This window comes from Poecilia mexicana, unplaced genomic scaffold, assembly GCF_051168715.1.
Source record: "Poecilia mexicana isolate PSO_F unplaced genomic scaffold, ASM5116871v1 scaffold_9, whole genome shotgun sequence".
NCBI lineage: Eukaryota > Metazoa > Chordata > Actinopteri > Cyprinodontiformes > Poeciliidae > Poecilia > Poecilia mexicana.
The window spans coordinates 12225001-12426911 of NW_028263378.1; the positions used below are offsets into that span (position 1 = coordinate 12225001).

Genomic DNA, 201911 nt, shown 5'->3' on the forward strand with positions numbered 1-201911 from the left:
GCAAACGGGGCTGATGGGATAAAATGAATCAGAATGGGTGGGAAGTGGAAGTCTGTCAACCTTCAAACAATCAACTCTTCTCTTTGCTTAACGCCATAGTGTTTGCATTATTTTTTTGAATGAAAAGTCCCTTCGTGACTCAATAGCTCCCACGCTGTTTTGCACCTCACTCCACTTCCATTTTCTTCATGCTCGAGTGATGGCACTCGTCTCGATCAAGGGACTCAAACCAAAACAGAACAAATCAAAGAAACTAAAAGTTGTATTTTGGAGCAGTGTTCACTTCAAACTACGTCATCCCTCTAACGCCACTTAACTTCTTGCGCAATGCCAGGTGGAAGTGTGAGATATGAAAGCTGCCTCTTTGTTGTTTTAGAGATAAAGATGCAGACATTTGAACAAAACTGCGGAGAGGGATGGTGATGCAGAGGGCTCACTGGTGCTGCCTTCCTCAGCCAATGCTTTTAGCAAGAGTGAGCTATAATTTTCTAAACCAGGAAGAGTGACTGCATCGTGCTTCAAACAGCACCACATGTTCTTTGATTCACATATTTTCATGAAAATACTTCTGTCGAAGCGTTTATTCTCTCGCTTCTGCCGCTATTAACAAGATTTAAATAAGTAAACTGAACACAATCCTATACACTTATGCACATGCATACACACTTCTCTCTATATATATATAACGAATGAAAAGATTTAAATTTCAGGCTGGGTTGTGAGATGTTCTCATTTGCAAATTTGCCTTGAAGCACTGTAATAAACAGTACCTGAATGCCCTGAACTCAAAAGGCTTGGCGAACAAGATGAGTCATCTGCAGATCAGAGATCGAGGACGCAACTGATAGGGGTAGACACAGAGGGATAGATGAGGTTAGAGTGATTGTCACTACTTTAAAGCATCATAAAAGCTCAATGAGTAATATTTTCCTAACTGTTAAAATGTCAGTGATTAGTCTTTGTAGAAAAGCTCAAATGAATGCTAATCAGGTCCTGTTCATTATAACCATTAGGCAGGGCTCATCTGCATATTACACCAAAAGTGAGTGAGAAAAGTGGCAAGATACAGTAAAAAACTTAACTTGTTAACTGCACCAAACAAATTAAGGGGTGCAGAGATGTAGGCTGAAAGAAAAAAAAAAAAAAAAAACGCAAAATATTTCCTATTTGGCTTTTCCTTTCATTTGCTTTTCCCATAGACACAAGACACCAATCTTGAGGCCATTAATTCTCTCCTGAGAAGAATTACTGAATGATTAATTAACATTGTCAGAGTGTTGTGGACTTGGACAGAAAAGTCTCTGGCTACTGGGTCATTGTCAGGGCTCTGGGACTAATAAACAATCTTAATCACCCTGAATTACACTCAAGAGACAGGTTGCAAATCAGAAAGTAGAACAGAGGGGTAAAAATGACATTGAGCTTTGGCGTTAGAGCTGTCAGCTGCTGATGGGCTGTTATTTAGAGGCAGCGAAGCCACAGAACACGTTAGAAAAGGCACTCTGCTAGCACTCGCACAAATCTGCTTGATTTGTGGCCTCATAATGATTCAGCTGGCTGACATGTCTTTTAAAGAAAGAGGGTTAATATAACATTGAGATTTTTTTTGTTGTAATTTTACACACGGTGCTAATACACACATGCAATGGGTAACATAAGTGATGAACACATCGGTATAAAGATATTTCTAATATTTTAATTGATGTTCAAACATGGTACAGTCCAAATAATCCACACATTTGGAAGAAATCAATCCGAATTAGCTTGTGATTTTAGTTATGGCACTGGGACAATGGTCTTGCAATCGGTGACATAGGCGGGTTTGAGTCCCGCCTATGTCGTTGTGTCCTTGAGCAAGGCACTTTACCTGCCTTGCCTGCTGCTGGTTGTCAGAGAGCCCAGTGCCTGAGACCTTTGTCAGATTGCCCCAGGCAGCCCCAGACTGCAGTAGCCCTGCCCCAGGCAGGGCTACTGCAGTCAGTCATTCAGTGTGTGAATGACTGACTGCAGTAGCCATGCTACTGGGGGGATAAATCCAGATTACATTACTTCATGGTAATATAATAGTAATCATTCTTATTACATTACCCTGTATAATGATATGGTAATGTAATAAGAACAATTAGCTTCATTCTTACTATTTATTGGCTGCAGAGCAATATTGACAGTCTTTTACATTCCATAAATTCCAGTGCAAAATTGAAACAGTATAAAAAAAACCAAGTCAGTCACAGTGTAACTGTTCTATTAAAACATCCTGAGCAACAGCAAAGCTATGGGTTTTGATTGTTTTTATTGACTTTAGTTTCTGTCCCTGCCCATAGCAGTGTTACAGTAAATATTCTTATAATGATAACCATGTATGGTCAAATCTCCAGTACTTTTTTTTTTTTTTTTTTGAGAATGGAGTTTTGTTAAATAAAGATGCTACATTTTTTTGCCTGCTACATGGCATTGAAGCAAGCTCTGCAGTCATCCTTTCCCTTGCTGAGAGTCTTTTGTTTTTGGTTCAAAAGTTAACATGGATTGGTGATCAGATTTGAAAACCCTTCCATAACATTTTATACCTTACCTTTTTTCTTTTCCTTTCATTTCTTTGCTTTCATAGCCTACTGACAGCTGCTGACAGCTGATTGTCTATCATTGTTAGTCTGTCTGTCAGGCAAAGCATTCAGGTTCATCACTGCTGAACGGTACCACATCAAGCAAACAAAATTGCACACTGCTCATGTTCACAAAAATAACTGCATGTTTACACTCATACAAATACACACAACCTTTGCCAAATGTGTCAAGTTCAGAATGTGAAGGGAAAGATAATCTTTCAGGAAGGAAAAAAAAACAACAAAAAACGAAACAGACAATAACTGCTTGAATGACTGACAGATTTGGTTCTCTTACTGACCCACACAGCAAATCATTTAACGCACACCTACACAGTGCTCCATGGGGCCTCCATCTAAATCTTCCCCACCCTGCCTTGGACTAATAAGTACGACATCAAATCTGTCTGGGAAACTGGCTTTTACAGCACCAGAGGCCTTGGTACAAATCCACGGGGATCAATTTTACTGAAGTGTGGACACAAAGTGTGTTGGCACAACACCAGATGTGCAGGTTAGAAAGACACAGTCCTCTTTTGGGAATATAAATGAAATGCATAAAAGAAGATATAATGTGTCTCCTTTTGGCTGTCGGCCTTGTCCCGGAGTTTCTGCCATTAGGCAGTAATACACTTATGTCGTAGTCTGGCTTGAAGCCTCACTATTAACTTGACTAAATGTGAGACCGAAGAAAGTCAGATGAGCTTATTTTAGATTTGCCACATTAAAACTAATGAGAAGTTCCTGAGAGGTAAAGTCCTCATAACACTGGTCTGGTTATAGCACATGTGTCAAACTCAAGGCCCGCGGGCCACATGTGGCCCGCCATGTCATTTTATGTGGCCCCCCCAGCATTTTATAGGCCCATGACTGATTTAAAATAGGGTTTGAGCACGAATTGACTACAAACTACATCTCCCACAATGCATTCCGATTGTTACCAGCCAACATTACGGCTTCTTGCCACTAGAGAGCAGCAGAGTCACCTCAAGCTGCTTATTGATTTTCCCAGCGAATAAAACTGAGACATCGACAAGCTAACATCAAATCGTCCAAGAAAAGAAAAATCGATTTACAAGTAAGACTGTGAATGAAGATGTGTGTGAGTTGGTGTCAGGGCGGCAGGTCGCGCTAGATGTTATCTTGACCGACAACATTAAAAAAATCGGTCATGTACTATTTTTATCCATGAAATTACAATCATATTAACATCGGCTATTTAGTCGCATTTTATGCGGTTTAGTTAATATTCACCGTGAATCCAGATCCCATCACAAATTAAGCAGATAAATGTATCTACATTTTTCTCGTAGTGACAAAAACCACTGACTGAGGCCCCAATAACTTTAAATAAATTAAATTAAGCGACTTCACTTAAATTAGCATCACTTCCCCCTCTGGGGTCTGAACATATTTCCTCCTGGTTCCCATCTGTCCTTTTACCAGGATTATTTATTTATTTATTTATTTAATTTTTTTTTTTTTTTTTTGCGTGGTTTCGCTTCTCCGAAACTGACAAATGTTACATCTGCAGCTCCTCCAGAGCGCCGCTCTCCTGGGCGTTCTGGACTCTGTAGAACCATTTGTCTCTGCTAATGACATCTTCAATACTTTTTTTGATCCCAGGCTTAGTTTATGGACTGAACAGACAGAAACAGTTACCATTATACATTTTGAACTGTTGATTTTATTTTTGAACCATTTTTTTATGGTTCAAAAATACATATTTTAATTGTAGATTTTATTTTTGAACCATTTTTAATTGTAAAGTGCTGATTTTTTTTGAACCATTTTTCATTGTAAAGTGTTAATTTTATTTTTTAAACCTTATTTATTGTGAAGTGTTGATTTTATTTTTGAAACCTTATTCATTGTAAAGTGCTGATTTTATTTTTGAACCATTTTTCATTGTAAAGTGTTAATTTTATTTTTTAAACCTTATTTATTGTGAAGTGTTGATTTTATTTTTGAAACCTTATTTATTGTGAAGTGTTGATTTTATTTTTGAACCATTTTTAATTGTAAAGTGTTGATTTTATTTTTGAACCATTTTTAATTGTAAAGTGTTGATTTTATTTTTGAAACCTTATTTATTGTGAAGTGTTGATTTTATTTTTGAACCCTTATTTATTTTTGAAGTGTTGATTGTCTGAAAGACCTTACACATGAATTGCCCCATATGGGGTTTGAACCGACGACCTCAGCATTACCAGCACCGTGCTTTAACCTGCTGAGCTAACTCACCTACCTTACAAACTGTTGAGTTTCCATGGATTTAAGAAGAACTTACATGATCTTACCACAATGAAGATTTGATAAAATTGCTTATATTCCAATGTTTTTCAAAACAACATACATAATATTTTATTTTCCAGATATTTTGTATTTTGAAGTGTTGATATTATTTTTGAACTATTATTTATTTTGAAGTGTTTATATTATTTTTGAACCATTTTTAATTTTCAAGTGTTGATTGTATTTCAGATATATTTTTTTATTTTAATGTGTTAATTTTATTTTTTAACCATGTTTTATTTGTAAGTATTGATTTTATTTTTTAGCCATTTAGCCAAGTCTCTGTAGAACCATTTGTCTCTGCTAATGACATCTTCAATACAATTGTTTGATCCCAGGCTTAGTTTATGGACTGTAATGTGAAATTAGGCACAAGTATAAGTCTGGCAGTTTGTTCACCAAGTTATTGTGCTCTCTGAGAGGATCTGTGGTTTAAGTATTTGACATTGTTCCATGCCCATCGTTGACATTAGTCTCTAACATAATGTGGATCATCTACCAGGAAAACTGCAAAGAGCATGAGTTTCTGTAGTGTAGTGGTTTTCACGTTTGCTTTACATGCAAAAGGTTTCTGGTTCAAAACCAGACAGAAACAGATTTTGCATGTTCTATTCATCACAGGTGTTTACTAAAGGTCAACAAGGGTACTGTGGTGTCATGGTCTGTACTCTGAATCCAGGCATCTGAGTGCAAGCCTTGGTTGAAATTTTCATGCGTTGCATCTCACATCATCAACTTTGGAACCTCAAACTGAAACAAAGCAAAGAAGTTCAGTTCCTGTAGTGTAGTGGTTATCATGTTTGCTTTACACGCTAGAGGTCTGTGGTTCGAAACCAGACAGAAATGGTTTTTGTAGGTTATGCATCTCTTGGTGTGCAGTGAGACAACAAGAGCCTTCCTCTTTCGTGATGGTTCATTTGCCAATCGACTTCAATGTCAGCTTCTTTGAAATCAAAGCTACTTTACTTCAATTACCAACTGGCAGTTCTATGGCAGTTCTATAGGCTGATGATTAAAATAGGTAAAATAGGTTTTGAGCATGAATTGACTACAAACTACATTTCAACCAAAGGTTTGTATTCAGAAATAATGTTTTTAATTAATTGATTTCAGTTGCCTCTGAGACTAAATCTTTGCGTAAATATAATGTCTGCCCATGTGACTTGTTTTTATTATTTGTTTGCTCACCTTTAAACACTGATTTAAATATTGTAATTTTTAAACTGAGCAGTAATTTTACATCCATGGAAACTCAAATGTAATATTTAATACTTCAATACATAAAATCAGTTATTTAACAATATGAGGTGGTGTTTAATTTATTTTTAACATTGTATTTTTATACATTTATGCTAGGGCTGCCCAACTTTAGTTTTCATCTAAAGTTGCTGAGCTACCATCTGCAACTTTAGATGCATTCCTTCTCTAACACACCTGGACCATTGAGTCACTATAAGCCTTTACAGAACTGAATGAGGGAAGTCAACCTTTTGTCTGGGTGTGTTTTAGCAGGGATGCACTCCTAATTTGTACCGTCAATGTGGCCCGTTAAGGGGGGCCAATATGCTGAAGTGGCCCTCGGTGAAATTGAGTTTGACACCCCTGGTATTTTAGTCTGATGTATTTGGGTCCCTTAAGAAATATCCATTGATGTTTGGATTTTATTCTTTAAAAAAAAAAAATCAAGTAATAAAAAGTGATACTTAAAGTTAATTATGTAACTTTAAACACAAATCTGATTTGCAAATATAAACAAGTGCGGCAGTACTGCAAACCTACAAAGACATGGCTGTCCCCTTAAGCTATAGGCCAGGCAAGAAGATCAAATTTACCTGAGCTTTAGCTATTTTAGAAAAAAGAATAGGCAAAGACTTCAATCTCTAGATGTGTAAAGTGCAGATGAAATTCCAATACCATTATTACAAAGTATTGACAAAGAGGGCCTGAATACAAATGTACACCACAGCTTTCTGATATTTTTCATGAACTAATTTGGAAACCACCTTTCCTCTCCCTTCTACTTCACATCTACGCAGTATCAATATAAAACCACACAAAACCCATTGAAGTCTGTGGTAACAACACGGCAAAATGAGCAGAGGTTTGAGCATGAATAGCTTTGGAAGATACCATAACTGCCAACTTTGCCCAAATAAAGTGGTACCTCAACAGTGGAACACATTTTAAAAAGATTAAAACCAATCACTAAGGCGAAGACAGGTAAACGTCTTCCTACCTAAAGTCCATTCTCTTTATTAAAACTGGTTTATTTACACACATTCAGAACGATCTTGGCATAAACAGCATCCTCAGACTGGTTGTTTTTAAAATGGCTTATCCTTATCATGCTGAAAATTGGCAGTGATATTCATACGAAAGCTAGATTTTGAACCATTTGTTAACCAGGTGCACTATGAACACAGAACTGCTTAGAGGGCTGGGAGTGAGCACATAGTACTACATTTTAGAAAAGAATAAAATAAAAGTCTTTACTGAGCCCTACAATTGAACAGGTATGTCAGTCAAAACTACTGTTAAACTAATGCAACAAGGTTGAAGACAGTCAAGTTAAAAAGCTTTTTTTTTTTCTTTTTTTTTTTTTGCTTAAAAGACTTGCTCAGTTTTACACCTTCAAAGTCTTTTTCTGTTATCTGGCTGCAACAGTTTCATCAGCTGCACTCTTCATCAGACCCATCAGAATCAAACAGAAGTGCATGTAATGCAGCAGCAACGTCAAGCAAATAACCTACAGCTTGAAACAATGTATAAGTTTGCATACATTTGCATAGGTTTATGAATATAATATGCTTTCATATCAAATTTTAAGAAGCATTTCTAATAACTAATGAGCAAATGGCTCATAAAGATTATATTATTGAATATATAATTCATTATCCTTATCTAAAAGGGTTGCTACCGCTCTATGAAAATCATTTCCAGCTTCTGTAATTAGCCAAGGAACACATAAGAAGTCATGGTGAGAAAAGCCAGCAGGGGTTGGAGGTGGGGAAGATGGAGGGAGGCTGGTCACAGCCAGGGACAGCTGCTCAACAGAGAGGGAAGGATCTTAAAAATCAGTGATAATTAGTCTGGAAAAAACTGGTGGAATTCAAAACATGATGATTGTTATTTTTGTCCAATTAAGATCACATTCCCTAGTAGAAAATTTGCCAAACAGACACAAGTACATTTAGGTAACAGTGGATGCATAACAACAATAATTGTGCTCACAGCTTTATAGTCTTCTTCAAATTAAAGGTTACCGCTGTCATACAAACACACAGAGTGCACAGAGGGAGAGAAACAGAGTGCGAGAAATAATTAGCCTCAAATAAAGTGGTACCTGAACAGTGGCACACATTTTAAAAAGATTAAAAGATTAAAACCAATCACTAAGGTGAAGACAGGCAAACATGTGCTGATCTGCTAAGCCTACTATATATATTAAGGTGCTAATTAGTCTAGAACTAGTGGGGCTTGAAAAGGCTGTTGGTAGCAATATTATTCCCAGATTATAAAGTATCAAAAGAAAGCTTTAGTCTTTGACACTGTAAGCTGAATTTGAAGAACATTAAAAGCTGCGTTAATTTAAGAGTTCTGTCTGCATGTAATAAGGAGGTTTTCAGTCTGTTAAATTTATAGCCAAAAAATGTTGCTTGGAGGGCTTTAGATTTAAATCATAGACCATCAATGACTTGAAAGGCAACTAAAGTTTATTTAAAATACCAGGCTGAATAAAATGACACATGAAGAAGCTTCATAAATAATGTCTGAGCAATAATTTCAAGTGAATTAATATTGTATTGTCAAGCATAAAAAACAGCACATAAAAGTGAACAGTGATCAGGCGCACATGTAATAATATATACGTATATATATATACTAATAAAAAGCCTGCTAAGGAATATTTTAAACTACTAAGGTGTTACGACTGGCTCAAGGTCATAACAAAAACGGAAAACCTGCCGTGGTTAAAATGCATACAAATTAATATTTATTAATAAAAACAACAGTGGATTGTGGATATCAGTATCAGTGGTGTAATGCAAATGCTTGGATGTGTTGTATGAGTGCATATGGAAGTGTTGAGGTGCCAAAACAAAGACAAACTCAAAAGTGCAAAAGGAGGGGAGCTGAGGCCTGGCAACCAAACATCACAAGCGTCAAGCGGCAGAGTGGACGCTGAAGGCGACCCAGAAGACGGAGACAGCCAGGTTCAAGTACTCTGCGCTCCAAATGAACAAATCAGCAACACCTGTAAAGGGGAGGAGCACAAAGACAGACAAGACCTGCAACCCAGGCCCACAAGGCCCAGGGCCGTAACATAAGGTTAGGAAGTTGTCTGATAATTTACATTCTTGATACATGCAACAATATTTAGTCAGAATGAAGTGCAGCTGAGCAGGAACCTCAATGGAGCAGCAGAGACAAAATGATTGAGGCTACGTTCACACAGCAGCTGTTGATGCTCAGTTCTGATTATTTTGAGAAAATCTGATGGTTTTTTTTGGGTTTTTTTTTTTTTTTTTGCATGGTGACGCTTTATGAAAATACTTGAGTGACGAAAAATGAATAGTAATCTAAAACCAGCTCTGACTAACAAGACCTACGTATGCATTTACTGTTTATCTTGATAAATTCGTTACTACAATTTTTGTTCACACTTTTCTACAGATATTTTAAAACACTCACTGTGACCAGTGTGTCCACTTGTTTACTTTTTTTTGTTTTGTTTTTCACATTTTGAAAAACTCTCAGCCCTGTGAAAGTTAAAATAAGCCAAATATTTTTAGACAATGATTTGGTCAGGGGATAAAGCTGTCAAACATACCTAAGCGTACACTTATCACTCCACTGCGTATTGTAAAGTATAGTAATAATCATGATAAATACATGTCCATTTGTAGGGCACTCTCTCTCTCTGTACGTTTCTAGCTTTAACTGTTCTTGTCATTGCCAGTTCTTATGTTTTTCCTGTTATACATAATGCAATTCTCTTTTCTCTCTCCATTATTCAGCAGTCATTTTTCCATTAGATGTTGGCAAAATGCTTCACCAATGACTTGATCGATAAAGATTTTTTTTTTTTTTTTTGCTGCTTCGGATATTGCTTTTTGCCATAATGGCTACTAAACTTAATGAAATCTGCACAAAAAAAAAAATCTTTTTTGCTCATAGTTGCACAATTTGGTCAATGCTTAAATTCAAACATAGTAAGAGAGAGCATTGCTTCGGAAGGTTACCATGCATAGAAACAGTAGAGACAAATGAGCACTTGTCAGCAAGTCTGGCTGGAACATTACTGAAACTGTTTCAAACTTATAAATTTAAGAAATTGCTTAGATTTGCAAACTTGTGAGATGGCCCTCGTTATCATCACACTCGCTACGCGTGCTGAATGCATTTACAAACATTATATGCGTGCCATAACATTTTGACTAAAATGGCCCTCAGGTTGACAGAAGAAGGTAACAAGATACTTCTTCATTCCCAAGAGTGGCGTAGAGCCATTCAAGCAGAACTATGACTATCTGCTCATGATGGAGCTTTTCCTGTGATTTACAGTTGTTTGCGGTCATCCATCATGCAGCAAGCTGTAAGTGTTGACTGGAACTGCATCTATCCAGACAGACTGAACAAACTCGTTCATCACTTTAGTAAGGGAGGATGCTTCATGCCTCCAGTGAAGGTCAACTCCAGGTAGGTGGCTCTCTGTTTAAAATAAAGCTCAATGCTACTTTGACAACACAACACACACAGGCATCATGAGCTACTTCAGGAGGTTGGGGAAGAAAATGGACTACACTACTGTAGGGATAGAATAATGATAATTACCTAGCCAGGTTCTACATTACCATCAGTTAAAATGACTACATGTCCATACAGTTGACAGCTTCTTGGGACAGAAAGAGGAAGACAAGATAAAAGAGTAGACTAGCCTTTTATAGCCAGAAAACCCCAAAACATAAAATAACCAGAACTAACTTTTTCACTGTTTTTGAGGGGTACAAATAATTTTAACATATGTCTTCAAGTTTTGCCCTCAAAACCAATGACAAAATTGATTTATTTATTTATTTGTATTTATTTATTTTACAAAATGAAATACCTTTCAGGCAGGAATATGTCAAATGAATTATAAAAAAATGATCGAGAAGTATTTTTTTTCTTCAAAGACCATTTATGAAGAATGAAGGTAAGCTCTAAGTAATTCTTATCTTTCTGTTTCTAAACCAGTTAAAAGAGTTTCACTAATGCGTCTATCTGAATGCATATGAATATTTTAACTTCTATAACACTCACCAAATGTGTTCTGTAGACTAAGAGGACATCTTAGGGCGTCAGCAAATAGGGAATCGAACCAGCGACAGCTGTGTTTCAATGTAGTGACTTCGTTGCTTGTCTATTTTGTTGTTTTACTTGCTTTACTTCTGAGTGTTTTTGACTGAGACTAACCCAGTCCCCCTTTCAGTGTGATTTTCTTCCATGTTACGCATCTATTTTTTGCATATATTTTGATTTTGGACATTGAAATGAACAAAAGTATTGTGAGCTACAGACCACAATGTAATTGAATAGGAAAGGCTGTGGAAAAAAAAAAAGTAATATATGCCCTTTAATGCTTCTGCTTCCACTCCTTTCATCTCTCCACCACCACCACTCCAAAGTGCTTAAGGTGATGCCAATCCCCATTTCAATAAGGCAACAGCTCCACACGCAAGAGAGGATCAGACCACGAGCAAATGAAGATGACCGAAGTCAATATTTATCTGCATATTTAAAATGGAATTTGCCTTTCTTCTCCCTTATAAGTAAAGACTCGTTATCAGAACAAACTACATGCCAGTAGCACAGGAACGGTTTTATGGGTAAGCTGTTTTATAGGCATGTAGTTAAATTTAATGTAGATCATGTTGTTTTATTTGTCCAGTAAATAGATGAAATAGGGTGGTGGCGTATCATGATGAGAAACATTTTGAAAATGTTGAACAAACCTAAATGACTACAGAAAACAACCCTGCAGGTATTCTGACAGGAAGCAGATATCAGGTTTGCTCACGGTTTGCCCGTCTCAGAGTTATTAACGTGTACACTAAAGCTTGCACAGCTATGTTTCTCTGACACTTTTGTCACCTACCAAAATTAAGGCTGCAGGTGCATCAAGCAAAGCAGCGGCAGGAACTCAGTCAAAACAATGTAAGCTCTATCTTTCAAAGACACATTTATTGCCCGAGGTCTCATTGAGAAATTTGCAAAACCAACGAGGGAGTGTTTTTCAGAGAAACATTCAGCAGCGGTCAAAGTCTTCTGCCTCAATGTTTAGATGCATGAAATTCTGAATGCAGCACTTAACAAAAAGTGTCCTAAAGTCTTTGTGGATTTTTGCCACAAATGTTTCTGACAAGCAAACCAGAAGACAAATTTGTCCCAGTATTATCTTTGTGTCACATGGGGCAGTATTCAGAGTGTTAGTGTGTTAGCCTTTTCTTATTTTGTAAATTTGCTCTTGCTGTACACTGTTTTTTTGTTTTTCTATGTTTTAAAATTTTTATTTTTGTGTAAAGCTGGGTGCTTTGATTTGTCTTATACCTGAATTTTCCCGCTGAGTGACAGCAAAGGTCCTTTTCTTTTCTATCTGCTGTACAGTGCAGCAGATACTGTACAGCAAGGATTTTTTTTATTCCTTATAACAAGTGGAAAAACAGATAAATAGTAAGGGTGAATGACCTGTTTGAATAAGTAGGCACACAAATGAAAACTTATACTAATTTCACCATTCAGTTATCATTGCCAAGAGTCTTTTGGCATGTCACATATTGAATTGATATTTTCACAGTCTAAATTTTCGAAGTTTTCTGAATCTTTTTGATTGAGACTACTTACTAAACCAGACCCTCTTTCAGGGTGATTTTCTGCTAAAAAACAACAACAACAAAAAAAAAAACACAGAACTCTAGGTGGACCGTTCCAAAATTTAAATTTTCCTCTCATTTAGTCATCCAGCTGTTGATTTGGATCTTTGCGTAGTCTCATGATGAGGCTTCATCTCCAGGGTTCCAGAATCTTTTCATAAATTTTGAAGAAATGTACAATATTCATAATATCCCTGCTACTATTAAAAATGTTAGCATAACAACTCGTACTCTTTATCCCCTCATTTTAAAACAGTTTTCAGTTAAACCAGATTATAAATATGTTCAGCTAATAAATCACCTAGTGAGCTTCTACTGCTGGCGCTGACACTCTTTGGAATGAGAAGGTTAGAAGTAAAAAGACTTTTATTTAGTTTAAAAACCTGACCAGATGATTTTCTGATTTTATCTTGAATTTGCAGAGCCCCAAACGAGTCTACATATTTTTACCATTACAGAACATAAAGATCATCGCTCTCCAACTGAGACTTGTTGACCCTAAAATGCAACTTGTTGCTGCAGCTTTCGGATTTGTTATAGTGGAGTATTTTATGTTATGCGTAGCAAAATGCCATAATTTCCAGCTTGAGTTATTCTTAAAGACAGGACTACCTCTTACTTTTTCTGTTTTTTAACCAAAGAAAATAAAACCCATTATTTATTTTTATTTTTTTGCAAACATATGAGCACTGACCTCACAGACAAACTTCTAACAAGAAGCTGGAGAAGAGCAGCTTTTACAGAAAAATATGAAATGAACACCTTGTGAAATGATAAAAAAACATCTGTGCCAGCTGCTTGTATTCATTACCTGAGAACAGCTTTGCTTTATCTCAACTTTAATAACGCTGGTGTCTCTAAGTTGTCTGGAGCTGTCAGTCTGGCAATTTTGTTTGCATCCTCAAATAGAACAAAGGATTATTGTCTTAAGAAACTCCCAAGAGAGAAACGATACATTTATAGGACACAGCCAAAAATGCCAGTCCAACCTAATTTGATTGAGTGAGTCATCTCTAATCCAGGGATGATGTGTGCTTATGTAAAGTGATTAGAGCTGGCTTTTGAGCAATACAAGTCAATAGAAATGATACAGTATCTCAGCACTGACAAAATACAACACAATATAGCTTATCAACAAAAAACAAACAAACAAAAAAAACACAGGTGTATGCAGGGACACAGGCAACCTTTTCATAATAATCAAAGGCATTCAAGTTATCCCTGCACTTAAGAACAACTTGAAAGCAAATTACTTTGTGCAACAACTTATGAGGAAAAAATAATGCTTGTCAAACATTTTACTCATTTAAGTTGCAGTCCAATCAAATTTCTTTTGGTAGAGTACTAAGGGAAATTTAAAGCAGACTCTGTGATTTACATGTGGTCCACAGAGTCTGCACGCACAGTGTCAAATGGATTTTTCCGTCCTCCTACCATTCGCACTACTGCTTCCTGCTGCAACCCACATGCTGTGCAAATTTGACCATAACAACATATTAGACATTCCAGGTTCAGGATTTGAGAGTATTTGTGCCTGTGAGTGGGTGCGTATGGATTTGAGCCTCGGTTTTTTGTAGGTACACTTCATTTAAAGCATGACAAGTAATTATTTCCACACCAGCGAAGCATGATGATGGAAAATTTCACTTCCTGTACCTCGAACAAACCACAGTTAAATATCAATACCAGTTTGAATACCGGGTATGGATGTAAAAGACAGAGCATGTAAGGCATTCATACAATGCTTGAGCTACCTTTTATTTTGGGGGGGGGAGAGGGGTGTCTAGACAATCTTTATCCTTAAAAAATACATTTGACTTTGCAATTTGAATATTTTCTCAGTCAGCTTTAGTCCCTAACCCCCACAAATACTATAAACTTAAAATCAAAACTATTAGGTTAAGAGACAAATACTTTTTTTTAACCTAGCAGTAGGTTTGCTTGAACAGCCCCCCCCCCCTCCCTCCCTCCCCCCAGCAATAACAAGAACACTCTTTTGCAATAGACTGCCGAACTGTCCACCTATCACCCGATGACCGCTGACGATAAGCACCAGACCCCTTCAGGGGCGGCTATCCACTGGATGGGTGGATCTGAAAATTCAGCTGTGAAAATCAATAAATAAATGAAAAACAGAAGAAACCCATAAGTGGACAAATACATTTTCACAGCACAGTAGATGTGAGGCCGGTGTGCATTAGGCACCTTCACCAAGAGAATACGAGTTGGGACACAAGCAAACTGCTGCACCCAACTGAAGGTTGGGTGTTTATTACTGTGCTTGAAGTTAAAAGAAAAATGAATAAAATGTTTTAGGGTATTTGTAGCCCTATATATATATATCAGATCCCAGGAACAACATCAGACATCTCAGTCCAGAAATGTGCAGTTCTAGGCACAGCCAAGATACTTCGCAGAACCCTCAAGCTCCCAGGCCTCTGGTAGAGGACCCGAGCTCAGAGGATGAAAGAGACCACCCGCGGAGGGTGAGAAGGGAATTTATATATATATATATATATATATATATATATATATATATATATATATATATATATATATATAATACTGAATTACTCAACAGCAACACAAGTTTTTATCAGTCAAACAAAACAGAGCAAAATCAAACTATTAACACCCTTTGGGTTTTGTTCATGAGTCTGTTATGACAGAAGAAGAGCTGCAGCTGCCAGGCTGCTCATTGTTATGTATTTCATATCTTGTGACAACTTTCATCAAAGCACTCAAGCTCTTAATGTATTCACTTCTGAGATTGCCTCCCCTGTTATCTCAGCCCTGCTCTTCTTCCTCCGCTGGAATCTTATCCTACAATCACACACAACTGCGAATGAACTCCACACCAACAACTTTCTTCGCCTTCTAACCTCACTTTGAAGCATATTGTCAAATCATTTTAGGGTTGTTGTTATTATTTTATTTTATTTATTTATTTTTTTTTAACAAGTCAGTAACAAAAAAAAAGGACGACAGAGGAAGTCGAAAATGTGATGAGGAAATCTTTCAGATATTTTAATCAGAAAAATACCTTTAAATTGTTAATTTCGTTGGATAAATCTCCAAGCTGACTGGATTTCAGTTCCCAGCGTAGATCTCTGTAGGAAACTCCCACTGAAATGATTATCTACACATGTTATGCACAATTTGCAGCAGGTGGGTGGCCAGGGGTGGGTGAAGAATTAACAGTGCTGCCATCAAAAAGGCATGACAATAAAAGACAGTTGAGGAGAGCGACAGGAAGAAAGACAATCAAAGGTGGGCGAGGGAGAGAGAGAGAGAGGTATGAAGAATAGAGGAAAAGGCCCATTAGTATGCAACCCGGAAAACATGCACGCTCGCCCATATGCAAAGATGATTGCTGAGCAGCAAGTGAATTAAAAAGTTTCAAAAGAATGTTTAGAAACAGTTTTCATCTTGATTTGTGACAACAGACTAGATGTTACAAGTGCAGTTTTACCAGCAAGTTTTATCTACAGCGTCGACTGTGGTGAATATGTATCTAGCACTTTCAGTAGTGAACAAAAGATTGTAAAACATATCAAATAGATCAGCATCACTACCAAACCCAATCCTCATTTTGTTTGGATTCTTTGCTGTGTTTCTTCAGCCTTACTATTTATTATTTTGAAATTCCCACAATTCCCGTGAAATATTGTTGCATCACAATTGAATATGATGCAAAATGGTGCAGAATACATCAGATAATATATGGTATGATAGGACACCATGGTATAATGTCAACAAGACTGTTATGTGTAAAATAATAACCACATTTATTACCAGAAATCTAAATCACAGTTCCTCACACTTCCTGTTTAAAGGGTTCAAAGGTGATGTCTTGATAAGGTCAAAAGGTCTGAAATAACTAGTGATGAGCAAACCTTTTAAAGCTGCAGTAGCTTATCTACATTAAACACTGCTTTTACTTAATGTATTTTCCAAGTGAGTTAATGAAATGATATTGTTTTGAAATAAGCATGAAATCTTTGATTAAAACGACTTTCTCTGCACATAAACCAGTAGGGGAATGCAGGAGTTAAACATTATTTATAAAACTGTAGTTGGGACATCAGAAAACATCATGTTGGTACCACCCCACATTGCATCTGACCCCTGTGACCTCTCACACAAGTGGTGGGAAGGGAGACCCACGTTTCCTCTTTGAGCTGTGCCTGGCCGGCCTCCATGTGATAAAGCTCAGCTACAAGACGCTCACCAGCGTGCCTCAAGTCCCTGTGGAGAGGGACGTCTGGATCCATCAGTTTAGGCTCCTGCCGCCACAACCGAACCCCAAATTAAGCGGGCCAGGATGATATGGGCAGATTACTAATCTGGATAGTTCAAAGCTATCGGAACGCTATGTTCCATGTTACTGCAAATAGAGTCTGCTTATCGAGCGAGGCGTTGGAGAGTAAAAGAAATAAAACATACAAATTTCAGGATCATTCAAAGAGAGAACCAAAATGTCCAGAGAATGATGATAAAAAAAGTACAAACTGACGTGACTGGATTGAAAAGCTGGATGTTATTCTTCTATTTCACGAATGAAAGTCAGAGAACTCAGGTCTGCAACAGCTGCTACATAGACAAATTGTATCCTTGACAACTCACGGCAGGTATTACCTGCAAAGGTAGGTGAGTGCAAGAATATGAAACAGTGCAATACACTTACTGGATCACTTGGGGAAATTAACTTTGGGCTCAGAGAAACCAATGGTTAAGCTGTCAAAGCAAACTTACACTCTGTAAACCAGATTCACCTGTAAAGTAGACGTGAGCAACACTGGCTGTTGCTGAAAAATTGAAATGAAAATGCACCTTCATGATTCAGAAATAATGAGCCTGGGGTTATTCTGCATAGGAATAAACACAGGCAAACAATGATGGCCAGGTATGTTTGGCCTCAACAAACGAAGGACACAGCACACCCAGGACAATTATTATGTTGAAGGAAAATGGGGAAATAGAGGAGCTCGTCAAGTTGTTTTCAACAGTACATGCAAAGTTGAGATATTTAAACAGTATAATGTATTTCACATATTTACTAATTTTATCTTTGAATGGCTTTATGGCTTTATAGTTGGAGAAACACTTGTGTCCTATTTCTAATTTGTAATGTACAAAACAATGTAAAATTCAGATTTACTTGCACTATGTTGCATAGAAAATAAGCCAGAGGGATCGGATCGATGTCAGATTTTGATTTAGACAACATATTACATCGTAGAAAAGAGTTGTGAGACTTTAAAAGATGGACAGTTAGATTATGACATTGGTGGGTGGATGGCATGATAAAAAGGACAAATAATAAAACTTGTTAGAGGCTGTGAAAGACTTGAGACTGGGTGAATTTTCTGTTTCCGGCAAAACCATGACTGAAAGCATACGGCAAGAGCCTCTTCAGCAAAGGATAAGGGGTAGAAATGTCTCTTCAGATGTGTAAACCTGACAGAAAATTTCCCTGAAAGACACACAGCTGTACAACACAGTTATAGTCGCAGTGAAAGCTGATTCTATTAAATTTTGATTGTTCAAAATTAAAAAATATTAAAAAGACCCATTATTCCTCCATGCTATTTTATCAGATGTAATCCTAAAAAAAATAAGTACATACAAGCTTGTGAACATAACATGACAACATTTGAACAGGGCTGCAAAGGGCTGTAAAGACTTATGAAGAGCACGGCTTTTGCACGATGAGAACAAATAGGACCTGAACAAACGTGTCAACTTTGCCAACTTTGACAAACAAGCACAAACTTTAAAGAAATATGAAAAACTTTTCATTTTCACTGGGTTAAGGAGAACTCAGACTGTCAATATAACAACCAAAATCTTGAGCAAGAAAAACATCTAAATCAAGGTCGCCTATGTCTCGTCCTCAAGACTTACAATCCTGCATCTTTTCGATGAATCAACAGTTGTAGGATGGTATCTCTCGGGAATTAGACTTGGGTACTTTACATGTAAATGTTTATGGAAGCTGCAAGTGTTTGATGGATTAAACTCTGACAGTAGAGGCTAAGTTTTTGTGCAATGTGCATCTATTTAAAGCTTTAAATTCTAAAAAATAATGTTTCAGATTTCAGAGATGATCAAGCAAATCATATGACATTGAAGAGACATTCGGCAGAGACGTGCTCACTCCTCATCCCTGCAACTACAGAAAGGTGCCAACCCTATACAAAAGGAGTAAGGTAATCCACTGTTCATACCAGCATGATAATGTCCAACAATTTACCATGAAGCAAATACTTTTAAGTGTAATAACATTTCCACTGCATGGCATTTATATCAATGAAGCCTTGCTATCATGGGAAAATGCTGTTGCAGATTAAGTCCTTGTAAATCCTGTGTAATGGGAAATGGAAACCAGAGGCAATCAGGTAATCCAAAAAGGCGTGAGGACCTCCAGGGCACCCATAAAACTCTTGTTGCAGGACATGTGGGAGTTGAATGGAGTCAGACAGTCTTAAGAGCACTTCTTTAACTTTACAGAGGAGATTATAATGTTGTCTCTCATTGAAAAACCAGAGGTGACTCTAATCCATGCAGGAATTGTGACACTTCTACCATGCTAAAATGTGCACCTTTACAGGGAAATTCATGCAGAAAATTCAAATATGCAGCCTAATAATACCCTTCGCAGAAAGGAAGAATAATGTCACCAATATTAATCAGCCACCAGCAGGGAGAGACAGAGAATGAGGAAGGATAGGGGAGTTAAAAGGGGGGAGATGGGAAACAGAAGGACAAGGTAAGCCCATATGTGCAGGCGCGATGGTCATTTCACACTCTAATTTCTATTCTCTCTGATCAAACACCACAGATCCAGGTACTCTGTCAAACATCTGTCAGGCAGCTGACAGCCTGATTATCACCATGAATTTGCATCAAACAGAAACACTGTCATTATGTTCGCCACACCACACTTAAACCTGCAGCCTATTAGGTGTTGTGAAATTAACCAGTGAGAATGATTCCCATGAGAATCCAGTGATGGCTATTGTTGCTAAAAACAATCTTTCTGTCATGATGTTTTTGTGCTGATGGGACCCAAACGCAGACAAAGACAGGCAGGAGATTTTAATGAAAAAAAAAAAAAAAATCTTAAAACAAAGGCTTACAAAAAGTCAAGGAAATACAGGTAGTGAAAGCAGGGACAAACACAAACCAGAATGCGTAATGTTACAAGAGGATCCAGCAAGGAGTGAAGGAAGGCGAGGTAGTTCAACGCTGAATGCTGGGACAATGGACTGATGCTAATTAGGAAACAAGGTGCAGCTGGGGTGGGGGGGAGCAGAAGGCAAGCTGAGGGAGATAAAGAGATATGGCACAATGGAGCAGGGAGGAATGACCCCAACAGGGGAAAAAAGGAAATATAAATGTAACAGTAATCAAGAACAACTAAATACAAGAAATGAATCAACATATCTAACTTAAATAATAAGAAAAGATTGTCTTAAATTATACAGAAAAAGGCTGATCGAAACAAAACAAAGAATAACCAAGGCACTGTTGCTCTGACCAGCTAATCAGTGTGTGGAAAACTTCTGGCGTCATCATAGGCCTTCAAGCTAGCATTGAGACAAATTGAAAAGGTAATTGGTTAAAATTTTAAATTAAATAAAATAAAATAAAAAACAGTTTTACTGCTATATCATTTTGTTAACATAGGCGTGCTGTATGGATTCTGAAGGCCCTGGGCAGATTAGACTGCCCCTGGCAGCACATACAGGCTGAAATCTGATTGGATGAAACATCAATACTCCACACAGACATGTATGGGAAGTAGAATGACCAAAAGAGATGTTTTATATCTATCTATCTATCTATCTATCTATCTATCTATCTATCTATCTATCTATCTATCTATATATATATATATATATATATATATATATATATATATATATATATATATATATATATATATACTTTTAATTGGATAAACATTATGATGTATGTTATATGTTAGGGATTTCTGACCTTGTAGAGAATGCCTTGCAGAGAGAAAGATCATTACAAGCCCTCGCGCAAACTAGACATTAATTGAATTGAAGTCTGGACTTTTACAACATTTTTGAGCATTTTTTTTTGTTGAGCTAAGATATTAGACTTCTACAAGATACAAAGTTTCTCAGTTACAGCAACACAGCAGCTAACTAAGGGAGATAATCCCCATGCTGACCTACTTGCTTCTGTACTCAAAAACAGTGAGAACACCCCTGAGGATTAGTTCAATGCAGCATGAAAAAAGCTCTGGAGAAAGCTTAAAACGATAAGCATTTCACAGCTTTTGTTTGAGATTTTGACTCCCATCTGTAACAGTTTGGAGATTTTACAACTTAATTACAGCGCAAGAGACGACCTAATAACTGTCGGTTTTACTGCTTTGTGGAAGCTTAAAGGCCAAGTCACAGAAGAATGCTGGGTCTATCATTTTCTTAAAGAAGCTTGTTTTGAATAAAACCAAAAGAATAATAAAAGAAATTTAGAAACAGTCGGGGATGAGCTGCTACAGAAGTCTTGGGGTAAAGTCCAAACTGGACTGCAGCTCGGACAGGCACACGGCCATGATTCTGTGCGTGCTCAATCAACACACTCAGCCACGAAATTAACAAATAGAATTTCAGAAGAATCTGAGGCATAAACACCAAGGGAGAATTGAATTGAGATGGAGAGACATCTGCACACAACCTCAAGGGAAACTCTCCTGCCATTGTAATTATACCCCTGTTATATTGCTCCTGAGCTTTGCTGTCAATATCTCCATTCAAACACAGACCGCATTTGCACAAAGTTTGTTTAGAGACAAGTAATGTACTTCCTTCTTTCTTGCAGTGATAAAAAAAAATACTGAATGAGCTTTTGATCAATCTGAGTGATAATAAAATGATTGTTGCGCAAAATATCCATTTGTTTCTGGTTGACACAATTCAGTCGTCCACGCAATGTGAAAGTTGTCATTTCCCGTCAGCTGCCTCGAATTTGATTACATTCTACAAACATTAGTGCGCTTTGTTGGGATTTTAGGTGAAAATTAGCATGTCATTGTTGACCAGAAGGAAATTTATGCACTGTTTTCCAACATTTTATGCAAGTAAAGACCTGAAAAGAATAAAATGCATTTCATGCTCATCCTCCCTGGTTCAATACGTTTTAGAATAACCATTCTCCAATTACAGCTGCAAGTCTAACTGGGTTTATCTTCATCAACTTTGAAAGAAGATTAAATGGCTTTTTTGGCTTTATTTAGCCCTTTACAGCAGCCCATAAGTCCTAAAATATGAGATCACTTCCCTTTAAAAAGAGACTAACCCCCCCCCCCCCACACACACACACACACACCACTCCACTTCTACACAAACTGAGGACTTTGTATGGAGTTCTAATCATTTTAATAACTGCACTTATGCCTAACCTAGACATTTTCCCAGATCCTAATCTGTTCTAGTCTATTCCTAATCCTAACTGTAACCAAACTGGATTAATCGAAATGTAACTAATAGAGTACCGTAGAACTGAAAAAAACAAATGGCCTCCCTTTGTTGATAAATATTATGAAAGTGGTCCTCTATATACAGTATATGCCAGCACACACACACTACCAGACCAACACAGTTTTCTCTGGCTTTTTTGTTCTTTATTGGCATTGCTCTGAGTGCCATTAAACACTGGAAAACTGATAAGAGGATATTTTGGTTTTATAACTCTGCTGATAGGGGGCTTTTCTATCATTTTAGAGTCTTAGCTGCTTTCCTTTATGGTGACCTCTTATCAGTGATTATTTTCCAGACATTTCAGAGATTAGCTCAAATTTAGTTTATAGCATTCTTCTCCTCTCCTGGAATTCGATCCGTTTATGCCATTATGTCCAGGACAATAAGATGACATTGACAGGTCTGGAACAACAGGAATACATTTGGAGCACTCAGCCAATCAGTTTCTGGTTTCAAGTCACAGGTTTAGGTACTTGTAGGTAATGGCCAAGTTCTCCATGTTTAATGTCAAATGCTGCATCAATAGGCAAGGTTAATCTTTACACTAGAGAGCCTTTTACCCTGATTCAGTGGCTCAAGTATTTTTCCAATGACATCTCACTTGTTTTCTCATAAATGAATGTAAATGATCCTCAAAATACATTTCTGCAAATCTGCTGACTTTTTAAATCTCCTTCCAGCATAATATGCATGTTTTGCAAATATGCACAATGTGTGTGTGATTCTGCATGTTTAATGCAGTCTGATAACACAGTCATTGGATATGGTATTATTAGTGGGAAGGTAAATATTAATAGGTCTGGAAACATTAGCTTGGTAGCAGCACTGAACACAGATCTTCTTGGAATTAAGAGGCAAATAATGACTCATGTAAGTGAAACAACTAAACACCACATTTATAAAACAACTGAACTCTGGGCATATTTCTAGTATAATGAAATGCTTTGTTTTACGTTACGATTCATATTCAGATACACTGATAGATCACTGAGCTCAGTGTCTTGCCTAAGGACACTTAAGAAGCTGGGATGAAATGCATAAATTCACGTTCATCAGACAACTTATCCTCCACACCGAGTCACAACCACTTCAAAAATAAAAATGTTGAAAACAGAAAATGAAAAACTTTAATATATTGACAAATGTTTTGACACATAAAGAGTAAATAATCAAATGGAAAAAAAGCATGAAGGCAACATAAATAAAAAAGATCAAACAAATGATACATTTTCCATTTTCTCCACCATTCAAAAATAAAGGGAAAAACCTTATTGATCTCAAACAACTAAATGTTGCGACTACAACACTGCAAAAATATTGACTGGAGGACCAAAAGCTATTCAATTCAATTAAAAAAGTGTAAACTTTTGCCACATCTTTTGTCACTTTACAACCGTAGGCAAAGCACGTGTTTTGGAGACACAAAGTGGCACACAAGTGTCAAATGGAAGAAGATGGTATGCTGTTTTCAAAATGTTATTTGCATTTAGTTCCCTTTCCCGTTGATGCCCCTAAATATGTCTCAGTACAACCAATGACCTTCAGAATTTTCCACTTTACTAAACAATGAGTGTAATGTGAGATACAGCTGTTCTGTTAAGGTATTGAAGGTTTGCAAGAGAACATTAGACAAGACAGGAACGCAGCAGAAAGGTCAGGGATAAAGTTGCAGAGAAGCATAAAGCAGGGCTAGGTTGTAAAGCAATATGCCAAGGTTTGAACATGTCACAGAGCACCGGGTCAATTCATCATCTGACAATAGAAAGAGAACTGCTTAACCTGCGAACCCTGCCAAGACATAACCGTCCATCTAAACGTGTATAACAGGCAAGGAAACACTGGTCAGAGCCGAGAGCCACATGGTAACTGTAGAGAAGCTGCTGAGACCAAGAGCTCAAGATGGATGTGTTGACAGGACAACTATTAGCTGTGCACTGAACAAATCTGACCTTTATGGTGAAGGGACGAAACAATTTCATTTTTGAAAGAAATCTATTTAATGCTCCCTCTGCAGTTTACTACAAGCCATGTGAGGGACACAGCATGAATGAAGGCACTCTGGACAGATCAGACCAGCATCTTGTCTTTAGGCAAACACGCAAATGGTTAAGTCGGATGGAAAGCTAACACTGCAGATCACCCTGTAGTCAAAGCTCTAGATCCAACTGAGAATCTGAGGCAAGACTTGAAACTTATTTTTACAGACTCACTCCATCTAATCTGTAGGGGCAGAAATTTCAGCTCAATGTGCAAAACTAGGTGCACACCCTTAAAGACTAGCAGTTGTATTAGCAGCAAGCAGATGGTTCTACAGAGTACAGTATTTACTCAGGCTGCATAAAACTGCACACCACACTTTCCAGATTTTTAGTTGTAAAATATATATAAAACTGTGCATCATTTCCTTTCAGCTCACAACTATGTGTTACTTTATGTTGGTTTGCCACAAATCAAAATATGATATAAATTAAGTGCCATGTTGTAATGTGACAAAATGTGGGAAAGCTCAAGTATTCACAAAGCACCACAATATGCACGTTTACCATCACAAATTTATGTTCAAACTTTTGTCTCAGCTTCAGAAGATTTATGCCTTTTCTGTTAGCAGAACAGCAGTCATAAGCCATTAGTAAGTAAAAAGTAATAATTCTATAAATGGTCAGCAAAAAAACTATACGTAACTGGTAACAAGAAAGTAAAATATACAACAAATACAACAAAAAACGTTAGAATCAAAATAACTGAAACTGATGCTCAACATCTGTTTGAACAGCCAAACAATGCCTAAATGTACAAATTTTTATTTACCGTCTTGTACCTACAACTTCCAGAATTTTGCATTATACTGATAGCAAGTACAATCAAAACTGTAAGATGGCTACTTGCAATAAGCAGTGTAGAGGAGCATGCTGTTTCATGGGTATTTTAAGAGAGAGTGAGTTAAGTTACTCGTTCTGCTGGTTGCTTCTGTGTAACTCACAGCCAGATAAGGGCATTCAATTAGCAGATCAGCTCCAAAACACTCAAGAGACCCCTTTCCGTTCTCAGGTGACAAACATGAGCATTTCTCAACACAAACATCAAGACACATGACCACATGAGGACTCGTCATTATCAGTGGTGTTCAAGAAAGCAGGGACACAGAACTAGTGCAGCTGTCTAGGACTTCAGGTTTTAATAACAGGCTTCTAAAAGCAGACAGGATCTGCCACTTCTAATCTGGATCAATGCACAGACAACAAGACACTCTCCCACACATTGTCACTGACACTTCCTTGCTTCCAGATGCCACAGACAATCAAAATGACACAATCAGGTAACTGATAAAGCACAGCCCAGGAAAGTTCATATATACTGTATATATATATATATATATATTTTAAAAAAAGTCTGAAAGACATTTGGCACACAGTCATGGTGAAGAACATTGTCTGTACAGCCTAAGGTTCTTAAGACGAAGCCCCCATTTTAAAAGATGATTTTTTTTTTTTTTTTTGAAAATTAGGAAAATAACTCTGAATGACAGGTTTCAAATAGTCAGGAGCCTGCTGAGTTTTAAATGCAAATAAACACTCATAATCTGAGTGAAAGTGAGGAAAACTCCTTCTCTGTGATTGGAGAGGCTTAAGATAGAAAGAAATATGATTAATATTTAAAGTGATTGGTGCAAAGAGTGAATCTAAAAGCTATTAAACCCTGGGGCATACTTAGTTTTTCAGTCACAGCTACTAGGCTTTCTACTTCTTTTGCCCTCCACTTGTCCTACATAATATCCAGTCAGGAAGAGATGTGAAGAGTGGGCCAAAAATGAGTGACAAAGCACATAAGTTTAAGAAGAAAAACTCTGAACGGCCGTCAGAAAGCATGAAGATCTACTGATCGAGAGCATTTTGAAAAATTATATCAAAGTCTGAGGCCTTTAGAAGCAAAGTATACAGAATTTGGGAGTGGAATAAAACATCTTTGAGCAGAACTCTATACAAAATAAGTGAAAATGTATCTGCATGACCTTGGGAGACGCATGGAAAAACAGATGTGAATAAAAGGGGGTTAAATGAATTAGCAAGTCCCAAAGTTTGGGACGGAGCAACATGCCGCTGCTTAATTATGTAATCTTGGCAGAAAGTAATCCAATAAAGAATGCAAATCATTGATTAGCACTAATCCTCTCGCTCTTCTCTGTCACGCACACCAGGGAACAATTAAATGCTAAGCTCCGCAGATAGAGCACCTGTGGAAAGATGAATGAGTGGAGTCCGTTGGATTAATAGCACTGGTGAGGAAGAAAAGGCAGGTTGAGAAGCGAGCATGAGTGCAGAATTACTAATAGTCTCTTCACGCTCTATAAGCCACTAAAGTGACCACTAGCCTGAAGTACATTCATTCTCAACCAATTAAGACAAATGGGTCGATGGCGGCCACTGGTACCTCTGTGTTCTGGTTCCTTAGAAAGAAAAACACTTACAACTATTTGTAGGTAATCTTATCAGGGCAGATGTCTGAGAAGTGAACAAAGTTTATTTACTTTGCAGACCCCATAGCAAAGAAATGAGCAGCAGAGCCACACCATTTAAGAGTCTGGGAAACTATTAAAGGAACAAACCATTCAGCTTTCAATCTCAGCAGATATTACCATGTGGTGCAGCATCTAAGGAGCTACATTATTACATACATACTGGTATCTGCACAACTTTACTTATTATGGATTATATTTCTTACGGTGATGTAGGGTTATTTTTGACTTTGCTGCCAATTACAAGCAAAATCAAGTTGGAGACTTAGAAATCTGAACTGAAACATAATTATAAAGCTGCCTCAAAGACGGTAAAGTAGAGTAGGCCAGTCAATCCAGATACTTTAAAAGCTGTGAAGCACCTTTACTTTGGCAGCGAGATGCAAGCCTTCATTTGGATGCCAAGTTTAATGTTGTTACTATTCCAAAAGAAACAACCAAAAAAAAAAAAAAAAAAAAAAAACGAATGCCAGGGAGACAGAGTTATGAGGACAATCATTGTAGTACAATCAGTGCAACTGCCACAAATCCAGCTCACACCAGATGGAAAAAGCAAAAAAAAAAAAAAAAAAAAATTAATCACTGGAGTCGAACAAGAAAAGTTTTTTAGGCAATGTCTTTCATTTGGTATTCTTCATTAGATTTTAATGTATTCCACTGGTGCGTGGACTGCAGAACGTAGCTTTCCCGAGGCGCAAGAATGCTTAGATATAATTGAGATGTTAAATTCCAAGCAATAATCTAGACAGATTTAATCATCACCATCATCCTCTGCTTTAGCTTCATTATCCACAGCAGCATGCAACAGGGCCTGAGGCTCATCAGAATTGTCCTCTGGTACCAACATGTAAGCTGAAAGTCTTTGCAGCTCTCACTCTGTCTGACCATGTTCTTCATTAGTTATAGCTCTGTAAAGAACGGACGGCCTGTCCTAGGCGTGTCCCGCCTATCGGCCAACAGAAACTGGAGCTAGGCACCAGCTCCACAGCATACGACGATAAGTGGGTATAGACAATGTATGGATGGAATTTAGACGCATTTCTTAGAGGGGAAATTTGACAGACTGAAAGAGAATCGATTTACTCATGCACCATATTGCTTATGAAAGCTTCCCATTTCTCTTAAACCTCCTTACTTACGGCCCTGATGTGACATCAGTCACCCAAACACACACAATGCAATAAAAGGCGATATTCCTTGCATGCCATTTTGTGAAATGTATTTTGGTTGGAATCCATATTCTTAGTATTTTGAGATGAAATGTACTGCTGGCTAAACCAATCACTTTACGAGTCCCCTCACTAGTGTAGTTGATGAGTTGCAGTGGTCTTGCATTTCTTGCCCTGGTTGTTCTGATGCCGGATTTTTAAATACTTTTTTAAATAATGCTCCATCAGAGATCTGGGTTACAGTTCTGACAACCAAACTACAAAGTGTATTTTCTTTCAAACTTTCCTCCCTGATGTGTCGAAAGACTTTCTTAAGAGTTCATGATGTAAACATCAACAATTAGGACTACAATTATGCTACATTACATAATGTTGTTTTCTTGTTTCTCAACTCATTATTGTACCCAAGAGCACAATGATGTAAATGAGTCGGGAGCGCGAGGGTAGAGTAGAACTTTGCTCTGTGTTTCTAGTTTTTCTAATTATCCCAGTGTGTTGTTTTGGTGTAATCCTACGAATGTCCTTTTTATGGCCGGGTCTCTGTTCTTCAAGCATGAAGTAATACTCAGATGAGCTCTCACAAGCACATCTGTCCTCACCTATTCTTTAGGTGTGCTGGAACCCCTAGATTGTTGTTAGCTGTGAGGCACTTATAAGTCTGCCAGCTCTTCCTTGTTCCATTTTATTTTGTCTGGCAAATCAATTTTTTATCATTGTTCATAAAATGCATGAAGAAAGTTATGCTCCCACTCTGTGTAGATGCATCCACAAAGACACAGTGCACAGAAACACAAAGATCTGATTTTTATCCTACAGATATTCCTTTTCTACAGTGAAAAAAAAGAAAAAAAATCCACATTCAGTGGTGGGACCGCTCTTCTATACAAAGGGCAGTCATAGGGTGTGCAAAGTTTTATCAGGGGATCCATAAACTTTTAAACAAAAAACATTTGCTCTTGGCATTCATCCTTATAGAAAACGCAGGTCAGGCTTTGCAAATTGATCCCAAAGAAAACTCCTCCTCTTGCCGTTTTTAAAACCTCAAACATTTAGTAATAATGACACAGCCCATATTGCATGTTGCCTTGCACGTAGACAGAAATGAAAACCATAACTCACGTCTTGTATTTAAATCACGCATCTTTGCGCGAGTTGTAATGACTTACCAAGGGTGTTTAATCGGCTTCGAGAGGTGGCCAGTGATAGCCTGACCACACCTCTAGCTCCGCCCCTGTCCACATCAGATCACAAGTCTATTCAAAAATAATTGATTTAATTGATGCGAGTGGTTTACCGAAATATGCAAAACATGAATATTATTGTGACGTCATGTCTGCAACATTAAAAAAAAAGGTTTTGTCTGAATCCTGTCAACAGAAATATAATATAGACTAAATTGTAAAAAAAAAAAAAAAAAAAAAAAAGTATTCACCTATCTGCTTTCATTCACATTTCAACTTGAGTGGCATCACATTTTGAATGGATAAGGTTAAAGACGAAACCAGCCCACCTTTTGCAGCCGTACCGGCTTCACCTTGTGGGATAGTCTAGTCTTCTACAAGACTGAATTTTTGACCATCCTCCCAGCAGAGAACAAGAAGGTCTTACGGTTCTCTGCACTAATTTTTCCCAAAGGCATTCTGTCGGGTTGCGGTTAGGACTCTGCACATGCCAGTCAAGCTTTTCCACACCAAACTTTCTCATCCATTTCTTTTTGGACCTTGCTGGCTCACGGTCATGCTGGGAAAGAAATGGCTCATCCCCAAACTGTTCCACAAAGTTGGAAGCATGTAATTCCCTAAAAATGCCTCGGTTTGCTGAAGCATTAAGAATTATTTCCATTAGAACTAAGGGGCAGAGATAAACTCCTGGAAAAAAAAACAAAAAAAACAGCTGCACACCATCAATCCCTCTGCACCCAATTTCACCTTAGATGGCGTAAAGTAGCAGTGAAGAAAAGTGCAGACCAAACAAATGCAGACAGAGAGACTTGATTATTTTCCCAACAGAAAATGTCCTACAGTCCAGTGGTGGTAAACTTTAGACCAGTGTATCAAACAGCTGGCCTTGCATTTGAGCAAATAAAGGCATAGAAACCCTTTTAATGAAGTTCTTCACTTTTTAAAAACATATGAAGTTTGGATCTGCAGTAAGTTAGTGACCTCTGCAGTTTACCCGACCAGCCACCTTGTGGAGATGTTGACTAAATGCTTTCTCTTGGATGTAATACCAAGTAACAGTTTACTGTGAAATTTCCCCACTAAGCGTTTTTCATACATGCTATCCTCTCAGTACAATGCTGGAATTCACTCAGCTCCTGAGAGCAATCCATTAACTACTGGTAACTAAATATTGACTGTGTTTAACTTTGATTTGTCTTCGTTATAGATGACCATTTTTTGTTTCTCACTGCAAACAGATGTGTAATTGTACAACTATACATCTCTGATTCGGAGTCAGAACGAGAAGCAGAAGAAGTGAAGCCTCCAGCACATTGATCAACAATGCAGCACAATTTCTGAATAGTAAGTCAACAACAAAAGCACCAAAAAAACTTACTTACTGCCAGAAAATAGCTGTAGGTATTTATTTAAGCGCCTGGACTGTTTCGAGAAGCAGTAGAGACCCAAATGGAAGTACAAAAACATGCAAAAAGGGAATTTTGCATAATAAGTCTCCTTTAATGTTTTACATTAAACCAATTTAGTATATTTGCACCAATGGTTCTTAAACTTGATATCTATGTCAGGGTCAGGCTGTTAATATGCTTGTAATCAAAACAATAAACAAAGCCAGATGGTTAATAAAAAAAACAAACCATTGGGTATTTGAAACATTTTCAGGTGGGTTAGTGTTTTCAGAAATGCAGATCCTAAAAATCAGAGATGAGAGAAAAGAAGTTCACAGCAGCTCTGGCTGATTACTTCATTTTATTGAAGGCTTGAGAAAGGAAAAACAGGAATAGTTTACCACAAAACCAAACCAAACACTCCCTACTGTGTATGTGGCGTTGAAAACTTAACTACTAAAGTTAAAAAAAAAGAATAAACAATTTAAGAACTTATCTACAGCTAAACTAGTTAAGAACGGACAAGTAAAAAAAGATCTTTCAGGTTCTAGAAATAGGAAAGGCTGAAAGCATAAGGCTGTAATTCTGACACAGTGTCAAAGGAGCTACAGTCTGGATCATCATCTCAGCTTTGCTTATAAATCAAATGTAATGAAGAAAATTATTTGCTCCATAAATCCCAAAAGAATCAATATTAAATCAGGACAGATGTTCACATTTTTTCCCAGTTTGGACTCTTTCCCTTTTTATGACTTTTAATTTACAACAAAGCTACTTTTCTGATGTTTATATTCACAATGAAACTGTGCCAAATTAAACTGAATGAAATACTTTGATCTGCCAATGTCTAGTGATTTATTATTAGACGTTTTGTAAACCTCTTAAGTAATTAAACTGAGGAAATCTCAAAACCAAACAGTTCTCCTTTCAGATCACATTTATCAGATCTTCATTTCTAAATAAAACGGGTCTGTAAAAATATATCACGACAACATCAACAGCTGGACCGTTTTTAGTGATTAGCCAAAAATTAATAAGCCAATGAATTGAGTAAACCAGATGAAATATAAAACATGACCTAACAGTGTGTATCTGGAGCTAAGTTTCACTAAAATACAGAAAATGAATTAAAAAAAGTTTTTAAGCTAACTTCAGTCTTGCTCTGATACCCCAATTGTGCTAAATGATGAAGGGACAAAAAAAAAAAAAAATGTAAAACAGTTTTTGGTTATTAAAGTGCTCTGACACCATCTATTAGCAGCAGTAAGTATATACATATAAATGTGGTTCAGCACACTTAATCAACAAACTTATTTTAAAATGTATGCATTGACAGACAAAAAAAAAAAACCCAACAAAAAACAATCGCTCAGTAGTAACGTCTACCTGACCTTTTATAACAAAATTAAAAAGGAAAACAATTGCCATGCAGATCATCATCCATACTTTACATACATACAAAATTACATTTCTGTTTTGTCTTTTAAGAATAGTTTCTGTAAACACTGTTTAAATCCTTTGGGTTTTTTTTTTTTGTTTCTTTTTTAACACGTATCTGCTACAATCTGCAGGTATTTATTTATTTTTTCCCTCCCATTGAAAAACAGTCCAAGGCTTCTGTTCTGGCTCCTGCAGCCTCGTCTTGTCTGTCACGTTCCGACTGTTGCGATATCAACACTCGTACTTTAACTTTGAACCCATCTCATGTCAACCTGTTCCAAAGTTAAGAAACTAGAATAATTAAATGGAAGCTCTGGTGTGGTGATGTCTACATGTGGGTGTTTTAAAAGTCTTTAAACATACGTAGGCACCATAAATAACATCGAAGGGGACAAAGAGTGGTTAACAAGGCTAGGGTTGAATATAGATAAGGCATAGTCTGGGAAGGTCTGAATCAGGAGTTCACACATTGGGGTAGATGGTTAACCTTTTTAGTACTTTTTTTTTTTTTCTTCCTTAAATGGTGGTAGAGCGTAGCATTTGTGTAAGGAGGTGAAGGGAACATTTTATATTCAGAGAGCTTGCAGAAACTCCTGGAGCTGCCTGACAAGCTCTGTGTCCACCGTCTCCATCAGGACTCCGAAGCTCTGGTCCCCCATCATGGCTTGCTGTGCCTTCAGTTTCTCATAGACAAACTGCTGGAGAGACACGCTGTGGACCGGGTCCTCCAGGGCCAACTGCAGCAGAGAGAGAAAAAAATAAAATAAAATAAAAACAAAAAAGAAATACACAAATTAGTTTTAAACTGGCATTATGTAGTAATAATTTTCTGAGAAGATTAACATTTGGTGTTTATTTGTTGCAATCCAGAATACACAGCATAAAAAAAATTAATGCGATGAATATATGAGCTCTAGGTTTTTCATTCCTGAAATAAATTCAATTTGATGGAATTCTGTTTAATTTAAATGTTTACCAGTCAAAATCACTACTAAAGTGATATTTTAATTGTTTTGCACTGTGGCTAAATAACTCAATGGGAAAATTAAACTACATTACAAATATTTTGAACTTTTTAAAAAGATGCCAACTGTTGAAAATCATAACATTTAAATTCCATTCCTTCATTACAGATGTGAACAAAAAGGACTTTCTTTTAATGGGATTAAAATGTACATTTTATTTCAACTCCCACAGGAGGCTTTATGGATGCCGAGCAGGATCAAAGAGCAGAGAGAAGAACAAAGGTCAAACCATCCCTTCCTTCAATCATAATAGGCAAGGATCAAATCCCCGACTCCATCTCTCTGCTCAGCTCTGTAACTATTCAGACAAATGGAGATTTTAAGAGGAGCGGCAAAAGCACATGAAGCGGATTAGCAGTGCAGGCCAACAACCATCCGTCCTGGGATGGTTGTTGGCCTGGGCCTGATGCAGCAACTGCTTTCAGTCAGAGGCCTCATTGAATTTTGTTGCAAGATGGACTGCTACCGGAGATCCTTCCTGCCCATAGCATCACTATCAATAACGACTCCTTGGAGAGACGGAGTTCATATGAACTACGACAACATTTCATTTCCTTTTGGAATAAATAAGTTATTGTTGAATTGAACTGAAAATAAATAATTCACTCTCTACACAAAGAGCCTTAATTTAGTCATTTATTATCAAAGCATCTGCAAAACAAACCACGTAGGGTTTGATTTGTTGTTCCAAGCAATCTTGCATTACAAGATCTATAAACTGACTTCTTGTTATACAACCTCTTGGTGGAACACAATACAAACAGACTGGAACAGTCCCAGGCAGGTCATTTGACATAAACAAATAGATTTCTGTTTTAATGGAGAGGTTATTTACATAACTAACAATAAGCGAGTTTTAGGAAGTCTACCATGTAGCACCTGGATCAATAAAACCCAAGTCGATTTCCACAAAAAAAGTGAAGTGGAAAGCAGCTCAGACATGTTACATAAACATCGAACAAAGAACTTGGAAAGAAAGTGATTCAGTGTATGTAGTCACAGGCATTCATCTTCCGCAGAGGAAAGCAGCGGAAAAACAATCCTAGACAACAGAGTGAAAAAAAGGCCAGGGAAGTTGGATGGCTGACTAGAGCTGATACATTTCTATGGGTAAGCAAACAGTCATTTGTTTTCTGTGAAGTGAAGCCGGGGAAGAGGCAAACAAGAGCACAGTAAAGGTTGAGAGACTCTGCTTCGCAAATAAATTCAAGGACAATACCGTCAACATCATTATACATAAAACTTTTCAAACATGAAGTGTTTGAAAAGAGTATTCATTTACCCTCTTGTAAATAAAATAACTACAATCACACCATACCTTTTAGTTTTTAACTATCACATAGGATCTTTTTTTTTTTTTATCACCGTCTGCTTCTTAAATATATACTGTCACTCACTTAAGCTTGTTTTTACTCCAGACAAAACATTGAGAAGAAGAAAGTGGACTCTTTGCTGCACAAGATTGAGCATCAAAACGCCCAACACGGAAAGAGATGCAGAAGCAGAATATTGTAATGAAAATATTTAGTCACTAATGGATCATGAGAAGCAGCACTTGCCATGCTAATTACTATTTTGACATGGCTGTGCAATCAAACTGGTGAAAAGTGGCCTAATGGAAAAACTGCTGTCTAAGTTGCATAATTGTCTTCACTACAATGACCTGGGTGGAGTACCTCTCTCCCTTTGAACAGGACTGAAGCCCTGATGCTGAATGTCTGAGTGTGTCATGGCCTCTGAAACTCTACTAATTGTGGTTGAGTTGGGAAAAAAAAAAAAAAAAAAAACTCTCCTATATGATCTTCAAACCACAAACTTATTGGTAAAGGTGATTCTTGTTGAATCCACACCAGAGTGAGGCATTTATGGTGTGTAACCCTCAGATATTGTGTTTTCATATCAATTCCAAAGGTATTTAAATAGAAGAAAAAAACAAACAAAAACAATCACACAGTGTTACCAGACAGGGACCATCTCATAGTCCTCCAGCTTGACCGCAGCTTCTTGCCACTGGGGATCATCAACTGTCCAGCCTTTGGATGCAGCTGATGCTGATGGCTGTATCATAGTGTAAAGGGCCTAGGATGGCTGGACCAAAGTTGAACTGCTAACAGGAGATTCCTCTGCGCATCTCAACCACATTTTTAAAAATCTTGTCTTTGTATTCTTAAGCTGCTTTCAGATTAGTTCAATGAAACCTCCAAAAATAGGCTAATATGTTGTCATGGCTTTTGGATGAGATGGTTGAGGAAATAATGTAGGTAATGTAGTTAGCATTCAGTCTTAACATCTAATGTTCAGGGATGGATATGGTTTTCATCTTAAAAAAAAACAACAACTCCTTGTTTCTCTTAAATAATTTCATCTGTATTGTAAACATTTCATCAGTAACTTATCAAAACTATCACCCGTTATTATTGAGTTTGTTGACTTCCGTGTTTAACATGACTAACGTGAGATCTCTTGGGCAAATCAAACAGACAGAGGGTGTAGTTTCCTTTTACAGAAATCAGTGCAATTAAGTCACAGGATCTGTTAAAATTTGTGCAGATGTTGTGATCACATTTTCTCCTACTATTAAAGTAAACAAAACTAGCAGATGCTAGTAGCTTCACAAACGGTAATGTCAGAGGCAAAATAATATCTTTAAATAATATCAAAGAAAATACATCAGAATCCAGTTGCACACGTTTGAAACTGTAAAAACTAATGCTGTGAGGTGCACCTGAAATACCTGCCTAATTCCTAAATGTGAATTTGTTTATGGAATATTACAAAAATAAATCTACGGGAAATAGCTTAAAAAGTCTAAAGGTGAAACATAAGTTCTTAGGAAATATACCATGAAGAAAAAAAAAATGAATGCACAGGAAGATAAACTGTCTTTTATAAATGTCTGAAAAAAGCCATAAAACAAAAATATAGTACGTAAATGAAAAAGAGCATCTAGTGTAGATCGATAAGGACACTTCAGGGAAATGAGGAAGGGATAAGAAGAATGTCATACAGATGAATCGGCAGAATGTTAGCAGGACCCCGTGGATACACATGCTTCTCTTCTAACAGCAAGAATGTTGAGAGCAATGCACTTGGGACATGGTGTGTTGGGACCTTTCTCATAACAGCACAGAGATGAAACAATCTGTACTGTAGCTTCTATTGCTAGGAACTATAGATTAGATCCACCATCTTCCCCTGGGGAAAGAAACAGAGGCATATGCAAGGAGACGAGAAGGTGTTAGGCAAAGGGAAGAAAATGACACGATAGGCTGAGAAGAAACGTGAGAAAGTGAAGATAAAGAGATACTATGACATGAAAGAAGATGGCTCTAATAAAAGACAGAAGATAACTTAAAGAGTTATACTGAAAACTGACAAGAAAAATGGAGAATGATTACTTTCACCTTTCAAACTATTGGTTCATTTTTTAGGGAAAAATAAAGAGACCTGCATGGTCAGACCTAATTTGGGCCATCGACACTCAGCGACATGGTTCCAATACGTTTGTTTTAGCACACCCCCTTTGAGTCCACAAGACGTGCTAAGCTAAGCTCCTGGAAGTTAAATAGTTGGGGCTGTTTTCCAAATAACCACAACCATGAAATTCTGACCAATCACACAATGGTATTGCATGTAGACGGGGATTGTGACAAGAAGGGGTGAACGACATGAAGATGAGAACAAAATAATGTGATTTTAGCCACGGAACGGGGACAATAAGAACTGATTCCAGCACTTTGCCTTTACCATGCAGAACCCTTAAGACAAAGGTCTCCATTTCTCACAAAATAAAACAACAAAAAAAAACCCCAAACATTGTAATTTAAGAATTTGCATGCAGTGTATGAAAACCTTTTTTTCTTCTCTGACAATAAAACTAAATGTCAGATTAACTTATACACTAGTAGAAATGTTTTTCAATTGTGACATGGGTAACAGATAATGGTTAGTCTAAAACCTATTTTAGTTTTATCTCATTTAACAGTAACAATCTTTCCTCTAACAAGTTTGGTGAAAAAGCACATTTGCACTTCAGCAGAAGATCTGAGGGGAAACTAAATCAAGACAGCATTTGCTAAGTAGGGGCAGTGATGCAACAATCTGTATTTTTCCAGCCTTTATCTCATACCTGGTGGTGGCTTATGTCTAACTCCATAAAATACAATTCATGAGCACGACTGTGCAAACAGAAAGTGTGTGACGCAAGAAGTGCTGAGAGTGGATATATTGGAAGTGTAATCTATGAACTGTAAGACCATGCTGACAGCAGAAGGTACGGGGGCTGACATTAACCTCCTCAGTTAAATAAGAATGCATCATTTTACAGCTTCTTCACCAGCTAGACAGCCTCTAAATGTCTAGCGAGACCAATAAGCTGCCTTAAAGAGGTCAAATTTGATTTAGGGAGTTGTGTTTCTCAAAACAAGTCACTCTAAGCCCACATTTAGCCAACATAATGATTATGAAAGAGGCAGTGAGTCTTGTATGAATGAGGAAACCAAATAAGTGTGAACACACATGGGGCCAATACTACAAAGAAGCTTTAATAAATCAAAGATGTCTGCCTTACCTAATCAGGAGGATTGTGGTTAGTCACACTATGAATCTGCCTTTCAACTCGCTTGTTAACCTAGGTTTTGTGATATTGGATATAAGCTGCCCTGTGCAAAAATAAATTAAGTTGCAGGTGAGTGTGCAAGTTATCAAAACCAGATCAATAAAACATGGATATTTAAGACACATTTTATTGTGTACTTATTTTATCTTAATATGGAAGAAATGTTGCCTTTCATAGAGACGAGAGAGAACGCGTTAGATGCAGCATAAACTTAGTGGTCTGCAATGCTGGAGTTTGACCAAATTTTCTTCTTCTAATAACTGTAGAAGCTACTTTCACGTTTTTCAGAAAGACAAGCACAAGTAGCTGACCAACTATGTTCTTCCAATAAGTCTTTGTGACTAATATTTTTTCTCATTTCTGAACCAAGTATTTTTTGTGCCACCTTAAAGTTCAAGTAAAACAACTGGCCTGTCTTTCAAGGCTTCCATCAATTGAGCAATGGCAAAAAAAAAGAGAAAAGAAAAGAAAAAAGGAAATTAAAAGGAAAATAAAGCTGGTCACTTATAAATTATAAGTTACATTTGTCATTAGCCCATGTCTAGCAAGCTTTATGTTATCCTGAGGTAACCACTCAATGTTTCCATTTTATTAGAAATGTGTCAAAAACAAGAAAAGGTTGAGCTGCACATCTTTTCTTGGAAAGGGACACTTTATTCTGCTTTGTGTTGCTGTGTATTATGAGGCTGGAAGACTCCATCTCTCAAAAGATAGTAAACTGTGACTGTTAAGAGTATGGACACGGTCAGTAGCAGCAATAGACATGTAGTGTAATTTAAGTAGTGACTGATTACCTGAGACCAAATTATGCCGAGACCATTTTCCATTACCCTGCCATCATCAGCCTGGACTCTTCAGGACAGGGAAGGCTGGGTGCTCACTTAGAAGATGCTTAGGCTAAATTCTTCCTCTACCATCTGTGTGACTCAGCAGAAATGCACAGCTTCATCGGGTCCCTGAACATTTCTTCTTTCATTCATTTAATTTTTGAAGAGCCTGGGCCTGCTGCATTATTACAGATGTCAAAATCTCCCAAAGCCCCTTAAATCTAGGGTCAGTGACCTATTATACAACTTTAATGAATGCAATCCAGACCTATATTGAATGGTCTTAGTTTTACTTTGCTTGTTCTGTCATCTGCCATCTGTCATGCTTGTTCATATCTAGCTTTGTAAATTTTGCATAATGCTTTGATAAACACAGGTTTGCTCTGAAAACATGTCAGAGGAAATATAAGTAGGTCAGAGCTATATCCAAATGAATACTTTATTCAACAGTCTATTCGACATCAAAGATTCTAGTAACGGATGACCCAAGAATGTGTTTGCACTGTCTGCACTTTTTGCAAGCATGGAAATACCAATTTTAGATGCAGCATAAAACATTTTCACCTTATAGTATCCATTTAGGAGCTACACTATATTGTTAACGGTGGACATTCCTCCAAAAGATAAATGTAGATGTTCTACTCACTTCCATGGCCACAAAAAATCAGGCATGCAGATTGTTTGTACAAACATCTTTTTTTAAAGGTTGGACGCCACCTATCCAATAAGACCACTCATAAAAATGTCCTTGGTACTAAACATTCAACTGTCAACTCTTTAAAGTATCACAATAAAGTAGAAGTGGTAGGAAATAGAAGGAACTCAATAGTGAAGTGTTATCTCACTCAGCATGGGGACACTGCAGACCTCCAAATATCCTGGGCCTTCACATTAGTTCAAGAACATTACAAAGAACTTTGTGGAATATAATTCCTTACATCCTCTAGTACTATGCAAAGCGGTATAAAGGGCACTGGGCTACCAAGTGGAGACAAGTTTTAATTTACTGAACAATAACACTTCTTTGAGAATCCAATAAACTCTGGGTTTGGTGATTGCCATGTATTGTATAGTGCAAAATGGAAGCTTTGATGGAAAGACAATTATGGTGTGGTGATACTTTCAGGGATTCGCTTTGACTGCTTAGTTTCAGTCAAAGGAAAGATGCAGCTTATAAACGTATTTTGAAAAATGTTGAACTTGGTTAGAACAGTGTTCATTTGGTCCTTTCCTATCCTAAAAAGAGCATGCACCAGTGAACAAAACAAGTTCTCTAAAAAAAAATGGATGAAAAGATGATTAGCCTGCACAAAGTACTGACAACAACTCAAAGGAACAGTTTTGAGGGGAAATAGAGAGGAGACAGAAGACCAGGCCCACTTATCAAACATCAGTGTCTGACCTCAAATATGCACTACTACAAAAAGTGTTAAGTATTTCTACAAATATACTTTTAAAACTCATGGGAAAAGTGCTAGAATGAAGGTGATCTTCTCTAATCCCTACATGTTGCTGCACACCGTCTTGTCAGCTGGCTGAAAGACAGTTTCTACACCTTCTCCGACACAAGAAAAAGACCTTTAGTAGCCATAGTGAGAAATTTGAAGAAATTCCATCCATATATAACAAAATCAACACAAGACAAATGTTAGCGTATCTTAACTATGAATTAATATTTTAGCAGCAGTTGTCAGAGTAATTCCTTTTCGATTTTGTTCATGCATTTTTGTTTTCACAGTGTTAAAATCATAATACCATGTTATCTCCTAGCTAATACATAGTTAATGAAGGATATTGCACCGTAATCTTGTAGAGGGTAACACCGAAATAGAATCAAGATATGAATGTAACAGAAATAGTGGTGATTTTATAACTAAATAATTTATTTTTTACTATTTGTGTCCTCATATACAAAAAAGATGTGCATGGTTAGTAAAGTTAGAGACAGCATAATAATAACAATGGAGGCAAAAAAGGAAGTGGAAACGAACGAGATATACGACTACTTCTTGAAGAAGTGGGGACACAATAATCAAATTAGATGTAAAAAAGAAATGAGAAAAGAAAATTGACCTATGGATCATCTGAAAGAGAGAAATAAGCAATCTGCACAAATAAAAGCCAACCTGGTGGTGCACAAACTAAATATTCCAATCATAGCAAAGGTGCATAGAAGAAAAGATGAAACCTGTGGAGTTGTGAGAAAGAAAATAAATTGAGTGACGACGAGAGGAAAGGAGTGATGATGAGAGTAAAGGGTGGAGTGAGAGTGACATGCTCCTGCTGCGGCTCACTGATAAAGAGGATATGGTCTTTATGCCTCAGAGAGAGTAGAAGATAAATGAGGCAGGATGAAAAGAGGAGAGACAAATGAGATGTGAAGAAAGTGGAAAGGTTTGAAAGTGGCCTAGTGAGCAGAGACAGAAGAGCAAAGGAAAGAAAAGAGAACAGAGAACTAAAGAAAACACAGCAAATGAAAAAGCTAATTATCGTCATCGTAAAAGTGGCGTTTTGCTCCCGTAGCTGTAAAATGACCACCTGTTTTTATCTTGTGCAATATACAATAGAAATCTGAGTGTGTTTGCTCTATCTGTTCTTACTAAAAGATGAGTTGCCAAACATTTTTGTGTTTGTAGTGAGAACCGTAGTGTTAGGCTAAAAGTTGCAAAGATGGCACAATTACACATCTCTGTGCCTGTAATGGGCAATTTACCCTTGATGTGAGCATTTGGCTGCAAATTGAGATAATCTCTTTCTCTGAAACAACAGGCTGAGCCAACTGGCTGGAAAAATAAATGACCAAACCATCTCTAAACAGATGTGTTACAGAATTACTGGCAATAGAATAATGAGTTAGGTTATAGTTCTTCATTTTAAGTCAACATAACTGACCTTCGAAAAGTAAAAATTGATGTACTGGTTATCAAAAATATATTTAGCACCAAAAAGAGTTGTAAAAGAGTTACCTATTAACTATAAAGGAAATGTTAAGGCTGATGTTAAATGTGATTTCAAAAGCATATCTGCAACATATAAAAGCAGTTACGGATTTTAGATGCAACCTTCTGCAGCTTTACATCAAAGCACACAAATTCATTCTGAGATTCTCAAAATACCAGCTTTTATATGATCATTTAATGGCCCAATTGAATCCTTTCAAAAGTCACTTAAGGTAGCACCTCACTTTAAACTTTCAGTGCACAACTGTCATTAAAAACATCAAAAGGAAATGACAGAAAAGGACTGTATATGATTATGCAAATATTTCTGGAAGCATGCCAGAGCGTGGCTAAAGGACATTATTCAAGAAAGGGGAAGCATCTCCTTGTGAGCATGAGAGTGGTGTTAGAGCTCCACTGGCTCGCTGAGAACGGGCCATACTAATTTAAGTCCGACACTTACCGTTGTCACTTCTAGTCATATAAACATTTTTACAATATTAGATTTAATGTAAAAAAAAATGAAGCATTTTTGTATTTTGTATGGGATGGTAGTAAAAACTGATGGCTTTCTCATTCAAACTATCAGACTAGCTGCAATGAACAAGTGATGAAGACAGAATAGAGGGGCAATACGTACAAAACAAAAACTGAAAAAGGACACTACACTGAACTGAATAAGGTCAAGTACATTTCCCATGATAACGTTCATGTTGAAGTGACAGAAGAGGACAGCGTAACAGTCATGGAAAACAATGACAGAAAAGAGACGAGACAAGCAGCACAGAAAAAATTCAGTCTTTCTCCTGCTTTGAGATTTCATTAGTGTTGTGGTACCTTGACTTAGAGGGAGGATTAAGAACTTCAATGCAGTCATTTTCACACTGAGACAGCACAAGTTATTATACTGTTACTGGTGTTGTACTTGAAAGTTGAAGTTCTGTAGTCTCATGAACTTTGTCATTAACTATGGAAACAAAAACAAAAACAAAAAAATATGCGTTGGTTGGAACGGTTGAGATTTTTATTAGTTCACACATATCAAGAAATCCCAGACAGAAAGACTAAAAGTCTGACTCCAGCAGACCGTTCTTAAAAACACAATTTGTGTTGACAAGGAGAATAACAGAGGTCATCGAGAAATGCGAGAACACTGTCACCCAGACACTTGAATGCCCAAGAACAAATAAGACCAGTCCAAAAATAACTGTTGAAAAAGTATTTACAATAATTTGAGCATTACATCGTTATCTAAGCAAAACTGTAAATTAAAAACTTTAAATAATTTCTTGCAGAATGATGACCCCTGCTTTACCCTCAACTCCTAACTGAATGTTATGTTGATACAGTGAGTATGTGCTGCCCCGTTTCTGCACAGTTGCGTCATTGTATAGAGTTATGCAACCTTGAACTATGCTTCAAAGATGAAATGCTCGTGCTATACTTTTAGTAAACAACTTCAGAATTATGCATAAAGACCTAATGTTATGAATTCTGTGCAGTTCATTTATGTACAGGAGTGGTGACCAAAGTCACGCCTGAAGGGTTGGTATCCTGCATTTGTTAGTTTTATCCCGGGTTCACCACAGCTAAATTATATGATACTTTAATAACAGGCCTTTGCAGAACACTGTGACATGTTGAGGGTAGTTGGACCATTTGAATCAGCTGTGTTGAAGAAACACTTAAAAATGGGAGGAGACACATCCTTGAAGACTGGAGCTGGACACCGTCGATGTACAGAAACAGTCATTTAGTAGAGACATACAGTTTATATTTTACAGAAGTTATTTGATAAAAACTGAGGGTTTCTGAAAAAGTAATTGCAAGTCAGAATCTTCTTTTTACCCTGACTGAACATTTTTGATAACCAAACCTACTTAGACATGATTTTCCAGTCTGTAACATTATTAAATGAAAATACTTGAAATCTCTTTAAATCCCTCAGCCACTCAGGCATCCACTGCCTGTTTTCCAAAGAACATGAAGAGCTCTTAAGACTTTAGTGGCATGACATCTCAAACATCACTGATGCCAAAGGACCTTCTATTGAGATTTTATGGTATGTTATTGAAATGAAGTCTATTTTTGTTTTGCCAACATATTTCATTTAATAATTCTTTTTTAACTATGCTACTTCCCTTGACTATCACAAGTAGTGCTTCAGTCTACAGGTACACACCAAAAGATTGATTTTAAAACCTTAACCCTAAGATTTTCCTTAAGGTGGATAAGCAGATGGGGGAAAAAAAAAGAAAAACAACAGATTGTGCTTCATAAACAAATAAAATATTGTCAGAATATAAAAAGCAACTTCTGTCTTGTTAATGTGAGCTCACAGTGCTCCAGTGGCTCATTCAAGATACGACTTTATCTAGAAACAAACTTTGAATGACAGGCCAAGTCAAGTCAGGCTAAATATTCAGTATCTTCAATGAAATCTAGCATGTAATCAGGCAAGCACCAAAAGTCCTTATTCATTTGCAAGATAAGCACCGAGGAGTGCAAAGGTGACAGGTGAAACTTTGCAGTTCTCAGCTTAAATATTTCTATTTACAATGAAAATAAATAAATGCAGAACAAGACAACACAGTTCTCCATCTAATCTAATCTCTATTAAGGGACAACAGTGGTGGCTGGAAAATAACAGAAGTCTGTTGGAACAAAAATCAAGGAGAAAACAAAACATCCAATCTTCATCACTTGTGCAATAAAACACCCACTCTAACAATCAGTCTCTAGTATTTCTAGAATGTTGACGTAAAAATCCAGCAGCAGTTTTTTGAAAACTGTTTCTTTCATACATATATTTTTTCTCCTTTCTAACATGCTAACATAACACAAGAATTGTGTTGTTACCTGGTTGGTAACAACCAGGTAACAACACAATGCTTGCTTGAGGCTGGCTTCAAAATAGTTAATAATATGGTCAATGATGTCAATGTGATCTGAAGGACTTCTTTACATTGCTTTTTAAACAAGATATTATACATCTTTGAAACAACAAAACTTTGTAATGTGATGAAACTTTATTGCAAATGACCAGATAAATTAGATAATTTACACAAATCTTGCCCATATCTCTCAACTATCACAGAGAAAGATGAGGATTGCCACAAAGTAAACATTTTGTGTTTTTACAAATGTATCAGTGAGGTTTAACTCATTTGAACGGCATCAACTGCAGTCTTCAAAATGTGGTTTGTAAGAAAAATAAGCATGATCTCCAACTGATTTAGTTCCTGTTTAAAGTCCAACTTTAGTATCTGAAGAAAAAAAAGTGCTTCTCAAATAGTGCTACTGCACCATTTCTCCGTCCTTGGGCAATGCCGCAGGGAACTTTAATATCCGAGCTCATTTTTCAGAGAATCTTATTGCATTTATGAGTAATATTTGGATGTGCTAACCTAGTTAAACTCTGCTTAATGTTAGTAAAATGTCTGCACTAATGAGCTCCCAGTGCAGGTGAACACAATTATATATGGGACGTATGGGAACCTTTCTTCTAGGCCTTTGCAAAAGGTGCTAAATGAAGTCAAAGACTTGAAAATGGGCATCACACAAATGTGACTGCTTTTATGTGTGACAAAGTCAGGAAATAAGAAGAAACGATGTTTCTAGTTTACAGTTTATGGCATAAAATATCATACCTGCTAATTAAAATGTATATATGCGTTATAAAGACAACATTTTATGCTAATTTGACAGATATATTTAAATACTGATATTTGTGGCTACAAGAAATAGATATAAAAAATTAATTATGAGATTGCGCGGCTGTGTCACTTCATTTTTCACTGGTTTACAATAATAGCTCTAAAGCAAGGTTATCTAAATTTGACGAATGCCTGCTACCTCGCCTTCCCTCAACATGTCTGTCCTTGACTCTTCTGGTTATGTTTGTTCTCTAAGACGCTATAAGACTTGAAAAGGAAAACAACAGCTCGATGACATTTTAGAGAAGATGTACTTTAGAAGTTTAAATATCATTAGAGTAACATTTTGACAACCACGTGCCATATTTCTATGCCGTAAGCATAATGAGCACAAACTTGTTGGAATGGTAACAGATGCTGAAGCTACATTACGTTAATATAGCTGTGCATTCTCAAACTGTTCTGAGTTTACCAACACTCATCATGCTTGCTTTCCCCACAGTTAATTTACCTCCTGATAGGAAACTGCAGAGCAACTGACTCACACTATTTGCTTTCTTAGTTTTGAAGTGTGTAACAAGAGAGAAATTATTTCAAAAGTACTCAATAAAAGTTTTAGACCAAATTCAACTTGCTTCTAATAATTAAATACATATTCATTTAAAGATCAAGTTTTTAATGTTAAAATGGACCATTTTCAATTTGGAGGATTTCTAAGGAAGATTTTTCTATTGGTCTCAGTTGCTATTTTACTCGCTTATTCATTTGTAAATTCAGCCTCACATTGGAGCTAATGTTCAGTGAACAAAATGTTCAATTGATCATTTCTCTTTCTAACCCAAAAATAATATTTTAACTGTAATAGCCTTTGTAATTTTTATGGATTCTGCAAAAATACATAAATTAATCAATTAATTAGACAAGGTTTTGCTGCAGGCTGCCAGTACACATCCTAAAAATCCTATTCCCTCCCCTCCCGAGTTGTTTGCTGTGTGCAGACTGCAACATTGTGCACCCTTTGAGCTAAGAAGCCATTCAGTAGTTGAATGATTCATTGGGCATAGTTAAGTGGTTTGACACACAAGCATACAAAAATAAAGGCTAAAATCTGCTCTCTAAAAATAGTCAAGTACCAGATGGAAAAAATAAGGAGGAAAAATAGCAAACCAACAACTTTATTAGTACACCAATACATTTGGCTTGTGCCCTTCATTAGCCAATCCTGTGCTGCATCGCCATCATTGTAACATGATCAAATAAATATTGAATGACCAACTTGCTCTCCTCCCCCTCTAGAAACAAATGACAAAAAGACAGAAATAAATATTGCTTGTTAATATTGGTTCAGTTTTATTTAAAGAAATCAATATCGACGTTAAAAAATGACTTGCATCAGCTGATGCCGATATTAGTGCCAATATACTGCCCCTAGTTATTCAGCAAAAATTTACTTAAAGGTTTAGATTTACAATGACTGTCAAATCCAACAAGATTAATGCCATGAACCAAATTTTAAAAGTTTAGATCAACACTGAAAAAGTGTCAGATCACATTAAGTTATTGTGAGCCCTTAAAAAAAAAATAAATAAAAAGACATTTGTGGCTTATTAATATCTACTTGCAGTCTGTTGGCGTATAAGCTTTTTCCAGTTAATTAAACCACCTTTTTATGAATTAAAACCTATGGGTCATTCATGTTATGAAGTCTGAATCTTAATTAACTTGGATGAAAGCTTAGACAGATAATCATGCAAATCAGAAATGCTGGTCAGGTCTCAAAAACAGTCAGACTTGTGGTTCCATTGTAATGAGTCACATGGCTAATGAATGAGCTCTTCTTCATTGTTAATTAGGAAATACACTGATCAATTTAACAGCTAATTGTTGAAGCTAGGACCAATTATTGACATTATCATTACTTGAATCACACCAATTAACTGTGTAGACCTTGAAACAGAGCTGATATGAAATAATAAGCTTTTTTTTTTTGGTATCACCTGTAGTTTAATCCACAATGCAGACATTGTAGAAAACCTGAGTTCCTCTCCCCCCTCCCCTTCCCCCACCCCCATTGTAACTGATTCTCTGTCCTAACCTTTTTCTGTCATAGCCCTTAAAATCTATTTGACACCTCGTTCTGCAGCCCCTGAAGCAGCTGTCTAATTCACTAATTTCCTCTCTCCTGAAATTAATATAAAAACACATGCTGGAGGCAACTGAATTATAAAAGTTCACTTTTGGACTTTGTTCTCCTGAGCAGATATAAAGACAAATTATGAGTCCATATTTTGTGACAGTAGTACAGATTAAATGATTTCCATATTTTACACAGATAGTGAAAACAGGACAAAATGTATTTTAAATTAACATTTTGTCTGTCCCAACTGCTCATGAGATTACATTTACTTGCAGGCAAAGTGAGTATTTCTGACCAATGATGATTGTTTTGCTTGTAAAACTTTCATCTTGACATTTGCACAAATTATATTTGACACTTTCTCTAGTGAGGAGATGGTCTTTTCTGGATGACTGCACAATTTGATTATTATGGCTATTGTTATGTCTCAACTTGAACTTTTGAAATACCTGTCAGTCAGGTCATGACCTCTATGCTTTGGCGTACCTTAGAGACTTTTTGGACCACATTAGTGGCTTTTTCTGAAAGCTCCGAGACAAATTCAGCAGCTCTCAAAGATGACAGGCATCTTGCTGGACTCCATTCTACCAAATCAGTCACAAGATTGTACACAGTGGTACACTAAAAAATTTAGGCTATGGTCTACAAACAACTGTCCAGCAGATAGTCACTGACACCACTTGATCTAAGCACATTTGTGGAAAATTATGTGGAAGGAAATATGTGTGGTAGAAAAAGGTGCACAATAGGTCTGTATGATTTGGGGAAATCATGTAACTATGGTAATATTTTTAAATATTGAATTGATTGTGATCAACCTGTGTTTTCCTTCTTTCTTTTCCATCATAATGACCCTACCACCTACAAATTTTAAGCATCTATCAGATAGAGACGTAAACATTAAAAGTAAAAAATAAAAATCAGTTCACTGATATTCCTGGATTAATGAATCCTTCAGCAAAAATAAATAAAAGTTTTCTTGTTCTTATATTTGACTTCATATACAATTTTGGGTTTTACATTTTACATTAAACCGTTAATAATAATCACATTTGAAATGAGTGGATAGATTTAACTTCTATCCCCTCAACTAAATAAATTTTAAGTTAGAAATCTAGAATTGTAACTTCAAATCAAGATATAACAATGAATCTAGTACCCATCGTTTAAGTATCAACTGTGAGATTACAGAAAAAAATATTACAATAGCAAATGTGACCAGAAAACCTCAATAGCTGTGCCAATTTGCAGAAATCACACACAGTGTCTGCTTTAGACTGCTGCAGATTGTCACAAGTTTAAAAATTACATCAGCAACACTGAAGGTCTAATTTTGACTGCACTTTTTCAAAATCTTCAAATTAATGTTAAAGCTCCACCAGCAAGCTTCTTCCCAACTTCAGATATGTTTTAAGTCATCTAAAAAAGTATTTTTCTCAGTCCTGAAGCATTCTTCACTACTCTCATGGACAAATGGCTTTTGAGATGAGAAGCAAAAAGAAATGGAAGCTAATTTTGGTAGCTCTGCCTTGAGCCATACAAACGAGAATCTTTTCATCCTGTGCGGCAAAATAACAGTGTCAGAGAGGTCTGTTATTCAACCCAACTAAATTATGCTGAGACTGATGGTCTGCTTGAGAACAGAGCAACAATGAAGCAAGAATGGCAAGTCTTCATTACCAATGCTTTGTGTGGCTCAGAGTGAAACGATAACACGCTGAAACTCATTTCCTACAAATATACACCTCTGCAAGATTTTCGGAGGCAGTGTGATTGCTCATTAAAACGAAATAATACAAGATGGTTGAATGAAAGGAACAACTTAATGTCTCATCAACTTCAAATAATATTTTTTGAGCGATTGAGAGCAGTGAGCCTCACCTATGCTATAAGCTGATAACAACCTGTTACAGAGATAATTGCGTTGGCAGGTATTTCATCCCATTTGCAAAGATGTGAAATCTTTTTTCTTTTCCTTTAAGAAAAAATAATGATTAATAAAAGCTACTGGAGGAAACACTTGTACAATTTCAAAAGATGGAACGCTGAGAACAGACTTTGACAAACTAGAATTAGATACAATTTAGGATCGTATTTATTTTCAGAGATGAACATTTTAAAAAATAAAAGTCTTTCCAGATACACCTGAAGCTCTAGCGCGATCATATAATCACACCTAATGTTGGCGTCTGCAACAGTTAAAATCAACTCAAAACAAATTTTGAAATGCAAATATCTTTCACAACAACTCCCAGAAATGAACAAGGTCTGGCGTTTTACTGCATGTTTAATTTGGCAACATGTTTTTTTGCTGTTTGCTGCAAACTGAGAACAGCACTTTCACTTTGACTTCTGTAAATAAATGTTTTGGTTAATGTAATGTTTAAAATAAGGTATCAGTGTTTGTTTAGTTTACAATTTCCATATGGGCAGTTGACAACATGGCACGTAAAATACTCAGACCTGCTTTAGATCAAAGCATATTCTTTTAAACGATGTCTTTGCTAAAGTCCAGTCCTAAATACGACTGAGATTCTGTGGCCAAGAAAAGCATAGAATGAGGGGGAAAAAGTCTCTAGAGTTCCACTGCTAGTAGAGAAATACCTCAACAGACCAGCAGTTGTAATAGGTAGTTCTATAAAGCTTTTGATTGGGGACTAAATACAAATATATGCCACACTTTTCAGTCTTTTTGGAGACTTTTACAAGGACCTGGCACATGGGAACCCGGTCACCAACTTTCTCATAGCCCATACTAGACAGCCAGGTTGTTACAATGAACCTGTGACTCCAGCCTCAATTACAGCAAAACACTATTGCCCCAATCGCAACTGAATGATGAGCTGTAACAAGCAACCCCCTCAATGCACATGTACACCAATTTATCTTGGCACTAATAGGTGTCATAGGGCACCTTCATCCTGTTTTTGTGTCTGGGAGTAATCAGTCAGCAGCAACTACTTTAACAAATTCAACTAAGTAACCTGTGCTGTATTACTGTGTGGGGAAAAACCGAACAAGCTCAAGTGGGTGTGAGCCACCACAGCACAACAAACAGAGCCCATGTCATTAGTACCCAGTGGACAATGTCTTTGATGTTGCCTATCCCTCTTCTTGTTTGATGGTACTGGCCTTGTAGATGAAGCACAAGAATCAAATGATGCATTTTGTACAGAGGCCCCACACAGCATCAGTTAGCAGAGTCTCGTTGTCTGAAATACTCAGATCAAAGTGAGAGACCCTTACAAATCCAATACAAGAGAGTGGAACAGTCAACAGCTTCCACCACACAAAAACAAACTCCCCTTGAAGAAGAGAAAAACATTGCAAGTCCAATTTAGACAGAAATCAGGAGACAGCAGCAGCCAGGAGGCAGCCTCTCCACCTAAAGGACTAGAAATATGAAGAGCTGCACCCACGACAAGTTTAGCCTGTGCATGGAATGCAAAACAGCATATCTTCACACTTAAGTTTAATAGACTACCAATGTACTCCAGATCTGAGCTTTACATATCCATATTCATAATATGTATATCATTGTTTACATATACAGGCTACCTTTCCGTGCATGCAGCTCTAATGTCTTGGATTACAGTGATGTTTACTTTTCTTTTTGCACTGCAGTTGCATAATTACCAAACAGCCTGAAGATAAAGAGCATCGCAAAATACACATTTAGATGATTAGTGAGTTTTTTTTCCTCTTTGGTTTAATTCTAAATGCAATATAAAGAAAAAAACTATTTGTAACCACATCAGTAACCCTACAGACAGTTAGCTGAATATTTTAAAGACAAGTAAAAGCAAAAAATTAGATACATCATATGTATCATGTATAAAAAGTCAAAAGTTAAAAATTAATTCATTCATTCCGAGGATAAAAGGCGTACAGGAGATAGAGTGGGGTTCTTCATTTAAAACTGAATAAAATGAGTAAAACTTTGATTTGAAATCCTGAAGGATATAACGAAGTGAATAATTCGCCAACATGAAGGCAACGTTTCCAAAACGCCCTGCACGATCGGCCAGGTCTTGGTGCAGTAACAGGCAGGAGGTTTGGAAATGAGAGGATAGGGTAGGTAGAGACAGCAGGAGAGGAACTGATAGCCTGGTGCATCACCTTCACTTCCCTTCCCTCCTGGAGATCTCTGGGACACAGGCCAGAAAGTCCTGCAAAACTAACTTAGATTTTATAAGTTTGTTTTTTTTTTCTCTCTCTCCCTCTTTAATCCCCTTCAGCTGGAGCATCAGTGTGTGACTGTGTGCAGGTCAAAGCAATGAATAAAATCCAGTTTAGCACTACTTCACTAGTGGTGTAGTGGTGAAAATTTTTCAAGAGGCATCATCATCATCAACTTGACTTACATAGTGCTTCAATACCAGTCACAGCTGAAACAATGTGCAGAACCATCAGAGTTAAATCAGCCTAAAAAAAATAAATAAAAAAAAATAAAATAAAAAGACAAAGCTAAAAACCCAACAATGTAAAGGGAGTCAAAGTAAAATATAAATCATAATACAATAAAGCACTGAAACAAGATAAAATCAATACCAGTAAAGTATCAGTAAAGTCCAGTCTCAGTAATATTAAAGGCTAGGGTAAAAATAAATTTTTAGACTAGTTTTAAAAATGGATAGTAAAGGGGCCTGTCAAATGTGCAAAGTTAGGGTATTACAGAACTTAAGAGGCTCAATAAAAAAATAAAGAAGTTCTAAGATTAGAACTGGGAATGAACAGGAGCTGCTGGTCAGCAGACCTAAATCACAGAGCAGGAGTATGGTGGTGAAGAAGCGCCGTTACATAAGGGTGTTGAAAACCTTATAAAACAGACTGGAGTACCTTATAGTGAGCTCTAAAATACACAGGCAACCATTGGGAGTGAAGCCAGGACAGCGGTAATGCCCTTTGATGCATTCCTGTGAGAAGCCGTACAGCAGCGTTTTGAACCAGTTACTGATGTCTAACTGAGAACTGGTTGATTCCAAGAGAGAGTGAATTAATACTCCAGTGATTAAATAAAGGCATTTTATTAATATTTTCAACTGTTGCCTTGGAGGATCAGATTTGATCTATTCTATTTTTCTTAAATGGTAAAAGGTAAACATTTATAGTTTACATTAACTGAAACCATGTCTGAAACTAAAGTCTAATTCTGGCTGTTCAAAATTTAAATTTGACATTCTTAAAAATTTAGGCTTTCATATTTGTAAAAATATGTGGCACTTCATACATAGAATTAATAATCTAAACTATGAATCTTGGTTTAAATTTAATTTTAAGCTATTATATTAAATCCATTGTAATAGAATAAAGTAAAACTGGTTCTTTTTGAAGAAAATTTAGCTTTTATTTAATGGTTAACTATTAAAATCAAGTACCAAAAGGTTCAGAAGAAATGTGAAATCTTCACCTTAGTTCAGGAGGGCTTTGTTTTAAGTGCCCTGACCAGGAATTATCCCCACTAAAATTATTTGGTGTTGCTTCATCAACTTCTTTCACATACCATATTGACAATATCCGTACGTTTCTTCAGGTGTTCTCCCCCTCACCAACACTAGTCCCTTGCACAATATATTGCTGTTGGAAAATGACTTCTTGCTACTTAGTGAAAACACCAAAAGGATTTCAGTTTGTTCCAATAAGCAACTCTCTGGTCCCAGTTACTGTGCTTTCAGATCAGAATGCGCATGTTGTAAAGGACATGCTTTCACACGGGAATGCAGACGCACGGTGAAGTGAAACGCTCTGAAAAACCAAAATTGGAATCAATAATTTTTGCCAAAAAGTCACGGATCCCCATTCTCATTTACTTTCTGCTCAAACTGAAAACTGTATCATGCGAGCACAGGCGCTGCTTTTACACACGCATTCATCCGCATCTTCAAGCACAGAGGCACGCAAGCATTAAGATGGCAGAGGTGCGACTTTAAGTCCCCTCTTTTCTATTCCTTGGAGCAAAAAGTCAGAGCCTGGGTTGAAGCGATAAGTGCACCGGGATACCACCAAGCAAAATACACACAGGCTAACACAAAGAGGATAGTCTCAGAAAGATTTTCCTATTCAGAATAAACAGTAAAAGTAATTTTGCTGAAGTGTTTCTTAGAGTAACACCACTCAGACACAGCCACCAATAATATAATTAAGCTGTACTTCACAATATTGAGAGAAGGGTGAATATTTCTCAGCCTAGACAGTGGGCCAGAATAGAAAACAGATGCATGCTCATGCACAAATATATCCTTGTTCCGTTTAATGGATGTACATCTCCCACAGATTGGCTATATGTGGATCCCCATTTATGCTATAACATAAATCCATTCAGGTTCTTCATTTAAGTGTATATACAGTCCGCCAGATAAAGCTGTTGCAGCTGTTGAATGGTAATACATACAGGTCCTCTAAAATGCATTCATGTTGCTTGAACCTCTTCACATTTAGTCACATTAAACGCGACAAACATCAATATATTTCAATCACGTGGGAGGGAAATGATCCAGAAGACGTCCGGAACCCCAAGCAAACAACCAGAGCAGCAATAAAATGGTTTAGACAAAATCACACACACTCCTGTGTTAAAATGGTCTAGTCCAAGTAGAGACTGAAAACCAACAAAAAAATCATTGAGAAAACTTGGCAAAGCCAGTAGAGACAAAACCAAAATGATTTGCAGCTGTACGTACAGCAAAAGCTGATTTTACAAAGTATTGATTCAGAATGGCTGAATATGTCACACTTCACATTTGTATATATAAAATAACAATAACCATGCATATCTTCTGTTACACAATGGCATAGCATGGCATAACAGAATAATTAGTATGAAAAGAGGAGAACAGAGAGAAAGAAAAAAATAAAATACATACTCTTAAATATCAGAGGCGTAAAAAAAGTTAAGAAAATATTTTCAATAGCTAAAAAATTACGCATGTGAGTGTGTGCTTCATATGTTTGACTCACAAGTTTCTTCCTCTTATCCTGCTCAGTTGGCGGCTCCTCTTCGTCACTTAGCTTGGGCTCTTCAAAATGGATCATCAGCATGCAGCTGCCAACACAATAATATTCAGCTCCATATTAATAACCACCCATAGACCTGCACAGTAGGAGACAATCTCAGAGCAAGCAGCGTGTGCAAACACAGACGCACAAAAAAGGCTGAACCCTCTGGCATTTGTTTTACACAGCCACAAACGCTATTCATGTTGGTTCATCTGCATGCAGAGAGGAACTGCAAGTAAAAACCTTTGTGCTTGGTATAAAGTCTGTGTATGGTCTTTTATTTCCTTTGTGTTCATTTCTTAATTCAGTACTGGGAGCACAGATAAGATTGTGGTGGCATGAATAGGATATTTTGTGACTTTGAACAGCGCCAAGTGATAAGCTGCGATCAGAAAGTCAATAAATTCTGCTTAATGACATTCAAAGGAGGGAAAATAAAAATCTTTCAATTTATAATAGAGTGTTTACAGAAGATTTCACACATTGATGTAATGAAACTGAGGCTGAATCATAATGCTGTTATGATCGGTCCTTTAAAGCAACTACATCAGTACTTTAACATTGATTGTTGAATTGGAATTGAAGTTGTATCAATAACAATTTGAAGGGGATTCTTTGAGGCTTTTCAGAAAGCCATTAATCAAATCTATGACCCTTTAAAAGCCTTCAAAGCACTCTGCAGTTTTTAAGCTCAAAATTAGCTGTCATTCCAAAAAGCACATAGTTGCTCACACATTGCTTGAGCACATGAGTTTATTTATAAACTGACAGTCTTAAAAACTGAGAAAAAAATAAGCCTGACAGAGCAAACGAGGCATCAGTGTGTAAATAAATAAGTCAATGTTCAGCACTTCTTAAAAAGAAAGTAGTTTTTTTTATAGTAATCCTGTGCGAATAAAGCAAAGACTTAATTTATATGTTGTTTTGAAACAGGTTAAATAAATAATCTCCTTAATGCATTGTATTAAAAGTAATGTGTGCATTAAATGTAATGCGTCTAGACAGCTCAGAGTAATAAAAAAGCATGTTGGATTCTTGGACTTTATTGCTGCAAAGTGACAAAAGACTGCAACTCCTAATTGGACATAAAATGGCAAATTGTCTCCATCTACTGAAGAGAGCTTTAAGTAAAGTGCATCCATTAATACTTGCTCCACAACAGTGAACCAAAGGAATTTAATGCAATAATGGCAAATAAAAAAAAAAGCTTCCTTTAACCCTTTGACCCTTTATCTCATTAGGGCTCTCTAAAGGCAGGAAAAATGTTTTAAAGTAAAAACATGGTGAAGAACACCGTTTGTGAATCCAAAATATCTCTGAATTGGATGCTCATAATCTTCTAGGTCACAACCATTAGTCTTAACCTTGTACTATTGGGAAACTAATAAAAGTGGGTAGTGGTAATACAATATTGTGGGCATTGATTGAGAAGAAAGGCTTGTGAATTCATAACTTTTTGTAGATTTTAGAGGTATTATTTCTGTAATTAGAAGGTAATTATTGCTGCAGTATGACGAAAGAACATTTTCTTTTTCCTCTAAAAATCGTGAAGGTTCTTCATCCCTGGGATGTTTTGCAATCCTCATTTCTAGCATGAATGGGTATGACCATTGATCAGTCAATCAGAAGTTAAAATATATGTTCAAGATAAGTGAATGTGTCACACATAAGCGCTACCAGGTCACAGTAACAACATCACTCTTCAGTGTGGACAGTTTTACTGAGTGAAGAACATTGGAAGGTAGCCATTTAATAAAAAAATAATAATCAAAGGGAAGCACAGATGTTGAAAGCTTTAAAAGAAAACTACATCTGTTACAGGTTCTGGACATTTGTCACTGTTTGATTCAGGCAGTGAGAGTGCAAGACTTTCAGTAGATAAAGTTTTTGCACTGGAAAGACCTGAAGCTATGACAAAAATGTAGCCGTTTCATTTTGAATATTCAACGTGTGCCCATCTTCTTTGATTATTTGACTTGAACTGGATGATATACTTGCAAATTGAAATTTTATTCCATTTCATCTCAGAGCAAATTAGTTAAAAAAATAAATAAATAAAAAAAGCAGAACTTACTCTTTAAGGGTCCCGGATTCTGGATCCTCTGTCATCACATCATGCAACGCTTCCACAGTAATGTTAATGATGCCACAGAATTTGTCCTGGATCACACTGACAACACAGAATACACGGGATTTATTAGTCGTGACGACGTGAATGTAACAGCTGTCTGCTTCCCCGTGATGTATTAGTGGGTGTGCTGGTTCAACAAAACACACGCTTAATTTAGAGAAATATCACAACACAGCAAAGCCCTCTTTCTGGGCACACAAAAAGAAATAAAAAGCCTAGCAAAAAATAAATAAATAAATAAAAATAAAAATTCTGATTCATAGGAAATTCCTACCACAACAATTTGGCTGTGGATATCAACAACTAGTGTTCAAAATGACTCCAAGGCAGGGGATAATTGAACGTCTAAATCAAAATGTGAGACACAGATTATTGAAAATGTTTTCTGACATTGAGTAAAAACATGTTTCCGTTGGAAAAATAAACAACATATTAAAAGCAGAAAATTTCAAACTGAAGAAGTAGAACAACGGCCACATCAAACAGGCTTTTGCCGTCTAGCATTATTGTCGACTATGGTGATTTTTTCCTGTAATGCAGAAGCCCACGCTGGCAACACACACGACTCGAGCCTGGAGACGACCAGCAATCACTGTTGAATTATTTGAGTCATACTTAAAAAGCAAAGAAACAAAAAAAAGTGGACTTCATATGTCAAAAAATATAAAAAAGATAGAGGGGGGAAAAAGTACAGAAACAGGGTAAGTGTGAGAATGGGCATTGAAACATCAAACGCTGTCAAGTTCATGAATCTGGAAAGGTGGAACCACTGCATAAAGTTCAATGTCTGGTAAAACACAGAAACTCAGCATGAAGTAGTATTATATCGAGAGTGAACAGATCTGTCCCAGATTTGTTATGGCTGGGAATGATTTCTCAACAATTACTGAAGAACAGATTTGGGCTAATCGCTCACTTTTCTTTTTGAGTCCTTGTAAAATGGCTCTTGTTAAAGGTTTAGCTTTCCTCTCTGACTTTAACCCAGAATGTTATATACACTGGTGTTAAGACCATATCAATGTCATCTGCTCCATATTAGCAAAATTAGGGTAATCAAAACTGAAATAGCCATTTCATCTGCCATTGCAGCTTATTTAATTTTTTATTTTGGTTGCTAATACGAAATCTGTTAACAGATAACACGTCATTTTAAATCCTGTTAATTGCCAATTGTACCATCAAGGCTCAACCAGTAGCTGTATGAGAAAGGTCTGGGCGCAGTGCAGCACATCGATTTGCTAGTCAAGTGAGAAAACTGTTGTTTATAGACAATTCATTTAAGTCAGCAACAAAGTATCTTAAAATTAGCAACAAGTAACATCAAAACATAAAGTCAGTGTAGCACCTAAGTTAATGTCTGCTTGGGCATAGACCCATAAAAGACTGAGAGGACGGTTTAGTAAAGACTTTCTGTTGCCATATGTGTAGAATAAGACAGTTGTTCAGAAATAAATTAGAAAACTATGAACATTTGAGGTGAACTGAAGTTTGGACATTATAACTCCATCTTGAAGCAAACAAAACTGTCCAAAAACAGGCAGATGTTTGTGTATTTTTATTCTTATTTTCTTTTTTTCTTGTACTTGTATGTATTGAATGCCAGCAGCGTTGTGCGTCATATGCGCTGATTTCTGCTTCAACGTAGAACATGTAGGGGTTGATTTGTTTATCTGAACCGACTGTAAGTTATTTTACAAGTCAGACATTGTGGCAAAAAATAACAGATGACTCATCATTCCACCACACTCTTGTATAGGTGTAATTAGTTTATGTTGGGATGTATGAGGTTCTTCTTTTGAATCTGTTGAAGGAATTTAAAACCGTTTTCACAGGAAATGGACTCTTAACTTAAGCTAGACTCCCACGCTTGACGTATTGCGGAAAATAAGACAATAACTCATCAAATGTGTAAATACCTGAACTATTGTTTTCCATAAATGTTTAGCTTGTAAAAAAAAACTATTACTTAGCAAGATTGAGGTAAACAAACATTAACCCTATGAAGGATAGGTACACCCCATTGACTAAAATAAGATCAAAAAGAAAAAAAAAAAAAAGCAGGATAAGGGAAATTATAGACAAGATATGGACTTCTTCAATTTTAGCTTTAACTGTACTTGAGATAGTTGATTTTCCATGCAGCACTTAACCCGTCTGAGCTGTCATAATCTATTGCTGCTGCGCACCAAGCATGGGGGTGTAACAAAGGATTTCATGCCTGCCTGTGCCTATGATTACCATATCTGGTTAGCAGAACACTGAGCTTCCCTAAATCTTGATAAAAACAAACTGCCAGCTGGGGCATCAAACAAAAAGTTGAACTTCAAACAGCACAAAGAATTGTTTGTACTATTTTTTGTAAAAGTTTTATTAAAACAATACATTGAGAACTTCTTTGAGAGCAAGTACATACATACGTTTACAATGCACCTTGTTTCTCCTGTCAAGGAATGCAAATAAGTTGCAGCTCATTTTAGGACACTATACAACACCTCAAATTGCAGGACGACCAGATCATCTCTTTTGTTTCTTTGCACGTCACCGACATTCCTGCTCAGCAATCAGCACCCACAAGAACAATTCTCTGCTGCTAAATACATATTTAACCTCCAGCGCTGGGGAGTGTGTCGTTTTGATTTTTCAACAGCTGCTTCACAGGAAATATTCTAAAACCGTAGTATATCCATTAAAAGTTTTGGCAAAAGAGGGCAAGACTTTTAAGTGTTTGTGAGTATTTATATGTTTGCTCTTAACTGGTGAGTGACAGATGTTGGCCAGATGGTGTTGACTCACAGCACAATAATCCGGCACACTTGAGACTTTTGGCTCAGTACATATTTGCATTTTTCATCTCCCTTACTAAAACATTTGGTATTAAAATCTAAAGAGAGATGTCAATTAAACTTATGGTGGTAGACGTGTGTGCAATTCTCTGAAAATAACACCAGCACTCCTGAATTCATGACATATATGGAAACCGTACTGATAATATGGACCATTTATATTAAGGTATTTATCCAGGTCACTGTGATTACATTGGAAGACCTTGTCAAGTGCTTCTTTATTTTAGTAGCTGACACTATTTGGGAGAAAGTAACTCAAAACCACATGGGCATACATCAGGGGAAATATATATATTTTTTTCTTTTACCTGTTGTCAGATGGAAGAAGAGACAAAAGAGCCAAAGATGACAATTTCCTCCTCTCAGGCTGAGTGATGTTGTCCATGCGGTCCACCCACATCTCGATCATGCTCCCCAACAACTGGTCCATCTATAAATTAGAGGAAAGAGTAAGCTTAGCAAAAGTAATCACACACCTTGTTGCAACCATAACCATAACCATGCTGGGTAAGAGCTTCAAGGACTCTTCCTCCATCACGTCTGCCTAGCTCTTAGAGGCTCGCGACTGATGGTCACGCTGTCCCATAGTGAAACACCAAGCAAAGTTAGAAAAATAACTTAATTTGTGATATTTATTTTGCAAGCTTCAAATTGTGCTATAAGGACAAGTGTAATTTTAGCAATAAAAAAAAATATGATTTTTTTTATGATGGAAGAAGCAAAGTCAAAATGTCAAGGATTAAAAATTTCCCCATTTGTAATTCTCTGGGTCATTACTTCAGCCTCAACCTGAATGATTTCCTTTTAACAGCCACTTTGTCTCTCAGACAAAATGTTGCTGAGCTGACAGAAAAGAAGGGCAGACATCAGCCTCACCTCCTGGTTGCATTCAGAGGCCATTTGTGAGAGCAAAGAGGAGAAGAAGCTAAAGTTCTGGAGCAGGACACGACCGATGATGCCAAGGTAGGTGGACATCACAACAGGATAACGCTGCAAATCACAGACAGACACACACACACACACACACACAAAAAATCATATCAGATATGCACAAACGAGTATTTGGTAATGCTTTAACTCAACTAAGGATACAGCAGGTCATTAACATTGATGTAAAGATTGAAGTAGTAATAAATATGAGCAAATCCTAAAATGGTGGCCTATGTCTTTAATTACTGTCTGATTAATATATGCCACCATGAACTGATGGTATATGAAGAAATAAATATTTAAAGGAATAATCTGTGTGGTGTATGGCACACTCTATCACTAATTTAAAACAGTTAACATGTTAGAGATAACTTTAACTCAGATGTGCATGAGATGAAAAAAAAAATCCTCACCTCCCCATCCACGATGCCTCTAAAGACAGCTGGCATCAGAGGCTGAAACATGTGGACTCCCAGTACAGGGCTAACCTTTAAAGCTATTTCAACCACCTGCAGAGACACATGGAGACCAGGGATGAGGGAGACACATAAAATGTGCCAAAGGGAAGCACAAAGGTAAAACTCTGAAGAGAAGCAGGAAAAAAAGAGGTTGTGGAGGGATATAAAGGCAGGAAATAGGGCACAATTATGTAAAAAAAAAACATATATACAATGAATTACTCAGGTTCAGTGACTTGCAGGGAAGTATGGCTGTTTTTGTTGAAATAATGTTAGACTTGTGGATGTGTTCTGTCAGGCAATGGCTCTTAAACAAATGGTAAAAAGCAAACCTAGTATTAAGCCAATAAGTAAAAAACTTATTGGCTAGATTTTTTTCTTCAGGGATCAGAAGTCAGGATGTAGCAGTTGTTACAGGCTTGCTTTTATTATGACGTACGAGTCTGGAACTAGTCAGTGTGAGCTCTGTAGACTGTCTTTTGGCAAGTCTTTTCTCTCACTCCAAAAATGAAAACTGGTGAGTTCATCTCACATGATTTTTGTTTTTATGTCCTAAGCACGACATTTGTTTCCAGAAGCAGAATCTCTATGGATGTCCTGGCTGAATAGCGCCCTAGACAAGTTCTAGGACAACATGTCTAGGCTACATGTCCTATTCAGCATCATCAGGCAATCCAAGTTTAATCTGCCAAAAAAATCATATATCTTTTCAGAGTTGATATCTTTATTTTCTAAAACATCATCTCCAACACTGTTTTGCACTCATCCTGCTTACTTTACATAAAGATGTTGAAACAGAAAAATAACGTTTTCTCTTCAGCTTATGGTAATCCTAAACACACAGTCATTGCTTGCTCTCTTGTTGACACCTTCGTGATCTCCGGGTACTGTGATGACTTTATTTGAACAGTATCAACATTCCATTTCACACGCTTTATTCTTAGTTCGAACTGAGCTACAATCAATACAGCAGCAAATATGACAATACGTAATGATTAGATAAGAGAGTCCCATCTGGGTCCAGATGCGTAAATAAGAAAACAAAAATGTACAACCAGAAAATGTAAAACTGCTTATAAAAAGTAAATCAAAAAAATTGTGAAGAGAGAAACAATTCTTGCAGGTATTTGCCAAATTACAGAAGATAATTATGTTTAACTTCTTTTGCTTCTGAGTGGTCAAACCAACCAGTGCAGTACATTTGCACTGGTTGGTGCATATGTACCACCGATCTGCGTATCGGTGTATGAATGTGTGAGCATTTGTGAGTGCGAATGGGTGAATGTGGCTCTAGTGTAAAGCGCTTTGAGTGGTCAAAATGGTTGGAAAAAGCACTACATAAGTTGAGTCCATATATGGATTCCTCAAACAGCTCATGTTGATTAGCACGAGCTGTCCTCCATTGTCGGAATGTGTTATGTAGACATGTTTGTTTGTTAGCTGTGTGCTGGCTCTTCTTTCCCTAGTCAACATTAGTCAGAGCCAGATGTGCTATAAGCCATCAGATCAGGCTTAAACAAGCTCAAGCTTTGTGGAATTACAGGCATTCTGCTGACACCAAGCTCTGCTGTAAAAAAAAAAAAAAACAGCAAACAGTTTTCCTGGGAAATGCAAATTCTGAGAGATTGTTATTCAGTCATTTTCTTTTAGAATAGAAAATAAATATACTTTATTGTCCAACAATGAGGAAATCCATGTGAATCTTAGGTAAACAAAAAGAGGGACCTATATAACATAAAACCTATTTGCATTTACAAAACGCACCACTAAAATAATAAAAGTGTTTCAAGTAATATGTTATTTTTTACCAATTCAAGAAGAAGAATGCAAACCTTATTTTTTAAATATAAAGGAAATGTCCATTACTTTAAGGAGTGTTACCTTTGTATGCTTTCTGCAAGTTCACTAAGTGCAACGACTATTTATATATGAAAGTTCATTCAGAGTTCTGCAGGCATGGCCTCATGATTAACATGTTTTTATTAATCCTTCTAATACTCAAGATAACTTTTCTTTATTCACATTCGATATTACAGGACACCCAAGTCATCCTTTAATCCACGCTAATGTTTAACCTTATTTCAAGTAAGATGATCCTAATCATTTTCAATTCACTGACAAGAACAGTTGCAGAAAAAAAATCTCTTTACTGTGTTAGTCTACAATGAAAAAACAGAGAAAAAATGGTTGGAAAAAAGCTGAAATATTGATGAGGAAAAAATATTTCTACACACTTTCACTCCATACTTTTCCAGACGCAGATTTATGTTGTGTCCATTGTGGACATTTGAGTAGAAAAACAAAAGAACACTGACAATGCTTTTTACAGTTTTGTTTTCTTTTGGCATGTAGACTGAGATTCTTTAAAAGCAGATTTTTATTCTCCAGGACTGCATTTCTAATGGAAAAAAAAAGTGAAAAAATAAATAAATAAATAAATAAATAAAAATAAATAAATAAAAAATACAAAAAATAAAGAACTTTAAAGCTTTGTTTGATAGCAACTAAACAAGACCTGGTTTAAACCTAAATAAACAAAAACTGACAAGATGATTTTATGGTCACAGAGAACTTTAAGTTACCTTTAGTACTTGGACTTGTCCCTCATTTGTAATGTCCTTCAGAAGTTCACAAAAGGATCGGCACAACGATTCGCCATAATTCTGTAGAAAAGAAAAGAAGGATTTGGAAATCTGATCAGAAACATTTAAATTCGGCATTTTTCTTTAAAGTGAGTGTCTGTTTCTCCCACCTGCAGGAACTCAACGGCAGACAAGTATAAGTAGGCGTTTATGATCTGAAAACAGGTGCGGAGATTCTCAGAGCTCAGCTCTGAAAAACAAACATTGTCACATGAGATGCTGAATTTGCAGATTTGGTCCATTTGATAAAATGCAAACAGGTAAAAGAAATGTCATGGACTTGATAGGTTTTTATTTATATATGAACAAATCATTAGATTTTTTTTAAGAATATATTTAAAAAAAATGTCAAAAGAGAGCATGTAATAAATGAATAAAGCCATTGATTAGCTTGTACGAACACACACAAATTACAAAATGTACAAGAAACTGGTTCAAATTTGTTCTCATGCTACAGAAAATGAGGAAAATGCAATGGGGTGCCTACATTTTTCTTCACAAACTGAAAACTTGTTGAGAATGTAGTTTTCCTGCGCATCGCTGAACTAGTTGTTTAGTTCTGAGAACTGCTTCAAAACTCTGTGGACTTCCCACTTCGGGCATCTGTAAGCAGGTATTCCAGAGATGGATGATTGGATTTGCATTTCTTTGTTTTGACTGATAAGCAACATGTTTGATGTCATTCCTAAGGTTTTCTGTGGAATTATGGTCACTGAGCTGGTGTTGACACTCAACTTTTTACTCTGGACAAAGATGCTGCTTGGATTCTGTCATGAGGCTTCAGGTTAGTTTCATACCAATAGCTTGACTTCATACTGCAGTAACTCTGAACCTCCATTTATGACTTGGGCTAACTTTTTTTTTAAGCGTTTGATCAAATTTTAACTCAACAGCCTGCCATCTTCTGCACTTTATTACTTATTCATTCATGTTGGGTTTTTTTCTAAATATCTGTAAAAATATATTTTACTCAATTTTTAATAATTGTATTCCCTCACTGACTAAGTTATGTTGCTATTATTTGAACACACCAGGGCAATTAGGACACTGAATCACTAATTCAAGATGTTAGATATGTTTCACATTACTACATCTACTAGTAAAGGCACAACTTTGAACATAATTAAGCAGTGAAAGAAATACTGGCTGGAACCATGATGCAACAGATGAATATTGTAGCATCAGCTTCACAGGCCTGGAAGTAAGTTCAAGTAGCTGCTGAGCTGCCAGGACAAATAGAAGGGTTGTAAGAATCCATTAAGAAGAACTGCACATAAATTATTAAGTGTGCCCTGTGAGATTATTAGCCTAGCATTAAATCGGTTCTGCTTCATCTCTGCATTTTATACAAGTGGGGCTGTCTAACTTCATGTTAACACACAGAAAATGAAACCTTACAGATCAGGTGCTGGCTAGGATATGTGCTAAGAAAAGGCTGTATGAACGCTTAAGCATATGGTAACACCTTATAAACACAAATGTCTAACTTGGTCAGATAATAGCAACAGGAGCTGAATAATTATCTTGTAATGAAACAGAACAAACAAAAGAAAAATCACTAAGAGTATCATTAAAAAGACATGCATAGAAAAATCGACCCGTCACTAGAACTGGATCATTTTCAGTTTGACCAACTAGTCAAAAACTTTTTTTTTTTTTTTTTTTTTTTAGTTATCACACCACAGTAAGTTTCACCAACAGCACTCTTTAGTATGGAAGTTGTTGCTGAAGGAAGAACACTCAACGTTGACTATTTTCAGTTTCCGGTATACAACTATTAATTCAGTGGAAGTAAGACGGTTCAAAATCCCATCAAAATGGTGTTGGCATTTTGATTAGTGCCATCACCAAAATCACACACATCAAATGTTGGTCAATGTTTCATTTACTATGGCTCAAAAGCAATATGTTAAATCTAATAACTGTGTTTTGCAAGGCAGCAAATCCTCAACAAGAAAGGTCGAAAATGTACTTTGAATTCTGTTCCTATATCTTCTCAGTTCTTATAGAGACATCAGAAATGGCTGAATAGAATGAGCAATAAAATTATGTTTGGTGCATCTCTTAATATAGCAAAAGTATTTAAATAAACTTAAGAATTTGGAAATGCATCAAGAAATAAATGGCCCTCATGGTAACACCACACAATTACAGAAGAGATTATGAAGTGGACAAATTTTGCTTTTCAGTCTTAAAGAGTGTCATTCAATAGTTTGAGGTGAGTGTAGTAAAATGGCTCTACAATAAATGTTAATTGACTCTTGAACCACCAGTTGCGTAATAATGGCAAGTGTGTTCCCAGAGTTGTGTGATTATGCTGTTTGATGTTATATACTGAACAGGGAGCTGTAGTGCTCTTATATACTTCTAAACCTGGCAACAGAAAGAGGAAAATGGAAAAAGTCAACATTTTAAAATCTTCCATGTTTGTTATACAAATGGAAAAACCTCTCTTCTTACACAGAAAAAAAAATGAAGTCGGTGCAATGAGAAAGAGATGAAATGAGACAAGTATAGTCCTGCTGTAAAGTTCTATGCAAAGGTAATCAGATATGTACCTCTACTTCAGACACAATTGGTCCAAATTATAAAAACAAAATAGAATATGCATTTTTCAATGATTAATGTAAACAAGTGAAAGAAGATGACCTTGTCAGAAAACAATAGACCCATTTAGCTCCCATGCAAATGCTGTGTTTGACCAAAAACACACCACCGTCCAGAACCTCCTATCCTCATAGTGAAACAGGGTAGTGGCAGTATCATGCCATTAAGAGGCATATTTTCCCTGGGATAGAGAGCTAGAGAGGGTTGATTGGAAGATGGATGGAGCTAAAAAATAGATCAACACTGGAAGGATATTAGTGAGGAAAAGAGTCGGATAACGACCCAAACATCCAGCTAAAGCTACAATAAAATAGTGTCGATCAAACCATATCCATCTAGTAGAATGAACCCAAATTAATTGAGACTTAACACATTGACAGATGCTCTCAATCAAGGTTGACTGTGCCTGTGCTATTTTACAAAGAATAATGGGGAAAAAAATAAATAAATAAAATAAAAAATCAGTCTGTAGATGTAGAAAGCTGGTGGAGAAATACCACAAAACACTGGTAGAGAATGGAGGTTGTGCAAAATACTGAGTCACAGGGGCTGAATACAAATGACCACCACATGCTGCTATGTGTTGGTCTATCACTTAAAATACCAAAATACTTCTGCAATGTACTGTACAGAGTTGATGAGAGAAATTGCTGAGTTTTATGAGCCCCAAGAGATGCAAAGAGAAACTGCTGAGACCAAAACATAAATAATCACAAACAAGAGAAGATTTATGGCGTTACCGGTAGTCAACATAGTTGTAGTCAAAATGTTTACAAAAAAGTGAGAGTTAAGGGGGATTAAGATGGAAAAGAACGTAAGAAGACCTGATCCTAGGATTGACAAATGGGAGCCAACAATCTTACCACACAAACAAACCTGACAGTCTGATAAAATTGCATGCGTTCACCTAGACTGACATTTTCGTGAGTAGCTTTGAGGTAACAGGGTGACAGGAGGCACTTAGAAAACTTTACGAAAACTTCACAAAAGCCCAGAGTGAAGCCAATACATCATGTTGACATAAATAGAACTTTTCCTCTTTTCACAAACAAAACTAAACATTTCATGGCTGTTTACTAAATTCTTAAAAAAGTTCATTTTAGAGGTGATAGGATAAATTTCAACTTTGCATAAAAAGGAACCTAATATCTTTGAAGGTTTAATTAAAATATTTAATGCCCCAAGGCACAAAAAGATAATTAGGAAGATGAAAATGTCTACAAAATGCTTTTTTTAAAAAAAAAAAAAAAGTTGCATCTCACAACTATAAATTTAAAAGCCATCATGATTAGAGCAAACCCTCTGAACTCAGGCATCAAAGAGCCTTATCCTGATCATTATTAGGTTTGTGTAGAAAAGATTAAAATCTCCATGGTGAACCAGCACTGTAGCCCACTTGGACCACAGTGCTGGTTCACCCAGGTGATTTTGATGCTGATGTATGCCATGTGCTTCCTCGGCCGGCTGTCAGCCATAATACGGTAATGGGGGTAATGTATGCAACCATCTGTTATCTGGTCAAGTATGCAAAGCATTCCAGGGCCTATTTAGTCAGCACATCAGTCTATATGAATATTCAACATTACACTCAGAGTATGAAGACAAATTCGAGTAAACACATTCCGTGTGCCTATGCACAAAATGAGCACAATAATGGATTTAAAACAGACAAGCAAGCGCAAGAGTCTTTGACTTTAAATGAGCAGTAAGGACATTGTTGAGCAGTGTTCTGTTCTGAAGCAGAGATGGTAAAAAACAGCATTTTTGAGTAAAGACAGAAAAACATGAAAGGCACACTATGACAGACTGAGTTTTTGAAAGTTAAAGGAAGAAAAAAAAAAGCCTCTCAGATGATCCAGTTGCTGAACAAGAACAGCTGCGGTTATTGGACAGGTAAACAACTAAGCTATTGTGTGCAGCTGTTTTTACCCAGTCCAAGTCACAATCATTCATCCTAATTACTTTTAAACCAAGGAAGTATGCTATATAATAAACACAATAAATACATTAAAACAGCAATACAATCGAGTTAATTATTTTCATAAATTTCTACTACTTTGTATAATCCCTTTGCTGACTATGACAGCCGAAAGTCTTGAACTGATGAACATCAGAGACTGAGTGTCCTCCTTCCCAATGTCCATTACTATAGTGCCTTGCAGTTGATGTTTATTTGTGGGCCTTTCTGTCCAAGTTTGGTCTTTAACAAGTGAAACGGAAGCTCACTTGGGTTAATATTGGTTAACTGTCTTGGCCTGTAAACAACATTTCCACTTGTTTGCCTTAATAAACTCATGTGTTATTTTGGCTGTGTGTTTTAGTTCATCGTCCATCCGTATTATGAAACGCCATCCAATCAACTTGACTGCATTTAATTAGATTTGAACAGAAAGTATGTGGATAGTGGAGTTTATTAACATATTTAAATACACAAGAAAACATTTCACCCAATTCTTGTATTCAAAAAACTATTCAAGATTTATGGTGTATAATAATTCTTCCCTGAAAAACAGAGTCATGTCAATGTAACCTTGATATAAAACAAGCCTTGAGTAAGATATTACAAAACAAGCAGTGGTGAAATTGTAGATGCAATGTATAATTAATATCTGTTAGGCCAACACTTAAAGTAGCTCGGCTGAAAGTCTCCCACAGCAAGACGATTTTGAACTGCTGATGGCAACAGGTTGGTAGAACACAAATGAACTGCTATCACAGCAACCCTCAAGTGACAGCATCTCAACTCCACCAATATTGCTTTCAGATGAGATGCCACAAGTAAGTCCCTAAAGGCTCCAATTGGCACAGACAGACAGGCAATTACGAGTGAGCTGAGAGCCAATATCCAAGACACAGTTAAAAGGCTACTCTGGTTAAAATCATAGAGAAACTAGAGTGTTGAGAGGAGAAGTAATATTAAATAAAGTAAAACACTAACACAAATCTCAGCAAGAATTTTTTATACCAACCAATTCTACTTTGTGTTGCACACTGAGCATGTCGTGTGGTAACACTATAAGTAACGATCCACGCCATGGTTCTCAGAAGGAAAAGAAAAGATGTGAATAGTAAAGAGAAGATGGGTTTCATTCATCCTGTAATTCAGATGAAGAAATTTGAACCATACTTTAAAAACACGATGACATTTATTTGTCCAAACATATGTGCGGTGCAGACCATGCACTTCCATTAGAAGCATGAACAAATAACAGAGTACTGTGCCCAAGTGGAGAGCTTATTTACATCTTCTATGAAATCCAACTAAGGCCGTATGGTTGCAATCAAAATATTTCTCTACAAAAAAAAAAAAAAAAAAAAAAATCTGAGATATTTGATTTCTTTTTTCCAAAAGCAAAAGAGGACATAAGTAAATGATTGCGACAGCTGTCAGCTATCTGTCCTTATATAACGGATGAATAAAGCCGTCCTTATATTTCTTGTTGATAAGCAGTGAAGCAAAAACATCTAAGGAAAAAGTTGTGTATGAGTATGAACAACTTTAAACTTTAAAAAGTTTAAGGTTTTTGTAATAAATGGGGGAAAACTGCTTTGGGGCTTGAGGCAAGTCGGTGAAGTCAGAAAACTGAGGCCTAGAATTGATAAGACATTCTGGATTCTTGTCAATTACTACTGAAAAATCAACCTCATTGAATATTTATGTACTGGTTCATATATTACAATGCTCACATTAAGGGATATGGATCATCACCCAAAATAAATATAAATTAATTACAAAATCCGAGGGAACAAAATAGAGTTTCCTATGTAGGGTGATTGAACTTAGCCTTAAGGATGAGAGGAGGTGCTCTGTTAAAGTTGTAAATAACACTTTTCATTGCGCGAACATTCAATTTTCTTATGTTATTTTAATGTTTTTTGCCAATATTTTGTCTGGCCATGAATAAAATATTCAAAAGGCTAAATGGCCTTTTTGCCAGTCAACAGATTCTGCAGGGTAGGCAGACCACATTATCCTTCTCCACACAAGCACACACAAAGTGCCATAACAGAAGTAGTCACAACAGCAGCTGTTGAGGCCCTGATTAAGCTTTAGTCAGAACATATTTCATAGCCCTGGGCATATGCTGCACAAATTTGCTTTGGTTATGAACATTAACTAGAAAATGAGCCTCGCATATGACTCTGATAAGAGCCCTGGAGGTAGCTCCAGTGTTTAATAAAGAAAAATGCTGAAATTATGATCATCCAGTAAACCAGTATTTGCTTTAAATTTATGGTGTTGATGATAAATGAAGACATCAGCTGTAAAAAGTGTAGTTGCCAAGTTAAATCAAATGGACAAAATCTGGAGTTTAAAAGCCCCTAAAAAATGGTTGCTTGGTAGACAATGCATAGATTTAATACCTGTTGCCATTTAACTGTCTATGCATGCGAGGATGCAAAATTGAGCAGAATTTTATTATCTGTTCTTGTAGAGCGCCAGTGACAGCCTAATAGAAAACCTTTCATGTCATTACTGTAAACATCATTTAGGGTTGGAATAGTTGAATAAAAACCCAACCAAAAAACAAAAGTATTTCTAATTGAAATTAAATGGATGACCTTATTTTTCACTACATTTTTTATATATACATTTTTATTTATATTCTTAATTTTTTTTTCCCCAATCAATTACTTTTTGTTTCATATTTTCTATATTCCAGTTGTACATTTAATCCGAGCTACTGGCTTAATAATAATCTTATATTCTACTGAGAATATCTCAAAAAACCAACAGCGATTAACAGAGGGAGAAGAATTATTTACTCTATTTTTAGCATAAAAATAAAGTAATTAGAGCTCAATTTCAGCAGCTGATGAACTTGTAAATAAGCATAATAGAGGTCATGCACTTCTAAGATTGTTCTCTACCACAACATTCAGGCAAATCCCTAAGTGGTTAAAAAACGAAATATGGGCCCTGCTGTTATTTTAGTCAACATAACGGAATTATCATCTTGCAATAAATGTTGCTGATAGTCTTTCTTATAACTGTGCACACTGTTTATACATAATTAAACAAGTCTACGTAAAAATGAATAGCTAACATGTCAAAAATATATAAACTATTAGAAAAGTCACACAAGAAGTCGACCTTCAAAAGAATGCAGCAAATTCAGTTGCATATTAAGTGTTAAAAAAGTCAAAGATTCTAAGTTTATATTAGCTAACCTATAATTAAACTTCAACAGATAACTCAGTCTCTGCGTTAAATATGACTGAACACATCCAATCTCTATGGTAGCTGTAATTGAAGTCATTACTTTGAGTAGAGAGGCCTGAAATAAAAAGGTTGTCTTCTAATGAGGATGTCTAAATTGATCCATGAAGCACATTAGCCGGGCAGTTAAGTGGGAGAGCTTCAGATGCCTTTAGTTCAGATGCTCCTTGGCTGTAAACATTATCGATCACTGGAGGGCGAGTATGCTATGCTCTGATCAATTCCGCACTGTAATTTATGCAAAAATACAACAGTACGCTATTTTTGTTATCTGCAATTTAATAAACAACAATAGCATGTATTCATTTTTGTAAAAAGCGTTTGGCTACCATCACACAGAAACAGCCCCCCCCCCAAAAAAAAAAAAAAACAGCCTTTTTTTGGGGGATGGAGGGAGTCTAAGACTCTAACTTTTAGTTTTGCCAAATTAATCTGTTAGTCATTTCTCTTTCCAGGGCCCTCAGGCAATATCAATGACACATGAGTGAAAATAAAATGGCACTTTAACCATCATTTGCTCACTTCATTAGGGCTTCCTTCTGCTCCAGAAGAAGCAATTGCTTCACTTTCAAAGCACAAACATCTTGTAGTTCAGAGCCAAGTGTTAGGGAAACGGAGCGCAGAGCAAGGTTAACATTTTAACCGCAGCAAGACTCCTGACATTCTAATCAGGGAATTTGCAGTGCACGGTTAGCAGTGATGGAACAGGGCTTGTTATCAGAGAGGCCAGGCCACGTACCTGGCATGTGGAAACATTCCTCAGAGCCAAAACTCTCTCAACGGCCCACATCCCTCCACTGCTCTCCACGGACCAAAAGAATGAACGACCGGATGTTTGAGTAAAAGGCAGCCAGAGATGATGAGAGACAGCTTTAGAGCTTGAGAAAGATACTAAAACCAGAAAACTTGATTTCCCGAATAACTTTTCCTAAATTTATGCAAATAGATGCATAAGTGTAACATAGAAATTATTCTTTTCACTCCCTAGTGCGGAAAATATTCATTTTAAAATGGCGTGCTACTTTACTTTGACCTGTGACCATACCTTCAAGCTATTATCTTTCATCCCTGCCGCTTTGAAATGTCCCTTGAACTCAAGTGACAAGCTAATTATCTTCAAGATATCTAATGTGTTTAAAATGTGGAAAATCAACCAGGAGAACATAATGTTTCTCAGAGTGATATGAGACAGAGACAGAAAAATAGTCAAGTGGAAAAGGCATTAATTGCCGACAATCTGCTGTAATTGTACAGGAGCCATATCATAAAGAAAAATAATTTTTTTGCACTCAATAGCGTATCTAAGAGCCTGAATTTAGCAGGCTCAAAAATATGTAATTGAGCTATTCACATCGGGATAAATCATCTGCTTTACTCCTGCAGCTCAAGAGTACAGCAGTCATTCAGCCTTTTCAACTACATTCAAAATTCAACTTCAAATGACTAAGGAAGTTATCTACCAAATGAAAAGTCAATACAGGTTTGCTTTTTATTTGGAGTGCAGAGTGTACTTGACCTCAGAAAGGTTTTTGTAAAAAAAAAAAGAAAAAGAAAAAGAAAGAACCTGTTTCAGTAATTTTACTTCATGACCACAAAATGGGCACAGTTTGGTATGGAGAAAAATCAAGACTTTTAAAAGTTATATTTAAATAGAGCTGCCACTAACACTTATATTGTTTGCAACATAGTTATTAAGCTGATTCATCTGAATTTGAACCAGTGTACAAACTTTCATAGGAGCTGCTCTATCAAGAGCAAAACAGCAACAAGGTAAAACATTCAAGTATTTAATTCAATGCATAGTTGAAGTTAACCACTTAAAATAAAACTGTCCCAGATGATTTCAAGACCTTAACAACAATATACTATGTATACAGCATTTAAACAGCAGAAGGGCTAATTTTTGCTTTGTTAATCAAGACATTTGGAAATGATTGTTTTATGGTTATAGTTGTTCTGTATTGTGTAGCAAATAAGTCTAACCAGAGGCAAGGATTGCAAATAAACCACTGGCATGAAATCTGGTATACACCACCTGTATTATGTTAAACCAACCTCCTACAATGTTCTGATTACATCATCCCTGACAAAACAGTAAATAAGCTAAAAAAAACTATGTTAATAAAAAAAAAAAGAAAAATGGATGTAGCACACTGTAACTATAGAAGAAAAAACAGTAAAACTACATGGCTCCTCAGATATGTTCTCCTAATAATCTGTTAAAATCAGAGGGAAATCAGAGTAATTTTGTCATTTGTTCTAATCCAAAGATTATTGTGGCAGTAAAATTTAAGTGAGCATAGAAAACTCAGCTGGGATTCGCAGCTCCCCCTCTGCTAATGCACAAAACTAAAACGGTTTTCTTGCAACACTGTTGAGAAATCACATTCACTGCTAAACGATGCCCTCACATGAGGTGATCTCACAGTGAACGGTCAACTTGTGCTGAACTTAAGCCAAAAATAAAATTTGCACGTTCCCTTTGAATGTCTGACTCACCTGATGATTATTGGTAAACCTTAAACTGGCCTACATTTTCATGTCACATTCTCTTCCTTATGTGCAATTGGCTTGTAACTGCATTTAAAGAACACTACACTATTATCAACAGAAACCTCATGCAGGGACCCTATGCACTTAACCATATTCCATGCACAGATTTGGTCTCACCAATGAAATGTTATCTTTCTTCCACATATGTACATTGTGAATGCTTCATATTCACACCCCTTTTGCTTTTACAGATGTTCTCATAATAGCACCGAAAATGGCATATTTTATTAGAATCTTATGTGACATCTTTTGTTTGTTTTTCTTTGGGAAACAAAAATGAAGCCAAGCTCAGACTAGATGTAGAACATCTGTGAGCATCAATTTTGAAATACTGCCATAGATTCTATTTTGGGTTTGGGTCAGGACTTTTACTAGGTCACAAACATCAATATAATTTGATCTAAACCATTTCATTGCTCATCTGGCTATATGTTTTAGACTTATTGGTGTGTTGGAAGTGAATGTCCACTTCCAACACGTGTTGGAGTCACGAGTCTCCAACAGATTTTCCATCTTCTCATTAACTCTGTCCAATCTCATAATCCATACTGAAGAAGGCATGATGCTGCCATTATTATGTGTCACAAAGGGTGAATGTCATTTGCCAAAATGTTAAAATCCATGTCTCATTTTTCCTTCCCTTTCATAGTAATCGACTCTTTTGTTTTGCTCCATCACAAACTACCTGTTGTGCATGAGCACCAGCAGAGTATGTCTCCCAGGATGACAGTGATGGGTTCAAATATAAAACTGGCAGGCCAGAACATTATTTTTTCAAACCAGAAAGATGTGTTGTTACAGCATGACTATCTTCCAGAGAGCGATGAGACATGTTCGGCTGTGACAAAGCAAGGCATTTATATTACCTGGACCAACATCACAGGACAAACATCATAAAGGAGCCTAGCTAAATCAACAGAAGCAGATATAAACAACAAAAATAAGTTTATGCTTGATTTTACACCGTGAAACTGTTTTAGCCTAAGTAAATAGCATAAATATCTCACAACAGTGGATGCACTGAATTTCCAAGCAGTGAAAATGGTTTGCAGAAAACAACTCTGTAAACAAGATATATTTTTAGGAATGCGAAATATGATTTGGAAAAAAAAAAAAGCAAATGTTTCTGTACCCCACTTCACTTTGTGACACAAGACAACTGGTCAGCTGATGCATGAAAGACTGGGTCTTTTGTGGATGTAGAGGGGATGTAGATACTGAAACAGCCTTTCACAACACGAACCCTGGAGTAACATTTAAATTGAACTGTCACTATGTACTGGCTTCTGAAATTGCCTGCTTCCATAGTATTTAGATGAAAATGGCATAAAGAACAGGAAACAGTCTATTCTAAGCTGAGAACAATATTTTGTCTATTGCTGCTTTTTACATAAGATGTGTTATTTTCTTTTTCCAGTCTGATATTCTTACCATATGAAGAGAAGGCAGACCATAACTAGGCATTTTCTAGTAAACTTAATTATAGCTTAAAAGTTATCCAAAAAGAATCATTAACATCCACCCAACCACCTACAACAAAAGTCATGGACAGTAAATGCTCAAGTGTTTTCTCAGTAAAACTTTGGCCCGTAAAATGACAGATTTATCCTCCAACTTTACCTACAACTCTTGTTACACGCACATGAAGCGGTTAGCATTGCTACAACAGTGTCTCTATATGTTCAACACAATTTTCAGCCTTCCTGTTATCTGATGAGAATTTTGCTCTTCCTTTCAACTTTAAAACAACATAAAAAGAGGCATGTCTCACCCTATTAAAAAGAGCTGTTTCCTCTAAAAAAAAAAAAAAAGAAAAGCTTCTCACATCTCTCCCCTTCCTCAAACACATTTCAAATCCCTCTCTTATGTGTGGTGTGCCAACTGACCAAAACAAGATCAGATACGAGTTTGTAACCAGCAGGGAATTGATATTGGTTTATCAAATTAGGGGAAAAAAAAGGTTTATTCCAATCAACGGTCACCTTCCAGGTGGATCTGGACAAAGGGACAAATGAGTAAATATTAGGGATGTGCCGATCAGGTTTTTTCCTGCCGATACCGATACCGATCACCCATGAGGGCCGATACACCGATACCGATCACCGATACCGATCACATAATTATTATTTATTTATTTTTTATCATAAACACTACAGGTTACATTATGTGGAAAAAGGAACCATGAATTCACCTTAATTTAGACAAACACTTGTTTTTAATAACTTTTTCCAAGAAGAAAACTAAACAAAACAGGCTTTGTGCAAATTGTACTGGTATTGATAATACTATCTTTAACAGACTGAAAACATATGAAGGCTCTGAAGAGGCTAAATAATGCAAAGAGCCAAAATAAAACCTCTCAACATTGCCAAAAAGTTCAAGTATAAAACTTAACATTCAAAGGCAAAAACAGGATCCATTACAATAAACAATCCAGAGTTACTGAAAACTTCCTGATAGCATGGCGGCTAGCTGATTACTGCTAGCTCTGAGTGGCTGTTTCTGACTGAGCGGAGTAATTATGCAGATCAGGGAGGAGATCGATTATTTTTTTAGAGATTATCTGTCTCATGTTAGGACAGCGAAAGTTTTAATACGTATGTAAAATTTATTTTTTTTTAGGTTAGATGCTGCAGCTTCAAGCAGAGGTTCGGTGTGAGAGTCACTACCAGGTGGAGCAGAAGCGAAGCTCCGTCTGTCAAATATTACTACCTGTAGCGTAGCAGCGGTTCAACAGGAGAGCAGAACCAGCGTCTTACATCGCAGCTCGAAGACTTCAATAATTTTGCGGGTTATTTGTTTAGCTTTCTGACCGTCATGCTAATCCGGGTGAGTGTTTGTAGCTGTGCGCTGCTTTACCTGCTATCTGATCGCTCCGTATGTCTTTTTTACTGCAGTGAGCCTCGATGTAGCCAAACTCCATCAAGTATGGCTTTGTTTTTATGTCGTATTAGCTTCGTTGTGTTGATGCATTTTTGACCTGCTTCAATTTTCCCCACAACACGCAAACTTCCCCATTCACTCAGTGCGTTATAGTTCCACATCGCTTAGGATTTGTTGCTGCGCGTTTGCGCAGAGTGAAGGAAAGAGGAGATCAGCTGCACAAGCAGGCTGCGAAATGAGAAGCAGGTGATCGGTATCGGTAAAAAAGACAATGATCGCCGATCACCGATCATGCACTTTTTCACGAAAATCGGCCCGATTATGATCGGTGACCGATCGATCGGCACACCTCTAGTAAATATATATATTTAAACTTGGGTGGCACCACTGGATCTCTAAGAGTATTTCTTAATAACACTGAACACATCTATCAGTAAACAAGAGCTACCACTCTTGGACACTGAAGCACATTAAAGCTTTAAAATGGCCTCGAGGTGAATATAGCAATCAAATCTGAATCTCGTGCCAAAAAAATCTGCAGATATCTTCATCCTTTATTGTGCAACATTTAATCTTTAAAGTTCAACAACCTCTTTCTAAAACTACACTGTCAACCCTCTCTCACTTCATCATCAGAAACACTTAAAAGACTAATGTGGCAGCTGATTAGTGTTCACCGAATCTTTTAAACATCTTCATTACTCGTGAAGATACAGCCAATTAGGTCCCAGTTTCTCAGTGATTGAGGAATATATAAATGCTAACTGTGTCTTCTATTTTTTATATACATATATAAAATCTTCTTTCAAGTATAAATAGATCTTTTTATTTTTCCTTCCTGTACAGCCTGTATTGAATTATAGACACCTTTATGCAAAGATCCCTCAATTACAGTTGTTTCTGTCACTTTAAAGCTTGTGTATAATTCTGTTTTCGTTTCTACATTTTAATCTGACTTAAAGTGATGCTTGCAAAGAAAATAAATAAATTAAAATGAAATGGTTTCTGTAAGGCAGAAGATAAGGGCCGTACTTATCTTACCATTCATCCATGTCCAATCTCTACGTATAACCTCTCCCTTTTCTTCACGGATTTTCCAACCATTGCCACTTGAATTCGTTTTCATCTACCGCCTTCCTGTTATGTTCCATCAACCTCTTCGTTTCCTTGATCCTCTTTAATTCCCTCCTCCACCATTACTGCGACCCATAGCCCTTTGGCTCTCTGCGCCCTATGGAGTCTATACAGTCCGCACAGTCAGTGATAGAATGCTAGAGCAAAGCTGTTGTATTAGTCTGACTTATTGCAATCTGATACTAAATTAATGTCCCTTATAACACTGAAGGTCAGAGAGACACATGCACAACATGTGTGGTGTCCTTATGATAAATCATCCAGGCAGCTTAATGCAATCACTCATACCTGCAGTATAAGCTTAGACGCCTTGAGGCAGTGATGTGGTCTTCAAAAGCAGTAATAGCCAAACGAAGACAATTATATAATTAGGTTTATGACAATAGATTTTTCAGCTTACCTCAACAGTTACAGTGTAAATATATAGGAATATAATGGGTTAGAATCTTTGTCTGTGAAAATAAGTCCAGTATTTGTTTTGAATTACACAAAAAAAGCATTAATCTTTAATTATATACAATTGAAATCAGATATTTACGTACGAAAGTGAGCAACTACTTTTTCCACACCGTCTGGTATTGAAAATCAGATTAAACTTCCTGTTTTAGGTCAGATAAGATCATGAAAATAAAAATGAATTATATTTCCTAAATAATAAGAGGGAGAATTATTAAAACTTTATTAAAATTCAAAGACTTATAACTATATTTCTAAACAATTAGGGTTAGGGTTTAAATTAATTTTAGGCTATTTTCTAATGTAAAATTAGGAAAAGATTTTAAACAAATTATACATATAAAAAATGCATATCAACTACTTAATTTGAAGAACGATTAAAAATGATCATTGGCCAACACAAATAATTATGCCAATTCAAACTGAACAAAACCATAAAAGGTTTTATTAGACTTGATGTCCAGAAATGGGAGAAAAAATAGGTTATGTGTATTTTAATAGTTCCTGTAAATATTTGGTTTTAACTGTGCTACATATATTACCCCCAAAATAGAATTCAGTTACATAAATTCTAATATTGTTAGTTTTTCATACTCCCTTTGCTGACTGATTTAATTTACATGTTAATGCATAATATTCTGAGAAAAAAAATCCTTCTCACACACCCAGTTGGATAAATTAGAAAACAAAAGAAATCTTCTGTAAGCTCACCCAACAAAGCTGACATGTTCTGGAAAATTCTGAGCAGCTCCGGGGTGATGGCTGGGCTGTTCTCCAAAGTCACCAGCCTACACAATGAGAGGGAGGAAATGGGGTGAACACACATTAAGGAGTAAAGGGAAACATGAGAGGAACAAAGCAGATAAGGAATATTAAAACAGAAAATAGGAAGATGATGTGAGAAAATTGTGCAGAAGACACATAAAAAGAAAACAGGTCGGAAAAATGCAAACGGACAAATTACAGACTGAATGTAGAAGGAGGGCATATCATAAGGGGTGGCAGAAACATAAATAGGCATGGAGGTGAAAAGAAAAAGTAGTATGAAGGAGAGGGGATGTAATATTAATCTGGCATGATTGTCCTGATGTTTTTAATTTCATTTTATCTGTTCAGAGAGATTTGAAATGTTGTTAACATTTGGGCCGGTCAATAATAAGGAGAGAGAAAACAATTCTTCACAATTCTGATTATCAATATAACTTACTGAGCCTAGAAACTGACTAATTATTGCACATAAAAGAGCTGTTCTCAAATCTCTTCACTCAAAATGTATTTTGTTGTCCGATAATATCTTGTGAACTGTCTCTTACAAAGTTGCATTTTTTTTCCCACACTTATCACAAGTGTCTAAACAATCAATGTTTTTGTGAAGTTAAGATTGAACCAATCAGGGATTTCCTGGCTTATGCTGATTTCTTGTTGTACTGCAGGTTCTTTTGATAGAGGTGGCAGTTTTGAACGTAGCAGTAAATAGAGGAATCACAAGATTAATTCCTGGTTTGGAATAAATAGGTCTAACATCAAAGAATATGATGTCCCTATTCTAGAATGCCTGAGCCACCATGATTCAAAGTGTACTCTGGCTTGAATCGGTGTTTGGGAGTTGACTGACAAAATGTCTGTGGCCCCTGGACCAAAAAAGAAGACAGTTACTTTCATGTTGCTTCACTTCTTTTTAGGCCAGTCAGAGTGTTTTGTGGCAAACTGTAACCTTTTAAGCCATGTCTCACTTTCCAATAAGATGTTTTTACAATAGTCCTCACACAGCCACCTTCTAAACTGTTGCACTACTAGCAGCTAACAACAGATCTTTTCTGATCCCCTTGAAACTCATCATTGGCTTAGTAATTATTTTGATCTTTGAACAATTTGAATTTTGTTATCCCATTTTCTTTTCGTACTTCTAATTTGGAATTCCATTTCAAAGTATGTTTGATCATTTTAACTCAAGAGCCGATGTTTAACATTTTCCCCTCTTCAGTCATCTTTTTAATTAAAAATATGTCACATTTACACAGAATCAACAGCATGCAGGTCATGGCCGTTTTCTATTACTCTACTAAACATATTAGCTAATCAAAGACAATATTTCTTCCAAAAAAGTGACTCATCTGGTTCGTTATGTTGCACTACTTTTATTTTGTTGCAACTATTTACCATAAGTGAACAGATTTTGATTTATGTTACATTTTTCAAAAGGTATTGGTAGGTTGTGGAAAGTTTCACAAACTTTTATTAGCTATAATAAGAAACGAACAGGAGAGATACTGAAGAGGACACAAACAGGGAAATAATCCATGAAAGATAAAAGAATGAGAAAATGACATTGTCTTTGTAAACAAAATAAATGCATACAGAGCAGTGCTGGTCATCAGGGAGGATAAAAGACGGGATAGAGATATACGGCTGGCACTAAGTCAAAATGAGAGAACGACGACGTACATTCTTTAGAACATGGAAGAAACTTTCATGTTCCAAATGGAAGTTTTAAAGCCTGAAGAAGCTTTAAAACTACTTGTTTTCAAAACAAAGCCACAAAGTGAAGATTGCGGGCAACATGAACATTCGACAAATGCAGTGATCATCGGGCATCTCTGCCAGTGAAAAGAGCCAATTCAAACAAGATGCAACAACGAGGTCTTTAAGCAACTTTTATCTGTAAGCTGTTTGTAACTGGCCTCTAAACGGGACAGCAAACATTAGCCAGTAAATGAGGCCGAGGAATGATAAGACAAAGAAGACTCATCGTCGATAGGCACTACAGAGAAAAGAGGCAGAAATAAAGACAGCCACAGTATTCATGTGTAGGCGTGTGTGTAAGGGATGAAATGAGATCACTAAGTACTTCATAAAGATCAGCCTCAGGGAATCTCGTTTTCTTCCCTGGACTCATAAATGTTTGAATACGGCATGTTTATCCATACCAAAGCTCCAGTCCGTCCTCTAGCAGATAGACGTGAGGCGGCTGAGAAACGTCGGTGCTCAGTTGGATGACAGGAAGAAGGAAAGGGTAAAGGTTCTTACTCTCTGCCCCAAGGCCCTGAAAGAACAAAAAGATACAGGAATCAATGCCAAACAGTGACAGCAAGACATGGATGCTTCAAAGTGTTCCCGCGCTTTCTGTGTTTCGCTTTAATTGAAGTTCTTTGCAGCTCATCTGAGGAGAGCACAGCAGTGGAATGGATTTAGACATTGTTTCCAAACCACGTGCTGCCACGCTACATTTTTTCCTCGCACAAAAATGAGCAGCACAAAATGGGGACCTTTCACGCTGCAAGGCACGTGTCACTACTCCTACTTTTAATAGCAAGAAGCTGTCAAAAAGAAAAGCTTTTCCAATTTGAAGGTCTTTCATTTTGAAGCACAATGCTTGTTTTAGGCAGCAAGAGTTGTTTGGACATTATCAATTTGATGACCCTATAAAACAGTGCGAGCCCATTAACTTTGACTATTTAGGAAAAAGAACATACTGGGGCACAACTACAGGAACTAAGTTACAGCTCATTTCCTGGTCATTTGGACTTTAATGACATTTAAGATGATCGGTGGTTAAGTAGGAAATTAGCATTTTTGTAGAAGTCAAAACCATATTGCTATATAAAAATATGCCTGTAGAATGGAGGGGAAAAAAATCCACAAATAGAAATGCTCACCATAATAGATACCAATTGTTTCACTACATAAGATATAAGATGCAAAATACCATTTACCTCAGCTAGTTTTTCTTCACAAGGATTTTTGCTTCTGTTCTAGGGCTGATACGCACATCAGAAAACATCTCCTTCTTGAGTGGTATGCTGGCTAGGCACTTCCACGATTTTCATACTTGTATTTAACTGTTTGAAGACATGAAGGTGGCACCTTCAAGCATCTTAAAATTGTACCCAACAATGAACTCGACTTGGTCTCTAATCTTCTTATTGATTTTTTTAGATTCTTCCATCTCACAATAAACCAGTGTATTTAAGAGCTGCCTTTATTAATGGGTAAACCTTCAGTTACCCATAAAGTTGAAAAATAAGAGGAGCTTAAAAAGTCATGACATTATCATGTGATTACTACTATTCCTTGCTTGAAAACTAATCCAAGTATATGCAAAACATTCCTATATTCTCTAATTCTGTCTTTTACTTCATGTAATCCTAACTGAACAAAAAGGGAAAGCTTAGTCTGATTTAATTTCAGATAGTGAGAAAGGAAGCTTAGGAATGTTTTATATACACTGTGTAAATATCAGGTTTCTACTGCTGTATATATGCAAAAGCATTAAATTTATAGCAAAGTTGTTCTTATGAATTATGCACACCAACATAGCAGGTCCATTCAAACTCATCTTCAATATTTACCACACATGCCCTCAGGCTCCTTTCTGTTGATGAAAACTTAACCACTGTCACTGACTCTTGAATACATCCAATCCCTTCACATTTCATTTCACTTTGTATTTTCAAACAAAACACTAGAAGTCAAAGTGAAGAATTGGCAAGAGCGTGTTTGTTGGGTTGCATGATGGGGGGCTAAAGGGGATATTGAAGTAGCAGAATTAATCCGTGTGAAGGGAAAGAGGATCCGGAGTAGTGTTTCAGAACAGTCAACAGTGTTTCTATAATGGCACGACATTAATTTGCTCCCTCTTGCATTTATGTGGGTGTAAAAAGAAATGAGAGCGTCACTCAATCCCCCGCTGGAGCAAACTTGTCTTACGGGCAAAATTCATCCATCAAAAACAAACGAGTCAATACTGCAGCTCTTATGAGCTTAATAGTTGACTTAATGCCATGTGATCATAAGAAGACAAGATTGGTTTGTTCCAGTGCCAGATGAACTGAAGTTTAATAGTCAAAATAAACGCACTGAACAGATTCATTTCCATTTTGCTGCAAGACCACTGATCCAATACTTCACAGCGATGCAACTATCTTTGACCTTTGCCATACAATCTAAATTAGGTCTGCTTGTTTTTGTTTTATAAATTAAGACCATACGATGTCCGTCAAGCCAAACAGAGAAAATGGGCATTTTGTCCACAGTTGCACCATTGCTAAAGTATTCGTGTGTCTCGTGAACGTCTCAACATTTTGTCTCTTGGGATCCCAAAAATTCAATGTATGTTACTGGATTTTATGTGAAAGACTAACACAAAGTGGTGCCTGTACAGAACCAGCTGTTTTGTGAAGACTTCCGAGATTTGTTAGAGAAGATTAATAAATAGAAAGCAATATGAAGACCAGTGAAAACACCATACAGGTTAGGGATGAAAAACAAACCTAAGTCACATGTTCCAAAGGAGTTGTGACTGGGCCGGAGGTTAATTTCAGAGGATTAAACACACATTCAAGTAATTTTGAATCAACCTCAGAGTTGCACAACTTTGTGGTTATCTATCATAAAACCTCCTCCCTCCCAAAAATACGCAAAAGCTACTCACTTGAACAAAAGGTACAAAGGCTCAACTGGCATGAACAGTTTTTGCACGGCCCTGCGTAACCCGATGCCGTCAAGCAACTCCAAACTCATTTGTTCAACCTCACGAGTTTCACTTAGTTTGCCAGATGTGTTCTTGTTTTACTCTCAATGGGAGCTTGTCATAATCATCTGCCACTATGAAGTAATGCAGCCGAGCCACACAGGGGTCCAAAGCATATTGAGGACTAAGGCGGGCAACTTCATTCCTGTGGGTAACAAAGCTCAAGGAAGGAGCTATTTTTTCTCATTACTTCCATGTCAAACTCAAGTGATGTTGCAGCAAATTATCAGAAATGACAAATCATAAAAAATGTCTTGCAAGATGATGCGCTGCACTGCCAGAAGCAGGCATATTATACATTTTACCAAAGTATTATGAACCCTCTGAGTTTCTGTAAGAGTTTTAAAGTAGGAGGAGGGAAAAAAAAAACATCATATGCATGATTATAAGAAATCAGAATTCCTGAAATGTGCATAATGTAGGCCAGCAGCCAGAAAAGGAAAAGTCATGAAAGTGCCAGATGTACTAAACATAACCATAGATCACAACAGACGGCCTGGTATTTGTGCTTGACAGAACATGCGCATGCAGAAAATACTAAAGCACGAAATGCATGGCGAAGCTCTGTACCTGCACCAGGTGGATTAGTGTCGTCAGTATGGCACATCGAAGCATGTTGTGTTCTTCAGACTGTTTCCAGAGCAGGGGCAGGTACTGAACCAAGCAGCCTGCATACGGTCGGATCTGGAGAGAAAAACAAGAGATGAGGGAATCGAAATGTAAACATCACTGTGAAAATTCACAGGGAATGACAAATATATTTGATAGAATGTGAGTGAGAAATTTGATCTGAATGGTCAGGGTAACTACAAACACGTCATTAATTCAACTGCATAAAAAATAACTAGCAGGTTCAGCATTTAGAATAAAACTGGTGGCATTTTCACGACTTTCTAAAGGTCAGTGTGATCACTAAAAATAGACTTTTTCATCTTCACGTTTTTATAACAAGAAATCAAAAAGTCCAAAGGAAACCTGAAAAAGACTCAGTAGCAACAAAGAATGGCCTCCAGACAGCAAAGTGCAGCGCTGACAAAGCGGGGCATAATTCTCAGGGGGAACCATTGTCAGTAAACAACAAGGAAAATTCTCTGAGCAAAACACCAGATGGACCAATCAGCCTCTTTCGGTCATTACTTCTAGGAAACGGGTGGGTTATTGCACATTGCAAAAACAGCATCTGTGATAGCAGAAATAAAGCTAAATGTTTTGTACTGGATTTAATGCAACATGTACAGCCATACACTTCAAATTAAAGTGTGTGGTTGTGGGTATTCTTTGTTTTCACCAAAGAATACTCAAAACTTCATCTTGAAAAGTCAACTTATTGAGGTGAGACGACCTGCCTGCAGAGAACACCTGTCACACACTAAGTACGTAATAGGTTAGCAATCAAAAATGTGACAAAGAAAGCTCTCACTTGTTCAGGAATCAACTTCCTTCTTATAAGTACATACTGATTCAACACTAGCCTATGAAACTGTGATAATAAAAGAGTTGACATTCTTTTTGATATACGATTCATATATATGTATATTTTTCTTACACACATAAATCCTAAAATCCTCTGACAGCGTCAGCAGAATCTGTAGATCCACAGCAGTTTAAATACAAAATGTAGCTAATCTCTTCTTTTCACCCAAGAAGATCATGTTTCCATCTCCTCCAGTCCCACGTGTCTACCTGTCATGCCAGGCATGTCCTCCCTCACTACATCCATTAATCTTTTCTTTGCCCTTCTCCTATCTGCCGGGCAGCTCAGTCTTCTGCATCCTTCTCTCACACGCAGACCGTATCTCTTCTCGGCACATGTTCAAACCAACTCAATTGTGACTCTTATTTTTAAACAGAAAAGCCATACAGGAGCAGCTATTCATGACTACTCTAGCCTAATCCCGGTGGTTTAAAAGCCAAGTCAGCTTCCTTTATCTGCTGTTGTTTTGCAAGTGCATCTTCATGTCTCATTTTTATTGCAAAACAAAAGGATGCAGTGTTTGACTTTATTAAAAAAAAGTGCACTTCGCTTTAATAACTTGATACAAAAAAGTAGAAAAGTGACAAATGCAAAGACAGTCAGAAATTTTCAAAAAGTAGAATATTGACAAACTTGATCCGTTTTCTTTCAGAACTCATCTGCTGCTTGATTTTGACACATTGAAGAAAAAGTATACATGATCCTCTGAATTAAGTCTTAAGCTTGCTTACTAAGTAGAATATAAATAATTGTCTAAATAAAAATAAATACCTAAATAAACGTGATGCCTGTCCTGCTTTAGCTTTCACACCATAACTGTGTTTTTCTGAATTTTTCTTCATTATAATCACGGGAAGATTTTACTAGCCGTGTTTAATACATCTGACCAACAGTGTGCAGCAGCATGTTGGACAATGGCAGTGTTTCATTAGTCACAATTGTTTGAGAAAACTTCAGTCACTCCACCACTTTCTCTGGCCTTTCAATAAAATCTAAACCTTGATACAAAAAGCTGCCACATGCTTGCTCGAGTCTCACTGTAAACGGAAATATTTGAAAACTAAAAGAACCAAAAGTAAAGCAACTTAAGACAGTAAAATAATGGGAATATTAAACACATCTGAAAGGGTCTTCCAACTAACTTCAATCTGCATATTCGTTAGCGTGTTGTTCTCCTTTATCTTGTAGCTAAACAAAAAAAGGGAAATGTTGTGACTGTTTATGTAAAATCTTGTAAAATGTAAACCAAATCTTGATGGAAATTCTCCTCATAAATCTTATGGTAGAACTGAATTTAGGACCTTAAAGAAAGGTCATGTCCATTTTTACTTTGACTTTTTCCTAACATTTCATATCCTCTTTAGTGGCTGTGTTGCCGAGGTGCAAACCCAACACTGGGATTTTTTATTTCTTTTTTGCTCAATTACACCTTAGTAAGAAGCGGGTTAGGAGCGGAGGGAACAGTAAATACAAAAACACGACATACAGCCCGGAGGAGAGAGATAAAAAGTGAGGAAAATCAGACCCACTAACCAGCCTAGGGTGACATTTGTGAGATTGACAGTGAAAAAGGAGCTAAATCTCATATCTGTCATCGTGTTCATTTCAACTCAAGCCGCACTCATGGTTTCATTGCCGAGGTTTTTTTTTTTTCCTTCAACTGCTGCCACTCTTTGTGGGTTCGAAATCCCCTGTGAGGGGATCTAGAATATTAATGGGACTTCAACCGACTCCGATAGTTTAGCCAATGCCAATGACTGGTGAAGACGCAACCAAACTGACAGTTCACCAGGATCAAAGTAATAAATTTGACAGATTTAAGTCAAGGAATCATGTAGGCAAAGGTACTTAGAATGCATCTTAAAAATATATATATATATCAAAGAAAAACAGTAGGGGATCCAGAGGATGGTCATTATTTTTAGGACTGACAGTTAAATGGATTAAATTGATGCTCAGAAAAAATGGCACCCACATGACCATAAAAGGAGCGCAGAGAGATGACTGTACCCTCATGGTAAATGAGAGCAGACATAAGAACAAGCGCTGCCTGGGGCTTGTGATTTAAAAAGAATCGGGCTAAGTCGTACTGAAAATATCACTGAGAAATTATGCATGTCTGTCTAACTGTATAGCCGTATTTTTGTTTTGTTGGCCTGGTCCGGGGGTTGCAGAAGGTGACAAATGTTTTGTATCTTGGTGTCGCTTGTTCCCCTCAGAGTACAGGTCAATAACTCCAGCTTGTACAGTTATTCATCAAAGAGTAACTAAATTTCTCCCTTGCAGAAGGGCACCTTTATGCTCACCACAACTTCATTTGTCACACTTGAGACATGTACAAGTGCCAATAAATTTAAAAACCATTGCAAGGTTTCAGCAATACAATGTAGAAGAAAAGCTCATAATATAAACAAATTAGGTACAGAGTGGTAGATTTTATTTACAGCTTATAATTTTGATGATTACCTCTTACAGCTTTAATTAAATTAAAGTTCCCAGGACATCAGATCAAAAGAGGATTTTTTTTTTTTTTTAAATAGAAATCTCAGCCCACGGAAAAATATGTCCATATACTGAGCAGTATATGCAGTCGGTACTTTTTCTGGATAATGTTTTGCTTGAATTGCTGCATCAATGCAGCCTGAGGCACTTCTGAGGTGTCAGGGAAGCTAACACAGCTTTAATAGCAGCTTTCAGCTCGTCTACATTGTGCCTCGGGTGTCTCTCGTATTCCCCTTGACAATGTTCCATGGGGTTGTTTGCTGACCAATGCAGTTCAAAACTTGTGACTGTCTTTTAAACACTTACTTAACCAATTTTTTTCTACCATACTTTTACTTTTCTCTCAACTTTCCATTCACATATGCATGGATACAGCAGGGTAAACAGACCAATTCTGTTGGTCCTATGAAACATTCCAATGTGCCAAGAAAATGGATTTTCTGTTTTCATAAGCTACAAGTTCAATAAACAAGTTATCACTCTGTGTAACTTTTCCATTCATTCTAATTGAAAGCAATTAAAATTAATGTTTTAATGGTTTTCTATATTACTGAGGGTTACCAGTTTATAAAACTGCAACAATCCAAAAGCTTCGTCAAATCTTACCTGAGTGTTGACTCTCTCTATGACGCAGGAGATAACATGGAGAACCTGCATCTTAGTGTCACACTCTGTCACCTGCTGCAAAAGCTGGAAGAGCAGCCCAAAGATGGACTCCAGGTACTAAAACAGAGACAGAGAATGCAAGACATTCGAGACTACTTATGACAAACCAACAAAATAAGCTTAATTTATTAGTGAATTTAAAAATATATTTCTTAACAGTTAATTCAGATATTATACTCACAGGGAGGAATTGTTCTGTCCGAAACTCAAAATCATCAACAGGTGATCCTGAGTTATGGATATAACTTTACTGCATTGGACAGACTGAGACCAAAACAGCTTTTATTTGCAATAAGTCTTCAAAAATAAAATATATCAGAATGAAAACTTCATTTGTTGGAAAGTTTTGACATGGGGAGGATATTCAGCTTTAGTGTCGTTGCCGTTTCAATCCGCACCTGTGAGGGAGAGAGAAAAAAGAACTAATTAAAAAAAAAGGAACATTCAACAGTGCCACTGTGTTAGTACACATTTTTTTTATATTGAAAGCTGCACAAAAATGAAAAATAAGCTAAGTTTATAGAAGTTTCAGGTGAATAAAGCTAAGAATATTATGTCCCCGTCAGACATTTCATAGCCAACAAATATGAAACAGCTGTATAAAAGAATGAAATGAAATGAAATTTTATTCGAACATGATACAAATATAAAAATAAAATAGTGCACAGTAACAAGAAGTGCATAAAAAAGAAGAGAAAATACAGATTTTTTTGTTTCAGTTAACATATCATGCTCAAAATGGGGTAGGAAGAAGTGAGAACTTATAAACTCCTACCCCCTAAACACTTGAAACTTTAGAGTCCTACTGTCATTAAAAAAATCAAAATCAAAGTGGCAGTCAGAAGTAACAGTTACTAATATTTACCTATACATTTTCCCATGCTGGTTTGTCTTTCTAAACCCTTACACCAAGTTGTTATCTGCAATACACACCTTATTGCTTTCTGTCACCCATATGTGTATCTATTGAAAATTACCTCTTTGTACTTTCTTTTGAATTGTGTTAAACTATTGCTTTGTTTTAAATCTTCATGTAACTTGTTCCATAACTTTACACCTTTAATTGAAATACAGAAGCTTTTTCTTGTTGTTCTAAAATTGCGGATCTTGAAGTTTGAGTGACCCCTTAAGTTATACCCCCCTTCTCTTTCAGAAAACGTGCTCTGTATGTGCTCAGGTAACAACTTTTTAGATACTTTGAACATAAATTGAGCCATTTTAAATTCTACAAGCTCGTCAAATTTGAGAATTCTGGATATTATGAAGAGCGGGTTTGTATGCTCATAATAACCGACATTATGGATGATTCTAATGGCTCGTTTCTGTAGGACGGTTACCGGATGTAAAGAGCTCTTGTAATTAACTCCCCACACTTCACAGCAATATGATAGATATGGTAAAATCAGAGAGTTATATAGAATATGAAGTGATTTAGCATTCAATACATGTCTAGCTCTAGCCAATATGGATATACTTCTACTGAGTTTACTCTGTAAATGTAAAATGTAAATGTTTTGCAACCAGAATATGAATAAAGGAATGAAGAAAATCCAATTGCCCTGATTTATCGCCTCTTTTAAAATGAGTTCTAAAGGCTATGCATCTTTTGTAAACAACTTTCAAAAACCTGAATGTTTTCTAAAAAATTATATTTATTCATTCCCCCAAAACCATTAAAAACATAAATGAAAGAAAAAAATCTCAACTGTGAAAATTTACTTTTTTGCTAAATTACTGACTGTAATTTTAATTGGATAAAGCTGAAGCTATTGTTATTACTGTGAAACATTGAAACTCAGACAGCTACACACAAAAGCCCATACCAATTTATTTTAAACTTTTGGAAATAAAATTCCTAGCTAAATAATTTGTTTTAAAAGATGTGGCAGCCCATTGACTATATATTACCAGTATAACCTAGCAGAGTCTCAGTAGGGGCTGGAAACATCCACCAAGGAGAGAAATCAGATGGCAGAAGAGATTAAAGGAGGTAAATGAGAACAGAAAAAGGTAAGGAGGTGAGAACTCAATTACTGCAGATCCTTTCAAGCAAATAATTCATGTCTCTGTGGGTGTGACAGAGAATATGATTTTTGAATCACAGTGGAAGCAGTCCTGTGGATAAATATTTTTATATACAATGTGTTAAAAAAAAAAAGTTACCTTGGCTTTGCAATTTTGCTCAAAATGTAACTACTGTGTAACTGATCACACCCAAACCCAATGGCATAGAACATTTGTATTCATTTATCTACCCAAGTTTCTTTAGCAATATCACAAAACCTTGCATTTTTGCCTGACAACACAAACGTTCTACATCAACATTTAAGGAAAATGGAAAAGCAATTTCAACAACATGGCTTCAGCTACATCCACAGTAAAGAACATGATCCATTGTTTTACTTGCATCAATCATGCCTCTCAACACATCGGCGTCAGTGAGGTCTGCAGAGATTGTCATTTGTTTCTAGTTTTCCAGCTACACATACCATCAGTCTTTGTGCAATTGCCAGCAGGTCAGAACAGTTGGTCCTGGCAGCTGATGTTAGCTTTTCCCCAGAACTGATGAAAGTGATAAGTCTTCTTCTTTACTGGGCTGAGTCACTTGCTAATCCTGCTGCAGATGGTATCTGCTATGACTCCCAGGACTTGATCTAATAGCCTTCACCAAAATCTTTTGATAAAATGTACAAAACTCCAAGGCACTGACCTGTTGCTAAAAAGTTTCAGAAGAATGTAAGCATCTGTGTTCGGTTTAACTGTAAATCACAAAGAAACTGAATAAAGATTTATTGTATGCAAGTCTACAGATCACTGTAACTGATCATTTTAATTATAAAGGGGGGAAAAAAAGCTATCCGGGTTAAGTTGGCCAAATGTAAATCAGTAAGTACACTCTATCCGCCCGACTGATCACTTTACCAACTCCATGTTTAACTATCAGTATGAGCTCAGCAGAGTCAAGCTAGCCCGAATATGCTGAGGGAGTTTTGCTGGAGACTTCACATGGGAAGAAAACATGAGATAATGGATGTGGGAGGAGCCACTGACCATCATAAACAGACATGATGTCATTGGATCGTCCCATAGTGAAACACCAACGAAAATTAGAAGAAGAAACTCAGCTCAGTTTTTAAAAAAAATTATTTTGGATTTTAATGATTCACATTTCTTTTATCCAAGGTTTCTTTATTAATGTTCAACATTTTCAGACTCATTTTATTTATGCATTTATTTTTTGATTACCTTACTATATCTGAATGTTGAATTCTAATCTCTGTGAGGTCATTGAGGCTGTCTTGAGTTTCAAAACTGCACAAATAAAAGTTAACTGATAATTGCTCAGTCAACAAAGCAAACTGAAACAGAAGAAAACTGACCAAAAACTTGAAAACAGCCCAGTGAAAGACTTATTCTGCAAAGCATGGCTGTCATCTTTGCAGTTGTAGCATCTTTCTAATACATATAGTCAAATGTCCTCAAGCTTAAAGAAAAGGACATAATCACTTCAAAGCAATCAGGACCGCAGCCCAGAAGGAAGTTAAGTTTTGATTCATCTCCTAATAAACGTTCTTCCACCTCAAGCTATATATGGCAGCTGATTTTTCAAGGCGGCAAGAGAAGAAGAGTGTGAACCGGCCTATCGAGTCTTAGCTCAGCTGTGTTATGGCTATGAAGGCAATAAGTAACAATTTGCTCTTTATGAATAAGATGCAGGAGAAAGCTTCCTGAGATGAGACATTAAAGGCTACTGCTGGGGTAAAGGCGAAAAAAAAAAACGATTTTAGCTTTTATCCCAGCTTTACAGTTCTTAAATTACGCCCTTCACTTGGAACAAAATCTTAGTAGGAATAAAATCTCTTAGTTTCAAAGCAACAAGTATCAAAGTAAATATATATCTTCAAAACTAACTGGACTGACTGATACATTGTAGCTTTACCCATTACCATCATTAAAAGTTTACAATCAATAATTCATTATAACCAAGAGTATCAAAGTGGCCCCAGGAATATTGATCAAAGACCACACGATTGGTCAGCTCACTGGTGATGCAAGAGTAAGACTGTGTGGAAAAAAGGAGCACTGAAACTCAGAGGCATAATTACAATCATAAACCTTAAGGCAATTTGCAGCATGAGTAATCTTCATATCCATTAAGCTTCACTGAAGGACATAATGGTGGTAAATGAAGTATACTATAACTGCAAATCATTGTCCGTCTCTAAATGTGTCCAGTATTTATGAGGAGTAAAAATTTAATTGAAAAATCAAAGAACTCAAGGCAGAACGTATTTGTACACAATTGCTCAAAATGAATAATGTATACAAGATCATATATATTATTTAAAATTTTAACTGCTCACTCATTCTCTTTAAGAGAAGTAGGTGTAGACTGGTGTATTTAAATACACCAAGTTTGAACAACAGAATCAACACAGAAACAACATTGGTACTGGCAAGAACTGTGTGCTGCCTTTGACACAAAAACAAGATTTTCCTCTGCCACCTGAAGAGGAGATAAGCAACAGGTTAATCTTAGCATCCTACTACTTTTAAATTAATCCACAGAAAATTTTATTTTGCAGCTTTAATTCTACCTATGGAATGCAAACTATGACTATCACTTCCAGGCCTTGAAAGAAACACTAATTCCCTTGTGCATTTCAGTGACAATTCACAAAGAAAGATGCCTGATGATAATGGATTGGTTTCTGGAAATAAAGCTTTTACAAACTTGGTTTCAAAACTGTAACTTTATCTTACCTTGTATAAATGTTTCAAAACTGTCCAGGTGATGTACAATGAAGCAAGTGCAGCAATTTATTTTCCTGCTCCCTTAAACCACCAGTGATACATGGACTGCTAGGTTAAAAATCCCATTAATTTGATATCAAATTAATGGGATTTTTTTTTTTTTTTTTTTTTAGTGGGGAAAATCTGTGAAAGCAGGAAGGTGGTTGCTAAATAGAAATATTTACTGAATTTTCACCATAATTTCATAGCACCTTCAGGTACCCATGTCACTTATCAAGGTTTAGCCGTTTTAAAAACACAACTGGCAAACTACTAGCATCAGGTTGGTAAAGCAGCTGACTCACTTCCTGACTGGATTCAACAGATAACCAGTTATGAGTTTGTCATAGAGTAAAAACTAGTCACACTTATTAGCTATTTAGTCTAATAATTGTATTTAAGTAAAATAAAAACAAGAAATAAAGCCTATAGACACCATTATAACCTGAATGTGTTGTGCTATGTCAATAACAACAAATGGTATCTATCTAAGATAAAACTACATTGTGTCATACACTGCTATTTTAAAATTGTAAATCAGCAATGTTTTGTTGTTTCATAAGATTGCTAAATGATTGAACATGAGAAATCTCCCATCACCACAGAAGCCATGCAATTCGGATCAGAACAGAACAAAACGTCAAGTAATTATGCTTTGCTCCACTTCAATAAAAGAATCAGAGCTTATTTGTAAAGATGCCTCAGTCTTGTGTGTGTTATCATAATTATGTTGAAATCTTATCAGGCCAAGTTTTGAGTCAAAGAATATCTTTAAGTCAGTTTAAAGTTAACAGTCCGTGTAAATAAAATGCATTATATTTGTCCATTGCCCATCTCTCCTTCCCGTTTCCTGAATTTTGTCATCTGGCTGGGCTGCAAACATACAGCTGTCTACACGTACTCTACCTTGATGTCAGTTGCACATCAAAATTTAATGTCCCCCCCCCCGTTTGCAGAGCATTATAAAATTCCACCTGGTGGCTGTTCTGTTGTCTTGCTGACAAGCAGACAAACCACTGTCAATAGATACCTGCACCGCATTCTTTGCCTTAGGCAAAGAAAATTTCATTATTATCACATTATACTGTATTGTGCGCAGCAAAGGGAATCCAAATAATTATGCATTTCAACGGTTCTTCCTTCAAATAATGAAGTAAGAGATAGAATTAGACAGGGATTTTCAACAAAGTGGTTCAAGAAGACAGACTTAACTTGATTTCCTTTAACTTCAATCTGAACGCCACAAAGAATCATTGACATCCTATCCTATAAACCATTTAAAAATAAGTCATCAATCAAGCTCTCTGCTCATGAAATTCAATAGTGGCAAAATGCAATTTGTGGTGAGGCTAACAATGAAATAATAACACTTTTCCCACAATAGGAGAAGTAGTTTATCTAGAGTACAGCTGATGGGAATTTGGAAGCAGAAGCTTTTGCTTTTTAACTAATCACTTCATTTTCACAAAACTTTAAATTAGTAAAGAAACAAAAATCATTTTAGACCAGATGTGCTTCTGGAAAGCTGCCAGCATGTGCAGAAACATGAAGCGATATGAAGTACAAACAGTTGAGGCTCAGCCAAAAGTAGGAATGTCCTAATCTGATCCTGTGCAACAGATTAAATGAAAAAAAAAAAATAAAATTAAATGAAATTGATTCATATGGAATCAAATGCAGTCGTCTTTGTTTCAAATTTACTAATGCTGGTGTTTTTGCATGTCTTACACCAGAAACGTTTATTCTAGACTTTATGGTCCAAAAGGTTTTGCCAGGTCTAAGTCTAGAGGTCTAAACAAAGTCCATGTATAACGTCAACTTTAAAATAATAACAATCAGAGACAAATGTTTAAATCACTTTGTCTGTATCAGAAACAAATGTTGGACAATCATAACTTGTATAACAAATCCATTTTCAATTCCATTCATTATAAGCGCATCGTTTTCTAGAAGTCAAGCCAAGCTGTGTGTGCAGTTTGCTTACCACTAGGTCTGGATCCTGCATGAGGCTTAAGATCACCTCGTAGAGCAAAGGTCGAAGGTCAGATTTGAATTTGACAGAGATCCATTGCCCTATTAGCCAGATGACTCGTCTTCGTATCAGCTTGTACCTGGAAAAGGGGGGAATACCATGAGCTCACTTCTAGTTTATAATTTATCAGAAAGATCAACATTTGTTGTATTGGATAGTTACATATAGCATGGATGTTATTAAATTATATGAACAGAGGTTATTTTAATAATATTTAAAGAGAACATAAAAACTTTTCTTTTTTTTTTTAAATAAAAGAGCATCCTCACTATATATGTCATGTCAGTTATTATGAAAATAGCTTGTTTCATGGTCTACCAAAAGTGATTTTGGGATTGACTGTAAATAACTAATCCACACATAGTATATTGTTTTAAAAAAGAGAGAGAAGGTGTACTCTGAAGAAGCCAATTACACATATTAACTATGTATATCACAAAATTCAACTCAAAAAGTTATATGTACAGTATTATACAGAAACCTAATGCCAACAGAATATTTCTTTACACATAGTATCATCTAGAAGACAACAAAGGAGAATATGGTGATGTAGAAAAGGTAAAAAATAAAATAAAATAAATAAAAAATAGAATTTAAAATGAAGGCATTACATTAAGGCAGCAGGAGCAGGAGGGACACTTACAACAGGAAAAAAAAAAACACTGTGCAAAGGAAGTAGTCCTGGAAAACCAAATAGTGATGTTTATTTCTTTCTCAACAGTTGTTTTGGGCGAGTGTCCCAGAGTATCTGCCCTTTTAAATTCTGAAGTAGAAAATGTGTCAAGGGACCACCTCGACAGAAATGATGGGATAGAGGAACGAATTGACTGAAAACTGAGAAGATAACTGATGGGAGATAACACTCTTGTTGGGTCTCTTGTCAAATATCAACAGAGTAAAGAAACCAGACACTAGGCTATCCAGGAGAGTCTACACAGCAGCATGACTCATTGCTCCTAGATAACAAGCGTGTTTGTCAGTTTATTGCTGGTTTATGCTGGATATGGTTAGGATAAACCTATTTTTTTAACTTGTAAAAAGTTTTTAAAATCTAAAAGTTACAATACCCATCAACAATTGTCACCAACAATAAACCAAACACAGTTTTGAAATTCATTTTTTTTTATTTAACAGGATACAATACCCAATAATCTCTACAAAGCAAAATGGTCTTTTTTGTGATGCTGGGTCCTCAAAGGACCAAATTTAGAATAACTTAGGAATGTTTTGACCTATTAGTGATGTCATAGAGGAGTTAAGGATTTACTCCAAAAGAAAACTGAAAAATAAGTTGGATTTGTGGTGCATTCTGATCTTGTTAATAATAATAGATGTTAAAACTATAATACTCACATAGTGCTATCATTAATACAAGCCAATATCTTATTTCTGTCCATTCTTTTAAAGCAGTTTAGCCTGGCTTTTGGTCAAACATCTCTACTTTGGTTTTATTTTTATGCACATATATTTATTTTACTTGGCGTCTACATACCTTTTCTATAAATGCATCTTTGTTCCCTTTGCACGTCTTACTTTGGTGTTTGCACAGTTTTACATTTTATATCAAATAGCCGTCTACTAAACATGTCATGCGATTTACTTTGAGAATTTTTAGAATTGATTGTTTTTAACATGTTGGTTTCTTATTTCAACATCATTTGATGAATGAAATGTGTTACAGAAACACTGTACAGTAATGCAATTAAACTTGAGGCTTGCAGCGTAAATTCAAATTTATAACCCGGATGTCTGACTAAAAAGACAGTTTTTAAATTTTTTATTACGTCTGAGAAATGCGGCTTGTCTTTTAGATAAAATAGTAGATATTGTGAAGACTGAGGAAAATGTGATGGGGGTTTACATTTGTTGCTTCCATTATACCACAGTGTGCTAAAACAAACAAATTGAAACACACTAGTGGGTTTCAATTTGTATCCTCAGTAAATGAGAGTCCACAATGAACCTACTGGTGGCACCACGTTGCTAAATTTGCTCTATAAAAATAACCAGAGCACTCTAATGAGTCAATGTAATAAATTTTAACCCCTGCCCCCTTCAGTTTTGGTCTCTGCTACACAAAAGACAAGATGTCCCCTCACAGCCTTCTGCAGTCAATTTATTACACAATGACAGGTCTTCAAGGCTGCATTGATGAGATTACTATGCCGGATTTTACATTGATAGTCTTATATTGAAAATGAGCAATACTTATTGTAGTACCTGATGCAGCTGTGGAGGCTGCAGTTGGTAGTGTTAATTTTAGCACAGTGTGGTATAATGGAAGCAAAAGAATGGGAAAGTAGACGGAGGTGAGTACCTGACAGGGGTTTCTGTCTATCAGTCACAGGTCAGACATGACTCATCTACACCATACCTGTCCTCCCACATAACTTCACAAAGCTGTCAGAATCCCTGCTCATCACTCTGGGGAAACGCATGCACAATCCATGGACAAAATATGAACTAAACGGGAAGAAAAACCCCAAATTCTACATAATCTTTACATAATATGACCTTTACTTCTGAATATTTTGCTCAGCTTTGGAGGATGCACTGGTAGAGTAGAGAGCAAGAATCCATCCAGCATTACTTCAGAATGGTTTTAAGTAAAAAAATAAAAGCATTCTGATTATCGGACTTGCCTGACAACATGGGAATGGAGAACTACTTTTATTAATTTCAATGTATGCTTAAATTCAAAATATGGTCTCAGCACAGAAAGTGTTTAGAATATTTATCTTTACATTAGGGCAAAATGTAGTTTGTGCATTTGAAAAGCAACCGACATGTCTGAGTATTTGATTTAATGGGACTTTATTTTCAATCAGAAAAATAAAAAATAAACTGATAACCGTGTGCTAAGCTGCAAGCCAAAATGTCTAAAGAAAAAAAAAAAAAAAAAAACGAAAACTTTTTTTTTCTATTTTCAGTCTGGGTCTTTCAACAGATTTGGCTCATTTAAAAACCTACAGAAACTGCAGCCTTTGTAATTGAATGAATTTAAAAGGTCAATGTGACGGTTTTCCCTCCCTTCACTTTCAATTTCATTTTCCCCATTGCAAACATTCGAAACTCAATTACTGTGCTTTATGTTTGCAATATGAAACAAGAAACAAAAAGTAAGTCAATCCAGTGTCAATTTCTAGATGTAATGAAATGATGAAGAGAGCCAATACGGACTAATTTTGCAGCATGCACTGGTCACCCAGGAGAGCGGCCGTCTCTGCCACACAAAGGTCAAGTTGCAAAAGGCAATGTCAAAATGCCAAAGTGTTTTTTCAGTCTTCTACTCTGACAGTGGAATGATGAAACACTCCATCTGTATCCCACAGGCTGTGAAGGTGACACAAAAAAACTCTTTCTTGTTACTGTAAAAAGGTAACATGACCTTCCTTCCTATGAAGGAAGGTCATGTTCCTATGACCTTCAGTCATAGGAAGGTCATGTACATGTACTGCATACATACCAATACAATTTTTATTAGATTAGTATGAGATTGTAGTTAAGTATACTTCACAAGGAGTTTGTGCATTCAGTGTTTTCTCAGATACAACGATCACGATCAACTATCACTGGCATACCAAGCAAAACAATCAAACAGGTGTCAGCTAAGGCACTCGTACTGCCTGCAGCTACGTACTCATTATGTAAGATTTAATGTTCATAAAGAAACTCAAACAATTTCTGTTTTTTACTGATTGGTCGTAAATTTTGACACTGTGGCACTTTTGCAGAAGGTAATTTACCTTTGGGAGATCCATAATAACAATGCAATGGAAAGGCATGCAGGGATTATCTTCTAGATGCCAACAAAAATCTGTCCACAAATGTAAAATATAAAAGGCTCTCCTTCAAATATGTAGCTTTGAAATAAAAATTACATCGACAGTGCAAAAGTATAATTTACCTTCAAAGCCAACATCTCTTAGACTAGAACTTCTGTCAAACTATTTCCTGCCTCGTCAACTTAAATGATATTCATTGTTAGTTTGTTTGAACACAATGCACCGACAGAAATGGCCCCTGTACCTCCCCAACTGTAGTTTGGGGAGGTACAAACTACAGTTGTACCAGTGCCTCGGTACTGGGGTAATTTCTGCACTGTTACTTACTATATTAAGTAACAGTGTTGCCTTAATAAAAGTGATGGGGAATTTTCCTTTAGTTTCCACACTACAGATGTTCATGTTTTAAGAGAAAATATAGAAGCTGCCTTTCAAGTAGCCTACTACCAGTGAACAGAAACATGTGGGGGAAGGACAATGCTGTGTTACTCTATGCCACACAAAATTATCCAGTCACTTCAGCATTTCCTGTGGTTTTGAAATTACTTTAACGTATGATAAATGTATGATATAAGTCACTTTCAACCTCAAAACCACAATTTTGCAAAATATTAGTCTATTAGTATACCTTGACATTGGCATTGAATATTCATGGAGTTTAATTTTGTCTTGTTCATGTTAGACTGTCTAACATCTATGTAATAAACACTGAGCTGTAGGTTTTCCTTACCATACCGGTCTAGTGACGTGTGTATCTCTCTTACATCCACAAGTAATGTTATATTAAAAGTCACACACTGTTTGCAAGATAAGGCATTTGACATTTTCCTTAAATCTATAAATACCAGTTGTTATGGAGTAGAAATACAGGAAGGTATAGAAAATTATTCATATTGTGCAATGCACTTTGCATTAGCCAAATAGAAACAGAATATCAATCAGCCTGCTAACATAAGAGATGTATAGCTAAATGGTGTTTTGAACTGCACTTGCAGTCACATCTACATGTAAACACAAACCTGTTAAAATATGCCACAGTGTTTTGTCTGTCTCTTAATGGGGCAGGAAAGCCAACAAGCCCATGACTCATTTCTCCACAAAGCTGCAGAGAAACAGTGAAGGTCATATAGCCATTTATTTAAATGCCGTAACCTTCATCAAATTACCAAAATGCTGTTTTGCATCACCTTTAAATTTCACTACCTCCGCAATTCTGGTAGCTTATTAGAAAAAGGTTCAGCGAAACAGTCATTTTGGCAAGGTGTCCAAGACTTGCTTTAGTGCAATATATAGCAGTTTAGGTGGAATGGACTTCATAAAAGAAGCTCTTCTTCATTCAATGAGAAAACAGTGAACTGACTTGAGTTTTTATATTTATTGATTGTTGATGGCGATAGGTGAGGACTAGAAAGATCAACAAATATCACAAAACGTCCCATGAATTGATTCACAACTTGACGTGATGAGGAGGATAAAAATCAATAGGGCTTCAAGGATATCCTTGGCCAAGGACACAGAATCACACTTGTCATAGGCGAAATGTGAGCAGAGAAGAAATTAAGCTCCACAAACTTTGCAGGAGCAGAAGTTTGGTTCACACTGCTTTGATGCTGATAATCAATGCAAAATCGTTAAAACTAAATTTCCTACTGCTGATGTTTACATTCTATTGTTGTTGTGTGATGTGAATATAAAAAAAAATGTGAAGATCAGAACAAACATGTTGTATTAAAGCCTCTAACAGCCATCACCCAATGGGCCAAGAACAGCAAACAGCGGAGCAGCTGGGATTGTTCTGCTAACAGCAACAAATGTGCATTAGGCGAGCGAGGCGGCCAAAAAGAAAAAAAAAGAAAAAGAAAAAGAAAGAAAGAAAGATCTGCTTTGTGTGTGGCTTCTGACAGAGACAAAAAAGCTAATGTTATTCTGCTTCTCATGAGATTTTCCAAAGTTGGGTACATATTTCAAGCATGAAGCTGCTTCCATTTATTAGCCATTACTAATATCACAACAGAAAGATGAAGTCAATACTGATAAATTACTTGCATAAAGTATTCAGGCTGGAGTGGGAAGAACAACAAGATATATTAATCTACCTGTAGTGGAAAACAATGAGTTCAATAACATTTCTACAGACAAAAAAAAAGTATGGAGGAAGAAATTTTACTTTAAATATAGTTTTCCTTTGATTTGTCCTCCACATCAGGGTGAAGCATAACCCAAAATGCAAAGGACTAACAATGGAGTAAAACCTGATACTTGTGCCACTGGATGCTGCTCAATATCATTATTAAAGTCTTGTGCATCTGTGCAACTCACAATAGTATGTAATTTGATCAGCAGCTATGCACAACTCTGGGACACCACTGCTACCAATGATTTGAGCATCTTTCTGCAATGTCTTTTAAAAGACACTGTGTGTCATGCAGTTGTGGTAGAAGATACAATTTTGGAACTTTGCTGAATGTTGCCTACAAAATCACCTCCCACATGGAATTATTGTATATATTATTATCCGTTTAACTAAAGACCATATACCGCTGTGTGAGCCATATGGTGTGAGCTTGCAAACTGACTTACTAAAATAATCACTTGTGAAAAACATATTAGCCATTGTGTGTTAAATAATGTACATGGTAGTATTAATAACCAACAACAAAGACATTCAAGTTCTGACATCTGTAAAATGCAACCTTATACCAACTAAGAATGGGCAAGTAGGGTATATATAAAAATTGCCCTCATCATCCAGTATCATGTACACTACTATTGGGGCAACTGCAGCTCAATAGGAAGGGCATTTCAGTTCCAGTTTCCTCCGACCACATGTCGAGGTGCCCCTGGGTGAAGTACTTAACCCCAAGTTGCCTACCAATCTTCATAATGGGAGCATAAATCGGTGCACAATTGACTGCCACTGAGTGAGTGTGTAAAGTGCATTGAGTGGTCAGTGTGACTAGAAAAGCACTATATAAATTAAGAAGTAATTGTGGGCTTTGACTACTCTGTAGAAAGAAACATGTAGTCACAATCTCACAATCTATTACTAAAAGAAAGTCAGAATGGATTTTTAAGCTATGTGTTATTGCAAATATATTGCTGGGTATTGTAAGCAATCCATTTTTGTAAAATGTTTATAATTATTCAGTGGAAATCACAGCATATCAAGTAAACCTGAAGAAAACACTGATGCTTATAAAGTGTAAGAAATTTTCCATTTTCACTAGGAACTACTTTTAGAAAAATGTATGAGAGGAGAGGATAGATTATTGGAACAAATAGACGGACACAGATTCATTTAACATCTGGTTGAACGTTAATTAAATATACACAACTTAAATGTACTGCTGCACACACAACTATTGGAGATCATGATCAATAAATAATTTAAACTTTTTACAGAGTCATCTGAAAATATTTAAAGTCGTTTCTCAAAAGGGGTAAAACTATACCCTTTAGAAGGAGCTAAAATACAAATATGAATAAATTATGCACTGAAAATAGGTGCACTTAGAGGAAGGTACATGAAGGTGAGGTTTGAACATACATATGCAACAGAAAATGCTAAGTTTCTGATTGCTACAATCAGAAGTCAAGGTTCTCTTGTGAGGGAGATCATCAAACACGCCTCTGTTTAACATTCCGGCTGTAAAAATGATAAAAAGCCAAATGTAGCAGTTCTCAACACTGAAATCAAAAGGTATTTAAGGAAGAAAAAGAATTGTCAGTCTTGATTAAAAAAATAAAAAATAAACTCACTTCAATAACATTAAAAATATTTTGGGCTTGTGAAATGACTTCAACAAGAGTAGTGCTCTGTTGTCAATGGCAATGACATGAAACTGCAAACGCAAAAATTTTTCAGAGCAAGTAACAGGATAAAAAGTTTAAATCCAAACTTGTCTTTCCTTTAATCACCAATTAGTGTGTTTGCTTTAGTAAATATGCAACTTCATTGGTTAATGAGCTCAGAAGGTTAAAGAGGTCAAACATTACATAAGACAACTTTTTTTTTTTTGAGTACATGCACTTTAATATATACTCCCCCTTAACTAGGCGTTAAGCCCAACTGTTTATTCCCATTAATGCATACTACTAACCAACATGCTTTTATTTCTGTATAACTGACCTGGAAATCTTAAAAAGCAGAGATTTCAGCAATTTGAGGATATCCAAGAAGTTTATTATAAAAATAATAAATCTGATCTTGAGGATCTACATGCTGTAGTGATGTCAAGCACTACATCTTAGAAATGCTCCACTTTTGAAAAGCATATACTATCCAACAAAATAGTGTTGAATATGTTCTCATATCATGGTGTCCTGTTATACTAACGTAATCTGAATTTAGCAGATGTTGCTATAAAAACAGTGTCTGATAAGTATAAAGTTAATAGCCTGAGTGAAGTTATTACAACAGAGCTCCTCAACAAAGGAGCAATGGCAAGAGATAGTTCAAAGAATTCATGAATGTAATGGAAAAACTGATGTATTGTTTTAATGTGTATTACAGACAAAGAAAAAGTGGGTGAAACGAATCATATTCAACTATCAAAGCATTGACAAGGGAGCAGAAGAGAAAACAGAGAAAGAAAAATTTTGGGAAAATGCAGAAACCCCTCCAGGGAGTCTCCGGTGCGATATGTGGGTTACCGGAAGAGCAAACTCACTGAACAAACTCAAACAAGAGCTTTAGAAAAATAAAATTAATTAAAACAAAAAACACCAAACAAAGCAACTTATTTGGCACAGCCTTGAAACACAAAGCATTTTTCTCCAAGTGCAAACCTTTCCAGCTTGCACTTCAAACAGTTCGAGTTGCTTTCCTCTTAAATCAAACAATGTTTGCTAATGAGCTTGATTGTTTTTTCCCCCCACACGGCATCAAGCAAAAAAAAAAAAAAGAAGAAGAAGAAGGTGGAGGTGAACCTTCAGAGAGAAGAAAGAAATGGGGACATGCGTAAAAAGTCAAGGGTTTGTTCACACCTGGACAGCGTGGGTGACATCAACATCCCTGCTCTCTGACGTCAACACTAACCAGAGTGGACGACCTTCAGAGAGCTCTAGGCTTTTTGTTTTGTTTATTTTGGGTGCCGAGAGTGAAGGGCACTTCTTTGTTCTTCATTTCAAAACACGCCATCATGCCTTTTGCTGCTCCCCCTCTCATTTTCTTCAAACAAATTCATCAAGCAGCTCACTGTGGATCCTTAAGTCCATGGTCAGTACACTTATAGCTGCTCTCCATGGGTCGGTGTGCATACCTCAGAGCCTTAAAAACACTTAAGCTACCAAGTTCTCTTTTAATACAAACATTTCCCAAACAATTTGTTCTTTAGCTAATTTATACACCGTAACTATCATAAAACGTGAAAGAAATGTGGGAAATACATTTATTAGGGTCTCCTGGGAATTTAACAGGGGTGTATAGACTTCTCGCAAGCCAATTAATAAATCCATTTTTATCTCACCTGTCCGAGTGAGTTGAGCTTGGTCTGGTACATTTAATCACTACTTGCACTGAGCCATTTCAAAGGCAAAAAAGGCAGTCATTAATATTGACTTGACAGCAGCTGAATTTTAGCTTGTTACTTTTGTGCTTTTGGCATGCTTTCAGTGTCTTACTGCCTACAATCAGTGGCTGTAAAAGGTTAACAGTTAATTAACATGAGTTACACTTAAAGTCAAATCTGCAACAAATCAGATACCAGCAACAAAAAATTTAAATTAAGTGAGAGAAACTAATCCAAAAAAATAAAATAAAAATGCTTAGCTGTTTCAGGTTTCATTTTAACTCAAACATGAATATCACAAAAAGACACAAAAAAACAGAGATGATTTTTTTTTTTTAAATACCTGTGATGACTGACTTGCAGCTCTCCAAGAAGCTGATTCTTGAACCACTGGTCAAAGTCCACATTGTCAAAAAGTTCATAGGCTGCCAGCCCCACTGCATTGTAAACTGAAATAAAACAGAAAACTGTTTGAGTCTCCGTGTTACGTCACACAGTCACTTCCAACCATGTAGTAGAAGATGATGTTGTCAAAATGTACTGAGATCTATTAGAATCAAGAGCACTGACTTTCATCAGTTATTCACTGTAGCAAACTCATTGTAGAAAGAAAAGGAATGGGGGAGGGCAGCAAACATAGACGGATCTGGGTGAATTATTTTCAAAAAAAAAAAAAAAAAAAAAAAAAACAAAGACCACAACACATTCTGAAAAATTTTGCCTTAATAAAACACTTGTAATAACTTATTTTACATTTAGTCACTTATAACATCCAAGCTGATGACTAAGCCCGAGTGTGTTTCATAAGTGACAAAAAAAATGGAAATAAATATCTAAAAATCTCAGAACATGTACAAAAAAATAAATCAAGTTATATAGATTGGCCACAAACTTTAACACATTTTGTAACACAAATTGTAACACATTTTTATTAAGCTATTTAAAAGTATCTGCAACATTTACAACTATTATTGAGAAAAAAATAATTATTTTAGCTGTATCTGCACTTTAAGATTTTACAATGTACTAATGTGCGCCATCCGTCCTTTTTGGACAGCTAAATCCCACACTGTGTTGTTTTAACTTAGCACCATGTCTTGGCCCAGTTTAATTTGCCCTGGAGATGCTTTAAAATTAATTAATTTCTGCTCCACACATTAACATTATTTTGACTCTCTAGGATGAGATGTTTAAAACATCTGCATTTATAGTGGTTCAAAAAGAAGCACCTGAGGCAGCTAATGGTCTGCTCCTCTACACTTGCTCACTTCTAATGAACAATATTTCTGGGAGTGGAAGGTAACTCTGCCCAAGTGGCCTTTAAAAATGACAAATTAGGAGGCTAATATAAGTTATGCACAGTCCCTCTCCAAAATCCCAAATTAAAAATCACAACACACGAGACCATATTGTAGAAAATGAATTAACATTTGCGGCAATGTGAGCGGACCTCTGAAGACTACACCAATTATAGGAAGTAATACATATTTACAAACCAGATAAGGATATCTTGTGCTTCCAGGAAAATGCAAAATAATTACTAGACATAGGCAAAAAAAAGTGGAGGCCTCAAAACATTACGTCATATCTTTTATGATCGATGCAACACAATTTTAATGATTTCAGACACTAGCTTTCCTACTTGTACCTGCAATCAGAATCTAGTCTGACGGAAATCAAAGCAGGATAAACTGCGTCTTGTAAAAAATATTTACACTCCTTGAGGTTTTTCACATTTTCTCACATTACAAGAAGAAACATAAATGTACTTTATATTGGGATATAATTTGACAGACCAACAGGAAGTAGTGCACAATTGTGCAAGTTTTAAACAAATCTGAAATATATGGCTTGCATTTGTATAAAAAAATCCTTTAGTTTGATAACTGAAAATAAAACTTCCTGCAACCGATTGGCACCTAATGTTTAGTCTCGCACTAAACAGAGATGTTCTGCGAATGTCTCAGAGGTTTGTTAGTGAACATGAGTGAACGAACAGCTTCATAAAGTTCGAGGAACACAGCAGACAGCTGTATAATAAGGGTATGAAGCAGTCAACAGATTTGTAGAAAAGCTACTTTCCTACTATTGCAAAACACTGTGGTTTTCAACTTTGTCCTTCCACATCCTTGTTGAAAGCAAATAAGTCAATCCTCATTGAGTGCATGAATAGCTCTCGAACTACCTCTTGCACAGTTTCGTCATCTTATTGGGTATTTACCATTCTACCTAAACTGTCAGGACACTGGTAGGGATCTCTAAAGCTATCTAGGTAACAGAGACACTCCATAGAACACTTGGATGTTTTTTTAACATAAATCTTAATAAGTGGCAGTTCTGGGTTTACATTCCAAAATAAGCAGGGGATGGAACAAAAAGTCAAGAAAAAATTTTATAAGGTCGACAGTCAGTGCTAGTATAAATATGTATTGGTTTGAAGAAGTCTTTTATTCACAACATTAAGAACTGCAGAAGGTTTATCGCATTTAAGATGAAAACACTGACTTTAAAATATTCAGGTTTGATATTCTTTTGCCAAACCATTACCAATTCTTGAAGAAAATCAGTAGACCTTTGACTAACCTGCATCCTTCATCAGCAACTGAACAGGGTCCTCCACATTTGTTGGGCCTGGAGAGATACAATAAACCTTTATATAAAAAATGGCAGTTTAGAGAAATATTTCTGCTCAAACATTGTATAATGGCAACAAATATTCTGCCAGGTGTAATTAACGCTGTATATACGTACATCATATTAAACTTAAAAGCATTAAATCCATATAATTCAAGTCAACTTATCAGCATGTTCTCTCTATGCCCATTTTTTTCTGCCATTAGGTTTACAAAAAATATAAACTTTTTTTTTGTTTGTTTTTTTTTTTCACTTCAGGAGAACCAATTTTCACTGCATGTCAGGGGGAGACCATCTTTAGACAGAGAGGAAGCAGACTTCTGTGAAAAACCAATGTGAGTAAATCCTACGCTACCTCAAAAACAGGACAAGAGCGAGATGCCACTTCCCCCAGGAGACCAGCAGCAGTGTGTTGAATGTGTTTCTGACTAAGAAGCCGGAGAGCTGAAGCTGGGTGTTATGCTGATAATCACCTGGGAACCTCACAGTCCTACAGACTGCATGTCTCAGATACAGGGACCACCCACAGACATGCGTTTGGTCATTTTTTGATGTACAATCTTATTTACACTGAGTCATCAAAACAACAAGACAAGAACATGAAATTAGCAATTTGGAACCGAATTTATGTGGCGGAACACAGCATCGGTAAAGTAAGGTAACTGTTTGTTGCACATTACAGAAATAAACTATCTTGTTATGCATTTGGTACATCTTATAGGGCTGTTTTTAATCATCTTATTTTTTCTAATTCATTTATTAACTTAAGTGGGGGGATCGATTAGTTACTTGTTTTAATTTTACAGAGTGTGCTTCCATATACTACATGTCACACAATAAAATGAAACATGATGCATGCAAACACAGAACTGCAGCTCAGGGACTCCTCTCACACACAGCAGGTAAACAAATATAAATATTCCTGATCTACATGAAGTGTGAGAGTCAATGTCAACAACGTAGATAAGTAGCAGTGGTTATATTTTTCAAAACTGAACTTTTCGGTTGTTATACAAATTACTGGAAAAACAGACCAAATTTCTGCCAGTAATAGAAGTCTATGTTGTGTTGATTAAACAGCATTGATTAAACATTGCACTGACCCTGCAGATTCTGAACCATATCCAGGAGTACTGGTGTCAGGGTCTGGCTGTAGTTGTGGAAGATTTCCAGAAACAGCACCTCTGTGCAAGGCTAAATGAAAAAAAGAGGACAAGATATTTAGTAGTTATTAATCCCAACACCTTCTATGGTAATACAGCTTACTGTGGTTTTGTAGGTCGGCACGTGATCAATGTAGGCTAATGTAAAAACAAGAGGTATGACAAAAAAAATAAAAATAAAATAAAATGTTTACCTCATTAAAAATTAGCTCTAAAATGAAAAAAAAAATTAAGTTTAGCAGACAAGGACAAACCTCTGATCTTGGTTTATCAGTTTATGAGGTTACTAGATAAAACTTTTTTTTTTTTTTTCAAATAAAAGTCTGATATGCTGGACATGTGCTGAGATGTAGGGGATGGCATGAGTCATACCCTACAAATATTAGCAGCATATATCGGCAAGCTACGGCCTACTGCCAGTGAATCTAACCCAGCTTAAAAACACAAGGATAAAGTCGTAACCTGCATCCCATATAGCGTGATAGGTAAAGATAATCTATAATTACCTGGTAGTAAATCTTTTGTCCACCTAATAATCTGACAACTTGTTCAGATTATTTTCACAGCAACATGGCTCCCAAAAAATGCCAATTAAACTATGATTTTTATAGATTACTAGTTATCAAATTCCGCTGAATTTTACAGCTTATCAACGCTTAAATCAACATTTAAGCGTTTCTGCTCTTGTGCTGCAAGTAAGAGCTAAAGGCAATACCAAGTAAACAAAGGTTGCAACCAAACATAAAATAAAGCAGTAAATTAGATAAATTGGATTTAAAAATGTGTGTTTTTCAACTGTTTTGGAGCAAGAACTTTCTCGAGCCTAATTTCTGCTGTTTCTTTAGCAAACCAAACAATGTGCTTTGTGTTGTATAAAGTGCCATTCATGAGCACAGTAAAGCTCAAAAGACTGAACAGACATGGGTTACTACAAAACATTTCTTTCACTTAGGGTTCCTTTATATATGAAAGAGGGGTATTCATTCAGCAAAAGTCTATTTGCCATTCAATGTTCTGCTTGGCATAATTAACAAATCATTGTCAGTGCATCTCTATAATGTACTTTTAACTTACCCGAAGACTGTACTTCCATGAATCACCACCAGTTTCTTCAACAGCTATAAAGATGATAAAAATGTGAATATATTAGAACTTTCTCATGTAGACTGTGGATCTATTACACAGCAGAAATATGGTTTTGCTGCTTGATAACTCAAAAGACTTGTGCGTTTCAAGATTTGTGCAGTTCTAGCACGTGAAAAACAAACTACATTGTGATACCGGGCATTTGAGGTCTCAAACTTGTAGGTGTCTAAATGCCCCTCTGAAGGTTGTGTGCTTTAACACAAAGAAACTCTTATTCTCTCTCAATTAGAGCCACGATCTCTAACCTTGTTATTTCACTGCAAGTGTCTCTAAAAGCAAAATGAGCATTTTTAAAATGCCAAGGAATGACACTTTAAATGGAAAAAGCTCTCCAACCAAAGGCTCAGCTTTATACCGGTTTTATAGATCTACTGTTTCGAACACCAGTGCATTAATATACTTAATACAATATAATGAAAAACCAAACATCAAGACACTTTTCTAAAATGTTTAAATTAAGTCTGAACTGACAGCTGTATATCTGACAGCTGACTGATAAACGTCAACCTACCCAATCCCACAAAGTTCTAGGTGTGCCTGAAGAGCAAAGCAGTTTGAAGCCTCAGATGTTTAGATTCAACTTTTTTAGGGGTGTAAGAAACCCACCAAAGCTCTCCGGGTCTTCCTCCCACATTGCCAGTTCTTCTTCTGTGAGGAGAAAATAGTGTGAGACAAGTCGGCGCCCGATCTCTGTCAGCGTGGGATGAGTGAAGAAGGCTGTCTTGATCTTGTGAGCCTCTAGACTTTCTGGTTTACTCTCTAGCGAAGAGGAAAAGGAGAACACAGACAAGAACCATAAACACGTGTTGATGTTGGCATGATATAATCCATAAGTTGTACTAACGTAGCCCAGCACATTTGGTTACACTGTCAAGCAATTATCAGATTTAAATTATTTCACAACCGCAATAAAAACAGGAAGTATGCATTTCATAATTATCCATTTTAGGCAGGAGGGGTGGGGGAGCAGTCAATGCTATAAATAATTTGCTATGAAATTTGTAATGTTCAAAATAATGTATTAATTTTGAATGTTAGGAAAAAGATGTGAATTAAAGCTAAAACATATTCGCTTCATTAAAAGGTATCGTCATTATAGTCATGTTTTTTAAGATTCTGTTGCATGGTTTCTACATAGTTTTCCAAATTTCCATACTTTTTAAAAATTCATCAACAGAATGTTGCTGCTGGAGGAAACCAAGCGGAGCCTTGCCAAAACAACTTGGTAAGACTCCACTCATGTCTTTCTTTTTGGAAAGACATTGTTTATGTGAATGTATCTTAAGTTGGTGTTATATCTAGGTTGATCCTAGAAAACTAATGAAAAAAAAAATAGAGCTGCAAAACCAGAGCAATGGACATAATTTATGAATTCAATGTTCGGGGAAAAAAATCCCATATCACCTCCAACTCAAAGCGTGATTTGTTTAAGTTCAAAAAGAAAAAGAAAATCCCCTACATTTTATTCTTGACATTTTAGTAAAAAATGTAAAAAACACATTATAATAGAGGGTTTAGATGCCGAAAAAGAAGCAAAGAGATGTATTTGTGCTTCTTTGTGCACCTCCCAAATACAGGCTTGTTTTATAACTCAACTCACCATCAATATTCTTGGCAGGTTTGTATGCGTCGTTCTTTACTATCATCTTGATGAGGTTCATGCACTGAACAATAAAGCGCTCGAAGGTCACTCCCTCCCCAGCAGGTGTGAAAACGTACGTAACGGCAAACTCCAGGGAGCGCTGGATCAGGGGAATGAATGCACACGCATGGTCCTCCAAGAAATCTAACAACTGTAAAGCAACGAGAAAAGCAAAGTATGGATATGACATGGAGAACGGTAAAACATTTTCTGATTCCAGTTAGAAACTAAGTCGACAACCTCCCAAGGTTTATCATGTATTTAAGTTTGGTTTACTTACAACTTTAGTGTACAATATTATTGTCTTTTCCAGCTTTTCTCTGCATGGGCTCTCTGAACCAACCTGCCGACCTGAAGTCAAAACAAAGGAAACAAACACACAGAGTTGTTTCACTAGAAACAAACTACTTATTATGTAAAATTATTTAAGCTTAACTCTGAAATGTCAGACGTATCATTCTTGATACATGCCTTTAAGCAAATGATTATTAAATTAATTAGGACTATTAGCAACAACTTGTAAAATATGATGCACATCAAAAATGATGATCCTGGTTAATGGGTTTAACGTTTGTTGATCAATTAGTAGTCTAACAAGTTTATTTATTTATTATTATTTTTAAAGAGAGTTAAAGACCTATTAGATAATGAGGACATTCACAGATTATAATTTATTTGTAAGGAAATACTAGTAAAAACCTACTCCACTTTGGAAATTTAAACAAAAATGCTCAAAAAATTATTTAACAATAATAAAGTAGTTCTGCCTATGGATCCTGAAGGCTTTTGAAACTTTAATAAAATGTTGCATTTAAAAGTGAAATAACAGCATAAGATGATATAAAGTATATACTGATTACAACTTGAACAAGGCTACAGAAACATAATCAAAGGTTAAGATTCCTTAAAACCAGAGCAAAGAGATAGGCTGACCGTCTCCATGCTACACTGCATTAATGTAGAATCTACTTCAAAAGGGGACCGACCAAGTACATAAACATTTTATGAGAAATTTAATTAGGTTTTCCTTAGAGAAAAGTACTCACAGATTTATTTCCTTTTCTTGAAGCCATTGTAATTTTTTTATTCACTAACAAAGATGTTCAATGAAGCATTGCAGGACAAAGAGAAATACAACCTACTCGCATAGCCAGAGCATAGCTGAACACTGAAAGCCCTGATGACGAATAACTACATTGTCACTGCACGAAAAACACATCTACTCTTAAGATGAAGTATCTGAATGAAGCATGTCGGAATTTGAGTTGAAACCACTGACAACAGCAGCTTAATTAAAACAAGGCTCTAATGAAGTGTGGATTAGTATTAACAGCTGCTTTTATTACACACACTGCAGCAGGTTGAAGAAAGAGGAAAGGGGGAATGATCAGAAGGAATCAAGATATTAATATAGTTTTGAAGCAACTAATAAATGCCACTTCGTCTTGGTGGTTTGTTCAATTCTTTTTGTGCTTATTGGTCTAGCCAGTGAAGCACGATAATTGAATTTTAATATAAACTGCCAACACAATATGAACTGACTCCTAAGACCGCATCTATGGGATTCTTCAAATCATTGTGAACTGGTTGCTTCACTTTGTTTAATTTGGTTTATTATATATTCTATTGGGCTCCTCACCGGTGGCACCACATTATCTGGCTGGCTCTCCAACTGCTTTGTTAGCTTCTTCCTGATTTTTGTCCAAATCCTGCATTATGTAAATCAATACACTATTGCATTCTATCGACTTTGTGCCCGTGCAGTTTTGACTCCATTTGCAGGTGTGACAGGCAGCAATGTTAGCAGACGTGATGCAAAGTCATCAGAGTCACAACGGTCACACTCTGAGCCATCCACATCGACCAATCAAAACGGAAATAGATGACAAAAGAAAGAAAGGGGATTCTTTATTTCTGACAGATGCATAGCTTTATAGAATAGCTTTTAACAATAAAGTGACAGATGAAAAGGGACAGGTGACCTCAGTTGGAAGACAAACATCTTAAAAAGAGAGACTCAGACATCTGAGTGGACGACAAAGACCATCCCAAAAAAAAACACCATTTAGATAGCTGACCTTATCAGACTGAACACAGCTGATATTTCTTGCCGATCCAGGCTAAGAGCTTCCCTGTCGTTCTTCCTATCTGCTGGATCCAAATACCAACTGGGCCCTGAACCTGCCTCCAATGCCATCAAAACAGTATTTATTGGATGTTTTCGTTCATATCTTAAATCTTTTTTTTTTTCTGTTCCTTTAGCTACATTTTAAGCACAAACTGGAGGTCAAACTTGAACGAGAAAGAGAAAACGACTTGCTGATAAAGATCAACACTAAAAGTGAATTCAAATTACTCATCAAACATAAAAATCACTTTGATTTCAACAAGAGAAATCATTAGATCAATTCAATTAGATGTTTTTCAGAAAGTGGAAACAAAGTTCTTTGTTCATAATTAGTACTTGGCACATTCAAATAAATGTAACGTTGAACCCTGTCAGTATTAATATATTGTTTAATCAAGAAAACAGATACCCATTATACTTTTTCCAATACTTTACATGAGCATACGTGTAAAGGATGAAAAAAAAAATAAAGCAGATTGATTTTAATACAAGAACCTTGTTTCTCCAACTACATTACTATGACTAATCCACAGTGGATTTTGGCAATCCTGAAATCTAGATTGTCGTATTTTCCGGACTATAAGCCGCACCGGGCTATCTCTGCCGGCAAGCAGCAGAGGGGGGCAGACACCCAAAATTTGAGTCATAACAGGTAAATTGAATATCACATTTATTACGGTGGAAAAAGAAAAAGTTGCCAAGTTTAGATTTAACTGAAATGAATACGGTAGTTTCCGAACGTTAACTGTAACAGTAAAAGTGCTGATCCTTCGTGTCTGCTACTAGCATGTGCTAAATGAAAATGGGCGCTTTCTTCTTCTTCTTTAGATTTCAACGGCAGATTGCATCCATTATTGTTGCACTACTGCCATCTATTGGATCCTAATATCTATTATTTAAAAAAACAAAAAAATCTTCTTTTTCCCCTCAATGCTATTTAACTGATGAACAACATTCTTAAATTTCAATTCCCTATTAAAACAGAATTTTGTTTTAATGGGTGCTTTCTTCTTTTATTTCCAATTTTGACTTCCAAAGATTCACTTCCTGCTAAAGAGCCCCCTGGTGGTTGAAGAAAAATCCACATATAAGCCTCACCGGGCTATAAGCCGCACGGTTCAAAGCATAGGAAAAAAGTTGCGGCTTATAGACCGGAAAATACGGTACTTTGTTTGGCAGCATATCTATATTTCCCTCAATTGGACTTTTAAAAAGTATAAAACTTGTAACTCATAATAGTTGTTTTTAGAAAATAGCCTAAAATTTGTAAAAAAAAAAAAAAATAATAATAATAATAAAATAATTGTCTCGTTTCATTTTGGCTTTTAAGTTGACACCAATAAAATGCAGACTACAGATTTATGATAAGAATCCAACTGGACGTCTCAAGAAACCCTTTTGCCAAAATGAAATGCACTAAATGAAATACAAAGTGTTCGTTTACTGAAAGGAAAGTCAAGGATCAAAGATTCAAGTCAGAAAAAGAGAAAAGTACTCACAGCATTCCAAGAACTGTTTTAGCCTTTCAAACACTGCATTCAGGAAACCCTGAAAAGGAAGAAATGAAGACAGACTGAGATAAGGGTCGTCATTTCTGCTGCTGAATCATGATTGCTCAACATGTATTGCAGGGAAGTAGATATAGTAACACTTAAACTGTATGTGTGTGTGTGTGGGCACAATTACTTCTCTGCCTATGAATATAAATAAAATCTGAGCTTCACAGTATGAAAGAGAATCAATTTTATGTAGCCTGCTGTTGTAGCAGGTTAGTACGAGAAATTAGATGATAGATGGCGGGACTCTCTCTTTAATTCGGCATTAATGTTCAGCCACGAGGTCAATAGCAGTGTCATTAATCACACATCCCGAACCCCCATTTCAGCCAGCAACTAAAGTTCCTAGCACTGTTAGTGTAAGAGAGGAAGGATCACAACTACGGCACAAATGACTTGGTGGGAGATGATAGAAAGCAGAGATTACAACAGCCATTAGTTATGATTCTGCTGGGATTTTCCATGAGTCAAAGAAGCAACGTAGAAACTATCAGACAGAAAATTTCACAGGTTAAAAGTGAAACTCACTCTGGAGTAAAATTCAATCAGAGTAAAATTTGGATTTGTTGATGGTTCTCCATGATGTTCCTCGATTGAGTTTGTGGCAAGTTAACAGTGTTGGGACTGGTGCTAAGCTAACACCTGCACTGGTAAAGCACTAAGATCCAGTTAGGATGAAAAACAGTAAGAAAATTAATAGTAAAACATGATACAGACTGCAAAACTGAATACAAATAACTGGTATTATTACAAATATATGATTCTATAGTTCCCATTTTTAGGCTTTTAATAAGGTCTGCAATAATATGAGAAATAATGACAATTTGGTCAGAGGTTAAATCACAAAGAACATTATTACACAGCATTTAAGGCACTAGAACAAATTAAGAGCAGCAAAATTGTTTTAATAATCTTCTTTTTGTTGATTAGTGTTTTTTAGGTCTTTTGGAGAAGAAAATTAAATTAAGAAAATGTGATTAACTACACAGGCCTAGCTGTAATTAACATGCCTGTTTAGGGGCAAAGCATAGAAACCAAAGTGTTTTTTGTTTGATATATTTTTGCTTCAATATTTTGGTACTTGTTTTAAAAATCAAGCATGGAGAACTCATTTAACAGACTTAAAAAGAACTTGTCCTAGTGCTAAACCGTCTTAGCTTGCGTTAAAACTGTCTGATTATTTGCAGAGTAATTTTTTTCTCCCGCCGTGTGGTTTTCTATCAATGCGTATACTACTGTGATTGGAAAACAGCCTTCGGTTGTCTGAAATGATTATGTCATGTGTGAAGAGTCTTCTTACGAACAGCTTAATACTGGAGACTCGAGAGTAAATGCTACAAACTACTGCCAGAGGGATGTGACAGAGCAGGCAGTTCAAGGAAGCAGTGCCAAACAAAAGATGATGGTTGCACTGCTTGTAGTTTAGAAGACTTCAATTTGAGCGCGCCGCACACTAAACAAATCAATACTGTACAATAAATGAAGGGCTGTGTATGTGTGAGGGGGGATAACTAGTTAGTAGTGATTGCATTCCACAGAAAATCACAGGACACACCAAGATAGCCATAATTATTTCTTCTCCTGGAAACATGATTCATCTTCAGAAATACTTGAACAAGCTCCTGTGAAAAATGCTCCACCAAAAAAAAAAATAAAATAAAATAAAAATAAAACTAAGGCAATAGAAAACAGCAACAAGAAATATTTGGAAAGAAAGAAAGAAGAATATTCTCGGTCAATCAGATTAATTGCACGTAATTGAGGATTGTATTAATTATTGGTTTAAGTGAAGTCTTTTTGCAAACTCAAAACTTCAGCCAAACAAAGTTTAAGGTTTCATTTCTAATGTCAATTTTGAGAGGAAAAAGCTTGGGAGAAAAAGACAAGGAGCGACTCCAAGGTTTCAAGAGACCAGACACATCTGTTTCTTAAATGCCAGCTGAGAAGAGTCTGATAGAAAATATCTCCAGCAGTTAGAAGTTGATCATCTGTTCTGGTCAGTATTTTACTCTAAGTGCAATAGGTTTTCATCAATATTTAATGACCAAGTATCTCTGAATTTTTTCTTTTTTTTTTCTTTTCGTCCTTCACAGGAGAGTTGACTCCATGGGCCACTTAGAATTGCTTGTTTTAAAGCAAATTAGGCCTCAGGTAAAATCTCTGAGATTTTGATTTTACAACAACTTCACAGTGTACGACACAGTACACGTAAAACCTAAAGTAAAAAGTCTCTTACAATTACTTGCCTCTTTCAGTAAATATTAATCAGTTGGGCTGCAATTTTTCAATCACAGAAACAAAAACGAAAAGGCAAATTTGGAGTTGGAGTTGAAAGGACAGCTATATTTTCTGACAAATTCATTAACTCACAGCTCTGAGGAAAACTGAAGCACATTCTGAGGATTATTTTAAACCAGATTTAAACTAAAATGAATTAACAGTTTAATGGAGTGGAACTTTCTTCCTACTGGGAGTGGGAGAAGAGCAAAAACCAAACGCCTGACTATTTAAGCCAAAACAAGGCTAAAGGCACTTTCAATTATCATAACCCATCCATATTTTGCACAGTTTGATTGGAGCTATTTTTAACTCAGAACGCTTACAGAAAGTGGAAGCTTCAGAAAAATGAGAGGTTCTAAAGCATACAGACTGAAATCACTCGCAGCTCACCATTACTTCCATATTCTGTTGGGGATCCTGGAATCCATGGACTGTCAGTTTGCGAAGTACTGAAAGAGGTGGACAAAAAACTAAATCAGTATACAGCACTATCAACAATTATAAATTAGGTCAGCAAACATCACCTCAAAAACTAGCTAAATACATTATGTAACTCATTTCACAACTTTTCTTGACAATTATACTCAGTAGTTAGATTAATTAACGTAAATAAAATTACATGATACACGTGGCTCAATGACTCAAAGTTTTATTTTATTGTTTGTTAATATATTACTGCAACGTTTTCGAGACCTCACTTGCTTGTATCACCCATGGCAGTAATAGCCATTATCAAAAGTTTGAGTAGCTGAATTGTGTTAACTCAGCCACACTGGACAGTTTTCCAGCAACAGCAGACTGTTTAAAGTCATGCCACAATTTAGTGTGTTATTCTAAACCAGTGTTTCTTAATTCCAGTCCTCAGGGACCACCGCCTTGCATATTTCACATGTGGCTCTGTTCCAGAACACCTGATTCAAATGATTGCATGACCTTCTCTGCAGGCATCAAGTGCAGCTGAAGCCTGTTACTCACCCACTGATTCAAGTCGGGCGTGCAGCAGAAGGGAATCAGCTAAAACATGCAGGGCTGTGGTCCCTGAGGACTGGAATTGAGAAACACTGTTATAAACCATTCGGAGGTGGACACGCTGGCGTGCGTTGGACCATTCATTGTCCGATCAATTACAACAAGCTGGCTGGAAGAGAAGAAGCCCGAGAACATCATACTGACACCACCATTGGGTCTGTCACCGTGGCAAATTTTGCTGGACAACAAATCATCCCGGAGGTTATTGTGATAAATTATAATATTGGTTTGAGATTATTTTCAAGTAATATATTGTAATAGCATAGTAGTGCAAGAACATATTGTCTAAGATCAATAAATTTAATTTTCCAACAAACATTTAACACTGAAACTGAAAGACATTTTAAATATCCAAAATAAATAAAAAGAAACAATAAATTAAATGAACTATGGAGGCTCTGTAAACAAAATTGTCTTTGCACCACCAGATTGAAGACTTTCGTCATCCAGTTTTTAGAGAAAGAGAAAAATGATATTGATAATTGAGCTTGTCTTAATTTATCATGTGATTTATTGCTTAATGTGACAGACATAACCAAGATGAATAGCGGCTGACATGATTTTCTTTATCTGAGATTTTATGCTGGATCAGCTACCGGTGTGGCTTGTGAAACTGATCCAAAAAGGGGGGAAATGGCTTAAAACAATTAATTCCAGATTCAAAATTGGGGATCATTTACTATGTTTACTTAGGGTTAAGTGAGTTTGGATCATCTTTATTCGTTTATGTTTGTTTGAAACAAAAATACAAAAGCAAATTTTGAAAGAACTGTATTTGGTCGTGTTTGTGGTTTGGAGCCGTTACCTTTAAGCGAGAGCAGAGTCCTCTCCAACGAGTTGAGCGCTGCAGCCTCATCTCTGGCACAGACTTGCTGCAGGAAGCAGTCGGTGTGATGACTCCACAGGGAACATGCAAAGCTGTAGATGCCCGATGCCAGCTGCCAACAATCATAATGACAGTAAAGTCAGTCACATTCACATAGCATTATCGTGGATTTAACCAGGCATTTCATCCGTGCAACACAAGGGAAATTAATTAATGTTAATTATGTATGAGCATAACAGATTTGCATGTTTGTGAACTGCACCTGTAATACAGACTAATCCTGTTATTGATGCACTCCTGCCTACAAAAGGAAAGTGGAAGTTGTAAGAAGAGAGCTGAAAGCTCTTCTTCTTGATAAGGTCAATTTTTGAAGAAAATATTATTTTTTTTTAAATCTCTCAAGTTTTTAATGCTTTAGTGGTTGCCAAACACAGAAAAAATAGCAAATCCATTAAATCTCTTACAATACCAAGAGTGACTCAACATTCAGGCATTTAAGTGAGTTAACGCTGGAGCTAAGAAACAAATCAAGAATTACTCAAATGTGAAATGACATTGAAATAAATAAACATTTATTCAAAGATGAAGGCAAACAAACCCAAGTGTAATCTTAAAACATTAAAACCTTAGAAAAACAGTAAACATGCAACAAATACTCAAAGAAAATAAGCAAAGGAGTCAGATGGGGAAAAATTAGATCCACTGGCTGTGTTGGTGATGAGAGCCTGCCGAAAATGAAATCCATATTTTGACAGCACAGCATAGGCTTTGATATATGTGTTACGGAAACAGCCAGACTGGCAAGTTTTCTGTTTAGAGAGACTTTTCAAGAGCTTCCCACTTTCAATTCCTCAGATCCCAGACTAATCCAATTTATGGAAGCTGAAAGAAATGAAGCAACGTTGGGGAAAAAAAAAAAAAAAAATCACACATTATTCACATCACTATAGTGAACCTTGGTTTGTATTCTTATTGCATCAACTGATATGCAAAAAGCTGCATTTGGCAGGGGACTTGAAACTTGATTTATAAAAATAAAAGGTACTTATGGTGAGCTGCATCTCATATCTAGTGATACATGGACTATAAGAATGCATTTATCCAGATGCATTTATTTATTTAAGACTAGGTAAACAAACCCCCTCCTAACAGTAAGCTCCCAATCATTAAATTGTGAAACAAACTTAGGAAAAATCAGATCAAAAAATATATTTTTTTAGAAGAAACATAAATATTCATAAATATTTAAAAACATACTGTTTGCAATACTCTGTAGTTCTATTCACACGAGTGAACAAACATTTATTTCAACATTAGGTCTGTTCACTTTACTAATATTTGTAGACCCACAATTGCTTATCAAATGATAACCTTTACAAAAATATGGGTTTGACACACTTGTAATGCACTGCAGCTAATATCAAACTGTGTGTAAAACCTGGAAACCTTTAAAAATGAAATAAAGAAGGAATTCTTCAAACACAGTGAGACTTATAAAAATATACATTTTTAAAAAAGATAAGGCCTGGATTATTTATGATTATTTAATATAATCACCCATCACTTCAGTATTTGTTTCAGCTGGAGGCAAATAAAAAGACTGATCATGCAATGTGTATTTTTACCTAAATAAAATAGGCTCTTATGGTTCAGCTGAAGGCTTCTTCAAAAAACTGAATTCCTGAGATAAAAAAAACTGAGGTGTAATTTTGCACTAATAAATATTATCAAAGAACAAACAGAAACACTGTTAAAACCAAAAGCTTTGGGCTACAAATCATACAATTTTCATTTGCTGCAGACTGAAAGCTTTCAGCATTATAGTTAATAACAGAGATGGAAAATAACTTTGTTATTTACATGGAAGAGAAACACTGATTAGAGCACCATTTCAAATATTGGGTTTGGAAAATTACTGCAGAATTACTGAACACTGAAGAAGCCAACATTTTTCCACCTCTGGGTAAAAACATTCAGTTTTACACAGATAAAGCTAAAAAAAAAAAAAAAAAGAAAAAGAAATGAACCCAAAAATCAATGAAAAGACAAACAATTTTCTTCTTCGTGCTGATTTTCTATTCGCCTCACACAAGCATCACCAAAGGAAACTGAAAAAATCATTTTATTCACCGCTCTTGCAAAGAGAGAAAAAAAAAAAACATCATCCTGTAGGATATTGGACCACAACCCCTATTTGAGAGCATGGTTTACTAATACTGTGCTAACAGAAAAAAAAGAAAGAAAAAAAAAAAACATCCGGCAAGTACTAGCCGGGTAGATAGACCCTCTTGATGAAAGAGGAAACCGAGGTTGTGAAGAGCTGACAGCCTACAGTAGCCAAGATGACCAGTGAAATCTTCTGTTTTTAATTTAAAACTGCTTTTAAGCTTTCTATAGATAAAATACATTCAGGTAAAGTTTATATGGGAATTTTAAGGTACAAAAACTATATTTAAACAATTCAACCCAAAATGTCAGAAGTACTTCAAAGTGAAGTCAAGGCTTTTCCTTCATGTTAAATAAAGGAGCTTCATTTTTACGTAACACTGAGTGTTGCCAACTTTAAATGGAAAGTAGCAAAAGCCTCTGGAATGATGTTGTGCAATAATTAGCATATCCATTTTGCCATTGCATCCTATTTGCATTTTTTCCTGGTGACAGCCATTGTCAGCCTTTTACATCCGGTTGCTTCTGTGCTGCTCACATAGTGCATTTTAAAACTGCTGAATTCCCAATAAAGCTTTTTCCATTTGCATATTTCCCCCCATTTCTGTTATCAGACACTGAAATGGGTCTGCAGTATTGAGAAGCACCCCATTTAACACAAGTTAACCAAAAGCTGCCAACTCATTTCTGAACTAGGCGCCTGTGCTGTGATTTCTGTTGTACACTTATGTTTTTTATTATTATTATTTTTAGTTTCAATGGAGTCCCACAAAAAACTTGGATAGTGAGTACAAAAAAAATTAAAAGAGCTACACCCAAACGACTTGGGGAACTGTACTGGCTACTCCAACAAAAAGTAGTAAAAAAAACAACAACAAAAAAACAAAAGCCACTTAAGATTGATATTCAACAACCAATACCTAAAGTGAATCCCACTGTACTTTTTGGCCCTTCTTTGTAACCTGTTAGCACTGGCCCAGTTTTAACAACCACTGTTAATTTCCATCCTGTTGCTGCTTGGTTTTGAGTTTTTCTGTGTTTTCCTTGCGTAACTGAAGCAGAGAAGCCAAGTCATTGGTTCTGGTTGTCTTTTCATGGTGTTAAAAGGTTAAAAAATGATATCTGGTATCTCTAAATATAATCTAGCAACCTTAACAGCAATATTATATAATACTGGACCAAATCTAGACTTTTAATTTAAACAATGGTATGAAAACTGTTATATCTGTTATATCCAAACAGATGTCTCTATCGCATAGCTGCACGCTCAGTTGCTTATTGCTTATTTAATGATTAATCTATTTAATTAAACAGATATAAAGTAAAATGTTCCCAAGTCTCAGCCTGTCATAAACAGAGGATGGGCTGCACAGACCAGTACATGCATATTTAAAGTAAATGTCTCCTTGAACTGAACTGCTAAGACAGCAACCCCTGCCAGTATTAACAGAACATAAAAAAGATGAATAGAAAAAAAAATGTTTGAAGGCCAAACCTAAAAGAGAATTATCAGTGGAAAGAAGAACTGTCTGACATTAAGAAATCAAACCACAGGGAAAGGAAGCGGGACCTGAAAGGCAGGACTCTGCTCACTTCTTCTCCTTAATACTTCTACAGACATACCGACTAAAATCACAGGTAAGTGTCCCAGTTTCGTCTTTCAACTTTATATTCTGAATTAACCCCTAACTTCAGAGGTGATTCCACCTGCTGTCAGTCTTATACCTTAGGTACATCTCTCATATGCTTTGCACACCCACACCTTGCCTCTACATCCCTCCTCTGCTCTCATTTCTTTCACCACCTAATTACCTTTGCATCTGGCAAAGTAGTGCAGTTAGCACCCTGAGCATCAGCAAGTGATCCATCATCCTGTGCACTACCAAACGCTTTGTCTTGAGCTTAAGAACAAAAAGAGGATAGTGCACACGCAGCATATAAATGCCTACACACAGAAATGTTGCTTTAAGCTACACAACTATGTGGAAAAACGGTTATTTGCTGAGAAGTGGTATTGCTTTAGTAGCAGAAGATTTTACATCTTAGAGATGAAATGAACAAAAGTGCCAACTAAACCCAAATGTAAGGTTTTCATTAGCGTCAAATCCAAACAAAACATGTGACTTCTCCCCTCATAGTGTAAGGGTCAATTGTTTATGGACTACCCTTGAAACCCTGGTTGGTGCAAGGAAGTCTACCAATATAAATTCATTCCAGTTGTGATAATCTATGTGGGCAATTACTGAGCTACAATTTTGCCAGAGGCTTGTTTTTTTGGGGGGTCAAAAAGTGTGCAGTTTCTCTGCAGCTTGGTAAGGAGGATTTAACCAAATACTAGTTGGGGTGTTTGCATATATTTGAGGCTATCCATTTACCAGCTGTGGATTGGAGGGAATCCCCATGAAAACTCAAACTAGTGCACCCATTTCTTGTTTTAAAATTCATGGAAGTTAACTGTTGGATCATCAAACATCCTGGGAAAACTTAAATGCATCTTCCATTATGTTGCAGGCAGTGAAGTATGTAAACTTTAAACCCAACCCATCACAAGTGATACAGAAACATGCGTTTAACATAAAAGGATCCTACTAGGACAGAGTGTTGCATACCACCTTTTGAGTCTGCTCCAACTAACAGGACAGAACACAGTGTAGGTTGTTCAATGTCAAAGTAATTGGTATATCATTAAAAAACTGCACAGCCCAATAGGCACTGAGCCCACTATGTATCAAGTTGTCTGTAAAAGGGATAACTTTTGGCATGGATTCTGGCACAGTGCCTTAGCCTCACATCTGAAGTTGTTTTTTTTGTCTCTCGCTCACTGATTCCCATGTCCAATAATCTTTTTCTTTTTTCTCCTCTAGTCAGTTTCTTTCATTATGGGAAAAACTACAATAAAACATGAGAAAGAAGAGCGAACACAAAATTTCCCAAGAGAAAACAAGCTTTTCTCCTCTTTATGTGTACACTTAAAAAAGGGGGGAAAAAATGCTTTCCTCTGGCACTGAGAGCAAAATAAATAAAGCAGTCTAGAGGATAAGAATTAATAGCAGCTAATTAATTTAAAAAAAAATGTAATGTTGTTAATGTGAACTTACATCTTGAAAAAGACGTCTGTCCTGTGCCAAACGTTTGGATGCCAATGTTTTGGTGACGTGATAGAAAGTTAGCAGTGCTCTGTGCTGCAGCAGACCATCTTGACCCTTTACGGATTCGAGCAGAATTGGAATGAGCTCAGGCCATTGCCTCGGGCAATCAAGGCGGGCTACCTTGGCTATCAGTACCGCGATCTGGGTTGCTATCTGTTGGGAAGAAGGAAAAAAAAACAGGGTAAGCGAACATATCCAGAGGCAAGCATTAATACAACAGCAGGAGGTTTTGTCAACTAAACTAAAAAGGGAATTGAGGACAACTGCAGAGCATAGCTGATCAGATCTATTATAAATGTATTGTTTATACTTTTAAAAAAGAAGCAGTTGAGTCGATACCACAGATGCAGATATCAGGCGTAAGACATATGCAGCGCTTAACATTAAAAACAAGATGATTCCCTTTTACATCACAGCATATGCCCTAAACTCCAGTTTGATTTTTACAAAACACATAAATAAACTACAAGCTGGTGGCAGTTTTTGTGTTTTAATGCAGTCAAGTAGAATGGAAAATTCCTACATTTCATTATTTAAGCCTGTGAATCATTAATCAGAACTGGTTCTTGTAATTAGCAATTTCAGAGCAAATTTTTTTGATGAATCCTCTAATAATATTTTAAAAACATTTCTGCATTCACTGCTTCTTTATATTAACGACATGTCTGTGTAATGCATCACTCAGCTAAGGCTTTAACACAACAGCTCCTGTTTTCATCCATGCAGACATGAATAATTAAGACGACTAAATACATTTTAAGGATGAATGGAACTTAACTGCCCATAACCTGAGTTTACACATGTCTGAATGTTTGCAAAAGAATGTGTGATGTATTTAATGTTGTAACCAGAAGAATTATCTTTAACAGAAATAACACATCAAGACATTTATTAGGATGTGAGTCTTTGTGGACTTTATGTTAGAGCAAAATGTAAGCTTGCATACCTTTTGGAGAGGTCTGACATGTTGATTAGCTTGTTAGAGGTAAAGCTTGTTTGGGATCCTCATAAGAAAAGGTCAGGTGCCAAAAGTGAAAAGGACTCAAATGATACTTTTAAAAGCTTGACCAATTAATAATATTGAGGGCAAGAAGTGCTATACATCAACAATTTGGTAAAAGCATAATTTTCTATGTCAAAATGTAACTAAAGTGCCACAGATATGGGTGCTGTGGTGGCACAGGGGTAAAGCAAAGCCTGCATCAAGAATTATGGCCGCGTCGAGGCCTTATTCCTCGACGCGGCCATCATTGGTTCGAGTCCCGGCCTGATGACCTTTGCCGCATGTCTTCTCCGTTTCTCATTACCCACTTTCCTGTCTGACCCCTCTCAAATAAAGGCCACTAGAGTCAATAAACATTTTTTTTTAAATTATATAAAATATTGGAAAGGTCTAACCAAACCAAAGATCATGCCTATGTAAATTAAAACAATTCAATATATCAATGTATAGTATGTTTTGTTTAATTAATTTTTTTTTAACTGCTGTTTTTTTTTCTTTTTAAAAATTGTTTTAGAAATTATTCCAACAAAGTAGAACACTGTTCTCAGTCCCCAAGTTTGTATAATATGACCCAGAAACATGTTACCTTTCTTTTAATGAGACATATTCATGCTATAAAACAGCTATAAACCTAATTTGATTAATAATATTTGAATGCAAGTTTTCCTATACCCGTCGGCCTTTATTTTTTCTACAAATAGCTAAATTCATAGAGTTCATATTGATTATAGAACCTCTAAATGTGGATTTTAATACCATGAAACAGTTGATCGAACAAAACACACCAGCCTCTCAAGAAGCTTGGACTGAAAGAGCAGAGGCTGAAAGTGGTGAGACATATGGAGTTCAAAACTATATTCATTCCCTGCCATATGGATCCCATCAGTCCTGACATTACACAGCTGTCCCTCAGGGATACACAAGCTGCAGAAAGCAGAACTAATGGCCACCGTTTAGGGCCACCATTCACGCCCAGTCATTTCAACCTCCATAATTGGTCAAATAAAATTACATTAGAAAAGACTAACGGCTTTGTATCGGTTTTCTTGTTCAGCAGCAAGTTTTGTGCAGAGAAAAAAAAACAGGTTAAATCCTTTTTGCAATTTTTGCCAGTATATTCCATTCTCCCCACTAACCTGATTGACGGGTTCATTGAAGTTTGTGATAAGACCAGCACGCAGCGATGTCTTCTCCTCCTCTGATAATGCACTGTCAACAAAGCAAACAAAGATATTCAGAGGGGGAAAGCAGGCAAGGAGAAAACAACGCACAGTACCGTACAAGTTTAGAGTTTAATGTGTTCTCACAATGCTCTTGGTGCGCAATTATTTAATTCATTAAGTTTTTATGAAGGCACACCAGCCACAATAACAATAAAGATTAGAAGAATGAGAAACAAATGACTCCAGACTAAACCTGCAACATTGTGGCTGAAGATGAAATGCTCCCCCATCCAGCATCCTGTGTTTACCACCATGACACCGAGCACATTAACACAGGTGATTGCAATGCACATCCCAAGACACCCATTGTCCTCTCATTTCCATACACGCAAGTCAATTGCATAAACTGGCAGTATGGAACACATTATCGTACCTATTTATCATGGGACTAACTAGCTAAAATCCACCGTAAAACCAGTGATTGCATTATGCAATTTCAAGCATTTCCCAGAAGGTTCCTACTGCATGCAAGTCACTATGGCACTTACAAGGGACACACCAATATATGAACATTTCAGCAGATGACAATGTCTGATATTAATATTATAATAGTATTTCTATGGCCGATAATCAACATTTATCAATATTATAAATACTTCACTACCCTTTCAACACTTTGACTTCACCTCTGATCTGCTTCAGTTGCAAGGAGCAGAAATAATGAGAAAGTAGTTGTAAGTTGACTACTTCTCTAACAGTGCTGGGTTATTTTTATAATAAGAAAAACTTTGTACTTTTGTTGCTTGAAGTTTTTGTGTGTCAAGCTCTGGGAACAGTCTGCCGGAGGATGTCAGGAAAGTTCAAAGCAATAGGATTCATATTCATATTTTAAACTTTTATGAAATCTAATTGTTTCATCTTTGTTTTATTTCCCTTGTGCATTTGCTGTACTGCTTACATTTATGCCGTCTTATTCATTTTATTTGTCAAAACACCTTTACGTGCACTAAACAAAGATTTCTATTGCTAGTGGCTCACGTATATTTTTTTTAATGTTGTAATCTCAATATTTTGAACAAATACCCTTCAGAGTAGTCACAGGATGTTAAAGAGTATAACTGAATAGCACAAATTCTATTTTATTGAGAGGCAACTGTTAAAAAAAAAAAAGTTCTTCTAGTCTTCCACTGAAACGAACATAACAGTGGAAAACACCACTGCTAGAGTTCATAAACAACTGAAAACCAACTTTACAGAACGTGCTCTGCGATGACAAACTTAAAAAATGTTTATCCTTTCAGACTTCAGGCTAATTTAATTGACCATCGTGAAATGCAAAACTGTCCTGTGTTCTGACATAACATTTAAAAACCTTTTTAACTTCCGAATAAAAGAAGCAAGAAATCATCTGGGCTTCTTGTAAGCCAACTCTTCAAAAGCAGAAAATCAAGCATGTTTTTACGTGCATTAGTGCACAATGCATGGATAATCTGACAACTGTAAAGTCAACTTTAAAGGCTCTGAAGAGATTTGCTAGCATATTTTTCAGGGCATTTTTTTCACCCTCTTATTATCTGAGCAGTGATTAAAACAGCATGGTGCCACTCAAATGGTCTTTTGGTGGTCCAAGCCTGTCAGAATTTCCGTTTATTATATTTTCTTCTCATAGTAAAGAGATCAAACGGACAACAAAAAGTGTGATCTATCATCATTAACTACTCTATTAGGGTATAATGATACCTGAAACTCCCAAGAACAAGACGGGACACAATATTACTTTCATGAAAACTTCAAAGCTTAAATTCATGCTGCATTACTCATTCAACATTTCTATACATTTTGAAACAAAGCAATAAACTGATGTCTTTTTCTGATTTCTTTTAACTTTTCAGACCTTAGGACAGTGTTTCAGCTAGGTATGGTATGCAGTACAATATTTCTCTTTCCCCAGTTGCTTCAAATTGTGATGTAGCTCAACCAACCGATAAGGGGGTTATGTTGAGGGGAGGTGAAGTACTGAGACAGCTGTGCCAAAGTTTTACTGAGACTAAAAGAAAGGTCCCCATTTCCTCAACCAAAATGACCAAAGTGGCACTAACATGTGATACTACATGATACTACAATCTAAGCAAGGATTAAAGTGGAAAAAGTCACTGCCTCAAATTGTCATTTTGCCTTCCAATGCAGCTCTGAGTAGATCGTGAGGACCATTTACCATCCTAAATACTGAAGCAGAAATCATTACAAATAATCATTTTGAATTAAAAGCTGATTTTAAATTGAATCATGGTCCCAAAACTTGGAATTGAATTAAATCTTGAGATAATCCCTCCCATAGCAACCAGGTACCCAAACATTAAATGTTAGTCTTGAAATATCCCAAAATCGATCTTACATAAGACAGAAGAGGCATGAGTGAATTCACCGAGTATCAAATCAAACCACAAAGAGATGGATAGTCAGACAAAGAAAGTAAAAAAAAGAAGATGACAGCTGGAGAAACATCAAGTAGATGAAAGCTAAAACAGGTAAAAGCCTGGATAAAGAGAAAATGGTGGAAAGGGAGTGAAAACTAAGAACAGTTTAGCCTCACAGACAAAAATGGAGATTAAAACTGATGAATATAGATAGGACATTTGGGGATAAAACATGGAATGAAAGCATAAAGATGAGCCACATTGCAGGAGTGAGAAGCGAGACTCTGGGGATGAGAGTCTGGGGCAGGTACTTACTGAGGGGCCGCCCTCCTCCAGTATCTGTCAATGCCATTTTTGAAGTAAAGAACAGCAAGCCATCTCACGTTCACATCCAGCGTATGGTTATTAAAAATATTCTGGGAGGAAAAAGAAAAAAGAATTTGAACAGTCACCAGCAATGAAAAGTGTTATAGCTCATAATCAATACAAGACAAGCCAAGGACTGATCCAGTTTTATGACAGTTACAGCCATACTACAGGGGAAAATAAGTAAAAATCTAAACCAAAATATGACAGGACTTCCACAATTACAGAACAGCTCCTTTTAAAACACAGCGCACGGCGACTTTCCAACCAAGGCTGTCCGTGCCGTTGCTCTCGACACGTCTGAGCTGTAAATTGTGGTAATAAACCCTGAAAATATGTCTGAGTAGTCTGTGTATTCAGAGTTATTTGCGTTAGCACAGCAACGGGAGGAGCTCCATAAGAGACCGGCCACAGTAATATCAGAGATTGGAATCTCGGCTCTCATTTTTTGCCGATTGGAAAGGGTGTCGTTTAAATAACATTTGGGCTTTTGTACAAATATAAAACATCCATCTGTTGCATCAAGGGAACAGCACAGACCATTAGCAGAGCTCCACAGCGTAACTATTTACTTCCAATATGCAAGTGAAAAACAGCCTGCTGCCACTTGGCTTTTATCAGATCCAGTCAGCAGAGCTAGAATGAAGTTGGTTTGGCTCCCTTTTGATCAATTCACACAGACACTGCTCTCCAGAAATAACTGAGACATATTGTGCACCCTGGCTTAATTGGGACCATGGCGGCACAAAACACAACTTTGTTGTGAACATTTCTAGTGAGTGCTGAATCATCTGTGGAACCGATGACAACACTACATCAGAAGTCGAAGCGGTTTCAAAGTCACTCTCAAAAAACCATCAGAAGACTCCCTTGATGATGAGCTCTAGAGACGGGCTTTGGACTGCCTGAAGTTGCATGCTGTTACATGCACTTCCCAGCAGGAGATTCTTCAAGTGAGACACTTTCAAACAAGAGGTATTCCAATGTGGCAGCATAAGTGGAAGACACGGGAGGCAGATAATTATCCAAATTGTGCGTGGCAGATGATGTTAACAGCCCAACGCGGACGAGGGCTTCCCATTATGTAGACACAATTGCTAAATGTATCTATATCAATACCACACATAATTAGAAGTGCAACATTGTGGCATAAAAATAATCAAGGGGCAAGAAAAAGGGAGACTCAGTCTCAGGATTGAACTCTAGACTGTTTACAAGAGACAAATAGCCATTGTCAAAGTAAAAGCTGGCAGAGCCTCTGTTTGCACTTCATTTACTTTTACGTATATTAGAATATTTTGATAACCATAAAACAAAAACCATGAGTCGAGCGATCCAACTCCTAATCCTTACCATGCAGTAAGCAACAAAGCAATGAGAAAACTATAGATTTTGTCGTCTTCTACCTTGTAATATGTAAGAAGTGCCCTCTAACGGAACCTCTGTTGTAAAGTATGTGTGAAATAAATTTGTGGGAAAATTTCTGGCTAAACTAGTTGCATTCCAAACATACTTTACAGGTGCGTAATGTGTGAAAACAACCATAAACAGCAAGCAAAAATAACAACAGTGGCATCGTCCTCAATGCATCATTTGAACAAAATACAAATATATGTGTATATATAAAAAAAGAAAGGACTCTGATTCAGAAATTATAAAGCACACAAAGTTCATATTCTGGAAGTGATCCTGTCACTACCAACACAGCAAAAACATAACCTGCCTAATAAACCACTTCAGCATAAATAAGACAGTTTTCAAATTTAAATTGATGGCTTCACTTTATTACTTATTAAAATGCTAAAATAAAATAAAAATGGTAATTTTATATGCGTGTTGACTGGGAGGTGTTTGTTTACATCTTCTCTATTACTTGCAAAGCACTTCTACTGACAAAATAAAAAAGAAATTTTTTTTTTCCCCATGACTGGTTCTTAGTTCTTTGTGTTTTGCTAAGCAGAGCACATACTGGGCCAATTTCATTACAAATTGCAGAGATGAAAGAGAAACGCATGTCATCATTCCAGTCTGGCGAGAACAGTAAACAAATAGTTTTCTTGAAATATCTAAGTAATCGCTCTGGTGGATTGCACTGTGTACCGACTTTATGAGCCACCTTTGCATCTTTACAGAAACCATCTGTGGTCTAACTATCAGCAACCAAATCTTAATGAAACCTTTCAGTAGAGATGTGAGCAATTCTTTAACACAAATTAATCCTCAGCTGTCTGCGATGTACTGCTCGCTTTTTTTTGGCAACTTCAAACTTCTTCCTGTGATTACAACTATTGTGTGAAATTGTCAGGATTAATTATCAATCAAAAAAGAAGGGGTGCATAACCCGTCATTTTGGTATTGCTAAATGTAATGATGATGAAAGATTTTCCCCTTTAACTTAGAAACCGATCCTCAGATTCTAACTTTACGGCAGACGGTTTTCTGCTTCATGTGCCACATTCATCAAACTGACAAATTGTTCAAGTTTCTTACAGATTTTATTACACTTTCATATCGTAACTCACCAGAAGTACTGAATAGAAGCCCGGCTGTGTCTCCCACTGCCGGAGCTGCTCCTCTGCAGGCTTCAGCACAGCTGTGTCCTGACTGGTGGCTTGGGTTAAGGCCTGCAGCACCACTGAACTGGCACTGTCCACATCCATGGCTGGATATATCTGCAGGACACCATGAGAAGGGAGGAAAAGAGTCGAGCTCAGCATAAACAAAAAGTGAAAACTTCAGGTTTACTTGAAAGAAAGAAAATTTAAATTATTTCACAGGGGGGGGGGGGGAGTAAAACAACATCAAGAGCAAACTGGAGTCGATTTGCATCTACAAAGAACGCCAGAACATGAAACACTCGCTTTCACTTTATCTGACTGAATTACTTCGACCCCCTTTCATAATAGATGATGCGGTGCTTAAACCCGTACCGAACTGAATGAAAAAAAAGCTACAGATCTTCAATAAAGAGAAGCATACCCGCCAGAAACGGTTGGAGACGTCAATGACATGCAAACTCTTTATATATGTCCCAGATGTTATTTAAGCATCCCAGTTTCACATACCCAAAGGCGTTTTTCATCTCCAAGAACAAGTCTGACTAATCTGCCTCTGTGTCTCAGATACGAAGTTAAACTGCTGCATAGCCACACCTGCTCTCGGGTCATGCTTTTAATTGTAGGGAGGATATATCCGATGAGGGGAAAAAAATATATATTCCCCTGCAAACGCACAGCCACTAGTTTCACCATACCAATTAAAAAGCATAAATTAGAAGCAAGAATTAACTGCTTCAACCATCTGAAAAATTAGCCATTTCTGAAAACATGATGGATTATCTTTGCATGTTTTTTAATGGATTGTATGTTGGTTGAGTATTAGAATTCCAGGAAAAGGGAGGGTTAAAACTGGAGCAAGGTTGCCATCTACAGACCAGAAACAAATACTCATTCACACATAACAGAACTCTTCAGGAATTGCAAAAGAATAAGACTTGCCTCTTTCTCAACACAGCAATATGACAGCAATGAGTGGTCGATATCTGAACAGTTAAACCAAACCTGTAAAATAATAAAACTAATTGGAGAAATAAAAAAGGAAAAAACAAGAATCGCTTTTCATTCTTTTAAAATTTAATGTTGCTTCTCAGTTATTTGACAGTGATATATATTTCAGGTGTTCATTGCTGTCACTTTTGATAATTGTCTGTTTTCCAGCTAGTGAAAATTCTACACCAAAATGAATTTAAAAAAAGGATGTCTAATGCGGAAATTAGAGACGTGGCAATCGATCGGCCATCGATCATAATCGGTCGATTTCCGTAAAAAAAAAAAAAAAAATTATGATCGATGATCGCCAGTGGTGGGAAGTAACGAAGTACAAGTACTTCGTTTCTGTACTTAAGTGCAATTTTCGTGTATCTGTACTTTACTTAAGTAGATTTAATAATGGATACTTTCTACTTTTACTCCACTACATTTTACAGTAAGTATCTGTACTTTCTACTTCACTACATTTCTACAAAAGTGTCGCATTACTCGTTATATCCAAGTCGCGTTGCTCTTTTTGTCCGTTAAAATGTGAAGTTCAGGGACTTAAGGTGGCGCCGTAAAATCCAAGCAATAACGTGACTTAGTGCCTGTTGTCACCCATCGCCTCCACCTTTACTCGCACGCAGAGCTCCAGACATGCGCAGTGGTTTCCTCTGAGCAGGAGGAGATGTCTGTCTAATCGTCAGTAATATAATAGCGCTGCATAAATCATAAGATATGGAGACATGTAAAACCAGCAGCGCTTCGCTTTCACAGATGGTGGGGATTTAGTCCAACTTTTAGCGTCACTTGGAAGGAAAGCTTGAAGAAAGGTAAGACCTGTGGACGCGATGCTAGCAAACCTAGCTGTACCGAGACACACATGTTGCATCTGCAATGAAAAAAAGTTGTCACTCATGCGCTGAATTATTGTGCGGAGGTGTTGACTGATGGGACAACGCTGTGACTAAAGTCTGCATTGATACGACATTCAGGGACGATCCGATTCTTCTGGACAGATCTTTACTGACTAAATTTATTTCAGCTCTAAGTATTTAATATCTAGGTGTTTTATGGGTATGTGGATCTTTCAGATCAATTTGAGAAGCAATTTTGATAGGTAAAACTTAATTTTTTGTGTCACGTAGCTAGGGCTGAAACGATTCCTCGAATGATTCGAGTACCTCGATTACTAAAATTCCTCGAGGAAAATTTACCTGCCTCGAAGCTTCGTTAATTTATGTTTTATTAGTTAGCGCACCGTGTTCCGGCCGGGACTTCATTTATGTTGCGCGGAGCTCTCACTTCCGCCTCTGAGTTGTTGACAAAAGCTAAGTCTCAGCGGCATAAAGTCCAATCTTCAAGATTGGCCCGTGGGGATTTTATTGATTGATGATAATGCCCGACTTTTTATCGTTTTTGGGGAACCAATAAGCATCCTTAAAATGACTGGGGGAATGCCTGGAGTACGGCAGCATTTCTCCTCCGGGGCTGCTGGTTGAAAGCGAACGGCGGGAAGAGCGCTGAGGTGAGCGGATAGCCTGAACAGGGCGGGCGGCTGAGTAGCTGATGCTTACCGTGTAAATGTAGCTTTACCGACGAACCGCACAATAAATTTCATATCCCGGTCTGAAGAAACGGGTGGCGGAGCGCATCGTACATGGCTGGTAGATGAGTTTCTGAGTGTGACCAGTGAAGGTGTCGTAAATATCCCGTATTGCTTCCCCCGTGTTCGTCCCCCGGTCTAACGGTTCGTCATAGGGCTGAAACGATTCCTCGAATGATTCGAGTACCTCGATTACTAAAATTCCTCGAGGAAAATTTACCTGCCTCGAAGCTTCGTTAATTTATGTTTTATTAGTTAGCGCACTGTGTTCCGGCCGGGACTTCATTTGCGTTGCGCGGAGCTCTCACTTCCGCCTCTGAGTTGTTGACAAAAGCTAAGTCTCAGCGGCATAAAGTCCAATCTTCAAGATTGGCCCATGGGGATTTTATTGATTGATGATGATGCCCGACTTTTTATCGTTTTTGGGAAACCAATAAGCATCCTTAAAATGACTGGGGAATGCCTGGAGTACGGCAGCATTTCTCCTCCGGGGCTGCTGGTTGAAAGCGAACGGCGGGAAGAGCGCTGAGGTGAGCGGTAGACTGAACAGGGCGGGCGGCTGAGTAGCTGATGCTTACCGTGTAAATGTAGCTTTACCGACGAACCGCACAATAAATTTCATATCCCGGTCTGAAGAAACGGGTGGCGGAGCGCATCGTACATGGCTGGTAGATGAGTTTCTGAGTGTGACCAGTGAAGGTGTCGTAAATATCCCGTATTGCTTCCCCCGTGTTCGTCCCCCGGTCTAACGGTTCGTCAGTCCGCTGGTCTATTTCCTCCCCTCCATCTTACGTTCGTTCATTCGCCCTCTCCTCCCACTCCAGGCGGCATTTCCCGTATTTTCAAACCCAAAGCGTGACAGGTTAGGTGGCAAGGTGAGTTTAATTAATCTATTAAACTCACTGAAGATGAATACATAAACTAAAAGCTGGATTGTAGACATTTTTTATAAGCATATTTGTGAGCCTGCCTCTTTGTTATTAAATTCAATATAATTTCAGATTTTTCTATAACTTTTCTTCTGGTTAACTTAGAAAGTGAGCTATTATTGTTACAGGTTAGTTTTCTAAACTACAAAAAAGCAACTGTTAGGGATGCTCAAATATGAAAAATTGGACTGATATTGATATCTGATAGTAACACCGGTATTATGCCAGATTTACCAATATTTCATTTTATAATTTTTTTTATCCGATTACTCGATTAATCGTAAGAATAATCGATAGATTACTCGATTACTAAAATATTCGTTTACAACAGCCCTAGTTCGTCAGTCCGCTGGTCTATTTCCTCCCCTCCACCCCATCTTACGTTCGTTCATTCACCCTCTCCTTCCACTCCAGGCGGCATTTCCCGTATTTGCAAACCCAAAGCGTGACAGGTTAGGTGGCAAGGTGAGTTTAATTAATCTATTAAACTCACTGAAGATGAATACATAAACTAAAAGCTGGATTGTAGACATTTTTTATAAGCATATTTGTGAGCCTGCCCCTTTGTTATTAAATTCAATAGAATTTCAGATTTTTCTATAACTTTTCTTCAGGTTAACTTAGAAAGTGAGCTATTATTGTTACAGGTTAGTTTTCTAAACTACAAAAAAGCAACTGTTAGGGATGCTCAAATATGAAAAATTGGACTGATATTGATATCTGATTGTAACACCGGTATTATGCCAGATTTACCAATATTTCATTTTATAATTTTTTTTTATCCGATTACTCGATTAATCGTAAGAATAATCGATAGATTACTCGATTACTAAAATATTCGTTTACAACAGCCCTACACGTAGCGCAGGGTGGTGGTCTTGACTTGGTCTTGGGTAGGTGGTCTTGACTACAACTCTGCTACTGGCTCCTTGGTTGCATGTCCTCCTCCACCCACCTTCTTTCCATCCCTTTTCTGTTGGATTTCTTTCTAAATAAAAGCCACTAATGGCAAAAAATGCTATGTTAGGACAGGAGACAAGATGTTTCCATCCCTGAAATTATGATGCATACAATCACATATCCAAGTCTAAACTATGTTACAGAGAGTTAACATAATAAAAACATGCTTTATCTGTGGCATTGTTCATTAAAATGGCACATTTCTAATGTATTAAAATTAAATACGATCGGTTCACTTAATGATATTGTATTAGAGATTAGGTATTATTCAGCAAGTACTTTTACTTTTAATACTTAAGTGCCAGTACTTTTTTACTTTTACTTAAGTACAAATGTTAATGTGGTACTTTTACTTTAGTACATTTTGTCTGTGTATTTGTACTTTTACTTAAATACATTTTTTGAGTACTTTCTCCACCACTGGTGATCCCTGATCATTGTCTCTTGTTGCCAATCACCAAAACCAATCACTTCACAGACTGCTTGTGCAACTTATTTCCTCTTTCCTTCACACTGCACAAGCGCACGGTAACGAATCCTGTCCTGTGGAACTATAACACTCTTGAGACTGAATAGGGACGTTTGCGTGATGCAGACTCAGATGCAAATTACCTCGGGGGTGAAAAACATCAAAATGCATCAACACAATGAATCTAATATAGCATTTCAAAAACAACCACTTGACGGAGTTTGGCTACATCGAGACTCAATGCAGGAAAAAAGAACAATCTGAGCAGCCAAATAGCAGGTAAAGCAGCACACATCTACCAACACTCACCCGGATTAGCATCACGGTCAGAAAGTTTAAAAAAATAACCTGAAAAATTATTTAAGTCTTTGAGCTGGCGATGTAAGACGCTACGCACTACTGGTAGTAATATTCCACAGACATAGCGCCACTCAACCTCCACCAGACAGTGAACTCTCACACCGAACGTCTGCTTAACGCTGCAGCACGTAACTTAAAAAAATACAAGATTTTAGATATGCATTAAAATATATCTATTATGTCTAAATTAGGTGAATTTATTGCCAGATATTTTTCCCCATTTGCCAGATAACATAGCATCATTTATACCCTAAACTGAAAAATTAACAGTCATTCCAGGCGATCGGTAAAGATCGGCCTCATGGATAATCTGTATCAGAATCGGCCACAAGAAACCTGATCGGAGCATCCCTAACAGAAATACCTTGTTGTGGTCTTAAAAAACTTCAAGGGGGAAGACTATTGACTTGTCCGTTTGCCCCCTAGACAGTGAAAAACACACCTCAGAAGGAGGATAAGCCACTGAAGGTCATAGCTAAAAAAGCTGGCAGTTCACAGTACTTTATGCATATTATATTGGCATATTATTGGATTAAGCAAAAGAAAAAGTGTGGTAGGAAAAGGTGCACAAGCAACAACTACAACAGCAGCCCACAGAGGATTATGAAGCAAACTCACTGAAATGTAACCGAGACAATGTCAAAAGCACCTAAACAGGGGAAAGGAGAAAAAGGATTGAACTCAGTTCTCCAAAGAACTCTTTTCAGATGAAAGAAAATTTTGATGTGGAAATGAAGGTCTCTGACTCTCAATTTTAAACTCTAAAGCCAAAGGATCCAACTCCAGTCCATGAGTGCTACTGTCCTGCAACTTGTGGATGCATACCTGTTCTAAAACACCTTAAACAAACAGCTGAATAGCCTCCTTGGAATGTCACACAGTTTTGCAAATTCCTAAATATTAACCATCAATTTGATTCCCATCTAGAGCTTTTCAAATAAACTAAATTTAGGCTTTTCAAAAGGTAGACTCCATAAGGATCAGAATTAATAGAAATAAACTCTTATAAAAATGAAGATATATCTATTTGAGTAATGAACCTACACAAGCTACATTTTTAAATTGTCAACTGAAAAACATTTCAGTTTAATAATAATAATAATAATAATAATAATAGTAACATTTGAATATTTTCTAATTTATTGAAATGTATCTGTAATGCTTGCAGGGGATGGCTTGGTTCTAGGAAGTTAAGTTAATGCCATTTAGACCTCAAACCCTAAACATTGTTGCTCAGCAAGCAAACACTCAGATCAGCAACTGCACTCTGCAATGCAAGTTCAATTGTAGCACAAAGTAGTACAATTGGGCTCCCAAATTCAGGTAAACAGCTTCAGAATGGCTGAAGACACAAATTATGAGGATCCCTGCATTTTTATTGGCAGCTGAAATGGTAAAACCAATGGAGAACTTAGTGGATATAAGGCAAGGGGAAAAAAACAAATGGTAAGAGAAAGATGGCTCAGTTGCAGCCTAAATCCAAATTATGCAATATTCAACAACTGTATTGCAAATGCATTATTCTTCACCGTTTTGAGCTCCAACTAAAACAGAAGTAAAAGAGACTTTCTAGAAAGCTGCTTAGCATCACGTGAAAGATGAATCATGGTATATTAATATTTACAAACAATGGTTTCACAAGGGTATATGCACATACCACTTTTGGCATTTGCTTTGAAATCCTGCCGAATATTTTATATGGTAAGATGTTCAAGGCGAGGTCTGCAAATGTATTTAGCTTTTTTGTCTGGCTTAAAACTGTTTTCATCCAATGTGTGCCGCAACGTAAACAATGCTCTAACGCAAGGGGTTAATCCGATGCAAGACAGTTTAATGTCTTGTGCTTTCTGCAGACAACACAGCCCTTGCTGAATGTCGTCATCATCATCATTGTCAGATGCTTCGGTCTGTTACCTTATACTGTGAGTATACTTAACCAGAGGCCTCTGTTACAGTATTTGTTGCAGTTAATGTATTTAAAATGCTGCGTGTCCATGAAACTGTCATGTTCTTTTAGAGCACAGGCGAGACCTAAACTAGCTCTAAGACATGTTCATATTCAAAAATGAGCTGTCGCGATTCGAAAAAGACCGTAGCTATGTCAAGACAGCTTGCTTCACATCACCACTCCGCATGTCACCAATTCATAAAATACAAGCAGCTCATTTAATAATGAGTTCTTCAGTGTACACATCACTAAACATCACAGCTAACTTTGAGCTAACTAGCAAGCTAAACTTCTTCAACCAGAAACCGACGGCTGTGCGTCAACGTTGAAACTGTTCACTTATTATGCGTCCTGTAATCGAATAAATTAGGTTTAAAAACGAGTAAAAAGCTCTCACCTCAAAAGAGCCTTAAGAAAAGTGAAAGTGTAGTAGTAACAGTGGCGACCGTAGAAGCTCTGCCAGTAGTTTCAACGTAACGAGCGATGGAAACACGCTGGTTGGAATGGCGCGACTTGCAGCTGGCGCATGCTGATGACGTATGAGGTTCAGCGTGCTCAGTCATGGGATTCTCGGCTCTTTTCAAGATTTGAAATATTTGGCTCTGTTCACTAACAAGAACCGAATGTGTTAGGCTCCAAGAACCATTCTCACCATAGTCCTACTCCTAGATTGTATAATACAATATATAAAATTGTATTATAAAACTTTATAATACAAAAAAATAGTTGTATTATGTATTCTTTTTTATCATAATGAAGTAGTTACTGATGTATTCATTTAAAAGTGAATTTATTAAATCATTAACATATGTACATAAATATTAATCAATATACTGGTGCTATACAAACAACTTGCACCAAAATACATCCAAGACTAAGGAACTGGTCATTGACTTTAGGACGGGTAGAGGCTAGATAGTCCAAGATAGGTTCTAATAGGAGGGGAATAAGTGGAGGACATGCAGATCTATACATATCTTGCAGGACTGTGGCTGGACAACAAGTTAAACTGGACAAGCAACACAAAACATCAGTATAAAAAGGACCAAACCAGACCCTACTCCCTGAGAAGACCTTTTAACATCTGTGGAAAGTTGCTGTGGTTATTTTATCAATCTATTTCTGCCAGCGCCTTATCAGACGCTGTGGTGTGCTTGACCGGAAGCATTTCCAAGACAAACCTTTCCAGGTTGGAGAAACAAATCAAGCATGCCGGCTCTGTGGCTGGCACATGGCTGTACTCTCTAGCAACAGTGGCAGAGAGGAGAACATTGCAGAAACTCCTGGCTGTTGTGGATAATGCCAGCCACCCTCAGCAGACTGTTATCAGCAGCCAGGAAAGCAGGTTCAGTGGGAGGCTGCTTCTTTCATAGTGAAAGACAAAGAGACTTAGGGACTCCTTTGTCCAACATGCAATTAATCTGTTGAACTCCTCTCTGGTGGGGTGGAGGGCTAACAGGACTCAAAAGAGGTCAAGGGACTGTAGCTTTGGGGGTAAAAGGGAGTCAGTTTGTCGACCAATTAGGCAATTGGTCAATCAGCCAGTGAGGCTAAGTTTCTGAAGTGTTTTTGTAACAGTGCTGTGAGGGAGATGGCGATGGAATTAATAGAACTTATTATCTAACTTTCCATCAATCTATCTATCTGTTAATTTAATGTGTCCTTTACAAAATGTAAATAAAATGTAACTAAAATAAAAAATAAAAATGTAAATATATTTCCTTTAATTAATACTGTATAGGATTACACTGACAACAATACAGTGTGTGAGCTTTTATTAGCAGTATCTTATGTATGTATCACAGTAAGTGTATCCTGTATTGAATGATCATTTTTAGAGAGTCTCTAAATGAAGTTAACTCACATTGTTTTTGTTCAGGAGCTTGAATGTCTTTCTGGGTCATTCACAGCCAACACATCGCAACACATTAACAGAACATGTGAACATTTTACTAACGGTAAACGGCAAGAACAGAAAGTTCAATAGTGAAACTCTCAAATAAAAAGTATTTACTAAACGTAGAGGGAAATATTTAAAGCCTTTGTTCTTTGTTATTTTGATGAATTTGGCTTACAGATGATGAAAAGTCAACAGCAAAAAAAAAAAAAGTATTAAAGATGATCACCAAAAATATGTATATGTTTAAACAGAAATGTTCATTAGGCATTTCAGTTAAGTGTGGGGATTTTATTGAATCTTTTTTTACTAGAATAAACCTTGAGCAAAACTCAGTCCAGCCAATTGCTGGTACAGCTTTTTTTCCCTATTGCTTTGGTGCATCTCTCTGATCTGAATTAAAATGTCATAACTGTTAGTTCAATCTTCACAAGATTTTGCTATTTTTGCACATCATAGTGGTAGTTTCTCATTCTTTCCAAATTGCAAATTGCAAATCATTTTGGACTTTGCTGGATTTTTTTTATTTATTTTTTGGGGGGGAATATAATGGGAACAATCCTTAATTAATTCCATAATGGGGAAACTCACTTCTTATGGCAGCACAGTAACAAAACATACCCCAATGAATATAAAAAAATCTAATATTAATATAATATAAAATATCCAAGCATTAATATTTGCTTGTCATGTCAGTCAAAATGAACTAAACATATAAATTCTGAATAGTTGTTCCCTATATAGGTAAAATTTCTCTTTTCATTACTTGTGTAAAAACAAAAATGTTGAATGTTTTGTCACACCAATCTACCTCATATTCATTGTCAAAACTCCCATCGTACACCTGCAATGCACCATGACATTGACATAGTGGGTTTCTGTCTGACGGGCGTGTGAAATGCAGGTAGGCAGAAAGCACTTCAGTTGGAGCAAGTCTCATGAAGTTCAAACAGAGAAATGAAAACAAATTCGAGACAGCCTGGCAACTGAAATAACAAAGACTAAAAGCTGTGCCTTATCAAACACAAATTATCTGAATAAAAACAACAGCACCTGAGGGCTCTCTGTTCGACAAGACGAGTAGCAGTAATGCAACTTGACTGGCTGGAAACATGCAGGAGCTGTGGGATGGCAAACGCATTGCAAGAGATGGTATCTGTCATGGTTCATGGTTTGTTTTCGCTTGCAATTTTTCTATTCCTCTCAGGAATTTTCCTCATATGATTTACTTTTGATTACAGTGTATAAGTTGGTCCCTGTTTGATTTTGGAAATATTGGTTATGCTGCTGCCTGAATTTTTCTGTTTCCCTGCTAATTTTTCGTCCTGGCTTTGAATGTACGCCCATAGTCAGTTTGTGACCCAATTGCTCTACATAATGATCCTAAATTCCTACTTTGAGGTAATACACTGAACGGTTATTTTGATTTTGAGAACATTATCCCTGGTTTGGCTGCACATAGTGTTCAATAGATTATCAAATTCCTTGGCTATTTCCTCTATATTCTGCATTTGGATGTTTTCTTCATCATTCTCTCCTTCTTCCTGGCAATAACTGAAGCCATTAAGCACAAAATAAATAATTCGAAAACAAAAACTTAAGTTTCATCACAAATCAATTTAAAGTAGGCTATCAAATTAATGGAGAAGCTCAGAAAACACTTAGCAACAAAGAATAATGAGCTGAGGAAAGTAGACACACAAAAGAACATAACTGATCAAAAACCATCAAAAGCATGACCATTACAGTAGATTTCTGCTTAGGGAAACTTCTCATTGTGCCAAACCAAGCACGCAGCAGCAAGGGTCATACAAAACTATAAGCACAAAAAGTGATGCCACTGTTGACAGGTTGCACTCATGGGACAAAATGGTCACAAGCAGACAGGCAAATCTCCCCAGTTGGATAATCAAGTGACTAAGAAGGCAGACAACAACTTCTAGGGGGTCAATGAGGAGAAATAAGTGACAAGGAAGGCAAAGATTTTACTGGAAGTCAACTAAGTATTTTCCGGACTATAAGCCGCACCAGACTATAAGCCGCAGACATCTCTGCCACAAAAAATCTTCTTTTTCCCCTCAATGCTATGATCAACAACATTCTCAAATTTCAATTCCCTATTAAAACCTAATTCCATTTTAATCAGAGACATGATATCATGCTCATGTCTATGGTTTTAATGGGCAATTTCTTCTTTTATTTCCAATTTTGACTTCCAATGATTCACTTCCTGCTAAAGAGCCTCCTGGTGGTTGAAGAAAAATCCACATATAAGCCGCACTGGACTATAAGCCGCATGGTTCGAAGCGTAGGGGAAAAAAGTAGCGACTTGTAGTCCGGAAAATACGGTAGTCCAGAACCCAGGAGTTCTTCTGTGATCAAAGATTGTTGCTGTATGACATTCTCATTACTGTCATGACATTCTATCATCACCATTTCAGGGCACGAGAGATGACATTGCACAGCCACATGTCCTGGATGGCCCCATCAGTTGTTGTCAAGCTCTGCTAATCCTTTTGTTTTCTAATAGGGCTCTGGGTGTACGTTGAAATTTGTTGTCCTGTTGGAAAATTATCCACTGTCCCAATTTTAAGTAATATGGGACCTTCTCATCCAGTATTTTTCTGTAATACCTTCTCATCAGTTATGACCAACTTCCCTGTCTCTGCTTAGCACCACAAAGCCACAATACCATTCACATGGAGAAGTTATGGGAAGATTTGAAAAGGCGTGCATGAGTGAGGCGCCCAACAAAATGGACTCATTTACACCAGCTCTGTAAGGAGGAACGAGCCAGAACTCCAGTGGTGTATTGTGAGAAGCTTGTGGAAGGAAACCCAAAAGGCTTGATCCATGTCATACAGTTTAGAAGATAGTTATCCTGGATAGTGACCATGAACTTTTGAATTTGAGGAATGTAAAAAAAATAAAAAATTCTAAAAAGTGTTCTTGCCAAGTTTTCTGGCATTTAGCAAATATAAATGATTTTGCTAATTCTAGCTAACCTTAGTTTGATTTAACTTCAGACAATGAGGAAATCGTGTGTTTGTGTCTTTTTATTCATTGTATCTAAATATCTGGTTTCAACTGTGCATCTTATAACTCGGCAGATGTGTTTGTCTGACTTCTTCATTAAAATATAAATAAATGTTTTACTTACTTACATGTTTAAAACACCTGTATTTATTGATGAGCTATGCCTTCCAAATTTTTGTTTTTCAAAGAAATGTAGAAATTAAGCATTCCTATTAATATCCTATTAAATCATACTAAAATACTTTGACGTTTGTGCACACAATATGAGAAAAAATATTCTTTTGGAAGATGCTGTAGGTTCAAAAGCTAAAATAAAGACAATTTGTATGAATTGGACTTACAGTTCACACTACATGTTAAGGAATTGTTTATAGACCTTAATAAAAAATGCAAGGAGGTGCATTGTAGTATATAATTTCCCCAAAAGCTCTAAGCAGACAGTGAGGTATATGTAATTAATGCATTCTTATGTTTGATCGTGCTTGTGGGGGAATGGTGATAGCGTAGGAGTAAAGTGTTCGACTCATGTAGGCCTCAGTCCTAGACGCACCCATCACAGCCTCACAACCCGACCTGTTGACCTTTGCTGCATGTTTTCCCCTTTCCCACACTGATGTGACGATTTCCTGTCAGATCACTTTCAATAAAGGCCACTATGACTTCTTTGAGTGTTTTCAGAACCCCTCCATTACGTATGTTAAAGATCTAAACATGCCAGATGACAGTATAAGTCATTTAAAGAGGAGTACACTGATGTTTCTAAATATAAGCAATTCTCTTAAGTTACATACACTGTTGTATTTGATGCCTTGATATGGAGATGATGTGTGAAGTTTGTGGTGGCTTGCATTATGATCAGGACTCCTTGAGGGCCACTTTGTTGGATTTGGTTTGAACATAGTGCTATTACTGTTGAGCTACAGCTTACTGATAGTTTGAACTGTGTTTGTTTAAACTGCTAAAAATGTTCAATAAAGATATTTTGGCAAAAAAAAGAAAGAAAAGAAAAAAAAATAAACGAAAAGCCACAAGAGACAAAAAAAAAAAAAAACCCATAAAAAAATCATGCTTGTAAATGTCATAGGATGGAAAATTTCTTAGGAGCAGAGAAAATGAGTCCTCAATGGAAAGCAAGAGACATGTTTTCACATATACAAGTTCCTCAAGAAAAAACTGTGAAGCAAACAGGGGTGACAGATGGCTATTTAACAAAATAACATACCAAAGAAAACAATTATGAACCAGCTGGACTGACTGAGAGAAGTGTCTGTGTTTCTGAGCGACCTGGTTTACCTCATCAGATAAACGTGACGATATTTAGATTGATTGATAGATAAATAGACAGACAGGCAAACAGACAGACTGTGCCACAACGTGTTTTTGTGCGTGTGTGTGAACAGTTTGTAAAAGGGGGAGTGTCTTCTGGCAGAGTTTTCCCTTCTTTCAGTCTTTATTACCAGACTGAACAAATCCACTGACGCAAGACGGAGACGCTGGAAGGTTTAAATCCTGATTCACTGCACTAGAAAAACATGGATCTCCTGGAGCTGATATTCACTTTGCTTGGTGCAGCAGTTGTTGTTTACTATGGAGGGAAGCTGGCGCTCTTCAGTAGGATGCTTTTTCCTAAATGGTATTTTCCTCTGTCAAAGACCTTCTTCACTTCTATGGGAGAATGGGCAGGTGAGAAAGTTTTCACCGCATTTAGACAAAAATAATTCAACATTTTGTATTCATGAGTGCAGCCATATAATGTCAATGAGCACCGTAGCTTTTGCGAGTACATGATGCCCAACAAACGGAGCATTGTGCTGGAGGTCACCTGAAGCTGGAATACTCGGGTGCAGAATTGTTGCAGAAAGAGGCTCATCCAGCTCAGGCTTGTTTAAACCACTTGCTTTTCCACAGGATTGCACTTGTGCAATGTCGAACATTGAAATGCATGTCCTGACTTTGCTTCAGAAGAGTTTATGCATTCCTAGACAACGGCTGCTCACATTTGCATTAAAAGCAATGAGAGTTAATAAGTAAAATCAAGCTCGGCTCTTCTAACAGATGACTCGTCTTGAATTCTGATTTAGTCTTGAGCCAAACAACCACAGGAAAAGTAAAATTAGCTGGAATAAGAGGAAGATTCTGAACCCAAATTATAGAGCACCTCCAGGGTCTGTTGATAGGGGATTTAGCGAATATAGGACACGCTCTGTTGCATTCTGTTGCATTCCCCAGCTGATCCAACGACTATAACCTGAAAAGTTGATATGAATGTCAATTTTACTTGAACACAACGACAAGCACTAAGAGCTCTGTTTCAGGCCTCAGACCTCAGTTGCCATTGAAATCCCCCTGCTGATCCCAGTGCAGCGAGACTAAATTGAGTGATTTACTTTGGCAGCTTCTGAAGAGTTTATACAGCTTCCCACAGAGCAGGAGGAGGTCTTGTGAAAGACACAGAATGCTGGACTGATTTTTCTTTCTAAAGAACAATCTCATTCCATTCCAGCACAGAAGAAAACTTCCAGGACAGTATGTTCTAGGCTGCACATACCTCTGCGTTCAGCCCTATTTTAACAACTTAAAGCCTCATTTGCATAGGTTTGCATTTCTATCAGAATATGCCCATCCCGAAAACACGTTTCTCACATTTAATCTGGATTTCTTAAAGTTAATTTAAGAACATATCTTGCAGGCTCGTGTGGAGACTTGCAATTTATTTCCTACGATGGAGAAAATGATATGTGTATCAGTAGGATCTCACTGGCACAAGCTAAATGTACAAAAAAAAAGCAACAACACATCTCCAGAACCCTGTAGAACGAGTGAAACTTGTTATGTTTTCCCTCCTTTTTTTCTCATGTCAAAATTCAGTTTGAAGATTATGGTAGCAGAACATTATAGCTATTTTGTTGTGCGCAATGAATAAGAGAACAGATGTATTGTGTACTGTTTGTTGCTAAATGTTCTACATGGCTCCTCTTGCCATCTGACTTGACACTGACTACTGTATTTGGAGGATTTTCAGTGGTTTGTCTCAGAATAAAATAGTCAGAACTGGTCACATGCAAGTGATCATATGCATATGATATCCTTCTTATATTCAGGGATCTGAATACATTTGCCTTACATATATGTATTTGCCTTCCAAATTTATTCAGATCCCTTAAATTCTCAATTGCATTTAGGTTTAGCCTCTTAATGGGACAATTCTAAAACATGGACATGCTTTGATATAAAACATTTCCTTTGCTTGTTACTCTGCCCCTTCTTTGGGGTTGTTGGTAAACCTTCACCCCAGTCTCAAGTCTCAGATTAATCCCAGAATTTTCCAATATTTAACTCCAGCAATATTCTCATCAGCTCTGATCCTGCGGAATAAAGGTGTTGACACAAAAAGATGCTGAACCCACCAGATTTTACCATAGGAATAAAGAAAAAAATCAACTCTGACCAGTTTCCCTGTGCAAGATCCACAATGGTGTAATTTGTAAAAAAAAAAAAAAAAAAAAAAATTCATTTTATTTTTTTATTCATTTAACTGCACGGTTATACACTACTTTGTGCCGTACTATCATAAAAATATCAGCAAAATACAATAATGTTTGTTGTGATATAACACAATGAAAAAGTTCAAGGGAGAGTCAATATTTTTTTCAAGACATTGTAGGCTTAAATGCTAAGATAAACCGCTTTGCTATACAGAAATGGAAGCAATTTTGTATTTGTAGATCTCGAATCACATTGCATGTTTAGGAATTGTTTGTAGACCTTCATAACAGTTGTGATAAAATGTGAAAAAACTCAAAGACTTTGAAATGCGCCTTAAATTGGGGTGAGTTCTCCTGCTGTGAACCTGTTAAGATCATTTTCATCCATTATGAATCAGCAAGTGAGAACTTTAGGAGAAATCCTCATGGCGACAGCATTCTGAAATAATTACTGCAAAGTAGACAATGAAAAAACATTGACCTCAGGCCAAAAAAAATGTTATTGTTTTTCAACTTCCTGGAGTTTTGGCTCCATGCACTTTAATCATGTCTTGTCAAATGTAGAAACCTGTAGTGGCGTTTGCCATTTACAGCTTTTAAATAAAATTTTAATGTGGTTGTTTTATTGTGAATAACAATCAGGAATCGAAACTACATAATTTTTTGTTCTCTGTTTGCTGTCTGTCTTGTTATTTTATTTTGAAAATATAACCTTTGCAGCCCATTTTGTTGAGAAAGAAGCTCTTTTGCAACTAAAGTTCAAACCCCTGAAACTGATTACCCTGATTTTCCATTAAGCAGTCCCAGTAATAAAGTGCAATTAAGGAGTCACTAACCTTTTTGAAACTGAGGATTACTTCATGGGTACTAAGTGATATGAAGGGCTACTAAATTGATACATACAGCTGATTATTAATTATATCATTGAATGTTTAATGATTTATCTAATTTCTTAGTCTTTTTTATTGCATCTGAAGGTGCCTTCTTTCTTCCTGTCTTTGTATTTTCTGAGCATCTGTTTGTTGTCATGTTCCAGCAGTTGATTTGTTTTTCTGCAGCATATTGTACACGTCAGCTCCCCGGTGAAACCATCTAACATCTGGATGTTCAGCGCAACTGGAAAGTGTTTAATTGGGAATTGGGATTTAGTCATGCATTGAGGGATTCTACTGGCATGTGTTTACTCTGTCCTGGACTGTTCATCTGCAGTTGTTGGAAGAACAGACATTCATTGAGTGCAACATCTGACTTTAAGGCTCAAAATCTGACAGTAACATGCTTTAGAGAACATAATCTAGAAAGAAAAACTTAATCTTTGCTCTCTGTCAACCAGCATTTCAATTGTGTTCAGAGAAAAGTAGGTGATGCAAGATTGCAAAGGGAGAGAGTTGTACCAAGTCTGTGTTGATTTGAAACAGTGTCTTTTTTCATGCTAGTAATTTCAGAAAGCAATCACAGGGATTTCAAAGCAAAGTCAAAATCAAAGTGAGGCTTACCCATATATTTTAATATAAAAAAACAAAACCTTCAAGCCCACGTCTTTACCGGAAGACACACAGCTTTTGCTTTTCTTTCCAATGGTCCATTGCTGCCAACCCATGACCAAAGCAGAAAAAATGAAACAGCAATAATTAATAATTAACTCTCATGTCTTTCCACTACACTGAACAACAAAACAACACACTCATGTTGATTCATCAAGAACAAAATGCACTTTCATTATCTTTTCATTATCTGTAAAACTGCCCAAAGTAATCTGCCAGTGAGTAACAGAGCCAGGAAAAAAAAAGATAGACAATACAATGACCCAGTTAAAGTCCAGTTCCCTACCAGATTAAAATGCCGTTGCAGAAATGATTGACTGCACACCTCAAGGAACTGATGCAACATTGTAGAAAACATTTAGAAAAGATTCTCCAAGATGATGTTGAAAATTGTAAAGTGATGCGGAAAAACAATGATTTCAAGTTACTGTAGCTGAAATTCATTCAACATGACAAGGTTACACAAAGAGGAAATACACCAGCAATAACTTTAGAAAAGCAACTTTTGCTGCTCATCAGTCTGGAAAAGGATGTAAAACCATTTGAAATTCATTCCTTTGCATTGAAAGCTGATCATGAAAAAGCGAGTAACCTAACCTATGTATATGTATGTATATGTATGTATATATATATATATATATATATATATATATATATGTGTGTGTGTGTGTGTGTGTGTGTGTGTGTGTGTGCGTGTGTGTGCGTGTGCGTGTGCGTGTGTGATTTTATTAGTTTGTCAGAACCAAAGGGGAGTGTTGTGATGTTGTGAGCCCTTGGAAACAGTTTCTGTTTGTTCTCAGCAAACATTTTATCAGCTGAGGAACATGTTGTTTTAGCACAGTGAGTAAGAACAAAATGGACTGAAGTGTAAACAAACATTAACGCAGGCAGTCCTGGGCAGTCCTGGGCCCTATTTCAGAAAGGAGGGTTAACAAGCTCTGAGAAGGCAGTTACTCTGAATAAGCCTACCCGACTCTCTGATACTCAGGGTTTTCAGAAGGGGAGAACCTCACTTTAAGAACCTTAAAATGACCATTGTTGCTTACCACTGGAATTACACATTTCAATGATGCCAAAAGGATAATATATTAAAAAACAAAGGCAATACTGTTGATGCTGCAATACCAACAATGTTTGTAGTTTCAATTCACAATTATCTATAGTCCGATGGTGGGAGGGCTCTAGTTTAAAAAGCTACATTACTCAATATAATTCACTTAAAACTGAACAATTTGTGCTTGATACCAACAACATAAAACAGGAAAAAAGATATTTAATGGAGAGCAACATGTCCGAGATAGAATACCATGCGTCCATGACAGGTAGAGACACACACTATTCTGCTAAGGAGAACTTTATAGACATGAGTAGCCTAATTGATCCACATCCACCTCTGCTGTTGATCAGCTCAGGTGGTACAGTAACTTTCCCGACAGCATCCAGTTGGTATAAAAACGAAGCAGCACAAAGATAACCTCTTTGTTTCAATGTGACGTGCAGGCGGAAATTTAATTCAATCAATCAATCAATCAATCAATCAATCAATCAATCAATCAATCAATCAATCAATCAATCAATCAATCAATCAATCAATCAATCAAGGTACCTCATCAAAAATGGGGGGACTTCAATGAGGTAAATTGAAAACTGTAACGCTTTAAATAACCCGGAAACGAAAGACATCCACTCGAGGTGTGATCGCCCTCTTCCGATAGAGAATATATCCTGTCCAGCTTTTACAGGCTCCCACAGGAAAGGAAGCACCGTTTCTGAAACTTTCCTTGTGCCAGCCAGCAAAATGATAGGACAAACTCAGGATTTCCTCAAACAATCATGCCGAGCAGAGATTGTTCGCGAAGTAACAATCTCTGCTGACTCAGGATAACAGCTGTCTGGCTTTCAGAAACCGAAAACCCATAGTCAACTTGAACTTACTCAGGATTTTCACTCATCCTGCTTTCTGAAACTGGGCCCTAAAGTCCTTCTGACAGCGCTGGAAGGACCTTCAGAAGGAGGTGGAGAGTGACAGCGCCCCTAGTGTTGAGTTGTAAACAGCTGCAAACAGAAACAGTTGATTTGAATATCTTACTCTTTGCTTCCTCTCTTTTAGTGGTGACTGGTGCGTCAGAAGGCATAGGAAGAGCTTATGCATTTGCAGTAAGTAACTGTTTAAACAATGTGATAAACTTTTTTTTCTTTTTTTGCATTTAAATTTGTAACCTAAATATACTTACCTTTTATTTGAACTCTGTTCACTAATATTTGCATGTGGACATTTTTGTTCCTGATTTTAACCGTCACACTCCGCTTCTCAGCTTGCTGACCGAGGAATGAATGTTGTCATCATGAGTCGAACTAAAGCAACGCTGGAAAAGGTGGCAGAGGAAATAGGTATAACACTTGCTTGTTTGTAGTTCCAAAAACACCTACAAATGTATGAATAATCATTTTTTTTATAGATGGCTGTTGTTCGGAGTAATGTCAGTGTTTGATATTGTCTCAGGTGAAACCACAGGACGGAGGGTGAAGGTGATTGTGGCAGACTTCAGTGAGGAGAATATCTTCAGGGAAATAGAGGAAGCGTTAAAAGACCTTAACATTGGCGTTTTAGGTCAGGCCTTCATATTTTTTCTTCTATTTAATATTCAAAGCATAATTATGAAGGAATATTCTTTCTCCGAAACAACATCTTTTGTCTCCTCGTACACAGTTAACAACGTTGGGGTGCTCCCCACCTTCGTCCCCTGTAAGTTTCTCGAGTCTGAGGAGCTGGACAAGGTCAGTGATATTTCACAAGATTGCACATGAGAGCGCATGTGAATTTTTAGGAACTAACTTGATATCCTCCTGACATTAAAATGCACACCTACAGATATAAACACATCATTTTGAAAGATGTTTGTTTTGAATAAATCCGCTTGTCCCAAGAGAAAATGAATATCTCTATTTAAATGCGTAACAGGTTCATCTCAGGAAATCAGAACATAATGTAAAAGTTTTTTCCCCCCACTAATTTAATTCAAAAAGTGAAACTCTCAATAATTTAAATGATTAATCCTCTAGTTTTATACACAAGACAAACAAAATGGTGATTGATTCAGCACTTTCTGAGTGGTTTCATCTCAGGGTTCTTTCTAATAGTAAACAAACTTTTACATTTCCTTTAAAATAAAATGTAAAACAACTTGTTTCAATATTAAATGTTCTGAAGTTGAGTTTAACGTCCTGAACCATTTACTGAGACAGGTGTCAATGTGTATTTTCAGACAATAACGAAGGTGATAAACTGCAATGTGAAAACGTTGTGCAAGGTAAGAGAGTTTCTGTTACATCAGTTCTGTAAAATACAAAAGAGAAATATACTGCTCAAAAAAATAAAGGGAACATTTCACTTTAATTTTGTGTGTGGCTCCAAATCCAGGCCTCCATTGGTTAATAAATTTGATTTCCATTGATGATTTTTGTGTGATTTTGTTGTCAGCACATTCATCTTTGTACAGAACAAAGTATTCAATGAGAATATTTCATTCATTCAGATCTAGGATGTGTTATTTGAGTGTTCCCTTTATTTTTTTGAGCAGTGTATATTTAACTTTTATTTGACTGAGTTTCCTCAGTCTTGAGACACTTGCTGTATACTCTCATTTCTCTCGAATCTGAACTCGTTTTCATTTGTCTTCAGATGTGCAAAATAATCCTCCCAGGCATGGAGAACAGGTCTCCTACCCATGTTTTCTTCATTAGATGTAATGTTTAACAGAGCTATATTATAATATGCTGTTCAACGCAGTTCAGCTTTCCACAAATATGTTTGCAGCTGTTGAATTTTGAATTTTTCTTTGGCTCTGCAGGAATAAAGGGGTGATCATCAATGTTGCTTCAGGAATTGCTTCTTTTCCCTTTCCACTCTATACCCTTTATGCTGCATCAAAGGTAAAATGATCCATCTAAGATATTTTGCAGGTCATCTGATTGGATCATTTATAACCTTTGCATGAATGTCGGGTTGTGCAGGTCTTTGTGGAAAGATTTTCTCAAGGTCTCCAAGCAGAGTACAGAGATAGCGGGATCATCATACAGGTACCACAACATTCTTTCAGACCTTCTCTGAAAAACTCTGGACCACAAATAGGCTGAAACTGTTTGCTGCGAACCTGAAGCACATTCTGAATGTTTTCTCAGGCAGTGGCTCCTTTCGGGGTCTCCACTCGGATGGCGGGTTTCCAAAAGACGAACATGGTGACTCTGCTGCCAGAATACTTTGTACAAAAATCCCTGCAGTACGTCAGAGCTGGAGACAAAATCAACGGCACTGTCTGCCACACACTCCTGGTAAAACAATTTACAAAAGTATCTCATGATGCCAAGTAACAGAACAGTGCCTTGCAGAAGTATTCAAACATCTTGAACTTTCCACATTTTCTCATGTTTATTTGTTAGGCAAAAATATATATATATTTGCAAAGTGGAAAAATAATGCTATTTGTTTTTTAAAATTGTTTTCATGTAAAAAATTTTAAAGTGTCATGAAATTATCAACCCCCTTCACATTGACACTTCCAAAAACAGATTTGGTGCAACTACTTGCACCAAATCGGCTCGGCTCGGCTGTTGATATTTTTGCAAGAAGAATGGACTAAAATTTCAGTCTATTTATGCGCAAAGCTCGCTTGCAGAAACATGTCCTTTTCACTGCTACATATTAATTTGCATATTTCTTTCAGACAAGAAAATGCACTGAATTTTGTGGCTGAAACATGAGAAATTGCTGAGAAAGTTGGAAGAGTTTGGACAAGGCACTGTATGCTGGCAGACTGAGTTATCCTCATGGTTGTCTTTGTGTTGTTCATTTAGGCCTGGTTGCTGCAGTCTATTCCTCTTAAGCTCGTCTATGCTGAGATTGTGCTGCAAGGCTTACAGGACTACGTTAAAAAGAAAACAGGTCAGAGGGAGTCACTTTCTGAGTCAAAAATGGAATCTAAGAACGGTATGAAAAAATAGGAACACATGAAATTGTTGAATCCACTTTTAATTATAGAACTGATGGATGCTGTGAACAACAGAAGGAGTCGATTATTATGATTTTTTTTGTGTGTGTGTGTGTTTTTATATGTACATATTTATGGCTAAAATTATAAAGACCTACGATTTATTGTTATTTCCAAATGTGTAAAAACAAACCCTCAATAAATGAAGCATAACTCACTAATGCGCAGCTACATAGTTTTACTGTACAAACTGTTTAAATATAGGTTTTGTCATAATTTCTGTTTCTTTGTGTTTTATGTCCTGATTTATCAAACTATGTTGTGTCTGCTAAAGTGTCGCTCAAATAGATGTCAGGTAAATGTATCACAAGCGATTAAAAATAAAATGCAGCTCTGTATAACTCGTCATTGCTCTCCACTGGTTCATTTTGAGGGAAACGGATATATTTGTGACAGTAGCCTATCGACAATATTTCTTTCAAGTCAACCTGCAGCATCTCAATCAGATTACGGTTAAGCTCTAACTCGGTCCAGTGTCTTAACACTCAGCCAGCCCCTTGATGGATTTACTTAATTTGCTTAAACACCTTAAGTGTCATGAGGACACAGGTGACCTCAAGTACTTATGAGGTTGCTGTAAGCTTTTTGAGGGTGGCAGTTAAGGGGCCCGGTCTTATAAACAAGAGCCTACTGTATTACTGTATCTCCCGTGAACGTGTGTGAAGTGAGCGTTTTCATGAGACGGACTTCTTTAAGCATCTGGTTTGATTTTAGGGTGAATTTTCTTGACCTGAGAATGTACGCAGTTGTTCTGAATGTCTCACTAATACAGTTTTCTGTACAGTGGAACGCACTGATTTTAGTTCTTGTGAGACGTCTTTAAATACCGAACAAGACTCAGAAGCTGCCATTGTTGTTCTCTCTCAGGACCTCAGACAGCCGTTTGGCTCTCACCTAAATGTCTGCAGTGCAAAGCAACAACGTTCTAATCATGTGCAATGACGTGATGTATGTGGGCGTAATTTTAGCCATCACAAGTAGGAATAAATGTGTGGGTGTCCTAATTTCTTCTCAGCCGGAAACTGTATTTGTCGTTTTGCATTTTACAGAAAAAAATGAAGAAGTCTTTTCTTTCAGTTTTCCATTTTTATTGAATCTCTGACAAATCTATATGTCCAAATGTGTTGAAAAATATAAACTCTTTCACTGTGTGTCCTAAATATTTTAACATGATTTCACATCCTGTTATAAATCATGAAAAAAAAAAATTATTTTAGTTTCTGAGTCTGGTATCTTACTGCTGTCCTAAACATACTCACCTTGCACAAACCGCATAGTGAAGGAAAGTGAACGTCATATCAAGCTGGAGTTTGGTTCAGAATGGAAACAGATGCCAAGATGACATACTGCAAAAGACTGCTGCAAATGACGTACAATGATAAAACCACATAGACGTCAGGTTCACACGGCCTTTCGTGCTGTGAGAAAAGCCAAAATCATAGGCAGGCAGCATGTTTAGACAGCCATGATGTACAATCCTCCCCCATCAAAGATAGTGGAGGGGATGGGAGAAGGAGATGGAGATGGTCAGAGTGACCCTGAGCTTAGATCCTCCATACTTGCTTTGACTTTTTCAAACTAAAACTAAATGGCACCTACTCAAAGAAGGACAGTCTTGATTTGTCCTACATGACAATTAATGAGATGATTTTAAGGTGTGGCAATCAGTAAGACAGAGGTAGAAGCATCAATGAGGTGAAAGGTTGGTATAGATAAAAGTTATAAATGCACCATTCTTTAATATAACATGCTGAAGGTATTGTGGCATGTTGTGGCTCTGGGAAATATTTTTGTGATTCAAAAATTTTAAAAGCTGACTTTTATGTGACTAAGCTTATAAAAAGACCATTTAACAGAGCACCTCGGGTTTGAGGGTCACAGTGGAGAAGATGGTGCTCTGGTCAGATGAAAAACTAGCTTAGCTATGTTTGGTGGAAACTTGACACTGCAAAAAACCCTGAACCCATCTTGATGTGGAAATACTTCAAGAGAGACAGGGAAGGTGTACAGCAGTACATCGGAAGATGCAAGTAGTGAGAAGGCAAAGCTAGTTCGGAGGGAAGGATTAAAACACACTGCAGCACATTTAAAATCCACGCTCACACTACTGAAGAGTTTTCATAAAGTTTATATCATGGCAAACCACTGCAGGCCAGTGACCTTCCTCTGCTGCAGATGCATTAAATCAAAGCGCAAACGTATGAAAGTCTGACCTCCAAACTTTCTCCATCCATCAGAGATATGGCTACATGATGTTTAGCAACCAGTTCCAGAGGAACAACCTGAACACCTTTCCTCTGGAGATCTAGGGCATTAATAAACTGTCCTACACAGTTCAGCCAGAAGGGGAAGCTCTACAAACTAAACAAGTCCACACTTGTGAACTTATTGGACTTGTCGGACATCCCTGTCTAAAATTCAGGAAATACATACATACAACAGTTAAATGAGGATGATGATGGGAGTGAAGAAGAGGCAGAGGCCGTGAATGGTAACATACAGGAAACTCTCACGGGCAAAGTGCTATATTGTGAGAAAATAACGTTGCACATCGCCCTGAAAGCACCATCAGGGTGTGCAAGAGGACAGAATGGCAGTAACACTGAGTGCACACAACAAAAGCTACTGTGCAGTGGTTTAGATCAAAGCATGTCACTGTGTTAGAATGGCCCAGTTAAACTCCTGATCTAAATCCACTGATGAATATTTACAAAGATTTGAAAATTTATGCTCTCCATCCAATCTGACTGAAACTAAACAATTGTTCCGAATGATCCAATATGTATAAGCGTTGGACTTCTTGTCTTCAGCATAGATTTCTTGTTGAAAAAAGGAAACAATTTACGCTGTTGATAAAGCTAAATATATTTAAGAATTCTGATGAGTGCATCCGTCAAAATTTTGTGTTTTTTAGTCGCTGAAGCAAGAAGCAAGAAGATTTAGATGAGAATAGAACAAGGATTCAACAGTTCTTCCAAGTTCAAATTTGCACAAGGATCTTAGTGCAAAGCTGGTGGAAGCTTTGTGTCTGTTACATAAAATTTCTAACAAAGACTATGAAATGTTCTGTTATAACATTTGCAGTTATAATTTTGCAAAGGTAAGCTGATAAACATAACTATTGTTTTTGAAATATAGCTAGAAATTATTGTTGTAGTTCAGTTAGTTAGAAACCTACAGACCCCCAACACATCAAGTTCTCTAAAACCTCAAACATAACCAGGTATATTAAAAAATGTGAAAGATGAAGTAATTTTATTGAAAAATGTCCTCCCATGTTTTTCAAAAACTAATTTAAAAAAGAGTAGCTAATCAGAAGACTCATTGTATGTAAATTTATTGAAAGTTTCACATTTTAACATGACCTCACACCTTTAACATCGGTTTATCAAGAAAATGCTAAATCTGACATTTCCATTCTGCATGAACCCCTACAGGTCACTTTATTTGATCAATATTTTCCGAGGGTGGAACTGACATCCATATATGTCTTCATCCTGGCCTGTTTGCTTTGCATTCATGTTCTGATTCTATAATTTAATTTTCATTGTCATTACGTAGATTTCACTACTAATAATGCCCTTATTCTACTCTGTATTTTCCAGTGATTTTTGATTGTCTGTGTGCTAGATTATGTCACTTTTTACCATTTACAGTTCTTACTTTTGGATTTTTCATCTTGTTTCGACCATGTTTTGTTGTGTTTCATGTTATTCTCACTCCATTCTCCACATCCATCTCTTATTTGTCGATTTCTGTTTGTTTGATGGATTTCCTGCTGTGCAGAATCAATGGTCTATTTGAGGTTATATTGCTTTCTAACAGTTTCAGACGGCTTTCTGTGTTTTGTTCACTTTCAATCGTGTCACTCATAATTTCAATCCACTGCCTACAGCAAATGCTAACCGTTTAAGGGATTTTATTTATTTGCTTATTAATTCTGTCATTCATTCCCGTTATTCTTTTCAAAAGTTTAAACACAAACTTATTTATTTTTTTATCTGTTAAATTTTGTCAGATGTATCAGGCAACTATGGATTATGTAAGCAAGAATTGTATTTATAAAATTTAGATACATTATTATTATTATTATTATTATTATTATTATTATTTACAAATATGTAATTTTTATGAATTAGGATTATGCACTCTAATTTAAAATCTAGAAGCCTATAGAAGATTCTTTAAGGTTTTCTTTAACAACTTTAAAATATGAACCTTGCAATGCTGAAAATCGCCACCAGATGGCAGAACAGGCAAAGACTATGAAATAAAAGCGGGGTTGTTACTCTGAACTTTCTCTAATGGGAGTTTCAATGCATCTATTGCAAAGATAAACATGCATAGGAGTATACAACATAATAAATAAGTAACAAGATGGTAGCTAATATTAGTCACTTTAATTTAAAAGCCATATCTAATTTTGAAATTTCTTGGAGGACTTTTATCTTTGATCTAAGATTGAAAAAGCTGCTGAAGCTGCATGTCTGTGTCAACTGCTGCTTGAAATCAAAAGTTGTTTACCCTGCTTTCTCAAGAACAGGGGGTTTCTGCGTCTTAGGTGGTCTTGGCTCGCCTGGTGCCAATGCAACTATGGCAACTCTTTGATGTCTTATGTCAAAGCATTACAAATATCAAACAGGGTTAATTACTGTTATTATTGCTGTCCATAAAAAAGGTCAAATCCAATCAAGGTACCCTTTTTCATCGTTTTTCTATCAGTGGGATTAAATGTAAGGACAAAAAAGATGAGAGCACGTCCTGTGGCAGATAAATTTTTTTTACTTTACTCTGGGCAAAAAGAAAGTCTCGGAAGACGTTGTTTTTTTTGTTGTTGTTTTTTTTTACTGTGCTTAATTTTTGTATATGTGAGTCTGTGACTGTGTCTAAAAAAGGGAGTGAAATACTGCTTGTGATAATGCTCTCTGTGGCACTCCATTCTCCTGCGTTGACACCGCTTGCATGTTGTTTCAGCAAACAGAAGCAATGTTCCAAGGCAAGCACATGGCCTACGCAGCCCACCCAGAAGTCAAGGTCAGGACAGCTAACCCTCGGAAACACACAGACTTGCTTTGACGCAGGGAAGCTTGCCACACAAGAAATTATCCAGGTTGACTGAGGAATTTAAGATGGAGATTGGAATCCTTTCACCCTTTTATCCTTGATTCAGTCCAACAGTGGTATCTTTGTATCTGCCAATAATGGAAACTGCTAATTTTGCACAAAAATATTGGTGTTGCAATTATTAGATTACTGACGGTTGGAATAACAAAAACTGGAAAACTTTGATGCATGTTTGGATGCTTGCAAAAGTCTTCATCTCTTCTGAACTTTTTCCATCTTTTGTCAAATCAAACGTTCAATGTATTTAACGGGGGTCTTTGGAGATAAATCAGAACCAAATACTGCATAATTGTAAAACATATGGAGAACAATATTCAAATACAAAATCTAAAGAGTAAGGGGAGAAGTCATTCTCATGGCTCATTCACTGCCAAAATACTTCTAGCACAGTCAAATTGCATTAAAATAACTTTTTCAATATGCTTGCTACAATTTTTTATTGCATTTAGATTGAGACTATGACTGGGCTGTTCAAACATATTAATTTGCTTCAACCAAAGCCATTTCAATGCGGTTCTGGTTACATGTGGAAGACAATCGTCTATCAAAATCTCAACTATTTTGTAGCCACTAACATGTTTTGTTCCATGATCGCTCTGTATCTAGCGCCGTCCATATTCAAATCAACTCTGACCTGTTTCCTGTTCTTGCTGAAGAAATGCGTCTAGTCAGAATGATCCTAACCATGTATCACTCTATGCATGGTGTGTTAGTTTTCTGCCACACTAAGCACTTTGCATGCAAGTCAAAAATATCTGACCCAAGCACCTTCTTCCACATGTTTACATTGAGTTTTTCATACTTTGTGGAAAACAAGACTTCTTATGGCTTTTTTCTTCACTCTTTTATGAAGACCAGGCCTGGAAAGTGTGTAAATAATAATTGTCCTGTCAGCACTCTACCAACTGAGCTGTGGCCTTATGTAGCTCCTCCAGGGTTATCGTAGCTTTTCACCTGGCTTGTCAGTTTTATTGGTCGTCCTTTTCTTGGTTAGGTTTACAGGAGTACGCAGATTGGACTTACAGGTGCTGGTCATAAAATTAGAATATTGTGATAAAGTTCATTATTTTCCATAATGTCATGATAAAAATTAAATTGTCATATATTTTAGATTCATTGCACACCAACTGAAATATTTCAGGTCTTTTATTGTTTTAATTTTGATGATTTTGGCAAACAGCTCTTGAAAACCCAAAATCCCTGTCTCAAAAAATTAGAATATTATGAAAAGGTTCTCTGAACGAGCAATAAAAATAATCATCTGAATCAACAAAGTAACTCTAAACACCTGAAAAAGATTCCTGAGGCCTTTAAAAACTCCCAGCCTGGTTCATTACTCAAAACCGCAATCATGGGTCAGATTGCTGACCTGACTGCTGTCCAGAAGGCCATCACTGACATCCTCAAGCAAGAGGGTGAGAAACAGAAAGAAATTTCTGAACGAATCGGCTGTTTGCAGAGTGTTATATCAAGGCACCTCAGTGGGAAGTCAGTAGGAAGGAAAAAGTGTGGCAGAAAACGCTACACAACGAGAAGAGGTGACCGGACCCTGAGGAAGATTGTGGAGAAGGGCCGATTCCAGACCAAATTAAATTTTCATCTCCATAAAACTTTTCAGCAGATGGAAGCATGAAGTGCTCCAAAATGTTCTGATAGCTGCTGCCTTGATCCTGCCCTTGATAAAACACAGTGGACCAACACCAGCAGCTGACATGGCACCCAGACCATCACTGACTGTGGGTACTTGACACTGGACTTCTGGCATTTTGGCATTTCCTTCTCCCCAGTCTTCCTCCAGAGTCTGGCACTTTGATTTCCGAATGACATGCAAAGTTTGCTTTCATCCGAAAAAAGTACTTTGGACCACTGAACAACAGTGGTCCAAAGTGCTGCTTCTCTGTAGCCCAGGTCCGGTGCTTCTGCCGCTGTTTCTGGTTCAAAAGTGGCTTGACCTTTGACCTGGGGAATGCAGCACCTGTAGCCCATTTCCTGCACTCGCCTGTGCACAGTGGCTCTGGATGTTTCTACTCCAGACTCAGTCCACTGCTTCCCCCAAGGTCTGGAATCGGCCCTTCTCCACAATCTTCCTCAGGGTCCGGTCACCTCTTCTCGTTGTGCAGCGTTTTCTGCCACACTTTTTCCTTCCTACTGACTTCCCACTGAGGTGCCTTGATATAACACTCTGCAAACAGCCGATTCGTTCAGAAATTTCTTTCCGTTTCTCACCCTCTTGCTTGAGGATGTCAGTGATGGCCTTCTGGACAGCAGTCAGGTCAGCAATCTGACCCATGATTGCGGTTTTGAGTAATGAACCAGGCTGGGAGTTTTTAAAGGCCTCAGGAATCTTTTTCAGGTGTTTAGAGTTATTTTGTTGATTCAGATGATTATTTTTATTGCTCGTTCAGAGAACCTTTTCATAATATTCTAATTTTTTGAGACAGGGATTTTGGGTTTTCAAGAGCTGTTTGCCAAAATCATCAAAATTAAAACAATAAAAGACCTGAAATATTTCAGTTGGTGTGCAATGAATCTAAAATATATGACAATTTAATTTTTATCATGACATTATGGAAAATAATGAACTTTATCACAATATTCTAATTTTATGACCAGCACCTGTATGTTTTATAATCCTGCCATAAACTTCTCTACAACTTTATTCTTGACCTTTCAAGCCAGTATTGTGATTGGTTTCCATGACTTTTAATTAAGGATATCAAAGTAAACAGGACTGACAATGCTTTCTGAAAGCCATATTCCTTACACTTCAGAAACATGCTTGACTCTATGCTGGTTTGTTACATAAAATCATAATAGAAAACAATAAAGCATGTGGTTTTATATTACAAAAGGTGAAAAGGTTAAATTTTTGCAAACTTTGCAAACCACTTTCTGATGAACTATCTTGCCAATGTGCTGTTCACCCTTACATTAGGTGAAATCATCTGACACTGAGCTCCACATGTTTTAAACATTGTGCCCCCCTCCCCACCCCCGTCCAAGACCAACATTCTTATAGAAGACAATTACTTTAACCTTTGCACTTCCCCAAATGAGCAGGCCACCAAACATTAGCTTGGTGGCTAATGTCTGGTGGGAAGTAAACAAAATAAGAGCTAAAAAAGACACAAATAAAAATGAACTTGAGGGTGAGAAACAGTAGAAGTGTGGATTAAAAAAAAGAGAGGACTAGTGATTTTTATTTTTTTTCTCCTGATGGCCAAACACTCGCATATGGCTGGGCTTTGCTTGCATAGCCTCACTTCAAGGCGAAGGGCCCTGCAAACATAAACAGTGGAGCGGCCGCAGCTGGAGCGGGGAGGCAGCCGCCTGCTTGCAGAGACCTCTCCGCACTAAACAATGGATCAAGTGACGCACATGCTTTTGGCAGAGCAACAGAGACGCAGGCAGTTCTTCACTTCGTTTATATCTCTACTCTCTCAATATTTACCCCATGGTAAAACACACAGTTTTCCATTCCTTTTGCCTGTAAGAAGCAAAAGAGCAGACCTCCCTCTACTTCTTGCTACCCTGCTCTTTTTGAGTAGATTTTTTTTCTTTTTATCCTATCCTAAAAGTCTTTTCAAATTTTAATAGCAAGAGCTCCATACAAATATTGTGAAATCTTTCCAGTGCAATTCATTAACATTTTTGATTTCCAGTGATGATCTATGTGAGCAAACAAAACGAGGGATTAGCCCCCCTTACTGTGTGAGTCAGTGTATTAGACACTCGGTTGGCAGACGTTTTTATGCATCTGCATTATATCTCATTTATGTTGGGGCACAATGGGGAGCGGAAGGACCCAGGAGCCAGTGTATTAACCCAAATTACAGCTAACAGTTTCCTGGTTAACTGGATAGGAATGAGGGGCAAATTGTGTGTAATTTCCTAATGAAGGGAGAGAGGTGTTTTTTTAATGTAGAGACCTCCTCTGCCTGTTACGGTAAGAACAGGAGAGCTCTGCACCCCTCCACTGCAGCTGTTAGCTTGATGAGATGCCCCAAAGTTTCTGTTAAGAAATCCTGCGCTAAAATGTTGGGTAATATTTCTTCCCACATACGTTATGTTTAATGACTCAAACGAAATCAGCATGTTCCCTAATGAATACAGTGATTCTCTAAAGGCTTTATGCGCATGATCGACCATCACTTTGTAAGGACCTATAATAATAGATAGATTTAAGGAATTTTACAAACAAAACTTTGGTGCTTACATTTGAATCCGTTATTGCTTTTTGCAAATCAACAGTAGAATACATAAAAGCTCCAATAAAAATCAGTATTTTCATTCAGGCTGAAGAAAACTGCAAGTTTGCATGTATTAACAAGTGACTAAAATCAACTGTTTTCCATCCGTGGACAAAGTTTTTAACCAGAGTTCAAAAAGTTTGGATTGGAAGCAAAGATAAGTGACAATCTAGCTCAAAAAGGATGTCAAAGTCCCATAAACAGTCTTGTAAAACCAAATTAGGTGCCACAGCCTGATATCTACAGGGTAACCGTTACTTGGCTTTCCATCATTGGCAAACTTATACAGATGGCTTTAAATATAAGATACAATTAGGGCATTGTTTGTTTGGACATAAACCGTTCCCAGCAATCGGGTGTTAGAAAAAATCTTTTTCCTTTGATGACAAAAACAATAAACAAAAAAACTGGAATCTGCAAAATCTGCAGATGAAAGAAAAAGAAGTAACAAGGAAGTGGTTTAGGGTTCTGGGGAATAAAAGGTGTTTTATTTCTTCCTGTGTACGACTTAACACGGGTGTGGCCGCGGCGTACATGTGCATGAAGCGATCTACCACCCAGTAGTACGAACACAAGCTTTTTAACATCTTGTGCAGTCTTTTGAGACATCCGTTCCTTTCTCCTGTTTACTGATGGCTATCTGAACTTTCCCATTTCTGCTAAACACAACACAGAGCGCAGATTTTCTTTTGGGGTGTCAGTTTACCTCAGCACAATAGCTGAAAGGGGTCAAACACAGCTGTGTGTCACGACATGCTCGTGAAATAATTAACGCACAAATGAGCCGCCTGACTTCGCTTTTGTGTTACGGGAATGATGCAAGCAGGAGATGGAAGAGTTTGTATATGACGTGTAAAAATAAAATGTAATGTATTGTAATGTTATTTATATAGCACATTTTCAACAAGGCAATACAAAGTGCTTTGCAGGAATTACAAGGAAATACAAACAAAATAAACCAATGGAAAGAGCCAAAAAAAAAAAAAAAAAAGTAAATAGAGTTTCAAACGGAGGAACGTAAGGACAATCCATTCAAACCTTCCCAAGATCATTAACTGCTTGTTATTTTCGCTCAGAAGGTGTCACTTTTTGGGGACCTTTGTGGCACAACTGACAACTCGGATAACAGAGTAAAAAACTGCAGGAGAATCTGACCATTTACAGCACACAATATTGAACGGTGATGTTAAAAAAAAAAAAATCAATCCCCAAGAGCCACTGTCTTCAGCTTCAACTTTGCAACAGCAAAACAGTCCTAAGTTAGTGAATACAAGGTTATTTTGCACCTCACTAAGTTGATGTATAAAAGGCACAATCATTTACACCATGATTGTGCCTCTTATGCACAATCATGGATACAAAAACAAACTTTAAAATATGTACAATCTGAATTTCAGAGTTTAACCAAGCTGAGTATTTGGGCAACATTGCCGGTTGACACTTCTAAAATAAAATAATATTCTAAAAGGCTTTATTGTGTCATTTCCTCCATAGAAACTTGTCATTTGTTTTCCAGAGATTTTTGCTGTCCTTTTGTCCAGAAAAACCTCGAGCTGCAAAGGTGGTGTTAATGCAAACTTTCTGCACCACCTCTGGGTCTGTCAGCTTGTTGATTCTCTCTTCATTGCCCTCGCTGAGGATGTCCCAGATGTCTTTGCGAGCGCTTCTTGACGTCTGCACCAGCGCGGTGTTTTGTGTTCCTGAGCTTGAATCGGTACCTAAAGTTAGTTTAGGTGAAGAAGATGTGTCGGGCGTTGGGTTTGGCAGCAAAGAAGATACAGGAGGTGTTTTTGGGGCGCTTTTCTGTTGCACATTCTTGCCTTTAGGTTTCAGCAAATCATCAAGAATGGACGTATCTCCTATAAGATCTTTGAGGTGGGTGTTACTGCACAAGGCAGAAGGAGGCTCAGAACCTTCTCGCGATGTTTCACCCGTCCTCCGTGAGGATTCCTGGATTCCTTGCTCCCCGTCTTGAGCTGTGGGTTTGGATAACGTGGCGGAGCTGCAACGCCTGAGGTCAGACGAAGAAGGGCAGTCTCTGTCTGTGTGGTTCGGGAAAGCAGCAACAGCAGACTCCCTGGATCCCTGACCAAGGCCTCTGGCCCGATCTACGGCAAGACCACTACCAGCTCGGCAGGCTCCAGCAGTAGAAACACTGCTCTTCTGTGTCCTTGAATGTCTGCTGGCACCGGAGACCATCTCTTCCTGCTCCTCTGACACAAACCTCTGAACGTCCTGGAGAGGATCTGGAAGATTCTTCTCAGATATCCGTGCCTTTTTTGGTGGTTCAAGACCATTATTTTTTAGGACGCCAGATTCACTCTGTGGTGAAGAAACATTGCTTTGTGGAGATGTGGGGTTAGTTCTTCTGGTCTGACTGTATTTCCTTATTTTTCGGACTCTAGAAGATTTAATTTGTTGGGTTTTGTCTGACATTTTAGTAGACGATGAGAAGGCAGCAGTTGTAGGAGAGGAAGGCTGCGCTGTCGTGTCAGGGAAGTTTTCTCTGACAGCTTCGGCCACATCAGAGTGGTTCAGCGAAGCGTAGTACCGACAGAGCCAGTCGAGTCTATGAGATGAACTTCCTTTCAGAATCTCAGTGGCAAACTGATGGACTGAAGCAAATTTGAAATGTTGGGCCATTTCCTCCAGCTGCTGCCTATGTAAAAAATGACAGAGAGACAAAAATAAGTGACATTTTTAAAGTTAAAGTATGTAGAGCAAGATTTAACTTAACTTTATTATGAGAAATGTTTTTCGGTGCTTAAAGGCAACCAGAACAGACAATACCTGTCCAAACAAACATACAAAAAATAAATCTGGTCACTTCATTAAAAAAAAAAAAAAAAAGTGGAATGGTAGGTTATTTTCCGTATCATAAAGTAGTAGTAGTAGTAGTTTCAAATACATTTTTAACAGTAGGTTGCAAAATGTGATTGTTTTATTTTTCCTTAAAATTGACAATTTTACCCATTTTAATATTTTCAGAGATGACCTTAATGATAATTTGGCTCATTTTCTTACAATGAGATTATGATTATGCATACCACATCTTTAACATTTTCGGAGTAATTCTTCCCAGACTATCACTGACCTATTCTGCAGGTCTGTAAGGTCTAACCTAAGATGAGGAGGACTGCAAAGATCAGGGGTTATGTCCAGAAAACAATGTGGTTGGACTAGAGTTGCTTTCATGGAGCCGTTTAAAAATGCTAATCTAACCAGACTCAGTGACACCAACACGTTAAAGTGACTTGTTTTTTTTATTTTAACCATTTGTGGAGTTTCATTGAAAACACAAAAAGTAAAAGATAGTAAAAACCTATCGCGCATATGGATTCAAATCATTAAACAAATTGACGCGATATCAATATCACCCAGTGTGTAATTTCACTCACTGGTGAACCTCTGGGCAGAGATGTAGCCTTCCCCCGCTGGGAGTGAGGCTGGAGCCATAAAGGTGTCTGTGTGTCCGTATATATGGGCGACTGAGGGGAGGTGATGAAGCAGAATGGGGTTATGTCTGTGTGTGTGTGCGTGTGTGTGTGAGAACACCACATGTGTGGGTGTGCGTACATAAATGCTTGCTAGAATGTGCGGGTTTGGAAGACCTAAGGCGATCATTTTTTTGGTCAGTCTCAGGAGGACTGCGGTTGCAAAGGGGGAAACTCCTTCAGTGTTGTGCCTGATCATAGCTGGGTAATCTTTGGCATGATGCTGGGAAATAGGTAGAGGGGAAACCTCAGAGGTGGTCTTTTTCTGCATACACACATAAGCAGTTATTAAGGTCCAGGTGGGGGCTTCTCAACACTGTTTCTGTGGTGGGTTTTTGGCCTTTTTCCCCCGACACTGCCAGGAATCCCTCTCCTCTTTTATTTCTTTCCCATTATTCTACTTCTTCCTAAATTTTGGTTCTCATTCTTACTTCCGACCTCCTTTAAAATTATGTTCTTTGGCACCTGTGTGACAACTTTAATTTTAATTATTTGTTACATGTTTTGTGTTGCAGTTTCCTTGTTTTGTATTTAGTGTTTGTATTGATTCTATTGATAGAATTGGTGTAGTTCAGTCATTTTAACCTCGTTTGTATGACCTTAGTTTGTTTTTTTACCAAGATAAAAAAAAATCTCATTGTCCAGGAAAAACAGATGAAACATCGCATTTTAGCTAATTCTGGCGCATTTACAAAAATGTTAGTGTGCATTAGCCCCTAACAAATAAAATACGTCAAAGCCATCCTTGCTAGCTTATATTTCTTTTTATAAATCTGTTTATTCCTTACGCTCTTCTTGCTTGCCTTCAATTCGTCAGTATAACTACTTTTAAATACCTGCAGACTGCTTTGGGAGTATCTCCAATAATGACTGTAGTGCATCCAGTGTGTTGGATCTTCTTGTCGGAGAAGATCACCGGATGATCCACTTTGGGCCTCTGCAGATGGATGGCACTGGACTTAGGCTGGCTGCCTGGTAAACTCGCTGGGAGGCTCTGGGACAGAAGTTCAAATTGCAATAATAAAATTTTTAAAGACCAAAACGGCTTAGAATGGTGAGGGAAAACCTAGTCTCACAATCATTTTAAAGCTTTCAGTACAGGAAGATCTACTTGCATCAATGTAGCAAATATTTTTACATTTTTTTCATTGTCATAGAGTTGTATGACGTGAAAAAATTCGGGCTCACGCAATATTATTCCTAACTCTGAATTTAAACAGCCACTGGGCTTGGTGTTTGTTGCTACACACCTCCTGGGTTCCCAGCAGGTTGTTGGCCGGAAGCTGTGAGTACATCTTGCGTTCAAACACGTCCCGCACAGCCGCTCTGCTGATCAGCTCCTCTGCTCTGCTGCCACCCACCACCCGCTGGTTAGAGTGCATATAAGCCACCTCCTGCACACGTCCTTTACACAAGTAGTGGACATGGTTAGTATTAGAGTTATGATAATTACTTAAAATGAAAGAACCATCACGCTCACCCAGCACGTTGTCGATGGTTTGCTCCTTTTCCTCAGATGCTGGAGTTGTTGAACCTCTCAGACGTGTAAACGAAGCAACTTCTGACCTTCCCGCTCGTCTCCCAGGAGCTGAACGTTCATCTTCTGAAGACGTAAAAACTTCTATCGCTTCTGTAAACTTGGATCTTGCCTTGTCCCTTGCTCCGGCACTTTGCCGTCTTCTGCTGCGGCCCGGCTTCCTCCTGCCTCCATCATCTTCTTTGTTTTGCAAATTTGAAGTACCCCTTTGGGAACATATTTGTGCCTCTAGGTCAACATCCTCAGATTCATCTGAGCATCCTTCAAACTGATGCACTTTTGTAACTGTGGTTTTAAGCCTACTAGCCTTGTTGTTTTCCGGTGAGGAATTTCCATCACTCTCCTCATCCACTGCAATTTGTTTATCTAGCCGTCTTTTCAGGCCCCATCTCTGTCTTTCAGCATGATCCCCCTCTTTTAACAATAAAATGTTGTTTCCATCATCTCTGTCTTTTCTGTCTGAGCCGATGGATTTGTTCTGGGGTTTTGTTTCAGATTTGGGGAGGCGGGCAACACCATTTCCTTCACAGGACGTTGTGCGGATGCCTGTGCAGGTATCGTCTATCTTTTGATCTCCTGCCTCCTCCTCAAACGGACTACCTTCAGCAGAGGAGCTACAGTCTCCTTCCCTCAGCTGCTGTCTATCCTTGATGGTTTCAAGGAGTCTGGAGAAGCCATGTTGGAGAAGACTCATGTGAACAGGTCCGCCAGCAGCTTTGCCACTCCTGTTGCCGTGGCCTGCACTCGAATTTGTAGTCTTTGGCTTTGGCCCTTGCAACTCTTCATCAGTTTCGCTCCCACTGCTGAAATCTAGCACACCTTTTGGGATTCTTGAAACATGCATGTTCTCCTCAGGTGCCTCATCCTTCGACAGCGTGTCGTCTCCATGTTCCTGAAACGGAACAGTAGAGATTTTGTGTTGAAAAGTGCGTACAGGAAAAGCAGCGTAATATTTAGCAACAAAATGCAGCCGAAGTGTAAAATCTCTTCCGTTTTGCGTCATCCTGAAACTAACCAGCCCTTGTGAATGTCAAGTGGTGAATTTAAAACAGATGTTTTCCCAACAACAAATCAAAGTAAACATCAAAGTGACACGAGTCCTGCACGGTGATGTAATAGGAAGAAAACAAAATAAGAGGCAAGTGAAGACATGCTTCAGTGTGGTCTGCTTTTGCCATGAGGTCAAACAAGTGATTAAATCCAGCTGCTCCAAATACAATTAGAAAGATGTGAAACATAAAGAAACCTCAAACTTCAGTGACAATCCCCTGAATTAACATTACATTACTTGATGTAATGTTCTGATTTTCTTAAAAGCTGAATATTTGTATTCGTGCACATTCAAAACTACCCTGATTCAAATTTCCTTCATGCTTGGTACTATTTAGGCTGATTTTTTTTAAGTACGAGTACAACAGCTCAGCATAAATTTATGGCATATATTTAGGGTGGTCAGAAAGGGATGGACTGCAGTCAAACGGTAAGATGGATGCTTGGATGAGCGTGTGGAAAGACAGATGAACAAATGGATAAATGGAAGAATTCATGGATGTGACATTTAAACAACACAATGGGGAATAAAATCTGGAAAATACAAACAATTATCCACATTTTCATTTATTTTTCAGTACTTATCTAGACATATGCCTGCTTTGATCTAATTCCAAACTCTTCCAGAATGTGTAAGAGCCTTAGTGTAAGATGCAGTTAAATATTTATGTTTCTTTTACAATCATGAAAGAAACTGTTGTTTGGTTTGACTGTCAGACAAATGTCCCTGTTTGAAGAATTTCAAGCAGGAATAGGACAGGGAATGGGCCACTTGGGAAAAGAGGAAAGATGAGAAAGGTGAGCTGCACGGAGAAGGATGGGGTCACTCACTTCAATTCTGCTCGTCTTGTTCTCCTTCTCGCCTTCTTTGTGTGTTTTCGTTGTTATGACCCCGGCCTCCACTTGTCCCTCTCGCTGGCAGGATGATGCGTGCATTCATTAGCACATTTCACCAGACACAATCAAACTTAACAGTGAATCTTGCAAACCTTCAAATCTTACTTTGCTTGCAAACAGTGTTTGTGGCAATGTCTAAAGCTTCTCCTCATATATTTTTCTTTGCTTCAATCGGGCCAAAAGTTTTTCTAGATTTATTCAAAAGGTTCCACTTTTTGTCCTTAGGGCTCATCTTCAAAGTCAGATTATTACAAATGATTATGACCCAAGAGATGAACTATTAGTGTGGCCACAAAGGTCTTAATAAATGCTTGAAGAAAATCTCTAGAAAGACCTTTGGAAACCTCAAAGAAATGTTTGTTACAGAAATGTACAGAAATCTAAGTTTGTTTGGCTCCTTTAAACCAAAGTATGATCAAAATGAAAACAAAAGCAAATTTCAAATGAAAACACACAGTGACACATTAAAGCAGTAAAAGAAACATTGATGGTCTAACCTCTAAAATCCTGCGGGTGAGACATGTTCCTTCTGTCTGCAGCCTGAACAGATTTTTGATCCCAAACAGTTCCCCTTTATAGACACTTTTTCCCTGCACTGCTTCAAAGTACCGCCGGGCGCTCTCTTTACCGACTACTGAGCACTGCAACTGCTGTTAGGGAGAAAATAAAACAAAAATAACTACACATAATCCAGTGAAACTAATGTCAATTTTACATCTTTTTTCATACTTAAATGAGCTGAATTTACAAAATATTTTAAATCTGATCAAGAAACTTGTTTGACAAAAAGGATAAATGTGAGTCAGTATGTTAAAAGGTAATGTCCTTCAAAAATTTGCTTTACACTGAATGATAGTAATCCAAGCTGTGAACAAAACCCAATACATTTTCTTTAAATTAGACAATACTCTTAAAATACTGATCAGAGCTTGATGAATTCCTCTCAGCTACTTACTGTGTGTGCTCTTTTAATGCATCTAGTTTTAATGCATAATTTCTAACATAACTAAAAGGTTTCAGCAAACAATATAATTGAAATGAATACCAGAATTGTTTTGTACCTGTTTGTATAATTGTCTGAGGTAGATAACCTCCTCTACAGTCCCAAGTGAGATCAGCCTGAGAACAGTGACGTCCCTGCACTGGCCGATACGAAACGCCCTGCAGAGACAAACACACAAACAACCATCACAATAATAGCATTAAAATGCACAACGCTTCTGAATAAAATGATTTGTGTACAAAAAACATAGTCTGATGGGCCAGGAAAGCAAAAGTTATAACAGAATATATTAAGTAAGTTTTATCTTGAACAAAAGCTACCTGTCGATAGCCTGAAGATCATTGGCTGGGTTCCAGGTGGGGTCAAACAGCACAACGACGTTAGCACCTACAAAGTTAAGACCAAGACCCCCGGCCCTAAAAGAAGAAACATTTATTTAAAGGGGAGCTATATTGTAAAACATACTGGCAACAGAAACTGATATAAAGCCACCAACAACCTTAAGCTGAAGGAAGAGTAAACACTGGTTCATACCGCTCAAGCAGGGAGTAAACAGCCAGACCACAGATTCAACAACACTACTGTTGTTTGTGAGCATAAAGTTAATCAGTTATGAAAACACTTTTGTCAACAAACACTGAATATGTGAGTAAAAAAAAAACAAAAAAAAAACAACAAAAAAACTTGAGGATTCCTAATGTGAAGCATTCAGGGAAAAATGGCGGGGCTGGCGCATCAAAGCAACAATGCTGACCAGAAAAAAGAACAGAAATTACATCCAAACTGAATGCTGACAGAAATCCGAGGTTTTAAATTACAGTTTATGTGAAAGGTGGTTGTTCACGTTATTCCCAAAACTAAGCTCACCATAGAAGTATTTTTAAATCCCTCTGTCAATTACAGAGTTCTCCTGACTGATAACAGTTCTCCTGACTTCCTCACTGTATCAATCATGATATAAATCTTTTTGACTTAATGAACTCAAACCGAAGCCAGACTGTCCTACTGCTAATTTTCTTTCGATTCTGATTCCAGAGGTTGCTGTTCAAAACAAAATGCCATCACTCTGCTGTAATTTATGGCTCACTTCTTTTGTTAAATGCTTTTTACATATTTTAGTTGGAGAGAAACTTTAACAATATTTAAAGCTTAACAGGATGTTTCAAAATTGGATTAGTTGTATAATTTTCCCACTAACATGGTAGAAACCAGGCACAGATTGACGTGAGATGAGCTGTTGAATTCTTTCACAATCTGGACTCTTTCTCTGGACTTGGTGGTTCCGTCCAATCGACTAAAATCCAGTCCCTCTGCCATGCAGTAACTCTCCAGGATATTTAAGAGCTGAAAGGATATGCAGGCATTAATATAAGAAAATCAAGAGAACAAAAATAACTTCACATGACGTGAATGCAACTCATTAAAAAGTAAGAGTTTACACAGGATAAAAACAAGACACTACACAAACAAATCCTATGTAAAGCAATATTTAAAGGACAGCATTAGGAACTCTGACTGTATATTTTTATATATGCTATAGAGTATGAAATGCTGTAACCTTTATGACCTCTTTTTCCCAATAAAGCAAAAGGCAGGTCATAAAAATATGACCCCGCAGAGGCCACAAATATTATTGGATGGTATAAGGTGACAGCAACCACTGGATTGTGCAGAGTCTAGTTATCAATGACGATCTAATTGCTGTCAAGATCCCAAAGGTATGCCTAGAAATGCAGGTCATGAGAAAACTATTATTCCAGCTTTTTTTAAAAAATGCAGGCTAGTTGCAATCTCACAGCAGAGGCAATGCAAGAGAATAGAACAAAAAAATAAAATAAAATAAATCGGTAAAATATGAATACGGTTGCAAAACACTGTACATCTTATGTACTAGTAACAAAAGTCTTAGACTTAACTGCGTAAGACCAGATAAATCAACAAATGCACTCAAAAACAATTCTCACCTTGGTTGACAGAGAAAAGATAAGCACTTTGTCTCTCTTCTGCAGATAGTACTTCAGAAGCTTCTGCAAAACCTAAAAGAAAACATTCACTTGCTAATCAACAGCACTGAAGATTGCATGGAAATGTTTTCACTCGAATGCGGTACCTTCATTTTCCCACTATACATCGGGTCTGAAAGAGCTTCAAAGGCTTCATTCTTGCATCTCTGCACAAAGTCTGGGAACTTCTGGAAAACCTTAGAACAGACGGAACTCACATACCTTTCCTATAAGATACAAATAAATAAATTGAATCAACGGTATTATAAAAAATAAAAAATAACGAGTGAGTTTAACCTGATGCAGACTAACAAGATTTTTACCTGTTTCTTGCTGGTGCTTGAAGTAGACTGAAGGAGGGCTGCATGGTTGGCAACCTTCCTCAATATGGCCAAGTAGGTAAAGTACAGATGCTTTACATAAACACCCTGAGAGTTTTTCTGGGAATGAAAATGATCTTTAATTGCTTGGAGAAAACTTAATATAACCAACATAATGTACGAATGAGATTTAAACAAAATCAAATTTGCCAGGTTCTTCCCTAAATTAAAGTACTGATCATCTGATTTAATTAATGGTAGACTGCCACTGTGGCAGTTTGTAATGTGAACTTCAACAAAAAGATGCATCGGACCTCAGTAAGAACTGCAAGATAGTATGCAGTCCACAAAAAAAAAAAGTATTAAGTGAAAAAGAGGATTACTCTAAATAGAGATTAGTCAAAATTTTCAAGATGCTTTGAATAGTTTTGTCTATACTTTAAACTTTAACTAAACAGATCATAAACAGTAACACCATGGAAGAGGGATGAAAAAAAAAGAACTAACCTGATAGCAGCAGCCCCTTCGGGTGCGTCCACTTTGGCAGTCACATTTCTCTGAAGACCTCAGCAGTAACGTCACATCCTCAGTGTCCAGCACTGCCTGATAAACAGTCTGCTGAAAGTCTGTCAGGGAGCAGTACACTACCTGGGACAAAACATACCACAGAGATTCAGTAAGGTATCAGTGTCTTAAAAACTGAGAAGAGATCGAACAGGTATTTGATGCTCTTCAGGGTCTCCACACTTACCCTGTCGTCCTTCTTTGGCAGCTGCTCTTTGATGAGCGCTTTCGTTCTCCTGAGGAAAAAAGGAGCAATCTTCCTCACCAGGGCTCGAACAGTCTTCCTCCCAGTAGCCAGGGCGCGTTTGGTCGCACTGTGCCTCTGTCCCTTTTCGATGGGATCTGAGAAATTGTTCTTGAAATGCCCCAAGTTGCCAAGGCAACCTGGATTGGCCCTGAATAGAATAAACATTTATGAATTCATAAAATTAATATAAAATAATATAGAATATTATATTATTTCATAATAAAATAAAATCATGTCAACCCACCAATCCATGACACACCACAGCTCTTCCAGGTTGTTCTGCAAGATGGTCCCAGTCAGACCGATTCTGTTCTGATGGAAGAGAAACGCAGGAATTGAAAACTTAGTTGAAAACGCACAACCACAGCGGCTGTCGTGTTTATTTGCCTGAAAACATTTAGCATAATGGTGCTTTTACTTAATATTTCTAAAACCATCACCAATTATTAACAATACATAGAAAATATCCATTATGATATTAAATACTCATTTTTTTTCTCACCTTACATCTCAGCTCCTTCATAGATTGAGTGATCTGGGACTCTGGGTTTTTTATCTTGTGAGCCTCATCAACTACCACTGCTGACCAGTTGATTCTTTGGTGGAGGACATAGATATTTTATTTCTTAAGCATCACATTTATTTGTTATTTGTGTCTTCATGCAAATTTGTTTGTACTGAATAATGCAACAATTAAATATGAAGGAAAAGTGGATTCTAAATATGAACTGGATTTGTTTGTAACATGCCTTAAAATTATGTCTGTTGTAATCAGACGATTGTAGGAGATTGTAGCAGTAAACTTAATCATATAACCAGGTGGAAGGGTTTTAAAACCTGTCTAGCTTGGTTTAACTAACCATTCAATAAGCAAGACTTAATTCTGAGCTTTTCAAGTAGTGTTGTTCGGGTTTTGTTTGGGCTTTCTGAATAGTTTTATAATTATGTTTTAAGTTTGGCTGATTTCACAAATTCTCAGTCCATCGACCTTCCATATCTGTCATCTCTTATCAATGGCTACATGTGGCATGTTTGAGTTTGCTGCACATTATCCAACCAGAAAAGGTGTATTAGCACTGTATTTTCATTACTTATTAAACTGATCCAGGCAGAGGCGGAGAGTCTCATAGGTGGTGAGAGCGATCTCGACGCGGCCATTCTTGATGCGCGCGAGCTCCTCCTCCTTCCTCAGCCCGTGGACCACCACACACTGGAAGTAACCCCATGTGTCCAGTTCATCCTTCCAGTTATAAAGCACTGACAGTGGAGCCACAATCAGAAAAACCTGGTCGGGATCACACAACACTTTAATCAGCTTGATGACAAACTCATACTATAATCTGAGGCACATAATTGAATGCAGAAGGTATTTGAGAAGCTGTACACTATAGTTGTATATTTTAATACCCACCTTGCTAGGATTACTTTGATTGGAGGGTATCTGAGTTTGGAGAAACTGAGGCCTGTTGTTCTCTACGTCCTCCCATGTCCCAGTTTTGTGCAACACAGCAGCAAGAAAACCTATAATCTGTGATAAAAGAAAAAAAAAAGTGGAGGGATTAAAAGCAACAAAGCCACAGTGTGATATGTAAATGATAAAACCTACATTTAGACAATTCTTAAGATAAGTCTGCTGCCTATGTCTTGTACCTGCACAGTTTTTCCAAGGCCCATGTCATCTCCTAGGATACAACCAGTGGAGCTCATGTAGTTGTTGTAAATGAACCTGATCCCATCCCTTTGGTAATCCCTTAAATATCTGTTGATGGTATAAGGTACTCTGTCTTCATCCCTCAGATGTAAAGGAGTGCAGAGGATTGTGTCGGCGTTGCTGCCAGGGAACACGGGTTTCTCTTGTATAGATTGCTTTAAGCCAGATCTCATAAGTTTTGTGACAGATATGGCTTCCTGCTTCTGCTCTTCCTCTCCAGGCTCTCTCCTGAATATCAGCCATGCTGTATCATTAGTCTGTGTACTGGAGGTCAGTCTCTGTATGGTGGCTTCTCTCAGGATGCCATCAGGGGAACTCGGAGCAAGACAACAGTCACCTTCCCGCCATTCTGCATCACAGAATAAATTAATCAAATAGACAGGCGTATTAATCAATTAGCATATTACCAAAGTTAATCCATTTGAGCAAAATTCAAAAACTGAAAGACACATAGTTATTACACATTGTCACAATTCAAATAAATGTTAATTATGACAAAAATGGAATGGACATTTTTCCAAAGGTAATGCCAACTAACAACCTTGCAAGAAATGTACATTTACAAACATCCCGATATCTTAACTGTATATTTCTTCCAGTTTTCAGTTATCAAGTTTGACAAGTACATCGTCTTAAAAGCAAGAGCTGCAAAAAAATTATGACTGCGTCCAGGTTCGGAAAATTTAAAATAACAAAAACTGTATAGCAAAAAAATGTCCTGTAAACCTTTCACAGCAGCAGACGCTGAAGCCATCCGATTGCATCCAAGCTCCTCTGTTGTTTTCTGCCTCTAAGAAGGGGCTAGCTTTGTTAGCTTAGCAAACATCACATTAAAGCGCTCCTCTTAATCTGAAACAGACAGCCATGTCACACAGATTTAATCGTATATCAGTCTGTCGCTATTACTTCTCTCTCCTTATTTACATGCGTACAATAAATAAAAAAGCCAACAGACTAGGCAGGAGCAAACAGAACTCCACTGCAGCTTTCAGTGTTTATCTATTTTTACAAACGTCGGCGCACTTTCGTCACTTATCTAACAGCCTGGAAAAATATGACAAGTAAAAATGTGGTTAGATGTAAATCACACGAATATATTCATAATTCAAATGTATTGTTTTCCAGTCACAATTAATGTATTTTTTAAAAAATATTGTTGCGTACGTATAGTGAAAGTGCTCCGAATAATCGTCCTCCTTGCTCAGCAAATTACGGAGCCCTCCAGGGGACATGGGGAATGGTGAGTCTCTTCCAGTAGAAAAAAAAAACCTCAATATTTTGAAACATTCTCTGCAGGATGCAGGATTTCAAGTGAATATTCTTATTATGTAATAAAAATATATAATTTTGTTCCAGTTTGCCTGCATTTACAAAAGCAACACAATATTAAATGTAAGGTTAAAAAAAGAAACATTTGTTAACTAGCAAGTTGTTTTAATCCCTGTTTTTAGAAATAAAATGCTCAACAGATTAAAAATAAAAAATATGTCATGAGAGGAATCTTCCAACAAAAGAGGCATTACTATGGCTATAAAAACACCACTATGACATTCATTCTTAAGTCAAATGTGATGGATCTTGCGTTTATCTTGTTTTCATGCTGAATAGATTTGCAAACACACAACAAGGCTGCAGTTTTCTATCCTCAATTTCACTTCACCTAAGCCCTGTCGATGGTGCTGCAGATGAGGAACGTCTAGGTCCACTTCTTGTCATGGTATACTGCCATACAAAAATAGTGGGTTATTTTGTGCTTTCTCAACACTGGAAAATTTATAGGGCAGCAGCTGCAGATGTTCTCATACAGAAATCCCAAACATTGATGTCAAACATGATGGTCTGGATCTTTCACACACTAGTTCTCTGACTCATCTGGGTTTCTTCTGGTCATTTTTGCTATAATACAGTCCCAGTGAACCACAGAAAGTTGCGACAAATCTCTGGCTGTTCTTACAAAGTTCTTTTAAACATATATTTCCACAAACAATTTTTTATGTTGTTGACTGATTGTTCTAAGTGGGCTGCAACTACTTTGGTTTTCTGTCATGAAGGGAAGGGTTGACTATTAAACTCATCACTTCACAAAAACAGACCTTGGATGTCTGCTTTAAGCATTTACATAATTAGTATTACCATCCAAACTGTCAATTTAAAAACATATTGCAAAGTTAAAAGATTACATGGGCTCTACCTTTCAAATTCAGATAAAAAAACACAACATGCACAACTACAACATACATGCACAGTCTTGTTTCAGAGTGCTGTTCTGCTTCAGCTTTATTTTTTTTCTCATGCTCCCTCTGATACTTGGTTTAATTCATGTTGGAATTATGATAGTGAGCCTGTAATACTGCAGCAAAGAATCTGCATGCCACAATAGTTCCACCTCTATGCCTTACAGCATGTAAGATATTTTAAATTCTGGACTGATGCATTTGGTTCATGTCAAACATATCCCCTGTTTGATTGCCGGATACTGTTAAGACCTTCCTTCTGGGTCTGATTGGCTGTTTTTGGTCGGGAGCGATGCATTTCTTCAGATGGCTCAGCTAGAATGTGGAGCAGATCAGTCTTTTTATAGATAATCTGTCTCATAACAAACTGTCATCACAGGATGAATTTACATACTGCAGCTTTAAGGTTCTTTAACATAACATTTACAAAACCTGTATGCTTAATGTGACATTGAAAATAAATCCCTCCATAATACCTCTCAACTCCAAATCTTATATGAGTGAAAAGTTGGTTAGTAAACTAAGCTATTCACTACAATAAACTGTGATTAAAATGGCTGAAGACTCGGTTCATTATTATAATTTGCAGGTAAGAAAGTACTTGGAAACAAAAGCCAAAGCAATTTCTCTTACTGCAGGTTTCAGCTGCTCTTGCTCTCATGCACAGTCTCTCTAATGTTCCTATGACTGGAGTTTTTAAACGTCAACTCTGCTTGTAAGTAAAAGTCTCAGATGACCTGAATTTGATGGCTTGTTCCTTTTGTCCTGCAGTGAAATGGAAAACTCTACAGGACTGTGTTGTGATCAAACTGCCTCTCATTACACTGCAGTCGCATAGAGGGGTCTTTTGTTTGTCCGCTTTGGTCAAATTAAGCACATCAACCAGAAAGTATAACTGACAGTGGCATCTGTGCATGTTTGTGCACAAGTATACAATGTGTGCAGTGCAATCCTTGCTTGATGTTTTTTTTTTTTTTTTTTCTAGTTTCTGTCTTGCCATCAGAGGCTCCACAGGCCCTTTTATAACAGCTGATTATTTGGCTGTCAACAAGAATGTTAAACCACGGGTCAGAACAGAAAAAAGAAGACCCTCTGATGACTGCGGATTTACTCTACTCTGGCATTAACCACAGTTCTCCTGCCAGGCCTGGAGGACACGCACAAAGTGTTTTATCTTGCAATAAAATATCTGGCTACTAGACAAAGAATCCCCCCCTTCTGCTCTTCCGAACCACCTCTAACCCAACATGAACGCTGACTGGGACTCAAAGAACTGCATGACTGCTTGTCTCAACAATGAGGCCACACAGAAAGCACCAGCTCAGCAGAACTGGATGTCCAATTCTCAGGCATTTAAGCATGCAATTACACACCCCTCCACTCACCAATTCATTGCTGGGATCAGTGAGTACAACGTGGTATTTGTAGTAGCTCGATCTGACAGTGGGAGATACTGAGGCAAGAACCTTGCTACTATGACTGTCAGTGTGTTTGCTATTAAATTTGGTGCCTTATACTTTTTCACATTTTGACACTCCACAAATCTCAATATTCAGCATTTGTCTGCTATGTTATTTAATAGGTCATGACAAAGTAGTGCACATTTCTGAGAAGGAAGAAAAGTTCTTCATTTTTTTCAAATAAATAAAAAGTGTTGCCTACATCTGTGGCACATTTTAACACTTGGATGTGTTTGGATGTAAGCCATTGCAGCTCTTGCTGTATGTTTGGGGCTGTTTACCTGCAGTGCAGGTGAACGTCTGCTCTAATCTGAAGTCTTTTAGATTGACAAGTTGATAACAGGGTTTCTTCCTGGATAGTCTTACATTTAGATCTGTCCATATCTACCTCACCTCTGACTAGTTTCTGTCTTCATGCTTTAGAAAAACAACCCCTCAGCTTGATGCCATTAATGCCACTACCGTCAACAAACTGTCCCAAGCTTTAATCCTGACCTTCCTGATGTCTTCCTCGGTCTTTATTATGTAGTTTCTTCATTGTAGTAATGGATGAAAGCACCTAATTAAATGATACTTCTGAACGTAGTTCTTATACTTCCGTATAACAATGACATGCAATCAAACTTGGAGCTCTTTGGCTTTGCTTGCATCAAACAATAACAAAAAAATAAATCACAAAAGATGCACACGATTACATCATCATTATGCTGTACTTTGAAGAAGAATTTCCCTCTTTAAACCTCAGACTTTTATCTAGGTATTGTCCTGACTGTTAAAGTGACAGTGAACACCAAGGTGAGATCAAAACAGTTCTCTGATGCCTTCTGGAGGAAGAACGTAGCACCTTGTGAATCTGATAAGAGATTTAATCGGATTTCAAGAGAATTTGAAATCAGCCATTCCACCACATGGCATCTAGTCAATAAGTCGAGCTAATTCAAAACAACTTGATACTTTGATGTGTAAAACAATGCATATTTTATTTATCATCTGTACTTACAAAACTTTCTCATCTGTACTTACATAGCTTTCTATTCCACAAATTTCTAAAAGTTTAGACACTGATATGTGGCTATCCCTTTGTAAATAATTGCATATTTTATAGCGTCTTAATTTTTTCGCATGACGTTATGTGATACACCCTTATGTGAATGTGTTTGGATGTTTGTCTTAGTGTTTTATAGGATGTTATTCAATGGACAGCAGTCCTGTTGGGAGCCAGGCCATGCGTCCATGCATGTAGCATGAACTCATTCACCGCTTTGGGTCCAGAGGGGCTCTCAGGAGCAGGCTTTTGGACCATTTAGTACACATTGCTCTCTGCTTTGTGGCCATACTGCACTTCTTTTCATACATAGGTTAGTGCTGGAAAAGTATACAGTGGGTTGCCAAGAAAGGCCCCAAAAGTACCCCAAGGGATTCACAAAGCTGTATTTATTGGCACATTTGTATCCCAATTTATGTTACTTTCTTCATACTGTTTGATATTGTCAGTCTAAATCTGTCAGTGCAGCTACAGCATTTGGCTTGAACCTCCCAAGCAAATGATTGTGAAATTGCACCAAACATCCATTTCACAGCACGTAGCAAAGCCTTTTTGTTCACTTTCTCAAGAAAATAAAATGCAGTTACTATAAAAGTCATCTTGAATTTCTTGTAAATAGTCATTTTGAACAGATTTTTTTTTCCTTATAAGTTTTTTTTAAAATCTATAGGATGCTATGGCTCTGTATATTAATGTATTTTTTTCAATAAAACTAATATAGCTCAAACAAACTGGTCTACTTGTGACATGCTTCTGAAAATTTTTAAATTTTTAAATGAAATAATTATATATATATATATATATTTGCTGTAAAAGTCATGCTTTGCGTGCTTTTTCGTGTGCTTTGGAGTTTCTGTGCTGATGACATTTTTGCGAAGCGATAAAAGCTGGGTAGCTCTTGAATTGCTACATAATAAAGCTGTATTTCCCTCAGCCCACTGGCTGCAATGTTGACACCCCAAGATGAGACCTAAATCAAGGTGCATCCCAGTTTTCCATGTCTGGCATATAACCATTCATTTTAGCTTTTAAACTGGTTCTATTGATCCTGTGTCCAGACAGAGGGATAATCAGTAGTCTAGCATCATGACCTGTTTGTTCTGAAGATCCTGCAGCTTCCACTTCTCTTCCTAACATGGCGCCTCCTCACCCTGACTCTCACACTGATAGGAGGAACCACAGAGCACTGATAAGTTATAGCACATCTTCTGAAGTTGGGATATTTATCCTCCAACAGGTTCCAGAGGAATCACCTCAAACCAGATGTTGGACTGGATTTTATTTCACTGTCATCTGTGAATGTTAGAGCCTCATTTTCAACAGTGGAGCTATAAAGGTTGAAAAAGGTTATTATTTTGGAGAATGTATCATCAACATCAATATTTCCACTAAATAAGAGGCAAAAAAAAAAAGTTTGATAAAGGGAAAGCCTCTTAGACTCTGAGCCCGACAGCACCAAACTATTTTTTATATTAGACAATTAATTTAATTTCACATAATTATCACAGTAGAAGCCATTTGTTTGTTAAATACTTAATGAAACATATTTACCGTGTTTGATGTTTGTTGTAAATACTCACAGACTAACGAGATAATTAGTCCAAGTTTGTCGTTTGTTGAACGTTCAGAAACTACAGCGGCTGTGAAGCGCCAAGGCAAAGGTAAACAAAGGTAAAACAACCTGAACAGGTGATCAACTCTAAACCACTCGCACATTTTTACTCTCCGTCTCTCTGTCTGTCGTTTAAGCACACCCGTTGCCATGGCAACTTCCTGAGCTCCTCAAACCGACCAGAGATTACGTTAAAAACATTCAGTCCGTTACAATATCAGGTTTGCAGGCTTGATATTTATTTTGCGATCATTAATAAGCCTCCCTGAACACAGCGGTGGTTGATTAGTTAATTTTAAACTCCTGCTCTGCTAGTTATTTTGGTAATGGAACCGAAACGCACAGAATTGTGGAACACCTTGTTGAAACAATAAATACTGGGATTATTATTGTTGTTGAGTCATTAAGTTGAAAACGTTTTGTTGATTTTTTGTTGTTGTTCTTTAATAAAGTTACGAACGTTTTGATAAGGAGCCAGAGGAGGACGTGCTGGTCTCAGCCTCCTGGCGGCGTTCAGTTTGTCTCCTAATGCCGAGATCGACTCAAAACCTTCCGCAATCGACATATTGCAGCCCTGCTCTAGCAAAGCACGAACAGTTCAGAAACAATATGAAATGGGAAAAAAGCTATTTATTAACTGATCGTGTTTTACATTGTTCTTGAAAAACTAATCAGTCACGGCTGATTAGTGGGTGAACTCACGGCTGCACAGTGAACCCAATGATTTTTTTTTTTACAGCAGACAGCCGCTCCTCTTTCTTGCAGGTACTGCGTACCCCCGCTAAATCTTTTAGGGGTAAGCAGTACCCTGCCGTACCCCCTTACTTTCACCCCTGCCCCTGAGTGTAAATACCCAAAAGTACACAAATGTAGAAAACCTAAAGCTTATTTCATGAGAGCAACAAAAAAGTCTTATCTATTGACACAGTGTAATTGGTTGGAAGATGCAGTTCATTTATTCAGCCCATTTTTGCACAGAAGGTGAAATGTACAGGTTTGAATGAGTAAAACTGAACAGAATGCTTTTCCTAAAACTGAGAGTTCAAAGTGCAAAATGTAAAGATCTCTCACCAGCCCTGACCTGAAAATCAAGCATGACTGCTTTGTATGTTAATCCAATTGCAAGTTGAAGAAAAAAAATCACTTCCATGCAATGACTCTTTTATTTTTTTTAATCTCATCAGATCTTTCTCAAAACAGTCTTTGCAAGTACAGGGCGGTTTGGAGGAACCGGACTCTGACCAGAGACTCTTCACAGTCAGTCAATGAACTTTTTGAACGGATGCCATCAGGCAAACATCGACACCAAACAACAAACAGAATGTTTCACAGTTTCTCACACTGTTATAGATCTTGGGGAAACACTGTTTGGTTTTTCTCTGTTGCTGCTTCAGATGCTATGAAATGACAACAAATGAGAGGGGAACTGCAAACCAAGATTTTGACAAGCCAAAGATGTTGGATAACAGAATAAAGATACAGATGTACAGTACATAGCATCAAAAGGTAAATGTACTCATGATGCATTATAAGAGGGATTTATCTGACTTTAAAATCTATCTAATCATCCACAAATTGTCTGTTTTCTTATTTGACATTTTTATCCTTTTAGTGCCTGTTTTTTTTCCCTCTCTCATCCCTCCCTTTCCCTCATTTGGTCTGTGTGTGGTCTGGAGACACTGTAAATCCTCAACTTCCACTTTGTGCCACCCAACGCGACACCAAGGCGTCTTTATCCACAGTATCAACTGGCATGTCAGACGAACCCAGTCAAGGCCATTCATGCCTTTTTTTCATCCTTTAAGAAGCCTTAATTAACTCTTTCCACTCACATTAAAAGACGGCATCTTATCTTTCTGAAATGCTTTAATAGGCAGTGACCAGAAACTTGATGTTAGTGTTATATTGTACTGGCAATCCTGAATTACTTATTATCATTCTGATTCTTGACCAAAGCTTTACTCAGTGATGTTCTTTTTTTATATATATTCAGTTTTGGTTCTCTCTCTCTCTCTCTCTCTCTCTCTCTCTCTTTGACTATAAACGTGTCACTTTACCACTGATTTAAAAGTCCTTCAAAGTTATACATAACAGATTATCTATTCAGTACACAGGCACTTTTAGTTATTCATAAAGCTGTGATTTTCTTTTAGGCAGCTTGGTCTAAATTTGAAATGTGTTTATTTATCTCACACTGAGTGAGCACTGAGCAAGAGTTTATATAGAGAACAGCAAAGGTGATCACAATAAGCTACTAAGCAGGTAAAGGAGGAGCTGTGAGTCGAGGCGTGGCATGATCTATGGCAGGAAACAGGAAAAAGGAAAATTATGACACATTCTTTGGTTTCTATATAGATGTTATAAATTTCATGAGTGATGGAGGGAGACTGGGATAGAACTGCATTTATATGGGTACTACCTCTTGTCTGCCAAGTTGAAGAAAGGGCTGAACAATCTTTGTTACAGCTCTCATGATCTATAGATATGGATAGAAGAATCAAACGCTTCCATTGTACACAGTATTCATTTTCCAGGATTTTTCCATATTGGACTGGGAATCATCTAAGCTGAGGATAGTGTTATCTACAGTGTTCTTCCTCTACATACACACTAAATGCTTATTTATTCATTTTACATATCCTTGTGTCTGCAAGACCTTAGTGATCTAACACAAAATATACAAGAGAAAACATAAAAAACATCAGTAATATTTGGTAGCCTGTTCATTTTGTTCCTTCAGTAATTATATGAAGATTTGAGACATTTTTCACATTGCTTGCAGAAGTGACCATGCCTTCGTCCAGACCTTGACCTTGTCGAGGAATCTCATCTGCTTTGGCTTTTCACTCAGAAACAATCAAACAGATCTAACAAACAGATACTATTTCGACTTACTTTCTTCTTTGCGTAGAAACACATTTTGTTTACATATCCAGTTTTTCTCCCAAACTGGCCAGTTTTCTCACAAATACTCGTACTGGTGGCAGTAAGGGATTAATCATTTAGCTATCGGGCCCTGAGAACAGAGGAGGCGTTGAAAAATAAAGCACTGAGTCCCAGTTTCTTTGTCTGCTCGTTGGGTGGTCTCAAACACACAAATATCATACTAAGGAGCTCTCCTTTTTGCAGTTCACATCCGTATTTTTAAACAGTGGCAGAATGTGTTTCCATAGTGGAGACGGAGACAAGCAATGGAGGCCAAACAATTTGAGCTCTATTTCAGGCAAACTGGGTTGTGAGAAAATATAATGAAAAACACCAGATACTGACTTAGTGACCATTTAAAACAACCAGAGTGAGGCAGTAGGTGGGAAGGTAGAAATAAAATAGGCAAAGTAACTGAGCAGGGAGGGAGTTCCTTATGCCGCTCGGTGTGTGGTCTAAAGACCTCCAGGCTTGATATGTCCGTGTTGATTCTGCTCTGCCTGGGTTCAGTAAAGAAGGAGCAAAAGTACAAGAAAAGAAGAAAAAGACAGAAGTCTCCACAACAATGAGAATGTTTGCCCAAGCTTGGCGTAAGCAACGAGGAATGAACTGCTCTTTTATGTGGAAGAAGCAAACAAACTGTCATGTTTGGCCCCGTGGAGATTACTGTGATATTTGCAAATATATCAGCTGCCCTGTCAAACACCGTTCTTTTCCCTGGGCAACTATCCAGAAAGAATGGAGACATTTCTCACTGACACATTGTGAGGCCAGACTTTCAGAACACATTTGTGTATGTTAACGTTAAGCTAGGAAGGGACAAAGGTTTGATCTTCATCATGCTGACTGCAACATCCACTGTGGCAATCAAGAAAAAGCGAAGTGCTGGCAGTAGACAAAATATGCATTTGGTGTATCATCACTGTGCAACCTTCATTCCATTTCTGAACTGAAAATATACTTTTTTTTTTGTTCCCATGTATTGATGGGCTATGTAAGCAGTGCTGTATTTGTTAAAATCCAATGCGTCAATAAACTAAACAAAAACATTTAATTTAATGCTAAGTGTTACAACAGAAATGATTTCATTTTTAATATTTCATTATATTTTCAGTGATGAAATGACAGTCACTTGGTGCCAGCTGTCATCAACCTATTTTTTCTTACTTAATTATTTTTACTTACTTGTCTTAGGACAAAGGATGAAATTTAGCTATTGTAGTAATTTCTGCATAGTTACACTGACATGAATTACGGTAATGTTGATTCATGTGCTTACAAAATAAAATAAATGTAATTATTATTTTAATCATGGATAATGATATATATTCAGATATTTATAGTAATATTAAATGATCATATAGCTCAAATAACCTGTATAAGTATCCTCCCCTTGAACCTAATAACTTGCGTTGCAACTACTGCCTTAAAACTCTACACTTGAGCTGAACAACTCATGCCTTCAGTGCTTCTGATGTTGTTCTGGATGAGACCTTGGTGTACTCCTACAGTACTTTTGGTAGGTTGGACTCTACAGGGAAGACTCACCACTTTCTTTATTTGTGGATAATGGCTCTCTCCGTGATTCATTGAAATTCTAAAGCCTGGAAAGGGTTTTGCGGCATAGGTTTCTAGAAACAATTAAGGGAAATCTGAAACATAAATAATTTAACACTATTTAATACATCATTTAAGTTTATCATTTCCTCATTTAGGTGCTTTTGTTGACTGAACCCAAAAGCACGAGAAAATAAATAGATGCAAAAACATTTTCTGTTTCGAGCTTTAATTCTTCACTGACAATTTAAAGCAGTAAAAAAAAAAAACAAACACTCAAAGAACACGGTGTTATTTACTGTTTTCATTAATATTTTCCGTCTCTACATTTGTGATGCAGTAATTTACAATTGTCCCGTTGCTCAGTCAAAGGCCATAATAATAGCATTGGTTTTACTCAGCTGGCAGTTAAGCTTGTGTTAAGTTATTGGAACAACCATTAAATTACACATTTTCTTCTTCACAATTTTCCCTTTTTAAAAAAAACAAAACATTTTAACTTTTAAATTTTATTAAAACTAAGACAGAAAGGAAAACAGTCTGTAACCTTAAATTGCTTTCAAAATATCAAATCGCAAGAGTCCAGTATGCAGATGTACCCATCTGTATGTGTCTAAATGGGTGATATCGTTGCGTTTTCCCCCACCCTCATTTGGCAGGACATGGTTACTATTTCCATTGAGAACAAAGGAATTTTTATGTTTACTGTTAAATACAGACATGATTTGTTTTGCCTCGATGAAGCAAGACCTAAACCTATATAAAGAAGAAGAAACTCTCTTGAGACCTTTTTGAGGCATCCTACTTGCAGCATAATAATTGTTATGCACAACTCTCTAGAGCTGCAACTGTGTCCTGTATTTAAGTTGTGACTTCACTATGTCTCCTAAGCTCAAGCCAGAAAACCCATCATATAGTCATATTTTTACTGTGAGATGTTTCCAATTTTTCACTTGAGAGCTTTGCTGACATTTTCCTTGTTACCCTGTGTGGAACCAAAAAAGAACTAGCCTTACAGGTCATTTGTTTGCAAGATGTTGCATGCTCGGTTAGGTATTAACACAGCAAAACATGCATCCTCTTCCTTTTTCATTTAAACTTTTAAACTGAAAATTGGTAATCTACCTTAAGTAACATAGGTAAAAAAGCATGGGAAAATAAAATAACTAAAACCTTACATTAAAATTCAGGACACAGAATGGCCAGTTTTGGCCCACAGACATGCTGCTTAATGACATATTTTCAATGGAATGTGTATTTACTAGCTTTATTTTGACAGGTGATCAGGCTTCCTGAATGTACAAACTGATTTAAACACATAATCCATGTTTCCCTTCATGTGACATGCAACAAAACAACAGCGGGGAAACCAGCAAGCCTTGTAGGTCCCTCAATCAGAGTCAAGGGCCATTTCGACCAGACCCAGATGTGGCTCCTGTGATGCTGATTGTGTTTGTATTGTTTACTAATGCAGCTTGGAGCGGATTCTTCACTTTCAGGCTTATTTTTTCCCTTCTCCTTCCATCAGATCTAAAGACTCTCATTTTGACTTGAACTGAAACCAAAAGAAGATTTTGGCTCAGGATTGTAGTCTTTGCTGGGTTTGCATGATTTCTGCCATCAATGCTGATGTTTATGTGAGTTTGTTTGTTTAGCAAAAGTCTCAGAGAGGTAGTTGACTGGCTCTCCTGTCATATTCTTCCAGAACAACAGGGAAATAACTCAATGATTGCTTGCAAAATATGTCTGGACTTCCACTGAATAAAACCCCTTTCAATCTCCTTCATATGTCCTGATTCAAGGACAATGATGTCGCTGCTGCCCTTTTTTGAGACACTCTGGTGGCATTTTATTCTTTTAATTGTTGTTACAAAAACATTCCTAACACTTAAACTTTTTCACACTTATCAAGTTACAAATACTTAGCTGTGTTTTGTTGGGAATTTTTGTGATATATTAAAGAAGAAAAGATAAAATAAAATCAGAAATGTGTAATGCATATTTGCAGTCGGTGTCCCTGTTTTCTTACACCTCAGAAAAGTAAGTTCAACTGATAACCTTCACAAGCCTCCTGAAAAGATCCCATCATTGCACAATTTAATTTCAGTATTGACCAGTTGCAACTACGTCATTTCGTCACTCGAGGCACCGTGACAGACATAGGAAGTAAGCAATGGGAGTATTGAACAGAGCAACTGAAATTATTTTTCCAAGGCGTATTTGCCAATATATTCATGGCTTCTACTTGTTTGAGTGAAGCTAATTTGACTATGAACGTAACGTACCTGGTTGTGGCTCATAGACGGCGGTTTTTGTTTTTTACAAAAGTTGGAAATGGTTAGCTTGAAAACCGACCCAAACCTCCTCCCTCCTGATGTGTTGATCAAATTACTGACTTTGCCTGATTTCATACCAAATGATCCATATCACTATGTCACAAACCGTTTCTCTTTAAACCAGAGTAGGTTGAGAAGAGATTCTAACCAGATTTTTCATACATGTTAGGATACATTGTGGTGGGGCATTTTCTCCATGGTTACTAATCATTACACACACACGTTCTTCATAATGTGATATTTGATTGCATCTTTCTAATCATGCTTACTTTTAAAGCATATGGAGTTAATCTTGCCTTGTACAAAGTGTTAGCGGAAAATGTGCGAATACACCAAAGGATCCTTCTGACTGATTGTTGCTCTCCATTGCCGCCATATATTTCCTCATTAAAAGTTATACAATAAAATGATCAGTTTGTTTTGCGTCCTTTTCTGTTTGTGCAGCTGACCGTGGAGCACCCTATGATCATTTTTAAAGTGAAATCAACTAAATAAAAGCAATGTCAGGCTATCAGATGTCTGTTAATTGACAGGCTTTACAGGAGTGCGTAGGTTATTTTGACGCTTATCATGACAGAGTAGACAGAGTTCTGAAGAGTGTGACTTCATGTGCAAAGGATCAGTAAATACAACTGTTCCCTGAGGGCCTCAGTGTATTTTAGAGAACACTGGTGAACATTGGGTTAGGTTTTAACACAATGTCCAAAGCTTATAACATCTTACGAAGCACTGTTCAGTTCATCACTGGAAAAACTGCAGACAGTACAAAGTTAATGTGAAGATGCACAGAGATAAATATGTATCATAGCTGAAACTGGAGTAAAGGTTTTCCTTACAACAAAACAATAACCCTATACTGCCAGAACTACAGTAGAACACTTTAGCTCAAAACACATTTAGGTATCAGACTAGCCCAGTATAAGTCCAAAATTAAATCGAGCTGAAAATCTGAAATAATGTGTTATGATAATGTTATGCTCTCTATTCAACTAACTGAGTTAAGCAACTTTTCAAAGAGGAATGGGTACAAATTTAGGGCTTCATTGTGCAAATCTTGTAGTGACAAGAACTGCAGCCTTCTAGTAACCTGGAGTACCGAGTGTTAATGTAACATTGAAAATAATGTAAGATTTTAGTTCCATTTATTGTCTGCAACTTTGCATTGGTCCACATCACATGAACCTGCAATAAAATAAATTAAAGTCTGCGATTGTAAAGTGACAGACTGAAGCAGTTCAATGGGTACGAATAACTTTGCATGGTACTTTGCGTCTTTCAAAACTGCCATGCCGTTCCTCGGTGTTTTTCTCTCATTATGGTTGGTCACTAGAGCAGGAAACAATTTCAAACTGAGAAAATGAATCCACATTAGCATATATAACAACAATCCTCCTCACCTAATGTCAAGGGCCAGTGGAGTCATGTCGGAGGCAATGTGTGTGTGGCAAAAATGCGGCCTCTCTGTTGTCAGTCCTGTGATTCATGCATGTGTGAGTAAGTGATTAGGTTGTATGTCAGACACGGGGACTTGTCTGTCTGTGTGAGTAATCACTATTTTTGAAGTGTGCTTCCCCTGAGGCAGGTGTAGACACAAGCAGGCTTTTGATCGTCAGTCCTTGTCATGTGTGGCTTATTGTGCCTGTCTGCGTCTCAGACAGGCAACTCAGTATAAAGAAGATAAAACATGCTGGATTATGTTTAAAAGACAACATAGCCAGTTTTAAGCCAATTTTAAAGATGGTTTTAATTAAAGATCATATAAAACACTGAACAAATTACATTATTTGATTACTTTATCTTTGTGTGGAATATATTTGTTTCCATGTCAACAGGCAGAATGAGGGGTAGATTGAAAGATTGTGCTCCAGGCATCTTGGTAGGTCCTCTCATACTTTCAGTCAAAAGTCCCAGACAGGTTCTGCCAGAGAACATGTAGAGTAATTAAGCAAATCTATAATGCTGTTTGGGCATGTCTTACTTTCTTTAAAAAAAAAAAAATAAAATAAATAAATAAACTATTTTGTACTATAAAAGCCAAAGGTTGAGGTTTTCTGTGCAAAAGTGCAAATTGCTTAATCTGTGGTCATAGATCAATGCCCCAGTTACTGGCAGGAATCTCACAAAAGCTTCATTTGGTTCCAGAGTCCTGTTTAGCTGTGACACCATCCTGGAGGGGGATATAAGCAGAGTTACGGCTCCCAGTAGCTTCATGTGTGTCCTGATGGTAGATGGTGCACAGGGTGGCTGTCTTCAAGTGTTTATTCCTGTCTCTCTCCCGGAAAAAGGTATTGGCTAAACTTTTGCTGCAACTAACATTATGTGCTCTCTCTGACCTATAAACCTGAAAACTGGCTCAGAGCCTGTCTGTTCAGCTGTATTTCTCTCCTAGATGAAGTCACAAAATGAGCAATTACTTCCATTAACTGTTTTACATTTTCTCACACATACTTCTAGATCAGATGTCATGAATTGGACCAGTACAAGTAAACTCTATACATAGTTCCCACAAGTCTGAACCGGAAGTGATTCACACCATCTTAGTAGGCATGCGCATGTACAATGCATAGCGCACCCATGGCTTTGAGACCAACAAAAACAAAATATGTGGACACTCTTGAACAGTGTGCAAGAGAAAGATATCTGAACGAGATTGCTACTGTCTAGTGTCTACTCATATGAAAAGGAGAAAGACAATATGTCAGATGATATGGACAAGCTCCCACTACAACATGAAGTGACCTCTTACACCCTCAGGGGGTAGAAATAAATTTAAACTTAACATTTTGGGCAAAACCTTTATGCGGAATAGTTTTTGAAAGATTAAAGCCTCTTTTAGCGGATAATAAAAAATAAAAAAGAATTTAAAGGCACGTGGAGCCTTTGTTTACACAGCGAGCCGAGGTCGTGGCAGCTGGACCCACCGGTGGGTCCGTCGGGTTTTAACTACCTAGTGAACATGCAGAGTGTGTACACCATGGAGGAGCTTCGCAGTCTGAAGTCCATGGACGCATGCAATCAATGTTTAAACCGACACGTAATCGACGTACAAACTCTTCGTGTGATGTTCTGGTGACCAGCCTTCTTTATCAGGTTGTTTGGTCCCTTTTAGGTCCCCAGCTCTCACACCACTTTTTGGTACATTTAGAAGGGTGCCAAATCCTGCTAGATTTGGCACCCTTTAAGATAATCTTCTTAAAGCTTACCAGCAAAACAAAGCATCCAGCTCTCTAAAATCTCCGGTTAGATATCCACTAGTGTTGAAAACACAATTCACCAACTCCAGCAGGTGTCATGGCAGCCCTAATCATCTCTGAATGTGGAAACACTGGACTTCAATCAACTTGCCTGTGCCTCTCCACTCTTTCTCCAGATTCTGTGATCTGTTAAAATAAAATGCAAACTACCTTAATCTGAAAAGAGAACTTTGGACCACACAATGATAGACCAACTCTTTTTCTCAGCCTGGTTCTGCAGTGGCTTGACACAAGGAATGCAACATTTGAAGACCACGCTCAGGATTCCCATGTGTCCAGCAGCTTTGGTCCACAACTCAACCAGAATGGATTTTGATTGACAATCCTCTCAAGACTGCAGTTATCACTGTTTCTGGTGCATTTTTTCCTGTCACACATTCTCTTTGCTTACCTTTTCACGCTCAGATACAACACACTGTAAAAAAATATGTTTTTCAACAGTGACCTTATGTAACTTCCCATCCTTGTGGAGAGTGTCAGCGATGGTCTTCTGGACATCTGTCCATGATTCCCCATGACTGTGTAGCCTACTGACCCAGACGAAGAGACCATGTGGAGCCTCAGGAAACCTTTCTAGGTGTTTTACTTTAATTGTCTGATTAGGATGTGACAGAATGAGTTTCAAAAATGTAACTTTTTCACAATAATGTACTTGAATATAATATTCAGCATTGACACTGAATTTGAGATTTTGATCATCTGTAAGCCATAATCATCAACATTTTATGAAATAAAGCGTTGAAATTTGTCACACTATGTGTAACAAATAAGTCATTTTTTGACATCTTTATATCTAATTTCCCTCACGTCATTAACAATCAGTCTACATTCCCATCTTTTTCCAGGTTTTCTGTCAGCAAATTTCTGCTACTATCCAGATGTCATAATTACAATCAAGTTTGATAAGATGTTTTCAATGGGGAAAAAATAGTTTTTGCTAGAACTTGTGTTTATAGACTGCTTACACATCCTGTGAAGCTCTTCAGGGTGAGGACGTCTTCACCTTGGGTTGCCATTAAAATGTTATTGTTTAAGGACAGAGACGGTAACTGCGACATCATTAGTTTGGATTAAGAAACTTTTGTTCCCAAGCTTTATTTCTCACATGTTTGGATCAAAGCTCTCTCTGTCTGTCTTTATGTCCCTAGATAAGGACAAAACCAACAATGCTTTAAGTCTGCCTTCTACTGAGACAGGAAAGCGATTTTTACAAACCCATCTCTCTGTATACAAGTACATGTTGACTTTGTTTCTCGTTGTTTGACATTTCTGTGCTGCATACCAGCATGGTGGTGAGAGGACGGATGAATGTGTGTTTATCTGATGTCCACGGAGCCAAACCTGCGCACACAATCTCACTGTCGTGTGAAAACAGCTCTGAATACAATTTGTGATCAACTGATATTCTGATTTAATTAAGTTTAAACATGCTTTAGGTCCTATAACTCTCAGCCAATTACTTCCCAGTGATTTGTTTCCAGCATATCGAGAGATGGTGGTGACAGAAGTACACGCTCAACTTTGCCATTAATATCCCAAACAATGCTCCTATTGATCTGAGCAGACAGATTCCTCTGATATTCCTGCAGGTTTGAGTTTGCAAACAGATGCACAGAGCAGAGCTGACTCCAGATAATCTGTCAACACTTCTTTCTGTTTATACATAACAATCCTTGGCGGTCTGTGGAAAAGCAAAGCAACAATTAAAACAAAGTCAATAAAAACTGTCATCCAGCTATGTCACCAAATGGTGGCCTGCTGTATCTTATTTCATCACTGTCACATATTCATAAACCTGACCTTTTCACATCTTTCTACATTATTACCAAAAACCGGGCCGTTCTGAATAGTGACAGTTTCTTCGCACCTCTTAATTACATATAACTTTGTGTTGGTCTATCACATACAATCAAGTAAAAATACATGAAGGTATGTTATTGTAAGGTGACAGAATGTAAATAAGCACAAGTTGTGCTTTTCACAGTTTTCCAAGGCAACTTTTGAGGTTCTAAGTCACAAAGTATGGATGCCTCGTTTTAAAATGCTCTTTTATGTTCCCTAAAAAGAGCAACAAAAGTTTAGTGATATGAAATCTTTTCATAGTTGTTTGGACACTACAGATTTTGAATTTCAGTGTTCCCTTTAAATTGTACCCACAACCACTGTCATAAAACATTTCCAGAAGATGCTTGAGTAACAGATTATTGCAGATTTTATACACGTATTGCACTGTTTGATATTTCACAATGTCCTTCAATTTAATAAATTAAAGTTAAAGAATTTGTGTGTAAAAATTAAACAACCTAGGATTGTAGGACTGTGTATCACTCAGACAGCTTTTCCATAATACTATTAGTTGTTGAAATGATGATTGTAATAATTTAAATACACTAGGACCATTAAACAGTACAGAGATATGTCATTAATGTATAGAATTACCCGACACTGACACCTGCAGAACAACACAGAATCCCCAAACATCCAGACTTCTCCCATCTTCACAAATTGTTTCTTGTTCTTTAAGTAACTTTTTCACCAGAATTATTGGCTCGGTAAGCAAGTCTCAACAGATGTTAAACAAAAATCACATAGAGACGGAAAGAAATGACTCAGAAATGCACACAGTTTCACACACAGGAGCGATATTATTGTGGCATTAATGGGGAGGCGAGGATATCCAAGAAAGCAGTCAGAAAGCTTTAGTCTTTTTCCTGCCATAGCCATTTCTGGAGCTGTTTTAGATTTAGTGTTTTGGTTAATTGGCCTCTTAAGCTATGACCTCATAGTACTTTGGGGAAAACAAGCAGATGACGATGATGGCACTTTGATGAGGCAGAAAAATTTTGGTTTTGGCTGCAGGTGATGCTAATGCATGTTAGGCATCCATGGAAGGCTGTTAAAAACAATGGTCTGAATCTGACTTGGTTGAAGACAGCATGTAAAAAAAAATTACCCTTCTGTACTGACATGCTTCAGCAAGGGAGCAACGATTTATGAAACATGCCTACCATTTCAAAGCTGTTGTTATCGTTTGTTTTGTTTTTGACCTTGTTTTTTGAACGTGTCTTTATGATATAAAATTTAATGTAACCACATTTTCCAGAAATAAATGTTGCCATTTGACAAAATGCCTCAATTTCAGCACAGCTGACACAAACACCATGATAAGTGAAGCATTTATAGGCATTTAAATCCATGTAATAAGACTTAATGTATCTCAGAAGAGCTATCAACAACATGCTGTCCTAGTCCACTGTGTATTGCAAAGCTGTCAGAGAGAATCAATCTTTTTTTCAGACTTGAATATGAGATTTACTCCTCAGGTCATATTAGAACACCAAAAATGTGCTGCTTTGAATCAATTTTTTCAGCAATACACACATTCAGTCTGACTTTTGTTAGACTTAATGTGAAACCCAGAAATGCAGCTTAATTGTTTTTATAGAAGCATACACAAAATCCTTTAATTGCAGGTTAATTATGCAATTAGACACACCTCAGAGGAGTTCAGGTACTCCAAATACCCCTTTATCCTCATTAATGCATGTCTTTAAACTGTGAACATGTACCAGTAAAATGAAGTAGACCTTGACACACAGCAGTCTGTGGTTTTGCTTGAAGATTTTGATGGAGCTAGTGGCATTTATTTGAAAGTAATCTGACAGGAAAGTGGGTAATGAGGGAATTGGGAAGACGTGCAGCAAATGTCACCAGGCCGGGAATCGAACCTGCGACCACCACCACAAGGAATAAGGCCTCAATATGTGGGTCACGTGTTGCCCCTGCACCATCACAGTACCCTGAAGCTTTTTTAAAATACATTTTTGAGGGACATCAACATTGTTCAAAATATGTATATGTTATATATTTCAATTCAGAAATACTTGAACTGATCATAAAAGGAAATTTTAATTCTCTGGAGAAATCTTTCTTTGGACAAGGAAAAAAAGGTAAAGATCTACGACCTGCAGTGTCGAGAAAATTCCTGCTAATAAAGGTTGATGCTGCTTGTTTACGAGTGTAAATTCCATCAAGGAAGGTAACAGTTCCTGCTGTGGCTCAGACATGACTGAACAGGAGGTCTGGACAGCTTATTAAGTGCTTACCTTTGAATGTATCACTTTTTCCAACAGGCCTACCACAGACACCCACCCTCACTTTAATAAAAGTAAGCAAACCTTCCACCAAGGTAACGGTGAGCAGTCTAAATGTGAAGGATTCCAGACATTAGACTGGAAAAGTACAACCAACACACTCAAGAAAATGGCATTGAGACTTCATGAAATAGACCAACACAAGATAACGTGGAACAAAAAAAATAAATCCTACATGATTTTCAAAAGAAAAAGAACATAAAATTTTACAAATAAAAGTCTGAAAACTGTGGTGTGCATTTGTATTACTGTGAAAGCCCTATGCAGTCTCCAGGAGGTGAAGAGTTCCTATGGAGGAGCTGCAGGGATGTACAACTCAGGTGTAAAATCTATGAACATGACAACTGTTAGTTGTGCACTTCACAAATTTGGCCTGTATGAAAGCATGGAAAGTCACACTTCCTTTCCAATCCTTGTCATGTTTAGAAAGTTGTAACTAATATGCATCAAACAAAAGGAGAGCTGAATTAAGAGCATTATTTGTTTATTTTCTGCAGGTCACATTTGCAACTACACAATTACAGTGAGATAAAGAATGTGGCTTTTACACCCTGAGCAACTTTAAACACGTCAAGATAAAGGGGTAATCAGAAATAAACAAGAAATAAACATTATTTACACAAACCTAACACCAAAACAATAAATGGTACCAATAAATAGTTGCATACATACAAATCATCATAACTAATCTAATCTAAGGTCAATCAAGGAATAAAAGTAACTTAATATAACTCCTCAGAGAATTACACCTCCTAAATGACACGGTATGCTCCAGGAGCTGTTCAGCAGCTCCTGGAGCATTTTTCTCCCTTTGCTGCTCCATCCTGCTGAGGAGACACACCAGGAAAGATAAGGGCTCAAACAATTATTGAACGCAGATTGACAATCCTGTCTCCACATTTTTCCTGCAGGGGAAGGATGGCCACTCCTCCTGCCTGAAAGAAAGTTCAACCTAATGTAACAATTAAACTGAAATAAAGACCGGAAACAAACATTTGGCCTGTAACACAACAAAATATCAATAATCCTTTAGTAGTGATGGAACCCCTGGTCTCCATCACAGACGCATCTAAAGCTGGCAGGACACCAGAGTTGGACACTCAAATCTTATCCATTTTTTGCTAGCCCAATCAAAATACAGAACTAAATACAATTTGTACTAAGATCTAAATATTGCTTATGAACCCAATCTGGCTGAGCCTGTGCTGTTTCGCAAAGCAAAATTGGCAAACGGCCCAATATCTAGCTATTTAAAGCTGGGAAAAATATGCCACAAATAACTTAAAGCTGTAATTGCAGTGAAAGGTGGTTCTGCTAAGTATTGACTCAATGGAGCTGAATACAAATGTACACCAGATGTTTATTTGTTAAACATTTTAAAACCCATTTATTATTTTACTATTTGACTTTCCGTTAGTCTATCACATAAAATCCCATTAAAGTCTAGTGAAGCTTGTGGTTGTAATATCACAAAATATAAAACAGTCCTCGGGATATAAGTACTTTTGCAAGTTACTATAGCTATTTGTTTGAGAGTGTAAATTTGTGACTCAGATTTTCCCCTTTTCCCTTAACAACTGATACGAAGGAATGTGTTCAGAGGCACACTTCATCTATCTGGCTGCTCTCTGTGTTTTACAGGGAGATTCAGTTAGTATCCTTTTTCCTCTTTTGGACCTCAGATTTCCGTGGAGCCACAGCATTGATATTGTATTATATTGCTTATTTGTTGAGGCCATGTGTATACATTCAGGGCAGCACAAGTTTCCTGTTAACATTGGAGGCTGAACTTGTTTCCAAAAATTACAACTTCACAGGCCAGTTCCAAGGTCCAGACCACTAGCTTGTCTAAATACCTGCCAGCAGTAACTTTGTCTATTCCAGATCTCGGCATAAATGTCAGCCAAACAATGAGGGAACTTCTGCGTTAAATCAGAACGGGGCTAATAGGACCTAAACGTTCATGCCATTTGATGCAAAATGCACCAAACATGCCAAATGGAAACATTGCAAATTCATTTCGGAGTTAGAACAACGTGAAAAATGCATACACATTTTCTGTGAGTCATCAAGAGGCTTAAATCAGGTGAACAATTTTCAAAAAGAAACATATGTTACAAATCTGGCCTGCATTTTCCACTGGAGAGTTTACCTTTGCTGATTGAGGCAGTCAAACATAAGCATTTACTATATGTTTGGTCTGCATCGCTGTGTTGCTGCTCATGGGGAAAAAGTGAAATAGCCCTCTTGGATCTTCGCAGAGCTGCTCTGATTGTGCACACAAAGCCTCTCAGAAATTGGGAGAGGTAAACAGAGGCCAGGAAGTGCTGCGACCTGTCAAACAGTTCGGTGTATGATTGAAGACAATCATGAGCTCAAACATAAACATCCCTGCAGGCCTTCACAGGCACTCAGCCCCCACAAGCTGGACTGACTGTGGAGCAGAAGGGGTGGCTTTATAACTTGCCCATACCACTGGAGGTAATGTGAAGTTTCTGTTTAGAGATGAGCTTATAGTAAGGTTCTTTGCAACAATTTTTTTTCTACAACTAAAATTGCATTTTTGTTCCCGATGGAGGTTTGATTCCATGTAGGGGGCAGAAATTTGTTTAAATCAAGTTGGTTTCTTAATGCTCCAAGTGTTGGAAGCAGCTCAGATTTCTGTATCCATGCACCTTGGTAGCAGGTTATATTTTGCAAGGAATCTTTAGATCCCTAAAATGGGTTTCTATAAATAACAGTTTTTGCAAAACTAGAAGCAAAGTGAAACTGTTGAAGTCCTCAGAGGTTGCCTAACCCTAACTCCTGAGGACAATTTGGAGAGTCCAACTAACTAAACATGTATGTTTGGAGTACCAAGAGAGAAACCATTCATACATGGGGAAAATATGGAAAATTCACATAGAAGGAAGCTGATATTGCAGATCTGTCTTTTGGTCACAGTCTACATTTCATGACCATAGTTAAAGGTCAGAATATTGACAAACAAGTCAACAAGGCTCAGCTCTTTCTTCACCATGGAACACCGGAGTAGTGTCTGTATAACTGCAGACGAGGCCCAGATCCATCTGCTCCATCCTGTCATGTCTTTTTAACAAAGCACATACATACTTGAACTCACTTTGATGTGGATGTTTTAGGTACATCTAATTTTAGAAAATGTCTTAATGTAATCTACACATTTACAGTTAAATGTAAATGTGTAGATTACACATTTACATGTGTAATCGCAGCTTTCATTCATTGCATTGAATGAAAGCTAGTGCTTTCATTCAATGCACATGAAAGCACTAGCAATATTAGTTTAATATGACTAATATTAAACTAGGGATACCGAGCAATAGTTTGGGTTTTGCTTCAAAATAAGAATAAAGAAACTATTAATCCCTTTACCTAATTTCTGCTGTTAAGTGCAGGGGAGGTTCTGTAGTAATGTGGGTTTGATATCCCTGCCTTGACTGACAACCCAGACAGGAATGTGGAGGGTGTCTCTGAAACTCTGATGAACACAGGAGGTTTCAAAAGAAGTCAGCTTATGAAAAGGTCTAGTTTGTTTCCCCGAATTCCTGTTTATTCCAGAAATATCTCAGAGAGCGTAAAAAACAAGACAGTAAAAATGCAATACAAGTGGGTGTGGACAGCCGAGTGTGGCTTGAATTGCAAAATCAGTTTGAGAAAATTGCTTTACAAACATGGTGAATGTTTGATCTGCCTGAATGAAGAAAACAGCATGTGAATCAAATGAATACTGACAAGGAACTGGCGCATTACAACAGTGGATGATTTTTGTGAGTAGGAGTTGTCACTTGTGTAGTTCGATCTTATGCTTATGTTTGATAAAAGATTTCCTCAGTACCTGCAGTACCTGCAACACATTTTGCTCCTCAGAGATGAGGAAGAATAGTCAAGCTCTCCATCAGTCCGTGTCCTACAGAACATACCTACTTATGCTTGCAGACTTGCAGGTTAGGCTGGTGCCTATTTCCAGCAGTCACTGGGCAAGAATATGCCAGAAAATCCCAGGGAAACACAGAGACGCATGGGACAAACAAGCATGCATACAAGCACTGTCACTCTTGTGTTTTTTGACTGTAGGAGGAAGATGCGGGATCCAGAGAGAACCCACACACTGCTAACTTCATGAAGAAAGACTAGGCTAGAATTTCAACCAAAGAAAGAAAGCAACAAAATAAAATATGAATTTATTTGGCAGGTGTTTTTACAGCCCCTGTAATGCTCTACTGACTCTGCATGCCTAGCTAGACTAACTTCATTATTTTGAAGTTGCTCAGTATTTTTCCTTTAAACCATGAAAAACACAAAGCAGCAAGAGCATACATGCATGCACATAGATGACTATATTTAATGTGGTGATGCATTTCTTAGCATAAGTACTGCTTGATAAAAACACTTTGCTTCTTTCTATAAATAAAATATATAACATCACACTTTTAGCACAAGCGATCTCTCACTCTTCTTTTCCCCTTCATTGTGTTGTTGTTGGGATGAGGGAGAGACAGGAAGAGGGAGAGAGGACATTCTTACTTAATTGGGATCTTGAGCGCATTTGTTTTCAATAAAGATGTTTGCTTTGTTTGCATTCTCTTGCTCACTTTTTTCAGCTTTCAACCTCTCTGTTTCTTCTTCTCTTCACGCCTAGCTTGAGATGACTGACAGCAGACTGTTCACCATCCACCAACACTCTGAATGAGCTCGCTGGCAAACACCGGTACTCAGAATTTAATTCAAGAATTCATCAAAATATGGATTTTGAATAGCGTTGATGCAGCAGCAGGAGGATGCGAGTACAATTTGAAAATTATTCCTGTGAAGCACGTTTTTATATATTGCTCCATTAAGCATGACGGTGAATAAGATAAAAAAAAAAAAAAATCAGAATCAGTTTTTTAAGTTGCCACATTTCTGCTTTGAACTATAATCCACCTGCAAATCATAAATAGACGAATGAACTCAGCAAGGGGTTTTTTTCCCGCTTCTCCTCATGGCAGCTAGCCAGTGGACCAGCCTTGTAGGGTGTGAAGGGCCCCGCCAGAGGTCAAAGAGGGTGATAGGCAGATGAAGTCATTCCTGGATCAATGCCCGAGCGACTAATACTCGTGCTTCCTAATGAAGCACGTCATCTCCTTCCTCCATGCGGCCATGGAGGAGCACTGGATACCAATCAACAGTCACAGACAAGGAAACTTTCAAAACCTTTGGAGCCACAAGGTACATATTCAGAAATCTGGTTGCAGTTGCAAATACATTGGGTTTTCCTACTAATC

General features: G+C 37.1%; 3 protein-coding genes across 4 annotated transcripts; 1 reads left to right on the forward strand and 2 right to left on the reverse strand.

Annotated features, from left to right (window-relative positions):
* Positions 1 to 30924: 30924 nt before the first annotated feature.
* Positions 30925 to 139382, reverse strand: ipo11 (importin 11). Its single transcript, XM_015006323.2, has 30 exons — positions 139237 to 139382; positions 131560 to 131709; positions 128987 to 129087; positions 126228 to 126300; positions 124038 to 124241; positions 118753 to 118885; positions 117309 to 117367; positions 114582 to 114630; positions 111235 to 111305; positions 110913 to 111105; positions 109919 to 110071; positions 109241 to 109284; positions 108107 to 108197; positions 106953 to 107000; positions 104713 to 104818; positions 95027 to 95153; positions 88613 to 88646; positions 88430 to 88470; positions 88189 to 88305; positions 84177 to 84290; positions 81004 to 81119; positions 78788 to 78864; positions 63333 to 63412; positions 63163 to 63243; positions 60536 to 60631; positions 60069 to 60182; positions 59501 to 59622; positions 56293 to 56388; positions 54180 to 54264; positions 30925 to 32757 (listed from the first exon to the last, which is right to left on the reverse strand). The coding sequence occupies exons 2-30, from the start codon at positions 131695 to 131697 to the stop codon at positions 32593 to 32595; spliced, it is 2928 nt and encodes a 975-aa protein (XP_014861809.1). The 5' UTR covers positions 131698 to 131709; positions 139237 to 139382; the 3' UTR covers positions 30925 to 32592.
* Positions 139383 to 144242: 4860 nt separating this feature from the next.
* Positions 144243 to 154197, forward strand: hsd17b3 (hydroxysteroid (17-beta) dehydrogenase 3). Of its 2 annotated transcripts, XM_015006326.2 has the most exons (11): positions 144249 to 145455; positions 150912 to 150958; positions 151117 to 151192; positions 151305 to 151412; positions 151512 to 151579; positions 152068 to 152112; positions 152484 to 152518; positions 152653 to 152734; positions 152816 to 152881; positions 152984 to 153133; positions 153656 to 154197. In XM_015006326.2, exons 1-11 carry the CDS (start codon positions 145305 to 145307, stop codon positions 153800 to 153802), a joined length of 975 nt encoding a protein of 324 aa, XP_014861812.2. In that variant the 5' UTR covers positions 144249 to 145304; the 3' UTR covers positions 153803 to 154197. The 2 variants fall into 2 exon arrangements, with proteins under 2 accessions (XP_087864931.1, XP_014861812.2); XM_088008805.1 differs by having other exon boundaries at positions 144243 to 145455; positions 151305 to 151579.
* Positions 154198 to 163689: 9492 nt separating this feature from the next.
* On the reverse strand, positions 163690 to 177059 carry ercc6l2 (excision repair cross-complementation group 6-like 2). Its single transcript, XM_014987173.2, has 20 exons — positions 176776 to 177059; positions 175989 to 176398; positions 175750 to 175866; positions 175430 to 175623; positions 174841 to 174934; positions 174583 to 174650; positions 174279 to 174486; positions 174035 to 174175; positions 173531 to 173647; positions 173315 to 173434; positions 173169 to 173240; positions 172403 to 172548; positions 171525 to 171620; positions 171263 to 171362; positions 170699 to 170851; positions 170136 to 170219; positions 168198 to 169146; positions 167968 to 168122; positions 167554 to 167711; positions 163690 to 165882 (listed from the first exon to the last, which is right to left on the reverse strand). Exons 1-20 carry the CDS (start codon positions 176801 to 176803, stop codon positions 164703 to 164705), a joined length of 4590 nt encoding a protein of 1529 aa, XP_014842659.2. The 5' UTR covers positions 176804 to 177059; the 3' UTR covers positions 163690 to 164702.
* Between the last annotated feature and the right edge of the window lie 24852 nt (positions 177060 to 201911).

Bases quoted from the DNA above. Each gene is read 5' to 3' on its own strand.
- ercc6l2 (XM_014987173.2), bottom strand. From the start codon at position 176,803: ATGGCTTCAGCGTCTGCTGCTGTGAAAG. The intron at 171,621-172,402 runs GTTAGTGGGAAA...TTCTTCTTTTAG, and splicing joins CTGTGCCTGGTTTCTACCAT to GGCCGGGGGTCTTGGTCTTA. The intron at 169,147-170,135 runs GTGAGTGACCCC...GTTCCGTTTCAG, and splicing joins ACAAGACGAGCAGAATTGAA to GAACATGGAGACGACACGCT.
- ipo11 (XM_015006323.2), bottom strand. From the start codon at position 131,697: ATGGATGTGGACAGTGCCAGTTCAGTGGTGCTGCAGGCCTTAACCCAA. The intron at 109,285-109,918 runs GTGGGTTTCTTA...TCATCTTTATAG, and splicing joins GGAAGACCCGGAGAGCTTTG to CTGTTGAAGAAACTGGTGGT. The intron at 108,198-109,240 runs GTAAGTTAAAAG...TTTTTCATTTAG, and splicing joins CATGGAAGTACAGTCTTCGG to CCTTGCACAGAGGTGCTGTT.
- hsd17b3 (XM_088008805.1), top strand. From the start codon at position 145,305: ATGGATCTCCTGGAGCTGATATTCACTTTGCTTGGTGCAGCAGTTGTT. The intron at 152,113-152,483 runs GTAAGAGAGTTT...ATTTGTCTTCAG, and splicing joins ATGTGAAAACGTTGTGCAAG to ATGTGCAAAATAATCCTCCC. The intron at 152,519-152,652 runs GTCTCCTACCCA...TTGGCTCTGCAG, and splicing joins CTCCCAGGCATGGAGAACAG to GAATAAAGGGGTGATCATCA.